This window comes from Chiloscyllium punctatum, chromosome 19 (assembly GCF_047496795.1).
Source record: "Chiloscyllium punctatum isolate Juve2018m chromosome 19, sChiPun1.3, whole genome shotgun sequence".
NCBI classification, from domain to species: Eukaryota; Metazoa; Chordata; class Chondrichthyes; order Orectolobiformes; family Hemiscylliidae; genus Chiloscyllium; species Chiloscyllium punctatum.
Window position 1 is genome coordinate 60,531,654 of NC_092757.1, and position 285,392 is coordinate 60,817,045.

Consider the following 285,392-nt stretch of genomic DNA (forward strand, 5'->3'; position numbering starts at 1 on the left):
CCTATATCCAACACCATAAATACATCCTTCTAGTCTCTCCCTCATCTACTTATTGTGAATCTGTGCCTTTCTTCTGAAAAATAGCAGCAGAATTCAGCCATCATCTCTAACTTCATGGCATGTCGCTTCCTATTACTGTCAAGCCAAAGATCTGACACAGAGCATGTCAGGAGCTGCAGCAGGCAGCTGAAAAATAACATGCCAACTTGGTGAAGTTACAACATTGTAGTACAAGCGCATTAGAAAGCAGAAGCTGCATACCGTACAAAGCAAAGTGTTCCCAGATCACATACCAGATCAAAGCTCTGTAAGCCTGGTACTTTCATATAGTCAAGAGTAATTAAATGATGAACCAGAGGATACAGCTCAAAATCATCCCCCACATCAATGATAGTGTAGCTGAGTGGGTTGGTGCAAAAAAGATAGAAGCACTTGGCAGATGATTCACCTTGGGCTCACTGTGTGATCACCATTGTTACAGCTTTAAGTTTTCAGACAATTAGAGTCGTAGAGACATACAGCATGGAAAAAGACCCTTCTCCAACTCATCCACGCCAACCAGATATCCTAACGTAATCTAGTTCCACTTGCCAGCATATTCCTCTAAACTGTTCATATTCATATAACCATCCAAATGTCTTTTAAATGTGGAAGTTGTACCAAGTTCCACCACTTGTTCGAACAGCTCATTCCAGACACATACCATCCTCGGCATGAAAATGTTGGCCATTAGATCCTTTTTGAATCTTTCCCCTCTCACCTTAAAACTATGTCCTCTAGTTTTGGATCCCCCACCCCAGGGAAAAGACCTTATCTATTTATCCTATCCATGATTTTAAAAACCTCTAAAAGGTCACCCATCAGCCTCTGAAGTCCCAGGGAAAATAGCCACAGCTTCTCCCTGTAGCTCAAATCCTCAAACACTGGCAACATCCTTGTTAACCTTTTTTGAATCCTTTCAGGTTTCACAACATCCTTCCTATAGAAGGGAGACCAGAACTGCATGCTATATCCCAATAGTGGCCTAACCAATGTCCTGAACAACCTCAACATGACCTCCCAACGCCTATACTCAATGCACTGACCACTTCGATTCACTCAATGTGAAATGAAGACACTGGGCACAGCTAAGGCTATAGTCACTGACAACATCACTGCAAAGATACCAAAGACTTTTAATCCAGAACCATCTGCAGCTTTCAAACTTCTGGTTTCTACCACTTAAATAAGCAGTAGCAAATGCATTAAAATGTCATCAGCCACAAATTCTCCTCCAGGTCAATTCATGCCAACTTGGAACTATCTCACCAAGCTTTCACTGTCACTGAGTCAAAATCCTGACCCCTGTATTTCTGAATCTTTCTCTAGACCTTTTGGGGTGTCTTTACCCCAGTCAGTCTATCTCATGATACGCAGAACTGTAGATTCCCATCCAGCTCTGATTTCATGTACGCTCTTAAAATAACTAATTATCAGACTTTTAACATGCTGGATGGAAGGGTTGGTGTGGATTTGTTGGGCCAAAGGGTCTGTTTCCACACTGTAGGGAATTTAATCTCTAATCATGCTCACTGTAAACCTAAAGTTCCAGTTCCAGTGTATCAGTGAACCACTCAAATATAATCCATCTTTTGTAAGCTCAAAGGTCTGATGCCAGTCCTAGAACATAGAACAGTACAGCACAGAACAGGCCCTTCAGCCCACGATGTTGTGCTGACCACTGATCCTCATGTATGTACCCTCAGATTTCTGTAACCATATGCATGTCCAGTAATATCTTAAATATTCCCAATGACCTTGCTTCCACAACTACTGCTGGCAATGCATTCCATGCTCTCAAAACTCTCTGTCTAAAGAACCCGCCTCTGACATCCCCCTATACTTTCTTCCAACCAGCTTAAAACTATGACCCCTTGTGTTAGTCATTTCTGCCCTGGGAAATAGTCTCTGGCTATCGACTCTATCTATGCCTCTCATTATCTTGTATACCTCTATTAGGTCCCCTCTCCTCCTCCTTTTCTCCAATGAAAAAAGTCAGAGCTCAGTGAACCTCTCTTCATAAGGTAAGCCCTCCAGTTCAGGCAGCATCCTGGTAAACCTCCTCTGAACCCTCTCCAAAGCATCCACATCTTTCTTATAATAGGGCGACCAGAACTGGACGCAGTATTCCAAGTGCGGTCTAACCAAAGTTTTATAGAGCTGCAACAAGATCTCACGACTCTTGAACTCAATCCCCCTGTTAATGAAAGCCAAAACACCATATGCTTTCTTAACAACCCTGTCCACTTGGGTGGCCATTTTAAGGGATCTATGTACCTGCACACCAAGATCCCTCTGTTCCTCCGCACTGCCAAGAATCCTATCCTTAATATTGTACTCAGCTTTTAAATTCAACCTTCCAAAATGCATCACCTCGCATTTATCCAGGTTGAACTCCATCTGCCACCTCTCAGCCCATCTCTGCATCCTGTCAATGTCCCGCTGCAGCCTACAATAGCCCTCTATACTATCAATGACACCTCCAATCTTTGTGTCATCTGCAAACTTGCTGACCCATCCTTCAATCCCCTCATCCAAGTCATTAATAAAAATTACAAACAGTAGAGGCCCAAGGACAGAGCCCTGTGGAACACCACTCACCACTGACTTCCAGGCAGAATATTTTCCTTCTGCTACCATTCACTGTCTTCTGTTGGCCAGCCAATTCTGTATCCAGACAGCTAAGTTCCCTTTTATCCCATTCCTCCTGACCTTGTGAATGAGCCTACCACGGGGAACCTTATCAAATGCCTTGCTGAAGTCTATATACACCACATCCACAGCTCGACCCTCACCAACTTTTCTAGTCATATCCTCAAAGAACTCGATAAGGTTTGTGAGGCATGACCTGCCCCTCGCAAAGCCGTGCTGACTGCATTTAATCAAGCCATGCTCTTCCAGATGGTCATAAATCCTATCCATCAGAATGCTTTCTAACACCTTGCAGACGACAGACGTGAGACTTGTTTGAGTATATTAATGCAGAAGTCTTGCATTCTAGCTACAATCATGGCACACAAAATAATTAAAACATCTCTGTAATTGAAAATAATTTATTTCAGCATAACCTGAATAGGGTCAGACCATCAGGTTAGTGACAGCACTGATCATTTATAAGGCACTTTACATTACAGAGGATAAATATATTAGTAAATAAATATATTAAGAACATATTACCATAATGAAATGTCTTTCTATACAAATATAATACAACACTTTAAAAAGTTTTTCTCTTAATTCAAAGTACCCAAAATATACTGAGGAACCTTGGTAAATACAAGGTCCCATAAGGCTACATTTGTTTTTAAGTGCTTCTACTATCTGACAGTCAGGGTCAAGTCACAAGTGCTGGAAGTTTGCTATATCTTGGGCTATTTTGGAAGACAAAGACAACTTGGAATAGACCCTTCAATAAGCCCTTCAATTCTCCAGTCAAATGGAAGGCTATTGATACCCCCATGTCTCTGGTGAAGTAGATAGTTGGCAATGAATAATAAGCACCAATACCATGAAGAGCTGCTTCTGAAGATTCATGTTCCTGGATTGAGTGTTCCAAGCTTTGAAATAATTTGTTCTTTGTCATGTTGCTCCATCTTCCATTCAACTTTATTGTGCCATCCCATCTGAACACCTCATCTCACCAGCTACATGGCATGTTGACACTTTCTGCATTACCCTACCGGTTACTTGGTTTCTTCACCACCAGCCCATTATCCCACACGCTTCAGTGCTTCTTCACACCTACTCCCTACATCCTACTGGCTTCACTGTTTCCTCACTTCTGGGCCCTTCATTCTGCCAGCTATACCACTTCTTCACACTTGCTTTGTTTCTTCAGTTAGCTACACAGCTTCTTCACCAATCTCTCCCACGTTTGGTTCTGAACCTAGTTGGATAGAAAGACATCATCAGGCATTATGAAAAACTTTCAGTCATTACATGGGTTGTTCTGTTCAGCTAAATTGAAGGCTCTAAACAATATGGATAATGTACCCTGAATTAAGAATCACTGACCACAATCCCAGAATTAATCTTGTAACAAGAGAGGAAAATTTGCACAGATAAACAAATATTCTCTCATTAAAACACAGCAAAGAGTGTATTCTCCACACTTACACTTCATTTAAAATGAAGCTTGATCAGTATATGCTGGAACAAAAAAGTGAGTAAATCTTGTTTTGCAAAACCTTTCTAAAGATGAAATACATAATTTCTAGGGAACAAAAAAACTAGTCATTTCAAGGATACAATGTTATTATCAAGTACTCTGGATAAGTGTTCCCTTCCTGTTGTATGATTGTGTAACTATGCCAGATGGACTGCAGCGATCAAGGTGCCAATGAGGCTTACCAACACTTTCTCAAAGGCAATTGCTTTCTCTCTCTCCTTTTAAGATGCTCCTTGGACTTATCCCTGACCATGCATCACCTGCTCTAAAAACTTGTTGCTTTCTTGAATGCTGTTGAAGTCTTCCATGAAACACAGAGATTTTACTGCATTAAAGGTGCTTTATTAATCTTGTTGTTAAGCTGGGTTGGTTTGAACTTGGGTCCCGTGGATAAAAAGTAATTGTGTGAGGGGTTACTGATTATATTAGATTGACAGTTCAGTGAGGTAATCTTTGACACAAATACTAGAACACAAATTTATTGCTTTTTCTTTCCTCATCCCTGCCAATGCTCCCCACCCTGCAGCCTCCAAATGATTAATGGGAACATAATCCCAGGTCTGCATTTTACCAACTGGACATTCATTACCTGTGATTTTTGACAGGGACAATTGCTCATTTCATCATGGAGGATACAGATGTTGATGAAAGCAGCAGCAGTAACTGTTAGGTCCACCAGTTCTGAGGTGAACTACAACAATGAAATACTCCAGAAGGCTGAAGATATCTCAACACAGAGTCATACAATACAGAAACAGACCCTTTGGCCCAACCAGTCCATGCTGAACACAATCCCAAACTAAGCTAGTCCCACTTGCCTGCTCCTGGCCCATATATCTCCAAACCTTTCCTATTCATGCACTAATCCAAATGTCTTTCACACATTGTAATTGTATCCATATCCACTACTTCCTCAGGAAGTTCATTCCACGTGCAAACCACCCTCTATGGAAAGGATTTGCCTCTCATGTCATTTTAAAATCTCTCTCCTTTCACCTTAAAAATGTGCCCCCTAGTCTTGAAATCCCCCTTCCCAGGGAAAAGACAACTAACATTAACTCTGTCTATACTCTCATGATTTTATAAACTGCCATAATGTCACCTGTCACCTCCAGTGAAGTCCTAGCTTATCCAGCCTTTTCTCATAACTCAACCCTTCTGTACCCAACAACATCCTGGTTAATCTTTTCTAAACCCTCTTCAGCAGTTTTCTGGTGTATACTGACTTGGCATCACACTTAAAATGGCCACTCTACCACATGACTGAACAGTCCGAACGTGCTTTCCAGCAATTACTTTTGAAGAATTGTCCACATTATACAATAGGAAAATGTAATGAAAGTTAGGGTGCAGCTGATTATTTTTGCCACATATTTTATGTGAATTGCCTTCACACTCAGGTTAAACATTTTGCATTTCAAGGGTGTACTGTCAGCTTAAACTCTTCCCAGATCACCTGAAGCACAGGGCACATGCAGAGTTATGCTCCCTAGCTGTCGCATGAAATAATTTTAGATGAGCTACAGAGTAAAACTCTTTCTACATTACCTTGTCCCACAGTTCCAAAGCTGATTCAGAGGTCGGGTTGAGGAATCACTCCTTCCTCATTGGTGTGCTATCAAAGCTGGATTAATTCAGTGTCAAGTGATACTGAAATTGGGAAATTCTTTTTGCTCCAGTTGGGTCTGCGCCCACGAAGAACTAGATTAAGTTTATTTAAACTCACGTTATGTAGCGCCCTTACATGAGCAGAGAAGAGTGATCTACTTTTTGACTGGTACAATAAACCAGTTTTGCATACAAAGCCCAGAATGGACAGTTTGTTTCCCTAGATCCTTTGGTGTCTTTACCTCAGCAAGACTCTCATGATATGAAGAATTGCAAATTCTAACCCAGCCCTTATTTCTTGATCAATCGTAAAATAAATAATTTAAGACACTTTAATATTGTGACAGTAAATCCAGAGTTCCACTTATCATGCAGGGTCAATGAACCACTGAATAAGATACAGCCAATCATTTGTCCGCTTGAAGATCTGGTGCCAGAATTGATGATAATTGGTTCAAGGCTGTGATTCAGTTTAATGCAAGTTGAAAATTGTAATCTATGCTCTCAATACCATATTAATGTCTTCTGAAATTTTAGGTATGTTCTCAAGGTTTCAAAATGGAGCAAAGCAGCATAAATTGAGAAAGTAAGTCACACAAAATAATTAACTGTACAATATATTACATATTAAATACATTAAAATAACAAAACATCCCTTGCTTACAAAGACTTGAAATGAAGCTCTCTTACATGAGAAAGATGCTGCTTTTTAAACACAAAGTCCACCTGACTTGTGCAGAAATCTCTCCCTCAGGCTTCTCACTGAAATATGCTCTGAATTCCATTGCTATTGTTCCAATCTCCATTCAAAATTCATTTCCTAACTATCCACTTCATTTATCTCCTTAACATCAACCACCAGTTTGTTTGCAATCTTGGTGTCATATTGCACTGCAAGATGAACACCTGACCAAAATTTTGTGTTAGTACTCTGATCACCCATTCCCACATTTAACAGCACCAGACGGACTGCTATAAGACCATAAGATGCAAGAGCAGAAGCGGCCATTCAGCCCATCCAGTACACTCCACCATTCAATAAAATTATGGTTGATCTGACAATCCTCAACTCCACTTTCCCTGTCTTTTCCCCATAGTCATTTGTTCTCTTACTTATTAAAAACATGTCTATCTCACCCATTCCCCTTGTTACCTGATGACGCCCTGCACTCTTGGTTCATCTCCAACATTCTACCCTTTGCAAAGTTGAGATCATTCAAAACTCTGCTGCCCAGGTCCTAAATTGAACAAATTATCAGTTACCCCTAACGCATCAGTGCGCTTATTGCCACACTGGTTCCTGGCCAAACCATTTTTTGATTTTGAAATTCTCATACTTGGTTTCAAATTCTTTCCAGATCTCACCCCTACCTACCATGGGATTTCATTCAGAGGTCTCACAGAATTCTGTTCTTTTAATCATCCTGCCGTTTGTGACTGTGCTGTCTGCTGCCAAGGCATAAGGCTCTGGATTCCCTCTCACTGTGGGGTTCTGTGCTGAGCTAACACCTTAGGTGCTATCAATTGTTGTTGTTGAAAGGGATAAAAATCCAAACACACAAACAGGGCATTTCTCTAATCAATGCCAGAAGACGGAGAGTAGCGGTGGAAGGGTGCTTTCTGGATGGGAGATCAGTAACTTTTACAGGGATCAGTGCTGGGACCTTTTTCGTTTTTATTACACACAAATGATCTGAAAGAAAACGTGGGTAGTCTGATTAGTAAGTTTGCAGATGACACCAAAATTGGCGAAGTTGCAGATAGTGAGGAGGATTGTCAAAGGATAGAGGTAGATTGCAGATTTGGGCAGGAAAATGGCAGATAAGAATTTAGTCCAAACAAATACGTGGTGATGCATTTTGGAAGATCAAATTCAGGTGCGAATTGTACAATAAATGGTAGAACGCTTAGAAGGAATGACAAAGAGGGATCTGGGCAGACTGGTCCACAGATCCCTGAAAGTGGATATGGTTGTCACCAAGGTATACAGCACACTTGCCTTCATCCACTGAGGCATCAAATATAAAAATTATGTTACAGCTGTGTAAGATGAAATGAGCAATTGTCCCTGTCAAAAATCACAGGTAATGAATGTCCAGTTGGTAAAATGCAGAATATTGCGTGCTGTTCTGATTGCCAAGCTACCAGAAGGACGTGATTGCTTTGAAGAGGGGGCAAAGAAAGTTTACCAGGAAGTCGCCTATTCTGGAGTTATGAGGAGAGATCGGATAAACTTTCACTGGGAAGATAAAGGCTGAGGCGTGACCTGATAGAAGTCTATAAAATTATGAGGGGCATAGATAGGATGGATAGTCAACTACAAGAGGGCACTGGTTCTAGGCAAGAGTGGAAAGTTGAGGGAAGAAGTGTGAGGAAAGATTTTCGCAGAGGGTGGCGGGTGCTTGGAACACACTGCCAGTGGAGGTGGTGGAAGCAGGCACATTAACAATATTTAATATGCATGAAAGGGAAGTGAGCAGAGGGATAGAAACCACGTATAGGCAATAAGTAGCGGGCCTAAATGAGGATTAGGAATCAATGCAGACTTGGTGGGCCAAAGGGCCTGTTCCTCTGCTGTAGTCTATTGTATTATAAATGTATAGCCAATCACTAACAACGCTTAGGATGTTTACTAGATAAGCGGAAATCTCCCCAGCCACTTAATGCAATTAGCACCTTGGACTGTCTTGGACACTCTGCATCCTATGGAAACCACTGCAATACTCTTTTATAAAACAATCTCTTCGCTGCGGTTCATTACCATTCTAAGGCGGTTTCCAGAAATAAAATACATACAAGCTAAAAACATAACATGGAGAATAATCTATTTTTGGCAACTCAAAAATATTTTTTCCTTTCTTCTCAAGGAATATATACACTCTTATAGAACATAGAACAGTACAGCACAGAACAGGTCCTTTAGCTCACGATGTTGTGCCGAACATTGATCCTCATGTAAGGTTAACCTAATGTATGAACCCTCAAATATCTACCTGGATTGTTAGGGATTGTCTGGCAGTGGAAGGACTCATCTTGTACTCCATCACAATACACTTCAGTACAGCTCTCTTGAAATGTGTGTCGTGACTCATTGTTGTTCATGTGCTGCTCTTCTGCTAGCTGTGGCTCAGAACCAATCTGACATAGGCGTTGCTGACAGACGGAGCTTGGACACTCACAAAATGGGAAACTCCATTCATTAGAGGCTCCATTGTTTAGGATTAAAGGGATTGGCACCGATGGCTGAACATTTGGAAGATGGCACTGCCGCCCACGGTTCCCATAATGAATATGTACTCGACAGTCCTCCAGTGTACTGTAGTCCTGATGGAAGTAAACCATTGGTTGATCCATCTGGAAACTTCTTTTCCTCCGCCTTCGCCTCCTCCTGTTACTGGTCCGACTAGATTTATTTTCTGAAGGCACTTGATCTGGTTTGGCACAAACTGCCTCACTCTTTCTCCTTCCCACATCCATAGTTTTCAGGGATGTTTCAGGAAGGCAGAGTCCAGTGGGGAGTAACAGGTGCTGCTCCAAGCAGGGGCACTGGACAGGATGAGCGGCGCACTGGGATTGACAGCTGAACTCTGCCTCAGGCTGGCAGTGTCGTTTATCATTCATGAACTCCTCCAACTGTGTGCTATCCTGCTTCTCTGCTGAGCTCCAGCCAGGGTTCATGCATTGCACTCCTTCAGGACTTGGGTCAGTGTCGCCATAGTGGTGGTGCCGATGATGGTGGTAGTGAGTGTAGCTAAACACATTGTCTTCCAGAGGACCATTAACTGAGTCCATTGACCTGGGTCTCTGTACTTCAAAGGTTGAACTCTTCATAGTTTCCCCACCCACCCCACAGTACACAAGGGGATCATACTCACTGCTCAGAGAGCTACGGAAGGTTGACTGGCTCCCATAGGTACAATGGTTACTGATGTCTGTACAGTCCAGTGTTGAATCACTGGAGGAGCAGTGGCAAGGACCTGAACTGGAATCACTACCTGGGCTGTCAGCCAGGTATCCACTTCTCACTGAACAGTTAATACCAAAACTGTCCCCTGAGTAGCTGTGGTTGTCATGGTTGCTGGTGATCTGTGAATGATCAGGAGCACAGTTAGGCGTTAAGTGATGTGAGGATAGTGGGGCATTGCATGCTGAAAGGTGCTGCGGCCAGCAGGGAGGTTTATGCAGACATGGGTGATGAAGAACTTGGTCTGGCCATGGTGGGCCTTTTCGGACAGTAAAGGGTCTGTGGTGTCTGTAGAAAACTCCTTGGCCCTCAACATGACGGTAGTTACACCTATGCAAGTTTGAAGATTGTTGGGGCCTTGTGGCCACATATCTCATGGTGTTGAACCCTGCACGATAGACTTCTGGAGCAACAAAGTAATGGCCAGGGGGTGCAATTTGCATTCCTGGAGTCCTGGGATTGTTCAAGCGAGAAGGCCTGGAAGGAATGGCAGTGTCTGGCCTGTGAAGATGCGCATGACCAGGGTAACGCCTGAGCAAATGGATGCGCTGGTTTACTTGAGCAGCTGGATTGGCTTGGTCTTGAGGTTCCAGTTGCGGAATTGAAGAATTACCCTCTGAAAACAAAACAGAATAATGAATCATTAGCAACTACTAAAGTCAAATATTTCCTTTGATATTTAATTACATTCCTAAGGCTCAGGGGCCATTATAGCTTTACAACAGAATGGGGACCAGTCTTCAAAGCAACAGGCACAACGTAGGCCACTGACTCACACTTGAAATTAGATGCAGCTCTCAAATTTCATTACAAATGGACCTGGTACACGTTCTACCCCTATATGTGCTTGCAGATGACTTACTTTATCTTCTCAAAGATTGGGCTGTGCAACCACACAAAGCTGCAAAACTGGACTTGTATGGCATTTATTCATTTGTAATTTTAATCACAATCCCCCAGCATCAACAGCAGAGGTATGAATGCTGCTACTTTTGCTCCAAGTTCATTCTAGTGGAGAGAATTTGAACATTGACCATAGCACCAGACAGTGCTGTTAAAGAATGAAAAAGTGGCAATTTTTACTCGGTTCAAAATGATTGAAAAATTGCATGTTTTCAGACCTGTTCTGATAACACAAGGTCACTCCAGCCAGCAAGGTGAAAATCATACTTGCTGTCTCAGTTTCTATTTATGTTTGTTGCCCCTAATGTTTTTTTACTTCCAGAGACAGTAAGACAAATTACCTCAGTTGGTAAGTTATGTCTACCAAAAGTCATTGCTTTCCGCGGTACGGATACTGCTTCATGTATATTATAATCTGCATCAGGCTGTTTTATCCCAGCCATTCTAGCCCTTACCATTTAACAAACCCACAGCGTCAAATCTCAATTAGGATTTGTTTCCCTCAAAAATTCCTGAACTACACTCAGAACTTTCACCTACCAATGATATTGTACATGCAGAGAGGGCAGGTACGATGCTGAAGAAGCCAGGGATCTATACATTCCTTGTGGAATTCATGGAAACAAGAAATTATCCGTAGATCCTGTAAAGACACATCAACCATAGGAGAAACATTACATTCTACTGAACACACAGGACATGGACAGTGGGAGTTAACTATTTAATAGAACAGCACAGACAACTATGAGCGTGATTCTTTCACCAAATGACCTGGATCAGCTTGAGGAAGGCTGGAGCATCATGCAACAAGTGAAATTAAAATCTTGAGAAATGGAATGACCAAAGGATTATTATAGTTTTAACTGAAGCCCAGCTGGAAGAGGTCAAGATCTTGCTCTCTAGTGGGCAAACTAGAAAGGCAAGCCAGAACACAGTCCTTTCTTCTCAAACCAGAATTCAAACCAGCAATCAGATCCTTTTTAAATGATAAGGGTTTGCAGATTCACAATCCAGAACTCAATAAGTTTGGTTTTATTGCGCAAATACATTTTAAATACAAATGCGTGGTAAGAATCAAAAATCTAACTGGGGGAAAATATTCATTGAAAGATATCAGGCTGAGAAATTAAGCTCATTTATGACAATGAGGATTTCTATTATTAGCTGTTCCAATCAATCTGCTATGATTTTTTTCTCACCTGCCCATCAGCAAACTCCTCCAGACAGATAGCACACACTGGCTCTGACACATTGCTACTCTGTGAATCCAAGCCGTTCTGATGCTCGTGACCCTGAGCCTGACACCTTGATTGATAACGTCGTGTGGCGAGCTGGCTGATCGCATTGATAGTCTGCTGCTGCAAGGAATTCTGTTAAAAAAGGATGACATTGAGATGAGAATCACAGAATCCCTACACTGCAGAAAGAAGCCAATCAGCCCAATGAGTCTGCACTGAATCTCTGAAGAGCACCCTCCCCAGACCCACCGCCCCACCCCATCCCCATTACACTGCATTTACCATGACTAATCCACATAGCATGCACATCACTGGACACTATCAGGCAATTTAGCATGATGATAAAGGTCTTAATTAAGGTGTCAAATTTTAAAGAGCATCTTAGTAAAGGAGAGAAATTATGAGAAATAAAGGGGTCAGGATAGGAGTAAGAGCTTAGGGTCTAGGCAGCTGACAGCACTGTTGGCAGGTTGAAGGGCAAATTGGCATCATGATGTTATATCAAGGATATTCAAACAGCACTGTATCTGAATCAGCTGATTTTCTCTATTCTCTTTCTCCTTTCTTTATGTCATATTCATTGTTAAATTCATTGGATTTCGTGTCTGCGTGGGTTTCCTCCGGGTTCTCCGGTTTCCTCCCACAGTCCAAAGATGTGCAGGTCAGGTGAACTGGCCATGATAAATTTCCCGTAGTGTTAGGTAAGGGGTAAATGTAGGGGAATGGGTGGGTTGCGCTACGGTGGGTCGGTGTGGACTTGTTGGGCCGATGGGCCTGTTTCCACACTGTAAGTAATCTAATAGCATGGATGTGGCATCATTATTAGGTGTAACCACTTAACTGTGACGTTCAGACTCTTGCTACAAGGTAAACCCTTTACACTTTCACTCATCTGTTGGACAACAGTTACAAGGTGTCTCAATCCAGGGTTCAGGGTAGTCAGCATCCATTCTCAAACCTGTTGGAATTTTTTGAAGAGGTAACAAGTAGGTTAGACCAGGGGAACCCAGTGGATGTGGTCTATCTGGACTTTCAAAAGGCCTTTGATAAGGTGCCACACGGGAGACTGCTGAGCAAGGTGAGGGCCCATGGTGTTCGAGGTGAGCTGCTGGGATGGATTGAGGATTGGCTATCTAACAGAAGGCAGAGAGTTGGGATAAAAGGTTCTTTTTCAGAATGGCAGCCGGTGACGAGCGGTGTCCCGCAGGGTTCGGTGCTGGGGCCACAGCTGTTCGCATTATATATTAATGATTTGGATGAGGGAACCGGGGGCATTCTAGCGAAGTTTGCCGATGATACAAAGTTAGGTAGACAGGCAGGTAGTACTGAGGAAGTGGGGAGGCTACAGAAGGATCTAGACAGGTTGGGAGAGTGGTCCAGGAAATGGCTGATGGAATTTAACGTGAGCAAGTGCGAGGTCTTGCACTTTGGCAAAAAGAATATAGGAATGGACTACTTTCTAAATGGTGAGAAACTTAATAAAGCCAAAGCACAAAGGGATCTGGGAGTGCTAGTCGAGGATTCTCTAAAGGTAAACATGCAGGTTGAGTCTGTGATTAAGAAAGCGAATGCAATGTTGTCTCTTATCTCAAGAGGGTTGGAATATAAAAGCAGAGATGTACTACTAAGACTTTATAAAGCTCTGGTTAGGCCCCATTTGGAGTACTGTGTCCAGTTTTGGTCCCCACACCTCAGGAAGGACATACTGGCACTGGAACGTGTCCAGCGGAGATTCACACGGATGATCCCTGGAATGACAGGTCTAGCATATGAGGAACGGCTGAGGATACTGGGATTGTATTCGTTGGAGTTTAGAAGATTAAGGGGAGATCTAATAGAGACGTACAAAATAATACATGGCTTTGAAAAGGTGGATGCTAGAAAATTGTTTCTGTTAGGCGAGGAGACTAGGACCCGTGGACACAGTCTTAGAATTAGAGGGGGTCATTTCAGAACGGAAATGCGGAGACATTTCTTCAGCCAGAGAGTGGTGGGCCTGTGGAATTCATTGCCACGGAGTGCAGTGGAAGCCGGGACGCTAAATGTCTTCAAGGCCGAGATTGATAGGTTCTTGTTGTCTAGAGGAATTAAGGGCTACGGGGAGAACGCTGGCAAGTGGAGCTGAAATGCGCATCAGCCATGATTGAATGGCGGAGTGGACTCGATGGGCCGAATGGCCTTACTTCCACTCCTATGTCTTATGGTCTTATGGTCTTATATCAACAAATATAACTTTGAGATCGGATTCCCGGCCTGATTACAGCTGGTGAGCATTCAGAGGAGTTGCTCCTACTATGGACAGAAAATACTGTGGAAGTTGGAACTTTTGAACAGCACAACATGATGGAATAGCCAGTCTGTCATATCCTACTCCTTGGATTGATGGCTTTCTTGGATTATTTGCAGCAACAGCCAGTCATTTATAATAACAATGAATTATTCAGAGTTAACACTTTCCTATATTATACAGGCCCTACAACTTTTAAAGGTGTTTATTTCTACATGGGAACGTGCAAGATTGAGAGCTGGGAAAGATCCCAGACATTGAGAAAGTCAAGACTGGGACATACTAGTCACTGAAAACTTTATTCATTTAAGAATTTTATTGACTATTAGAGCTGGAATAATTAGCTGCAACAAATTGATTAATAAACAGTGCAGTCTTTAATATAGAAATAGAGTAGTGAGACTTTTGAGTAGTGAGTAAATTGGTGAGAGAGATATCCTAGTGACACGATGTTACTTAGCAAGGGATGACTAACTACATTGACGGTGTAACAGATATGCTCAAGTTTGCATCCTCTGGATCTAACAAATGAAAGCAATGTGTGATTTCCAGAAAAAATTTGGTTGTAGATCACACTTCAGTTAGAAGGTGACATGTTGAACAAAGAACCAGTTGAGATGAAAGTAAAGGACAAGGTGTCCTTTATCCTGGAGTGGAGTGGATGGGGAAGAGCAAGAGAGAGCAAGAGCACAAAAGGGAGAGCAACAGTATGAGAGAGAGAGCGAAAGATGAGAGACAGTGTACGCGAAAAAGAGCCTGAGAGAGTAAAAGCGCGAGAGTGAGCAAGAGTCTTAGATATGCCTGGGAAATGTTACAAGCTTGCTGAGGGCCCAACCTGACTTGGGGGGGCGGTGGAGAGAGGAATCTATGACTGACATCTTTCCACTAGATATAAGCAGTCCTTTGGTTTTAACTTTGGCTTAAACAGTCTTGAATCTTCACTACAGCTCTTATTTACCTTCTGTCCTTATGTCATCAACCAAGTGGAGAATGGGTAGGTTGCACATTAGGGACATTCCAGTCACAGCATGAATTATGCAAAACCATTTTTTCTCTTCCACTCGTGGGCCAGTTCAATCTGTTTCTCTTTGCCAGTTTGCATAATTCCCTTTTGAACTTCCCATCAGCTATTTACACCCAATGCTGCATCATTGCTTTATTTATCCTACACATACTTCTGTTCCTTGTGAATTCATTTTGACCACCTTCCATCCTCTACCTAAGCACGCTAAAAATCAGTTTTCTATGCATGTGGTTGTTACATCCCATCCTCTTGCTCTGTTCCTTGCCAAACGCTCATCTTCATATTATGTCCTCCAACTGAGGGATTCTTAAAGCATTTGTTTTCATGCTCTGCACATGTACTGTTGATCCTCTGTGTGTTTCCTATTTTTGAACTGAAAAGATCCCATAAAGCACCTCATGCTTTAAAGGTATGTTTGAGTCTGAACCTCACAGGAGCATCTCCTTCTTCAACAAGATGTCACAAGTATGGAAAATTTACAGTGTGTACCAAAAGCTTATAGGAGAAATACACGGGTTATAACAGATTTCAAACTAAAGGCCAGAACTGCTAGTAGAGCGAGTACTGCTCATACCTAAGAAATTCTGTAATACTTTCAAATGTGCACTGTCTCTATCATACCTTACTCTCAAATAGAATCAAATCTTAGATTTTGAGAACCAAGTAGTCATTGAGTCTGAAGACTTTTCATTGCCACATTGTATGCATTTAAACACAAATCTTAGGCTGGCAGATTGTATCCTGTAACATGTACGATGCAACTATTGCATGTCTCCCTTCAGAAAAGAACAAGTGTTATTAGGGCACAATTCAGAACCTAAATTTGAATTGTCACTGTGATAGTAACAGCAAAGAATCCTGAGTGGTCATGAATGCGGGAACACAAGTATTCGCAGACGCAAACCAAAGTTAAGTTACATGACTGGACTGAAGTTTTAACAGAAAACTAACAGCCAAGACTGCTACAAATTGGAGGGCACTGCTCTCACCCGAGTCCGGTTCTGCTTGCATTTGATTCTCACCGCCAGGATCATGACAACAACTGAGAAAGCCACAATCAGAGTCATGAGGATCCCCACATCGTAGGCTGGCTGAAGAGGAGAGAAACGGAGATTACTGATTGGGTCTTCGAGGCAATTCTATCTTCTGGCGTAATAATGGCTCAGTCAAAACATGACAAGCAGAAGAGACCTAATTAAGTGAACAAAATCTAAAAAGCGACATTAAACATTTTAGGTTCTTTTTGAAGAATAAAGCTCTGATGGAAGTGATAACTGTTGTGTGCAAGAGAGTGGGGAAAAGAGGTACAAACACTCAGTTCTGGGTACTACAGGAACGTGAACATTACCTGGTGTGCAAGGCTGGGGCTGAAGAAATTTTCAAAGGAACCACAACTCTTGTAATTTTCCCTCATGGGACAAGAAGTCATTTGTTAGTAGATGGGTGGATGACAAATATCAGAGGAATAATTCAGACAGCTATGATAGGATATCAGCGTTACATTACTGGAGAAGGCACAGTCAGGGAACCATTTCCAAGAACACTTTGCAGACTGGATGTGTCACAGAAGTATCAAAAGGTAATTCCCAGCAGTTACTAGCTGTCTGTGACTCACTCCCCATTACTTGTACATTTGCAGCTTGATAGATTTGCTGTGTAAGAGAAATGAAGCAATATGTGTGGTGTATAGCTGAGCCTTGCAAGTCTCATCTTGTACAATGGAAAGTAGCGAGTTATATTGAACTGCCCGAGGGCTGTTCACAGGAAAGAAAAGAGATACATTTCATGCTTGTAGCAGTTAAAGCCCATTTTCCTATACCTAGTTACTGGAATGTGACCCACAACTCAGTTACCTACAATATCGTCTTCAATGGTCAGAATTTGTATATACTTCTGTGTTTCAGCTTTCAACTCCCTCCCAGGCCCCATTTGACACATGCAATTCATAGCACTCAATAACCAGAGGAATACTGCTGCTTTTCAGAGGGAAAAGAAGGTTCACATACTTTTGATTCTGGACATAGGGAATTTAAGATACAAGGAAAGATTATGGATGTTGCGCTTGTTTTCTTTTGGAAAAGGAACGTTCAGCTGACCTAAACAAAGTTTTTCAAATAATGGGAATTAACACAATTGCTCCAGTTACATTGGTCACTGTGATGAATGGTTTACATTTCATTTCAGGTCAAAAACATTTCTACAGGGTTTCACAAGTGGTGAAGAGGAAGGGAGCAATGATGAAGGAAGATTTAGGAGAAACAAATAAAGACAATCGTTTTGGTTGGAGGGAGAGAGTTGGCAAAGAGGCAAAATTTTTAAGGGCTAGAACTTCAGAATGCAGATGGAAGAATGCTGAAGGAACTTAATGACTCAAAGAATAATAGGGGAAACAAGGTACAGGGAAAGGGTATTAAGGCAGGTGGTATAAAATGGTTAGAGAGACAATTAAATGTATTTCTGGTGGGGAAAGGTGGGATTGATTTTTGGGAAGTGATAAACTTTGTTTTTGCAACTCTGTAGGAATGAGAACATCATTCAGGATTAATCTGCGCAGAGACAGGTTGATGTACTATGGGAAGTTATTGATTTTTTTAATATAGAGGACCCATACATTTCAGATTCCCTGTAAGAAAGTATTTCACGCTTTTAGTGACTGACATTCAAGACTTCAGATATGATCTGACTTCCTCATAACGAGGCCACACAATAGGAAGTTAAAACACACTTAAAAATATTCCAAAGTTGACAAATGGTGGATGGACTGAGTTGTCAAATCATGTTTTTCTTCTCCCACCTACTTAACATGTGACCTGTGAGTCCATCCAATCCAACCAATATGGTTGGGATCATAATTTTCTTGAATTATCCCAACTTTGGAATATTTTAACTTGTCAATGCTTTGAAAGTGAGAGAATGTAATTGTAAGCTTGATGGGGATCAGTATTATTCTAATGAATAAATGAAGGCTTCAGGAAATGCTCTTAGCTCAATGAATAGAGAAGGGTTTTTGTTTACCTTAAAGTGCTCTCAGCCCATAGTCACATTTCCTACCTCAGTCTCATTTCCAGATTTAGTGAGAATGTTTTAGATTTTCTAATGAAAAACATATACAATGGAGAATTATTTTGAGGCTGTCTTACAGACAGACCCCAGGAAACATCCATCCACAGGTTAGTTACACTATAATTAGCTTGATGAAACCATATCTGTCTCAGACTCTTTCGAACAAAGCGTTCACAAAGGTTTATAAACAGGTTACGCAGATAGCCTCTCATCCTCCTGCTCACTTGGTGGCCCAGCTTTAGGACCTCTGTGAAAATAGTTGAAAATTAATTCTGAATAAGTTACCTAAAAATGTTTTGCAAGTATTACTCTAGGTAACTATTTAATGAGAGGCAAGTATTGGCAGCTAAATATGAGAGTATTATGAACCTATTGCTAATTAGACATTGTGCCAAAAATGATGAAATAGCAGGAGGCTGAGTGGGTCCCCAAACTGAATGTAGTTCTGTGCAAGTGTTGGGTTGCTATGAAGGGCTTAATATCTTACACAAATCTCTAGTTAATGAGAATATATCCACTGACTTTTCAAGTGTTCAGCTAAGCTTGAGATATGCATTTCTGACATATCACTTACCCGACCCAGTCTGTCACTCTTGACATGAATCCTGACTATTGCTTCACCGTTGGTGTTGATGACCTTCATCAGTTGGGTAGCATCATGACCTTGGATCAGGATAACTGGACAAGGCAAAAGATCCTCTTGATTCTGTTTCAGCTACCAAGAGGGAGAGAAAAGCCACGTAAAGGAGCGTCCTTTTGGAGGATTAATTAATGATCTTGTATTCAGCAACACTCATAGGAATGTAACTTATAACTTGAAAATTTTTACCAATACAGAATTAACAAAGGCTGTCTACAACTTGAGGCTTTACATTGCTTAATGTGTACACCAACCAGTGGCAAGGATACAAAAGATATGCAAGTTTACAAATTCCAAAGGGTCTCAACACTCAGGGCTAAATGATATAAAAACACAGATGGATTACAAATTGGCATAGACTCATTTTCACAGTAACAGATTTACCCATGTTTCTTAGAGAGAAAAACAAGACAACAGAGACTACAACGATTCCATTAACAGTCAATATTCTGGGCAAACTCTGTCTGTCTGTCCCCATGAAACTGAACACGCAACTCATCAAGGCAGCATGAGAGAAACTGAGTTCCACAGCACTGATTAGATTAGATTCTCTACAGCATGGAAACAGGCCCTTTGGCCTAACAAGTCCACACCGACACACCGAAGAGTAACCCACCCAGACCCATTCCCCAACTTAGCTTGGCCGATTCACCTAACCTGCACATCTTTGGATTGTGGAAGGAAACCGGAGCACCCGGAGAAAACCCATGCAGACATGGGGAGAATGACCTTGAATATCCCATGTTACTTAGAATCTCTTGATTACCTCTCACAATCAAGTTTTAGTTTCCTTTTACATTCTAACACATTTAAAACATCCACAAACAATTTATACAAGGTCCTCAGTGATCTGTTATGATTTCCTTAATCAACTACTATGGTCTCACTCTGCACATTTTTTTGTTTCCTTTTACAAAGATTTGACATGTATCCATTATTTCCAACTGTTAACATTCATTGCATCCTCCATGGTATACTCTTGATCTTAGCTTCAAAGCTCACTTTAATAAGCCCATTGGTGACCCACTCCACTTCTATAGGTGCCCCTCATTTCTTTGTGGTAGTTTTACAATCCTAAGCTTGTGCTGGATTTCACTTAAATTATTCTGTGCTTTCATCATCAATTTTTAAAGAGAAAATTCTAAGCAACTTGTCCACTTGAGGGAAGGCTTCAGTTTAGAGAAAAATGGAGATTGATCCCACTTTTTAATAATACAGAAAGAGTAACCAAATTATTAACATTTATAGAATGTCAATACAAAGGTTTAAACTCTTCAAGCCTTTTCACTGTGCACTCTAATTAACTACATTACCACAGAAGGACATTGAGCATATGATTCCAATGGGGTTAAAACAATTTGGTCAGTGTCTTCAGAAAGATAGGTTTGCTTGAACACAGAAAAGCAGGGTAAATAATTTGTGGGCAAATGCTTTTTTCCTTAAAAAAAGGATTTTTGTGTTGCTTTCCCATTTGTTAATACTTGATTGCTCAGTACAACAAAAGTCCTGAAGTCAGATTAACTTTAGTTTCTTATTTGGAAGACATATTCCTGCGTGAAGCTTAGAATAGATTTTACCACATTTACCACTCATTCACTGACTCACTTTAGTAGTTAGCGTGTGGGCTCTCAGCTCAAATGAATAAAGTAATTCCTCCATTCTTTTTATAAAACTGGAAATACATACGAATTACTCTTCTTTGCTTTAAATTCTTGACCCAACACAAACTTGTAATTAGTATCAATATCTTATCAACAAATCTAATTCTGTTTCTCTCTCATGTCTGGTTATATAAATGCAATACTCTCTGAGCGAGTTACATTTTTCTGTTCAATCAAACCACCTCTCATGATGCTAAAGTCACAGATTGGAGAAAGCTGCATTCTACTCACACATGTCCACCTATCAACGTTCAAAGCAATGGTCTTTGCCATTATTCCCTCATGCCCTCTCATAATTTTCCATTTTCTTACAATTACCCTTTTCAAAACGGAATCCAGCCTTGAATTGATGAGTGTGTCTTAGTGCTGTGTTCTGTGCTCAAGTCGTGAACAGTAGTACAGTTTTCAATGCACTTACATTAAGAGCCCCCAAAGTGCAATATTTGATGCTTTTGGACTTTTTGTTCAGTGGTAGACGTGCTCAGTCACTGCCTTCTTACCTCTATGGAGATTGAGAGCTTGATCTTCTTTCTGGACAGAGGCCACAATCTAGAATGATACTTCAGTGGCGTTTTTACTAAGTGCTGCTTTGTCAGAAATGTGGTCCTTCTAATCAAATATTAAACAGAGTATTTTTTTTTAATTTACTGGTTCATGGGATGTGGACACTGCTGGCATGTTACTTCCTATCCTAACTGCCCTTGAGGAGGTGGTGAGTCACTTTATTGAACCTCTGCAGTTCATCTGAAGAACTAGGAGCAGGAGTAGGCCCTCTGGCCCTTCAAGCCTGCTCCACCATTCAATAAGATCATGGCTGACCTTTTCGTGGCCTCAGCTCCACATACCTGCCCTCTCACCATAACCCTTAATTCCTTCATTGTTCATTATCTTAGTTTTAAAACCATTGTTCGGACTAGCGTCAACTACTACACTGGGCAGGGAATTCCACAGATTTACAAGCCTCTGGGTGAAGAAGTTCCTTCTCAATTCAGTCCTAAATCTTCTCCCCCTAATTTTGAAGCTATACCCTCTTGTCCTAGTTTCACCCACCAGTGGAAACATCCTCTCTACATCTATCTCATCTATTCCCTTCAGAACTTTACATGTTTCTATAAGATCTCTCCTCATTTTTCTAAATTCCAATGAAGATAACCCCAGACTACTCAGGTCTCCTCATAAGCCAATCCCCTCAATTCCAGAATCAACCGAGTGAATCTCTCCTGCACCCCCTCTAGTGCCAGTACATCCTTTCTCAAGTAAGGAGACCAAAACTGCACACAGTACTCCAGGTGTGGCCTCACCAGCACCCTATACATCTGCAACATAACCCCTCCGCTTTTAAACTCAATCCCTTTAGCAATGAATGATAAAATTCCATTTGACATCCTAATTAACTTTTGCACCTGCAGACCAACCTTCCGTGACTCACAAGAACACCAAAGTCCCTCTGCATAGCAGCATGCTGCAACTTTTTAACCATTCAAGTAATAGTCCTTTTTACTGTTATTCCTATCAAAATGGATGACATCACATTTATTAAGATTGTATTCCATCTGCCAAACCTTTGCCCACTCACTTAAAATATCTATGTTCCTCTGTAAAGTTTCACATTCCTCTGCACACTTTGCTCTGCCACTCATCTTAGTGTCATCTGCAAATGTTGACACACTACATGCGATCCCAAACTCCAAATAATCTATATAAATTGTGAATAATTGCAGTCCCAATACTGCTGAGGCAGGCCACTAGTTACTGATTGCCAACCAGAATAGCACTCATTTATCCCCACTCTTTGCTTCCTGTTAGTCAACCAATCCTCGATCCTCTAATACTTTACCCATAATGTCATGCATCTTTATCTTATGCAGCATCCTCTTGTGCGGCACCTTCTCGAAGACCTTTTGGAAATCTAGGTACACCACATCCACTGGGTCCCTGTTGTCCACCATGTTCGTAATGTCTTCACAGAATTTCAAAAGATTCATGAACCAAGCTGTGTCTGCCAATGGGACGATTTCTATCTACATGCTTTGTTATTTTTTTCCTTGTTAATAGGCTCAAGCATCTTCCCCACAACAGAAATTAAGCTATCTGGTTTATAATTCCCCATCTTTTGTCTACTGCCCTTTTTAAACAGTGGAATTCCCATAGAGTTATTAAGTAGAAAATCCTGAATTTTGACCCAACTACAATGAAGCAAAATATTTCCAAATCAGAGTCATGTATGGTTTGGTTGGAATTTGCAGGTGGTGATGTCCCCACGTGTCTTCTGCCTTTATCCTTTGAAGTTGGTATGGGTTGTGGCTTTGAGAGGTGCTATTGAAAGTAAAATCTTACAGGGATTTGCAGTATATCTTCAAAATAGCATGCACTGTAGCCTAGATGCACTGGTGATGATATCAGGGAGTGTTTAATATGACGGATAGGATGCCAATCAAAGGGGTTAAACTCATCCTGGATACTGCTGCTATTATTACTTTTATGCCTCCATGAACAGATAGGATCCATGATAAAACTAAGGTCCTGTCTTCCCTGTTTTGGTGGCTCAATGATGTTGTAGTGTCTGAAGAATAACAGGTTGTGTGTCCCCTGAATTAGCCACATTCTTCATTTGTTTCACCTGTGACTGGTTTTTGGATCTTGTAGTTAAAACTAGTTGCTGTGGATGTCCATCTCCACAGAAGTCAATGCTTGCCTGGAAATAAAAATGGTTTCAATAAAAGTTCCCGAAGAATTTGAGATATTGTCTGCTCAGTGACAAATTGGATGACTAGGATGCTTAGAAAGGTGTGCACTTACATCACACTTCTAGTGAGAGGTGACAATCTGCTGCTTTTGTTGAGTTGTAGAAAAATAGACTTTAACAAAAGATCATATTTTCCCCAAATTATTCCCAGGTTGTGCAGTCTGGTGGTTGGTGTTAATGACAGAGGTTTTGAATACTTGTCTTACCTGACCCGCAGCACTTGCATCATCTGTTACATCAAAAATCACTGCTGTGGCACCTCTCTGAATAGCAAACTTGGCCTAAAGGAGACAATGACAAAAGTTGTGAAAATATACATAACACGTTCTACTCCACAAAACTGTTAAACCAAAAGCTTCCTTATTTGTGATTGTTATACAAAGTTAGGAGCTCTTGATTGGTTTCTAGATAAGGATGGAAATATGACCAGAGATATATCTGAATTTCTCTGCCTTGCACTCTTCAGAAGTGACAAAATAGGATACAGTGCCTTTGTCTGAGAGAGTAATCACCACAATAATGAAGGTACAAACATCAGATCAAATGGCAGACAAACAAGAGTCATGGCACCATGTGAGGGAAACAGTAATTGAGTGTCATGATGGGTTTCTGAGTAATTAGGTTGCTAAATACATCATAGTTATCTTCGGTGGTTTGTACTCGAGATTTCTTAAAAAAAATAATTGTTGCAAATTCCCACACAAATCTTTTGTCCCAATTTTGAATTTTATAAGGTTCACATGCTCCTGAGTTTAATTGAATCCCCAGATTCCTCATTAACTCTTTAATCTGTAAAGGTCCAAGCACCAAATGTTTCTAAAGTTCAAATGTACTCTGATGTGCTAATGCTGAAGTGCAAACTACTGTATATTGAGACATCCAGGTACAGTAACTGAAAACCAAGAATTCAGCAGGTGGCGCTGATTATTCAACTAGAGCATCTGCAGAAAAACATAGCTACTTCCCTCGATCCATGTGTAGTCACCCAAGATTCAACTTTGTATGGTTTTTAGTTACATCTTTTAATTTATTTTTAGCAAAGCAACCTTTTCTTGGCTGAGACACAACATATTGAGGGCAAAATTTCACAGATCTTCAACTCTCCAAAGTAATATAATCTGTTCTAATCTTCACAGGACAGCTGAAGAACAAACCGAAAAGCCAACTTTTGGCTTTCTCTTAAGTGTGATGGTTTTGAACTATAACGAGTGTAAACTGATGCTGACTGTTGTTCAATCTACAAATGAGAAGAAGTGACTGATAAATATTACTTAGCCAATAGTACAATGAGTCTAGTAAGTCTGAAGCTTTATACTGATCCAGTCAGTTTCTCTCTTTCCTTTATGTATTGTACCTTAAAATGACCACATTTCTCAGCATTTATTCAACTTCCTGAGTTTACCCAACATAGATCCACACTGTAAGGAATGGGATACTTTAAAACAACGAGACTCAATTTTGTTCCAATGGTGCATGAATGGTCTGAAGGCAACACAGTGCATGACCAGCAGGATGGTGCTTTGACAGGGACTGGAATGGTACCAGCAAATCCATTTGCAATGGATGAGTTTCAGCAAGCACAGGTGATACTTCAAAACATCTGGAGTGATGAGATTCCATCCTCTGGACATACAAGACATAACTTAAAAATTGCCAAATAAAACTTTCCTCAGTGGTAATCAGGTCTCAGAATGCCACAGGGCTGCAATCTAATAATTTAATATTAACTGAGACACTTTGGTGTCTGTGAATGTAATGTTTGTACATAATAGTTAATTGTAATCAATGTCTGCTGGATTCTTCCCTATCACAATATCCTTGACCAGTTTCTTATGTTACAGAAGATAACATAAGCATCGTTGCATCAGTTTAAAAAGACACCGCTGAAGGCAGGCTCACACTATTTACAGCTCCCATGATATTGTATTACATCTTTTCTCTTTCACTCTCAAAGGGCTCCAATATTTTCATGACAGATGTTTGGAAAATTAATTATGGACTTTAATGTTAGGCAACAGACAATTTGGACAAAGGGACAGTTTTTTGTCCTTCATTGGAATCAGTTTGAGAACATACAGCCACACAGACCTGTAGATATTGGTACAAAGTTTTAAGTGTTTTCATTATCTATGATTTGGACTTTATTTATGGATGGGTATGGAGACACTTTTACTGAGTAACAACTAATCAAATATTTATGCAATTGGATTTTACAGATCAAGCGATCGATGATTCTGAGAAAAGAACTATGAAAATCCTACTTGCTATTTGCAAGCTTCAGCTGAGACCAATGCTTAGAGACCACAGTGACCTCTATTTATGTTTCTGGCTCATGCAAGTCAGGAGAGGTACTTAAAAATAACCAGAAGGAGATTTGCTCGGAATCATAAATATTAATCAGGGCAACTGAAGTACCAGAGTCAGGAAGCATGAGACTGATAGACACAGTGATCAAGAGCTTCTGTGAACTATTTTGCCAGATTAGATTTAGATTTACATCACAAGTCCACACCGACCCGTCGAAGCGCAACCCACCCATATCCCTACGTTTACCCCTTACCTAACACTACGGGCAATTTAGCATGGCCAATTCACCTGACCTGCATATCTTTGGACTGTGGGAGGAAACCGGAGCACCCAGAGGAAACCCACGCAGACACAGGGAGAACATGCAAACTCCACACAGTCAGTCGCCTGAGGCGGGAATTGAACCCGGGTCTCCGGCGCTGTGAGGCAGCAGTGCTAACCACTGTGCCACTGTGCTGCCCACAAGTTTGAGTTTGAGTGACAACATTGGTTGAAAAGCAGATTAAATCAACATTTTCCCCTGGGAAATTCAAGAAAGCAATTTAAAATTCATCTTCCACCAGCAAATCCGCCCACCTACCCGAACTCTTCAAAGTAGTAGGGAGCTGCAGAGTCGAAGCTACTGAACTCGGGAATGTGTAAGTCATGCAGGAATGACCAATGACTCAACAACTATCAAAGTAACTACCGATCAGCTTTACCCGGTTGAGACACAGCCCTTTGGCCTCGGAGGATAAAAGGAGTGTTAACTGGTGCCACCTCACCCAGCCAAGTGCTCACTCACAGGGAGCAACATGATTTGTGCTTGACTTGCTGGAGGCACAAATCAGGAAGCAAAAGATAAACAATGTCGGTTGAAAATGTAATCTTTAAAAACGCATTACAAAGTAATCATTTGCAGGAAAAGAAATATGCTCAATGTTTCAGGCAGTGACAGAGGCTGGTCACTTTTTATGAACTGGTGAATTTTGACAAAGGGCTCCTGTGATAGTGTATTACATCTTTTTTCTTTCAGATGTCAATAAGCCGACAATGCTCTGACCAGCATTTACTATTTTAAAACCTGGGTCTCGTGCTGCAGCTTCTTGATGTTTGTTGTTGGGGTAATCGTACACATGTTACTAAAAGGTCAAGGCCTCTCCACTCCAGTTGAAAGTATGGCATCTCAAGGGAGGTGGTCACCTGGAGCACTGCTCCTCTGCAAACACGCTACAGCACATCTCAGCCTTTGATCCCATTGCTTAAGCTTCTCCTTTCACATTAAACATTTATTTACTCTGAACACCTGACCCTCAGGGCCTTTCTCCTATTGTGTTTGCTGGCTTGCTTTAGAAAGCAGTTCAGCTCAAAGTCACAGCAAATGCTTCCCAGAAATGACTTATCAAAATGGCTAAAGTCCAACAAATGGAGATAACAGAAATGGACAAAATCTGACTTTACAAAGGTACAGGCGCAATTCATTGTTCATACTGTACCATTTGAACATTAACAAAATAATGTTAATTATTGAGGCTTGTTTTGTGAGTTCAAGAAACACTTTGCATTTCTGAAACCCAGCGTCACCCTTGGGCACTCAACTCAGATATAATTAGTTTCAGATGCCACTTTCAAAGTGCTGGGATGTTCCAGTGCTCAAATCCTATGGGAATTCATCCCATTTGCTTTCTTCATTTGTACCCTGTTCAATTTAGTGGATCTGGAAGTTTGGTAAAATGGTTTCTTTGCTGTTGTCTTATCAGCTGATGAATCTCAAATCACAGCACAACGATTATATATAATCAGCAACAAGATATAGTTACTAACATATGGACATGTGGATTTAAAATTCTAGACACAGCCCTCAAGATTCCATTAAGTGAACTTATGTGGGTCATGAAAGTATAATTTTTGAATACCTTGCTCAAATGTAGCAGCTCAGTTTCCTAAAATCACCATTCTATGGTCTCAGTGAGGTCCCCTGTTAACACTAAGTAAAATGAAGATTTCTGCTTTGGTCCATTCCTAGGTGTGTACAGCATGTGACTGCCCAAGTTTATCACATTGAACAAGCCAGATTTTCATCCTATTGGTCAGGGTTGGAACTGAATGCAAGTTCCAGAAGTGAAATGCACAGCATCATTTATTTCCTCCCACTCCCAGGATTACATTTGTCCTGGTCCAACTCAACAGCTGATGACGTGCACTTGATGTATGAAAATTAACTTGCTTTGCTTTTTCCTTTCGCTGATGATCAAGTGCTAAAAGGCGATGGAAGCAAAGTTTTCACAAAGAAAAGCAGTAAGTTGTGGATGACTGGGTACCAGTTGGTAAGCAGCCTTTGATGATCTGAGCAACTGTAGAGGGGAAGAGGTGATTGCACAACTGGAAGCCGGTTGATAACATATCTGAAGATAAAGAATCCAACTCTGATGAAGGCATATGGTGGCCATCCCGATAAGATGGTTAAGACTATCAACGGAAGTGAACTTTATTATTGCTATCTCGAGCACTTCCCTCAGAATTTTTAACTTCTGCCCTTTGCTTTGGTTTATGTTTAACTAATGATGACAAGAAAGGATCATAGTCTTTGTTGACCTCACTGTGTTGGTCGTTATGGGTTACTCGTGACTGCAGACTATAATTAACATTTACATAAGACTGAGGCAACAGTCAACTCCAATGAACTAGCAGCACAGGTGAATAGTGCAGAGACCCGGAAGGAAAAGTTTCTACCATTATTAAATCTACTTTTTAAAAACAAAATTTAAAAGTCATAGACTGTAACATATCTGTAAGAGCAGTATGGGTGCTTGGCTTTAAAGTAAGAATGGGGCTTATCTACAATAATTAAAGGAGCTGGAACATAGCCAGTGCTGATCCTTTTGGCTTCTCTTCAAAGAATAGTTGCAGCTTTACTACAGGTTGAACTATGTTTACTCAGTGCAGCCAACCCTCCAAACCCCTGAGTGAAGCAGAGGGAACGGCAGAGAATCGGTGCAGTTAATGAGTGGCAGAGAATGAGCAGCAGGCTTCAGTGCACTGTTTTGGGGACCAGTGTAAAGCCAGTGACTGCTGCAGCATGAACCAGTGAACTGGAGGGACAGATATGCAGAAAATGACTGATAGAGTTACGCAGTAGTTTCTTTAGGGCTCACTAAACGAACAAGTATGGATCAGTCAATTAATTTGATGGTTCCTTAACTCTGAGTTCCTTTGCCTCACAAAAACTTACTGATTCCTAGCTTTTCCACATTTAATTGACTTACACTGTGTGTAAAATCCCTCCCACCCACAGGTCTGTGTGTGTGTGTGTGTGTGTGTGTGTGTGTGTGTGTGTCTGGGGTGGGTGAGAGTGTGTGTGTGTGTGTGTGGGGTGGGTGAGAGTGTGTGTGTGGGGCTGGGGTGTCTGTGTGTGTGTGTGTGTGTGTGGTGTAGAGTGTGTCTTGTGGGAGGGCGCTGTGGAGGAGAGTGCGCATGTGTGGTGAGGAAGCTGTGCGTATGGGGAGGGAAGGCATATGTGTGTGGTAGGATGTGTGTGGTGCATGTGCATGTCAAGGGGGTGCAGGGAGAAACAAGTGGATGGCGGAAGAATGCATGTAATCGGGGGGACAGCACCTGTCTGGCACGCGCAGAGGGAGAGCATGTGTATGGGAGGAGTGCGTGTGTGTTTGTTTGGGGGAAGCATGTGAAAGAGTGTGCACATGGGAGGGGGTTTGAGCGCGTGTGTGGCGGGAAGCATGCGTGCGTCCGTGTGTGTGGGGAGGAGTGAATGTGTGTATTTGAGGGGGGGCGGGGCGGGGAGAGTGCTGTGGGAGTGTGGGAGGAGCGCACGCACTTGTGTGTGTGTGTGGAGGGGGGAGTGCGCCTGTGTGAGAGCATACGTGTAGGGGGAGCGCACAAGCGCGTGGGGGGGAATGTGTGGGTGTGTGGGGGGAGCGCATGTATTTTTTGGGGGAGTGGGGGAGTGTGTGGTGGTGTGGGTGGAGGAGTGCAGCTGTGCGTGTGTGGGGGGAATTTGCGAGAGAAAGCACGTATAGGTGTGGGGGTAAGCGCATGTAAGTGTGAGGGGAAGCGCATGTGTGTGTGAAGGTACGAGGGAAAGCACGCGTAGGTGTGAGTGGGGTGGGGAGGTGGGGGGTGGGGGGGCGGGGAGAGAAGTAGATGCCACATGGGTGGGGTGGGTACTTGTGTGTTGTGGGGTGGGGAGCATGGGTGTGTGTGGGGGCAGGGGAGGCATGTGTCGGGGGAGAGAGCATGTTGGGGAGCAGGGCGTGTGTGGAGGAGCATATATGTGTGCGCGCGTTTGTGGGGTGGAGTGCGTGCACACGTAGGGGAGTTAGCGCATGTGGGTGTGGGGGAAGAACGTGTGCGAGAGAGAGAGAGTGGGGAGGGGAAGGCGCGTCTGGGGGGTGCATGGGAGGCAGCAGGCATGTGTGTGTGTGTGTCTGTGTGTGTGTGTCTGTGGGGGGGAGAGGACGTGCGTGTGGGGGAAGGAGTGAGTGTGTATAGGGGGAGGGCTTGTGTGTGTGGGGGGGGGAGGGCGTGTTTGTGTGGGGGGGGGAGGGCGTGTTTGTGTGGGGGGGGAGGGCGTGTTTGTGTGGGGGGGGAGGGCGTGTGTGGGGGGGAGGAAGGGCGTGTGTGGGGGGGAGGAAGGGCGTGTGTGGGGGGGAGGAAGGGCGTGTGTGGGGGGGAGGAAGGGCGTGTGTGGGGGGGAGGAAGGGCGTGTGTGGGGGGGAGGAAGGGCGTGTGTGGGGGGGAGGAAGGGCGTGTGTGGGGGGGAGGAAGGGCGTGTGTGGGGGGGAGGAAGGGCGTGTGTGGGGGGGAGGAAGGGCGTGTGTGGGGGGGAGGAAGGGCGTGTGTGGGGGGGAGGAAGGGCGTGTGTGGGGGGGAGGAAGGGCGTGTGTGGGGGGGAGGAAGGGCGTGTGTGGGGGGGAGGAAGGGCGTGTGTGGGGGGGAGGAAGGGCGTGTGTGGGGGGGAGGAAGGGCGTGTGTGGGGGGGAGGAAGGGCGTGTGTGGGGGGGAGGAAGGGCGTGTGTGGGGGGGAGGAAGGGCGTGTGTGGGGGGGAGGAAGGGCGTGTGTGGGGGGGAGGAAGGGCGTGTGTGGGGGGGAGGAAGGGCGTGTGTGGGGGGGAGGAAGGGCGTGTGTGGGGGGGAGGAAGGGCGTGTGTGGGGGGGAGGAAGGGCGTGTGTGGGGGGGGAGGAAGGGCGTGTGTGGGGGGGAGGAAGGGCGTGTGTGGGGGGGAGGAAGGGCGTGTGTGGGGGGGAGGAAGGGCGTGTGTGGGGGGGAGGAAGGGCGTGTGTGGGGGGGAGGAAGGGCGTGTGTGGGGGGGAGGAAGGGCGTGTGTGGGGGGGAGGAAGGGCGTGTGTGGGGGGGAGGAAGGGCGTGTGTGGGGGGGAGGAAGGGCGTGTGTGGGGGGGAGGAAGGGCGTGTGTGGGGGGGAGGAAGGGCGTGTGTGGGGGGGAGGAAGGGCGTGTGTGGGGGGGAGGAAGGGCGTGTGTGGGGGGGAGGAAGGGCGTGTGTGGGGGGGAGGAAGGGCGTGTGTGGGGGGGAGGAAGGGCGTGTGTGGGGGGGAGGAAGGGCGTGTGTGGGGGGGAGGAAGGGCGTGTGTGGGGGGGAGGAAGGGCGTGTGTGGGGGGGAGGAAGGGCGTGTGTGGGGGGGAGGAAGGGCGTGTGTGGGGGGGAGGAAGGGCGTGTGTGGGGGGGAGGAAGGGCGTGTGTGGGGGGGAGGAAGGGCGTGTGTGGGGGGGAGGAAGGGCGTGTGTGGGGGGGAGGAAGGGCGTGTGTGGGGGGGAGGAAGGGCGTGTGTGGGGGGGAGGAAGGGCGTGTGTGGGGGGGAGGAAGGGCGTGTGTGGGGGGGAGGAAGGGCGTGTGTGGGGGGGAGGATGGGCGTGTGTGGGGGGGAGGAAGGGCGTGTGTGGGGGGGAGGAAGGGCGTGTGTGGGGGGGAGGAAGGGCGTGTGTGGGGGGGGAGGAAGGGCGTGTGTGGGGGGGGAGGAAGGGCGTGTGTGGGGGGGAGGAAGGGCGTGTGTGGGGGGGAGGAAGGGCGTGTGTGGGGGGGAGGAAGGGCGTGTGTGGGGGGGAGGAAGGGCGTGTGTGGGGGGGAGGAAGGGCGTGTGTGGGGGGGAGGAAGGGCGTGTGTGGGGGGGAGGAAGGGCGTGTGTGGGGGGGAGGAAGGGCGTGTGTGGGGGGGGAGGAAGGGCGTGTGTGGGGGGGGAGGGCGTGTGTGGGGGGGGGGAGGGCGTGGGGGGAGGGCGTGTGGGGGGGGGGAGGGCGTGTGTGGGGGGGAGGGCCTGTGTGGGGGGGGAGGGCGTGTGTGGGGGGGAGGGCGTGTGTGGGGGGGAGGGCGTGTGTGGGGGGGGCGTGCGTGTGTGTGTGGGGCGTGCGTGTGGACGGGGGAGGGCGTGCGTGTGGACGGGGGAGGGCGTGCGTGTGGACGGGGAGGGCGTGCGTGTGGACGGGGGAGGGCGTGCGTGTGGACGGGGGAGGGCGTGCGTGTGGACGGGGGAGGGCGTGCGTGTGGACGGGGGAGGGCGTGCGTGCGTGTGGACGGGGGAGGGCGTGCGTGTGGACGGGGGAGGGCGTGCGTGTGGACGGGGGAGGGCGTGCGTGTGGACGGGGGAGGGCGTGCGTGTGGACGGGGGAGGGCGTGCGTGTGGACGGGGGAGGGCGTGCGTGTGGACGGGGGAGGGCGTGCGTGTGGACGGGGGAGGGCGTGCGTGTGGACGGGGGAGGGCGTGCGTGTGGACGGGGGAGGGCGTGCGTGTGGACGGGGGAGGGCGTGCGTGTGGGGGGGGGAGGGCGTGCGTGTGGGGGGGCGGGCGTTTGTGTGTGTGGGGGTGGCGTGCGTGTGGCATGCGGGCGTGCGCGCGCGTGTGGGGGGGGGGAGATGGCGTGCGTGAGGAGGGGAGGGCGTGCGTGGGGGGGCGGAAGGGCGTGTGTGTGTGTGTGTGTGTGAGGACGTGTGTGTGTGTGTGTGTGTGTGTGTGTGTGTGAGGACGTGTGTGTGTGTGTGTGTGTGTGTGTGTGTGTGTGTGTGTGTGTGTGTGTGTGTGTGTGTGTGTGTGGGCATGTGTGTGGGGGGGGGGGAAGAGCGTGTGCATGTGTGGGGGAAGGGCGTGTGCATGTGCAAGAGGGCATGTGTGTGGGGGGGAGGGCGTGCGTGTGTGGGTGTGGGGGAGGGCATGAGTCTGTGTGAGAGAGAGGGGGAGTGTGTGGGGGGAGGGGGAGTGTGTTGGGGGGAGGGGGAGTGTGTGGGGGGGGGGAAGGGCGTGTGCGTGGAGGGAGAGTGCGCGTGTGTGGGTGGAAGACGTGTGTGTGGGGGGAGGGTGTGCGTGTGGGTGGAGGGAGTGTGCGCGCGTGAGGGTGGAAGGCGTGTGTAGGGGGGAGGGAGCATGTGGAGGGGAGGGTGTGTGTGGGGGGAGGGCGTGTGGGGGGGGGAGGGCGTGTGGGGGGGGAGGGAGGGCGTGTGGGGGGGGAGGGCGTGTGGGGGGGAGGGCGTGTGGGGGGGAGGGCGTGTGGGGGGGGAGGGCGTGTGGGGGGGGGAGAGGGCGTGTGGGGGGGGAGAGGGCGTGTGGGGGGGGAGGGCGTGTGGGGGGGGAGGGCGTGTGCGGGGGGGAGGGCGTGTGGGGGGGGGAGAGGGCGTGTGTGGGGGGAGGGCGTGTGTGGGGGGGAGGGCGTGTGGGGGGGGAAGGGCGTGTGGTGGGGGAAGGGTGTGTGGGGGGAAGGGCGTGTGGGGGGGAAGGGCGTGTGGGGGGGGAAGGGCGTGTGGGGGGGGAAGGGCGTGTGGGGGGGAAGGGCGTGTGGGGGGGAAGGGCGTGTGGGGGGGGGAGGGCGTGTGGGGGGGGGAGGGTGTGTGGGGGGGGTGGGCGTGTGGGGGGGGGGAGGGCGTGGGGGGGGAGGGCGTGTGGGGGGGGAGGGCGTGTGGTGGGGGGAGGGCGTGTGGGGGGGGGAGGGCGTGTGGGGGGGCGGAGGGCGTGTGGGGGGGAAGGGCGTGTGGGGGGGGAGGGCGTGTGGGGGGGAGGGCGTGTGGGGGGGGAGGGCGTGTGGGGGGGGAGGGCGTGTGGGGGGGGAAGGGCGTGTGGGGGGGGAAGGGCGTGTGGGGGGGGGAAGGGCGTGTGGGGGGGGGAAGGGCGTGTGGGGGGGGAAGGGCGTGTGGGGGGGGGGAAGGGCGTGTGGGGGGGGGGGGAGGGCGTGTGGGGGGGAAGGGCGTGTGGGGGGGGAAGGGCGTGTGGGGGGGGGAAGGGCGTGTGGGGGGGGGAAGGGCGTGTGGGGGGGGAAGGGCGTGTGGGGGGGGAAGGGCGTGTGGGGGGGGAAGGGCGTGTGGGGGGGAAGGGCCTGTGGGGGGGGAAGGGCGTGTGGGGGGGGAAGGGCGTGGGGGGGGGGAAGGGCGTGTGGGGGGGGGAAGGGCGTGTGGGGGGGGGAAGGGCGTGTGGGGGGGGGAAGGGCGTGTGGGGGGGGGAAGGGCGTGTGGGGGGGGGAAGGGCGTGTGGGGGGGGGAAGGGCGTGTGGGGGGGGGAAGGGCGTGTGGGGGGGGGAAGGGCGTGTGGGGGGGGGAAGGGCGTGTGGGGGGGGGGAAGGGCGTGTGGGGGGGGGGAAGGGCGTGTGGGGGGGGGGAAGGGTGTGTGGGGGGGAGGGCGTGTCGGGGGGGGGAGGGCGTGTGGGGGGGGAGGGCGTGTGGGGGGAAGGGCGTGTGTGTGTGTGTTTGTGTGTGTGGGAGGGGGTAGGGCGTGAGTGGGGGGGGGGGGAGGGCATGTGTTTATGTGGGGGGAGGGCATGTGTGTGCGCGTGTGTGTGTGGGAGGGGGTAGGGCGTGTGTGGGGGGGGGAGGGCATGTGTTTATGTGGGGGGAGGGCATGTGTGTGCGCGTGCGTGGCGGGGAGGGCGTGTGTGTGGGAGGAGACTCTGGGCGTGTGTGGGGGGGGAGGGAGTGAGTGTGTGTGTGTGGGGGGAGGGCGTGTGCACGTGTGGGGGGTGGGGACGTGTGTGCGTGTGTCTGGGGGGAGGGCGTGTGTGTGTGTGGGGGGGGGGGAGAGGACGCGTGAGAGTGGGGGGGTGAAGGGCGCGTGTGTGTGGGGGGAAAGGCGTGTGTGTGGGGTGAGGGCATGTGTGTGGGGGGGGGGGAGAGAGGGTGTGTGTGTGTGTGTGTGTGAGGGGGTGGAGGGCGTCTGTGTGTGGGAGGGGTGGAGGGCATGTGTGTGGGGTGAGGGCATGTGTATGGGGGGGTGGAGGGTGTGTGTGTGTGTGAGGGGGTGGAGGGTGTGTGTGTGTGTGTGTGTGAGGGGGTGGAGGGCGTGTGTGGGGGGGGAGGGAGGGCGTGTGTGGGGGGGGAGGGAGGGCGTGTGTGGGGGGGGGAGGGAGGGCGTGTGTGGGGGTGTGGGGGGAGGGCATGTGTGTGGGTATGGGGGGAGGGGTAGGGCGTGTGTGTCTGTGGGGGGCGGGAAGGGCGTGTGTGTGTGTGTGTGTGTGTGTGTGTGTGTGTTTATGGGGGTGGAAGGGCGTGTGTGTGTGTGTGTGTGTGTGGGAGAGGGCGTGTGTGGGGGGGTTGGGAGGGTGTGTGCGGGGGGGGAACAGCATTCGTGTGTGGGGGAAGAGCATTCGTGTGTGGGGGGGAAGAGGGCATGAGCGTGTGGGGGAAGGGCATGAGTGTGGGGGGGGGGAAGAGGGCGTGTGTGCGTGTGGGAGAGTGCATGTGTTTGTGGGGGAGGGCGTGCATGTGGGGGGGAAGATGTGCGTGCGTGGGGGGAGGGAGGGCATGTGTGGGGGGGGGAGGGCGTGTGTGTGTGTAGGGGAGGGCATGTGTGTGTAGGGGAGGGCGTGTGTGTGTGGTGGTGGGAGGGCGTGCGTGTGTGGGGGGAGGGAGGGCATGTGTGTGTGGGGGGAGGGCGTATGTGTGTGGGGGGGGAAGAGGGCGTGTGGGTGTGTGGGGGGGGGGAGTGTGTGTGTGTGTCTGGGCATGTGTGTGGGGGTGTGAGCCTGTGTGTGGGCGTGTGCGGGCGTGTGAGAGGGGGAGGGTGTGTGTGTAAGGGGAGGGAGCATGTATGTGTGGGAGGGAGGGTGTGTGTATGTGTGTGGCATTGAGTGCGTGGGAGGGGAATTGCATATGGAGTGAGAGTCCATGTGGGTGTGTGTGCGTGAGTGTATGTGGGGGAGTATGTTGTGGTGGGGAAGGTGTGCCTGTTTTTGAGGGGGGATGCATGTGCGGCGAGTATCTGGCGGAGGCGGGCAGCAGGGCTGGTAGTGTGCCTGCGTGTCTGTGTTTGGGGAAGTGGCAGGTGTGTGGTGGTCCAGAGAAGCTGAAACCATCCATATTTTCACCATCTTGTGTGTAATTTGGCTACCTGATATCATCCCTCAAAAGCACTGGTCTAATTTTGAAGCTATGCTCCTTTGTTACAAGATAAAAATATTAAGAAATAGGAAAACATAAAGCCCCTTGAGCCTGCTCCATCATTTTATGCTTTTATGGCTGAGCTTCTGCCTCAAATTCACTTTCCCCTATTTGTTGATTCCTTGAGACACCAGAAGTCCATCTGTATCTGCCTTGAACATATTCAGTGAGAAAGCATCCACAACAGTCTAACCCTGGTCCTTACTTAATAGTAGCGTGTGTCTGTTTTAATGCTACTCCCCTCACATTGGGGGAAACGTATTTGCATCACATTGTTTTCACACAGGAGAAGTGACTACAGTGCATATAAAGCTGCTGCGCACACTCAGGGAGTGTGCCTTGTTCTAAATACATAGCTACAATGCCCCGTTTATCTAACTCCTGCTCCTAACACAGAGACAGCATCCAGGATTTATTGATCAAAATCCTTTCCCTATGCACAAAGACAACATCTGGTCTATCTAATCCTGCTCCTTGCACACATTTGGTCCCATTTTAAAGCAAAATTTCAACTTGTCTTGCTACCTTCAAGATTTTGAGCACATATTCCCTTCATGTCTGAGTGCCTCCATCGCTTTCAAACTTGGATCATTTAGTTTATATTGCCCCACCACACTGTCCCTATGAAAATGCACCACTTCACACTCATCTGCAATTAAATTTCAAATGTTAAGTGTCTGTTTATTGATATGTTTCAATCCTCCTGAAGTCTGAACTTGTCCTCCACATTAACATATTTCCTCATGCTATCTGCCAACTTTGAAAAACAGTTGTTCATCTTAAAATTTTTTGCCCATTAGCCAATTTCACACCCAAGTGCCCCTTGGCCCCGTTATACCAATAATCCTCAATTTGGCTAACAAGCCTATTTTGTGGTACTGAGCTATATGCTTTTTGAAAGTCCATATATACAAGTAGCACAATACTCTCTCAACGTTCACCATTACTAAAAACTCAATCAAATCAATAGAACACAACTTGCATTTAACAAATCAGTGCTTCTTTTCATTTCTGAACAGTATTGGCACACAAGTATCAACTAATTCTACTTCTAATTATTATCTCAAAGCTTCCCCAGCTCTGATCTTTAATTGCTCATTTATCTCTCAGCTCTTTTCTGAAAGGGGATATAACATTTGCACCCTTCAGTCATATTATCTCCCCGAGAATTAAGGAATAGAAGGTCATAACCAGATTTTCTGTTGCCTCCACCCAAATTTCTCTCCACTTATTTTTCGAGCAACCTAGATTCTAATGTTTTCAATCTGGAATGAATTAATTTCACACCTGCAGCTATGCATATTAGACATGTCTTGGCTAAGGAAGATGCTGCCCAAGTACTCATTTAGCATCTCATTGATGGTCTGCTGCTCCACATTTGGACCCTGATCAGTACTACCTTTCTTTTGATGACTGGTTGCCATAACATGTTCACAAGGTATAGTTGTGATGTAAAGAGGGATGCACACAGGGAGGCACGAAATTAGGAATGCAGAAAAAGAGTTTCAGACGACAAGGCAACTGTACGTGAATTGTAATTCAGTGTGAATGAAGATAATTAGCAGAGGAATAAGGTACTGAAGGAAAAGTATACCCATATTAATAGAATGAGAATACTGCCAACAAAAATAATAATTTGAAATAGTTAGTGAAGTGGCAGATCTCGAGGGATTGAGATCGGACAGAAGTACCTATTTTTGGGAGAAATAAAATTCAAAGGAGTTGGAGATGATCAAGACTCGTGTTACAGCCACTGATTTAGATGCTGCACAGGAACGTGGAACCTGGCAGCAACTATGGTGAAATGTTTTGGAAGTATACACTGTGTGTCCTTGGCTGTGTGCAGTGTTGTACAAATATCTTTTAATGCCAGAATGCATTGTTTTAATTTCACAATGCATTTCCTCACTCCAATGTTACGGTTGCACTGACTGAAATCACAGTCGCAATCACGGAAGTTTGAAATGCAGCTGGACTGTACTTCACAACATTGAACACATCTCTCATCAGAGTGGGAAGATTGTGGAGTGCGCCTGCAATTTCCTCTACCTGTCAACTTTCAGTTGCAAGCCATCTGTAAGGGGCTCACTTTAGTTCTTCCCTGAGGGTGAAGTGGACAGCCCAAGGTGGCCATCAAACAACAGTCTAATAATTGATTTTGGCTGAAGTGGGGAAGGTTTCAGAGATAAGGCAAAAGGAAGACACATATTTCAAAATACTTGTTCACAATTGCATCTTCCATCCCTCAGAAATGAACTAGAAATTCAATGTCAAGTGATGAGCCAATGGATAAGCCTTGAAGGAGATCAGGATGCAAGTTACCCATGGTAGTTTATGTTAAAAGAGCAGCTTTTGAGTACATTCCTGAATTGTAACAGAAATAAGACAAGGGCAGGATCAGACAAGTCGGGGGGGGAGGGAGAAAAACACATACAAAAGAATTCTTTGTAAGGATTTCAAAAGTGATGTGATTTAACGGCACTGATTGAAACTGAATGAAAGGACAAATGCCTTAAAAAAAACTGAACAGAAACACATTCACAGGGGCTGCTAGGAAAACCAGAAGAATTTGGTTTAATACCACAACACTTTGTTCTATTAAAAGCAGATATTTTAAATCTGGAAGAACTAATTAGCAAAATAGTCTTCAGTAATCGCACAAAGCATGCAATCAGAATTTTTCCATTCTTTCTTCAAATCTCGTCATCACATTGAATTTCTTTGAAAATGGAGATGAGAAAATTAACTTGTCTTTGGTGTCCAACCATATGAACGTGTATCTCAGTGACTGGTATTCACATGATCTGGTGCCTTCTAAATATGGTCTAGAAAACAGGAATGGTGTGTACATGACCCATTAACCATTTTTTTTGTTGTTACACATCAATTCCTGCTAGGATCCAAATCACCACTGGTACATACTTCACTCATATGAGGAGAGACTTAACAAACAATCAAGGTATTTTTCAATGTATAATTTCAGTTACATCACACTGCAAACTTTTGCTATAAATTCTGTGTCTTACAATTGTGTCCTCCACAACCACCGAAAGCTAGTATGCTTCCAATTAAACCTGTTAAACTAGAACCTGGTGTTGTGTGATTTTTAACTGGAAGCCATGACAGTCAGCACCAAATTAGTCATGTGACCCTGACCACATTTCCCTCTCTCGTGCCAATCAATTTACAGAGATCAACATTAAAACTACACTGAAATGCTTTTAGACCATAACACATGGCAGCAGAATTAGGCCCTTTGGCCTGCTCTGGCATCTGATCATGGCTGATATGTTTCTCAACACTGTTCTCCTGCCTTCTTCCTATAACCTTTGATCTCGTTACAAATCATGAACCAAGCTAACTCTGTCTTAAATACACTCAATGTCTTGGCCTCCACAGCTTTCTGTGGCAGTGAATTTCATATTTGAACCACCCTCTGGCTGAAGAAATTCCATCTCCTCTCAGCTTGAAAGGGTCATCCCTTCACTATAACTTTATGCCCTCGGTTCTCGTCTCTCCAACTAATGGAAATATCTTTCTACATCCACTCTATCCAGACCGCTCAGTATTCTGTAAGTTACAATCAGATCCCTCTTCTGGATTCCCTCCAACACGAGCACATCCTTGCTTAGAAACAGTGCCCAAAACTACTCAAAATATTCCAAACATGGTCTGACCAGAGATTTATACAGCCTCAGTAGTGTATTTCTGCTCTTGTATTCTAGCCCTTTTGTAATTAGTGTCAATATTGCATTCATCTTCCTAACTGCCAACTGAACTTGCATATTAACCTTTGAAAGAATCCCGAACTAGGACTCCCAAGCCCCTTTATGCTTCAGATTTCCAAAGCCTTTCCCCATTTACAAAACAGTCAATGCCTCTTTCTTCCTATCAAAGTGCATAACCTCACACACTTCACAACTTGTATTTCCATCTGCCACTTTTGCCCACTCTCCTCATCTGTCCAAGTCCTTCTGCAGCCTCCCCGCTTCCTCAACACTACTTGTCCCTCCACCTATTTTTATTTCATCTACAAACTTAGCACCAACACCCTCAGTAGATTGTTAATGCATAATGTGGAGAGTTGTGGTCCCAACACTAACCCCTCTGAAACTCCACTAGTCACCAGCTGCCATCCTGAAAAAGATCCCTTTATCCACATTCCCTGCCTTCTACCAGTTATGGCAGCACCTTGCCCCCAGTACCATGGGGCTCTTATTTTCTTTAGTAGCCTCCTGCGTGACACCTTGTCAAAGGCCTTCTGGAAGTATAAATAAATCATGTCCACTGGCTCTCCTTTGTCTACTTGCTCATTAACTCCTCAAAGAATTCTAACAGATTTGTCAGGCATGAGCTCCCTTGATGAAACCGTGCTAACTCAACCCTATTTTACCATGCACTTCCAAGTACTCCACAATCTCATCATTAATAATGGAGACTAATATCTTATCAATGACCAAGGTCATGCTAACAGGCCTATAATTTCCTATCTTCTGCTTCTCTCCCTTCTCCAAAAGGGATGTTACCTTAGTCACTTCCCAGTCCTCTGGGACCCTCCCTGACTCCAGTGATTCCTGAAAGACCACCAAAGCCTCTGCAATTGCCTCAACTATCTCCTTCAGAACACTGGGATGTAGTCCATGTAGTCTGGGTGATTTTGTTTTCCCCTCTCTCTTGCATTGTTTGGTCTGCACCATCTTAATACAGGTAGCTGATACTGTTTGCAAGGTGATGTGGAGCCTCCACTCTGTATTTGAGAAATCAACTATTGCAGCAAACTGGAACATTCAGGAATTCCAGTTTGCTGGTTGGATGGGGTCCTTTGATTCAGGATTTTCAAATGATCTGGAGGCAGCAGAGTTGGTTCTGGGAGATTACAAATACACTTGGGATTCTCCTTCACCCAAGACAGCCCACAAGTGTTTTCTGTATAACAATGTGCATTTGTCATGTTGATTCCTAAGTTTGGGAGATATTTTGGGTGGTTGGAGATTCAAAACAGATGTACACAAGTGACATATATGGTGACTTTAAGCTCCCCAACTGACCAGAGATCTGATTTCGATATCATGCCCAAAGCAATACTAGAATTGCAAATCAGTGTTGTTTTAATAAAGTAAGGTTTGAGTTGGAGCATTCTTTGTTGAAATGGTACAATGGGCACACATTTCCCCAGAAATGGCTGTACTTTCAGGTTACATTGGAGATGCTTGCATCTGTGAAAGATGCTCTTATATTCAAACTGACTTTGGTCAGTTTACAATCTGGGTAAAATGTTAGTATAGGGTATTTGCCAGGGTTGGAGGATCTGAGCTATAGGGAGAGGTTGAATAGGCCATGGCTGTTTTCCCTGGAGCCTTGGAGGCTAAGGGATGACTTTTATAGAGGATTATAAAATCATGAGGCGCATGGATAGGATAAACATACAAAGCCTCTTCTCTGGGGTGGGGGAGTCCAGAACTAGAAGGCATAGGTTTAGGGTGAGAGGGGAAAGATATAAAAGGCAACTTTTTCATGCAAAGGGTGATGCATGTATGGAATGAGCTGCCAGAGGAAGTGGTGGAGGCTGGTACGATTGCAATATTTAAAAAGGCACCTGGATGGGTACATGAATAGGAAGAGTTTGGAGGGATATTGACTGAGTGCTGGCAGGTGGGACAGCTGGTCGGCATGGACGAGTTGGACCGAAGGGTCTGTTTCTGTGCTGTACATCTCTATGACTATGACTCCATAAATTCAGAGTAGTTGTTATATTTCCACAGATACAACTTTTGTTTAGCTTAACATTTGTAACTGTGGACCCTTAGACACTTGCTTCATATACCTCTGAATTTCTGTGAGGTCACTTCCAAGTTCTCCAAAGTGATGCTCAGCCAGAGTTGAGAACCCTGATATTGCGGGTGTAAACATAGATCTGTGGCTGATAGTGATCCAACTGGCAATGCATGGCAAGGAATTTCACAATATTCAACAGGGTGGTAGAAATACATTCAGTAGTACAGTGACTATCAAAACAGAATTGGATAAATCTTAATGCAGAAAAACATTGAAGGAACCCGGGTATGAGATTTATTGGATTACTCTTTTGAAGAGCTGGGGCAAACTCAATGGTTTTAACAAACTGCCCACTTCTGGAAAACCCAATGAAGGAGCCAATCCTTCAACCATTTTAATATTTTATTTACAAAGATACACATTGTGAATGGAACCCAACCAATGTATTTCAGTGTTACTTTGTATAGTGACAAATGAATCCTCAGTTACGCCTGCCACCTGCTTACCATTAAATTCTACGAACATAGCCATCTTTTGTACTTGTTTCGTCTATGGCTTTTATCTATTTCACATGAGGATGGGGGTCGATGGGTGATCTGGCTCCCAAAGACGGTGAAGACCCTAGACACTGGAGGCAGTGAGGGCATTAATTGCGATGGTTCCAATAAACGCAGCATTGTTCCTCTGCAGCACTGAGGGCATGTGTTTCTGGAAGTCAACCTACTCACAAAAAGCTAGATTTTCAGCAATAACATCAACGAAACAAAGTACAAACCCAAGCCAGACACTACCTCGGACATTTGTGCCCGCTTGTTTAAGTTGCCTTTACAGACCACTTGTTCAGCACCAGCAAAACGTTATTCACTAAGCACAAATGATGTAAATGTGAAATACTACAGCTCTGTTACATAACTAGTTTTTATTTTGGGAGAAATAAATACATTTTGCATATGAAGGAAAATGTTGGTAAACCTCTGTCACAATATGTTTTAAGATTTAAGTGAAACAAATCGAAAAATCATTTTCCATGCCTTTTCCTACTCTCCATTTCCCTCAGTTTCAATAAATCATCCAATTTTTCCTTAAAGGATGTCAATGCTCTCATCTCATCATCTCCTTGCACGTAAACTCTTTGTAATCCAACAACTCTTAGTACATAGTAATGTCTACTAATTGTTCGCCTTATACACTTATTAATCATTTAAAATTGATGAACTTTCATCACTGAGTCCTCAGGGAAAACTGTCTTTTCCCATTCACTTATAAAACTTAATGTTAAAACCATGAAGAGTTCTCTTATGGGTCATTGTTGCTCAACAGCAACATTTCCAGTATTTCAAGCCTCTCAGTCTAACTCAACTTTTGTATTCTACATTTAGTAAATTCAAGCTGTACATTCTTAATGGCTTTATTTGGTCATTCAAAACTGTTTACTTTTAACAGAGTAACAAATACTTGCACAAATTTAGAATACATTATTTATTCTTAAATACTAAGTCGCCATTTACAAAACAGAAAATTCTGATGGCCTTTAAGATTTTGCCTACCTACACACTGTTCCACTGAATTGATAATTTGAGTGCCAAGAACTCTGTTCATCCACACCTTCAGTGACTTTTCATTACATTTGTAATCCCAAATGTATTACTTCACTCAGATCCCCAAATGGTTGCATACTTCACTTCACCTGTTTTGCTTCATATATTTTGTCTGCCTGAAATATTCTGGAATATTTTCTACTATTCATCTTTTTTTTTATATCAGCAAATTGAAATTTTGTTCATATACTCAATTTATCTGCATCTGTCAAAAATGAATCAAGACCTAGCACTGACTCTGGAGCACATCACTTCAGACTCTTTTCCAATGACTGATAATTCTCATCTTTGTTTTTTGTCCATCAGATAATTTTCAGCCCAGGTTGCGAAATTTCCATTCATACCACAGATACATCATTCTTCCAACATGTGTTTTCAGTGATACTTTATCAAATGACTTTTGAAAATTCACATACACTGTATCTATTGCATTGTCATTTCTACAAAAAAATGTTACATTTGCTAAATGTGGCTCTCTTAACAAATCTGTCCTTGATTAAGCTACACATTCCTAAGGAATTGCAGTACATCAAATTGTGCATTTTAAAATCTTTTCACGACTGACATTCAACATCACAAATCGTACTGTGAATTTGATGAGGATTAGTTTAAATGTTTTTTATTTTAACAATTTTTGCTTCCCTTTCTTTTCATTCTCCCATTATAATCTTCATTTGCGATTAATTTAGTAGTTGCACTTTTATTGCACATCTCTCTTTAAAATTTCACTTTAGCTGCAATTTATTTAGCCATGAAATCCTATACTTTGATACAACCTTGCTTTTTTTTTGCTACAACGGGATGTATAATCTGTGCAGATCACATTTGAAGAATTTTCCTTTCTGATCTGTCATTGTATTTTGCTCCCTGTTTCACATCGTTCATTCAGGTGAGGTCCCAATCACTTCTTTGCATTTTGAAAAATTTTTAGCATACCATTCCTAATTGTTGACTCACTGATATCATGTTCTATTCTTTCAATGAACCTACCATGCTGCAATTACTATTTCCCAATTGTTCCCCACAGTATATCAACTTGTTTTTCACAAAGTAGTAGGGGATGCTTTAGCTTTTGTTGAAGGAACCAGGAAGCTGTCTGGGATGCATTACTAGTTAGAGTGAAACAAAAGAAATGTACATTGATAACAGAGATAATTAATATCCATCAATATTACTGCCCTCATCTTAATGGAGTTCAAAATTGTCTGCAGATCTCCCTCACTATCTCTAGTGTTTAATGGCATGTAGAAAATTTAGTAATTCTCATTATATATCTTAACACTATCTATTTATGCATTCACTCTTAATACAATCCATGGAATATCCCTAAGGATCATTGTTGTGGTAGACTTAAATACTCTACACATCAAACTTGCCTCAAAATTTTGTAACCAGGAATATGATTATTAAACATCATATACAACATAAACCATATCTCCACCAAAGCTCCCATTTTAATGTTTAATGTTTCTACTGTTTCAATTGTGCTTTGAAAGCTCTCTGTAGTCACATACGCAGACATTCCACTCAACCTTGACCAACACTGATGCTTGTTATTTTTCCTGATAAAGGTTTTACCCCAGTTTCTGAACACAGCAACTCAGGCAGCAGATTGTGTAAAGAATCAACTACTCTCTTTACTAGCATCAATACCATTGTCTATGTGCAGAAACCTGATTCTTATTCTTTGTTAATAAGGAGACAAGTCCTGAACTTGCAGTGCATCCACTACTGTCACAGGGTTTAGCTACAGAATATCAACACAGAAGGAAAATCACAGTTGAACAAATTTACAAACAGTAATGGTATGTTGTAATACCCCAGGCTGGTCTAATAATCCATGGGACATACCTACTATTAATGGTAACTGAAGTCACCATCCATGTACTAATTTTATGAACTCTCCTTGCACATCCATTCCTCTGCTACTTGAAGTGCCAATTTTACTGTGAAGAATACATGCAGACCAAGCAGCACAGACTCCAGTTGGAAGCTTCCCAAATACCACAAACTTGTTTCCTCTAGCTCTCCTTCCAGTCAATCTAGTAGACAGCTTTGACTCAGTACTGTCTTTGAATTCTTGATTAACGATATTTTAAATCAAGTCCAGTTGGTGGAGGTTTTCATCCAAAGTGGTACAATTTACCTGCCTTTACTGTGTCTCACTTTCAAAAACTAACTTTGTTTTTTTCTATCATGTTAACACGTAAGTTGATTTCAAATCCCTTTATAGAACATCAGAAAATGCTGCGGTCTTCACCTTGGAAACTTAATTCAGAAAAAGTAAACTTGTCCAAGTAGAATTTAATGTCTCATTGCTGGGCGTGTAAAAAAGGAAAATTGGAACCTAGATATAAAGTATTAAAATAAATTGCGTATTCCAAATTGAACAGCATCACTTAGGCCTTAGATAGGAAGACAATTGGTGAGTTCATGTGAGACACACAAATTGCATTTGTACAGTACATAATATAGTAAAATGTTCCAAAGTCGTTGAGACAATGAGAGCGGAGGAGGGAAATGCACAGAAACAAATTGGGAGCAGAGGTGGAAGTAGAAATAAAAATAAAAATGAGTTGGCTCAACCAGAACTCTCATCGTACAGGTATAGATTATAGAATGAAACCATTCAGACCAGAAGAGCTGGCATTCAGATTCTTAACTTGTGCTGAATTAGCTGATTAGAACCAGATGACTTCGTGAGGTTTGAGAAGATTTGTAGTTTAGGATGAGATTCTGGACGTATGTTTGCTTGCTGAGCTGGAAGGTTCATTTCCAGACGTTCCGTCAACCTACTAGGTAACATCTTCAGTGGGCATCTGGGCGAAGCACTGCTGTTGATTCCTGCTTTCTATTTATGTGTTTGGGTTGGTGATGTCATTTCCTGTTCTTTTTCTCAGGGGGTGGTAGATGGGGACTAACTATGTGTTTGTTGATAGAGTTCCAGTTGGAACGCCATGCTTCTAGGAATTCTCGTGTGTGCCTCTGTTCAGCTTCTCTTAGAATGGATGTGTTGTCCCAGTCAAATACATACAGAGGAAGGAAGGACACTGCTTCGATTGGGACAACATATCCATTCTAGGACAAGCAAAACAGAGACACGCATGAGAACTCCTAGAAGCATGGCATTCCAACCGGAACTCTATGAACAAACACATCGAGTTAGACCCCATCTACCATCCCCTGAGAAAAAGAACAGGAAATGGCACTGCCAGAGGAAGTGATGTCACAAACCCAAACATATAAATAGAAAGCAGGAATTATCAACAGTGCTTTGCCTGGAGGCCCACTGAAGATGTTACCTAGCAGGGTGACGAAACGTCTGGAAATGAGCCTTCCATCTCAGCGAACAAACCTACATCCAGATCCAGATGACGACATGAATATTAGATGTGAAAATATATCAGTGAGGTTTCCTATTTCTGCTCTTCCAGCACAGAGCGAGTGCTGCACTGTTGGCAGTGCAATCTTTCAGCTAAGATGTTCAATCAAAGGCTCAAGTCCCATTTCTGGTGGGCATAAAAGATCCCACAACAATATTCAGACAAAAGCATGGGAGCTATCCATGTTTCTTACTGTAGAGATTGGAACCATGTGAACCTTACTGACTGAGATCCTTGATGGGCTCAGGTTAACAACCCCAATCAGGGAGCTATGGCTGACCAATATAAATAAACAGAGAGTGTGGAGTGTTTTATTTCCCCCTCCAACTCTGTTTTGATTTAAACCCTGCCCTCCCTTTCACTTTTGTGATGACTCAGCATTGCCTGTTGTCACTGGCCACTCAGATGTGGCCTTCCTTCCTGGAGGTGGAATATGAATAAAGATTTATGCACTCATTGTTCTTCACTGTGTCCTACACCTACACACACGTACAACATGGGTTCTGGGGAACATATAAATTCTACCCACTGTTAGAGGGTGGTGTGGAGGTTTAAAAATAAGTATAAACAGGAATTCAGGAACTGACTGAGCTCCTTCCAGCCAGTGTACTGTGCACATGTAAATAAAGGGCGATTTGGTGACAGGAGACTGGCCTCTGTGCAGCTATATCATTTACCTAATACCAGTGCTTCTACAAAGATTTAGAACAGGCTAAAATGTTGTGATTGCAATGCTGTTTTGGGAGCAAAGTGAGAATGAACTGGTTCCACATTTCACATCAGAAGTACTTCATTGGCTGCTTTAGAGCATCTTGACTTTGCAAAAATTACTCAATAAATGCAATATTTTAATTATTTTATTGATTGTATTGATTGTACAGGATGTTATAGCTCCTGATGCAAGTTGCCATCCAAAGGAGACAGGCTTGGCAAAGCTCAAGTTAAAAATAAATTCTAGAAGCTCACAATGTAAAATGAAAATAAATTCATTGCAAAGGCAATTTGAATCTTAAGCCAACATGGTGCTCAGGTTGCATTTATTGTGGTCTGCTGCATATATCCAGGCAATAGAAAAGGAATTAAATAAGGTCCTTCCAGTCACTGCAGCACACCTATGTGTGACAATGCTACTATGGAGACAAAGCAATACTGGTTACACATGACAAGGAGGGAGAATCCATTAAAACTCCTTCACACAATCCTGGTCAGCCTTAACTTTCACTAGCTAACTGCCGAGTTACAATGGGACTCACATGGAAAGGAATGTGACACGCTGAAAGCTAAATACTTTCCCTCGCAAATAACAAATCTCACACAGCTCAGAACATGTCTTGTTCGGCACTTGAAAGGACTCGAGATGCAGCTGTTACTGCCTATTCCTGAACTATGTGAGAAATTCTGTGTAATTAGGTTATTGTATAACCCCCAGGCCTGGGTGGGGCCTGCTGAGGTTTCTTTAATCTTAACACCGTGACACATTTGCAGTCAGACAATAGTGGTTCACAGTCAGCATTAGGGCTGTGACTGAGTTTAGTGTGGGAGGTTGGGGGGGGGGGGGCAGGGGTGGAGAAGAGGGGAGACAGGGTATTGGAAGGAGAGTCTGTCACTCTGCTGAGTTTTCAAGCTTCTTTACATGGAGACCTGTGACCTTCCTGTACCCCTACGTGACATGCCTAGTAAACAGAGGGACTGTTTTCCTTGGCAGCAGATCAGTCACTGCTTTCCCGCTTACTTGTTCACTCCACAGACTTCCCTGGCACTGTTTTGATAGTTGTTTAAGAGACCTGCTGCATTCTTGTGCTAGTTAATCTAATGGACCATGGACTCTTCTGAGGATGGAGAATTGATAGGTATGCCTGCTGTAAATACTGTATGGAATGTTCCATATTCAGAAATCCTCTCCTGCACGAAGATGTATGTTTCTGAGAAACTAGATTGCAATGTAAATACCTGGAATTCCCAAAGAAATTGTATGGAAGCAGAGGGAGGGGTGTGTGTGTGGGCTGTCAGTGTTGGGGATCAGGTATAGGGAAAGTAGTGAGGTTTGTTCAGCCTACATGTTGCTGTGCGCGCAGAGATCTTGCAGCTGCCGGATGCTATATTTGGAAAAGAACAAAAAGCTGAAGAGGCTTACAGAAAAATCAATTGTAAAATGACTCATCGCCTGACTACACCAAACGATTAATAAACTAGTGCTGGGTAAAGTTTGTAGTCTGTTCCTGTTTACATTGACAATTGATTAGGATTTGATCTGCCTTCAGAGGAATAAGTAGCCCATAATCGTCAGGAGGCCTGATGCAAGCAGCATCACCTAAGGTAGGCTGGATCATTGCTTCTGGAACAAAAGTCAGAGCAAAGATAAATGTGAATGGTTAAATTGAAGATGGCTTGTGGCCAGACAGAAAATCGGAAGAGGAACACAGCAAGTATCATTCGATGTGGAATTCACTGCCCAACACAAACTGATTTTATATGGGAATACTGGGAGCAGTGCAGAGATGAGCAAGAACCTGGGGTAGCAGGCATCCCTTTAAAAAATAGCAAAAAAAAAGACTTTCCTCACCCTTAGAGGAGGACAGTGGGATGAGGGTTTTGGTGAGGGAGGAAAATGAATGTATTGTTTGTACAGATTTCAAGGTCATCAGGTCGGCACTAGAGTAAATGTCTAATCGCCATTATCATAGTGTCCGATTACAACACAACTCACTTACAGTGCTGCTCATGAACTACCACCAAAAAGAAATATAGAGAGTTCCAGTGCAATGATTATAAAGTTTAGTCAGGTTGTAGCACATCAAAATAGTCTCATGGATATTCACATCCCAAAATTGTGAATCATAATTGAGGAAGATATCAGAGAAAGGTCAATCTGTTCAATTGCAATTTGGTTTTAAGATGAATTTGGTTAAAATGGCCAAGAAATTCCAGTATACAGTTATTAGCTTGTTATGATTGTTGGGAAAGACAACTCATCAACACACCTGTATGGCTCCATGCTTCCTCACAGACTCAGAATGTACCCATCAACACACCCACACAGACCCATAATTTGGAAATGCCAGTGTTGCACTGGGCTGTACAAAGTTAAAAATCACACAACACCAGGTTATAGTATATGGTTGCTACCTTCTCCCCAGCCCCACCTCCCCAACCCCGCATTTATTTCTCCACCCTGGAGGCTTCCTGCCTCTATTTCTGATGAAGGGCTTTTGCCTGAAACATTGATTTTCCTGCTCCTCGGATGCTGCCTGACCTGCTGTGCCTTTCTAGCATCACACTAATCTAGACACCAGATTATAGTCATCACAACCACCTGATGAAGGAGCAGTGCTCCCAAAGCTAGTGCTTCCAATTAAACCTATTGGACTATAACCTGGTGTTGTATGATTTTAGGTGGTGGTGTTATTGACACCTCGAGCCAAGAAGTGCCATTAACAATCCCAACTTATTTTTCTAATGTTTTCCTCAGCAGTCTCCATTTCAGCCCCAAATTAAATGAATATGGATGTAATGTTTAAAATTAAAACTGGAGACTCTCTTTCAAGAGAGCCCAAAGGAAAAAAAAACTATCTTCTGGTAAGTGGTTGGGTTCACCCTTATTCTGATGAAGGTTAAAGGGTTAGGGAGGTGATAGGGGGGAAAAAACACTATGGTACTTGGTAGACAAGCCAGTCAACATTACAGCTTTCCCCAACAAACTGTTTTCGTACTTTCATAACCCAAATCACTTTATGGGAAACAGGATGGAGGTAGGAAAAGAATCAAATTACAACACAATTTTCTTGCTATCATTTCTGTATTCCCCTGCTTCCTTCTACCTAGCCCACTCCTTGTTCATGCCCAAACCATCTCCAACTCACTTTCTTTTCCACTATTAACTTGCAGCTTTTCAGTCATTGAGAGACAGGCATTGCATTTGTAACCCATGCTCAACACAGCCACATAAATGCAACCAATTACACTTTTACACAATTTACAACTAGAAAGCAGCTTTAAAAATAGCATCATCTCAACTGCACGAAATGGGGTGCCCTCCTCTTCCCTGTAACCTTAACCCTAGCAGATCAGGCATCCTGTCTTACCCATCTTCAGACCTACTGAATTTGAAGGATGCAATAACTAATAGGGGAATTTGAAACAAAGATTGCGTTGCATTGATTCAATGCCTGGATTAACTTCTGTTTGGCTTTGACAGTTACTAGAGCCTTGTTCTATGGAATGGCTCCAGGACAAAGCATACAAATCCCATATACAGCAGCGATTAAACCAGTGATAATCACATTGAAAATTTGCTTCCAGGAACAGCAAATTTGTTAAGATATGTAACTTGTGTCAAGTTTGGTAGGAATGCTGACAAAATCTGCTCTAAAGATGTCTCATCAAATCAACCATTCCAAAAACACAACTCCAGCAAGGTGTTACTGAAGTCCATCGCTGAAGTGTGCAGCATTGGAAAAAATGGGAGCAAAGACTTGGTAAAGGAAGTAGAAAGTCAGGAAGTACAGGAAAGATGCTGAGTTGGGAAGAGAAGGTCAGGAACCTGACTACAGAAAAAAAGAGATGAAGTTGTGGATAAGAGTTGGAAAAGGTTTAGAAGGGATGAGGGGTTGATGCCTTGTTTTGAGAACTTCCAGCCACAACACAACTCAACTGTTGTTAACTTATCCCTAAAGATTATATAAAACTCACTTCAGGAAAAATTGAACAGAATATTACAAAGGACATATATCAAACCACTTGCAACATTTACTAACATAGGAAACACTACCTGTCAACTCATACTCAATATAGATAACTTAGGAATTATTGTTGTTCAGACATGTCCCAAACAGCAACCACATGCAATCCAAAGCAAATATACTGTAGTAATTGAGACATGCTTAATTAAATATACAAAGTTTTAATGAGAATCCTGCAAGATGCGCCAGCAGAGCCGCAATCTCCAAGCAATGTTCTCCCAGTTGTCATTAGGCACATGGGAGGTGCATGAGAAGTAATCCCTTGAGATTGTCTCTGCTTTCTAAATGCTATATCTGCAGCAGGCTATTTCATAAGTACAATCTGAGTATAAATCGAAGAATACATTAAAGAACTAGACCTCAAAGGCTCATTTTTCATTAAGCGTAGGTAAATTCAATCAAAGCTGGGAGGTAACTGAAAGAGCAGCAATTATTTTGCTCCATTGTTTCCTTGGCTGACAGCTTCTCGGTAGGAGGATCCCAGTGAATTTGTCCTGGCACAAATTCTGAATGTTGTACAGGAGGCAGGTGCTCCCAGTGCTTATGGCACCAGACTTTCCTCTGGAGAACTTGGCAGGTAATTACTTTGTCTGAAAGTACACGGCCTTTTTAAAAAAAGATCTCTGGTATGAAAATATCAATCAATTATTCTGTCACAACTCAATTAATGTAAATGATAGGTTTTCATTTTTGACATTTTACACCTCTCTAATTTACTCTGCCAATTGTCAACGTTGATCAAGGCAAGTGACCCAAATGCAGGAAAGTCTTGAACTAACGAGTATACAGCCAGCACATCTGTATTAATTCAGTTGACTGGTGACTGAACTTTGCAATGATTTGGAGACGCCAGTGTTGGACTGGGGTGTACAAAGCTAAAAATCACACAACACCAGGTTATAGTCTGACAGGTTTAATTGAAAGCACTAGCTTTCGGAGTGCTGCGCCTTCATCAAGTTATTGTGGAAAATAAGATTGTAAGACACAGAATTTATAGCAAAAGTTTACAGAGTAAACAGACACTGTAAACCTTTGCTATAAATTCAGTGTCTTACAATCTTATTCTCCGCAATCACCCAATGAAGGAGCAGCGCTCTGAAAGCAAGTGCTTCCAAATAAACCTGTTGGACTATAACCTAGTGCTGTGTGATTTTGAACTTTTACAATGGAACACTAGCAATCTCCTATCGTTCCATTGGTTCCTTCATCTCACATTTCCATTACTCCATAATTATATCTTTTGGTTGTGAAAATGAAATTAGAAGCCAAGCTCTTCCAGACAAACAATTTTAATGGTTGAGGTCAAATTGGATTCAAACATTTGCCTCTGAACCAAAGGGCAGGGATTCTGCTAGGACAGCCAACTGGATCCTCCTGCTCCAAAATGCAACCGAGTATGTTCCGTCCTTGCACATCAGTGACACGCACTGGTAGGAACACTTCAGTGTCCAATTGTGATAAAGAAGAAATGGCCAGTGCAAGTCCAGATTTGATGGCTAACTTTTAAGAACCTTGCCCATAAGTAGAAATGGGCCAGTTCTGTTTTGGGAAATGCTCCATTCCCATTAAGTTTGGTCTCTTAAAGAAAGTGACAGTCTTAATTTAAATTGGCTTCACTAAATCCATAAGGTCTGTTTCCTTGACCACATCAAATCAGAAGTTAAACACACTTGACTGCATTAAATTCCATCATGGGAAAGATAAAAGCTAGGAACACTGAGACCAGAGGTGTATAACAGATTAGCCAGCACGTGAAAGGAAGAACATAGAACATAGAAAAATACAGCGCAGTACATGCCCTTCGGCCCTCGGTGTTGCGCCGACCGAAGCCTACCTAACCTACACTAGCCCAATAACCTCCATATACTTATCCAATGCCCGCTTGAATGACCATAAAGAGGGAGAGTCCACCACTGATACTGGCAGGGCATTCCACAAACTGACAACCCGCTGAGTAAGGAATCTACCCCTAACATCTGTCCTATACCAACCTCCCCTTAATTTAAAGCTGTGTCCCCTAGTAACAGCTGACTCCATACGCGGAAAAAGGTTCTCACTGTCAACCCTATCTAAACCCCTAATCATCTTGTACATCTCTATCAAATAGCCCCAAAACCTTCTTTTCTCCAATGAGAACAGCCCCAAGTGCCTCAGCCTCTCCTCATACAATCTTCCTACCATGCCAGGCAACATCCTGGTAAACCTCCTCTGCACCCGTTCCAGTGCCTCCACATCCTTCCTATAGAATGGCGACCAAAACTGTACACAATACTCCAGATAAGGCCGCACCAGAGTCTTATACAACTGCAACATGACCTCAGGACTCTGGAACTCAATTCCTCTACCAATAAAGCCCAGTACGCCATATGCCTTCTTCACAGCACTATTTACCTGGATGGCAACTTTCAGAGATCTGTGTACATGGACACCAAGATCCCTCTGCTCATCCACACTACCAAGTACCCTATCATTAGCCCAGTAATCCATCTTCTTGTTACTCCTACCAAAGTGAATGACTTCACACTTAGCTACATTGAACTCCATTTGCCACCTTTCTGCCCAGCTCTGCAACTTATCTATATCCCGCTGTAACCTGCCACATCCTTCTTCGCTGTCCACCATTCCCCCGACTTTCGTATCATCCGCAAACTTGCTCACCCAGCCTTCAAGCCCCTCCTCCAGGTCATTTATAAAAATGACAAACAGCAAAGGTCCCAAAACAGATCCTTGTGGAACACCGCTAGTAACTGCACTCCAAGATGAACCTTTACCATCAACTACTACCCTCTGTCTCCTTCCAGCCAGCCAATTCCTAATCCAAACCTCTAATGCACCCTCAATGCCATACCTCCGTAATTTTTGCAGTAGCCTATCATGGGGTACCTTATCGAATGCCTTGCTAAAATCAAAATGAGATCCTGAACTTAACACAAGCTGTCCAGCTACAACTTACTCTATGTGGATTCCAACTGAAATTCCATCCTTCATATTTTAATTCCACCTCGGATTATAGGATATTTACAACATTCATTGAACTGCTGTTCCTGTCACATCCTGAGTTCTACATGATGTACAATGTAGTGCCACGTCAACACTCCCGATCCCTTACTCCACCAGCATCAATTCACCTGACCTCAAAGCCATCGCTGGTCCACAATTTCATTTCACTCTGCCTGCAAACCAACACTTAAAAATAATTTCTCTCATCCTTTCTGGTGTTAAGGAGCATAAGTTTCAAATTATGGACACCAATGCCCCTCCAAGAGTCTTGTCTGCATCTCCAATTCTAATCTCATTGCTTCCTGTCTACTCACAATATGCATTGACTTTGGTCTCTCTGATATTGAATGATCAATACTTAGCAAAGAACTCAGTTTTATCCCACCTTGCTCCACCTCAAAGCAGTTGTGTGTGCCATGACACTGAACTGTCTAGCATTGCCTTTGGCCCCACATTCACTGTTTGGGCTGGTAGTCCTCCTACTGATAACAGAACCCTTTCACTTGCTCCTGTACCTTTCCTCCATCTTGAAGTTTCTTTTTGTCCTCTTACTTGCTATTGAACTTTTCATTAAGAACTATCAGTATAACAAAGACCTCTTAATTTTCTCTGTTTCCCTTACTCACTCTAACCTTCTTTCCTCTGAACCTATTGCACTCAGTTCTGTTAGGTCTAACCATGACATTGGTGGTATTGTGTTCTGGTGTACTGACCTGCACCTTTAGAGGCTGAGTACCAACTCAGAGACACGTTTCCCTCATTGCTCTCTATCATGCCTCTACTACTAAACATCAAGTAATTGTTTCCAGGATTAACATCAACTTAATAAAAACCTGCAGGTGCTGTAAATCAGAAAGAACAGAAGTTGCTGGAAAAGCTCAGCTGGCCTGACAGCATCTGTGAAGTGAAATCAGAATTACAATTTGGGTCTAGTGATCCTTCCCTAGGACTGGTATTAACCAGCGTGTATTAATGACTTGGAGGTGCTGGTGTTGAACTGGGGTGTACAAAGTTAAAAATCACACAACACCAGATTATAGTCCAACAGGTTTATTTGGAAGCACTAGCTTTTAAGGTGCTGCCTCTTCATCAGCACCCCGACAGCTAATGCTTCCAAATAAACCTGGTGGACTAGAACTTGATGTTGTGTAATTTTTAACAATGTGGATTAACATCAATTTCACTACCTTACATTTCCTTACACTCTGTCTCTTGTCAGGAATCCATCCCATTCTCCCTATTTTTTTATCTGAGTCATATCTTCTGACGACGCAATCTTCTTCCCAATATGATTGACAGGGCTCTCAACTGTGTCTGATCCAATTGTCTTTTGCTCTTTTCCCCTCCCAACCAGAAGAGTCACAGAAGAATCAGCTTCCACTATTTCCAACTGATACCATTACCAAATACATCTCCCCCCCACCCATTAGCATTTCCAAGGCACCTCTGCAACACACTGAACCATTCCTCAATTAACTCCCTTTCCCATACAATCACAGATGGGTGTAAATGCTTCCCTTCTGCTCTCCTATCTCCAAACACTCTTTCCAGATGAAGCAATGATTTACTTAAAGGTCTTTCAACTTAGTCCCATGTATTTGTTGTTCATCATGTGCTCTGACCACCATTGCACTGGGAAGACCAAATGCAGATGGGGTGACTGCCTCTTATCATACCTCCCTGTGTCTGCAAGCATGTCCCAAGGCTTCTCGGTTACCACCTTGCTCTCACATTTCATTCTTTGGTCAGCTGTAGTTTTCCACTGAAGCTCAAAAAACAGGATCTCATATTCTAACTGGGGACTTTGAAGCCTTCTGGTTCACTTCTAAGTTCAACAATTTCAGACCATGAAACTATGTTCCATTTGGTTTTTATTTCGTTGTCATGTGCTAGTTTGAAGCTTTTCAAGTTGCATTTCAAAGAGCAATTCATTATTTTGGTGTTATACTTATCCTGCACAAATACTTTTATTATTTAATTCCATCATACCTTTTCCACTTAATCACTCCCACATCCTGGAACCTCCCTTTTGTTCAGCCCTTCGCAACTCCCTCTTTTGACACATCTTTGTCCTCCTCTAGTTGAGAAAAGGGGCCATATTCACCTCAACATGAACGAACTCTCTTCACAGATGCTGTCAAGCCTGCTGACCATTTTCAGCATTTGTCTTTTATTTCGGATTCCCAGTATCTGCAGTATTTTGATTTATATTATTAAACTTTCACTTCTCAGTCAGATGCACAGCAACTAGCTGCAGACCTCCAAATATTCTGCATTTAAGTTTTATCCTTCCTTAATTCTTGGTTCTTTGGTCTCTCCCAGATTTGGCACATTTGGGCAATCTGGGGTCATCACTCCAAAAGACCCAACGGTACAGCCTCAGAGTCAGATACACGGCAACTAGCTGCAGACCTCCAGATATTCTGCAACCGTTAGAACTGAGATGAAGAGGAACGTCTTCAACCAGACAGCAAGGAGTCTGTGGAACTCATTGCCGCAGAGGGTTGTGGAGGCAAAGACATTGAGTGTCCTTAAGAATGAGATAGATTCTTGATTAGTAAGAGGAAATCAAGGGCAACAGGAAGAAGGCAGGAGAATGGGGGTAGGGAAATGTATAAGCCATGATCAAACAGTGCAGCAGACTTGATAGACCGAATGGCCAAACTCTGGTTCTATATTTTATGGTCTTTCACAAGTCAGTACTAGAACGCACAGACAAGATCTCAGGAAAATTACAGAAGGCAAGGAAAACAGGACAATAAAAAATCAGCAGTGCTGGTTTTAGGGGAGCAGCCAATTAACATAATGCTGTCAATTGTTTGTAGGCTTTGTATTATCAAATATTCACTCTCCTGATGTAGACCTCACTTGCACTACTGCAGAACTTTCAAAAGCTCAGCAACATACCAAAAAGCTTCAGAATCCAATTTTAATCCCAGCATACGGGCATTAAATAACTGACCATAATCGTAACTTGCTTGAGTTTAATGCCTTGTTGGTTCAGATTTCTAAGGCTTTAAGGGTTTGTGGGTCCCATGAAACTATGTTAAACCCAGGAATTAAAAGGTTAATGATCCTGAGAGACTTTCACTGAGTAAGACGGGAATTTTGCTTTTTGTGGAACTGTATGCCATCTGGTAACTCCCTCAGAACATAAAATTGAAAACATTTACATTTCATTAAAATTAATTGATTTATCAAAATATTTAGACTCTTCACTATTCCAGCCTTCTGCAACTTGGATCACATTTTACATACATATGAAAAAGCCAAACTTGCATCTCAGTTATTAAATATAATCTTCACATGATGAAACCTAAACATATATTTGTATACAAGTTCCTGACCTTGTTGAAGAGGGAGAGACAGGGATGTGGGTCTCGGTCTGGACGCTCCAATTTGACCATACTGACAAAGCCATAGTCTTGCTGCTCGTCTTCACTGGTGTTACACAGCCACAGAGGGTGAAACTGACAGACAAAGCAATAAATAATTTTTAGTAATCTGCGAGCAACATGTATACATAGAGTGCAACAAGGAAAAACAGCTGCTAACCATCACCAACATGTTTTCTCTAATTCACAAAATTTTTTGCTTGCAGCTGAGATTAGGAATGGATATATACAACTGGTGAGATTTGACAATGAATCATTCCTCCAGATCGAGCTTATCTAACTTGGGATGCAATTTGGTTTGAATACAAGAGACCGGTTTTCTGTGGGTCAAAGAAAACTGGATATTAAGCTTGTTTCACATTTTCCATGAGCATAAACATGAGGTACATACGAACTGAAGGCAGAGCCGGGGTTGTTGTTTGCACCATCAGGCTCCATTTCATGTCTAAATATATCCTTCTGTTTTCAATGTTCTGCCTGATTAGATTTTGGATTCTAACTTCTATTCTATTGCCACCTTATGATTCTACTGTGACTGGGATGTACAACGTATGGCAATATAACTATTATAAATATTTTTCTATTGCTATGCATTGGTGCTCACTGATAGTTTTCAAATGTAGCAGTGCTGAGGAGTTATCTTAGGATCCTGTCTCTGGGGTGAAGTCACTGCTGATTAATGCAAGTGATGTAAGAGCAGTCAAATGGGGGATTCTAGGGAAATGTTGTTTACCTACTGTTCTCAGTAAAATGAAGATGTCACATTAGCGCAGAATACAGTTTGGGAATTCATCTATTGAGTGAGATGATGTAATGAAAAGGTTGACGTTCTGCTTTCTGATTTACAGTGGATTCAGCACATGGCTGACAATAAACCACACTCTTACTCCAACAGGATGAGAGATGCACAGACAGAGCTGCCAACAGCAAAATGCTGGATGAGTAGTCAATACAAGTGCAAAACAAAAACTACTGACACTAAATATTATGGCACTGAACTTGGAAAGGAAAGAATTATTACCATCTTGAACTGATTCCCATCACCAGCATCACACCCAGAATGATGAAACCTCTTAAGATAGTCTCTTTCAGCATGAGTCAAGGGCAATACAGCAAGATTAGTCACTGGAGGAATGATTTAGTAAAAAATGGACGGGGATAAGATAAAAAAAACATAAAATGTCTATAAACTTTGAAGTGAAAGATGTAAAATGGAACCAGATAAAAGAGTAATTTAGCTTCTTTCTGCTCAGAACATAAATACGTACACCAATAATTCTTTGAAGAGAAATCATATTGGACTCAAAACAAGAGCTGTTTTTCTCTTCATAGACGTTACTAGATCTAAGTTTCTCCAACAATTTCTATGTTTGTTTCAAATTTCCAGCATTGGTGTATTTTGCCTTTTTAAACAGTTCACCAAGCTGCCAAAATCTGGCTAATGGAGCATTTTTCCATCGTTAGGTACCTTAGATAGTTTAAATGGTCTCCCTTGAATATTGGACTAACAAATTTTCACTCTGCTGCTAAAGAATCAGAAGGGAGTGAAAGTTGTAAAACACTCCTAGGGTAGGGGAGTTCAAAACGAGAGGGCGTAGATTTAAAGTGAGAGGGGAAAGTTTTAAAAAGGTTAACTTTTGGACACGAAGGGTGGTGCTGTATGGAATGAGTTACCAGAGGTGATGGAGGAGGTGGGTACAATTCTAACATTTAAAAGACATCTGGATGGGTTATCAATAAGAGGTTACAAGGATATGGGCCAAATGCTGGCAACTGGGACTGGATCAGATTGAATGTCTGGTTGGTGCAGACAAGTTGGACCAAAGATCAAACAGTTTTTGTGCTATTTGGCCCACCTGTCAGTATCTGGTGGATTTCTTCAGTCAGGTATACAAGCTTGGTAGGCTTCATTCAGAAAAAGCAACACTGGCTCAAATCAGTAAATATCTAAGTCAATTGAGGCTGTGAATGAAAATAAACTCCAAACCTTTCTAACTCAAAATTATTTACTGTTCTATCATACATGAACACCAAACTGAGCAGGACTCCAACACTCTTATCAATCCATCAACCTCTCCGATCCTTCTTCCTCAGGTGAAAGCTCCCAATCTCTCTAATTAATCTTCCTCCTGCTGGAGTTACCAACCTTTCTGACCAGAAGTCCATCTAATCATGCTGGAACTAAGCCACTTTGCCTATAATGGTTCTTTTTTCATATTCAGCCAGCTGTTACTTCAGTAATGCAGGAGAAGTGTTTAAGGCAAGGATGAAACTTCTGAAGTTTTATTGACTGTGAAATTTAAACTCCTTTTTTGTTCCCACCAGTCTTGTACTTCATTGAATTTCATCTGTAGAGACGTGATGTTCCAGCTGGCATGTTTCAGTTGCAGAAGAATTATATACAAATGGGGCATTGTACCCATTCTTTCCAGTCTCACCGAAAGGCAATCTTTAAACACCATAGCATCGAGAGTGCTCTGCTGTAACACAAGCTTTTCTATAAATACTGTATTTGATAAGTAGGTCAGACTAGCAATATGGTAGCTTGATTAAAAATTAAACCGCACTTGGAATCAAATCAAAGGAAAAGTGTAATTGAAATGTAACTTGCATCTTCCCGTTTGTGCACAGGAGTCATTACTGTGGTGCGTGATTTCACTTTCCACTTTCATCTTTGCTCATCTACTGCCAGCTGGACAGAGGCCGATGTGCTATCTCATTCTTAGTAAGCATCTTAAAGATGGTTCGTAGAAATCCAGGGTGCATGGCATACTCAGCCCATTTACTGTGATATATCTAAATCACCTGGAAATCAGAGATGCTTCAAAGGATATTTGTCCATACGCATAGTGGGTGTACCTATAAACTATCAGTCGGAGAGGATATTGGCTATGTCATTAACAGTCTTGCACTAATAGAAGATGCCAGTGTCTCTAGTGGCTTTTTAAAAAAAAATCAGATAAGCAAAACTGTTAACCTCTCATTACATTCAATTTTAGGTTTGCACTATCTTAGTTTAATTACTCCACCACTGATGGCCAAGGTGAAACTCTGCAGAAGTCTCCTTAAACAAAGGCATCCCTTATCCTCCCTTAAGTCAGATCAGCTTCAAAAAGTAACTGCTTCTCTCTTCTCAGATGTTACCAGACAACATGAGTTTCTCCAATGCTTTATTTTAGTTTTGGATATCCAGCAGCTGTGGTATTTGACTTTTATATTACCGTGCTTAGGATTTCCTTCACCACTTTTCCATAGGAAGGATTTGAAAATATATCAACAGCTTAAAAAACAGCATATTCCCAAGAGTTAGAAAAAGAACTGAAATGGTTAAAATACCGATGAGTTTGGTGTGGGTGCTTGCCCATATATTGTAAACAGCCACTTTGCCAAGCTGTTCCAGAAATAATAGCATAAACCCCACTGTTCTTGCAGCAGCACTGGCAGATCTTCATTTCTGGCCATCAAAGGAGGAAGATAAGAGAGACGACCACTCTATCAAGTTCAGCAAAGGCTAAAAAAATGTGAAAAGTCAAAGTCAGAAGAAACAGATTATTTGTTATATTGTTTTGAGAGATCTAGCTATGACCAAACACACTGGTGCTTTTCCTTCCTCACAACAGTTACTGCAGACCAGAAGTTTTTCATTAGCTGAAAAGTGCTTGGAATATCACGAGTTTGTGAAAGGTGCAAAATAAAATAAACTGCAAAGTCAAGCTTCAGCCAGATACAAAATAGTAGAAAAGATGGAAATTACTTGAAAAAATAAGTCAAACAAAACAACTGGAGATAGAGAAATTAAGGCTGCATAATCTATCAGTTTGGGAAGGCGAATCACATTTGTACATCTGAAACACAGAAAAACAAATTGTTGGAGAAACTTGAGAAATTGAGGTTTGGGTCAAGAATAAGAGGGAACTATATGTGGGGTACAGACAGCAGAGATTGACTGACTCCTTTGAAGAATTTGAAGGCAGGAGGAGTATACTTAAGAGGGAAATTAGGAGGTTAAAAAGGGGACATGAAATAGCTTTGGCAAACAGGGTTAAGGAGAATCCAAAGAGATTCTATAAATACATTAAGGACAAAAGGGTAACTAGATAGAGAATAGGGCCTCTTAAACATCAGCAAGGCTACTTTTGTGTGAAATAACAGGAAATGGGGAGATACTAAACAAGTATTTTGCATCAGAGTTTATTGTTGGGAAGGATATGGAAGCTTTAGAATGTGGGGAAGTAAATAGTAACATCTGGAAAAGAGGTGGTGGTGCTGGGCATCTTAAAAGGTGTAAAGCTGGATAAGTCCCCGGGACCTAAACAGGTGCACCCTAGAACTGCGGGAAGCGAAGTTGGAGATTACTGGGCCCCGTGCTGAGATATTGTATTATCAACAGTCACAGGGAAGGTACTGAAAAGACTGGAGGTTGGCTAATATTGAGCCATTATTTAAGAAAGTTTGTAAGGAAAAGCCAGGGAAATTATTGCAAAAATATGACTTAAAAGTAGTTCTGGGATTTACATATTAATGAACCGAAATCTGCAACACATTCTGAAAGAGGAAAGACTTAACAGCAATCTAGGTTCATTCAATACATCATTTCAGTTGTATGACACTTTAATCTTCTGCTATAAATTCTGTCTCTTATGATCCTCTTCTAAAGCTATCTGATGAAGGAGCAGTGCTCTGAAAGCTAGTGCTTCCAAATAAACCTGTTGGACTATAACCTGGTGTTGAGAGATATTTAACTTCGTCCACCCAGTCCAACACCAGCACCTCCACTTCATTGGTCAGTTCATTGAGTATAAGAGTTGGGAGGTCACGTTGTGGCTGTACAGGACATTGATTAGGCCATTTTTGGAGTATTGCGTGCAATTCTGGTCTCCATGCTTTAGGAAGGATGTTGTGAAACTTGAAAGGGTTTAGAAAAGATTTAGAAGGATGTTGCCAGGGTCGGAGGGTTTGAGCTACAGGGAGAGGTTGAACAGGCTGGGGCTGTTTTCCCTGGAGCGTCAGAGTTTAAAGGACAACGTTTATAAAGGATTATAAAATCATAAGGGGCATGGATAGGGTAAATAGGGGTGGGGAAAGTCCAAAACGAGAGACCATAGGTTTAAGGTAAGGGAATGATATAAAAGAGACCTAAGGGACAACCTTTTCCCCACAGAGTGTGGTGTGTGTATGGAAGTGGTGGAGGTTGATATGATTACAATATCTAAAAAGGCATCTGGATGGGTATATGAATAGAAGGGTTTACAGGGATACGGGCCAAATGCTGACAAAAGGGACTAGATTTATATTGGATATCTGGTTAGCATGGACAAGTTGGACCGAGGGGTCTGTTTCTGTACTATACAACTCTGACTCTATAAAACTTAACATTGAGTCCAGCAGCCCTTCTTCAGAACTGATAAAGGTTCTGAAAAAGTCACTGGACCCATTAACTGTTGCTATCATCACAGAAGCTGCCATATCTGCTGAGTTTCTGCAGCAATTTTTGTGTGTTTCAGCTCTCTCGAGTCTCCAGTTCCTTGTTTTATTTCTATATCTAACCCGGGTCACAAATGAATCTGAATACGCTATCTGTGAAATAAAGCTGCATACTAATTTTTACCCCTAGTCAAGTTTCACCTGATGTTTCCTTGGTCTGTCTTTGGAAAAATAAACAGTAAAAACATAAAGAGTGAATATGAAGCCCAGGAACTATTATGCCACAATTGCATGGTTATGGGGCAATACAGGCAAATATTCAATTCTGGTATTGTCTTCTTCCCATCAATGCAACTCATAATAAATCTAAGTCTTGAATATCCTAAAAGATACACAAGGCAGTACTTGCAAAGCTGGAATGGCTTTACTACTTTCAGCAACTCAGAAGATTGGCTTCCTATACTTATTTTTTAGGATGTCAAAATACTACAAACATAAACCATATTTTTAAAAAATTATATTCTTCACTTTTGTTTTTGCAATCATTACTTACTAGCTTCCATGCCTGACTTCGGGATTAACCTTTAAGTCAAATCTCAGGGCTGGGTAAGAATGAATATTGGTGCAATAACTTACACATTGGTTTCCTCTGTGATCAGCATCTCTTTGAAATTTGAGTCAGAAACTGAAATATTGCAAGCATATCCTCAATACAATAAGAGTCTGGTGCCTATGCTGGTCCACTGCAGACATTTCACCATCAACATCCGTTTGGACAGCACCTTTGGAGTAAAGTGCCTTGGAGATACATGAGCATTATCAAACACGATCTGACACCAAGGCTCTAAAGTTGGCCAAAAGCTGTGCCAAAATGACAAGTTTTAAGGAAAATCTTCAAGAAGATAGGTTTGGAAATGCTCAGGAAAGGAATTCCAGACTTTCCAGCTAAGGTAGCTAAGGGACAACCATCTATTGCAGATGATTAATGTCAGTGATGTGTAAGAGTTGCAACAGCGTATAAAGAGGGGTGAAACCAGAAAATAAGGGTGAAAACTTTTAAATTGTTTTCTGATCCAGCAACCTAAAGGAAGCGTGTAAGGGTTCGATTGGGACTTGGAAGGAATTAGGATACGAAGAGATGCTTGGCCGAGTTTGTGTTTATGGAAAATATAAGGTGTAAGGTCAGCCAGGAAATTGCTCAGTCTGCCTTCAACTGGTCTGAGCCCAAAGTTTGGGAAATTCCCTCCTTAAACCTCTTCCTGCTCCTTTAAGGCCATTCTTAAATTCAACCTTTTTTGACCAAGAGTTTGGTCACTTGTCCAAAACCCTTATCACGTTCTGTATCGAACATGACTCCTGGAGAGTCATCTTGCAGTGTTTGAATTAAACGAAAGCACTTTATATAAATGCAAGCTGTTGCTCTCTTAAAGTAACAAGGGCAAGGGATACGTTTTCAGTAGCTGAGCTGACGGATAGCACAAACAAGTAAAAATGGTGAAGTGGTTAAATCGGTCAGAAAAACTTCACTTCAAATTCAACAACAACAATGTTGAGGTGAATGCTCAAGCAGAAAGGAAATGAGATGGAAACTCTAGCCAACTATATTAGCACACTGTCACCAATTCCCTTCAATATTGAGAGGCACTTATCACGTTTTTTTAATTCATTGCTCCCACCGGCAGGCACTAAACTGCCTGTGTTAAATGGTGTGTCTGTCTGTACAGAATATCAACTCTGGAACAACAAAACATGGCAGTATTTTACTCAGAATTAGCATTTCATTCATGCTCAATACACTTCTTCATCGTCCTGGTGAGCACTGCATTTAAACATGCCTGAGTACTGGATATCATTTTTCTATCCCATCTTTCTAACATTCTGCCAAATCCTATAATCCACAAAACAAAGGACTGTACGCATTACTGTAATAGATACACCACCATTTCAACTGCCCACAACTAGTCATCTGATCAGCAAGCTTAGGGCAACATTAATACTAGGGCAGGGGGACTCCATTCTCTCTAGCATATTAGTACACAAACTGAATTACCAGCAATTGCTCGATGCCATAGTTGACTACCATGCTGCTTTTAACAGTGACCTGTAGGGGGCAGAATTGGCTCACCAAGTGTAATGACCGTTTATTCAGTGTCTCAGTATTTCCCCACGTAGCTCTCAGGTTTCACACAGAAACGAGCCCATCAGATTAAGTTGTACTCAAAACGTAGAATTTTACCACCTGTTTCTCACCCTCATAGTTAGCAAATTGCCATGGCAACACCCAGTAACACACACCCCATCATGTAATATGTTGTACTGTAGCCACAGCCCACAAGACCCGACCACCTAAACAAGAGGAAGTTTCAAATCATTTGCAAAAGAAAACCACTTCTAACATTTTCCCAGTCTAGTTACTGAACACCCTTCCTTCAGCATGTTGGTTCAAGACCACATTTCACAGGGTGGAGAGGAGTGGAGACAGCAAACAGACCTGCACGCTTAGACTTTAGAGAAGCACCTGAGAGATGATGAAACAATTAATTCAGTTCTGAGCCTCCATCCAATCTATGACAGCAGTTATGCTTTGTATCAGTGTTGGGAAATAAAAGGCAGTTAATAAGGATTGATAGACTCCATTTGCAAAGTTCCTTTTAGTAAATGCTCCAGTAATTCAAACAGATGCTTGGACTGTAAGATTACTAAGTGCAGAAAAGCAGATCAATTGCATATGCTTACCTGCTTTAAAATATAAACACATGTTGCTTTCTGTTTTTCCTTTAGGGCAAAGATGAGCAGATATCTCTGTGCTGAAAAGTGAGGTGCTGGAAAAGCAAAGCAGGTCAGGTAGCATCCAAGGAGGAGAGTCGACATTTCAGGTATAAGCCCTTCATCAGGAATGCGTGTGTGTTTGGGCGGTGGGGGGAGCTGGGGGAAAGTAGTTGGGAAGATGTTAGGTGGATGCAGGTGATGGGGGTAATTGTGATAGGTTGGTGGGGCGGGTGGAGCAGATACGTGGGAAGGAAGATGGACAGGTAGGACAGGTCACGGAGGAGGGGGGGGGGGGGGGGTGGTGGTGCTAAATTGGAGGGTTGGACCAGGGATGAGGTAGGGGGAGGGAAGCTAGTGAAGTCGACATTGATGTTGTGTGGTTGAAGGGTTCCAAGGCACAAGATGTGGCGTTCTTCCTCCAGTTGTCGGGTGGCTTGGATTTGGCAGTGGAGGAGGCCCAGACTTGCATGTCCTTTGGGGGAGTGAGAGGGGGAGCTGAAGTGGTCGGCCACAGGGCAGTGGGGTTGTTTAGTGCGTGCATTCAGAGATGTACCCTGAAATGCTCTGAGTTGGCATCCTGTCTCCCCAATGTACAGGAGACCAGATTGAGAGCAATGGACATAGTAGGTGACATAGGTGGATTATGCAGGAAAATCTCTGTTGGATGTGAAAAGATCCTTTGGAGCCTTGAACATAAGTGAAGGGGGAGGTGTGGGGACAGGTTTTACACCTCTTGCAGCGGCAAGGGAAGGTGCTGGGAGTGGAGAGTGGAATGGTGGGGAACATGGACCGAATGAGGAAGTCACGGAGGGAATGGTCATTGCAGAACTCAGATAGGAGTAGGGATGGAAATATATCTCTGGTGATGGGGTCTGATTGGAGGTGGTGGAAATGGTGGAGGATAATGTGCTGTATCTGGAGATTAGTGGGATCAAAGGTGAGGACCAGGGTTCTCAGTGTGAGAACACAAACACTGACTTGTTGAGGAATACTTTTGTTATGAAACAATCATAGTTAGACTTGTTACTTTGCTCCAAATGTATTTCAAAGCACCACGGTTTTCCTATGGTTTATTATGTGATCCAGACAGTGCACTATAGATCAGTATTATACCATGGGGTAAAGCTTATATCATTACCATGGCCAGTGAATCTGAGCCATGTAGAACAAAGGTGGTGCCAGGTATATTCTCTGAACTGTTCTGATTGTAGCAGGGATGGCAGTCACCAACTACAATTGGCTTTATTAGCCTTAGGCTAGAGAGAAGCCACTATTCAGTGTGCAGTAGTCTTCCTTCAGTCAGAAGGCTGAGGGTTCATTTATCATTCAAGAAACTGGAATGCAAAAGCCCTGACAGAATCTCCAGTGCAATGCTGAGGGAGTGCTGCATGCACTGTCAGAGTTGCTAATTTTTTTTGTTTACCTGTTAACCATAATACATGCATGACAATCTATTGAGTATTTTGAAGATTGGGGATTTACCAAGACCAGGTCACTATTTATCCCATAACTAACCACACCAAAACAGATTACTTGGCTATTATTACAACACCGTTTGTGTGAATTTTTGTGCAATTGACTTCTGCATTTCCTACAATGCCGCAGTGATCACAGACAAAACATGTATAATTGGCTGTAAGGTACCTAGGGTTGACCAAGGACTGCAAATAGTGCTATCTCACTCCAAAATTAAAAACTCCAAACTCACACTGACCGGACCCTCTCATACATACCCCATCACACTCACACACACTTAACCAAGCTTACACACACACACTTTATCACATGCACTCACACCCAGATGCATATTCAATCTGTTGTTCCTATATGTGCACCCCATATAAGCTTATGGCTTGAATTTGTTTTTAGAGAATTCCATTTTATTTTGTTCAAAAACTGCATGAATCCATGTAAAACTCTGTAAAACTATACAGAGGGTTTATCAGTCTGACACAGCATTGGGACACAGACAGACTTCACACCTATTGTTTAAAAAACTGAGCTAGCTCGAGAATGTAATTTAAATGAAGTTCTGGGATTTACATATCAAAGAACAGAAACCAGTATATCCCATTATAAAAGATGAAAGTTTTAATCTAAGATTGTTTACTGTGTCACATCTCCATGACACTGGCCTCGTTTGGCTATACATTCTGTGAGCATGATTTTAACCTCCACAACCACCTGAAGGAGGAGCAGCGCTCCGAAAGCTAGTGCTTCCAAATAAATCTGTTGGACTATAACCTGGTGTTGTGTGATTTTTAGCTCTGTCAACCCCAGTCGAACACCAGCACCTCAAAGTCATATATAACTTCAAGTATTTTCTGTTGGACCCGAGCAGACATTAATGCCTTCAGGAAATGAGGAGTTTGCAAACATAAACGTCCTAGTGGCTTCCACTTTATTTAATGCTTTGATCCTTAGTAATAGGTTATGTATGCACAATAATTGACTTACTCTATTGTCATTGAAGTTTGAGAACTGACAAAATTCTGGATCTTGTTTTACTACAAGCATCGAGGGGAAAGGGAGGACTGCAGATGCTGGAGATCAGAGCCGAAAATGTGTTGCTGAAAAAGCGCAGCAGGTCAGGCAGCATCCAAGGAGCAGGAGAATTGACATTTCGGGCATGAGCCCTTCTTCAGGAATGAGGAAAGTGTCCAGCAGGCTAAGATAAAAGGTAGGGAGGAGGGACTTGGGGGAGGGGCGTTGGAAATGCGACAGGTGGAAGGAGGTCAAGGTGAGGGTGATAGGCCAGAGTGGGGTGGGGGCGGAGAGGTCAGGAAGATGATTACAGGTTAGAAAGGCGGTGCTGAGCTCGAGGGGTTTGACTGAGACAAGGTGGGGGGAGGAGAAAATGAGGAAACTGGAGAAATCTGAGCTCATCACTTGTGGTTGGAGGGTTCCTAGGCGGAAGATGAGGTGCTCTTCCTCCAACCGTCATGTTGCTATGGTCTGGCGATGGAGGAGTCCAAGGACCTGCATGTCCTTGGTGGAGTGGGAGGGGGAGTTGAAGTGTTGAGCCACGGGGTGGTTGGGTTGGTTGGTCTGGGTGTCCCAGAGGTGTTCTCTGAAACGTTCCGCAAGTAGGCGCGGCCTGTCTCCCCAATATAGAGGAGGCCACATTGGGTGCAGCGGATGCAGTAAGTGATGTGTGTGGAGGTGCAGGTGAATTTATGGCGGATATGGAAGGATCCCTTGGGGACTTGGAGGGAAGTAAGGGGGGAGGTCTGGGTGCAAGTTTTGCATTTCTTGTGGTTGCAGGGGAAGGTGCCGGGAGTGGAGGTTGAGTTGGTGGGGGGTGTGGACCTGACGAGGGAGTCATGGAGGGAGTGGTCTTTTCGGAACACTGATAGGGGAGGGGAGGGGAGGGGAGGGAAATATATCCCTGGTGGTGGGGTCAGTTTGGAGGTGGCGTAAATTATGACGGATGATACGATGTATATGGAGGTTTGTCGGGTGGTAGGTGAGGACCAGGAAAGCGAAAATCATGGAGGAGGTGGACGGCGTGGGTGGTGCCCCGAATGTAGGTGGGGAGTTCTTGGACTAAGGGGGACAGGACCGTGTCTAGGTATGCAGAGATGAGTTCGGTGGGGCAGGAGCAGGCTGAGACAATGGGTCGGCCGGGGCAGTCAGGTTTGTGGATTTTGGGCTTCCTGCCCAAAAACCACAAACCTGATTCCTGCCCAAAATCCACAAACCTGACTCCTGCCCAAAACGCCGATTCTTCTGCTCCTTGGATCCTTACTATAAGCATCACCTGAAATAACAGAAGAATTGAAGTAGCTAAATGGGACAGATGTCTGGAGATTCTCAATTTAAACATTTTCATATTATAATCAGAAAAAGGGAATCAGGACTGTGCCCAGATCCCAGGCCTGCCCACTAGAGGAAGATGTCAGGCACCCTCGGATGCTGGTTGACCTGGTGTGCTTTTCCAGCACCACACTCTTCAATTCTGATCTCCAGCATCTGCAGTCCTTACTTTCTCCCACCAGAGGAAGAGGTCAGTCTTTCGGGATTTTCAAGGCAATGTCTCTTAATTGGCACTGAAAGTTTTATTGAATTCAAATTCTACCTTCTGCCTTTGCATGATTTAAACCCTGGTCCCTGGGTCTCTAGATTAATAGTCCAGTGATAATACCACAAGGTCATTATACAGTGTGGAGGCAAAGTATGTATAACGCATAGCAATTTGGCCCATAAAATCCAAGCACTTACTACATACTGTACACTTCTTATTTGCTATTCCCCATTCAAGTATGTTCCTCTGGACTTTGTAAAGGGATCAATGCACATTAATGGAAACATGGATATTTTGTAGCACAAGAGATTTTTTTTGAGCTGGATTTTGTTGTAAAAGAGTGTTCATTGTTACTTGCGCATAGACAGCAACTTTATCAATTGAACATGTGCAGTGAAAATTTAAAAGTTGCTTGCCATCTGACTCACCATTCAAACCAAATGAACAGACAATGGATGCTGTACTCAACTATAAGATACAGAATAAACAATGAAGAAAGATCAGGGTTTCTTCTTTCCTATGTATTTAACTGCTTAAACCTGTAGTAAGTCTTAATTAGTCCTCAGATGGTGCATCCACTTAAGGTTGACTGCTGAATACCTGATTCATCTCCATTGTATTAACCATGCATCTGTGTAGTTCACCATTGATGGTGGGGAATGAGGCTGAACAGAGATAGTATGCTGACTTTAGGGCAGACTCATGCAGAGTTGTTGGAACAAGGTTCATCTATGCTGACTATACACAGCAAAGCTGGTCTAGACTCTAGAGACAATGATCAATGTTTACACATAAAATGATCTGCAGCCTGACAAGATTGACATTGATAATGTTCATGTCAATCTGACAGACACCATTGGCTGAACACCTCCACAAATAAAATGGTGAAAATTGCATTCTAGCCTGGCTCATCACCTATTCAGATTCTCCGATGGTAAAAGCCTCAGACTAAAGTTTCCTTCTGTATAAAGGAAAACAAACAACTGTAGCATAAACCACAACACCAGGATGAAATAGCAGTGCGTGTCACGAGCACAGTGAGGAGAAGAGCAGCCTCTTAATACTCCTTTGTCCCCAACCCTGCTCAAAAAAGCTGACAATTGGAGTCTCTATTCTGGGGAAATGTTTATAACCACACTGGCAACTACCCAGCAGCGCACAGTCTCAGATCAAAGAGCTTTGAGAAGATCAAAGGCCCTTTGGACATGATGCCAGAAGTAGCCCAAAGGTCTCTGCACAAACGTTGCTTTCCTGATCTCTGCTTCCAGTTCAATGTAGTGTGATTGCATGACACTTGCATAAAATAATGCAAGATACCCTGTCAACTCTTTCCAGTATACTCTTTGTAATTTTGCAGTTGACTAGTTGTATACAATCACATTAGCACAGCCCAGGTCCACAGAGTAGATTTCCCTGTCTTACAGTTTAGCAATAACCTAGTAAGTACACATATGATGAGGAACTCAGCTGATTTTTTTTTAATGCTGATTTAGCTGGGGCAGAAACTGGACTGCTGCACTCAGGCACTTCTATTTTCAGACATATCTGAACATAAATCACCACCAAAACACATACAGATGTAAAACAATAAAACATATCTATACAAACACTCAAACACACATGCTCTTCGTACAAATGTCATGTGCAGAAACTATTATACACACATATACTCTAGATATATAATACATGATTTTTAATCTCGGACTAGAATCTCATTGAAATAAAAAAAAAGCAGAGTGACAAAAAAAAAGGAAACTGTCTTTACAAACACTACCTAGCCTCAGCATAACTTGAAGGACTAATATTGCTGTCACTCTTTGCACAGACTAATAGATCAAGAAAATTTTAGTCCACTACTAATTTGATTGCCACTATTGTCACCAATTTTATTGCCAAATTGGAATGTCTCTCATTCAACTTTCTATTTAGCATTTTGTCCCTCTGATCTCACTGTGCAGTGCACCACAGTCCACGCTGAAAACCTGCCTCATTAGATTATTTCCAAAGTAGATGACAAAAATTGGTGTTGACGCTTTGTTTGGACTTCCTATAACACAACAGACTTATTTTGAAGCTAATATGCTAGGACAATGTTTTCCTAATAGTACCCTGCACTGTGTTAAAATAAAATTCTGTTATACTCTGTACCCATGTATTACCACTTCTCATAAACAGCACATTTCTACTCAGGAATGGGTATGGAACTCTTCTTCCTTGCCAGTATCTATTCCAATATGAAGAATTACCAATCCAATTGCTAGGCCAAATTAGATCTAGAGCGTGGTGGAACATTGAATTGTTTCATTCCAATCTCCACTGTACCCAATTGCCAAGGGTAGGCTGGACATTTAAACCAAAGGAAAAGCTACATATATAAACTTTTAATAAATAGATTGCAAATGGGTCTCTTGCTTTGGAAGCTGGGACAAGTCTAAGGAACATTCTTTTCTTCACTGGTGACATAATGCCTCCAAAAAAAGTGAGTAACTTCCAATTTTGTAAACATCTTATAGTTGGACAGGAAACACCAGAGATTTATTGGTGAACTGGCACTAAAACACTGGCCTATACAGTTTTAAGACAACAGGTTTTGGACTACTACGAGCTCAATCCACTTACTAAATACTGCTGCACCATTGCCTTTACACAAATACACACTAAATTATCTTCTCTTCTAGGATGCTCTTCGATTGATTTTGGTTTCCTGCTACCACTTGCAAACATTCAGTATTCCCAAAATAAAACCAAGAATTGAGGATGCTGGAAATCTGAAACAATAACAGAAATTGCTTGAGTTCTGATGAAGGTCACCAAAATCAAAACATTGATGCTGCTTTCTTTCTGCAGATGCTGTCAGACTAGAGATTCCCCAGCAATTTCTAATTTTGGTTCAGTATTCTCATGTGCCTTTCAATGGTCAGTGGCCTGGTCACGGATACATCTTATACAGGTGATCAACAGACCTGCTGATGAATATTTGATAACAGTCTCAATGCCAAAGAGTGATTACTTTTTGTGTAAAGTCCTAAACATAGATTACATAAGCAGCCCCTGGTATATTAAACAATGCTGTCTTCAATGTTTTTCGTATCTCATCACAGGTCTTAATAGAAGGGGCATATGGAGTCGAGAAAGTCAAAAACAGGAGACAGTGCCTTGCTGCAGAACATGGATGGAACACGGGGTACATCTGTTTCTGAAATATAAGGAAATGCTACAGTTCTCTTCCATTTTTATTGCTCAGAAGCTGCAGAAAGTGTGTTTCAGAAAAGAGATGTATGCAGACAAACTTCATTGTACAGGTATCTGAAGTCATTCAAAAATGTGCAAGGAGTACTATTGCTTCGAAAGCACATTTATAGAACTGGTCTCTATTATTACACTCACATCCTCAAAACATCAGGGTACTGTGACTTGGGTATCGTTGTTGACAGCTCGAGTACATCCCTGCATAATTTGTGTTACTTATTAGCACCTTCTTAGACAATCATTCAATTTAAAGAGAATAAGTGACACCATGAATCTTAGCATCATGCTCTTTGCTGGAACATACAATTCTATTTTGGAGCCTCTGAATCAAAGTGGGTCAAGTAAACATGTAGGCTAACCGCCTTCACACCATCAGTTGCTTGGAATGCTCCTTGCAGCTCACTAAGCATTTTAACCATGTCAAGCACTGCTGGAGGGAAGGCGCTGTTGCATAAAGCATAAGGTTCTAGTTTTTTCTTTTGGTCACAGGTCTCCTGTCACTGGTGACCACAGAGGTGAACTTGCAGATTCTTTTTAAATGGACAGAAAGGTGACCAATTTGTTCCCTTCGCCTTCAGGCTGAAGTCTGGTTTCTGAGAGGCTAGTTGTTTCAGTGATGGCGCCATTTTGTTGAATTACAACATTATCTCAAAAAAATTGTGTCCAAATCCATACTAACACCTAATAATGGTGCTTAACTATGTTGGCTGAATCACAGAATCGTACATGCATTACAGTGCAGAAGGGAGCCATTCAACCCCATTGGACCCACACTAACTCATCATTGCTTGGTGCCAGTCCCCTGCTTTATCCCTATACTCGTTTATATTTTTAATCTAAATAATCATCCATACCTTCTCAAACACCTCAACTAAACCTGTCTCACCACACTTCCAAGCAGTACATTCCATACTCTTAATTACTCACTGAATGAAAAAGCTTTTTCCTCACTTCATTTGCAAATCATTTTAAATCTGTCCCCTCTTGTTCTTGTTCCTTTTATGAGTTGGAACAGTTTCTTCCTCCATCAGATCTCCTCTTAGCCTCCTTCTTTCCAAGGAGAAAAATCCCAATTCCTTTGCATAATTCAGGCTTATCATTCCTGGACCATTCTTGTAAACTGCTTCTGCACTCTCTTCACTGTCATGCTCAGCCTAGAAATATACAATCATGGCACTGTTCTCAGTTAACAAATTTCTAATTACAGAGCACTAAATGCAGCCTGGCACTCCTGTGCAGTACAGTACTCCCCTCGTACCTGCGGGGAATACATTCCAAGACCTACCGTGGAAGCCCAAAACCGCAGATAGAAGTGAACCAATTCATTTAAATGGGACGTGTACCTCCTTGGCAGTCCCCAGTCCCTGGTTCTGGAATGTTCCCTTTAATATGTTCGGGCCATGGTAAACCACAGGTAACTGAAAGCGCAGGAGCCAGACCCGTGGATATGGGAGTCGCCTGTATTGAGGGTGTGCTGCAAAGGAGCGAACTCCCAGTTGAGTCATTAAGTCCCTGTCGGTGGTTAAAAAGATACATGGCAGTTTTATTTTTTGAGGGGGAGCAGGAAAGTTCTCCATGATGTCCTAGCCTATATTTATCCCTCAATCTTCACTGGAACAGTCAAAGCGTTGGTAGGAACATAATTCCTGCTTCATATTACAACAACATAATCTCTAGAGTATTCCCACAGTTGAAAAACTTAGGTCCATCCGGAGGTCATAAAAGGTAGTATATAAATGCAAGTTCGTTCCATAATAAAGTAAACATGGGAGAGCCGCCCAGTCAGAATGCTCTCCAGAGATCCTAGTCATAATGCAACAGCTCGAATTGCTGGTTTTAATTAAAAAGATCAAAGCAGCTCATTTCCCTGATTTAATCAACACACTGTCCCTTTGATGTGAAAGATCATTTTGCTCTATTGTTTGGACACCATAATTGATAGACATGTGCAAGTGGTGTTATCTGCAAGATATTCAATTTGTGCTCTACACATTTGTTCACCAGTACTAAGATGCATTACAAATGGAACAGTTAGAACAAGGATATGAGTCTTGTTTCCTGTCCTATTGTCTTGATGTCATTGCTTTATTGTGGGCTTCTGTTAGTTGTGACTCTGGTTCCACATGTACAATCAAGGACTATGGACTCATACTATCTTCATCCAAGATCAGGAAGAAAACACAGAACTGTTATTTGGAAGAACATTTGATGCCTTAATCCATTGAATGCAGCTGAAGTGAGGGTTGTGCAAAAAGTATTATTCAAAGCATCAGAGGTCAGTAAATTAATTTTGATTTAAAAGAGATCGAAAGTTTAAAACAGAACAAGTAATCAGCATTAATTCAATGTCCAGTACAACAGAGGAGATGAAGCTTCCTGAATTTATTATGCCAAAGGCCAAAACCTGGGATTCAATCAAGAGATCATATTTAATTCAAATCTTTAGGATAATGAATCTATTAAAGGACTCTCTCAATTGTTTAAGTGTGTACCAATTTATGAAGAGTCTTGTAGTGCAGTGATGGTGCCCTTACCTCTATCCTGGAAAGTCAAACTCCCACTTGTCCCAGAGGTGCATCATAACATGTCTGACCAGGTTGACTTAAAATAACTATACCGATTTATGCGCTGTCCATCAACGTTCAATTCTAAATAAACATACCAATTGCCTTAATTTATGAATTTTGATGACATACACACCAATGTTTTTGTTGTAAAGTATGCAACAGTGAAGTGTGAGACTATGCTAAATCAACAAATTCTAAATAATTGATTGGTGACTGATCCTGGACTAAACTCAAAGGATATGTAGGATTTTAGTAACTCTAAGAAGAAAAGTTGGTGATAAAATAAAGCCAATGCTCTGTGGCAGACTTGTAACCTAATACCTGAAGTAAGTGGGTACAATGCATTCAGGATATTGCTGATTATTAACCAGCCACTGAAGCTCACTAATGAAAACCAAAGAGGTTCAACCTGCCATTTCAGGTTACAATTTTCTGACGCGAAAATCCCAAGAGGTAGGATGCTTTGGTTTAAATATGCAACATGCAGCTAACAGTCCTCTCAGCCAGTATGATACATGGGTTCAGCTGGTTGAACACTGGCAATATTTTGAGTGCACTTTGTGCTCTCTAAATCAATGCCCTATGCTACTGTGAAGAAAGTTCATAAGACATCCTTCAAGAAATAATTTTTGGTGTAGATTTCTAGTTTAGTCCAGAAACTCAATAAGGCAATGGATGTTTGTATACATCAGGCCAATAAAACAATTAAGTAAATGGATTACCATAATGTGGGTGATTGTTCGTACATTAAATTCGAGCTGTTGCATTATGACTAGGATCTCTGGAGAGCATTCTGACTGGGCGGCTCTCCCATGTTTACTTTATTATGGAACGAACTTGTATTTATATACTACCTTTTATGACCTCTGGATGGATCTAAGTTTTTCAACTGTGGGAATACTCTAGAGATTATGTTGTTATATTTTTTAATATCCATTCTCTCTTGGAGAATAAATTAAAGAAACAAAATTGTCACTGCTTTTCTGAAATACAAACAACAATTGTATGAAGAAAAACTTTTCTTCACATTTGGGATAGGTAGTGCTAAACAAACTACAATAGAGACACTTCATTAGCCAGAGGTGCTGAAACAAAGCAACAAAATGAATGCCATGTAGATCCAACCCAATTTGCCTCTGATACGAACAGCAAGAAAAAAAACAAGTGAACGTTACCTAGAGGGTGTTTCATTCAGGACATCTGAAGGAGTAGTCATTGAGCACTGGAGTCAATAGGTGATAGATACACAACCCTGAAATCAGGCGCATGTAACAAAATCAAAGAGTAATATTGTAAATACAAAAATAAGATAACATTTCAGCTTCACAAGAAAATCACAAGCACTGTTGTGTGTGGTCAATAGGCCAAAAAACCAAGGACACAGTCTGCTTGGAACAAATAACAGTCTTCTTCAAAGGCTTCAAAGTCTTTGAAGAAGAAAACAAGATCGCTTTGTGCTTGCTCTAAACCTAGAAACTGCCCTAAGATTACCTCAGGATTCTGCTTTTTCATTTTCAATGTACTGGTCAGTTTTTATTTAAAGACAACAATTTGTATTTTCATCCGTGTATTTTAAGCATTTGCTGTTTTCTTTACATTTCATTGATAAATTCTGACCCAGAAGACTAAGTGTAGCTAATTTGTCCAGTAATTAAGACCATAAGGCAGAGGATTGATGCAGACCATTTAGCCTGTCAAGTCTGCTCCTTCAGTTAACGAGATCACCGTTGATTTGATAATCTCCAACTCCAATTTGTTGCCTTTTTTCCGTAATCTTAGAATCCCCTACGATTTGAAAATCTATTTTAGTCTTAAATATACTTTACAACCCAGACTTGACAGCCCTATGTGGTAAAGAATTTCACTCTCTGAGAAGAAACTCATGTGCAACCCTTTATGTTGAAATTATGCCGTCTGGTCCTAGACTCTCCCACAAGGGGAAACAACCTTTCCTTATCTACCTGTCAATTCCCTCAAGAGTTGAGTATGTTTCAATAAGGTCACCTCTCATTCTTATATAATCAAATGAATACAGGCCCAATCTACTCAATCTCTCCTCATAAATCAGCACCCTCCATATGCAGTATCAGATGAGTGAATCTTCTCTGGAGTGCCTTCAATGCCAGTATCTTTTCTTAGATAAGAGGTCCAAAACTGTTCATAGCATTCCAGCTGTGGTCTGGGCAGTGCATTGGATAGTTTTAGCAGAACCTCATTATTCTATGAGCTCTGAAAGCTTGCGGTTTCAAATAAACCTGTTGTCCTGTGTTTTTTTTTACTTTGAAAAGTCAGCCAGCATCCCCATTTGCATTCTTTGTAACATTTTGCTGACCTTTTTGATTCATGTCCGAAGACTCCCACATATAGTTCTCTATAGTTTTCTGCAGTTTTTTTTTGACCATTTATGTCATCTTCAGCTCCTCTAATCCTGCCAGTGCATAACCTCATTTTCCAACATTTTATTCCACCTACCAAGTTTTTGCTCACTCATTTAACCTGCCTGTATCCTTGCGAAGATTGTATCACCCTCATCACCCCTTCCCACCTATTTTCGTGTCATCCGCAAATTTGACTGCTGTACATTCACTTTCCTAAAAGTCATTAATATATATTGTAATTAAGTGTGGCCAAAGCACTGACCCCTGAGATACTCCATTAGTTACAGGTTGACATCCAGAAAAAGCTCCCCGATCCTAATTTTAATAGTCAGCAAAACCTTTATCTATGCTAACATATTACCCCCTACACCACGGGCACTTATTACGTCGCCTAATTGATGGCACCTTTTCAAATGCAAATATCTTTTACATCTTTTATCTATCTTGCTTGTTACTTCAAAGAACTCTAATAAATTTTTCAGGCATGACTTTCCGTCATGAAGCCATGCTGACTCTGCTTGATGAAATTGGGTATTTCTATGTGCTCTGTCTTTATAATAAACTCAAAATTTTCCCAATTACAGACATTTAGCTAACTGATCTATAGTGACTTTTCATTTTGTCCCCTTCCCCTATCAAATAAAATAATTACACTGGCAGTTTTCCAATCCCCTAGCCTTTTTCCAGAAAGTAAAGATTCTTGGAAGGTTACTACTAACACGTCCACTATCTCTCCAGCTGCTTCCTTTAAATTCCGAGGATGCATGCTATCAGGTCCAGGGGACCTTTAGCCCCAGAAAATTCCTTAGTGCTTTTTCCTCTAGTGATACTTATTGTATTTATTTCCTCTCCTTCTTTTGTCCTTTGAAATGTAGAAATCTTGGATGTTGAGCATATATTTCACTGTGAAGATTAATGCAAAGTATTTATTCAAATATACTCTGCCATTTTCTAGCTCCTCATTATTTCTCCTATGTTCAATTTTGCTTTTCTCTTCCTTTTCATAAATTTACAGAAGATCTTCCTGATTATCTTGATATTACTTGCAAATTTACCCTTCAAGTTTATTGTTTTCACTTTTTTCAGACTTAGTTTTTAAAAGTTTCCCAATTCTTTTGTCTCCCACTAATCTATACCACATTGAAAGAACAAAAACATGACGCTATTCTGAACTTCTCTGGTTAACCATGCTTGGCTCATTCCTTCCTCAAAGCCTTCTTCCTTACTGGGATACCTCACTGCTGTGAGCCATGAATTATTTGCTTAAACGTTTGCCATTGCTCCACAACTGTCTTCAGTGTTAAACTCCTTTCCCAACCTACTGCAGGCATCTCTGCCCTTATTCCTTTGTAAATACCCTTATTCAAGTTTAGCACAGTTGTTTCTGACCTCCTCCCTTTCAAACTTAATGTTAAAATCAACCAGGTTATGGTCACTGTTTTCTAGGTCAACGTTTGCTCTAACATAATTTATTAAATTTGCCTCGTTGCACATCCAAAATAGCCTGATTCCTGGTTGGATCTACAGGCACACACACTCTCAGACACTCATACCACCTCCACCTCCCCACACACATTTGTGGTGTGAATTTGTACTTGTAGAATTACATTTTAGTTCACTCAAAAATTGCTTGAATCCATGTATGATTCTGTAAATCCCCTTTCTCAGATTAGAATCAGTCTGAACATTGGGGCACAGATAACCTCACACAGGGCACCTCACACCTTCAATGCATTATCTGGACCAAAAGGGCATCTATTGATAAAGATCACTTAAGAATGTTACTTTAAGAAAGTTCTGGGATTTACATATGAAAAAACTGTAACTAACATTCCCATTCTAAAAGATGAGAGATTTAACAAACAATTCAGGACTTTTTCAAAATATAATTCCAATTACATCACGCTGCAAACTTTAGCTATAAATTTGCTATGAAGGAGCGGCGCTCCGAAAACTAGTGCTTCCAAACAAACCTGTTGGACTATAACCTGGTGTTCTGTTATTTTTAACTTAACTTCTAAAGGAAGCATTTTTAAAAAAACCTGATGCTGCGTTTTCAAATCCAGGTCATATAAGTTCTGTTTAAGTAGCTGTAGTTTCTCAAGATTTGTGTAGATATTTGTAGTTCTGGTACCGGTCGTAGTAGTTGTGGGTATGTTCACCGAGCTGGGAAGTTGGTTTGCAGACGTTTTGCCCCCTTTCTAGGTGACTTCCTCAGTGCTGTGGAGCCTCCTGTGATGCACTGCTGTAATGTGTCGGTTGGAATTTATTTGGGTTTGTTCCTGCTGCTTTTGGTTGTTCGTTGCAGTGGTCAGTATGCTGGGCCTAGGTCAATGTGCTTATTGATGGAGTCTGTGCATGAGTGCCATGCTTCTAGAAGTTCTCTGGCGGTCCTCTGTTTGGCTTGTCCTATTATTGTTGTGTTGTCTCAGTCGAATTTGTGGTCCTTGTCATCTGTGTGTATAGCTACTAGGGCCAGCTGGTCGTGGTGTTTAGTGGCTAGTTGGTTTGCGAGGATGCGGATTGCTAGTTGATGTTCATGAATGCAGATCATTAGTTGTTTGCCTGTTTGTCCTATACAGTTTAGTGTTTCATGCAGTCCCTGCATGGAATCTTGTACATTATGTTGGTCCTGCATGTGATGGTTATTGGGTCTTTTGTTCTGGTGAGTTGTCGTCTTGAGCATGGCTGTTGGTTTATGGGCTATCATGAATCCAAGTGGTTGGAGGAGTATGGCTCTTAGTCCAGAGACATTTTTATATAAGGTAGAGTGGTTAGTGTGTTGGGTTATGGCATGCCCTAATTTCATTGTTTCTCTGCCAGGAATCTGTGGATGAAGTTGCAGGGATACTCATTCTTGGTAAAAACTTTTTGGATATTGTTTTTCCTCTCTTCATAGCTCAGGACTGCTGTAGCATATTGTAGCCCTTTTGACCAGGGTCTTAGAACATAGAACATAGAACATAGAACAATACAGCACAGAACAGGCCCTTCGGCCCACGATGTTGTGCCGAACTTCTATCCTAGATTAAGCACCCATCCATGTACCTATCCAAATGCCGCTTAAAGGTCGCCAATGAATCTGACTCTACCACTCCCACGGGCAGCGCATTCCATGCCCCCACCACTCTCTGGGTGAAGAACCCACCCCTGACATCTCCCCTATACCTTCCACCCTTCACCTTAAATTTATGTCCCCTTGTAACACTCTGTTGTACCCGGGGAAAAAGTTTCTGACTGTCTACTCTATCTATTCCTCTGATCATCTTATAAACCTCTATCAAGTCACCCCTCATCCTTCGCCGTTCCAACGAGAAAAGGCCGAGAACTCTCAACCTATCCTCGTATGACCTACTCTCCATTCCAGGCAACATCCTGGTAAATCTTCTCTGCACCCTCTCCAAAGCTTCCACATCTTTCCTAAAGTGAGGCGACCAGAACTGCACACAGTACTCCAAATGTGGCCTAACCAAAGTCCTGTACAGCTGCAACATCACCTCACGACTCTTGAATTCAATCCCTCTGCTAATGAACGATAATACTCCATAGGCCTTCTTACAAACTCTATCCACCTGAGTGGCAACCTTCAAAGATCTATGTACATAGACCCCAAGATCCCTCTGTTCCTCCACCTGACCAAGAACCCTACCATTAACCCTGTATTCCGCATTCTTATTTGTTCTTCCAAAATGGACAACTTCACACTTGGCAGGGTTGAACTCCATCTGCCACTCCTCAGCCCAGCTCTGCATCATATCTAAGTCCCTCTGCAGCCGACAACAGCCCTCCTCACTGTCCACAACTCCACCTATCTTTGTATCATCTGCAAATTTACTGACCCACCCTTCGACTCCCTCATCTAAGTCATTAATAAAAATTACAAACAGCAGAGGACCCAGAACTGATCCCTGCGGAACTCCACTTGTAACTGGACTCCATGCTGAATATTTACCATCTACCACCACTCTCTGACTTCGACCGGTTAGCCAGTTTTCTATCCAATTGGCCAAATTTCCCTCTATCCCATGCCTCCTGACTTTCCGCATAAGCCTACCATGGGGAACCTTATCAAATGCCTTACTAAAATCCATGTACACTACATCCACTGCTCTACCCTCATCCACATGCTTGGTCACCTCCTCGAAGAATTCAATAAGACTTGTAAGGCAAGACCTACCCTTCACAAATCCGTGCTGGCTGTCCCTAATCAAGCAGTGCCGTTCCAGATACTCGTAAATCCTATCCCTCAGTACCCTTTCCATTACTTTGCCTACCACAGAAGTAAGACTAACTGGCCTGTAATTCCCGGGGTTATCCCTATTCCCTTTTTTGAACAGGGGCACAACATTCGCTACTCTCCAGTCCCCTGGTACCACCCCCGTTGCCAGTGAAGACGAGAAGATCATTGCCAACGGTACTGCAATTTCCTCTCTTGCTTCCCACATAATCCTAGGATATATCCCGTCAGGCCCGGGGGACTTGTCTATCCTCAAGTTGTTCAAAATGTCCAACACATCTTCCTTCCTAACAGATATCTCTTCTAGCTTATCAGTCTTAAAATAGGGTCTTAATGCAGCTTCTCCTGTGGGTGTTTGGATGGTTGCTGATATAATTCAGGATCTGGTCCATGTGTATGGGTTTTTCGTACAATTTTGTTGTGCATTTCCCATTCTGTGTTCTTTCTACCATCAAATCTAGGAATGGGAGTCGGTTGTTAATTTCCTCCTATCTCGTAAATTTGATCCATGTGAGCATGGTGTTGATAATCCATTGTGTGCTCTTGGTCTCTGTTCTTATAATTATTACAAAAGTGTCATCCACGTATCTGATCCAAAGTTTGGGTCAGATTTGTGGGAGGGCTGTTTGATCTGGTCTTTGCATCACTGTTTCTGTTCTGAGCCTGGATATGGGTGAGCCCATTGATTTGTTTGTATATTTAGCTGCTGAATATGAAGTATGTCATCAAGCACAGGTCCAGTTGATTGGGTTCCCTGTCATGCCTTCTGTTCTGCTTGCCCAGGAGGTTGGATTAGGACCCCTGTTCTGAAGGGCTACAACACACTGCAGCACTAACAATCTGCAAAAAGAGTAAGAACAACACCTCTACAAAGTCTTTATCAAGAACGGATATCCCCGCAACTTCATCCGCAGATGTCTAACAGATAAACAATGCGATGAGGATATGAGACAACCCAACACATTAACCACTCTACCCTTTTCTAAAAAATATCTTGGAGCTGACAGCCAGACTTCTCTGACCACTTGGATTCATGACAGCCCATAAACTGACAGCCATGCTCAGACAACTCATCAGAACAAAAGACCCAATAACATCACGTGTAGGCCAAACGTAGTGTACAAGATTCCATGCAGGGACTGCTCAAAACACTATGAGAGAAGCAGGCAGAGAATTAGTGATCAACATTCATGAACATCAATTCGCCACTAAACGCCATGACCAGTTGTACCTAGTAGCTATATACACAAGTGATAGGGACAACACAACAATAATAGGACAAGCCAACAGAGGACAGCCAGAGAATTTCTGTGACTCAGTTATGGACTCCATCAATAAACACGTTCACCTTGACCTGGTATACCAATCAATGCAACAAACAACCAAATAAATTCCAACTGACACAGTGCAGCAGCGCACCACAGGAGCCTCCACAGCACTGAGGATGTCACCTAGAAAGGGGATAAAACATCTGCAAACCAACTTTCCAGCTCGGCGAACATACCCACAACTACTGCAGATGTAATTTCTGTTTGGTACATCAAAACGTGCAGAGCATAGACCAAACATGGGTGCTAATCATGACATTATTTCCCTCCCCCCCACCTTACTCCAGTTCCAGCCTTCCAGCTCAGCACTGCCCTCATGACCTGTCCCACTCGTCAACTTCTTTCCGACCTATCACCCCCCCCGGCTCCATCCACCTATTGCACTCTCAGCTACCTTCTCCCCAGTCCCACCCTCCTCCCATTTATCTCTCCACCTGAGGCTCCCGGCCTTATTCCTGATGAAGGGCTTTTGCCCAAAACGTCGATAATCCTGCTCCTTGGATGCTGCCTGACCTGCCATGCTTTTCCAGCAGCACTCGAATCTTGACTGCTGATCCTAACTGTTAGTCATCAGATTTTTCAACAGTTCATACAGTGCTTGAATCTCGAGGTGGTCAAAGTTGTCATGATGCAACACTAGGCATGGTGCAAATGGCCAAGCAATCAGATAAAACGAAAAGTGCATCTGTAGAAGAAACACTTTCATAGTTTGACAGAAGAAAATTGAAAAGCTATTTCAAAGCTATCCAATTGTATACTGTTAATTAGGGAAACAAAGCAAAACGCCAAATGAAGATTAAAGAAAAGAAATCCAGAACTGTCAAAATCTCTGACAGCAAAATATCCTTGAACACACTACCAGTCCCTGAAAGTGACAATTTGAGCTGAAATTTACCAATTTAAAACCAGTGACAGACCACTATTAAATCAGGGTTATTTATTCATTCTGAACCAGTCAAAATAAAAAGCAAGGACAGGCTTTGGTTCTCTGCTCTTACCATTAAACTCCAGTTGAAACAGTCACTCCTACACACAAACCACAAGTACTGCACGCAATTTCAACTGTATTGAACTGATAGATTCTAGGGTTGACATCACTGTATTCCAAATATTGGCAGCTTGATGTTCCCATTTGAGTACTGGCTTTCAAACAGAGGCTATGATCAATGAGCATTATTCCCCTGTTCTTCATTGTAAAATCCAATACTAGAGTTCAGTTTATACGAAACATTGGTGGGAGGATTTGAGAGTCCCTGCTTAGAGCAAATCAAGGTTAAAACTAAATCAAAAGCAGCAAATAGCAGAAGGAAGCCATTCATTTCAGTGTGGACAGTTTGCACAATTTGAAAGGGATGACAAAGTGAAAGGGATGGTCAAGTTATACAATTATGAGGAAAGACTAGATGATATCCAAATGTATTAAAATCTGATAATGATCACTGTTCATAATTATTAAGAATTTTTTGTTGTATCTCACCACAGAACTGATAGTCAAAGAGTAATCATCACAGAAAAAGACAACTTGACCAGTCATCTCAAAGGTAGTAAATATATTAATGTTATGATATAAATTTTACTTTTCAGCTTTGAATGCAAAGTAATTTTCTGGGTCAAAAGTAAGGCTTGATTAAATCTATTGCTGCTGGGTCAGAGAACAGAAGGTTTTAGGCGACTGTAGGTGGGCATCTTTTTAAATCAAAAGTGAAAATGCTGGAAATTCTCAGGTCTGGCAGCATCTGTAAGGAGAGAAAAGAGCTGACGTTTAGACTCGAAACATCAGCTCTTTTCTATCCTTACAGAAGCTGCCAGACCTGCTGAGATTTTCCAGCATTTTCTCTTTTGGTTTCAGATTCCAGCATCCGCAGTAATTTGTTTTCATCTTTTTAGATCACCTCTTTTACCTGTCACACCTGCTAGGATGATCTCCTTGTGTCATTTCAATGTGTAACTTTGATCAACAGGCAAAGAAAATTGTGTTCTGTTGTGCAAGAATCCAAACAATGGGTTAAGGGAAATAATTAAGAGGCTTTATATCCCACAGCAATTTGGTCATTAAATTAGCTACAGGCCAGGGGTTGGTGGCTTTACACAATAAACAAGGGAAATAGCACAGGTTCAGGATCAATGTCTTTACTCAGGAAACAACTGGGGTATTGGTAGAGACCATGGATCAGTACTTTTACTTCGGAAACCGTCAAAGATTCAAGTGCTCAAAAGACCCACAGAAGAAAACTCAAAATAATGCTATGGTTTGCATACCTCTTTACTGGTAAGTTTATTGAAGCAATGAGAACCTTTTGTTGTACCTTGAGTTCTTCTTGGCCTTCCATTCCTCTCTAGTAACAAAATTTTCTGTTTTTCTTTCCAGATAACTCAGCATTCCAAATTCCCAACCTGACTGATCACTACTCCTTCTATGGCCAACTGGCTGTTGCCAAGATTGGGGATTCCATTCCAACAGAGCACCCCAACTACCTCCTTTGTACCTCTTCGAATTTGCTTATATAGACAAGATACTCCAACTGCCTGTATCCAATGTCAATAGATGTGAAACTGGAAAAAGCATAGCAGGTCAGAGAGCATCTGAGGAGCAGGAAAGTCAACATTTCAGGCCAAAACCCTTCGTCAGGACTGGGGAGGGGTGTAGAGTCCAGAAGTATACAGATGGAGGGGGGTGGTGGTGCTGGGAGACGGGTCAGCAAGATGGTGACAGGTGGATGCAGGTAGGGGGTTACTGCGATTGGTCAGTAGAAAGGTTGGAGTGATTAGGGGAGTACAAAGATGGACAGGTTAGGTTAGGTTAGGTCAGGGAGGCAAAAAGGGGTGCTGGGGCTAGACGTGGGATAAGGCTGGGGGTGGAGGGATTTTGAAGCTGGTGAAGTCGATGTTGAGGCCATTGGGCTGTCAGTTTCCTAGGAGAAATATGACGTGTTGTTCCTCCAGTTTCCATTTGGCCTCACTCTGATAGTGGGGGAGGCCAAGGATGGACATGTCGCTGAGGGAGTGAGAGTGTGAATGAAAATGGATGGCAACCAAAAGGTTGGGTTGGTTAATGCATGCAGAACACTGAGGCACTGTGAACCAGTTCATGAGTCTGCGTTTGGTCTCCCCAATATACCGGAGACCACATTGGGAGCACTGGATGCAACAGATGAGGATAGATGAAGTGCAGGTTAATCTGTCGGATCTGGAAAGATTGTTTACAGCCTTGAACGAAAGTGAGACGGGAGGTGTGAGGGTAGGTGTTGCATCTCTTGCGGTTGCAGGGAAAGGTACTGGGTGTAGTGGTGAAGTTGGTGTGGAGTGTAGAGTTGGCGAGGGAGTCGCGGAGTGAATAGTCCCTGCAGAAGGCAGATAGGGCGGGAAAGAAAATACCTTTCTGGTGGTGGGATCTGGTTGTAGATGATGGAATTGTTGGGAGGATGATGTGGTGAATTTGAAGTTTGGTGGGGTGGTACGTGAGGACTAACAGGACTCAATCCTTATTGTTGCTGGGGGGAGGAGGTTTGAGGTCAGAAGTGCAGGAGATATGTGGTTGAGGGCATCCTTAATTATGGAGAAGGAGAAACTATGGTCCCTAAAGTAGGCGGATATTTGGAATGTCCTGGAGTAGAATGCCGCAGCCTAGGAGCAGATGTAGTGGAGGTAGAGGAAGTGGGAATATGGGATGGCATTTTTGCAGGAGGGTGGGTGAGAGCAGGAGTAGTCGAAGTAGTTGTGGGAGTCAGTAGGTTTGAAATGGATATCAGTAGTGAATCAGATGGAGACAGAAGGGAAAGGTGGTGTCAGAAAAGGTCCAGGTGAATTTCAGGGCAGGGTGGAAGGTGTTGAAGTTGTTGAACTGGTTGAGATCCTCGCGCGAGTATGAGGCAGAAGCGATGCAGACATCAATATAGAGAGATGAGGGATGGTGCCGGTATGGCTGTGGAAGAGGTACTGTTCGAAGAATCCAGCAGAGGCAGCTTGGGCTCACATGGGTGCTCATGGCTATCCTTCTCTTTTGGAGGAAGGGGGATGAATCAAATGAAATTTCACTCATTCACTCCTTGACTCCCTTGCCAACTCTACACTCCCCACTAACTTCACCACTACACTTGGCACCTTTCCCTGCTATGCAAGAGGTGCAACAAATGCCCCCACATCTCCCCTCCCACCTCCGTCCAAGGCCCTAAACAATCCTTCCCGATCCGACAGAGATTCACCTGCACTTCATCCAACTTCATCTATTGCATCTGTTACTCTCAATGTGGTTTCTTCTTTATTGGAGAGACCAAACGTAGACTTGGGGACTGGCTTGCAGAACATCTGCACTCTGCATGCATCAACCTACTCGACCTTCTGGTTGCCATCCATTTTAATTCCCACCCCATTCCCCCAGTGACATGTCCATTCTTGGCCTCCTCCATTGTCAGAGTGAGGCCAAACGGAAACTGGAGGGACAACACAGTGTTTTTCACTTGGGAAACTTACACCCCCAAGGCCTCTGCATCGCCTTCACCACCTTCAAAGTCCCTCCTCTCCATGCCTTATCCCATGTCCAGTCCCACCCCTCGCTCCCCCTAACCTGACCTAATCTGTCCATCTTCCTACTCATCTATCCTCTCCACCCTTCCCACTGACCAATTACAATAACTCCCTACCTGCATCCACCTATCACCATCCAACGTACCCTTCCCCGAGCCCCACCCCTCTCCCTCTATACACTTCTGGGCTCTGGGAGGAAACTGGAGCACCCGGAGGTAACTCACACAGACAGTCGCCCAAGGGTGGAGTTGAACCCAGGTCCCTGGTGCTGTCAGGCAGCAATGCTAACTCGTTAGCCACTGTGCCACCTGAAATGACTTAAAAATGTGACTTTCTAGTTATAAGGGGCACAGCAGTCTGTTTATTAAAATAGCTGACACATTAAAATTAGTGACCTTATAAGATTCAGCTAAATTTTGAGCCTTCACAGACGTATGGACACCAAAGTGCTGAGCAGAGCCCCTCGTGGTAACGGGGAGGCAGGGGGTGGCAATGACCAGTTGTGTGAGTGTGCGCTATCTTTTTAAAACATAGAAGCACACACCACTGGAACTCTACTTCTGCTGAACAAAATGTACATTTAAAATTCTGAAATTTTATGTACCAGTTACACTAATCGGAGAATTGTGCTGAAAACTGCAGACAACTGGTCAGAACTTGAATGGTGAGTTTCCTTATGGTTATAGGTATTGCTCAAAGCAAAACACTGAAGTTGTAACTTGGCATTACTCCAGTGGGAGCTGTGTTAACTGACCCCAGCCCAGATAAACCCAGAGGTGATGCCATTAGCATCGTTGGTGAATAGGGAAAAATAATTAACCAAATCTCTTGACCCTGATCACAATGTATATGTCCTTATTAGAAGTATATATGTGGGGATTATAGAATTACAAAGAAACATGAAAGCAGCTGTCTGATCCAACCAATTTTTATATCTACCTTTCAATTAATAAACAGCCTAATACAAACAATATGCCTGCCTGATTATTAGATAATGTTATTCTCTTTTTGTTCCACGATCTATTAAATCAATTGTTAAACAATGACATTTTCTCAGAGTTGGTCACTAAATCCATTTGTACATCCCACAATCACTTTGTACAAAAACAAGGTTTCTCCCTTTTCTGGTTCTAAATTTCTGACATGCAGTGTGTGTTCCCACATTCTACAAACCTTATTCATTGAAATTCCTTCATACCATTTATTTTGTCCATCTCTTTTCACTTCTATACACCATGAAATCACAGTCAAAATCAGAACAGTGTCACTTGGAGTCCCATAACATTGTTGTTCCCTTTCGTGTTGGGGATAGAAATGCCTTCAAAATTACACTCCCGCACTACAATGGTCATATGGCACTGCACTAATTACAGCTGGCTCATTTGAGTTTTTAATTCAACCATGAGCCAAGAACATCGAGGATGGGGAAACCGATTATGTTGATAACATTGAACTTTTGAAAAAAATATTATGTACGTCAAGGGATAAAAGCTGGGCTTTTTCTTACACGGGATTGGTTTACTCTAAACAAATGCTGCCAACTACTTGTCTGCTCAATTCTGACTACCATCCTAATATAGGCTAGTATGGCATATTTCACTAAAGGATTTGTTGTAAGTCAAATTGAATAATGTGAAGTTATCAGCAAGAATGAATCTTTTGTAGAATTGACATAAGGGAAGGCTACTGATAGAGCAAATGAGTATGAGTGGGCCAAGGACACTTAATTCTTCTAAAGATTTGACCTTTGCTGAAGTATGGATCCAGACAGGTCAGTCACTTTTTTGGTGCATTGTGCAAAAAGAAACTGATCATATATTAAACTTAACAGTGCAATCCTGATCTCATTTGATAACCGAAGTGGAACATATATTAAACCAAGTCATTTAGTAGCGATTAGATGCTAGAATCAAAGCTGAGTTTTTCTACTATAGGAGGAGCAGTTGCAGTGATTGCTGGTATCACCTTGGCATTGAACTGCATTACTTCAAATCTAGAATAAAGTGTGGTGGAAAGAAAAAAGGAAAACAAAAACTTGCATTATCAACTTGTATACCTTCAGGATGTCTTAATAGAATCTTACATACAGTACGGAAACGAACCCTTCTGTCAAACCAGTCCAAGCCGACCTAAACTAGTCCCACCTGGTACAGATCCCTTCAGACCTTTCCTATTTGTGTACTTATCTAAATATTTTTAAACCTTGTAATTGTACCTGTAACCACCACTTCCTCAGGAGGTTCACTCCACCCATGAACCACCCTCTGTAAAAAATTTGCCACTCGTGTCTTTATTAGATCTCTCTGCTCTCAGCTTAAAAATGTGCCCCCTCGTCTTTTAGTCCCCCATCCTAGGGAAAAGACATTTATCTATACCTCTCATTATTCTGTAACCTTCTAAGTTCACCTCTCAACCTCCTATGGTCCAGTGAAACAGCCTTCCATTCCCAGCAACATCCTGGTAAATCTCTCCTGAATCCTCTCCAGCTTAATAACCTTCCTATAACTCGGTGACCAGAACTGGACACAGTATTCCAGAAGAGGCCTCACCAATGTTCTTTATGCTCTTAATATTTTGTAGCCAATACAACGTAATGGTGAATTTGTCAATACTGTATTGTAGGCAGACATGGCGATCAAACTGTGCAAGGCAAAGTCTCAAAGTGAGATATGTGACCAAACAATTGTAGAATGCCAATCTGCTCCATTCCAGGTCTGCTGTTTTGCAGATATCCTAGCAGGCATCCAGCTGATATCCAGATTTAGCATGAAATTTCTTTCTCCCAAAGATGTGTATCTTCAGTTGATATTGCTGAAGGGTTCACACAGAATGTTCAATCAATAGTCAGGCACTCGGGTATACATTAAAAGTAATATTTGCATAATGCAAGGCAATACCACTTGAACATGTAAGTCTCTGACAATCAGGCATTTTTCATGAAGAGGAATTCTAAAAGACATTTTTTAATAAAAAATTATCCTATTTTGGTACATTAAGGCATACCTCTGTGCAGGTGGGACTTGAACCTGGACCTACTACTGCTCCCCTCAAGACTCTTCGAAAATGTTTAATTGACCTATTCAGATGTGTTGTGACACATCTCCATGGCCATCACATCCTCAACTGGGACCTGAACCTTCTGGTCTAGTGATATTACCAGAGTCCCAAATTCTTTTGGATTGAAGGGGAATTATGTTTAATTTTATTTAGTGTACAATTAAACTGAGATGAAAATAGTTAAATTGATGGTTTAGTAAGGTATTATTTTCAAGGCCATCCACAGGAAGGGGACACAAGTGGTAGTTCTTCACAATAATCAGAAAAGACAATGGAACCAAAGCCAATCCTGCACTCACTTAACATTAATTTCTAACCTTCCAGGAGGCAAGGTCATTCATAACAAACAGGGACAGGAACCTTGTCAATTTATTTTGCTTTCACCTCATGAGCCAAGTCAGCTGTAAATGTAGGTTTGAGTGAACCGAGACACAGGTCTAAAAGATTAGGGCTTAAGACAAGGGGATCTCCATTTATTGAGAGGAGTTATGTGATTATAGCACTTTTACAATTGGCCACAAAACACAAATGGTTCTCAGCCACATCAAAACAGGGAATTGGTAAGACTTTCGAGGAGGTAGAAATATTATTTTTCCTGGTTTACTTTCTGCTTGCAGATCTGTGGAATAATGTATTGTTTGCACCAAATCAAATTAACTTCAATATTCCAGCATTCAATGCAAATGTAGCACATAATACATGAAAAATTCCATACTACCAACAAAACATGACCTAGCTGGATTACGTACACATGAAGCAAAGCAAAAGACGATAGCAATGCTCTATAAACTAGGTTATGATGTGACCTCATTTTGATTCACCACCACATTTGAGGGAAAGTAGGGAGTGGCAACAAATGTTGGCAAAACCAGCAATGCCAATATCCCAAGAAATAACAAGTAAATATCTGAAAATTGTGAAGGGTGACATCTAGCCCAATGAAAAATGAACTTAATAACATTCCAATATAATTAAACTTTACATATTATAGCTCAACATACCATATATTCTAAGTATGAAATAGTTTGTAAAATACATTGCAAAAATGTTAATTTATATCCTCAAAGACATAAGCCATATTCTATGTTCTTTGGTATCAAATATTTGGTACTCCATGCCCTACCTTCCTCCCTTGATTCTTGAAGCAGCCCCTTTTTATCCACCACCACACATGTGCCCTTCATCTCAGACTCCCCCCTCCCTGTTTGCTCAGTAGCCCTTTTCTTCAAACATCCGCACTTCCCTCAACCACCACCTCTCCCTTACCTACCCAACATCCCCCAAAATTCTGGCTGTACCGTTCCTCTCACTCAGACTCTCTCATCCTCTTTCATCTCATACCCAACTGGCCAGCGCAAGGGGCCAGCAACAATGCGCATCTTGTCACTGCAAAATGTGACAGCTCCCCCAGGCTTACTCCGAGCCTTGTTTTCTGTGCTGTGACTCTCTCCTCTAAGCTTTGGCAAAGTTGGGGATAATTGCCAAAAAGGTGGAATTTCATTATCCGAAAGTCAGAATTTCACCAAATGGAGGACATTTCTCATCCTCAAAGCTGAGATACACCAAAAGACTTAGGAACATTCTGCTCAGTATGGTTCAGCTGAATGATGCCTTTCATAAACAAATTAGGCTCAGCTCAGCAAGGCTGGGCAAGCCAATTCCTGTGTTGCCCTGGGAGCCCCAAAAGATGCGCAAAACAGGCGTAACCTTTACAGAGACAGTAATACTTAAGAGTGGTGGTGATGCTGAAATCCAAACACAGGACCCTTGGCAGTGGGCAAATGAGAGGGTGGCAGGTAAAAACAGGCAGCAGCAGTTCCACAATGAAGAGGTGCTCTTGTAGTGGGCTTTAGGTGGTTAAGACTGACAAAATCCTTAGGAGCCAACAAGTGCAACTTAAGAATTGGGGTTAGGGCTCAAGTCCTAGGGGCTATCTGGACCACTGGAGGTTTTGAAGCAGCCCTGGGAGCCACAGTTAATTAATTCAGTGTCGCCAAGACAGAGTATAACAAATTCTCAAGCTGGAATTTCTTGATACTCTGAGAAATCCCATTTGACTCGTAGTTTCAGTTGAGTGAAACTAGCTGGTCTGTGAACAAGTTAAATCTGCGCTCATGACTATTATGCTGGAGCTCAGTCTTAGGAATCCACTGAAAAACAGTCTCGTGGAAAAGACAAATATCAGGATCTGAAAAATCATTGGGCAGCTAATGACACAATAGATTTTTGAGGGAATTAAAAATCTAGATTCCTCAAAGTAAAGAACTGGAATCTCTTGTCAGTGAGCCAATGTTTTAATTAGATTTTGCAACCCATGGTATCATTCTCATCTGAGGGAGTCTTCCCAGAAATCTACGAGATTCATCTTGACCATATCTATAAGACCATACAAAATAGGAATAGGAATAGTTTGTTCAGTACCTCGAGCCTGTTCCGCCATTCAATGGGATCTGACATTCCTCACATCAACCTTTTTGCTTTCTCCATAACCCTAGAATCCCCTACTGATCAAGAATCTTAGCCTTAAAATGTACACAAGGATTCTGCTCCACAGCTCGCCATGGTAAGGAGCTCCAGAAACTCGCAACCCTAAGTAGAAATTCAATGAGATCACCTCTCATTCTTCTAAATTGCAATGAGTCCCAAACCAATCATAAGACAATCCCTTTTTATCATCTGCTATTTGACATACTTTGAGGGGTGTTCAATCACCATTTTATTGTTAGCCCACAACTACTTCCTGTTCGTTCTGTATGTTATAGTACAGACGTGCATATTTTTATGTGCAATTCTGGTTTCCCTCCTATAGGAAGAGTATTGTGAAACTTGAAAGGGTTCAGAAAATATTCACAAGAATGTTGTCAGGATTAGAGGGCTTGAGCTACAGGGAGAGGCTGAATAGGCTGGGCTGTTTTCCCTGGAGTGTCAGAGGCTTGGGGGGGTAGGGGGGAGTGACCTGATAGAGGTTTATAAAATCATGAGGGGCATAGATAGGGTATATAGACAAGATCTTTTCCCTGGGGTGCAGGAGTCCAGAACTAGAGGGCATTGGTTGAAGGGGAGAGAGAAAAAATATAAAAGGGACTTAAGGGGTAACCTTTTCATGTAGAGGGTGGTGCATGTATTGAATGAGTTTCCCTAGACGGTGGTGGAGGCTGGGACAATTACAACATTTAAGAAACATCTGGATGGGAAAATGAAGAGGAAGGACTTAGTGTGATATTGGCCACGTGCTGCAAATAGGACTGGATTAATTTAGGATGGGTTGGATGAAAGGATCGGTTTCTGTGGTGAACATCTCTCTGATATGATATCATAAACACTACTTAACCGTTCTAACTCTGTACAGTATCAATTATTTGCTCAAAACTGTGGAATTTTGTGGCCTTGTTCTCTGCTTGACTACCCGGAATCTTAAAAGTTACTGATCCCGAGATAGATCACCAAAATAGTTACAGTCTTGATTGGGATTATACTTTTCTTTTAATGGGAGTTTCCTGTGTGCAAATTAACTTTTATTGTAACAATATTGAGTAATTCATTGTTGCAAACAGGTGTGGAAGATGCTAAATGCAGGACTTTGTTTGATTCAGGATAGAGTGGCAATGGTCCAGAAACTGGTTTAGAGAAGCCAGAAAAAAAGCCATTTCAATAATAGCGTGGGTGAATATTCCCCAGTAGTTAATAGTTCAAATCATTCATTGCAGGTAACCTAATAGGTCACAAATAATCAATCTCAATCTCAATAAGCAAATGCACTCTGCTGATACACCGTATAGGAAATTCCCATTCTATGGGTATAAGTTCCAAAATGGTTCAAGGAACAAGGATCACAGTGGAGAATGCATAAAAATCAAATCTGAAACTCTACCGGTGGTGACTGGTCCTTTGTTTGCAAGTAGTCTCACCATTCATTGGTATTGCACTAACCATCAGCAAAACGGCAGAGAAATTATTCCCCTCACGATGAACTCCATTGCATCTGTTACAATCATTAGTTGTTTCATCCAACGGTTATAATGCACTTTGTCAGCTTTTTCTGGAATGGACAAGTTGCTTTAGTTACCATGCAAAAACGGTTTTAGCAGATCAGAAGACTGTCACTCCAATCCATTGACAGCATGGCACTGCCAGGTTCAAGCTAACTACGAATGGTACACAAAACACTGTAGCCATGGCAGAGAATGCAAGCGAGTGAATAGGACAGAAATGCTGGGGAAGGCGCAAGGAGGTCTGTAAGCACAGCATATTGGAGAATAAAGTTATTGAGAAGAAATTAACAAAATCTGCAGTGGGAGAGTAAGAAAGAAAGGGTGAGGGGGATTGTAAGCCTTTTGAAAATTGCAGAACATAAAACTGCTAAGTAAAAATACCATGAAAATATAATTCTTTCAAGAAAACTACATACTGTATGTGTGTCAAAGACTTTAGGCAGTCAGAACTAGGGCCCAATTCTTCGAACTACCAATATACAAATGCACAGCCACAACTTCTGGTTTTAGAAAACTACTTTTTCAATTTCTATTTATATTGGAGCTTTTGGTTTTACCTCATTGGTCTACAGCTATTTATGAAATATTAAAGTTTTCACTTCTGGTGATTTCTGCGGTATCTGACACTGACTACATTTTTGATCTCGTGTGGAAAGGTCACAAAGGAAGTGGGGGCAGGGGGAGATATTTAATGGTAATGGAAGATTTGAAGTAATTTGTGAAAGCAGCTAATTTGCATTGTTTTCTAAATTTCTGTTCTTTGATGAGCAAATACTGTGCCAGGATATATTCAATAACTAGAGAGGATTTATAACTTTAATCAGAATGTGAAAACATTTTGTCAGAAGGTTTGAGAACTTTTGCTTTCAGGATCTTCAATGGTGTGATCTCAGTGCCATATTATATATCAATCCAAGTTGTCAACTAAAAACTTTAAAAACATGGTAAAGAAAACATTTTACATGCTGGCTTGTGATGAGGTCACAGAACTGAACATATTTCAATTTTTCCTTGATAGATCATGACAAGTTGAAGGGTGAAAGTGAGGACTGAAGAGTTTGAGAGTGTGGTGCTGGAAAAGCACAGATCAGGCAGCATCCGAGGAGCAGGAGGTAGGGGAGTCCAGAACTAGAGGGCTTAGTTTTAGGATGAGAGGGGAAAGATATAAAAGAAATCTAAGGGACAACTTTTTCAATCAGAGGAAGTGGTGGAGGCCAGGACAATTGCAACATTTAAAAGGCATCTGGATGGGTATATGAATAGGAACAGTATGGAGGGATATGGGCCGGGGGCTGACAGGTGGGATTAGATTGGGTTGGACATCTGGTCGGCATGGATGAGCTGGATATAAAAGGTCTATTTCCGTGCTGTACATATCGATGACTCTAAAATAGACGTTTCGGGCAAAAGCCCTTCATCAGGAATTCCTGAAGAAGGGCTTTTGCCTGAAACATTGATCTTCCTGCTCCTCAGATGCTTCCTGACCTGCTTTGCTTTTCCAGCACCACACTCATAACGAGTTGAAGATAAGGCAAAGATAGCCTACTGGCTGCTTTCATAAAGAATTCCTCTACCACTGCTATAAGTAATTCTGCCTGAACTGAAAGGCACCTTTGGCTGTGAGCAAAATGATTGAGCCTCTCATCATATTTAACTTGCGTGCTGGGAGGTAAATCTTTGCACAAAAGTTTCTATGTCACACTAAACTCAAGATGCAATCTTAAACTTAGACCACCTGCAAAGTAAACGTTATACGTGTAAATATTTGAACGGAAGAGATGCAACATTTAACATGAAGCTCAATGACCAAGAGGACACTGCCTGCTTACAGATCTTATTTTCCTCTCAGATATTTTAAAATTAATGACCACTGTACAAAGCTGAAATTTACTGAAAGCAAGGATGCAGCATATTTTGAATATCATCCAATTTCAAATTCCAATTCTTGCATCAGAAATTCCTCATGGCCTCCCCCTCTCCTTATCTCTGGACCTTGCTCCACTCATACAACAACAGCCTCCCAAAATATCAGCTGTTTGAGTTCCACATTCTAAAATTCCCTTGATCAATCCTTATGGCTTTCTGCTTGCTTTCTCTCCTTGAAACCCTTCCATTGTTTAAGCTTAGAGTCTATGTCCCAATATTCACTTCCTTGGCTCGTTGCCCATATATCTCCAATTACATGATTGTGAAGGTCGAATTCTTCTTTAAATACATTACATAAATGCAAGTTTCTCCCTGTTAACTTTCCTGAGAAGTGAAAGAACAAATCCTTTTCTTGTTGCCGGGGTGGGGGGGGGGGGGGGGGAGATAGCAATTAGATTGAGGTTATGCAAATCGAACTTCAGATATTATAAGTCAACCTATTTGTTTGTGTGTGTGTGTGTGTGTGTGTGTGTGTGTGTTGGGGCAGGGTTCTGGAAGCTGGGCCTTTGCTCTGTGGTAGAGTCATGTGGTTCTTGTCCCTTGAAAGGACATGGATGAATAATGGACTGAGTTTTACCAATTTTAACTGATGCTGCTCCTAACCTTGGAGCAGCTGATGCTGATTGAATGCCTGAAATGGAATGCATCAGTTTCCCATTGCCAATCTTCTCTTAATAACACACAACAGGTTCGAGGGCCTTTAAAATCAGCATCAACCTTTTAAAAAGCAAAGTAACGAAACACTAGTCAATGTATTTAATTGAAGTCTCCCCTACATCCTGCTTCACAATTTCTCTGTTGCCCTTATTACTCTTGATGTACAGGTCATGGGTTTGCAAGGATTTGCAAGGATTTCAATGAATTTTGCAGACAACGTACTACAGAATGCTACCATTAGATTAGGAAGTCCAATAAAACGTTCTAGTAATCAGGTATCTAACACTGTTTCTGGAGATGTTCTGTGACTGGGTTGTCTTTGTGGACAGAATTGGCAAATATGGTATTTTCTCTCCACTTTAAATAGTTGAACAACTCCTCCTACTTCAAGAAGACAGAGGTCAAGACATGCATTGGGTCAAGAATGAAGTTTCCCGTTTATGCGTTACGTATCCTTTCTCTACTATCTTATTCTTGGCATTGCACAGTTGCTTGGACACCATACCTTTAATCTTGACAGATGTTCCATCTTAACGACACTCTTATTTCCCTCAGCTGAAACTTCTATTTCTTCATCATGTAAATCATCTAAATCATCTGATGGGAGAGACACTCACCCCTGTACGAAACTTAATGAGATTTCCATTGACAAACAGGTTGTGGTAAATTGAAGTTTGTTAGATTCATTGAAATCCTTGCAAACCCATGACCTGTACCATCAAGCCATACTATCTGGACATCTTTGTACCAGTAACATTAGCTGCTTTGTAACTGTATCCTACATCTATATGTTCTGACCTCTAGTTTTACAGATACAGGCAGTCCTGCGGTTACAAATGGGTCCTTCCTTGAATATGCTTGTAATTCGATTTGTAAATATGTTGGTATACAGTACAATATAAAACAGCTATTTGTCAGCATGATGAAAAATTTGCACACCCGATCTTTAAAATAAATACTAATATGGGATCTCATTTATATTCAGCATAAACTGAATATCATGTGTCACTAACTTGAAGAAGTAACAAAGAGGACTAATGAGGGCAGAGCAGTGGACGTGACCTATATCGACTTCAGTAAAGCGTTTGATAAGGTTCTTCATGGGAGACTGGTTAGCAAAGTTAAATCTCATGAAATACAGGGAGAATTAGTCACTTGGATGCAGAACTGGCTTGAAGGTAGAATACAAAGAGTGGGGGTGGAGGGTTGGTTTTTAGACTGGAGGCCTGTGACCAATGGTGTGCCACAAGAATCGGTGCTGGGTCAACTACTTTTCGTCATTTATATAAATGATTAGGATGTGAAGACAAAGTATACTAAGTAAGTTTGCAGATGACACCAGAATTGGAGGTGTAGTGGACAGCGAAGGAGGTTACCTCACAGTACAATGGGATCTTAATCAGATGGACTAACGGGCTGAGGAGTGACAAATGGAGTTTAATTTAGATGAATGGGAGGTGCTACATTTTGGAAAGTGTTGCTGAACAAAGAGACCTTGGGACATAGGTTCATAGTTGCTTGCAATTGGAGTGGCAGGTAGATAGGATAGTGAAGGCGGCGTTTGGTATGCTTTCTTCGATTGATAAGAGCGTTGAGTATAGGAGTTGGGAGGTCATTTTGTGACTGTACAGAAGGATGTTGTGAAATTAGAAAGGATTCAGAAACAATTTACAAGGATGTTGCCAGGATTGGAGGGTTTGAGCTATAGGGAGTGACTGAATAGGCTAGGGCTGTTTTCCCTGAGAGGTGACCTTATAGAGGTTTATAAAATTATGAGGGGCATGGATAGGATAAATAGACAAAGTCTTTTCCCTGGGGTGGGGGAGTCCAGATCTAGAGGTCATAGGTTTAGGGTGAGAGGGTGGTGCATGTGTGGAATGAGCTGCCAGAGGAAGTGGTGCAGGCTGATACAATTACAACAGTTAAAAGGCATCTGGATGGGGTTATGAATAGGAAAGGTTTGGAGGGACATTGGCTAAGTGCTGACAAATGGGACTAGATTAGGTTAGGATATCTGGTTGGCATGGATGAGTTGGACTAAAGAGTCTGTTTCCATGCTGTATATCTTTATGACTCTAAGTCAAATCTACTTGGATTAATAAAACTAACAAGAACTCATCAACAATTCCAACATCAATTCTGCTGATGATTTCTGATTTCAAAGCTTCATGATCTTCGATCTCTATAGATTAGTAGAAAACATTAATGAACTGATCTTTGCATTCTATTGCTTTGGCTATTGTATATGGTCAGTATCTGGTTTATTGGGAACTACTAAAGGAACATATTGTTTGATATGATCTGTGCATCTATGGGACATTTCACCTACATACTGAACATTCACCGGCCAAGTGAAATTCACATCATTTAATTCATTGGCATTATGGACCAATGCTTTTGAGATAACTTACCATTCCTGGTTAATAGAGAGTAGATGACGCCCATGCATGAGTTTGCACAACTTACAGCCAGAAAAGATCTGATCAGGATAGCCACTATGCCAAAGGATGGTTATGACGCACCCTATTTCAGCACCTAACTTGGTTGGTGAGCTAATTTCGTAGGCCCTAATTACAAGGTTGCCAATAGGATTATTGAAATCCCATTGATATTATATATTGATCAGTGAAGGTGGGCTTTGCAAGCAGTGAAGAATGACACTGTCCTGATGAGCACAAGGCAATTTTCTTTTCAGCAATATTCTAGCTCACACTTGCTTCTATGCTTTTCTTACCATAAAAGTAATATTGACCATTTTGATTTAACTCTGATTTCTCTATGCAGATGTTGCCAGTTCTGCTGAGCTTTTCCAGCAATTCCTATTTTTGTCTCCGATTTATGTCACCCTAGTTCTTTTGGGTTTATTTATAGTAGTAAAAGCCTTTATCATTACTTGCAGTTTCTCTCATTGATCTTTTCCGGAGTTTCTTTTCAGATTGTTTGATTGTTCAGCAGCTGCCCACTGTCTGTAATAGGTCTTAATGCCCCAAAAGGCTCAACTGTCAATGATCAGTGTTGGTCCTTGGTCTGCTGTGACTCTCACTGTTGTTACCCTGAGGTATGAAGTAATAATGCTCACCATTACCAGCATGGGATAGTATACTGCTCCTATGCTCTTCTATTGACTCAGTCCAAGGGACAACTTGGTCAGCAGTGGTAGAGGAAGACCACTAGTGAGTCTTAACAAGAAGCTCTTCTCTTAAACAATATGTAATTTATTGTATGATAGTAATCAGGTACAAGTTATATCACTAAGTTAGACATTATTACTAAGATTATTTTGGGAGAACTGTGGATATATGCCTTTTCACAACTCCCACCAAAACACGATGTTTCACCCTTTCCCACTCAATTCCATGTGAAGCATCAGATTGGGTACAGGCTTTGATATTAACCCTTTCAGGACCATTACTTTACACAATAAAGGTGGCCAGGTATATATTGCACATCAAATGAGATAAGCTCCTGCTCTTGTGAACTTCATTAAGGTACATTGGTTTTCAGTCACCATGTTTACACTGACAACTTTAAAAATGTTCGTGACATATCCAAACTTTTTGCAACTCCAGTGCTTAAATCTAAATTTAGTTCTTATTAAAAAAAGCAAGATTAGAACATTCAAGAGTTTGTGCTTGTGCTACCATTCAATAAGGCTATGGCCAATCTTCTACCTAAACACCATCTTCATATCCCTCGATTTCCTGAATACTCAAAAATCTATTGAGCACTGTCCTGAATATTTTCAGCAATTGAACATCTGGAGTTCAGAATTTCAAATATTCTCAATCTGAGTGAAAACGTTTCTCTACACCTCAGTCCTAATTGGTCAATCCCTTATTCTGAAACCATGTTCTGGGATTTCCATCCGGAGAAAGTCTTCTCCCTTCATCTAATCCATAAAGATTTTCTGAATTTTACACTTCAGTTAAGATCAATTCCCTAAACCCTGGGATCAGATAGTGAGCCCAAGCTGTATTGTTAAGGCACGTATATCCTCCTTTAGGTAAGAAGAAAACCGTATATTATAATACCACACCTGGAATATTAAGGTCTTATACAATTGTATCTCAACAGCTCTGAACTTCTAACCATAAATAACTATCATCAAAGCATGACTTTTTTCCTATTGCAAATGTTCTTAATATCTTTGCATCTTTCTTCATTGATAAATAACCAATAATACTTCTCATCTTGTTTTCAAAATTTTGTCTACAATTTGACAAGAATGTTCTCTCTGTAGTACACTGCCCTGACATTTACATAATATTCAAAATGAGCTGTGCCAGTTTTTGCCTGGCATAATCTTGCCTGGCCTCATGTTCTCTCAAATTATAAAGAGATCCCTTAGTTTAATTTGCCACAATTGTACACGCACTGACAACTTCAGTTTCTTATAGCACTAAAATTTCTTCTCTGCCATTTTTAGTAAATTGCTCCCATTTATTTAATTGTCCCACTATTATTTTTGTATACTCCTAGTTGCTGAGGTGCACTAACTCCATGACCAGCTCAAAATATCTGGTAACTTGTCTGACCAGATTAAAATTTGCAATAGGGTAAAATTTGAAATAATGTTCCGGTTGTACAGGACTTTAGGTGTTGGAACAAGTGTTTTGGCATTTGCTCTCTGACTAGTCTACACATGGTAGTAAGTTACCACACCAAACAAAACAAGAAAATTAGCTGGCATCTAGTCCCTGTGTTTGCAAGGTGAAAAGTTAGGCAAGATAACTTGACACTGTTCAACTTATTGGCAGCTTTAACTGCAAATAAGGTTTGGGATTCATTTTTAAAAATATATAAATGTTGAATGGTAGAACCCTGGAAGGAAGAGGATAAGTGTGACCTTGGTGGGCATGTCCATAGATCCTTGAAGGCAGCAGAGCAGGTAGGTAAAGTGAATAAGTAGCCATATGGAATACTTGTCTTTTTCAGCACTGAATACAAGAGCAAGAGGTTACAATGAAGCCATATATGATGTCAGTTAGGCCATAGCTGGAGTACAGTTCTGGCTGCCACAAGATTGCACAAGCCACAGTAAAGGGACCCTTTCAGTCATTTAAGGAGAAGCGGAACCCTTAAGTCATTCCAAAACTGTTCTGATGAACACGTGAAATGTCATAACATACAAGGCTATGGTAAAGTGCGAGAAAATGGGATTAGAATAGGAAGAAGTTTCATGACGGTGCAGACACTATGGGCTGAAGGGCTTTTTAAAAGGACATGCTGCAGAAGTTCTCCAACTCTAAGAATGACCAAATGCATTTCATAGAAAAACACTGAGCCAAAAGATCTTCACATTACCCAGCCTCAGGAATCATACTTTCGAGAAGCTCTGTCACTTACAAAATTTCATAAATTCAAAATTTACAGCAGAAAATAGCTCAAAGTCCCAGCCTCATATACGTACAAACAAATGTCTAATCTCTCAAATTCACATTGTTCAGAAGCAGATATTGCAATTACAAATATGCATATCTATCATTATAGTTGTTGAACCCTACAATTGAATAAGACTGTATAAGGAAACAAAATAGAGCCCAGACCAAGTCCACACAATGTCAAGCACCAGAACAACCTTGAGGCTTCAAGAATGAGGAAAGATAACTAAATTCATTTGCTACGAGAGATTCTACAGTGCTGTGTCATGGCACAATGGCTCTTCGAAGCTGCAGTCAATGGTGTACAACTAGAAAGCTAGCCTTGCATATCATTTAACATACCGGAGTGAAAAAAAATCCAAAGACCTTTATTGCTCTATTACTACTTAACATATTTGGAAACCCATTATCAAATTTGAAAAATCTGCACAGAAAGAGTTTGCACATGCAGTTTGGTCACATATCTGCAATTCTACATTCAGGATAAGATAATAACAACTAAAAAGAAATGGTTTTGTATTTACTGTGTGTCGGGTCTATTACATAATGAATGGACTAGGCTCCAGGTGATGCAGACTCCCAATGTTGAATGGAAAGGTGGATCACAAAACACAGTGATTGTACTGAAAACAACATCCAAATTAAGCTTATTCACTTGTGGAACATAGGTGTGTCACTGACTGGTCAGGATTTGCTGCCTGTTGCTCGGTGCCCTCGGGAAGTGGTGCAGGAAGCACCACAACTTCAAACAAGAGATGGAAAATCCTCGCATGGTATTGCCAGAAAGGACTTCTTTGCAAGGGGTGCTTGCTATTGATTCAGTCCATCATTCCCAATGGACATCAATATCTTGTGGGTTAAATAATAGAAGACTGATGGGATATCTCAAGATTTGCTTTGTCTTGGTTGGCGAACAGAACATTTGGCAGGTGTTAATCAATGATCTCAGTACTCCAAGGTTAACAAAGGGGGAAGAAAAATCAGTCAGGATTACTCTCCTGAAAGTGGCATGTAGAAATGACAGATCACATCACTGGTCTTAATGGCTGTGTTCGCGGTGTCAAATTTCCCACGTTATACAGCAAAAAATTTTATATATGCACAATTATACACAATGCTCCTCTACATGTATATGGTGCTGAGGGGTAACTCTATTTCTTGTAAAACCATCCCAACAGGAGACAGTTTCTGAGGATTATAAGTGCGAAAAATGGAGGAAGAATGAATTTACGCAGTGTTAATAATAACCATGTTAAGAAAACGTGTAACTGGGTAGACTTTACAAAGGCACATATTTGGTTCTGGTGTGTTTAAAGAATAAGGCACAATTAGCAAGGTAGAGTCATAGATGCCATTCAGGTATTTTACATTCATCAGATCTCATTTGTTAGCCAATATCCCTCTAAATCCTGCCTTTTCATAAACCCATCCAGATGCCTTTTAAATGTTGTAATTGTACCAGCTTCCACCACTTCCTCTGGCAGCTCATTCCATACACACACCACCCTCTGTGTGAAAAAGTTGCCCCTTAGATCCCTTTTATATCTTTCTGCGCTCACCTTAAACCTAATGCTCTCTCGCTCTGGACTCCCTCACCCTAGGGAAAAGACTTTGTCTATTTATCCTATTTATGGGCGGCACGGTGGCACAGTGGTTAGCACTGCTGCCTCTCAGCGCCAGAGACCAGGGTTCATTTCCCGCCTCAGGCGACTGTGTGGAGTTTGCACATTCTCCCTGTGACTGCGTGGGTTTCCTCCGGGTGCTCCGGTTTCCTCCCACAATCTAAAAATGTGCAGGTTAGGTGGATTGGCCACGCTAAATTGCCTGTAGTGTTAGGTGAAGGGGTAAATGTAGGGGAATGAGTCTGGGTGGGTTGCGCTTCGGCGGGTCGGTGTGGACTTGTTGGGCCGAAGTGCCTGTTTCCACACTGTAAGTAATCTAATCTAATCTATCCATGCCCCTCATTATTTTATAAACCTCGATAAGGTCACCCCTCAGCCTCCAACACTCCAGGGAAAACAGCCCTAGCCTATTCAGCCTCTCTCTATAGCTCAAACCCTCCAATTTTGGTCAACATCTTGTAAATCTTTTCTGAACCCTTTCAAGTTCCACAAGATCTTTCCTATAGCAGGGAGTCCAGAATTGAATACAGTATTCCAAAAGTGGCCAAATCAATGCCCTGTATAGCTGCAACATGACCTCCCACCTCCTATACTCAATGCACTGACCAATAAAGGCAAGCGTACCAAACGCCTTCTTCACTACCCTGTCTACCTGTGATTTCACCTTCAGGGAACTATGAACCTGTATCCCAAGGTCTTTTTGCTCAGCAACACCCCCCAGGACCGTACCATTGAGTGTATAAGTCCTGTCCTGATTTGCCCTACCAAAACGCAGCACCTCACACTTATCTAAATTAAACTCCATCTGCAACTCCTTGGACCATCAACCCATCTGATCAAGGTCCCGTTGTACTCTGAATTAACCTTGTTTTGCTGTCCACTACACCACCAATTTTGGTGTCATCTCCAAACTTACTAACCATACCTCTTATATTGACATCCAAAAGTTAGAGTTAATGCATTCAACATCTAATAAGGTTACAGATAATTTGGGAGACTTCCAAATAGTTTCTAATTTATTCCTAGGAATTTAACTTCTTTGCACTGCTTTTTATTATTTACAATTGAGAGAAAAGCCCTCTTCCAGTGGTGACTGCATATTGTTATTGAAAAGCCCAAATATAAGAACTATAACTCCAAGGACTTGAAGGAGAGTAAATTATTTCAATTAGATGTTAATACACATTCTTCTGGCTCAGAGGATTGACTGTTACCAGCTGCACAATACTCTAGATTCTAGTTCCAGGCTGGTTTTGTCAGTCTAGGAGGCAGAGTACCCTTTATGAACAAAAAGCTGGACCTGATCTGGAAAAACCAGACAAGTTCCCTATTCTATTTTATACACTGCCACATAACTTCTATTGTCTGTAGAACTGCTAAAATTATTTTTCAAATGCTACACTTTCCATTTACAACCTCAAATTAAAATACTGAGCTAATCAAAATGTGTAGGACGCCAATGCCATTTTAGTGCAAAGCCATGAAAATTGGCAATTAAACATGCTGTCATTGCTCATTAAAGCTTTCAGATTGCTTGGCATGAAAGCTGCACATTTACCTTGCATGTATTCAGTGATTTGTACAATTATCTTCCCAAGCCTATGCATGCAGTGACATAGCCACAAGCTGGAATTAAAGTTGAAGAGGGATTGACAAGGTTCTTTACAAAATCCCAGTATCGAAATATCATTGATGCACGAAAAGGTGATGCACTTTCTTGTTCCTGGACAAGCATTAAACATAAAGACATTTTAAGATGGAGAGATTAGAAACATATCAGCTGGAGATTTGTTTTTGCCATCTGAGGGCTCGTAGCATCAGATGGGAGAGGCTGGGGTACAAGAGCATTTCAGAAACAGCAAACTAACACCATGAATTGAGGTACTTCGCATGCAAGCACATTTTCCAACTCTAACTTATAATGCATGAAATATTAGCACTCCTCTTGTAATCACGGATCACAGATAGGTCAGCAGTATATCTTCAGAGTGCATGTTCTTTTTACTCTGCAGTCACGTACCAAGTGAATTAGGGGTTCCAAGACCTTTCTTTATTCGGAAGAAGCAGAGCAATTCTCAGGAAATGTTCATACCTACCCATGCCCTGTGTACTACATAACTACTGGAATGCTCTTGCAATTAGATACCATTCCCACTTCACCCACGGCTGCAGTTGCATGTAACATGAACAGAACATGCAAGTTTTACCTATGATATTTATCGATCACTCCAAGTTGCTTCATTCAAGTTCTTTAAGACCCAAGTGTTCCATTCAAAATCCAACTGGAAATGTCACTTCTGAAACGAATTCCCTGATATGGCTGATAAGTCATAGTTATATAAATGGTGCAACAATTCAAAGGTGAAACAGAGAATACCAAAAGCATACTCTGAGTACATCATTCATCATCCATGCATAGAATGTTTCTGTTTCGTACTTGGATGTTATCTACTACATCATTACACACATGGTCATATAAAATCCTCTTTTCATTGTTCAGATTGTATGCCTGCCTGCTCATTTTTCAATTACCTTAGAAAGTTCTGCCCTGGAAATATGAATATATCCCCAATGAAGCTAAATAACCCACTCAGTTGCCAATCTGGTGTGTGTTTAACCTTTCAGCAACAGTTGGTTTTCATACAGTAGTTTAACAAACACACTGCTGCACCCAAGCTAACATGAAGAGATTTCTAACCTCCCTTAGTGTTGAGTTCATACAAAACATGGTATTTTAATCTTGAGTTGAACCCCCCTCATTGTTAACATAATGTGCTTCTTAGGTAATTAAAGAAACAAGTCGTCTTTGACAAGGAATGAGCAGATATAGACATCAAAGCATTTAGCTTGAGGCTGTTGCTCCCTCTATCTGTTTCAGCTTGTGGAATTAAACAAAAAGCACTGAAAGGCTGCATTTATGCTGGAGAATTGAAGGTACTCCAAATGTCTGCAATTCAGTTCCAAGTTCAACTTTGTAAATTCTCTCCTAATGACTCACTGTTTATGCAATGAATAGCTGAGCCATATAGAACATAAAGGTATTAGGCTTGATGCTTAATCTGTGCGTGTGGTTCTCACCGAGAAATAAGGGTGCAATTGGCCTCCATTTTTGCCGGTTAAGAAAGAAAACATGAGCAGTGTCCTGTCTGATTATTATCTAGTGAGGACTACTGTAATTTTAACATAATCATCGATAATATTCGGGTGTTGAAGGCTATTTATTTTGATCATCCTGCACTGCACAAGGAGCTAATGAGCAGCCTTCTTGAACTACTGTAGTCCATGTAATGTAGGTACACAACCAGAGTGATGTGAAGAATGGAGTTCCAGGATTTTGATTCAGCCACACTGAAGGAGCAGTGATGTAGTTCCTAGTCAGGACAGTGCATGGTTTGGGGTTGAACTTGCAATAGGAAGGTAATGGACCTAGTGGTATTATCACTGGACTACCACTAGTCATTACCTCCCTATTGCAAGTTCAACCCCAAACCATGCAATGTCCTGACTAACTTAGAAACACATCTAATATTCTGGGAACCCAGGTCTGAATCCCAGCATGGGAAATGGTAGAATTTGAATTCAATAAAAAAAAAGAAGTATCTGATATCCGAACCCAACAACACAGAAGACTGAAATTATTTTTGATTGTCAGGGAAACCCATCTGGCGCACTCAGGGAAATCTCCCTTCTTCAGCTGGTCTGCTCAAATATGACTCTAGACATGGTTTACTCTCAACTGCCCTCTGACATGGCCGAGTAAGCCACTTAGTTGTTTCAATCATGACAAAGTCTCTACATTGAAATGAAACTGGATGGACCATCTGCACACTGGAAAAGACAACAGCAGAAACAACCCTGTCAACCCTGCAATGTCCTATTTACTAACATCAGCTCCCGACCTCATTCCATGCTTAGTTCAAACATGGACAAAGAGCTGAATTCCAGAGATGACATGAGAGTGATACCCTAGATAGCAAGGCTGCATTTGACTGAGTGTGGCATGAAGACACCCTAGGAAAACTGGAATCAATAGGAATCAGGGAGCAAATTCTCCACTAGTTGGAATCGTACCTGGCACATAGGAAGGTGGTCGTGGTTGTTGGAGGATAGTCATTTCAGCTCCAGGACATTTCTGCAGGAGTTCCAACTATCTTCAACTATTTCATCAAAGACTTTCCCTCCATCATAAGGTCAGAAGTGGGGATGTTAGTGATGATTGTACAATGTTCAGCACCGTTTGCATCTCCTCAGATACTGAAGCAGTTCATGCTCAAATGCAATAAGATGTGGACAATGTTCAAGCTTCAGCTGATAAGTGGCAAGGAACTATCTGCAGACTTTCAAGCCACTGATCTAGTAAGTACTTAAATGGTCATTTCAGTTTCTGGTCAGTGATAGCCTCTTGATGTTGCTCATAAGGGATTCAGTGATAGAAATGCTACTAAGTGTCAGGTATGAGGGATGGGTTCTCTCTTACTGGAGATGGTCGTTTACTGGCACTTAGGAATGTTATTGTCACTCTAAGCCCAAGCCTGGTTTTGTCCAGGTTTTGTTGCGTGCACACATGGACTGCATCAGTATCTGAGGAGTCACAAATAGTGCTGAATATTGTGCAAACATAACTAACATTCCCATCTCTGACCTTATAATGGAGGGGACAGTCATTGATGAACTCTCAGTTATATAAATTGGAAAACGAAAACTGGAGATTGTGATGCTCCTCATCTACTTCTAAATTAAATACCCTACCAATATTCATAGTTTTAAGTATTCACAGTATAATAATCTGGAGGAAACTGAATGCCAATATAAACCTTTTTTTAAAGAACTGGGTGTTTTTTATGGGGAAAAATATGGCCAAACTAATCAGAATACAGGGGTGCCTGCAAACCTAAGATAAAGGGAATAAGCAATGAGTGATATTGGGATGCAATAATATGATTCTATGCCAAATGCGTTCACTGTGGTGTTTGTTGGAAGATGAAATTTTTCTCCATTCGCACAGAGGCATAAATCATCGCTGCAGCTTGAAATGGTCAAGTAGTCACAAAATAAGAGAATCTGGTGGGTCTCCAATTACTGAAGAAAGTTAAGATCAAAGAAAGAACAAATGTAAATGAAGTATTTGCAACTTAATAAAAATGGACCAATCCAGATGCCCGGTTTTCAGGCGAGGTACTGCTGTTGCATACAGTTACTTCTGCCAGGAGAAGGCATCTGGTCTTGTGCCAACCTCACACATTCACTGTGGCTTGTGTGCAATCAACCAGACATTTATCAATTAGAGCATAACACACAGGAGAAGTAAACCATTCAGGTCATTGAATGCTTTGTCATGCAGAGAGATCATGGCTGATTTGAATCTTTATCGCCACTTTCTTGCCTTTTCCACCATGTCCCTTAATTCCATTAATGTATTTCCGCCTTGAAATGCTTATTGACCCAACCTCTAAGCCAGTCTTGAGTTAAAGAATTCCACAGATTCATTACCTTCTGACAGAAGCTCCTTCAATGAAGTCACCTTTCATTCTCCTAAGCTCCAATGAGAATAGACTCAACCTCACCTCATAGGATAAAACTTTCCCATCTCCTCCCCCGACATTTCCATCAACCTAATAAACCTTTCAAGACTAACATGAGTGCCAGTACATCTTCCCTAAATAGGGGCCCAAACTGTTCACAGGATTCCAGACTTCCCTATTTTCATATTCCATTCTTTTTGGGTAAAAGAGGCCAATATTCCATTTGCATTCCCTATTACCTGATCTTGTATGCCAGCTTTTTGTGATTTATGCACAAGAACCCCCAAATCTATGCTACAATTTTCTGCAGTCCTTCTCAATTTAAAATAATATTCAGCTCCTCTATTCTTACTGCCAAAGTGCACATCATCACTTTTTTCCACATTATATCCACCAAGTTTCTGCCCAATTGTATCCTTTGGCAGACTGTCATCCTCACTACTTGCTTTTCAGAAACACAGGGGTGCCTGCAAACCTAAGATAAAGGGAATAAGCAAGGAGATATTGGGATGCAATAATATGATTCTATGCCAAATGCGTTCACTGTGGTGTTTGTTGGAAGACGAAATTTTCTCCATTCGCACAGAGGCATAAATAATTTTTACGTCATCTGCAAACAAAGCCACGTCATTAATATATATTGAAAATAATATTGGTCCCAGCACTGGTCCCTGCGGCACTCAACTAGTTACAAGTTACTGTCCTGAAAATATTGCCTTTTCCCTAATTCTGTTTTCTACTAGGTAGCCAACTCCCTCCAACACCAGGAGCTCTTATTAAGTGGTCTAATGTGTAGTACCTTATCAAATACTTTCTGGAAATCCAAATATATTCTAGAATGCAACCCAGGAGTCCTATTCGTCTTTAGCCCTATTAATTTTCCTAGTACTTTCTCTCTAGTGATAGCTGTTGAGAGAATTTTCCATCCAAGAATGGATCTGAACCCTCTCTAGACAGCCGGGCAGTTGCATCACAGCCATCACCAGTGAAGGATGATGCTGAATAATTGCCTAAATTGCATTCTAAATCTATACTGCACTCTCAGAGCCCTGCATTCCAAAACTGTCTTTAGGAACTGTCGGGCCCCCATTAGCTCGGAAATTGTATGCAGAACTATTGTTGAATCAAATGAAAAATTTGCCCCAAAATAGCACCTTTCAGCACCAGAGTGATACAAACTGTAACTGCTGTTGGCATGCAACAAATATAGCAATCGACAACTGAAATGTCAGCTAAAATGTTTGGGCTCAAATCTCTGGACTGGCAGTTGAACCCACAAACCTTTGACTCAGATGCAACAGTGATATCAACTGAGCCATGTCTGCTCGAGACATTTATTGAATTGATCATCGGTGGATGGGAAAGAGGAAGAAAAGACAGAGTGCCTGAATGCATCGTAGAAATGTCACAAAAAAAGGTCAACCCCACACAAAGTAAACCCAAACCACACTGACCATGGACCAAGTGTACCCTCCTGACTCCACATTATGTAGTGAACATATTTCACATGTCTCTTTCTAATCTGCCAGCTCTCGCCCTGGTGTTGTTCTGTGTGCTGAGTTGTGTTCTGTTAGCTGAAGTGTAACTGAGAGTAAACAAAGTCATGGCCTGACCAAGGTCACCCGAGAACATCACAAAAGTACTACTGCAGCCCAAAATCTTTCAACAAAGTCAAAACTGGAATCACTGAGGCACACTCCACAGTAAACTAAACAGAAAGTTAGTACCAGTGTTACAAAACAAATTTAACTCTTACACTACTATGCTGATGACTCAGAGTTGGGGATGTCTAGAAACAGTTCTTAGTACAAAATATTTGTCAAATTAGACTTGAAAGATCTGCAAATCACCAGTTTCACTTCCTTTTTGAACTTTAGCAACCTTCAATGAAAAGTAAAGCTGTTCAGCAGTTAGATATTAATGTAGCTTCAATGATCAAATTAAACACCTTAGTTAACTCTCTTGCTCTACTTAGATCAATACAACATAAGAACAGAAATCAGGCTGTACTGTCCATCTTAGACACTCCACACAACAACCTATTCTTAAAGGGGCACAACACATCTGTGTTCCTTTCATTGACACACCCAAATCAATCAGCAACTGTGATCCAATCATGTCTCCACCCAAAACCATCAACGGAACCCTTTAGAATACAACCTGAAAGAAAACATATGTACAGCTCCTCTCTTATAGCAACTAAGGCCTGTGAGAATAGTGAGGACCGACATTAGACAAATTGAGGTGGGATTAAACTATGCAGGTGTACAAAAAGGTGGTTACTGAGCTCAACAGATCGGTGTCAGATTTTTGTTTGGGTATTTCAAACCTAATCCTATTTCTCTGTTCTCTCCAGACGGCCGCATCATCTAATTCAAAGATTTTATAATCATCTGTGAAATGATGCATTGACCTCTGTTTCAACTTGTGAAAAAACTATGTTAACAAGAGCTCACAGAAAGGTATCTTTCCTCACATCGTTAAAAATCACAAAACACCAGGTTATAGTCCAACAGGTTTAATTGGAAGCACTAGCTTTCGGAGCGCTGCTCTTTCATCAGGTGGTTGTGACAACCACCATCAGGTGACAACCACCTGATGAAGGAACAGCGCTCCGAAAGCTAGTGCTTCCAATTAAACCTGTTGGACTATAACCTGGTGTTGCGTGATTTTTAACTTTGTACACCTCAGTCCAACACCGGCACCTCCAAATCACTTCCTCATGTCTCTAATATCAGCTGTAGCTCAGTTGGGAGCAATGACACCTTTGAATTAAGATAATTGGGCAGATAATCAAAAACCAAGACACGGCAGGATTACTGAAGGAGTACTGCAGTGTTGGAGGTGCCATCTTGCTGATAAGTTATTAAACAGAGGACCCTGTGTGATCCCATGTTACAATTGAGAGTTAACAGTGGGGAGCTATCCCTGGTGTGAATATTTATCCCTCAACTAATATACAAAAAATAGATTTTCTAGTCATTATCAACAATGCTGATTGTGTGAGTTTACTGTGCACAAAGTGGTTGCCTGAAACAATGATGTGTACTTCAAAACTCTTGAGTTGTCTGGTGGTCATGAAAAGCATTATATAAATGCAACATTTCTTCCACCTCTCATTCTCTCTGCCTCCCAGAGGATTTCCCTCATCACTGATTCCCCAAAGGTAACAATATTTTCTTAATCGCCCCAAATCAAGTAAATAGAATCGAAGTACGGATGAAGAATGTGAGAATTAAAGACAAAAAGGGAGTAATACCATGGTTAGCAGGGAGGTAGATGCAAGATGACAGAATTGCAAACAGATAAAGCGAACTGGAGGTTTATGAAGCAAGGAAAATTACAAGTTCCATTAAAAGCAGAAGATGACAATAAACTGGATAAAGCCAGACAAATCATGAGGACTACATCATTTAATTCACTAGGTAGAAATTAAGAGATGAAAAAAAATGAATATATTTACTCTACAGCCCAGTGGTTTTAGCAGTAATGTAAGGTTGGAATATTTTGTTTTAATAAAGGAAGCCAAACCGATTAAATAGAGATTCAGTTAAAAAGGAATTGCTACCATCATATTACAACAGCACGTACAAGTATATCCTAGAAATTATATCACCATGCTTATTGAATCAATGCAAATTGCAATTGGTCTAAAACAAGTTACCAGTTGCCCACATTTTATACTGCTATAGCTGAACACTTGACACTCCGGTACATTCACTTGCCATGCATTATTTGCATGCTTACCCACAGTGCACCTACCTTCATGCTCAGCTGTTATAAAGAGACTCTTCATTCTCCGTTACCTGCATGTCCTACTCTAACCTGCCAGGGCCTTAAGAACTTCCTTAAATTTACTTCAAAGTCTCTTATCTGGTCATTTGTACCAAAAGCTATACAACAATTTTCACTTTCTAGTCAAAAATAATTCAGTCTGAAAATTAAGGCAGTTCCAAAATCACAACATCTTGTTATAACTTAACAATTAAATTATGAACAGAAGAGAAAAATAAAACATTCTGTCTATCAAGTTGGAAGTTTAGGTCTGAAGAACTGGTAATAGTAAAAATTTCCTTTATGCTTTATTTAATGAACAGCCCCCCAGAAAGCAAAAATGATCACATCAACACAAGATGCTCTCTCTCCATTGCTTTCCTGGCTTCCACTTTTAATTGGGCCATTTCTAACCAACACTTCTAATGAATGGTATCACAAACTCAACAAAAAACAAAAACAGTTATGAATGCAATAAATATCATTGATGGCAGCTTCCAAAGCCTTGAAAGAGCCCTCCAAAAACATGGTTGAATTAGAATTAAAATTAGAATCCCTACAGTGTGGAAACAGACCATTAGACCCAACTAGTCCACACCGACCCTCCGAAGAATATCCCACCCAGACCAATTCCACTTCACCTATTACTCTACATTTTCTCTAACTAATGCACTTAGCCTACACACCCCTGAACACTATGGGTAATTTAGCATGGTCAATTCACCTGACCTGCACAACTTTGGACTGTGGGAGGAAACCAGAGCATCTGGGGGAAACTCACGCAGACAAGGAGAGAAAATGTAAACTCTACACGCACAGTTGTCCCGAGGTTGGAATCAAACCTTGGTCCCTGGAGCTGTAAGGCAGCAGTGCTAACCATTGCGCTGCCCCGTTGATTGATATGGCAAACATAAAAACCAGCATGGGCACTAGTGATTGCCATTATGAAAGATCTTCAGCATTGAATGCAAAGACGGAGTGTGCCTTCAACTCCCAGGGATGTTTGCAGTGCAGTCTATGTTGCCTACTTCATCTCTTCTGCCCAGTTATAAAATACAAATAAAACATTGTGGGTCAAACACTGAGGGGAACTACTGATGCGCGAATAGAATGCCTTAGCTGAAAACTTATACATCAAATTTATGCTAAATGTGGTTTTTAGGGTCTACAATCCCAGCTGATGAGAATATTGGGCATGCCAGATCCTGGACTGAAACACAGCTTGATAGACAGAAAGTTTTATTTTTCTCTTCTGTTCATCATGAACCCAGTCACAAATGGCTACAAATATACTTCTAACAAAAGAACAAACTATACCGCACAGAAAAGTAATAATATTACGTGATGCAAGAGCTACTGCGGTTTTGAATGCATTGTTCAAAATGATTCTTCAAACTTAAAAATGCAAGTGAGAACTGTAAATTCAAGTCTATTTTCCTTCACCTTAGAATCTAAGTTGCCAAATAATATGATGTACCTTCACTAAAAATGGGAAAAAAAATTGCCTTGCTCGGTTCACCAGTATCAGAAAGGCTCATCTCTGTTATAGAATTAAAATATTCACAGATGCGCAAACTATCTCCATAGTAAATCATCTTCCTCAGCTGGCATGGCTGTGATCAGTTTACTTCTGGCAAATTTCTATCATGCATTCACTTTATGCTATTTTATTTAGTGAATCTCTCTTCCCCAAGACAAACAAGTTGCTAAGTCAGTTCACTTATTCATTAGCATGGGTTCACTAAACTCATGTCTTTGAGGAGCTTGTAGAATATCTTGCTCTCTGACAACTTCACAGCCTTCTGCTTCCAGAATTTTCTTACCACTGACTTCTCAACACTACAGAACTGCATTCCAGCCCTAATAATATGGAGACTGCTGACAATTCTAACAACACAATTTTTGTAGACCTTTCTCTGAATGAATCAGGTCCTGATCTCTCTACCTCAGGTTGTAAAACTCAAATCAGCAAACACCTTAACAATTAACTGCAAGATGGCTGCTAGTCGTTCAGTTAAAAAACAAACTTCGTGGAAATGTGGTTTTGAATGCATTGTTCAAAATGATTCTTCAAACTTAAAAATGCAAGTGAGAACTGTAAATTCAAGTCTATTTTCCTTCACCTTAGAATCTAAGTTGCCAAATAATATGATGTACCTTCACTAAAAATGGGAAAAAAAATTGCCTTGCTCGGTTCACTTGCATGTCAAAATTTATATAATTATAACTGATATCTTGATTTTCTTTTCAGAAAAACACAATAATCCAATACAAAATTGTTTTGTGGAAAGATGAAGGTTAATAAATGCTAGCAAACTTAACTTTTTAAAGGAAATGTGCATCCAATGCTGAGTTGTTTCACAGTTAAGTTTGATTATCAAATATCATATCAGAGATACGTACCGGGCTTATTTACAAAAATGAAGGATGCAAGCTTGGATTTGAAGCTAGCTAAGGGCTAGAAAGCAGAGAGTAATGATGGTTCGTTGTTCTTCCACACTGGAATAAAGCAATATACAATGGTTCTTTCTATATAAATTAGTGACTTTACCTTGATTGCAGAGGACACATTTAAAACTTTGTAGACGATATGGAACGACTTCAGCAGGATATGTATGATTTAATGTAAGTGTGAAATGAGAATGCAAGGGAAAATGACTGACACAAGGGATGAGTACACACAGGCTTTTGGAGATACGAAGACAAGTTGAGGGGAAGACTGCTTAAAAAGTACCAACAAGATCCCGGGCTTTAATAACAGAGGCAGAGATCACAAATCAAGTTATGCAAAACCTTTACTAATCACTAAAGAGGCCTTAGCTAGTATTCAATTAGCAGATTTAAATAATATTTACATAATCAGCAAAAGGACCAGAGCCAAGATAAGGTGAAATTGCAGCACAGTCTTACAATCTGAAATTTACTGCAAGAGTGGTTACTACTCAATGGTAACTTTCAGCAGAGAATGGGATAAATACTTTGAAGGGGGTAAAATTTGAAGAGTTGCAGGAAAGGACAGGAGAGTTAAAAATAAGTCTTTGCAACAGTCGGTACAAGCAAGATGGGCTGAATAGTCTCCAGTTGAACCGTATGATTTCTCTGACTGTTCTTGCACACAGAAGGCATCTGAGACAAGTATGGGGCAAACCGTGAACTGTGATTAGGAAGGAAAACAAAACCTTTTTTTGGATTAACTAATAACAAGGCTAAGATTCCTTTAAAAAATAAGGTGTTTGAAAGTAGGGAGGATCCAACAGACAAATGTCTGGGGTGGGAATTCCAAACCGAAGGAATTAAGTAACTGAAGGAACAGGTCACCATTTTGCATGCTTTGATATTACAATATATATAGCGCTTCACTGCTGAAAGAGGGGAGAAGATATTATGGCAACTCCACAGGTATTCCTTGACTGACGAGCAGACATTTTGATACCCAGTGTTTGGTACTTCTCCAATTGCACACCCGCAAGATTCAACACGGTCAAGGGAGTAGGAGACAAAAAAGAAGGTACATTTAGCGAATGATTGGAGAATTTATAGAGGGATCAACAGTCAGGGAAGGAGTTAAAGCCCATGTTCTGCAATTCAACCTCCAGCTCTAATTCAGCCTTATCTCTGTGTGCTGCATGCTATATTTTATCAGCTCCCTGCTCCCCAATGTCAAAGAACAAGGCTCTACTGTCGGCACACTTTCATTAATGACTAGGCAGCATTTTACACCCTCCTTACATGATAAGATAGAAACATGCTTATAATTAAAAATATTCTAGCCAGTCACAGAGTCACTCCTCAGAGCCTTTGATATTGCCTGCAGTGCAACACCAGGTTTTAGTCAAGTCACATCTAGTCAGCAGTGCTTGAAAGATAAAAACTGAACATTTTGAAATATTTCACCAACATAAGGTACATGGGTATGTTGCTATGATCCCAACTGATGTTATTCCTGGATAAATCAGATTCCAGACTGAAATCTAGCTTGACAGATCATATTTTGTTTTTTGGAATTCAACAAAGTTAGCTCTCACTGAAACACAAAGATTCAATGTTACAGATTTGGTTTTAACAATAAAACAGAAATTTATTACACAAAAGATGGAAAATAAAAGTATAAAAATCTTTTTACATATAACACACAACTTTACCAGATTGTGATACATCTGGTAAAATACAACCCCTTATAACCCAAAAATATTCTTTAGCAGTACTCATACCAGGTAATTCCCTTCTCTATCATGTCTATAGGGTTTATTTCAACCGTGGTTTCAATTCCCAGTCTTGAGAATTTCATGGCTGCTTCCTGCAGCCTTCAGCCAACTAAGCTTAAACTTTCTCAGCTTCAAAAAGAAAACCTTCAGAGTTTTAAGCAAACACTTCTGGTCTCAAACACTTTTGAGCTCCTTACACTGAGATAAACTATTTCTTAGTAATTCTAAACTATTGTTTTCCTTTCTCAGGAGAAACTCAGACTGCATGCATTCAGTTTTGGCCTGGACATTGCAGAAACACTCAAACGAAACTCAGAAATATCTTTCCAAATAATGAGCTTTTCCCTCAAATCAAAAGAAAAATGACAAATGTCTGACCTCTTAATTGGAGCCTAACACTCAATTGTTTATCTTGTTCACTGACAAAATTCTCCCAACGCAAACAAACTCCCATTACTCTGTCTGTGTTTTAAAAGAAATCACCCTGGCTTCAAAAATATTTATGTAAATAAACACATATGCCACTCATTCAAATTCATAGATCTAAACTCAAAATACACCATATTAAAATCTATGTACAAACCTCATCTTACATCATCGTGTCTAAATCAAAAACACTCACTGCTCTAAGTCTTTAGGATAAATCAAGGTGCAATGCAGCAGGTAGTAAATTACTCCAATCTCAATGTAGCAATCTGTAGTTTCACAGATATCTTAATGTTTTATTAACATTTTAATGGAGCAGAGTTTATTCCTTGAAATTATGAATGAGAAAAAATAGGAGCAAATTGTGACTCCAAAATGGGAAGAGTCTACCTTAAAGTAAATGAAATGTCCCAGATTTTATTTTGTTGGGGTAAGATGGAAGTTGGAGGGGGTTGACGGAAGCAGCATGGATCTACAAACCTGCTGATCACCCCCACTCTGCATTGTTTATACACATTACTCCATTGGTGTTGAGTGGTTTCATGAGTATGAGAATAATGTTGAATCATCTGAACTGAGCAAAAAGCGGAATCTATGGGATGCAATTAAGCACTTCAGGACTTCTTGCATCGTGCACTGTCCTGTATGACCATTGAGCAATACAATAAAGTCACAAGACTAGTAACTTGAATGGCCCAGTAACATAAATAACCCGACGCCACTGGAGTTAAGAGGCACTGGAATCCTTTAGAGGCAAGTTTGAAACAAAGCCACAACAGTTGCAGGCATAATCTCAGTCTTTGAAGATCCATTTGTGTTACTGAATTTGCAGAAAATCTTTGAAGTTAAAGCAACTTTCTTACGTATATATTGCAACCAAAGTTTGATTGCAGCAATAAATTGTTTTATTTGAAATTTTGTTCAAGTTAATTTCCAGAATTTGATTGAGCTCATGAGTAATCAGTAAAGTCACTGAGGATCTCCACAACATCATCAATATGAACAGTTGCAGAAAGAACTGAAATGTCTGAGTAAATTAATGGAATGCCATTAAATCAAATCAGAAATTAAATCAAAACATCAAGATCTAAAGAACTTCAAGCCTAACTGCACTGCCTGCATCAGGAATCTTAGCATCCTCCCATTCACATCCTTACTAATGAATGCTTGCCAGGGTATCCAGTCACACGCAACAATTCAGTGTTAACATCCATTTCAAAGTATAGGCTCGGCAAATCTACTGTGACTATAGAATGATAAAGCACAGAAGGAACCATGCAGTCCATCATGCTGCTGTCAGAAGAACAACAGAACAGTGCTTTTACATTGTGAGACTCCAGAGCTAGAGATACATGACAAGTATTATAACCCACTACTAATACTACTTCTTTGGCAGTGCCTCAAGTCTGAGACCAAGCCAGACCTTTAAGAGTACGTTAAATCGGTGTGCCACTTGTTTTTCACAATGAATTTTGTTTTATTATAAACGTTACTTCAAAGAAGCAAGTGTCTCATATGCTGGATTTTGAAGACAAACAAAACGTACATAATAATTGTGCAACTCACGTAGTGGTGGGACTTGATTAATAGTAGCTTCCTCCACTCACTGCCACAACAATCTGTAATTAAAACCTAGCCTTAATAATAGCGATATTACAACTGGATTGTCATAAAACCTAGCAGGTTCACGAGTATCCTTAAAGAGGAGAAACCTGTCATCACCTGCCTACATTAAGCCCTGAGCAGAATTATGAAATGGCATAGCAAACCAGTCAACTATTCTGAACCACTACAGAAAAGTTGTAAAAGAATAAAACTATCCAGACCTTTCAACATCAACCCAGGGACCACAAATGATATCAGAACACCCAGCTCCCAGGTGACACGACAGCAGCAAGTTGCTGGTTTGTGCCATGGTGATCAGTCTTGGGTTAAGCAATACCTGGTGGGGCTCAGCTGCTCTAACCTCATGAGGCAATTTCTTTTGTATTTGCTGTAGAGGATGCGCAATTTCCTGGCCTGGATTCTCTGGACCCTCCTTTCAGTGCGGTGACTTTCATTTCTGTTCACCTTGTCCAACAGCTTTCCATGCAGTCAGCCTCCAGGTATCTGAGCTGTTAGCAACTGGCTCCCTGTGTTTGGCGTCAAAGTCTGTTACTGCCATATCTTTCTTACTGCTATTCACTCATGGGACGTGGGTGTCATTGGCTGGTAAGCATTTATTATCCATCCCTAGTTGCCCTTGAAAAGGCATTGGTGAGCTGCCTTCCTGAACCACTGTAGTCCACATGCTGTAGATTGACCCCCAATGTTGTTAGAGGGGGGATTCCAGGATTTTGACCCAGTGACAGTGAAGGAACAGTAATATATTTTCAAGTCAGGATGACAAGTGGCTTGAGGGGAACCTGCAGGAAGTGGTATTCCCATGTATATTCTGTCTTTCCAGATGAAAGTAGGCATGAGCTTGCAAGGTGCTACCGAAGGATCTTTAGCAAATTTCTGCAGTGCATTTTGTAGATAGCACACACTGCTGCTATTGAGCATCAGTGGAAGAGGATGTGGTGCCAAAGAGGCTGGACTGTCCTGGATTGTTGAAAGATTCTTGAGTGCTGTTGAAGCTGCACGTGGGTAAGTGGGGAGCATCCCATCACACTCATGACTAGTGCCTTACAGATGGTGGACAGGCTTTGGACTGTCAGAAGATGAGATTCACACTGCAGGATTCTGAGCTGCTGAAAAAGGAAGCATATGTCAGGTAGAGACAGGATAGATTGAGTGAATCCTTAGAAGAGTACAAAGGAAGTAGGAGTATACTGAAGAGGGAAATCAGGAGGGCAAAAAGGGGACATGAGATAGCTTTGGCAAATAGAATTAAGGAGAATCCAAAGGGTTTTTACAAATACATTAAGGACAAAAGGTTAACTAGGGAGAGAATAGGGCCCCTCAAAGATCAGCAAGGCGGCTTTTGTGTGGAGCTGCAGAAAATGGGGGAAGATACTAAATGAGTGGTTTGCATCAGTATTTACTGTGGAAAAGGATATGGAAGATATAGACCGTAGGGAAGTAGATGGTGACATCTTGTTAAATGTCCAGATTACAGAGGAGGGAGTGCTGGATGCCTTGAAATGGGTAAAGGTGGGTAAATCCCCAGGACCTGATCAGGTGTACCCGAGAACTCTGTGGGAAGCTGGAGAAGTGATTGCTGGGCCTCTTGCTGAGATATATATATCAATAGTCACGGGTGAGGTGCCTGAAGACTGGAGATTGGCAAACGTGGTGCCACTGTTTAAGAAGGGCGGTAAGGACAAGCCTGGGAACTATAGACCGGTGAGCCTGACCTCGGTGGTGGGCAAGTTGTTGGAGGGAATCTTGAGGGACAGGATGTACATGTATTTGGAAAGGCAAGGACTGATTAGGGATAGTTAACATGGCTTTGTGTGTGGGAAATCATGTCTCACAAACTTGATTGAGTTTTTTGAGGAAGCAACAAAGAGGATTGATGAGGGCAGAGCAGTAGATGTGAGCTATTTGGACTTCAGTAAGGCGTTCGACAAGGCTCCCATGGGAGACTGATTAGCAAGGTTAGATCTCATGGAATACAGGGAGAACTAGCCATTTGGATACAGAACTAGCTCAAAGATAGAAGACAGAGGGTGGTGATGGAGGGTTGTTTTTCAGACTGGAGGCCTGTGACCAGTGGAGTGCCACAAGGATCGGTGCTGGGTCCTCTACTTTTTGTCATTTACATAAATGATTTGGATGCGAGGATAAGAGGTACAGTTAGTAAGTTTGCAGACGACACCAAAATTGGAGGTGTAGTGGACAGTGAAGAAGATTAGCTCAGATTACAACAGCATCTTGATCAGATGGGCCAATGGGCTGAGAAGTAGCAGATGGAGTTTAATTCAGCTAAATGCAAGGTGCTGTATTTTGGGAAAGTAAATCTTAGCAGGACTTATGCACTTCATGATAAGGTCCTAGGGAGTGTTGCTGAACAAAGAGACCTTGGAATGCAGGTTCATAGTTCCTTGAAAGTGGAGTCGCAGGTAGATAGGATAGTGAAGGAGGAGGCGTTTGGTATGCTTTCCTTTATTGGTCAGAGTATTGAGTACAGGAGTTGGGAGGTCATGTTGCGGCTGTACAGGACATTGGTTAGGCCACTGTTGGGATATTGCGTGCAATTCTGGTCTCCTTCCTATCGGAAAGATGTTGTGAAACTTGAGAGGGTTCAGAAAAGATTTACAAGGATGTTGCCAGGGTTGGAGGATTCGAGCTATAGGGAGAGGCTGAACAGGCTGGGGCTGTTTTCCCTGGAGCGTCGGAGGCTCAGGGGTGCCCTTATGAAGGTTTGCAAAATTATGAGGGGCATGGATAGGGTAAGTAGATAATGTCTTTTCCCTGGGGTCGGGGAGTCCAGAACTAGAGGGGAAAGATATAAAAGAGAACTACGGGGCAACTTTTTCACACAGAGGGTGATGAGTGTATGGAATGAACTGCCAGAGGAAGTGGAGGAGGCTGGTACAATTGCAACATTTAAGAGGCATTTGGATGGGTATATGAATAGGAAGGGTTTGGAGGGATATGGACCGGGTGCTGGCAGGTGGGACTAGATTGGGTTGGGATATCTGGTCGGCACAGACAGGTTGGACCGAATGGTCTGTTTCCATGCTGTACATCTCTATGACCAGCTCCTGCAGCTGCAGTATTTATGCGTCCAGTTGAGTTTCTGGTCTATGATGATAATGGGGGGAATTCAGGGATGGTAATACCATTGAATGTCAAGGGGTGATGGGTGGATTTAAAGGTACAAAATTTTGCAACCATTCCTGTTGTAGAGTTGCATGTACATTGTAACAACCTGCTCACTAATGTTCTGTTTTGAGTTCTGTGAAAGCCACTTGACTCCAAACATGGACCAAAATGCTGAATACAAGAGGTGAGATGGGAATGGTTGCTCCTGATGTAACGGTAGCATTTGACGAATTGTGGCATGGAAAATTCAGAGCAACATGAATTGTTAATGCTCGACCTAATGGAGTCTTACATAGCACTAAGGAAGATTAACATGTTTGTTGGGGTCTAAACATTTCAGCCTGAGAACATTATTGCAGAAATTGCTCAGAACAGCATTCTCAACTCAACCTATTGGAGATTGCCCTTCAGAACCCACACTATCCTGACTGTGAACTCTTTGGAGAAAGTGAGGACTGCAGATGCTGGAGATCAGAGTTGAGAGTGTAGTACAGGAAAAGCACAGCACAGGAGAATCAATTTTTCGGGCATAAGCCAGATTCCTGATGGTGGGCTTATGCTTGAAACGTCAATTCTCCTGCTCCTCGGATGCTGCCTGACCTGCTATGCTTTTCCAGCGCCACACTCTTGACTGGGAACTCTTTGCCCACTCCTACATGATCGCTGGGTCAAAGTCTTGGAACGTACCTACACTCTGGTGAACCACAAAGTCTGCAGAAGTTCAAGAGTTCATAGCTTAAATCTTCTCTTTCATCTTCAAAATCAAACTGAAGCATAGACTGTGATTTCTTACGTAATATATTGAAGTAGTGCAGTTTGAACTGCACAGTTAGGCTCAGTGGAGAGATGCAGTGGTGAAGAAACGTAAAGGATCATCAGATAAATGTCAAACAGAGGAAATGCACAACTAAGTTGCAAATAGGATAATTGCCAGAAAGGCAAAATACAAAAATGGAGGATCTTTGCTTTGTTTGACTCTCTCTCTCTGGTTTCACTGCCAGTATCCTTGGTTTTATTTTGATTTTCTAGTGAGAGAAGATTGTTGTCTCTCCTGGTACAAGGGCATAGCCACACAACAATCTGGAATATCCCATGCACTTAAATAAACAAAATTCTTATAAATTTGTCAAGTTTTACTGCATTTTAAAATATGATTTATCCACAGACAAAAAGCCAGTAGTCAGAGGAGTCTGCAGCCCATCAACACAATGAAAATTGAGAGAGAATACTGTCCCCATCCAGACACACCCTTCCCTGCACAAATTTATTCCCTTCCTCTCTTAAGCTTGGTCGTATATTGGCAAGCTAAATCAGTGTTGAAACAGCATGATTCTTGTGCCATTACCTTGACTCACTCATTTGTGCATCACATATCAAATGGTATTACTGTAAACCTGAGTAATGGAACGTCTTTATCTAATACCTTCAGGTGAACAATAAATTGAGTGACAACTATGAAGGTGAAAATGGAGCTATGAATCAGATGATAAAATGGGTATTTACATTCTGCAAATAAATTCATTTAAACAAAAACAACAGAAACATAGAAAATAAGAGGAGGCCTTTCTGCTCTTTGAGCCTGTTCTGCCATTCATTAAGATCATAGCTAATCATTCGACTCCTGTTGAGATGGGGAGCACAGAAACAGACCCTTCGGTCCAACTCGCCCTTACCGACCAGATATCCGAAATTAATCTCGTCCCATTTGCCAGCACTTGGCCCATATTTCAAACCCTTTATACCTAGCAACATCCTAGTAAAAATTTTCTGAACCCTCTCCAGCTTGATAATATCCTTCCTACAATAGGGCAACCAGAACGGACACAGTACGCTAGAAGACACCTCACCAGTTTCCTGTACAATCTCAATATGACGTCCCAACTCCTATATTCAAAAGTCTGAGCAATGAAGGCAAGCATGCAAAACACCTTCTTAACCACCCTGTCTATATGTGACACAAACTTCCCTGAACCCCTAGGTCTCTGTTCTACAACATTACCCAGGGTCCTACCATTGTCCTTGTTTGTTTTACCAAAATGCAATACCTCGCATTTATCCAAATTAAACTCCATCTGCCACGCCTCAGTCCATTGACCCAAATTATCAAGATTTCTTTATAATCTTAGATAACCTTCTTCACTATCTACTACACCACTAATCTTGGTTTCATCGCAAATACTTGCTAATCATGCCTTCTATACTCTCATCGAAATCATTTATATAAATGACAAACAAAAGAGGACCCAGAACTGATCCCTATGCAACAATGCTGGTCACAGGCCTCTAGTCTGAAAAACAACCCTCGCCACCACCCTGTCTTCTACCATCGAGCCAGTTTTGTATCCAATTGCCAAGCTCACCCTGAATCCCATGTGAACTAACTTTACTAGTTACTCTACTATGAGGAAACTTGCCTAAAGTTTTAGTAAAGTCCAAGTAAACAAAGTCTATGGCTCTACCATCAATCTTTTTGGTTACTTCCTCAAAAAGAAACTCAATCAGGTTTGTCAGAAATGATTTCCCTTGCACAAACCCATGCTAGCTATCTCTAATTAATCCTTGTCCCTCTATATGCATATATATCCTATCTTTCAGAATTACCTCCAACAACTTACTCACCCACCGATGTTTCTAGGCTTCTTCTGACAGCACTTCTTAAACAATGGCTCAATAGCCTGTTTCCACTTTTCTCCCATTTCCTTTGATCTCTTCAGCCCCAATTGCAAAATTAAACTCTTTCTTAAAATCAATGTCTTGGCCTTGACTCTTTAATGAGTGCCACAGGCTCATCACTCCCACTTTTATATTTTGCTTTGCTGAAATTTACCCTATTTGCAAAATTACAGTTGCTGTCAATTGTGCATTTCCTCTGTCTGACATTTATCTGATGATATTTTAAGTTTCTTCTCCACCACTACATCTCTCCACTCAGCCTAACTCAGCAGTTCAAAATGTGCACTTTTTCAACAAATTACATTAGACATCATGGTCTGTGCTTCAGCGTAATTTTGTGGACGAAAGTGGAGAGAGAAAGAAATTTCGCATCTTAGTGCTCAATAGTTTACCCTGTACCCTTAGACTGTGATCCCTGGCTCTGCACTCCCCTGTCGTCAGGACCATCCTTCCTGCATCTAGAATTAGAATTACATCTTATTGTCACATGTACTCAAGTACAGGAATACACAAGTTCACTGAAAAGTATACAAAGTTGCCATTCTCCGATGCAATCTTGGTGACAGAATCATAAGTTTTTAAAAAACTGTAGAAACAAAAGAAAACCAAAAGTTAAAAATGTCCACATCTTAAAATCAAAGTCTCATCTCCACAAAGGTGTTTGGAAACAGCCTTGCAGGCACCTGGGCCTAGCCACAGTCTGAAATCTAGGTCAGCCTGCAAGTCTCTCATCGATTGCCAGGAGGAGTGGTGTTCTTGCTGCCACTGACGGTCCCGCTGCCTCTGATTGCTGGAGGAACTTTCCTGCCATTGAAGCAAATGGCCCTGAGCCCTTGGTGAGTGGCTGGGTGTGGTCATCATGTCTGTACTGCCACAGCTGCTTCAAATCACCAGAAGGAGCCACATCAGCCACTGCTGCCTCCGTCTGCCAGGAAGGATCTGTCATTCCACACACTGCCTGCTTTTGCTGCCTCTAATTGCAGAGAGGAGCCCAGGGTGAACAACTCCTATTGCCACCACCTGACATGGTCAGATCTGAACCCTCAGGATTACAAGTCCAGCAACATTATCACCCCAGTCTTCCCTTAAAGCTAAAACTATTAACTGACCAGTCTCATCTGACTAGAACCATGCCAGACCCAGATATTCCAGTGTCCACTGGACACAGCTCCCAGTAAAATGTGGCGATCAGACTGCCTGCTCCTAACCAGGCAGCTGCACTGTGTTTAATTCGGTTAGAAATTTGTATATTTCTAGATCTCCCCTTATTCTAAGCTCCAGCAAATATAACCCTAACCATTACAACTTAAGCAACTGCCTCCCTTATGACTCTTGCAACCGAATATCCATCCTTTAAAATTTCTCAATGGATAGTCACTCCAGCAGAAAGTGTGTGTTTTGTTTTCAAGCTGAGATCTTACTTTGCCATCTAAAACTGTATCAGGGCTAGATAAGGAAAATTTCTGCAGGGCAGAGTTAGATTTATAGCTCGTGGCTCAAGTCATGACAAAACGTAACTGAAAGTTTCATTAATCGCAATAAGCTTTAATGCCTTTCGATCAGACACCACTCATCTTCAGTTTAGAACTTTCCATTCAATAACAGTCCACACCAATCGGTAAAAGCAAGAGAGAAACCTTTACTATAACAGAGCGAGCCATTGTGAAAACTTTTTAACCCAACGATGACTAGGAACATGTTCCCTGTCACCTTTTCAAGCTAGTATTGGACAGAAGAACAGGGTTCAATCTAGATCAGTGGACATGCTTACTGAGCCAAGACTGGTGAGTGCACACACCCATAGCTCAGAATGCAGTTTCACAACATAGAGTTTGGCCACAGCTCAAATTTCAGTATTATGTATAAAACTCTTGCTTTATAAAAGGTTACAGATTTTACTTAATAAAAATATTCCTTTTGAGGAAAGTTGCATGCTGAGATTTACAAGGAGCTGTCCAGCACAGAAATAAATGGTGAATCATTGTAGCAAACATTTAACTAAAAAAGTTTGTGTATCTGCTTCAGTAAAACTGTGAGCAAACTCATTTGACATGCTAGAGCAGACATGCTGCCCTAGTTTAGACCTGGCTGGATCCACACTGTGAATGAGGCCAGATCCCACTGGGCCACCTCAGTTATGATGCTTTATCAAAAGCATTTACAAGTGCTCCTAAAGTGACAAAATAATATAGGTACAGTTTATTCATTGTCTAGCATAACAACATGAGCCACTAAAATATATCAATCAGCAAGATGCAAAAGCTTTAAGAGAATGGACAAAACAGTCAAATCCACTGGAAGCAAAACTGACTAAATCTTGGCTCATTTTTCCATAAATACAACAGGGAAATCCAAGGCTCTAAATAAAACAGTGGAGGAATCACAGTTTGCTACTGGCATAAGCACAATCTAGTTAGACACCTTTGCTCCTGCTTTCATTTTTTGATATTTAAGCTTCAGTAGAACAGAGAGCGCTAGCAGATAAGATTACAAATTCAGCTCCTTTGATTTTGAAGGAATGCCAGATTCCCATCTGTGTCAAAGTGGAAAGAAAGATGTTGGTACCACGACCTCGAGCAGCAGTGAAACTACTTGTTCCTCTATTCAATCATCGTGGGATCAGTCAATGTATTATAACTCTATTCTTTCCAACTATCCCATTTGGAAGTCACAAAACCAACGGGTTGAATGCAATGGTTTCATTCCTGTTTCTCATCAATTGTATTTTAATAAGTTTCACCAGTATCAGCCAGACACCTTCAGGTACAGACTTTGGTCCGTTGATATGTATTGTCCCAACAAAGCACAGCTTTTGGTAGTAATCACCTTCAAAGAGTTCATTTTAAATGTGGAGCACAATATAAATCTAGTCCCAGTTCAAGTTGAGTTCTGAAGGAAGGTCTTTGGACCAGAGATGTTAACTCTGCTTTCTCTGCACAGATACTGCCAGACTTGCTGAGTTTCTCCAGCAATTTCTGTTTTTGTTTCAGATTTCCAGCATTCAGTTCTGTTTATATGAATCCAGTTCAGTGCGTTCTATTTTTCAGGCCTTGGACAAACTCTCAGTTTGAACAGACTAAGCTTTTGCCTTATCTTTCATTGTGCCAAGTTGCAAAATAGGACATCTTTTCATCATCTTTCTTTTCTTATTTATTCTTATTATTTCGTCTTCGACAGTTTGGTAACTTTCTGCTTCATCAAATAGGCAATGACATCGCTGTAATGGAACAGGAGGCACCCTATTCTGGCATGCATGCGCTAGTGGTATAAGGAAGCATATGGACAAACATTGAAGAGTGTCTGCCAGGTCATTAAGGCATTTGCAATAGCTTGCACACATGTATCAAGGCAGCTACTGCACCAATGGCAGGCACACACACTATTTCAAAAAGCAGTGTATCTCACTGAATTGGACACAATGTTAAATGCAACTGATATTGGTTAACAGGTAACTTCCTGGCAAGTGCTGGCAGAAGGCAAGCTGGAGGAGAAATGTCTTCTAGGAATCATATACAAAAGCTAATGTAGCTTTAAACAGATGGATGTGAGAGAAATAAAAGCAAAAAAAAAATACCAGTAGCCAGCTTCTAACCAGCTACTCTGAAGATTGGCTTAAAGCCATATGACTCCACAGAAGGATGGCCCAATTCAATAACATAAAGACCACCTGTAGTACAGGAAATGCTGCTGAAGTATAACAACAGCTACTTAGTTCACTCAATAACAGTGAAGCTAAGATATTATCTATGGTCAAATTGCTAATACTGAGAAACGTTTAAGAAAAAACACCTGCCCTGAATCCTGTGACATACACAGGCTAGCACGCAAGCTAGTAGAAAGTTTAGTAAAGAACTGAAGTTCATAAATGAAAGAATTGTGCGCATTCTGGATGTTGGAGGTTCCAATGGGATTACGGCTGAGCTGATTGGTAGCCTCACATTTGTCTCAACTTGCACTCAATCTTTATCGCCAAAGTAGACAGTTGATGCTCCTTTTATTTCTAAGTTGTTTATTTCTGTCATGGATTCCAGTTTGTAACAGAGATAGGGGTCAGAGCTTGAAAAATCTGTTGAAAAACAGAAGCAATTATTTCATTCTGTAGGTTTGTTTAATGTTACTGCCTTTCCATGGTGATGTGCAGACTTTCCTCGATGCTTCTGCTCAGAAAAACAGCTTTCCTGCCTTTTTCTATATTTCCAGAATGCTATCATGCAACTGGCTTTCAAACTGCAGAGCCATGGTCCAAATCAGGCAACAGGGCTGGTTCAAAACTTATTATCAAAAGCTCTACAGATTAAATATTGGGCAATCAACAAGGATAGTCAATTAATCCCTTGTATCCCGTTAGCCATTGTAATAGCTAAAGGTGACTGATTATCATCTCATATATAATTCCTAGATGGTTCAAACAGGCAGACAACCAGCAATCCACATCCACAAAAACCAACTAGCCACTAAATGCCATGATCAGCTGCCTTTAGTAGCCATATACACAGGTGACAAGGACCACAAATTTGACTGAGGCAATAAACGATCATAGCACAAGCTAAACTTAGGACAGCCAGAGAATTTCTAGAAGCATGACACTCAGCCACTGACAAGCACATTGACTTACAACGGATAGTGAGGACTGCGGAGAAGATCATCGGGGTCTCTCTTCCCTCCGTTACAGATACTGATTCCACACGCTGCATCCGAAAGGCTAACAGCATTGTGGAAGACCCCACACACCACTCACTCAAACTCTTCTCCCTCCTGCCATCTGGCAGAAGATACCGAAGCATTCAGTCTCTCACGACCAGACTGTGACAGTTTCTTCCCCCAAGTCATCTGAAATTCTTTCGTATTGCTGCTAGAAAAATGTCCATTATTCATCATTCTTCTGTTACACTGTAACTTGCATATTTTGCACTTCTTATACATTTTATGCCACATACAATTGTGTAGTTTGTGCTGTCCATGTAGCATCCCTGGTATTGGAGGAATGCCTGTCTTGTTTTAACTGAACCAGCTGGCTTTGGGAGATATGACAAATAAAATTTACTCTACTCTATACCAGCGACTACAATGAACAACCGGAACTGACAACCAGAAGCAGAAATGGAACCAAATAAATTCCAGAAGACAGAATAAGCAGCACTTCACAGGACTCAGATGTACAGCATGGAAACAGACCCTTCGGTCCAACTCATCCATGCTGACCAGATATCCCAACCCAATCTTGTTCCACCTGCCAGCACCCGCCCTTTATACCACCAAACCCTTCCTATTCATATACCCATTCAAATGTTTTTAACTGTTGCAATTGTACTAGCCTCCACCACTTCCTCTGGCAGCTCATTCCATGCGCATAACACCCACTGTGTGAAAACGTTGCCCCTTCGGTCTCTTTTATATCTTTCCCCTCTCACCCTAAACCTATGCCCTCTAGTTCTGGACTCCCTCACCCCAGGGAAAAGACTTTGTCTATTTATCCTATCCATGCCCCTCATGATTTTGTAAACCTCTATAAGGTCACCCCTCAGCCTCCGACGCTCCAGGGAAAACACCCCCAGCCTATTTCCCTGTAGTTCAAATCCTCCAAACCTGGCAATACCCTTGTACATCTTTTCCGAACCCTTTCAAGTTTCACAACACCTTTCCGATAGGAAGGAGATCAGAATTGCACATAATATTCCAACAGTGGCCTAACCAATGTCTTGAACAGCTGCAACATGACCTCCCAAATCCTGTACTCAATATCTAACCAAAGAAAGCATACCAAATGCCTTCTTCACTATCCTATCTACCTGCGAGTCCACTTTCAAGGAGCTACGAATCTGCACTCCAAGGTCTCTTTGTTCAGCAACACTCCCTAAGACCTTACCATTAAGTGTATAAGTCCTGCTAAGATTTACTTTCCCAAATTACAGCACCTCACATTTACCTAAATTAAACTCCATCTGATCAAGATCCTGTTGTAATCTGAGGTAACCTTCTTCGCTGTCCGCTACACCTCCAATTTTGGTGTCATCTGCAAACTTATTAACTGTACCTCTTATGCTCGCATCCAAATCATGTCTATAAATGACAAAAAGTAGTGGACCCAGCACTGATCCTTGCAGCACTCCACTGATCACAGGCCTCCAGTCTGAAAAACAACCCTTCACCACCACTCTGTTTTCTACCTCTGAGCCAGTTCTGTATCCAAATGGCTAGTTCTCCCTGTATTCTGTGAGGTCTAACCTTGGTAACCAGTCTCCAATGGGGAACCTTGCCAAACGCCTTACTGAAGTCCATATAGATCAAATCTACTGCTCTGCCCTCATCAAACCTCTTTGTTACTTCCTCAAAAAACTCAAACTAGTGAGACATAATTTCCCATGCACAAAGCCATGTTGACTATCCCTAATCAGTCCTTCCCTTTCCAAATACATGGACATCTGTTCCTCAGACGTCCCTCCAACAACTTGCCCACCATCGACGTCAGGCTCATTGATCTATAGTTCCCTTGCTTTTCCTTACCACCCTTCTTAAACAGTGGTACCACATTAGCCAACCTCCAGTCTTCTGGCACCTCACCTGTGACTATCGATGATACAAATATCTCAGTAAGAGGCCCAGCAATCACTTCCCTAGCTTCCCAGAGTTCTGGGGTACACCTGATCAGGTCCTGGGGATTTATCCATTTTTATGTGTTTCAAGACATCCAGCACTTCCTCCTCTGTAATATGGACATTTTATAAGATGTCACCATCTATTTCCCTACATTCTATATCTTCCATGTCCTTTTCCACAGTAAATACTGATGCAAAATACTCTTTTGGCATCTCCACCATTTCCTGCGGCTCCACACAATGGCCGCCTTACTAATCTATGAGGGGCTCTATTCTCTCCCTCGTTACCCTTTTGTCCTTAATAGATTCCCAAATGGTGACATGTGGCAACAGGAAGAGAAAACATTACAGGTGATCTTCTGGTTACAATTTGATAAATAAAACAAACAGAGTGAGTGCAGTCCCACCTGGCTGAATCATGGAGAAGGATATGAGGGAGGTTGTATGAGTCAGATAAAATAAAGCTGCAGACATGTTGAAAAGGATAAGGAAGATTCGTTCACCTTTTGCAAAAAAACACTGGGTTACATTTGCAACTGATGAGCAGCTTTGCAGCAGGGCTATAAACCAGACTGCTGGTATTCAGACCAGGAATTCTGGGAGATGACAGCACTGATTTGGCAGACAACAGACCCAAGTTCATTCTCCCCTCCAGCTCTGGGCACTGAACACCAGCAGCTGAGCCTGACTGCCTCCGGTCTGCAGTGCCAATTACTCTGGTCTTCTCCAATTGAATGGTGAAAGAGTTTTGGAATCAGCTAATTCATATTGAGCTCTTAAGTAGGCTGGGGAGGTTACTACAACTGTAAAATAAAATGCTAGTGAGACTACATCTGGAGTACCCTAGCAGTTTTGATCCCCTTGTTTAAGACTATATATTATTTCAGTGAAGGCAGCTCAGAGAAGTTTCATTGGCATAATCCCTCATATGGATGGATTGTCAAATGAGCAAAGGCTACACAGGTTGCGGGATTTCTAAGAATGAGGGGTGATCGCATTGAAACATTAACAGGGTAACGTTGCCAGGATGTTTCCTCTCTTGGGACAGTATAGGACTGGAGGGCACAGTCTCAGAATGAAGGGTTGCCAATTTAAGATTGGGACGAGGAGAAATTTCTTATCCCAGGAGGTTGAGTGTATTTAGAATTTCTTATTACAGAGAGTTGTGAGGCAGAGTCCTTAGTATATTTAAGGCTGAGATAGATTATTCGTCAGTAGGGGAATGAAGGGTTATGGGGAAAGGCCAACAAAGTAGACATGAGGAATGTCAGATCAGCCATGATCCTACTGAATGGCAGAGCATGGCCCATTCCTATTCCTTACAATCTTAGCAATCTCTTACGCAGAGTCTTTTTCCCAGTTCCTAAATCCCTTGTTACTCTTCTTCACGTTTGATGGCACAGAGCAGTATAAATATTTGGTGGGCGAAACGGGGAGAAAACTCTGCACATGAGAGGAAAAAAAACCTAAAACAAAAGGACCATTGATCATCTGGTTGGCATAAATATTTTTGAAGTTCAACAAAACCTCAAAAGGTTAAATAAGCCATCAGGACTAGACTGTAACATCTTTTTGACAAACGCAAAATGGTCCTTCTATTTAGCCCAAAATAACCAGCTGCTGCTGCAATTGGAAATTTCATAAACTGGCCTCCAAGAAAGTGCGAGGGATGCTGCTCCAGAATTCTCTATTTACAGAGTGTCAGGGCTTTTTTGGGACATTTCTGAAAAATAGCTGATGTGAACAGTTTAAAGGGTGAAACAGCATCTGCCATTCGCTAATCACGGCAGCTAGAAACCTGTGGGCTTCACCTCAATTAGGATTTACAAATCCCAGGTGAAGCACTAGGTTCTTATGTCTAGATTCAATTTCAAACTCAGCAGACTTGTAACTTTCATCCCTTTCAGTATAATTGAAACTGTATCGCAGCAGCACAAACATAAACAAGCAAAGACATCCGATTCCCAAATCCTGACTGCAACCATGAAAATGGCGAACCAATTCTCTGTCACGGGTGTACGGACATTGTTTGCCAAGATCCAAGACCATTGGGAATTGACACGTATTTTGACTCTCTGAAGTAATCTGTGAAATGTATATTCAAGCAGAAAATAAAGAAATAGGCACAATCATTGTCTATCATTCTCCTTCGAGGTAAAAGGCTCATACCAGTCTCCAAAGGAATGAAAGCAAATAGTCAGCTCCATTCACATCAAGGAATGATCATAATCAGTGCAGGCAGTTCATTCTAAATGAACTGGCTCACATGGGGAAAACAAACGTATAGACTTACACACCAACTGCTTGTGCGCCTGCTTACTCCAGTGACCCAGATTGGCACGATCCTTGCCTATTAGCATGTATCTGACCTCTGCACCCGCATAACCCTCCCCATCCAGTACCTATACACATTTTCGCTACCGCACCCCCAACCCCTGGCACTCATACAATCCATTGCCTTGAACCCTGCCACCTTCAGGACTGTCCTTCCAAATAATCATTCAGCAATACAGATATTATTTATCTTGCATTACAGATCAGAGACCATTTGATCACAGTTGGGCGACTCCAAAGGTTAAATGGATACATTACAGAAGTGTGGTTGCTGGTAGCTGTCAGCTGGCTAGCATTGACCATCAACGGTAATTCCATCACAATCACTGATCCCTTTGGGTCAGTAACACCAAGTAGATGGACAACAGATGTCAACAGTGACAGCTGCTGAAACAAGTTGAAAAAACCCTCCAGGTAAAACTAAGCCCAATGAAAGAAAACGCAGTAATTTAATAGCTAAGCTCAGGTGATCACTGATTGCTACTCAAGCTTTGCTCTGTGACCCAGACTCAGATCAGTTTACTGGCTGGTAAACACTCCTTGCCACCCCCTTTTTTCTTTCCATTTGCCTTTCTACCTTCCTCTCCCAATAATGTGACTCTTGCTGGGTTATAAGTCCCTGGCTGCTCTCTGATATCTTGTCCAAGGGACTCCAAAATGTGAATGCAGTTGACTTCTCAATTGCCAGGATCAAAGTAATTTAAAATGGATGTTATGATTAGGTGGTGTCAGTATTGGACTTGGGTGGACAAAGTCTTAAAATCACACAAAACTAGGTTTATTTGGATGTTGTTCTCATTTGAGGATCCAAATTTACCTTATGAGTGCACTTTCAGCACAGACTTTGAACACCCAGGCACTTTAGATAATACATCACTGGATATCAAACGAGCAGCAGTCCTGATTGATCACCAGTACAGGGATCCCAGGTACAATTTCACCATCCTGAGATCAGTTAATTTAGCTTACAAACCAGGGACTGGATCTGTGGCTTATGGTTTCATGTCGGCAAGTGAGACAATAGTCTAAATTCTACCATTTTGAAAACTAAGTACAGGTTATTGGAGACACTGACACTTGAGAAGTTCTGGAACTTCTTCCACTGCTTATTTAAAATCTTTCCCTATATCCATAAACCAGCGAATGTAAAATAGGGAGAGCAATCCCCTCCTCTGTTGGCCTCCAGTTGACAATGATCAGGGCCTCTTTTGGTTACTGCCTGTCCACTGGTCAGAACTACTATAAACCCTGCATGAGATAATATTTACTTACATTCACCTTCAAAGCCAGCAGTCGCCAGTCGATTAAATCTCATGCTTTTGCCATGCAAAATTGATCTTAAAGGACTATTCAATAAAGCCTTCAACAGGGAGCCTTTTCACAACATGGGGTGGGGGGAGCATATTCAGGGAAAGCACACTCCTAACAACTTAGATCTTCCAGTACATTTAAACATAAAAATCCTGATAACATACACACAGACAGGCAGCTTTTTACAAACAACTTGGATAGCATAAGACATTTATTCACATCACTTCCTGTTTGGGAATATTTCAAACAACTTTCCTTTATTTGCTTTTGTCCCTTTGTGAGACGAGTTCAAACATAAAAGCTGTTTCAATAGAATGGCAAGCTTTTAGCTTCAGTCTGACCACCTGTGGAGTACATCCGCAGTCGGAGCAGGGTGCAGCCGTCCGCTCCACTACGGAGTGAAAAGTCTGTCCTCGACATTTTCTGACTACAAAAGGGACAGTACAGTGAAAGCTGAGGCATAGCTGTTGGGTAAAAAGGTTTTAAATCAAACCCACTAATTTAACAATCAATCAGACTAAGTAGAGAGACGAGACATTGTGATACTCCTGGAAGATGGCGCTAACTTGCATCAACCCCCACCAGGCTAACCCAAGAAACAGATAGCCAAAGGGGTTACGACCGACCAGACAGGGCATGATCCAGAGCACCTGCAACGTATGCAAGTTGTACAAGGCTAGGCCAGCCCAGACACAGTGAAGAAAGCTGTCTGCTGCAATTAAGACTGTCACATCAAGTCTACTTACAGACTTATCTTTGCTGAATACAGTCTGTACTACTCATTTTCAGATGTAGATAGCTCAGCCATGTTGATATGCACATATTGTAGCACTTGCAATAACTAACTGGTATTGAAACCTATCCTTAAATTATAAGTTAGTACTTTTCTGAAGAAGCACATCCTACTGCAGAGAATTGCTGGTTGGGGGGGGGGGGGGGGGGGGGGGGGATTACAAACAAAAAATTATCACATAGTACGAGTATACATTTTCATTTTATAGAGGAAACATGACAGGCTGGTGAATTAAGTAATGCTGGATAACTTCCACTCTTAAGATTCATCAACTTTCCTGAAAAGGCCAAACTTGCTATATTATTGAGTTATCTCTTCTCAGAAAACACATCCAAGTCTTGGTGATTAGTCACCCCCGGGGTGATTCTCTGGTTAGACGGCAATATCCCAACAACTCTTAAGTGCACTTTTTGTCCCAAGTAGTCTTGACATAAACCTTTAAAAACAGCTCTCTAATTTGAATTAGCTGAGAGATTAGACGAGATTAGATTCCCTACAGTGTGGAAACAGGCTCTTTGGCCCAACAAGTCCACACCGACCCTCCGATGAGTAACCTACTCAGGCTCATTTCCCTCTGACTAATGCACCTAACACTATGGGCAACTTAGCATGGCCAATTGATCTAACCTGCACATCTTTAGACTGTGGGAGGAAACCGGAGCACCCGGAGGAAACCCATACAGACACAGAGAGAATGTGCAAACTCCACACAGACAGTCGTCCAAGGTAGGAACTGAACCTGAGACCCTGGTGCTGTGAGACAGCAGTGCTAACTACTGAGCCACCGTGCCACCCCGTGAATAAGGTTTTGCAGAAAATTTATGAGACAAGCCTAAAGTTTGAAGTCACCTAAACTATGGCAACTTGATTTGAGCAATTAGAACTGCTCACAATATGAGGATTCAGGGCAGACCATTTAGGACAGAGATAATGAGACATTTCTTCACCAAAAGAGTGGTGAGCCTATGGAATTCGTTACCAGAGGAAATATTTGATGCTAAAACATTAAAATGTATTCAAGAGGTGGCTAGATATGGGGCGAATGGGATCAAAGGTTATGGGGAGAAAGCAGAATTAGGGTATTGAGTTGGACAATCAGCCATGATTGTGATGAGTGGCGAAGCAAGCTTGAAAGGCTGAATGGCCGCCTCCTGTTCCTAAGTTCCTATGTTTACATTTAGCACACTTAGGCAGAAATTTACTAGCCTTACACATGTAAAAATTATGTACCAATGGTCCATAACAACCAGCCAAACACTGTTGGAGTTTAGATTCCGGAAGTGAACAGTTGTTTTTGGTTAGGAAGAAGTTATTAACCTGGATTTTAAGATGTGACTTCTGATCAAACATAGCAAGACAGTACACACAGAGAGTGGTAACAAACAATTACGACCTTTCAACAATGTTGATTATAGTTATAGTTAAATTAATCCAAGGCATGAAAAAGCAGATACAAAATGTAGCTAGAATGGTTTGAAACTGACGAACTAGTAACCTTGAACAAATGATGTTATGAGTAATGTTCAATTCTCTTTGCAATTGTTTAGTAATCTATCTGGGAGCTCTTAATGCCACACTTGTACAATAGCGATTGACAATCGTGGAAAACAGCATTTTAACATGCAAAACTGTTTTGGTAATCATGATTCTGCGATGCAGGCCAGATGTCTGCTAACCTACACAGGTGGGATAACAGGAACAATGAGGCACAATGGTTGCATGTGATGACTCTACATCCCTTAAGTGGCACTTAGTACGTCCAACACCACAGGTACAAGGCTACCACCTTACCCATTACATACATATTTTAAATAAAATTGTGGTTAACTCAATGCAACTCTACTGTGCTCCTGAAGTGGAAGGATATAATCATTTCAATATTTCATTCTCAAAAAGACGAAACTAAAAGAACTCCCTTGAATTACTTTTCAGTTGCTTCTAAAATTCAAAGACTTGGCTGCTCTTTTAAATGCATATAAAATAAATCAAGGCAAGGGAACAAAATGGTGTATAATTGACACCCTTTTTAAATCATTATCTGTCCCATTTCTTTTCATATCAGGGCTACTACACTTCAGTATTTCAACAAAGTTGATTATTTCAAATGGATACACTATAACTTGCCTCATTTTTCCTGAGATTGAGGACATCAGCCTGTGTGTACACAGGTATTGGGACATGCTGAGAGCCAGTCTAAAACATACTATCAGGTTCACATATAAAAAACGTCACTTGATCAAGTTGCCTGGATGACTGGGGACACCAGCATTAACTCCATCAAGATTTAGCATATTCAGAAAAGGGTGAGAAAATTCAAATAGCGGGTTTTCAAAATTGCCTTCTACTAGGCTAAAGCTGCAGCTGACAAGAATCTGGTGGAGTTCTTCAGATCTGAGGCGATAGATCAAATGCTGCTTCATGGAGTTCTCCTCACAGCCCTTTAACAAGTATAACTGAGACACAAGACAAAAATAACTAAAAGAGCACAGAACAAACAAGATTCCATTCTAAAACAGCAATATGTTTTTTCTTTTGAGTAGATCAAACTAGAAAGAGACTTTGACGAAGCACACAATAAACCACTCAAAGTTCTGGACCGGAATCCTGGGGGGTGGGTTGCTGGTAGTGTAAAGATAATAAACAAAGAGACTGAAGATTCAAACCACATCTTGTGCAAAGGATACAAAGTCAGTAGCATGCTGGGACGTTCAATGCCCGAGGCCAGGACAGTAACATTGCTGTTCAATACATCAGCTATGTCTTATGCACGTTTGATCTATCTGACAAATATGCAGACATCCTAAACATTCCACCCAATTTGATAATTAACTGTCTTCTGCAGCATAGCCCTATTTTATGACATGGCCTTGAGCTCCAAGCCTTGCTGCAAGCACTACATTTGAGCACCTGCTTATTAAAATAGTTCAAGAAAACAGAATAACCCTCAAGCAACATAAAAGGAAACATTATTTAATTTCAAAGTCTAAGGTCATTGCTTCATGGCAGCAGTGATAAGAATCGCAAATTAGATGAAAAGATTTTAACCAGAAGTGGTGTATGAGTGAAAATGACATGGACCATGCCACTGCAAAAATTCAATATATAGCCTCGCTCCAACTCCCTTCATGTCTCATCGAAATTACTGAACCAAAGTATCTACAGAAATCAAGCAGTCACATTCACAGCCAACCACCAGACTACGATCTCCCTCTCAAGTGAAATATATTGATCAATGGATAGAGCCCCATTCAGGGAAGACATTCATGCTTTCAGTGGGTCAATTACATGGGAGTTAGTCTCTGAAAGCAACTGTTTGTGGCTATGAAGGCAATCATGCCTTGTAGAAATTGCAAACAAGGCTGTCAATTCACCAAATGGTAAACCTATTCTGCAACTGGGATCTGTGGCACCAAAGCAATGATTTCGAGGAGACAGCTCCCAGACAGCATCAAGGTACTAAAAATGAGCTGGAACTGTAATTCAAAATCTATTGCATAAAAGGCCTGTAATCACTATCCCACTGTGCAGTAGGTTAAAAAAACTTGCATTAACATAGTGCCTTTCATGACGAAAAGCTTATAGTACAGTAAATTCAATTTTCTGTTCAAATCACTGATTTGCTTAAGTACTTAAGGGTTGAAATATTTCAAACAGTACAGAGGCAACTACTCTGTTCACAAGTGCCTCACTTTTGTGCCTCTATGATGAGATGTATTGATTCCTAGAACTCAATTGTTAATTCACTCAAGCAAAGTTCTCACAAGTTGGCTAACTAAAATTTCCAATATCCAGGCAAGGCCAAAATTCAAGTGTATGCAGAAAACCCAAAATCCGAAAGGGAACACTCTTGATAATTTCAGAGTTAGAAATGCTAGCTTTCATCAAGCGTACAATTTGTCACAGGTAAGTGCTGGTCTTCTGCTTACAAGTCTATGTTTGGAGAGAGAGCAAGTTGTGTCTTGTTTTATGTGTTGTGAAAATTATATTGATGCAAAATTGTATCATTTATTAATCTGTCTGTTGCAATTGAAGTTCTAATTGTTGTGAAGCCGGTATCTCAACTTAGTAAGTTTATCCATTTTATATTCAGTTATGGCCTGTGTATAGAGTAAGGATTCTACTTAACCCTGGGCTATGCTCTTTTATATCAAGCTAGATGTTTAGACATTCTGGTTTATAAGGAGCACAACAGCCATGCTCGGTGGTGAAGGACAGATTGAAGATGGAACAGTTCACTTGGGAGATAAGGCAACAGAGGAGATTTGACAGAAGTTTTTGAAACAATGAGCGAGTCAGACAGATAAGAGGGAAAGCGGTTTCTGCTCATAAAAGAACAAGAGGGCATAGATTTAGAATGATATGCAAAAAAGAGGCAAAAGTCAGAGTAATACAGCATGGAAACAGGACCTTCGGCCCAAACTGGTCCATGCCGACCATGGTGCCCACTCAGCTAGTTCCATTTGGTCCATATCCCTCTTCACACTTCCCATCCATATATCTTCCTAAATGTTTTTTTTTTAAAATGTTGCTATCGTACCTGCCTCAACCACTTTCTCTGGCAGCCCATTCCATATACGCACCACTTTCTGCATGAAGACGTTTCCCCTCAGGTCCTTCTTAAATCCTTCCCCTCGAACCTTAAACCTCTGTCCTCTAGTTTTCAATTCCCCATCCCTGGGAAAAAGACTATGCATTCATCCCAAATATGCTCATTACTTTATACATCTTAAAAAGATCACCCCTCATTGTCCTACTTTCCAAGGAATAAAGTCCTACCCTTACCAACCTCCCCCTATTATTCAGGCTTACTAGTCCTGGCATCATCCTTGTAAATCTTCTTTACACTCTTTTCACTTTAACTATGTCTTTCCCACAACAGGGTGATCAAAACTGTACACAATACTCCACGTGTAGCCTCACTAATGACTTATACAACTGTAACATAACGTCCCAAACTCTTGTACTCATTATCTCGACTGATGAAGTCCAGCAAGCTGTAGCACACCACTAATCATAGGTCTCCAGTCCAAGAAACAACATTTGACCATCACCCTATGCCTCCTACCATCGAGCCAATTTTGAATCCAACTTACTAGCTCTCCCTGGATCCCACGCGACCTAATTTTCAAGACCAGCCTGCTATGTAGGACCGTGTCAAAAGCCTTACTAAAGTCTGTACCCAAACATCCACTGCCCTCCCCTGATCTATCCTCTTGGTTACCTCTTCGAAAAACTCAAAGATTATTAGACATGACTTCCTGCGCACAAATCCATGACGACTATCCCTAATCAGACCTTGACTATCCAAACGATGATTGATCCTGTCCTTCAGTACCTTCAACAACTTGCCTACCACTAATGTCAAGCTCACTTAGTCTTGCTACATTTCTTGAACAATGGACAAACAGTCCTCCAGGACTTCAGTGGCTAAAGAAGAAGAAAGAATCTCTGCAAGGGCCTCTGCAATTTCTTCCCTAGCCTCCCACATCTGAGGATGGGCTTGATCATGCCCAGGGAATTTATTCACCTTAACGCACTTTAAGATTGCAAACACGGTTGGTGGCACCGTGGTTAGCACTGCTGCCTCACAGAGCCGGGTTCGATTCCAGCCTTGGGTGACACTCTGTGTGGGGTGTGAACATTCTCTCCGTGTCTGCGTGGGTTTCCTCCTGAACTCGAAAGATGTGCAGGTTAGGTGATTTGGACATGCTAAATTGTGGATAGTAAGGAGGTAAAAACAATGACTGCAGATGCTGGAAACCATATTCTGGAAACCAGATTCCAAGTAGCTACTTGGATGCTGCCTGAACTGCTGTGCTCTTCCAGCACCACTAATCCAGAAATTGTGGATAGTGTTCAAGGATGTGTAGGTTAGCTGTATTAATCAGGGTAAGTATAGGATAATAGAATAGAGGAATGCATCTGGGTGGGTTACTCTTCGGAGGGTCAGTGTGGCCTTGTTTCCATACTGTAGGGATTCTATGATTCTAACACCTCCTCTCTGGCAATGTGTGTGCAGTCCAAAACATCACCACTTGCTTCCCTTATTTTCTGAGCATCCATAATTCTCTCCTCAGTAAACACTGAGGGGAAATATTCATTAAAAATCATCCCCCATCTCCTGTGGCTCCACACATTGACGGCAATGCTAATCTTAAAGGGGACCTAGCCTCTCTTAGACACCCATTTACTCTTAAAATAGCCAAAGAACCTCTTGGGATTATCCTTAATCTTATCTGCCAGATTCATCTCATACCCACTTTTTCCCCTTCCGATTTCCCTCTTAAGTGTTTTCCTACACTTCTTATAGTCATCTAGGGATTCACGTGAACTCAATAGCTTCATGTACTGTGTGCTGCCTTTTTTCAGACCAGAGCATCAAATTCCCTCGTCAGGTATCCCTAAACCTGTCAGCTTTTCCCTCCACCTTAACAGGGACGTACTGTTCAAGGTCTCTTTATATCACACTTCTAAAAGCCTCCCATTTGCCAGTCATTCCTTTTCCTTCAAGCAGATTCACCCAATCGACCTCTGTGAGATCCTGCCTAATGACCTCAAACTTTGTCCTGCTCCAGTTTAGCACCTGCACCTGTGGACCTGTCCTATCTTTATTCATGACTATGTTAAAGCTAAGAGGTATAGCACTGGACCCAAAGTGCTCTCCCACTGACACTTCAGTCACTTGCCTGGCATAGTTTCCTAACAGGAGGTCCAGTCTTGCACCCTCCCAAGTAGTGCCTCTACATCTTGATTTAGGAAACTTTCTTGGACACATTTGACAATTTCCATCCCATCTGAGCCTTTTACACTCTGGATGGCCCAGTCAATAAAGCAGAAATTAAAATCTCCAACTAATATTACTCTGAAATTCCTAGATGTCTGCAACTTCTCTAAACATCTGCTCTTCTCGTACCTGCTGACTATTTAGGGATCTATAATATAGTCCCAACAAAGTGACCAACTCCTTCTTGTTTCTAAGTTCTAACTGTATGGCCTCATTTGATCACCCCTTAAGAATATTCTCTATTAGCACTGTTATGTCCTCCCTTATCAAAAGGTCAACCCCCTCTCCTTGTTTACTTGTACTTCTGTCACACCTGTAGTTTCTGTAGCCTGAAACATTGAGCTGCCACTGCTGCCCTTCTCTCAGCTATGTTTCTGTTATGGCTATAATATGCCAGTCCCCCAGAGCTAATCCATGCTCTGAGCTCATCTGCTTTACTCAGGCGTTGAAGTAAGTGCACTTTAAACCAGAAATCTTTTTCCTCCCTTTACTGTGCGCCCCTTGCTATCCTGAATAAGAAGCTTGCTCTTGATGGCCAATGTATTTTCCCTGACTTCTCGATGGTCCCTCTCTTATTCAGAGTCCCACTCCCCTGCCAAACTAGTTTAAACCCTCCTGGGCAACACTAGCAAATCTCCCCACAAGGATATTGGAGCCCCATCAGTTCAAGTGCAACCCGTCCCTCTTATACAGGTCACTCCTATTCCAGAAGGGATAACAATGAACCAAGAACTGAAAACCCTGCCCTCCACACCAGCTCCTCAGACATGCATTCATCTGACTATCTTTCTGTTATCCTCACTGGCACACGGCACTGGGAATAATCCAGAAATCACTACCCTTGAGGCCCTCCTTTTTAACTTCTTAACTCCTTCTACACATTTTGCAGGACTCCATTTCTTGGCCCATCTATGTCATTTGTGCCGACGGGCACAATGACTTCTGGCTGTTCACCCTCCCCTGATGATGGGAGAAAAAATCCTTTTTACTCAGGTTTATTGTTAAGGAATGGAATGTACTGTCTGGAGACATGGTGGAGGCAGGTTCAATCAGAAATGTGGAAAATAGGAACAGGAATTAGCCATTGGCCTTTTGAGCTGCTCCATCATTCAATCGGATCATGGCAGATCATATAACTCAATATCCAGCTCCTGCTTTCTTGTCTTGGCCACTGATTCCACGGTGGCTCAATGGTTAGCACAGGGCAGGGCCTCACATTCAATTCCACCCTTGGGCGACTGTCTGTGTGGAATTTGCACATTCTCCCCGTGCCTGTTTGGGTTTCATCTGGGTGCTGCGGTTTCCTCCCACAGTCCAAAGATATGCAGGTTAGGTGGTTTAGCCATGGGAAATGCAATGTACCTTCCTCTTTGGAGGGTCAGTGTGAATTCGATGAGCCAAATAGCCTGCTTCCATACTGTAGGGATTCCATTATTCTATTTATAACTCTTTTTTCGAAGCATACGATGCTTTGGCCCCAACCTGTGACTATCGCTGGCAGAGAACTGAGGCATTCAAGAGGACACCGGATGATTAATTTGGATGAAATAATATACAAGGGTACAGGGAAAAAACCCCAGGAAATTGGCACTCAGCAATGATGCTCGTTTGAACTTCTTACCTAACTTCCGATACACATTTCGCAAATCCTGTTGTAAAGCACACATTGGCAGGGATCTCAGAAGGCAGCTGAGATTGACCATCCACTCAATACTCTGGCTACACTCTTTTGCACTCAAGGGGAGCCAAGGCATTATTGAGGATGAGACATACGTGAAACCTCGTCTTTCAGTTACTTGCTTGATTATCCACTAGCATTCACAGCTGGATGTGGCAGGGCTGCAGAGCTTACATTTGATCAAATTATTTAGAGTGGCAGGGGAATAGCTACTAAGCATGCTGTTTCCACTGTTTCACTTGCATATACAACTTTTAAATCCCTCTATGGCCTCCCTGTGATCTCTTACTCCACTATCCTGTGCTTCTACCCTCATGAGTATCCTTGAATTCAATCACACATATTGATGACCAGTCTTCTGGTTTTAGAACTTCTTCCCTAAACATCTCCAATCTCTCTAGCTCCTTCCTAGTTTATGGTGCTCCTTAAAACTAATTTAGTTAACCACATCTTAGGTTATCTGTCATAACAATTTACATTGCACAGTGTCACGTATCGCTTGGTAACACACCTATGAAATGCTTTGGGCCATTTTATTATGTTAAAGGTAATGTACAAACACAAGCTGTTGAATGGTTTCCTAGACCATTCCAGAGGCAGTCTGGAGCCAAACACATTTCTATGGGGCTGGAGTCTCTCAGTCCAGACCGTATAAACACAAATTTCCTTAACAGAGAGTGAAACAGCTAGATACATTTTTATGACAAACTAGCAGTTTCATGGCCACCACTGTTGATGCTGACTTTTTATTCCAGATTGATTTTAATTAATGTAATTTAAATTGCTGTGGTGAGATAGGAACTCGTGTCTCTGGCTCATTAGCTCAGGCCTTCAGATTACTAGCTTAGTTACACATGCTACAACACCTGGAGAAGAACAGTGAATAAGTAAATGACCAAATTTGTTGATTTGTGAAATCAACAATAGAAGTGATCCCCTAGTTAATAACCAATGATTAAACAGAAGGTACCTCTGCTTGGATTATAGTGAGAGGATTGACAGTGAAAAGACAGAAGTTCAGATTCCCCCTTGCCAGAATTCCTGCTTTATCTGCAGACTAAATGCATTCCAGACTGCCAAAACGAGAAAGCACTTGCATCAAGGCCAGCAACAAAGAACAGGTCAGAGTAACCAATGAGTTCCTTGGAATCCCTCCTCCATGCAATCCTTTCCCCCACCTCCACTTCTCTCTCACTCACAAACAGACACACACAAATATAACATCACAATTTAACTCTTCAGAGATCTGTGAAGTTTATATCAATCAAACTAGTTTGAACTCAACTGTATAAACTTCATGAAACACCGAAGTAATGCACCTTTTACATTACCCTTAACTGCATCGTTCATGCCCTTGTCCCCAACGAAACAGTTACTCCCTGTTAACCTCACTTTTCTCACAGTAATACATGCACCTTTGCCCGCTTAAGTCTAACATACGTGAACAGACAGAACTGGTTTAGCCATTCATTATTTCATCCGGTTCAATGACAAATAGGGTCCTGCTCTCATCAGTTTAAACCGATTAGCTAGGGGAAGCAATGGCCTCATGGGATTATCGCTGGACTGTTAATCCAGAGACCAAGGTTTTAATCTCACCACAACAGACGGTGAAATGTGACTTCAATAAAAATCTGGAAACAAGAGTCCAACTATGATCAGGAAACCATTGTAAATAGTCGGAAAAACCCATCTGGTTCACTAATGTCTTTTTAGGGAAGGAAATCTACCATCCTTACCTGGTCTGGCTTACAAGTGATTCCAGACCAACAGCAATGTGGTTGGTTCTTGATGAGGGATGGGCAATAAATGCTGGCCTAGCCAGCAATGCCCTCATCCCATTAACAAATAAAAAAATTAGCAAGTAAACGGTCTAGTCTCTTTTCTCTACATAAACCCCTCCTCCATTTCCTCACACCTCCAACAATAAGTGAAGGCACTAAGACTGAGGCCATTCCACAAGCAAAGTGCATTTTGCCTGGTTTGATTCTTATCTTTGAAATCATAATAAAACATGAACCTGGAGAAGCAACTTGAGTGACAAACAGCAGAAACAGTAGCAACAGATAAAGCTGAACAATGATAGAAGTTAACGGAACAGAACTAATCTCTGAAGTCCTGCTACATTCAATCATAATCGGTGGTGATCACAAATCAACAGGTGGTGATTGCTCCCCAATCTTCATCCTCCAAGATGGGGAAGCACAGCACATCAGTGCAAAAGATGAGGCTACAGGACTTGCATCCATCATCAGTGCAGAAGTGCCAAGTGGATGTTCCATTGCAGTCTCCTTTCTGAGCTTGAAGATACTAACCCCAGATAATTGATGATAACCACTTCGCAGGACCAGCACTAAAGTCGCTCAATTTTTCTTTTACCTGGACAACTTTCCATGTCAGGGAAATGCCTGTATTGTGGCTGTGCTAAGATTGCGGTTAATTAGTGAGTACAAATCTGCAGAAACAGGGACAGAACCTATAGGCTTTGCAGTATCCATTTCATCCAACCATTCTGTCCATATGCAGTGTATCAAACAGATTGAAGTTAGTATCTTCAAGCTCAGGAAGGAGACTGCAATGGAACATCCACTTGGCACTTCTGCATTGATGATGGATGCAAGTCCTGTAGCCTCATCTTTTGCACTGATGTGCTGTGCTTCCCCATCTTGGAGGATGAAGATTGGGGAGCAATTACCTTCTGTTGAGTTGTGGTCACCACCAATCATGATTGAATGTAGCAGGACTTCAGGAGATTAGATCAGATCCATTTACTTTATCATTGTTCAGCTTTATCTGTTGATACTGTTTCTGCTGTCACGCAAGTTGCTTCTCCAAGTTCATGTTTCATTTTGGATGGGTCAGTTGCCACTCTTGACATGTCTCTTTGCAGTTTTTATTCAATCAATGCTAATCTCCCAGTTTGATGGTAATGGTAGAATGGGCAATATGCTGGGTCTCAGAGGTTCATATTTAATTCAGTCAATGGGCAGACATTGCTGATTAGGCCAGTATTTATCGCACATTCCTAATTCCTCAGAGGACTGTTAAATGTCAACTACATTGTTATGGCTCTGGGGTCACAAGGAGGCCACACCAGGTAAGGATGACAGCTGCCTTCACTGGTACTAATGCTGCCAAAGACAAAAATGTGCAATAGATAGATGCTGAGGAAAAAATTAATACATCACATTGGTTCCCTCACAACCTGCTGTAAACCCAGTCAAGTAACTATGTTCTTTGGGACTTGGCCATTTCAGTCAGTAGTGGTGTTGCTGAGCCACCCTTGATGGATACTGAAGTCCCTCAGTGAAGCACTGTGATCTTCAACATGGACGAGTACTGATTCAATGGGGCAAAGGCAGCGATCAGCAGGATTTAATGCTTTGCACTGGAAGTTTGGATTTAAGTCTCAAAATCCTTATGGGGTCCAGAGTCAAGGTGACAGTGCCTATGACAATGTCTTACCAGGCACATATCGCCAACTCCCCTGGTGGGTCTGTTCTGTGGGTGAGACAGGACATACCAAGGGAAGATGGAGGAGGAGTCTGGAACATTGTCTGTAATGCATAATTCCATGAGTGTGACTACTTCAAGTTGTTGTGTGACCAGCCTAAGAGATAATGCTCTCAATTTTGATAAGCCCTCAGGTGTTGGTGAGGACAACTTTGCAGAGTTGATGTTCCTGGGATGTAAGTTAATGCTGGCTGGTCCATCGTACTTCATTCTTCTACTTAAACTTCACTGTGGTTGGGTACAACTAAGATGCTTGCTAGGCCATTTCAGAGGGCAGTTAAGAGTCAACTGTCGGTCTGGAGTCATGTGTAAGCCAGACCAAGTCAAAGCAGCAATTTCCTTCTCTAAAAATGACAATAGTGAACCTGATGGGTTTCTACATTAATTAACAATGGTTACATGGTCACAATTAGGCTGGCTTCTAAACTCAGACCTTTTTTCATTGAATTCAAAGTTCACAATCAGCCATGGCGAGATCTGAACCCATGTCCCTATAAAACTAGCCTGGCATTCTGGATTATTCACCCAGTGACATTCTAGTGAATCAACAGCCAACTCTTTCTGAAATCCTCATTCATACCTCTGTTACCTTTAGGCTTAACTATTCCAACACACGCCTAGCTGGTATCTCATATTCTATCTTTTGTCAATTTAAGGCCATCCAAAATCCTGCTGCCCACAACCTAAATCACATTAAACCCTGTGCGTGCATCCATCATCCTTGTACTCACTCTGAGCCAGTGTGCCTTCCAGCTAAACAACTCCTTAGCTTTAAAATCTCATCTTTATTTTCAAACCCCTCCAGGGTCCTACTCTTCTTTATCTCTGCAGTCACTTATAATCCCATGCAGATATCCATGCTCATCAAACTTTGGCCTCAAGCATTACACTGTTAAGTATTTGACCAATTTTGAGCAGCTAGGCTCCTAAGCTAAGGAATCCCCTGCTTAACCTTCAGCTACATTTGCTCTGTCCTCTTTGAAGAGGCTCTAAAATGTGGGATCAGTTTTTGGTTATCCACCCCAAAAACCCCTGGTTCTAATCCCTCTTCATAATGGCTCAAAGTGACATGCTTTGGGCAGCTGTATTACATTAAATACACACCAAATAAATAAAGACAACTTCATTTATAGAAAATTGTCTCAACCAAGTATCTTGGTACCGCAGGCTTATAACAAGGTGTCAGGAAATTTACTGAGATAGAAATGAACAGGCTTTGTTTATATTCCATGGATCAGAGAATAGGATACATAATACCACTTTTGGCTGGAGTTTTGGGATTGCAGTTGAAAGACCAGTATACACAGAACAGTTTCAAATCAAACCAAACTGAGTTACTGAGTCCTTATCAAATTTTTTGGCCTGAAACATTGCCTTTCCTGCTTCTCAGATGCTGTCTGACCCACTGTACTCTTCCGGCTTCACATCCCTTGACTCTGACTTCCAGTATCTGCAATCCTTATTGTCTCTTCGTCACGGAGTTACAACTAAGCCTGCTTCCTAAAGGTTTAACGATATTCTTTGCGGAAAAGCCTAAAACTGAATTATGCAACCGTGGTGTATTTGGCCAAAAAAAGAGAGAAAACATTGTGCCTTGCATGTTTCTACCTGTTCCAGAGTACTTAGCAGGAGTGATGACTTCAATCCCTACACAATGCATACAAATCTACTTTAATGCTACCAAATCAATCAACCCAAGTTCTGGTCTAAAAAGGGTCAATGTCATTTTTTTTTGAGCCAACACCAATCTCCAAATACCTGTCCCACTCCCCAAACAGAGGGGTTATGTAGAACAATAACAGATAGGCCAAACGTTCTTGAGTTCTAGCCTGCCTCTTGCATAATGTCATTGCAAGTAACCTAGGGCACGAAATTGGTATATGTCCATGTCTATGAAAGCTCTTTTAAAAAAAAGGCTAGGATTCCTGCTTCAGATGATCATCTAGTGACTCTCGCCATGAAGTGTAATGCACAGATTGTTTTTAAAACATTCATGGGATGTGGCCATCACGAGCTGGACCAGCATTTAATGCCCATACCTAATTGTCCAGAGGGCTGTTAAGAGTGAACCACACAGCTGGGAGTCCAGAGTTAAATGCAGGCCAGACCAGATAAGAGTGGCAGATTTCCTTCCCTAAAGGAAATCAGTGAAACAGCTGGGTTTTTCCTGACAATCGGCAACTCTCAATTCCAAGTTATTATTGAATTCAAATTCCACCATCTGCCATAGTGGGATTTGAACACAGGCCCCTGAATATTACCTGGATCTCTGGATTAATAGTCTAGGCATAACACCATTAGGCGATCACCTACTCCTTTCATGCAAGAATAGTATCATACTTAGCTGGGATCCTCTTTCACAGTCAAACAGCTGATCAGTATTCACCTTGTAAATTCAAAGGTTAAACTCAAGCAATCTCCCTATCACCTTTCCTCATGTTTTCTTTAAAAACTGTGACATAAAATGAAACTTCAATGAGGTCAGGTTAGATTCATTATCTGCAATCTTCACATTCAAAATCCACGGTTTGCTCTTGAGCCCAATTAGTCCAAATATCCTCGTTCAACCTATAACACTTCTAAACTTAGCTGCTTTTGCCAACTGCTCATCACTTCTCTCTCTCCAAGCTCACTGAACAGTTGCCCTCTCCTCATCACCTCCAACTCTTTGTAGATTGCTGCTCACTGTCCATTCCTGAGCACTCACCAATCATGAGGGGGCAAACCATGTGGGATTGGATCAGAGAATTAACTGTGTTTAAAAAAAGACTGACCGTGAGAAATTAAAATACGACTTTTGATGCACACACACTAACCACGCTGAAACATAATTGGTGGCAGAATTATACAGGCATTTACAAACATATTGTGACACACAAACTGCACTGAAGCAAAGAGAAATACTTTAGAATATATTTGAAGTGGGAGAGACCTGTAGTGTAAACTGCTGTTGCTAGTCATGGATTGGAACTCCAGCAAGGGTTACTACTACTGCTGCAGAGAGAAAAATGTGAGAGAGACTTGAGCTGGATTACAGAGTTTACCCTCTTAATGGATGCACAGTCCTGCAAAGTAGAAATGTTCCTTCACACTTTATCCACTAGAATAACAAAGGCATTTAACAGCAGTCCTTCCAACAAATTGCACTAAAGATGTCAGTTATTGGTCTTCATCTTCAGCAGTTAAATACAGCAATACATTACAATGTTGAATAGAAATAACACACTCTTCAAAGCTAAGTTGGTGATTCTATACACAGGGAATCATAAATTAACTGAACCTCAGGTCCTCTGTTTTGCGGCTCAGATAATCATAGAGTAGTTAAAGGAAGGCTCAAAGCCACAGACTTGGGAACTGGGTTGAAGGTAATTAGCAGAATGAAGCTGGGGACAAGTTATATTGAAATGACTGGGATTTCATACAGTTTAGCATTAGGGAGTGTTGGGAAACTGAAAGGTCTATGTGCAGTTTGTCACACTCCTACTCGTGTTTGTTCAAATCCACGCAGTCTTCCAGACATAGCTGCTGATCCAGGAGTTGCACTGACAGTTTCAAATAAAATGTTTACATCCAAAAATTCTGTGGAACTTACTTGTCCTCATGGGACATGCCTAAACTTTTCACAACAGTAAGCTCCAGTTCATTTCAATGCAAAGTTTAATTAGTGTACATCCATCACTTCAAACACATAGCACTGAAACATTAACTACAAAAACATCTCGGCTAACATCTCATTCCTTTGGAGTGCTGCTACATAGCAGATAGGTGTGGTTGAGATTGCAGAGTTTGAAGGCAATTAGAACAGCAAAGAAGAATCAATCTTCAGGTGGACTTCAATTTCTTTCTGCTGTCCTCTCTGTGGAATAAAATGGTGCAGACTCCAGCACCTCATTCAAGTGGCTGATAGAAGAGTGGCAGCTCAAATAATGACTGCCAGCTGCTAATCAACCGCAGAACATATCAGCCGCAACTGAATTTTTTCCCCCTTCTTTCTTCTTACTTTCCATCCTTGAGGCTCAAGTGAAGCCATCGCAGACTCCTGGCTTCAAAATGAAGCCCAGCACGGTCTGGAAACAAGGCCTGGGGTCGACTGAGTTGCAGGGACTGTTCTTCTGAGTATTTCATTTCTTTATTTTTCTAATTTATGTCTATGATTTGGTATTTTTGTATCCAATATGACACGAGGTCTATAATGTTGGACTTTTTCTAAGAATTTGTTCTTAAGAATCTGTGCCTAGGTGCCTTTGTACTAAAATGATGCCATTAAGTGGCAACCTGTAAACTTTTCACCGTAGCCATGAGTACATGTGAAAATAAAACCAATTCTACTTCAATTGCTGAGAGTAGGTATAAATGGATATTTTTTCCATTTGGCAATCTGTAATGAGTGTGGAGCACAGGGATTAGTGCCACACCTCAACTATTTATAGCCTATATCAATGTTTTGAATGAGGGAGCCTAAGATTACAGATTATCCCATGAAAGGTAAGAGAGCATGATGTCAAGAGGGGTAGAGCCTCTACAAAGGAAAATAAAGAAGTTAAATGAGAAGAAAAGAAAATGGCAGGTGGCTCATAATGTGGGTAAATATGGCAGGAAAAGTAGAAAAACTAGTATATCCTTTTTACGAGAGTTTGCAGAACTCAGGAGGTAGAGAGGTTCCGACAGCCCAATTACATTAATCTCAAAGTTATTTTACAAGTACAGCAAAAGTGATGAGAAAGATAAATAAAACATTTGGGTTCATTGCAAAGCGTATGGAAAATAAAAGATGGGAAATTTTACTGCATCTATACAGGTATTGGTGATACCACGCGGAAGATGTTTTTGCTGGCCTGCTTCTTTGCAACCATTTTAGTCAGTCATGTTGCTGCTCTGGCTTAGCTTGGCCCCTTGCCCTGGGTGGCACCGAACATATTAGAACATTCTGTACCAACCTCATAATTTCTGGTCCGTGATTAGGAAAGATGTGCTCTCCATGATATCATGCAACAAAATTTGTCAATGCTCAAGATCGGAGTCCACAGAATTTCTTCAACAATCTGGCGTAGTCGGCAGGATCGCTTAACTACGGGATCCTGAGCGAAGCTAAAGTATAAAAAAATGACTGCCTGCATCATCCTCATCTGAGTGGACAGTCTGATGCCAAGTTAGGGAAAGACGCGGTGACAAGACGAGACTGGAAAGACCGTTGCCGTAGGACAGAAATCATTTTAAGGTGACCTTGATAGATTGAAATGGTTCCAGTGTTTGTTTGTCTGTGTCTTTGTGTGCTTGTTGTTCATTTCTTCACAGAGCATAGATCCACATTTCAGAACTGAGAAAGTGACAATGGGGTCAATGACTTGTAAACGCAAGACAGACAGCCCGGCCCCAGGACAAGTAAACCAAGTCCTGCTGAGAAGGACGGCCCGCATTCATTTGTCCCCTAGAAGAAAATACAGAAGCGCGACGGTAAATACATTTGATGCAAAAGTAAGGTAGGTACCGCCAGGGTCACTGGCCGATACTGCTTGGAAGGAGACAGATGACAGCAGATATGTTATTCCTCTCACTTCAGATATATGCAGCTGGTCCAACTGCAACTGGCTTTATGGAAAAGATTGATTACTGGAGGACTAACATGGAGGGTGCATGTGGCAACCCTTTTGGGATACTGATTATGTGCTCAGGTGTTTAGATAAATTTGAAGTTGCTGAAAGGTCATCAGCCCGCTTTTAAAAAAATCATTGTCAGCCACCAAACAACCTCTTGTTTTCTGGGACCCCACATGCTGCCCCACCAGCTTATACCCCTCAGTATCCTAAAGTTCCCATCCCCACCCTGGACCCTGATCCTCTTATGGACGAAATTGTTGCTTTCATTGCTACTCATTCTCCGGCTCAACACCTCTCACAAACAACCACGGGCCTTGGTGGTGGCTTGGTGGAGTGGGGTGGGGGAATGAGCACTGGTGAATGAGACCAGGGGAAATCTGACCCCACTATCACCTCCATGTCTACCGCAGGGTGTGACCTCCACTCGAAGTCGACTTCTTCCACTGATCAATATCCCCAAGTAATGATCTGCAGCATGCCTCTTGCCAAGCCTCGGACCCACACTGGGGTCTGCAGCATGCTCCAAGACCCCCCAATCCACCCAAATGCGCAACACCATTATATAATTGGCAAGTACAATTCTGCAGTATTTACAATTGTTTGTCCCAGGATGTCACACTTTGATGCATCTGACTTATGGAACCCACTGGGAAGGCATTAAAACCTCCCCTTATGATTCCCTTGCCACTGTGGGCTTCCTCACACGCCCGGGCAGTGAGGCTTGAAGCTACAGTTAGGCCTGCAATTATGACAGCAGCACGGCAACAGGACTTTGGCAAAGTTACGCGCTGTCTGCAAAAAGCTAATGACCCAAGCTTGATTTCCTTGCTTGCTTGAAGGACGTTTGGGAATCATCTGTGGGCATTTCTCTCTTAAACAACAATCGTTTAGAAGTCCAGACCCTTGTCAATTGTATGCAGCCCCACCATGCCCAGACCTTCAAATCCCATAACCTCAACTGGTAGACCATGGACTGGGATCCCCTCCTCACTGCCCTTACCAATATGGATCGACAGGGTCTTTTTGATTATAAGGAGACTTACCCTTGATTAACACAGGTATGTAAACAGGAACTGCAACATAGGGATGAAAGCAGAGACAGATGCAGAGCATGTGGGAAAATAGACCACTGGGCACTAGAATGCCAGTCCAATCCTCAGCAGTCGTCACCGCAGCAACACTAACCTGCCCTCAGCGACAGCCTCAACAGGCCGTGTATACTCTTCATGACCCTTTTCCCCCATCTCCAATACATGAGAAAGGTTTTGCAGGTCACCTCAATAAATCTCCCGCTCCTTGCCATAAACCCCATAAGGGACACTGAAATATGGGGGGTTGTTTTGTCTCTGTTTTAGTGGACTCTGAAGCCACCCACTCATTTGCACCTCCCTCAGCGGCCTTTCCTCTCAGCTCCAACACAGTTTCCATCGTTGGGATCTCTGGGATGCCCATGGTTGAACCCCTCTCTACCCCAGTTCCTGTTGTTGTCGGTCCATTGGCAGTCCCCTATATCGTTATTAATCTCCCCTTCCTATCAGTTTCCCTTCTTTACCACCAGACTCTCAGCAAACTGAACGCCTCTGCTCACTGCTCTCCACAGTGCCTCACCTGACACCAATTACCCACTTTTACAAGCCGTCATGGTCATCCTTACTCCTTCCCTTTATACATGGACACTCCCAGTCAATCCTGTACGCGCTTGTCTGACCTCTTTCTTCCCACATTTGTTGCATGCCCCCTTTCCCCCTCCACCGGATCGTTCAGACAGGCCGCTTTCTGTGTGAGCTTCACTGCACTGTCGCTTACCTTACTGACCCTGACCCATCTTATTCCGCTATTACAGACCCCTACCTCAATCTGCCTTCCACAGCGATACTGACTGGATTTCATTATATTGGGAATGAAGGATTAGTTGCTGAAGTTCGGCATAATGCTGAACAACGAACCGCTTTTGCAGAATAATGCCGCTTCACTTCATGTTTGAATCATTTTTAAAGCCCCATGGCACCCGAAGGATTTGGGGACCATGGTACAGAGACTCTGCAGTCTGACAAAAGAATTTAAACCCATGGACCCTGTGGATCCTGACTCCATGCAGATTGCCCGCTTGGGGAAGGAGGCGTTGTTCTCGCGTTGTTTTCCCTCACCCGAAGAAATGACCTTTACCTTACAGACCCGGCCGCCCTCCCACTCCCAAGACTCCCACTCCTACTCAATATTGTGCAATCATTATGGGCACAGCACTCTAGTAATGCAGGCCTCGTCAGGTTGGCTCCACCTCACGTGGTCAATGTGAAACATGGGGCTGTCCTACCAATTATTCGGCAGTACAATTTATGACCAGCTCCCAAATAAGATATAAAACCAGTTATTGATTCCCTTCTGCAGCAAGGCATCCTGGTGCTTATCATGAGCCCCTGCAACACTCCTATCCTCCCTATTCCCAAGCCAGGAAAACCAGGACAGTGGATATTTATGCAAGACTTGAAGGCAGTCAATGCCACTGTTGCCCCCTGCTCCCCAGTAGTACCAGACACCAATGCCATCTTTACTAGCCTCCTTGTTACTTGTTTTTCTGCCATTGACCTATGCTCGGCATTTTCCTCCACTAAATTGTCACCAGACAGCCAGTACCTTTTCGCTTTTACTGACAGCAGCCACCGATACACGTGGACACTGCTCCCCAAGGGTACACCGAGAGCTCCACTGTATATGTCACTGTGGTACACTGGACCCTGAAAGACCTCCACCTGCCATGTAAAAGCACCTTGGTTCAGTATGCTGATGATTTATCAGACTATCGAGTTATTGATGCACCTCTCTGCCAGGCATCTTCGCCAATCCAGCTGACCCAGGTGAACTGGACGTCTGAGATGGCACAAGCCTTTGAGGAACTTAAACATAGAAAGAACATACAAAAGTACAACACAGAACAGGTCCTTTGGCCCATGATGTTGTACTGAGGTTTAATCCTAATGTAAAATATAGTATAACATAACCTACGCACCCCTCAACTCACTGCTGTCCAAGTGCATCTCCAGCAGTAGCTTAAATGTCCCTAATGACTCTGCTTCCACCACTACCACTGGCAGCACATTCCACACATTCACAACTCTCTGAGTAAAGAGCCTACCTCTGATGTCTCTTTATACCTTCCTCCTAATATCTTCAAACTATGACTCCTCGTACCAGTCAATCCTGCCCCGGGGAAAAGTCTCTGGCTATTGACTCTACCTATTCCACTCATTATTTTGTACACCTTGATCAGGTCTCCTCTCTTCCTCCTCCTCTCCAGAGAGAAAAGTCCGAGCTTATTCAACCTTTCTTCGTAAGGCAGGCCCTCCAGTCCAGGCAGCATCCTGGTAAACCTTCTTGGCACCCTCTCCAAAGCCTCTGTATCTTTCCTATAGTAGGGTGACCAGAACTGGACACAATATTCCAAGTGTGGTCTCACCAGGGACTTGTAGAGCTGCAGCAAAACCTCGCTGTTCTTAAACTCGATCCCCCATTAATGAAAGCCAAAACACCATATGCTTTCTGAACAACCCTATCCACTTGGGTGGCAACTTTGAGGGATCTATGTACTTGCACATCCAGATCCCTCTGTTCCTCCACACTGCCAAGAATCCTGTCTTTAATCCTATATTCAGTATTCGAGTTCGACCTTCCAAAATGCATGACCTGCCCCTCACAAAGCCATGCTGACTACCATTAATCACACTGTGCTTTGCCAAATAGTCATAAATCCTATCCCTCAGAATTCTTTCCAAATCCTTGCTGACCACAGACGTAAGACTGACTGGTCTGTAATTGCCAGGGATTTCCCTATTACCCTTCTTATAAAGAGGTACAACATTCGCTTCCAATCCTCCGGTATGACTCCTGTGGAGAGGGAGGCAGCAAATATCCTCGCCAGTGGCTTAGTAACCTTCTTTCTCACTTCCCGGAGCACCCTGGGATAAATCTGGTCTGGGCCTGGGGACTTATCAATCTTAATGTTTTCCAATGTTTCTAGCACATCAACTTCATGAATCTTGATCTGGTCAAGACTGTATCCCAGCTCCTCTAAGTTTTCATTTACAACAAGTTCCCTTTCCTTGGTGAAAACCGAAGCAAAAAAAACCTCATTTAGGACTTCCCCTATCTGCTCAGACTCCACACACAAGTTCCCTCCGCCATCCCTGATCGGCCCTAACTTCTCCCTGATCATTCTCTTATTCCTAAAAGTGCTTAACTTCAGCACCTGCTCTGGGCATCTCTGGTCACATGCAGTCTTTTCAGCTTTTCGTTAACAAGGAGGGATATGCATCCAGGAGGAGGGATGACACATGGAGTACGACAAACTTGGTACGCACCAACCTTGCAGCAGCAACACAAGTACAAGTATCAAAATGTCTACAAAATAATAATGCTAAACCTTGAGCCAAGTATGAATATCTGCCAGTCCCAGATGGACACTTCAATCATTTACAGATCGATTTCGTTCACATGCCAGCTAAACAGGGTTTTAAGTACATGTTGGTAATTGTCGACATATTTTTTAAATGGGTAGAGGTCTTCCCCAGCTGGAACAGTGGTCAAATGCCTGGTGAAGGATGTGCTCCCTAGGTTTGGAATTCCAGGGAGCATTAACAGTGACAGAGGCACTCACTTCACTGCAGCAGTCACAGACAATGTTAGGAAAGCATTCAGCATCACTTGGAAATATCATATTCCCCATCCGCCCCAGTCCTCAGGCATGGTGGATCAGATGAATGTTACCCTTAAAACCACTCTGACAAAGGTCACACAGGACATGGGCCTACCTTGGCCAGAACCCCTATCCTTAGCCCTGTATAACTTTAGAAAGCAGGTCAAGAGAGCCATAGGACTTACCCCATTCGAGGTACTAATGGGGAGATCAATGCCCATAGGGACAAGACCTAAATTTCCTGTGGATTCTGCATTACTCTCGACACAGGAAGCTCTTCTGGATTATGTCAAAGCACTCTGTAGGATGATTACCTGTAACCATGAAAGTAAAGGAGGCTATTCCAGCACCTAATGATGACCCAATGCATCCCTTCCAACCTGGGGACTATATCATGATAAAATCATTGGAAAAGAATTCGCTTTCTCCTCAGTGGCAAGGCCCGTACCTTGTCCTCTGGTAAGCCGGACAGCTTAACGTTGAGGTAAGACCTAAGTAGACACATGGAACCCGCTGCTAGAGTGCCATCCCCAGAGGGACACGAACAGAAAGCACCAGAGGCACCAGCTCGCCCGCCAGCCGCGATACGTGGAGACTGATCGTCATTTCAGCCTGTGCCTTGTTCATACTGACTGGGCATGAGGGAAACAGGGAAGACAGAATGATGAACTCTGTCACAAGGGAGTGGCATGTGAACACTTATGTATATGACTTTCATTTACGCACAGAAGGTTAACCACTCTAGCTGCTGGGTATGCGCCCATTTCTCCCCCCCACCCCCCATACACTCGAAGAGAAGAATCCCCAAGTCACCGATTCCATTTAATGAATCTGAAACAACAGAATGGTGGTTGGAACAAAGCAGGTCCTCTGATATGTCCACCTGGGGCTGGGGTGGGGTAGGTTTGACTGGGAATCTCACAACTCTTACGCGAGGCCGTGACTGGACCAATTTTTCTGCTAACGACAAGTTCACTTGGGAGTCCGCAGGTTATAATATGGAAAAGTATAACGGTTGGTTCCAGACTCACTCCTACCTCTCACATACATCCCCAGCTCTATTCCTCACTATCCCTCAGGAAAGGGTACACCCATGGGAACCATCTGCTTTAAAAGCAATCACACATCAGGGTGGAATGCTGGAATCAGTAACTGTATCCATTCTCTGCTCCTTCTCCTGTCTGCATGCTGACCCACTTCTGCTGGCAGTACCCTGAACCTTGAAACTCCCATCGACAAGTGCCAAGTTTGCAACTCTTTGGACTGGAACTCCGATCAATTACTTGACAACTTATCATGGCATCTATTTCACTTGCGGCCACAAAGCTGACCCTTGGCTGCCATTCTCCTGGAGTGGTAGTTGCTAGCTAAGGTATGTGGTTCCCTTTACCACTCGCATTCCTTCCCGTTCCGATGGCCTTGGCCTCGCACCAGGAGAGCTATAACTGTTCTGAGCAGGTTCTTTGCAATTTTCTTCCCCTCTTATGGGACCGCACTACTGCTAATGGAGGTTAGACATTGGCCTCAGCTCTTGAGGAAATTGCGAACGACATGGCAGCAGCCCTTGAGCAACTTAGTATGGAGGTGGTTGCCATTTGCACAATCGCCCTACAAACAGATATTGGCCTTAGATTATCTACTAACCCAGAAAAGGGACACTTGTGCCCTCATTGGCTCTGAATGTTGCACCTATATTCCGACTTCAGTGAGAACATTAACACTCTCGTCAATCAAATACAAAAGTCTGCCTCCAAGCTCCGAGACACTAGCTCCCCTTGGGATCTGTGGAGCTGGATGGGTGGATGGTTCAGTCCCTTAGGAAAGGCCTCTTGCAGGGCCTTATTATACTTGTTGTTATTTTCGTTATCATTTCAGTTCTTATCATCTGCTTTAAGCAGTGCTGTGCGCACTGGCTCGCTGTTATTATTCTCAGTCCCATTAACTTTCCAGTTGGTCAGGCTCCCTCCTCACTGAAATCCCTTACCCTGATACAGAACCCCAGAAGTTGGAAACTGCTGGTTCCGACACATCAGACCCTGAGCCACCACCCCACCAGACAATCCCCCAGGCTCTAGCTACATTCCCCCTTTTGCAGGAGATCCTGACCTGTTGCTTTGATCTGATGATCAAAAATGAGGGACTGTGGAAGCTGTTTTTGCTGGCCCGCTTGCTTGTAGCCAGTTAAGTCAGTCATGATGTTGCCCTCACTTAGCATGGCCCCGAGCATACATTCTGTATCAACTACATTACTTCACCTTGATAATCTGGAGACACCTGTTAAGCAAAAGCGTTACCCAGACAGACGTTATCAATGGGCTGACGTAGTATCTGGAATGCACAATGACTCAAGGACTGAGAACAATAGCTTGTTACGTGCAATCTTGGCAAGGCTGACCTCAAACTCTGCCTGGTGTATGCTTACGTAGGCCATCTAGTGACTATCTTGCAGTTTCTGTCTGATTTAGCAATTGTCAGTTTGGTATCTGTTGTACTATATAAACGCACGGCGATCTGGAGCGCTTGGAGAGCACCAGACCATGGTTAGGAAAGGTGTGCTCCCCTCATGATATCATGCAATAAAACATGTCAATACTCAAGGTCCGAGTCTGGAGAACTGCTTCAACATACTGCATCTGGAGTACTAGTACAATTTTAGTCTCCTTAAAGGAGATTAATGAGACACAGTTCAAAAATAGCTTGTTTGACTCATTCCTTGGATAAAGGATATATGTTATGAACAGAAGTTGAACAGGTTGGGCTGTTATCTATTAGAGTTCAGACGAACAAGATGATCTTATTGAAACACAGAAGCCCCTCTGGGGTATTGAAAAGCAAATTGTTTCAGAATGTTTTCTCTTGTACACAAGACAGAATAAGTTCTTGCTTTCAATATAAAGAGTTTTTTTTTCCAGAGTCATTAGGTCTGTGGAATCTCTTCCATAGTGAACAATGAAGGCTCACTGGGATCACTGAATATATTAAAGAGGCAAGTTTAGATTATTACAGAGCAGGCTTGATGGGCCAAAGAGACTACTTTGCTCCAAAGTCCTAAGTTCCATTAGTTTGATTTCTGGTTAAGACCTGACAATCAACTTTAGAAAATGCCAATGTACACTGATGACTACCATAATAGCCAGCACATTTAATCCAAACATACGTGAAAACGCTCAAACTGCACAGAAAGCAGTAACACTGGACTATACATAAGTAAAGGTACTTATACCCACAGAGATTAGTCCAGTGTAATTGAGAAGATGCACTTCCTGCAGTTATTTCGATCCTTTTTCTTAAACACATTACTCTGCATTTAGTATCTGCAGATGAAACTCAGACCAGAGTGAAGCTACTACATGTAAGTAGTTGAGAGGGTGGGGAAACCCATAAAGTCATAGCAGAAACAAAACCCAACAACCTTTTTGATTGTATGAGCTCACATAAAAGTTTTTGAGAGAGAATCAGGTCACAACAAGCATAATGAGCATTAATTCCACCTAACTAGAAATATTGATGTTACTTTCAACACTATCTTCAGCAGGAGCCAAATTCTTAAAAACTTGGAGGAGTGTTAAAGTCTGGTGCCAGAGCACCCTCTTCAACCCAGATTAATGCAATAGCTATATAGTCACCCCCTGATCCAGAACTGGAGATTTCAATCCCTACAATCAAATTTGAACATCAAATCTTGGTTGACAATTCAGTGAAGTGCAAAGGGACTGCTGCAATCAGAGACTGCAATATAACATCCTGTGACAATGTTCGATGTTTATCAGTGGGTTTATGCACTGCCCTATCCAGCATTCCTCCTCAACCAAGAGCACCAAATCAAATTAGCATCATTTTTTCTATTTTCACCATTCATGAGCCTTGTTGAATGTAAATTCACCACATTACCTACAGAATAGTCACTGCCCTTCATTAGTAATTAAACGGCTATAAGAAACTGCCTTCAGAATTATGGCTTCAGTTGGAGGCAACTTATTGCAGATGCTGTAGTCTGTCTATACTCGAAATGTTAACTTGCTTTATCTCCATGAATGCTGCCTGACTTGCTGTGATCTCCAGCATTTTTGCTTACTGTATGGCTCCATTCCTTGATTGCAAGGGTCCTATGTCATAAGAGTTTAATTTGGTTCAAAGCAGTTCCTAGACAACATAGGTGCATGGCACCACACTGCATTTGATTCAACCATAAAAGCATCAAGTCATCATTTCTTGGAGTGCATTATTGTGGAACCTGAGTAAACCGAAGTCATAGAGATGTACAGCACAGAAACAGACTCTTTGGTCCAACTGGTCCATGCCGACTAGATACCCCAATGCAATCTAGTCCTACCTGCCAGCACCTGGCCCATATCCCTCCAAACCCTTCCTATTCATATACCCATCCATATTTAGATGCCTTTTAAATGTTGCAGTTGTACTAGCCTCCATCACTTCCTCTGGCAGCTCATTCCATACATGTACCAGCCTCTCCCAATTCCCTAAATTTCCCTTAGGTCTCTTCTATATTAGATTAGATTACTTCGATTCCCTACAGTTTGGAAACAGGCCCTTCGGCCCAACAGGTCCACACCGACCCGCCGAAGCCCATCCTACCCAGGCCCATTCCCCTACATTTACCCCTTCACCTAACACTAGGGGCAATTTAGCTTGGCCAATTCACCTAACCTGCACATTTTTGGACTGTGGAAGGAAACCGGAGCACCCGGAGGAAACCCACGCAGACACGGGGAGAATGTGCAAAGTCCACACAGACAGTTGCCTGAGGCGGGAATTGAACCTGGGTCTCTGGCGCTGTGAGGCAGCAGTGCTAACCACTGTGCCACCGTGCCGCCCACAATATCTTTTCCGTTTCACCCTAAACCTATGCCCACTAGATCTGGACTCCCCCACCTCAGGGAAAAGACTTTGTCTATTTACCTATCCATGCCCCACATAATTTTGTAAACCTCTATAAGGTCACTTCTCAGCCTCCGATGCACCAGGAAAAACAGCCCCAGCCTGTTCAACCTCTCCCTCTAGCTCAAATCCTCCAACCCTGACAACATCCTTGTAAATCTTTTCTGAACCCCTTCAAATTTCACAACATCTTTCCGACAGGAAGGAGACCATGCAACATTTCAACAGTGGCCTAACCAATGTCCTGTACAGCTCCCAACTCCTGTACTCCATACTCTGACCAATAAAGAAAAGCATACCAAAGACCTTCTTCACCTTCCTACCTACCTGTGACTCTATTTTCAAGGAGTTATGAACCTGCATTCCAAGGTCTCTTTGTTCAGCAACACTCCCTAGGACCTTACCATTAAGTGTATAAGCCCTGCTAAGATTTGCTTTTCCAAAATGCAGCACCTCAGATTTATCTAAATTAAACTCCATCTTCCATTTCTCAGCTCACTGGTCCATCTGATCAAGATCACGTTGTAATCTGAGGTAACCTTCTTCGCTGTCCACTACACTTCCAAATTTTGGTGTCATTAGCAAACTTACTAACTATATCTCTTATGCTCACACCCAGACCATTGATATAAATGATGAAATGATCCAGTACTGATCCTTGTGGCACTCCACAGGTCACAGGCCTCCAGCCTGAAAAACAACCCTCTACCATCACCCTCTGTCTTCTACATTCAATGGGATCAAGGTAAAACATTCAAATAGTTGAAGTCATTCTTCAAAATTTGGCAAAGAAAAGGAAGTTGGCATCATTAGAAGTCAATTCTCCCAGATGCTGCATGAGCTCCTCAATAATCTGCCCTTCATCAATCCATCTTCATCAATAACCTTCCATCCATCAGTGTTAGATGTAGGACTCAATTAATATTGGCTCCATGCCCACATGCAGAAAAGTCTGGACAACATCCAGCCTCAAACTGCAAGTAACAATTGGCCATACAAATGACAGGAATCCACTGTCTAAACAAGAGAGAACTCAAGCCCTTATTCGATCTGAAAAATCCTCATCACATTCAGTGACATTACCATTTCAAAGTCAACTATCATAGAATCACCACTGACCAAAAACACTCTGGACCAACTACCAATAACACTTATCCAGAACCTTATTCAAAACCTGAAAGAGACAGATTAGGAGTGACGGAAAACACACTATTTTTAAGAGTGAGTGTGGCTACACCAGGTCCAAAGAAGCACAAATGTATTCAGAACAAACTTGCCCTCTTGATCAGCCATGAACTCAAACGTTCAGTACTGACACACATTGGCTTAGGCATGCGTTATGTATAAGTGTACTACAGCAACACAGTAAGGTGAGTAACACAGCAACCAGGTGAGCAACTTTACTGCAATTGCAATAAAATGATAGACCTAACTCCAGACTGTTGGGCCTTAATTGAACAGAATGTGTAAAGTGAACAAGATTCTGACAGAAGTGGGAGTGGGATTCCTGTGCTTGAAGTAATGTAAATAATTAAGCTGCAGAATGTAAAACAGCATTGGCTCAGGTTGATTCCTAGTCACTCCAAACCCTTCAAGTTTAGAATTTTCAACAGATCACCAGCAAAGCTCAAGCCTCAATAACATCTAAATAGGTAGCTAAAGCAGTAAAGGACAGTTACAATAAAAAAAAGACACTCACAACCAATTCTTAGAAACTATGCTATCAATTTTGAGCATTGTACCATGTCCAGAGTAAACACAAACGTATGTTTGATTTGGCACAGAAGACAGCTATGGTCAGATGCTGAAGATACAAGTTCCTTGTATGGAGAGGGGAAAACAGAAAAGAGGAAAATTTTGGGAGTAGGGCTGTGGACTTTGAATTATTTTATGTTGCCTTGGGATGGGGGCTTACATTTCTATTGCACTGTTAGGGCAGTTAGTATACTCTTTTGGCTGGGTTTCCTATAGTAGTGGGGCACTGGTGATTTGGGGTGGGCAGGTTCCCAAGATTCATTTGTACTTTCTGGCTGGAGCTCAGATTTCTCCTGTTGTTGTTTACTGCATGTAACATAGAAAATAACTGGTGGTCTTTACTGAACACCACTGGTGCAGTGTCAGTTTCCTGATGCCTGCTACACTCAGTTCTAAATGATACTGCAAAGTTAATGAGTAACCATTGATCGCCAAACAAGCAAAACCCACAGCACTAGCCCAATATTGACAGAACAAGGCCGCCAAGTTCTACCACATGCAAGGGCGTATAATATGGAACAGTTTAAGATAGACATGTTACCAAATTCATGCATGTACTACCTACCAGGCACACTCCTAGGAAAGGAAGCAAAACATTTGGTTCTGGCAAAGGTGCTCATCTTGGGAGATGTCCTTTACTCAAACTGCATATCAATTCTTCACATCAAAGAAACTGGATAAAAGTGACAGCAGCCAGTCTTGACTGTAAAGGATGACAAAGAACAGTGTTTTCTCACCAATTTATCAAAAAGAAAACTTGGATGACTCTTGCCCTCTTTTGTCCAGGTCCACATGCACATCACAGCCATTTCCCTCTTCCCAACCACTCAGCTATCTTAGTTCAAAATGTGATTTGAATTTCGAACATAGAGGGCTGTTTGCTCATTTAGATGGTCCTGGGCAACACGACAGAGCATGGGATCGGACACCAGGGCATTACAAGCATTAGATGGGATGAAAATCAAACTATGCCAGTAACTACATGTCACTGTACAGTTTCAGAATGCTCAATAAATTGAAGCAAATGTATAAATAACAGTCACAATTCTGATCAGACTATTTGTACAAAACAAAACTTCACTAGGTCATCTTTGGGTTAAAAATAGAGAGAATTAAGTGAACATTCAAGTCACATTAACAGTGTTTCAAGAAGCAGCTCAAACACAGCACTGATTGGAAAATCAGTGGATTGATTTACTTGCACACCTCCCCTCAAACATCATCGCACTGTATCTCAAACTTAAATTTGTGGCTCAAAAGGTTTTGAGCACATTACTACCTGTCCAACCATCCCAAACACCATGTTCAAAATCCTCTGCACATCACGTGTTCCATCACCAATTTGACAACATCTTTGTTGTTACCCCTCCTCATGGATGCTTTCGTTAACTTTAGACTCAGTTATTCCAATTGCCACTGACTTCTTGCTTCACAACCTCAAAAATGAAAACTTCTTCAAAGTACAACTGATGGTAATTTGATTTATTGAGGGGAAAGTTAAGTTACTGCCCCTTGTCTTAAACCTTACCATGACTTAGTCCCATGCTGGCCTGCAATATCCTGCAGCCTCACATTCTCTCACCACATCTCTCATATCCTCAGAATTGGGGGCAATTTGATCCATTCTCCAACACTCCCTCCTAAAAAAAACCTTTCGTCTCTCTGCTACTTAGTTTATTTGATCAAGTTTTCAATCTCTTCATCCACACAATAGCACTTACTGTTGTATCAGGTTCCATTTGTAAAATGCCAACTGTTAAACCTTCTATATCAGATGAAATCTGCTGTCACTGCATGTCAATGAGAATCCAACCTGAATATTTCATTTGCATCTCCAAAGATGCTGCTACTACTTGAATACTGTGCGGTAACATCCTGGATTCTCTCTTGAGAAAATTCAAATCTGTAACAGCTCATTTAAGGCTGCTTTAGTGTCAACTTCTACACTGAATGAAAAACTTCAACTCCTGTTAAAACATTTAGGGCACCATAAGGAAATTATTTATATTTAACTGAGAAGTAGAATTCAAGGTTAGCACTAGAACAGACTTAGTGAGATGAATCTTTTGTTCTATGCTATAATTTTAGTAATAAGAGGCCAGATGTAACAACTTGATGCAGGAAGCCTAGAGTTACTGTTGCCTGAGACAAATGGCGCAAATACCAATTACGTGTGCAATATATACACACATGCAAAAGGCCATAGCACACACCCAAACATTTCATTTAGCACCTTTTAATAGAGAGCAAGAAGGCTGTTTAATTCATTGCAGCAGAGTACATGCAAACAGATCAGACTTCTAACCACTGCACTATCTGCTTGCCAGCCAGATTACTTCCAACTGGATTAAACATAGTCAGTTGGGCATGTTTCTCACTGGACCACCACCAGACTCCAAATGAATGGACTACATCTTCCATTCATCCATAGCTTTGGATGCCCTCACTGTTTGGGAAGCAGCATAGGTTGTCTCCCAAAATGCACTTCTGAGCAAACTACACTGCAACAGCACACCAATGTAAAATCCGTCAACTGTAAGCTACAGCAAATCCATGAGCAGAGGAGGAGAGAAGAACAAACATTAAAAGTTTGAGGATTTACACGAACAATGGTGTGTTCTGGAACCACATTATAAAAAAAGCAAAGATTGAAGCAAAGGCAATTTGATACTTGGGTGGTCTTTTAAACTGATGCTTCACAATAATATGCATGAAGTTAGTCACACATCTTCGAAAGATTAGCAGCATATTAATGAAAGTAGTGCAGGAATATTTCAGTTTCAGATTGTCTGCTGCCTTCCAATCTGAAGCTGACCCACCACCATTTCGGAGAATGCCCAGGGCAGACTGTGGTATATTTGATAACTGTTATTGCTCAAATTACTTGGTAGATAACAGGACAGAAGTTGTGGAGAATATAATTTCACAAAAGTTGACAACCCACCCCTCAACAAATCAGACAGCTTGAAAATGGTAGCTTCATCCAAATGCAAAGATTTTATTTGGATATCTGGACGCAAATTAACTTGGTATTTGAAATATAAACAGGTTTTTCAGTGATAGCAGGAAACCAAGACAGGGGATTTCAGGAACAGGAAAAGATAATCAAAACACATTCATTATTAACTAGTTCCAAGAGGTTAGTAAGCAATTACAAACAGTTTCCTCCCCAGCCAAAATGCTACCTTCAATTCAAACCAAGCTGCAGAAAAACAGAAGCAGAAATTGCTGGAGAAATTCAGGAGGGATGTTTCGGGACTAGTGACCCTTCTCCAGAACTGGGCTCTATCAATAGCACTGACAGAATTTAACAGCTCCACAAGTCTCATTATCACAAACACCAATGTGACAGCCAAGGAAAGCAACATAAAATCATCTCCTCACCGAGTCCTCTGAAGAATGGTTTAAGTCAAAGGAGATTTTGGGTTCAGCTCCGCGCATACTTTTCACAAAAATATTTAAAATAAACTTCACACAGTTTGTGGTTTTTTTATGTCCCATGAAAAAGGAAAAAGCTGAAACGTCACTGGCATCGAAAGATCACCAATCTGCAACCTTAAGTATAGTCAACTACAGCAGGATGAAATCTGACCAAATTGATTATATCTGAAATTAACATGAGATATTTAGAACCCTCATTACATGAAGAGTGTCCATAGAGGCCGAAAGAAGCTAAGCTACACAGTTCTGCTCTTGGCTCTAAAACTATGGCTTCCTACATTGTTTGGAATATCCTACACCAATCACTTCATGCTCCATGCCAGAGCAGCATCTCCATGCCAGAGCAGAACGATCTGTGCTGAAATTCTTATTGCACTCAGAGTAAAGCTTTTCCTGGAATCAAAGGATAACAACACCAATGAAGTACTAAACATCTGCACACTAAGAACATTAAATATCATTTCTACTAAAAGAGACTTGAGTGTTACTTCAAAGAACTCTCATTTTGTTGATGTTTTCTGTCTTGCACTCATAAGGACATTTGAAAAAAAACACCAAAATGAGGGGAAAACAATATTTATACTGTGAGAGGAGTCTGCTGATTTGGCAACAATAAAGGTATTGTCACGGAAAATGTATCAGCTAACGATGCCAAGTTGTGTGTAAATTCTAAGCTAAGGAAGTCAACTTGGATTGACCAAAGCATTGCCTTGATAGGAAGAACTCTCTCCGCCTTGCGCTTTCTGTTCCCATCTCCAGGCTAATTTTCCAACCTCACCTCAATAACTATTCAAAGGACTGTTATGCTTTAGCACCCCCTAAAAGGCCTATAATACCTAACAACATTCCCAACAATTTGAATATTACCCACATACACAACAGGATGTGCAATAAGAAGAGACCTTGCATTATTCAGAATGCAAAAAGCTGTGCTTCCAACTTCCCCTAACTCAGCTATACAGTCTAACAAATTTCTCATTTGTCTGGACTGCACCTATTAATAAAAGGTGCCATCATCCCTATATCAATCCATGTCCAAATACAGCAAGATTTGGACAAAATTCAGGCTTGGGCTGACATGTGGGCAAGTAACATTTGCCATACACGAGTGCTAGCCAACAGCCGTCAATAAGAGAAAATCTAAACTTCACCCTTGGCACTGAATGGCATTACTATCAATGCTTCCCACAATATCAACATACTGGGGACTACCATGGACTATAAACTCAACTGAACTAGCCATATAAATACTGTGGTTACAAAGTTGGTCAGAAGGTAGGAGTTCTGCAGCAAGTAACTCCCCAAAGTTTGTTTACCATCTACAGGACACAGGTCAGGAGGGTGATGGAATACTTCTCACTGCCTGGATAAGTACAGCTCCAACAACATTTAGGAAGCTTGACACCACCCAGAACAAAGTAGCCCACTTGACTGACACCCATCAATAACCATTCACTCCCTCCATCAACAATGCTCAGTAATAGCAGGGTGTATCACCTGCAAAATGCACTACAGAAATTCATGAACCATCAATGGATGGCACCTTCCAAACCCATGACCACTACTATCCGGAAGGACAACAGGAGCAGATACATGGGAACACTCTAATCCAAAAATCCCATTCAAGCCATCCATCATCCTGACTTGGAAACATGTCACCGTTCCTTCAGTACGGCTGGATTAAAATGCTGGAACTCCCTCCCTAATAGCATTGAGAGTCAAATGTTATGACACGGGGTAAACCCCCTGCTAATTTGAACTAGACACACAGAAAAGCTCATCTCGCCTCGTAATCTGTTAAAGTATGAGTGACCAAGAACCACAAAAAATCCCTCTACACAAAGAACGAGTTTAATAATTTATTCTTTAACTCAAAGAAACACAAAAACATTAAACAACAGCTATCTACACAGGAATCCTCCTTTGTCTGATCAAATTATCTACCTCCCACTCTATAACAATATACTGATGAGATAAAACACCTCAGTCAAGTTTAACAAAAAAAAATCAAATTTCAAAACCAGCCAGTTGTTGCTATGTCCTTGGTATATTCGTCTGTACTTTCTTGGGTCTCTCTCATCAAAATGTAGCAGAGTTTTGACATATTTATATATATATCACTACCTTTCTTTTAATCCTACGTAGACAGCTATTGTTTAATGTTGTTGTGCTTCTTAGAGTTAAAGAATAAATTGTCAAATTTGCTAAGTCGCAACTTCTCAAGTTCAAATTCGCTCTCTTTTTGCTCAGCTAAGAACCTTCTCTCTCTTTTCTTCCTCTATCTTTCTCTTTGCTTATCTTCCAACTCCATTTTCCTCAATTGTAATTTAGGTTTTTCTAACTCTACTGCACTTGTCTGTTTTTCTGACACACCTAAATGTTTGAGTAATTCACTTACAATTTCAGCTTTGTGGGCGGCACGGTGGCACAGTGGTTAGCACTGCTGCCTCACAGCGCCAGAGACCCGGGTTCAATTCCCGCCTCAGGCGACTGACTGTGTGGAGTTTGCACGTTCTCCCCGTGTCTGCATGGGTTTCCTCCGGGTGCTCCGGTTTCCTCCCACAGTCCAAAGATGTGTAGGTCAGGTGAATTGGCCATCCTAAATTGGCCCGTAGAGTAGGTAAGGGGTAGATGTAGGGGTATGGGTGGGTTGCGCTTCGGCGGGGCGGTGTAAACTTGTTGGGCCGAAGGGCCTGTTTCCACACTGTAAGTAATCTAATCACTTTTGTGCTTGGTTAAACCCAATTCTAACCTCTTTGCTAATTCTAAGAGTATGTATTTTCTTTTCTTTCTAAACTTTCTTGGCAAATTTGGGAAACATCTTCAAACCCCAGAACCTGGGGTTTAGCAATTATAAGAGCTCTTTTTAAAATTTAACCAACAAGTAATCAAAATTGTCTCGCCTACGTTTTATTTCAAGAATTAAGACATGAAATCGGCAAGTGTTTAAACATACTGGGTTTTCTCGTACCCCAAAAATCTATTCAAATCTGTCCAAATCTCAGACTGGATCTATCTAAACTTGTTCCAATCCTGGATGAGCCCCCAAACTGTTACGACATGGGGTAAAGCCCTCTGCCAATTTAAACCAGCCACATAGAAAAGCTCACATCACCTCATACTCTTAGATTTAGAGAGGCAAAGAACTACCCCAAAAATCACTAAAGAAAAATTTAATAATTTTATTCTTTACGTCCAAAAGAGAACATTAGACAACAACTGTTTACAACTACTTTCCCTTAAACCTATCTTTTACTTCTTACTCTACAATGCTACTAGTCTGATTAAAAACCCCCGATTAAGATTTACAAAAAAAATCACATATCAAAACCAGCCAGCTGTGTTGTCTTTTCTTCGGTCATCTACTGTACAAATTTCTTATGGACAGGTACCTTTCAGAAAGCTATTCTTCCAGCAGTCAATTGAGGCTTGGCTGCTCTTTGCCATTCTCTGCTGTTCTAAATTTTATATACCTGAAAACATCAGACCGTCTCATTGGTTTGATGTCATCAAAACATTAAAATTCAAATTTGATTGGATTTTGGTATCCTGGGGCATAACTTAAATTGATTGACCAAATTTGAATTTGTTGTGTACCATGGCAATGCAGCTCCAGCTCTTTGCTTTACAATCAAATGTTATATTTTGCATTTTTCAGCACACTGTGCTTCTCTAGGTCCACGCCAGCTTCCACTTTCAAAGATACAGTATAAACCTATACCTTCACAATACAAATATACTACAACAGTTCAAGGTAGCAGCTCACCACCATCTTCCCAAAGGTATCTAGGAATGGGCAATAACTTTTGGCCCAGCCACCAACACCCACATCTCATGAATGAAGAGAAAATAATCACTTGGTCATACTAGCAGGACAAAGCTGGAGGCTATCCATGGTGTATATAGTGATAGATATTAAGTTGGCATTCACTCTAAAAAGAGATCAACCGCAGGGGACGCAGAGTATATCAGTTCAAGAAACCTGTAACGGAATGCCTTTGTCATGATAAATGCTTATACTGCCAATTATCATTAGTACAGGGCCTACATTTGAATGCTGAGCATTGGACAATAAAGTGTTTTCAAATCATAACAAGCGCGCCAAGGACAGAACCACAAACTAAATTTAACATTAAAGAAGGGACAATACCACAGAGCTTTTTATCTGTTGCCCTTTCCTTTTCTCTAGGCACCAGTCCAGCTTGGCTAACCTCCATATGACCTGGCTCCTCTTCCTTGATTTTGTTTTTAAAAACTATACCTTTTCCCTGGGAATTTGCTGTTGATTGCTGTAGAGCAATAGCATAATATTTGGGACATACAAAGACCACTGCTCAGCCCATAGTTGTTCAGAACCAGCTATGATATGCTCCACACTGACTTTGAATTAATAGCTGTGTCCCATTCCCCAAACAGAAATTCATTCCCTTCTTTTAAAAAGAAACGAATTTTCCATTCTATTGCTCACTAAGCATGTACTCCATGCTAGTACCATGCTTTTTATTGAAAGCTAACAGTTGCTTTCATTTCTTTGACAAATTAAACTTTAAAAATGTATTCTCAAATGCTCTACCTCATGAAAGAACTTTCCTGGATCCAAATTCATCATACTTGTGAAAATATCAAAAGACCTCCATCAAGTTTCCTCTGCACATAGTATACATTACTAATAGCTTAATCATCTTTTCTCAACGCTCAGACCTCACATTCAGAAATCTGTCTTTTAGCTTTTTCTGGATTTCCTCCCATGGTCGCGAAAAATCTGTAAAATAGTGACAAAGAGCACAACACTCCATCTGAAACGCCAACTAAGAAATATTTGTTATACCATGCCTACACTGTACAAAAGTGACTTCTGAAACCTTTAACAACTCCTGACAGTTTTCTCTATGCTAAGCATTTTAAGTGATGGTGACTTGACTGATTGGCCAGTGAGGCTGCACTCAAGAACATTTCCTGCTCACAATGTGCAAGGCTGGCTTCTGGGATTCACAAAACTATGTCCAAAATCCAGAATCCATCACTCAACACTAGTTAACATGCTACCCTCAACAAGTGTTCCAGGCCTGTCTACACTTGCAATAAGGGTATAAACCAACAACAGTTGTAAATGAATACCGTCACTTACAAAAAATCCAGCTTGTTTTCATGAATCAGAGAGGATAATGTCTCTGAGGCAAGTAGCAGCATTTAACTATCTTGTTTTGTAGCTGATAACAGAACTTATCCTATCATTTCACTTAGAAGTAGATCTTTGCTCTCTTTAAAGAGCACATTGATTTACACCAACCTTAATGCTTCAGGAAGTTCATTCAACTTTGCATCTGGTTAAACATTTCCATCAGTAATGAAGAGATTCTGTGCTTTTAAAAAAAAATCAAAATAAAACTTGTGAAAATATTTACTTCTCGTGGTTTGAAGATATGGAGATTTCTATAAGTTATCTTGGTCAAATTATTCATGCTGATCTTTCCTGAATGTTATTCTGGTGGCACTATCCAACTCTAGATCTGGTTGATGATATTTTGTGTGTTGGTTACATCAGACAGAATTGTTAAAATTAGTTAATATGTATGGAAAATGAATCCAACGCTGAAGTCTTGTCTGTATTTGATAATGTCTGAACTAGTCATTTTAATTATGCTACTGCCCTTGCGTGTGTTTTTATAAAACAGTTGCCTATAGCTCCATCACACCTCATCCCCGACAGCATTCTTCAGACTAATCAACCGAGGGAACAGAATAAAATCTTATTCTAACATCCATATGAAATTTCCCAGCAGCTGTTATTAAGTAGAAGAGAATTAGTGGAAGACTTATCTCCCAGTAATTCCTCTCACCCATGAGGTGCCAAGGTTACCTGTAGCCTAACGCTGCTGTACAGCTGAGATCAACTAGAGCAGCTGAGAAAATCTTTCTACTTTATTCTTTCAAAGTAGGTGGGACATTACTGACAAGGTCAGCATTTGTTGCCCATCACCATAAGACCTTGAATAACAAGGCCATTTCGACTGGCAGTTAAAGACTCAGCCAGACTAACATACAATGAGAGTCGCACGTAGGCCAAGTCAGTCAAGGACAGCAAATTTTTTTTCTTACAGGATATTAGTGAACCAGATAAGGTTTGAAGGCAAATGACGATAGCTTCACAGTTGCCATTACAGAGACTAGTATTCAGTTTAATTAATTGAATTTAAATTCTGTCAGCTGCCATGGTGAGATTTGAACCCATGTCCCAGAGAATTATAAAAGGGTTTCTGAATTACCAGTGCAGTATCCACACTACATCATTCCCCTAGGTTGAACTTGGGATGTGGTGTGAATGGCTCACTTCAAGACCATCTTGGTTCATTGAAGTTTGCAAAACAATGCACAAGGAGGTTCAACTTTAATCCACCTATCCACAATACAGATCCCTTTCATTTACACAATTCTCACTCCATCCAATGTATTCCTCTAAAGTAATAGATTTCTACTGTTTACAGGTAAATGCTCAGTTCACAAAATAAGCACAATTTTAACCAAAGGTATGGCTTTTGAAATCGCAAATGGGTGCATGCCTACATTGCTAAACAGAATAACGCAAAGAAGGATTTAAAAAAAAGTGTCAAATTAATTGGCAAAATAATCTGAAACACCAAACTGCTGTGATAGAACAGCAGGACAGGAATACTGCCCTGTTTTGTTCAGTGAGAAAGCCCATTGTTTAACATGACACTCACTGACCACAAAATAAGGCCCTTGGATTTGACTGCGCCCTGAGTATTGAGTCAGCAGTTCTCGACTCTTTTATAATTTGGAATTATTTTTGATTTCAGTGCTGCTGGACTTGAAAACACAAAATTCAGCAAGGATTCCTGCCCATGGTTAACATACAATGGTCTCATCCTGACGCCCATGTCATTTTTTGAGCTTGCCAACATTCACTGTAGTAAAGGATAAAACTTGCTGCTGCATAAGAGGCTACCGAATATGGGTCCCAACTTTGAGAAAGGGATTTAGTTAGGGGCATTGGAAGCAATAAATATGTTCTGCTGCATTTGAAGTACTCGCCATTTATACTACTCCTATACTCTTATGATGCATATACCTTGAGCCAAGGTGACTCAGTCAAGATCAAATAGGCTTCACAACCAGGTAGAGTGACCAGAACAGTTCAAACTGAATACACACAGGTGAGAATTCCTAAGTTTCTCTTTTGAGTTGCTTTTAATGAGTCTTTAGTTGCTGTCCAAACCAGGCTCCATAGTGTATACAAGGCTGCAAAGATGTGGCTGAGAGATAAGGAGTTCTTTATCTTTATCTTTATTAGAGTCAGTGTGACTTTAGGACTGGTTATCAGGTGATCTGAGAGAAAACCGCTTTGAAGTATTCAGATAAACAAATCTCTCATGTTTGCTTTTGGCTTGTTTAAGCTGTACTTAGGGCTGGGCTACAATTCTCTACTCAATAAACACCTCCTCAGTCAGAACCTAGCCTTTCATCTACTAAATATATTCATTTCGTCAGCCATGAAGATTAAAAAGAATTAAAAATACAACAGATCCCTATCAGTTACATAGCTCTCATTCTGACCAACGCATTCCTCTAAAGTAACAGATTTCCAGTGTTCAGAGAGAAATGTTCTTTTCAAAAACAGACTGGTTTAACCCCTGGCACAAGAATTGAATTACAAATATTCATACAGGAGGGTTTTGATCATGACCTGTTTGAACAACCATGGAAGGTAAATCTCAGCTTCCACCCATTGAAAAAAATAGAAATGCAGCAATCTGGAATATACCAACGCATTATGTTTCAGTAATTCCACCAGGGACACCATCATTATCCAGTTTTAGTCACCACAGAGAAAAAACACTGGCATCGTAGCTCAAAGAAAAGATGCCTCCAGCACTTAAAGGGTTAATGCTGTCTACAGAAAATTTTCCTTAATCAAACTTAGATGGGGAAAGGAACAAAAGCTTTGCTTATAGTTTGAGATCAAACAGCACATTAAAAAAAATTCACTAACCCAATAGTGGCAGGCCTCTGGAAACTTACAATAAACAAGACAATACACAGTACGTTGATGGCAATACTAGAAAGAGGCATTTACTGAACTAGTAAATACAATTTTTCAAGGTATTTAAAAATTGTAAATGCAGAGGCATTTGACTCTTTAGGTGATTCTCTCTACTGCACCAGCTGTGGTCAAAGCCTTCGTCTACTATAGTAGCAAAAAACATCTTCAAAACAACAGTACGGAGCCAGGATGGAAAACAGCTCTACGTTCCTCACTAAAAATAACTAAAAAGAGATCAAAGAAATCTCATCGGTATCAATCATATTCAGCTTGGATTTTAAGGACAGCCAAACAAAAGAAAAAGAGTCTATTTTCAGAAAACAAATTTCACTAAGGTTCTCAAATAAAGGTAAAATCTTGCAATTGCTGGAAATCTGAAACAAACACAGAGAATGCCAAAGAAACTCAGCAGGTCTGGCAGCATCTGAAGAGACAGAAGCAGAGTTACTTAACTCTGCTTTTCTCTTCTTAAGTGCTGCCAATCCTGGGTTTCTCCAGTATTCGTGTTGTTTCATTAAAATCTTACTTCCTCAACAGGTCATTCAATATCAGTATTATACACATGGCCTCCAGAATGCAAACAAAGTTGCCACCAATTCTCCTTGGTGGAACCAAATTTACAATCTTCCCAATGGCCAGATGTAACTATCATCAACTTGCCCTTGCCCTCATTATCCTCCCATTGCTGAGCCATAACCTTCACCATCCTCCTACTGAGCCAATGGACAACTTTAATCAAATTCCAATTTCCTCAACACAACCGGCACCAACCACCCATCATCCAGCTGCCCTCCTGCACTAACTGATGCAATGCACAACTTCCTATCAACCTACCCTTGCAGATGACTGCTACCAAGCTTATGACCGGCTGACATAACTCATCGCCAACACCATGCCATCCCATCATAATGACTGATCTCATCATTTACTACCACTGACCACCCATCTCATGTTACCTTCTGCCTCCACCATGCACTGTACCATCATGACAGTCACTGAGGTTTGATTTGATTTACTATTGTCACATGTACTGAGATACATGAAAAGTACTGCACTGCATGCTAACCAGACAAAGCATACCTAACCAAACACAGCAGGATAATAGAACAGAATGCAGAATACAATGTTACAGCTACTGAGAAGGTGCAGAGAAAAATAAACTCTAATGTATGAGGTCCGCTCACAACTCTGATAATAGTGGACAAGTTCTTAAATTTTCCACATCCCGGTAAAAAATATTCTATTAAAGCAACTATAATTAAAGCAACTACAAGCAGCAGTCAATAAAATGTAACTAATCAGAACTTAAATTGACTGTAACATGGGGTGTAATGAGAATTGCATTTTACATTACACACCAAGATGGCTTTTAACTCAGCACATCGTAAAAGGGGATTGAGCAAGGCAAACAGTTGTTGCATTCTGTTGCAACGATTTAGCAGTAAATTAGAATTTTAAACTTTTATCGTGTTGTTGTAGCAGCAATCACTGAAAAGATGACAGCAATTCACCAGTGATACACCAGAAACAGGAAGGGATTAAGGAAACCAAGTATCCAGCTGCAAGATAGGTTCAAGCCCCATGGGAGACATGCACTGTGCAGGTGCGGTACCCACTGCACCAACAGACACTAGTAATCCTCCACCTGTCAGCACAAAGATCCCCAGGACAAGTGGAGTTATAAACACAGATGGACCTTTTATCTCAGTCGCACATCCATCAGCCTGCATCAAGCACAATTACCCTCTTGTACTTTATGTTGACGCAAAGGAGGATGATGAGAGAGATTCCTGTGTTCAACAAAGCAAATGGTAAATTGACTGTAAACTGCAATGCAAGATAGCATACTACAACTGTACAGTGTGTTCTAATGCAATAGCAAAATTACAGCAGGAAAGAAGATCAATCACCATGCATGGACTTATGCAAAAACCAAAAATCTCTCACTATCAACAAGTTATACTTGGTTCTTCATTTGCATTAATGCTGCCTCTTCATCTGAACAGTCAAAATCTCTTGTGTTGGGGACTAACAGCATTGCTTACACTAGCAAAATTTCTGAAATTCTCTATCTCCCAATGAGGGAAAAAAAAACTAAGACAAGAACAATTAGCTTATTGCATTCAAAGTCAATGATGTGTTTAGAAATCTATTCACTCTATGGATTCAGTATCAGCATCAAATGATTCCCAGGTCAAACACACAGTCAGCTTCAATGCAAACGTTACTCAACTCTTCCTTCAGACCCCCTCGACCCATCTCCCACCACCTCACAATACAGTCAGTCAATCTCTCCAGGTCCTATTCTTTACCTTTTCAGTGAACTTGTCAATTGGTCCAGAACTTCTACACTACGCATATTAAAGAACTGATCACTTATGGACAAGCCCTGCGCATACACAGGTTCTGCTCAGAGGAGAAGAAACAGGATGGACATCGAAAGATACAATCGTTAAAGTACCCTTGGTCATCCAGTACTTCCCCAGAGCAAAGATGTTCTTTACAGTCTTCAACAGGACGATAAACATCTCACCAAAATCATCTCTACGCCTGCACTTCTCACCCTCAAACAACCGTCAAATCTTAAACACACCATCGTTTGCACTAAACTACCTAGCCTCAGGACAACATCAACCATAACACCATATAACCCTGCCAATGGCAACCTCTGCAAGACATGTCAGATCATCAATATGGATACAAGCATCACATACGGGAACACCACCCACTGTACACAGCAGATTCTCCTGTGACTCAGCCAATGTGGTCTATCTCAAATGCTGCTGGCAAGGATGCCCCAAGGCACGGCATTTTCCTGAGAACATGCAGACACTACTACAATGGATGAAGGGACACCACATAACAATCGCAGACCGGAATGTGTCCTCCCAGTCAGGGAACACTTCAGCAATCAATGAAATGTAGCCTCCAATCCTTGGGTAAGCGTCCTCCAAGGTGGCCTTTGCAATACACATTAGTGCAGAATCGCTGAGCAGAAACTGAGAGCCAAGTTTCGTACCCATGAAGACGACCCAAACCATGTTACGATACATGACCCCACTACACTGTTCGGATATGTTAAATCCTCCTTCCAGTTCTGTTTTGACACCACCACTGTGATAAATTGTAATGATCTCTCCACATCAATTAGTTTGAAAGTTTTGGATTACTTATCACATCGATTAGACTGTCGGCATGTGACCTTTACACGAATCATATTATTCCAGTCATTTAGTTTGTCTCCAGTACCACCTTACGTTTAATTTTTTTTGTAATTATCTCTGTCTTATTTAATCAGATCTTCCCTTTGCTTGTTACTGAGCTGTTGACACTTTATTCACACTGTCTAATATTCTTGGTCACCAACAGAGACTTATTATTCACCACTCCACTCACCCCAGTTGTATGGACTTTTGATTTCTCTCCCCTTGGACCTCAGGATGTATCAGTGTTGTCACAGCTAAGGAGTTACTTGTGTAGTGTATGAGGTTAGCAAACTTGGCATAAGGTGATCTTGCAAACTGGAGATAGTGAGAACTGGAGAGCCAGAGTGGATAGAGTGTTGAGATGGAAAAAGCACAGCAGATCAAGCAGTATAAGAGAAGGAGGGGAGCTGACATTTCAGGTTGGAACCTTTCATCAGGATCTGGTAACTATGCAACCTTCAAATTTTGCTGTGCTTTAAGCAGCTCAATAATTATATAATTAACCTGTTCAAACTTTCCCAAACATCAAATGCTTTTCATATAGCAAAATGGTCCCTATGAATTGCAAGTATAACTCCACTTTTAAGAAAGCAGTGAGAGAAAACATGGGAGTAGACAGCCCTTTAGATTCCAGCATTTCATCTATGATTGCTATGAACAGCAATGATCGGGCACAATCAATACAGATCCATGAAAAGAAAATGGTGTTTGAAAAACTTCAGGTTTTTTTGAGGTTGCAACCAATAGGGTGAAAAGAAACTAGTTATGCTTCCAGATTTTCAAAAAGCATTTGATAATGTGCCACACATGATCTTATCATGCCAATGGATTGGATGCAATATAATAGCACAGATTAACGGATAAGAAGCAGTATAAGAACAAACCAGCCATTTTCAGCTCCGCTGGCTTTAACAAGACAGGTGCTGTAAGGATCAGTGATGCACTCAGCAATTACCATCTATATCTATTATTTAGATGAAGCAATCAAGTCTAAAAGATCCTGGCTTGATGATATGAAGCTAAGTGGGAAAGTAAGCTGTAGGGGTTATAAAAAGAGATCAAGACAGGTTAACTTTGGATAACGGATGGAACAGAATGCAAAGATGTGTGAAATTATCTGATTTGAAAGATAAAACAAAAGTCAAAATTTTGCTTAAATAGTGAAAGATTGGGGAATGCCAGTATTCAGGGAATCTGAATCCTCTAAGAATTCCAGGAAGTCAATATACAGGAAAACATTGGAAAAAATGGTGTGGCACTTTTTACTACAAAAGGTTTGGAGCAAAAAGAGTAAAAAAGTCTTCCTCTGAGTGCACAACTGGAGTAATGTGCATTGCGTTGACCACTGAACCTCGGGATACTTATATTTCAGGGACAGCAATGAAATTTGTCTAAAACCATTTTTGTGACGAGGGGATGGTTCAACGTGAAGAGATAATATTAACTCGGTTCATATACCTTCAACTCTGGAACTGACAGTGATCTCAATGAAACAATTCAGGTAAGTACTATTTACTCCAACTAAGGAATCAAGAAAAGAATGTCAAGGTGAGGGCTCAGCAGCTTAAGGCCAATGTGAAGGAACTTCTTCAAAGAATTGTGAAGTTCTGGAATTCTTGATGCAAGGGAGCGGTGGGTGCTCAGATGGTAAGTGCGTGGGATCAATAAAGTTTTGATACTAAAGGAATCAATAGCTGTGGGAATATTGAGGGCAGCTGCAGGTAGAAAATCAACTTTTTTCCACCTTTTTTTTTAAAAAGCATTCTTATATCATAGAATAAGTTAAAACCCTTACTCGCAACCAGATGCTGCAGAACGAAAGAATTTTCTTGGCACCACAAAAGCTGGCACTGGAGTCTAACTCTGGGCAGCTTATACATAGAGTGTCAGTTTATTTCTTTACAACTCTACCTAACGATTCAAAGTATCCATCATACCAATGTTAAGGGCTTCCAACGCCAGAGTGTTTTATAGCATAACCAAAATAACTCAGATACTCCCTTTCCATGGAAAACTGTTTGCAAAGATCATTTACTTTATTTCCATAGATTCTAAGTGATGCAGAAATTTGTGCATAATAAATGGTCAACAAGCGCTGCAATATAGATGAATGCATCATATGGCACGGGCATACAACTGCAGACAGTTGAGTCTGCACCGAATATGGATGAGCCCAACTGGAACAGCAATTGATGAATACAATGGGTCTTAGCCTGAACCAAAGGAGAAGATAATCACCACCACAGTTCCTACTTATGATTACAAACCAGTGAGTTAGCAGAAGGTAGAGCCTGCTGAGGATACTTGGTGTAAGAAGGCTGTTTTACCAACAGTAAGTCACGGTTCACATATAATGACTGTATGGAGTGGCTGCCCTCACCTGTGCTGTGTAACAGCAACAGAAACCTCGTGACTCCATACAGGAGCAATTCAAATTAATCAATCTCAGAGCAAAATCAAACATAGAATTACCAGTTATTAGATCATCATGAATCATGTTTCGATTCTGAGACTAACATATCCAAGAAAAACATAGGAAGAAAAGGCTTCCATGGAGTAAATGCTCAGAATGTCTTCTCAGTACAAAAGCAGGGACGTGCCTAAAGCCTGCTTCACCTAAGATCACCTTGTGGAAACTGGATCAAACATTGACCAAATGGGACAATGCTAGCTAATTACACTCGATAACTTTATCGAGCAAGAGAGCTTTCTAAACCATTGACATATGTGTATATAGTGGGGGGAGGGGGCTTTATTTCACCAAATGGTAGACAGTTCCTTAGGAACTGACAAATAAATCATTCCTTAGAATTCTACACTCCTTGGCTGGGGTAAAATGCTCTCTCAGCATCTATTTGATGTATTTCAGTGAGATCAGCTCCCCCTTTTCAAAACTCGAGGGAGTGTAGGTCTGATCTGTGCAACCTCTCATTTTCTTCATCCCAGAAAACAAAAATTGGAACACAGGGGTCAGGAAATCAAAACTGTTCACAGTACTTCAGACACTGGGTAAGTGTTTTCCAGGCTGTATTGTGGCTATATTAAGAGTAAAGTAGAAATATCATTCCTGATTTTCTGAAGGCAGGGAGTTCTTCTTGCCCCGATGCCAACAACATATAATTCTGCACATGATTCATGCACAAGTCAAAAGAATGAGTGTTGACCATCCACTACAGTAAAACGGAATCCTGTCCTAACCAATTACACACTGACATATCTTAGCAGGGTTCACAGAACAGTGGTTCAAATTCAATGATGATAGGAGATTTCAAACATCAGCTTGTCTCATATTAGTTAACTAGAACATCATTTGACCAGAAATTTAAGTGAAAGTTTCTGACCAGCGTATGGCTGAGTAGGCAGAAAGAGCACTGTAGGTCTTCATGACCATGATGAAACAAGGTGGAATTCTCTGGACACCTTACTCAGGACCAACTACGCTGTATATGGCAACTTCCATTACCCTCAGAGTGTGTAATTAGATTAGTAAACAGTGCTCTATTGTTTCATAGCCAGTACATCATGGCTATGAAATCTGACAATATTTGACCATTCCTGTATGTAGACTACCATGACAGCATAGTAATAACATTGTTCTCTCTTCCCTTTCTCACCCACACTTTTCCTCTGCATCCCTTCTCTTACGCGCCCGTCTCTCTCTCCTGTACCTTTCTCATTCTCTTTTCTCAACTGCATCCCTCCCTCATTCCGCCCACCCCTCTTTCTGACCTGCATCTCTCTCCCATTTACTTACATATAGCCCCCCCCCACACCTGCCCCTCTCCCCCCCCTTACTCACGTGTAACTCTCCCCCTCTCCCCTTTCCTCACCTGTGCTGCTCACTTCCCCTTCCCCACCTGCACCCCTCCCCCTCTACCCCTTCCTCATCTGTGCCGCTCACTCGCCCTTCCCCACCTGCTCCCCTCCCCCTCTACCCCTTCCCCACCTGCGCCGCTCACTCCCCCTCTACCCCTTCCCCACCTGCACCGCTCACTCCCCCACTCCCCCTTCCCCACCTGAATCGCCCCCACCCCCTTCCCCACCTGCGACACTCACTCTCCCCTTCCTCACCTGCGCCACTCCCACTTCCCTCTCCCTTTCTCACCTGCACCACTCTCCCTCTGCCTCTGCCTCCCCCTTTCTCACCTGCGCGGTCTCTCTCTCTCTCTCCTCTCCCTCCTCCTCACCTGCAACGCTCCCTTCTCGCCCTTTCTCACCTGCGCCACTTCCTCCCCCTTTCTCACTTGCACCATACTCACTCTCTCCCCTCCCCCTTTCTCATCTGCGACTCTTCCTGCTCACCCGCCCCCCTTTCTCACTTGCACCACTCCCCCTTCACCTTTCTCACCTGCTCTACGCACTTTCCCCTCCTCCATTCCCACATGCGCCATACACTCTCCCCTCTCTCTCTCCTGCACCACACTCACTCTAACCCAGCACCTTTCTTACCTGTGCTCTCTCGCTCCCCCTTTCTCAACTGCGCCAGCCTCTCACTCCCCCTCTTTCTCACCTGCACTAGCCACTCGCTCCCACATCCCCACCTGCACCACACTCACTCTCCCCTCCCCTTTCTCACCTGCACCGCACTACACCCCCTCCCCTTCTCTCCTCCCGCCAAACACACACTCTACCTCCTTCACTTTTTCCCTCCCATACTCTCTACTCCCTCCCCTTTCTCACCTCCTCTACTCACTTTATCCCATCCCCCTCTCTCCTTCACCACCCTCTCACCTGCACCGCCCTCCCGCTCCCCCCCCCACCTGCACTGCCCTCTCCCCCTCACTCACCTGCACCACCCTCCCGCTCCCCCTCGCTCACCTGTATCGCCCTCCCGCTCCCCCTCGCTCACCTGTACCGCCCTCCCGCTCCCCCTCGCTCACCTGCACCGTCCTCCCGCTCACCCGCACCGCCCTCCCGCTCCCCCTCGCTCACCTGCACCGTCCTCCCGCTCACCCGCACCGCCCTCTCGCTCACCTGCACCGCCCTGCCGCTCCCCCTCGCTCACCTGCACCGCCCTCCCGCTCACCCGCTCACCTGCACCGCCCTCTCGCTCACCCGCACCGCCCTCCCGCTCCCCCTCGCTCACCTGCACCGCCCTCTCGCTCACCCGCACCGCCCTCCCGCTCCCCCTCGCTCACCTGCACCGCCCTCTCGCTCACCCGCTCACCTGCACCGCCCTCTCTCCCTCCCCCACCTCACCTGCACCGCCTCTCTCTCTCCCCCCCTCACCTGCACCGCCCTCTCTCTCTCCCCCCCCTCACCTGCACCGCCCTCTCTCTCTCCCCCCCCTCACCTGCACCGCCCTCTCTCTCTCCCCCCCCCTCACCTGCACCGCCCTCTCTCTCCCCCCTCACCTGCACCGCCCTCTCTCTCCCCCCCTCACCTGCACCGCCCTCTCTCTCTCCCCCTCCTCACCTGCACCGCCCTCTCTCTCTCCCCCTCCTCACCTGCACCGCCCTCTCTCTCTCCCCCTCCTCACCTGCACCGCCCTCTCTCTCTCCCCCCTCTCCTGCACCGCCCTCTCTCTCTCCCCCCTCTCCTGCACCGCCCTCTCTCTCTCCCCCCTCTCCTGCACCGCCCTCTCTCTCTCCCCCCTCTCCTGCACCGCCCTCTCTCTCTCCCCCCTCTCCTGCACCGCCCTCTCTCTCTCCCCCCTCTCCTGCACCGCCCTCTCTCTCTCCCCCCTCTCCTGCACCGCCCTCTCTCTCTCCCCCCCCATACCTGCACCGCCCTCTCTCTCTCCCCCCCCCCTCACCTGCACCGCCCTCTCTCTCCCCCCCTCACCTGCACCGCCCTCTCTCTCCCCCCCTCACCTGCACCGCCCTCTCTCTCCCCCCCTCACCTGCACCGCCCTCTCTCTCTCCCCCTCCTCACCTGCACCGCCCTCTCTCTCTCCCCCCTCTACTGCACCGCCCTCTCTCTCCCCCCTCTACTGCACCGCCCTCTCTCTCTCCCCCCCACCACCTGCACCGCCCTCTCTCTCTCCCCCTCCTCACCTGCACCGCCCTCCCTCTCTCCACCCCCAACCTGCACCGCCCTCTCTCTCCCCGCCTCTCACCTGCACCGCCCTCTCTCTCTCCCCCCCCTCACCTGCACCGCCCTCCCTCTCTCCCCCCCCTCATCTGCACCGTACTCTCCCCCTTTCGCACCTGCACCGCCCCCTCTCTCCCCCTTCCTCACCTGCACCGCCCTCTCTCTCTCCCCCCTTAACCTGCACCTCCCTCTCTCTCTCCCCCCCCTCACCTGCACCGCCCTCTCTCTCCCCCCCCCTCACCTGCACCGCCCTCTCTCTCCCCCCCCCTCACCTGCACCGCCCTCTCTCTCCCCCCCCTCACCTGCACCGCCCTCTCTCTCCCCCCCCTCACCTGCACCGCCCTCTCTCTCCCCCCCCTCACCTGCACCGCCCTCTCTCTCCCCCCCCTCACCTGCACCGCTCTCTCTCTCTCTCCCCCACCCCACCTGCACCGCCCTCTCTCTCTCCCCCCCCACCTGCACTGCCCTCTCTCTCTCTCCCCCCACCTGCACTGCCCTCTCTCTCTCTCCCCCCACCTGCACTGCCCTCTCTCTCTCTCTCCCCCCCTCACCTGCACCGCCCTCTCTCTCTCTCCCCCCCTCACCTGCACCGCCCTCTCTCTCTCTCCCCCCCTCACCTGCACCGCCCTCTCTCTCTCTCACCCCCTCACCTGCACCGCCCTCTCTCTCTCTCCCCCCCTCACCTGCACCGCCCTCTCTCTCTCTCCCCCACTTAACCGGAACGGCCCTCTCTCTCTCTCCCACCCCCCCCTCACCTGCACCGCCCTCTCTCTCTCTCCCCCCCCCTCACCTGCACCGCCCTCTCTCTCTCTCTCTCCCCCCCTCACCTGCACCGCCCTCTCTCTCTCCCCCCCCTCACCTGCACCGCCCTCTCTCTCTCTCTCCACCCCCTCACCTGCACCGCCCTCTCTCTCTCTCTCCCCCCCCCTCACCTGCACCACCCTCTCTCTCTCTCTCCCCCCCCCTCACCTGCACCACCCTCTCTCTCTCTCTCTCTCTCCCCCCCTCACCTGCACCGCCCTCTCTCTCTCTCTCTCCCACCCCCACCTGCACCGCCCTCTCTCTCTCTCTCCCCCACCCCCACCTGCACCGCCCTCTCTCCCCCACCCCCACCTGCACCGCCCTCTCTCTCTCTCTCTCCCACCCCCACCTGCACCGCCCCCTCTCCCCCACCCCCACCTGCACCGCCCTCTCTCCCCCCCTCACCTGCACCGCCCTCTCGCCCCCTCACCTGCACCGCCCTCTCTCCCCCCCTCACCTGCACCGCCCTCTCTCTCCCCCTCACCTGCACCGCCCTCTCTCCCCCCCTCACCTGCACCGCCCTCTCTCCCCCCCTCACCTGCACCGCCCTCTCTCCCCCCCTCACCTGCACCGCCCTCTCTCCCCCCCTCACCTGCACCGCCCTCTCTCTCTCCCCCTCCTGCACCGCCCTCTCTCTCTCCCCCTCCTCACCTGCACCGCCCTCTCTCTCTCCCCCTCCTCACCTGCACCGCCCTCTCTCTCTCCCCCTCCTCACCTGCACCGCCCTCTCTCCCCCCCTCACCTGCACCGCCCTCTCTCCCCCCCTCACCTGCACCGCCCTCTCTCCCCCCCCTCACCTGCACCGCCCTCTCTCCCCCCCCTCACCTGCACCGCCCTCTCTCCCCCCCTCACCTGCACCGCCCTCTCTCCCCCCCTCACCTGCACCGCCCTCTCTCTCTCTCTCCCACCCCCACCTGCACCACCCTCTCTCTCTCTCTCCCACCCCCACCTGCACCACCCTCTCTCTCTCTCTCCCACCCCCACCTGCACCGCCCTCTCTCCCCCACCCGCACCGCCCTCTCTCCCCCACCCCCACCTGCACCGCCCTCTCTCCCCCACCCCCATCTGCACCGCCCTCTCTCTCTCTCCCACACCCACCTGCACCGCCCTCTCTCCCCCCCTCACCTGCACCGCCCTCTCCCCCCTTACCTGCACCGCCCTCTCTCCCCCCCTCACCTGCACCGCCCTCTCTCTCTCCCCCTCCTCACCTGCACCGCCCTCTCTCTCTCCCCCTCCTCACCTGCACCGCCCTCTCTCTCTCTCCCCCTGACCTGCACCGCCCTCTCTCCCCCCCTCACCTGCACCGCCCTCTCTCCCCCCCCTCACCTGCACCGCCCTCTCTCCCCCCCCTCACCTGCACCGCCCTCTCTCCCCCCCTCACCTGCACCGCCCTCTCTCCCCCCCTCACCTGCACCGCCCTCTCTCCCCCCCTCACCTGCACCGCCCTCTCTCCCCCCCCTCACCTGCACCGCCCTCTCTCCCCCCCCCTCACCTGCACCGCCCTCTCTCCCCCCCCTCACCTGCACCGCCCTCTCTCCCCCCCCCTCACCTGCACCGCCCTCTCTCCCCCCCCTCACCTGCACCGCCCTCTCTCCCCCCCCCTCACCTGCACCGCCCTCTCTCCCGCCCTCACCTGCACCGCCCTCTCTCCCCCCCCTCACCTGCACCGCCCTCTCTCCTCCCCTCACCTGCACCACCCTATCTCCTCCCCTCACCTGCACCGCCCTCCCGCCCCCCCTCACCTGCACCGCCCTCTCTCCCCCCCTCACCTGCACCGCCCTCTCTCCCCCCCTCACCTGCACCGCCCTCTCTCCTCCCCTCACCTGCACCGCCCTCTCTCCCCACCTCACCTGCACCGCCCTCTCTCCCCCCCTCACCTGCACCGCCCCCTCCCCCCCTTTCTCACCTGCACCACTCTCTCTCTCCCCCCCCTCACCTGCACCGCCCTCTGTCCCCACTCACCTGCTCCGTACTCTCCCCCTTTCTCACCTGCACCGCCCTCTCTCCCCCCCCTCACCTGCACCGCCCTCTCTCCCCCCCCTCACCTGCTCCGTACTCTCCCCCTTTCTGACCTGCACCGCCCTCTCCCTCCCCCCTCACCTGCACCGCCCTCCGTCCCCACTCACCTGCTCCGTACTCTCCCCCTTTCTCACCTGCACCGCCCCCTCTCCCCCCCCTCACCTGCACCGCCCTCTTTCTCTCCCCCCCCCTCACCTGCACCGCCCTCTTTCTCTCCCCCCCTCACCTGCACCGCGCTCTCTCTCTCCCCCCTCACCTGCACCGCGCTCTGTCCCCCCCCTCACCTGCACCGCCCTCTCTCTCCCCCCACCTCATCTGCACCGTACTCTCCCCCTTCCTCACCTGCACCGCCCACCCTCTCTCCCCCCCACCTCACCTGCACCGCCCTCCCTCTCTCCCCCCCCACCTCACCTGCACCGCCCTCCCTCTCTCCCCCCCACCTCACCTGAACCGCCCTCCCTCTCTCCCCCCCGTCATCTGCACCGTACTCTCCCCCTTTCTCACCTGCACCGCCCCCTCTCTCCCCCTTCCTCACCTGCACCGCCCTCTCTCTCCCCCCTTAACCTGCACCTCCCTCTCTCTCCCCCCCCTCACCTGCACCGCCCTCTCTCTCTCCCCCCCCTCACCTGCACCGGCCTCTCTCTCCACTTTCTCATCTGCACCGCCCTCTCTCTCTCCCCCCCTCACCTGCACCGCCCTCTCTCTCTCTCTCTCCCCCGCTCACCTGCACCGCCCTCTCTCTCTCCCTCCCCCACCTCACCTGCACCGCCCTCTCTCTCTCCCTCCCCCACCTCACCTGCACCGCCCTCTCTCTCCCCCCCTCACCAGCACCGCCCTCTCTCTCTCCCCCCCCCTCACCAGCACCGCCCTCTCTCTCTCCCCCCCCCTCACCAGCACCGCCCTCTCTCTCTCCCCCCCCCTCACCAGCACCGCCCTCTCTCTCCCCCCCCCCACCAGCACCGCCGTCTCTCTCTCCCCACACCTCATCTTCACCGCCCTCCCTCTCTCTTCCCCCCCCCACCTGCACCGCCCTCTCTCTCTCTCCCACCCCACCTGCACCGCCCTCTCTCTCTCTCCCACCCCACCTGCACCGCCCTCTCTCTCTCTCCCCCCCACCTGCACCGCCCTCTCTCTCTCTCTCTCCCCCCCCACCTGCACCGCCCTCTCTCTCTCTCCCCCCCACCTACACCGCCCTCTCTCTCTCTCTCCCCCTCCACCTGCACCGCCCTCTCTCTCTCTCCCCCCCCACCTGCACCGCCCTCTCTCTCTCTCTCTCTCTCTCCCCCCTAACCTGCACCGCCCTCTCTCTCTCTCTCCCCCCCCTCACCTGCACCGCCCTCTCTCTCCACTTTCTCACCTGCACCGCCCTCTCTCTCTCCCCCCCCCACCTGCACCGCCCTCTCTCTCTCTCTCTCCCCCCCCTCACCTGCACCGCCCTCTCTCTCTCTCTCCCACCCCCACCTGCACCGCCCTCTCTCTCTCACTCCCACCCCCACCTGCACCGCCCTCTCTCCCCCACCCCCACCTGCACCGCCCTCTCTCCCCCACCCCCACCTGCACCGCCCTCTCTCCCCCACCCCCACCTGCACCGCCCTCTCTCCCCCACCCCCACCTGCACCGCCCTCTCTCCCCCACCCCCACCTGCACCGCCCTCTCTCTCCCCCCACCTCACCTGCACCGCCCTCCCTCTCTTCCCCCCCCTCATCTGCACCGTACTCTCCCCCTTTCTCACCTGCACCGCCCCCTCTCTCCCCCTTCCTCCCCTGCACCGCCCTCTCTCTCTCCCCCCTTAACCTGCACCTCCCTCTCTCTCTCCCCCCCCTCACCTGCACTGCCCTCTCTCTCTCCCCCCCCTCACCTGCACCGCCCTCTCTCTCCACTTTCTCACCTGCACCGCCCTCTCTCTCCCCCCCTCACCTGCACCGCCCTCTCTCTCTCCCCCCCTCACCTGCACCGCCCTCTCTCTCTCTCCCCCGCTCACCTGCACCGCCCTCTCTCTCTCCCTCCCCCCCCTCACCAGCACCGCCCTCTCTCTCTCTCCCCCCTCACCTGCACCGCCCTCTCTCTCTCTCCCCCGCTCACCTGCACCGCCCTCTCTCTCTTTCCCCCGCTCACCTGCACCGCCCTCTCTCTCTCTCCCCCGCTCACCTGCACCGCCCTCTCTCTCTCCCTCCCCCCCCTCACCAGCACCGCCCTCTCTCTCTCGCCCCCCTCACCTGCACCGCCCTCTCTCTCTCCCCCCCCCTCACCTGCACCGCCCTCCCTCTCTCCCCCCCCTCATCTGCACCGTACTCTCCCCCTTTCTCACCTGCACCGCCCCCTCTCTCCCCCTTCCTCACCTGCACCGCCCTCTCTCTCTCCCCCCCCACCTCACCTGCACCGCCCTCCCTCTCACCCCCCCCTCATCTGCACCGTACTCTCCCCCTTTCTCACCTGCACCGCCCCCTCTCTCCCCCTTCCTCACCTGCACTGCCCTCTCTCTCTCCCCCCTTAACCTGCACCTCCCTCTCTCTCTCCCCCCCCTCACCTGCACCGCCCTCTCTCTCTCCCCCCCCTCACCTGCACCGCCCTCTCTCTCTCCCCCCCCTCACCTGCACCGCCCTCTCTCCCCCCCCCCTCACCTGCACCGCCCTCTCTCTCCCCCCCCTCACCTGCACCGCTCTCTCTCTCCCCCCCCTCACCTGCACCGCTCTCTCTCTCCCCCCCCTCACCTGCACCGCTCTCTCTCTCTCTCTCTCTCTCTCTCTCTCTCCCCCCCACCTGCACCGCCCTCTCTCTCTCTCCCCCCCCACCTGCACTGCCCTCTCTCTCTCTCTCTCCCCCCCCTCACCTGCACCGCCCTCTCTCTCTCTCCCCCCCCCTCACCTGCACCGCCCTCTCTCTCTCTCCCCCCCTCACCTGCACCGCCCTCTCTCTCTCTCCCCCCCTCACCTGCACCGCCCTCTCTCTCTCTCCCCCCCTCACCTGCACCGCCCTCTCTCTCTCTCCCCCCCTCACCTGCACCGCCCTCTCTCTCTCTCCCCCCCTCACCTGCACCGCCCTCTCTCTCTCTCCCCCCCTCACCTGCACCGCCCTCTCTCTCTCTCCCCCCCTCACCTGCACCGCCCTCTCTCACTCTCCCCCACTTAACCGGAACGGCCCTCTCTCTCTCTCCCCCCCCCCCTCACCTGCACCGCCCTCTCTCTCTCTCCCCCCCCCTCACCTGCACCGCCCTCTCTCTCTCTCTCTCTCTCCCCCCCTCACCTGCACCGCCCTCTCTCTCTCTCTCCCCCCCTCACCTGCACTGCCCTCTCTCTCTCCCCCCCCTCACCTGCACCGCCCTCTCTCTCTCTCTCCACCCCCTCACCTGCACCACCCTCTCTCTCTCTCTCTCCCCCCCCTCACCTGCACCACCCTCTCTCTCTCTCTCTCCCCCCCCTCACCTGCACCACCCTCTCTCTCTCTCTCTCTCTCCCCCCCTCACCTGCACCGCCCTCTCTCTCTCTCTCTCCCACCCCCACCTGCACCGCCCTCTCTCTCTCTCTCTCCCACCCCCACCTGCACCGCCCTCTCTCCCCCCACCCGCACCGCCCTCTCTCCCCCACCCCCACCTGCACCGCCCTCTCTCCCCCACCCCCACCTGCACCGCCCTCTCTCCCCCACCCCCACCTGCACCGCCCTCTCTCTCTCTCTCCCACCCCCACCTGCACCGCCCCCTCTCCCCCACCCCCACCTGCACCGCCCTCTCTCCCCCACCCCCCACCTGCACCGCCCTCTCGCCCCCCCTCACCTGCACCGCCCTCTCTCCCCCCTCACCTGCACCGCCCTCCCTCTCTCCCCCCCCCCACCTCACCTGCACCGCCCTCCCTCTCTCCCACCCCACCTCACCTGCACCGCCCTCCCCCTCTCCCCCCCCCCCATCTGCACCGTACTCTCCCCCTTTCTCACCTGCACCGCCCCTTCTCTCCCCCTTCCTCACCTGCACCGCCCTCTCTCTCCCCCCCCTCACCTGCACCGCCCTCTCACCTGCACCGCCCTCTCTCTCCCCCCCCTCACCTGCACCGCCCTCTCTCTCTCCCCTCCACCTGCACGGCCCTCTCTCTCTCTCTCTCTCTCTCCCCCCCCCACCTGCACCGCCCTCTCTCTCTCTCCCCCCCCACCTGCACCGCCCTCTCTCTCTCTCTCTCCCCCCGTCACCTGCACCGCCCTCTCTCTCTCTCTCCCCCCCTCATCTGCACCGCCCTCTCTCTCTCCCCCCCTCACCTGCACCGCCCTCTCTCTCTCTCCCCCCCTCACCTGCACCGCCTCTCTCTCTCTCCCCCCCCTCACCTGCACCGCACTCTCTCTCTCCCCCCCCCTCACCTGCACCGCCCTCTCTCTCTCTCCCCCCCTCACCTGCACCGCCCTCTCTCTCTCTCCCCCCCTCACCTGCACCGCCCTCTCTCTCTCTCCCCCCCTCACCTGCACCGCCTCTATCTCTCTCTCCCCCCCCCCCCTCACCTGCACCGCCCTCTCTCTCTCTCTCCCCCCCCTCACCTGCACCGCCCTCTCTCTCTCCCCCCCCCTCACCTGCACCGCCCTCTCTCTCTCCCCCCCCTCACCTGCACCGCCCTCTCTCTCTCTCCCCCCCTCACCTGCACCGCCCTCTCTCTCTCTCTCCCCCCCTCACCTGCACCGCCCTCTCTCTCTCTCTCCCCCCCGCACCACCCTCTCTCTCTCTCTCTCCCCCCCCTCACCTGCACCACCCTCTCTCTCTCTCCCCCCCCCTCACCTGCACCACCCTCTCTCTCTCTCCCCCCCTCCCCTGCACCACCCTCTCTCTCTCTCTCCCCCCCCTCACCTGCACCACCCTCTCTCTCTCTCTCCCACCCCCCACCTGCACCACCCTCTCTCTCTCTCTCCCACCCCCACCTGCACCACCCTCTCTCTCTCTCTCCCACCCCCACCTGCACCACCCTCTCTCTCTCTCTCTCTCCCACCCCCACCTGCACCGCCCTCTCTCCCCCACCCCCATCTGCACCGCCCTCTCTCTCTCTCCCACCCCCACCTGCACCCCCCCCTCTCCCCCACCCCCACCTGCACCGCCCTCTCTCCCCCCCTCACCTGCACCGCCCTCTCCCCCCTTACCTGCACCGCCCTCTCTCCCCCCCTCACCTGCACCGCCCTCTCTCTCTCCCCCTCCTCACCTGCACCGCCCTCTCTCTCTCCCCCTCCTCACCTGCACCGCCCTCTCTCTCTCCCCCTCCTCACCTGCACCGCCCTCTCTCTCTCCCCCTCCTCACCTGCACCGCCCTCTCTCCCCCCCTCACCTGCACCGCCCTCTCTCCCCCCCTCACCTGCACCGCCCTCTCTCCCCCCCCCTCACCTGCACCGCCCTCTCTCCCCCCCCTCACCTGCACCGCCCTCTCTCCCCCCCTCACCTGCACCGCCCTCTCTCCCCCCCTCACCTGCACCGCCCTCTCTCCCCCCCTCACCTGCACCGCCCTCTCTCCCCCCCCTCACCTGCACCGCCCTCTCTCCCCCCCCTCACCTGCACCGCCCTCTCTCCCCCCCCTCACCTGCACCGCCCTCTCTCCCCCCCTCACCTGCACCGCCCTCTCTCCCCCCCCTCACCTGCACCGCCCTCTCTCCCCCCCCTCACCTGCACCGCCCTCTCTCCCCCCCTCACCTGCACCGCCCTCTCTCCCCCCCTCACCTGCACCGCCCTCTCTCCCCCCCTCACCTGCACCGCCCTCTCTCCCCCCCCTCACCTGCACCGCCCTCTCTCCCCCCCCTCACCTGCACCGCCCTCTCTCCCCCCCCCTCACCTGCACCGCCCTCTCTCCCCCCCCCTCACCTGCACCGCCCTCTCTCCCCCCCCCTCACCTGCACCGCCCTCCTCCCTCCCCCCTCACCTGCACCGCCCTCTGTCCCCACTCACCTGCTCCATACTCTCCCCCTTTCTCACCTGCACCGCCCTCTGTCACCCCCCTCACCTGCTCCGTACTCTCCCCCTTTCTCACCTGCACCGCCCCCTCTCCCCCCCTCACCTGCACCGCCCTCTCTCCCCCCCCTCACCTGCTCCGTACTCTCCCCCTTTCTCACCTGCACCGCCCCCTCTCCCCCCTTTCTCACCTGCACCACTCTCTCTCCTCCCCCTCACCTGCACCGCTCTCTCTCTCTCTCTCTCCCTCCCTCACCTGCACCGCCCTCTCTCTCTCTCTCTCCCCCCCCTCACCTGCACCGCCCTCTCACCCCTTTCTCACCTGCATCGCCCTCTCACCCCTTTCTCACCTGCATCGCCGTCTCTCTCCCCTTTCTCACCTGCACCGCCCCCTCTCCCCATTCTCACCTGCACCGCCCCCTCTCTCTCCCCCCCTCACCTGCACCGCCCTCTCTCTCCCACTCACCTGCACCGCCCTCTCTCTCTCCCACTCACCTGCACCGCCCTCTCTCTCTCCCACTCACCTGCACCGCCCTCTCTCTCTCCCACTCACCTGCACCGCCCTCTCTCTCTCCCACTCACCTGCACCGCCCTCTCTCTCTCCCACTCACCTGCACCGCCCTCTCTCTCTCCCACTCACCTGCACCGCCCTCTCTCTCTCCCACTCACCTGCACCGCCCTCTCTCTCTCTCCCCCCACCTGCACCGCCCCCTCCCCCCCTTTCTCACCTGCACCGCTCTCTCCCCACCCTTTTCTCATCTGCACCGCCCTCTCCCCCCCCTCACCTGCTCCGACCTCTCCCCCTATTCTCACCTGCACCGCCCCCTCTCCCCCCATTCTCACCTGCACCGCCCCCTCTCCCCCCTATTCTCACCTGCACCGCCCCCTCTCCCCCCATTCTCACCTGCACCGCCCCCTCTCCCCCCATTCTCACCTGCACCGCCCCCTCTCCCCCCATTCTCACCTGCACCGCCCCCTCTCCCCCCATTCTCACCTGCACCGCCCCCTCTCCCCCCATTCTCACCTGCACCGCCCCCTCTCCCCCCATTCTCACCTGCACCGCCCCCTCTCCCCCCATTCTCACCTGCACCGCCCCCTCTCCCCCCATTCTCACCTGCACCGCCCCCTCTCCCCTTTCTCACTGCACCGCCCCCTCTCCCCTTTCTCACCTGCACCGCCCCCTCTCTCTCTCCCCCCCCACCTGCACCGCCCTCTCTCCACCCCTCACCTCCACTGCCCTCTCTCTCTCCACCCCCTCACCTGCACCGCTCTCTCCCCCCTTTCTCACCTGCACCGCTCTCTCTCCCCCCCCCACCTGCACCGCCCTCTCTCTCCCCCCTTCACCCGCACCGCCCTCTCTCTCTCTCTCCCCCCCTCACCCGCACCGCCCTCTCTCTCTCTCTCCCCCCCTCACCCGCACCGCCCTCTCTCTCTCTCTCTCTCTCCCCCCCTCACCCGCACCGCCCTCTCTCTCTCTCTCCCCCCCTCACCCGCACCGCCCTCTCTCTCTCTCTCCCCCCCTCACCCGCACCGCCCTCTCTCTCTCTCTCCCCCCCTCACCCGCACCGCCCTCTCTCTCTCTCTCCCCCCCTCACCCGCACCGCCCTCTCTCTCTCCCCCCCTCACCCGCACCGCCCTCTCTCTCTCTCTCCCCCCCTCACCCGCACCGCCCTCTCTCTCTCTCTCCCCCCCCTCACCCGCACCGCCCTCTCTCTCTCTCTCCCCCCCTCACCCGCACCGCCCTCTCTCTCTCTCTCCCCCCCTCACCCGCACCGCCCTCTCTCTCTCTCTCCCCCCCTCACCCGCACCGCCCTCTCTCTCTCTCTCCCCCCCCCTCACCCGCACCGCCCTCTCTCTCTCTCTCCCCCCCCCTCACCCGCACCGCCCTCTCTCTCTCTCTCCCCCCCCCTCACCCGCACCGCTCTCTCTCTCTCCCCCCCCTCACCCGTACCGCCCTCTCTCTCCCCCCCTCACCCGCACCGCCCTCTCTCTCCCCCCCCCTCACCCGCACCGCCCTCTCTCTCCCCCCCTCACCCGCACCGCCCTCTCTCTCCCCCCCTCACCCGCACCACCCTCTCTCTCCCCCCCTCACCCGCACCACCCTCTCTCTCCCCCCCTCACCCGCACCACCCTCTCTCTCCCCCCCTCACCCGCACCACCCTCTCTCACCCCCCCTCACCCGCACCACCCTCTCCCCCCCTCACCTGCACCACCCTCTCTCTCTTTCTCACCTGCACCCCCTTTCTCTCTCTCTTTCTCACCTGCACCCCCTTTCTCTCTCTCTTTCTCACCTGCACCCCCTTTCTCTCTCTCTTTCTCACCTGCACCCCCTTTCTCTCTCTCTTTCTCACCTGCACCCCCTTTCTCTCTCTTTCTCACCTGCACCCCCTTTCTCTCTCTTTCTCACCTGCACCCCCTTTCTCTCTCTCCCTTTCTCACCTGCACCCCCTTTCTCTCTCTCCCTTTCTCACCTGCACCCCCTTTCTCTCTCTCCCTTTCTCACCTGCACCCCCTTTCTCTCTCTCCCTTTCTCACCTGCACCCCCTTTCTCTCTCTCCCTTTCTCACCTGCACCCCCTTTCTCTCTCTCCCTTTCTCACCTGCACCCCCTTTCTCTCTCTCCCTTTCTCACCTGCACCCCCTTTCTCTCTCTCCCTTTCTCACCTGCACCCCCTTTCTCTCTCTCCCTTTCTCACCTGCACCACTCTCTCTCTCTCTCTCCCTTTCTCACCTGCACTGCCCTCTCTCTCCCTTTCTCACCTGCACCACTCTCTCTCTCTCTCTCCCTTTCTCACCTGTACCACTCTCTCTCTCTCTCTCTCTCTCTCTCTTTCTCACCTGCACCACTCTCTCTCTCTCTCCCTTTCTCACCTGCACCACCCTCTCTCTCTACTCCCCCCTTTCTCACTCTCCCTGAACTCCCAGCTCCCGAGCCCGGGTTTACCTGCAGCAGTTTGCCCTCTGCTGCCACTCTCATGCCAGCTCCGGCGAAGTGTCCGTGGAGGAGGAGGGTGCTGTTGTTGGGCACCACGCCGTTCCCTCGGTACTGAACCACCTCTATCTCGGCCACGGTCTCCTCGTCCTCCGCCGACTCCGAGTCGGATCTGGCCGACGCCAAAGCCGCGCTCCACAGCCATTGCAGAGCCAGCAGCAGCAGCGCTGCGCTCCTCATGATGCGAGCTGGTGCGGGGGGCCCGCCGCGGGCATGCTGCACCCCCCCGAGCCGGGGACACACTCTCACCGGCACCGGCTCACCTGGCCGCACGGTCACCGCCCCGGGCCGCACTGCCGCTGCGCCCAGCGATCACGAACCCGAGCGGCGTCGGCCACAAACCCGCCTCCAACAATAACCGTGCACCGGGACACACACAACTCTCCTTCTCCACCAGAGCGAGCAGAGGGGCGGGGACAGTGTCTGACTGACAGCCCGGGGGCGGGGACAGTGTCTGACTGACAGCCCAGGGGCGGGACCCAGTCTGACTGACAGTCCGGGGGCGGGGTCAGTGTCTGACTGACAGCCCAGGGGCGGGACCCAGTCTGACTGACAGTCTGTGGGCGGGGACAGTGTCTGACTGATAGCCCGGGGGCGGGGTCAGTGTCTGACTGACAGACCAGGGGCGGGACCCAGTCTGACTGACAGTCTGTGGGCGGGGACAGTGTCTGACTGACAGCCCGGGGGGCGGGGACATTATCTGACTAATGGCCCGGGGGCGGGGACAGTGTCTGACTGACAGTCCAGTGGCCAGAACCATTCTGACTGACAGCTCGAGGGGCGGGAACGTGCCTGACTGACAGCTCGGGGGCGGGGTGTGTCTGACCGACTGCACGTGGGGGAGGGGTGTGTCTGACTGACAGTTCGGGGGCGGGAACAGTTTCTGTCCATCTCCCGGGGGAAGGGACTTGATGTCTCACTGACGGCCCAGGGTCAGGAACCATTGTGAATGACATCCCTGGGGCGGGGACAGTGTCTGATTGACAGCTTGGGGCGGGGCCAGTCAATTTGTGGGGAAGAGGGTGGGACAGTGAATGATTGACAGTCCAATAGGCGGGGCTAAATCTGGTTGTCTCCAGAGGGGCACGGGCAGTGACGGATTGACGGCGGCTTTGGGTCAGACTGACAACCTGAGGGACGGGGCAGGGTCTGATTGACTAATAGAAGGGCGGGCAGGGAGTGATTGACAACAATATGGGAGGGACTTGTGATTACAATCCTGGGGGTGGGGCAGTGTCTGAGTGACAGGCTGAGGGGCGGAGCATAATTTGCACACCGAGGCAGAGGGTCTGGGATGAGGTTCGACGTCTGATTGACAGGCAGTGGGCGGAGTAATGTCTGAATGACAGCCCAAGAGGCGGGGCAGACAGGTGAATGGACGGTGACAACGTCTCTGGGGCAATGATTGGTGGACACGGTGGGTGTGCGCTGATTGACAGTGCAGTGGGCGGGGCTTGCAGGGCAAACTGTGAAACCTCAACAGGGTATCGCCGGTGGAACGCTCCCGGACTCTTTGCTGTTCCTCCCCTCCTGCACTCGGTGGTTATAACAATCTTGTTAACATTTCACAGGAAGAATTTATAAATAACTGCCTGACAATCACAGTTCCAATATGTGTATTTCTGGTAATTCTGCATTCATATATTCTATTTGGGATAAACATCTTCTCGTCCTTAATATAACTTCTGTACGTTTCCACATTTTCAACGTGCAAAAAAAAAGCTCTGCTATCCGCCAGGGATGTTCATGATCAAACCAGGAATGTTCCTTTTGTGTGCTGGAAGCGTTTCAGAGCCAATTATTTACTTTTGAAGTCCAGTCACTGGCCTTTGTGTACAAATGCAGTGAACCAAAATGCTCACAGGTCGGTCCGCAAGATAAATGATTGGATGATTGTATCGATTGAACAATCTGCACGAACATACGAATGTCTAATTAACATTAACATTTTTAATTAGCAAAGCCACTTCTCCGCCTTTTCCTAGGTCAATGTGCTTTCTAAATGTCACATCTCTCTCAATATTCATGTCCCAATCGGATCCTTCTACAGTCACATCTCAGTTACGGCCATTAGACCATGTTTATTTCAATTTGTACTACTAGTCACCTGTTTTGCTTCGATTGCTGTGAGTATTCAAACATTGTGTCTTAAGTTTTGTCGTTTCATTATTTTTTAGAATAGGAAGGATGAATATGTGGCTTGAGGGATGGTGTGTGAGGGAGTGGTTCAGACTTGTTGGACATTGGAGCTGGTTCTGGGGAAGGTGGGACTATTACAAATTGGATGGTCTACACCTCTACCAGACTGGAACTAATTTCCTTTTGGGGGAGTTTTTGCTACTGCTGTTAGGGAGGTTTTAAACTAATATGGCAGAGGGCTGGGAACCAGAAGAGAAGACAAGCAGACAGCGAGGTGGAAACTGGAGATTGTAAGAATCATGAAGTTAGCATTAATAAAGGGAAGAGTAGGCAGAGAGCAGATGAATGCAAAAGAACTGGTGGCCTGAATTGCATATACTAAATGCAAGGGATATTAGTGGGTAAGGCAGATGAACTTAGGGCTTGGATTGGTGCTTGAGAGTATGATGTTATTGCAATCACAGAGACTTAGTTGAATGAAGGGCATGATTGGCAACTAAATGTTCCAGGATGTAGATGCTTCAGACAGGACAGGGTGGGGAGGAATTGCATTGTTGGTCAGGAATGATGTCATGGCTGTGCTTAAGGAGGACACTATGGATGGCTTGAGTAGTGAGGCATTATGGGTGGAGCTGAGAAATAAGGGTGCAGTTACATTGTTGCAGTTACATTACAGGTCTCCCAACAGTGAGCATGAGGTAGAAGAACAAATAGGTAAGGAGATTATGGAAAGATGTAGAGGCAATAGGTGGTGATGGGAGATTTTAATTTTCACATATTGATTGGGATAAACTTAGTGTCAGAGGTCTGGATGGGGCACAATTTATAAGAAGTGTACAGGAGAGTTTTCTAGAGCAGTATATCAATAGTCCGACGAGGGAAGGGGCCGTATTGGAGCTGGTATTGGGGAAATGAGCCAGGCCAGGTGGGGGATTTCTTTGGGAACAGTGACCACAATTCTGTAAGTGTCTATGAGTATTCTAAAAAAGATGAGAATGGTCTTAAAGGGAAGAGTACTAAACTGGGCCAAGGCCAATTATATCAAAATTAGGCAGGAGCTGGAAAATGTGGATTGGACACAGCTATTTGAAGGGAAGTCCACATTTGATATGCGGGAGGCTTTCAAAGATACGTTAAAGATAGTGTAGGTTAGGCATGTCTGTTGAAAGCAAAGGTTAGGAAAGGCAAGATTCGTGAACGAGAAATCGTTCAGCTAGCCAAGAAGAAAAAGGAAGCATACGTAAGGTCCAGGCAGCTAAGATCAGAATGGGCCCTGATTCTCTGGCATATCAGGAGAGTAGGACCAGTCTTAAACAAGGAATCCAGCAGGCTAAAAGGAGTCATGAAATAGCGTTAGCAAGCAGAATTAAAGAGAATCCCAAAGCTATTTATTCTTATATAAGAAGCAAGGGGGTAACTAGAGAAAGGATTGGTCCACTAAAGGTTAAGGAAGGAAGGCTGTGTGTTGAACCTGAGAAAATGGGTCAGATTCTGAATGATTACTTTGCATCAGTGTTCACTGAGGAGAGGGACATGTTCCATTTAAAAGATGACACCTCTAACAGTGTAGCAGCCCTTCAATATGACATTGAAGTTTCAACATGACATGACTTCATGTTTTTAACTCTAGAATGGGCTTAAACACATTACATGACTCAGAGTTGAGAAAACTACCACTGAAACCATGTTTGCTACCTATTAGAATAATCATATCCCATTTAAATTATTCTTACTACAAGTTACATGAATTAAATTCCTGTGTTACCCCTACTGCACTGTGGGGAAAAATGTGCATCCAACCTCACTAATTCTTTTCTTTACTTCCTGTTCACATTTAATCTCTGTCACTCCCTGTTCTGAAAATTTATATTTGCTGAAATTACACACTAAAATAAATAAATAATTGCTTAAAAAAGACAAAAAAATTGGAGTATGAAAGCGAGTTAGCCAAAAAACATTAGTCAATTAGGAATACTTTATATTAATTTATATTTATGTCATATATTTAAAATGAAACAAGATCACAAATTAAGTATTGGTCCTGTGGAAAATGAGTCTGGGAATCAGTAATGGAGGATAAAGAAATGGCAGATGAATTGAACAGATATTTTGCATCTGTGTTTACTAGAACAGATATAAGCATTAACCTGGAAGTAGCTATAAATCAGGATTTGAAAGGAAGGGATGAAGTCAAGAAAATTACAATTAGCAGGAAGTGATACTGAGTAATTTATTGGAACTGTGAGTTGACAATTCCCTAGATCAATGGATTTCATCCTAGCATCTTAGAAGATGTAGCCATTGAAATAGTTAAAGGGAAATCATGTTTAACTAACATATTTTTGAAAAGCAACTTGTGCTGGAGATAAAGGGAAACCAGTGGATGTATTGAATTTAGATTTCCAGAATGTCTTTGATAAGGTGCCATGTCAAAAGTTATTGTGGAAAATAAAAGCTCATGGTGTAAGGAGGTAACATATTGCATGGATAGGTTAATGGGCAAAATTTGGCATATAATGTGGAAAAATGTAAACGTGTACATTTTTTGCAGGCAGAATAGGAAATGAGTATACTATTTAAATGGAGAGAGATTGCAAAATACAGAGATAGAGGGGATCTGACTGTTGTGTTACCTGAATCACAAAAGGTTCACTGCAGTTTGGCAAGTGAAGAGAAAGGCAAATGGAACATGGTGTTTATTGCTAGGGGAATAGTTATGGACCAGACAAGATACTCTGAAAATATATTAAGGAGGTAGTGTGGACTCTTAACCTTTTCTTATTTCAAGGGTAAATGCGAGGTGCTGTGCTTGAGATGCAATTTGATTGGTCAAACTATTCAATGTTAAGCAAAACATAATTTATTCAACCATTATAGTTATAATACAACAAAACAAAGAGAAACTTGAATAACTTAACTCCATTGGAACTTAACAGAATGATAGATTATTTTACTACTAAATAGTAACTGTTCCAATATAGCACCATCCCATAAACACACCCTTGGCAAAAAGGCAAATTCAGAAAATCAGATTGTCTCATATGCAAGCTATTTGCAAGAAAGAGATACATGTAGCAACTCTCCAGAGGGAAACAGTGTAGCAGCCAGGAGAGATTAATTGCTTTCCAACCCTGCTAAGACCCAGCAACAACTACTGACAGTGAACTAAAGATCCTGGATCTGAGAGCATGACCACACCCACTCAAGTTGCTTCTATTGTTCCAACTTAGAAAAAAACCCCAAGACCTCACAAGTTGTTTATCGTTCTAAAAGAAACTAGGACAAAACATGCCACTTATAGCCACAGCATCAACACAGAATAGAATACAAAAGCAGGGAAGTTTTCCTACAGCTGAACATGCCATTGGTTGGTACTGTGTATAATTTAGGGATCTTTATTTGAACAAGGATAATGATCACACCAGAAGCAGTTCAGAGAATATTTACTGGGATAAAGGACTTACCTTGGGAACAAGTTGGCCCTTTTACCTATTGCAGTTTAGAAGTTGAGAGATAATCCTATTGAAACATAAAAATCCTCAGGGTGGATTCTAAGTAGATGTTTCGCATTGTAGGAAGGACTAGAACTGGGGGATACAAATTAAGAATGAAGTTTCACTTTTAGATGGACATGAGGAGAAATAATTCAGAAGCTTTACAGCAAGATAATCTCCAATTTGGCCAATGTTGAAATCAGTGTACTTTGATGGTATCTTATGCTGTCTTGAAAGTTATTCTGTAGCATATTGTAAAGTATCACAAGACATGTCCATATTTGTCAGCATTCCAATAATCTGCTCTATCATGATTCTGATGTCTGAATGGGTTTCATTGTAACTCTCCTGTGTATTACTATGAGGAATGCTATCAGCCAAGATTGGAGAGTGTAAAATTTATCTCCCCGAAGCCAAAAGAAACTTGCTTTTGACCAACAGAAAGTGCTGAGATGGATGCCAGTCTTATTATAAATTTATCTTGCAACAGTCTAATTGCCTTGTGCAGACAGGCAGTATCTTAAACCTATGGTGACCTACCAGTTGAACCCCTTCAGACTGGCATTGTCTGCTGTTAATACATATCAATTTATTAATGTTACAATGATCGTGTGAGTGCTGTTCACAGTCCTTTCTAACCTAGAAATGCCTGCCACATTGATAAATTCTCACCTTCGTGGATATTGTGAACCTGAACCTTTGTGGATCGGTCACTTCTCCAATGTAATTATGGATCACTGATGGAAGAATGTTGGAAATATTCCCTGTATTAGGGAAAGACCTTGATTGATAAAGTGGCCTTTTATTGGCAAAGTGCAAGTTGACCTGAGGTTTTTGGAGGTATTCTTGCAAAAAGGCCGAGCAGGATGTCTCGCTGCACCTTACCAAACTTATTGAATTAACTATTTATCCAGTCTGATGTTGCCCCTTTTGCCTGACATTAACCTACTGGAACGGCTCACTGCACAACAGATATCTTCCAAAATACCAGCATCTCTGGCATCCACACCATATTTAAAAGGCCACTGTCCACCTGGAAAACCATGAACACCTTGCTTTGTGATAGTCAGATTCTGCCAATGTTGAAAAAGGAAATGGTGCTTTGATTCTCCATCAGGAATTTGAGGACCGGGTGGTGCACATTGAGAATATTCTTTTCAGAGAGGACCAGCAGATGACCCGAACAGCATGGTCCAAGGTCAGCATCCAGTTCAGAATGTTCTCCTTAGTGTGGAAGGCAAGCTAGCAGTGCCTTAAGAACGTCAATGACCTTGTCCACTCTGCCAGGGTAAGTGCCGTACTCTTTTCTGTACCATTTTGCACTCACTGTATTTTAACTATTGCACCCACCTCCACCAAGGCCCATGCTCTACCTCTCTCACTATTGTCTGCAACATCTTTCATCACTCGCTGACACAACACATCTCATTTTTCCATTCTGCCCTTAATGTCAATATTTTTCTAAAAGGAAAATCCAAGATGTAGAATGGGAAAAATTTCTGGCTGTAACAGCTGCTCCTTTATTGAGGTATTTTAGTTGCTGGAGGTGACTTCCTCAAATTCCAGGAGCAGCAATTACTGTTTTATATGCTGTTGCATTGTTTTGGAATTTTGGGAAAAATTCAAAACAACAGCAGTTTTAAAAGAGAGAAGCACAGACAACGGAAGCACATGGTGAGGTCATTGCAGGAGAGAGAGAGAGAGAGAGAGAGAGAACCTGCACAGTTACTGCCTTTGCTGTTTGAATTCGTGTATCACTGGACATCGGAGTGCATCTGGGAAAATTAACAAACAGTGAAATTCACAACTAATCTTAGAGGAACTGTTTGGGTGAAGTTCACAGCACAGAAGCAGGTAAGTGTATTGTTTTTAAGTGGGACCTACAGAAAGTCTGCAGTAGTGAGTAGAGTGGGTTCTTTCTTGGTTATATGCTTTTTGAGATATGTAACTTGATTAAACTTAAAATATAAGCCATAACTATTCATTAACCTGGTGTAGTGTTTTGTAGAGGAATAAGACAGTGCTATGTTTTGGTTCTGTAGATTGTGAAGGAGCAAAAATGGCCTTTGCAGTGATGGAAAAGGATAGACAGATCTAAAAGTTGAAGTTCTAAATTGGAGAAAGGCCAATTTTGACAGTATTAGGCAAGAACGTTGGGGCAGATGTTCACAGGTAAAGGGATGGCTGGAAAATGGAAAGCCTTCAGAAATTAGATAATGACAGTCCAGAGAAAGTATATTCCTGTTAGGGCGAAAGGAAAGGCTGGTAGGTATAAGGAATGTTGGATGACTAAAGAAATTGAGAGTTTGGTTAAGAAAAAAAAGGAAGCATGTGTAAGGTGTAGACAGGATAGATCGAGTGAATCCATAGAGTATAAAGGAAGTAGGAGTATACTGAAGGGGGAAATCAGGAGGGCAAAAAGGGGACATGAGGTAGCTTTGGCAAATAGAACTAAGGAGAATCCAAAGGGTTTTTACAAATACATTAAGGACAAAAGAGTAACTAGGAAGAGAATAGGGCCCCTCAAAGATCAGCAAGGCAGTCTATGTCTGGAGCCGCAGAAAATGCGGGAGATACTAAACGAGTCTTTTGCATCAGTATTTACTGTGGAAAAGGATATGGAAGATATAGACTGTAGGGAAATAGATGGTGACTTCTTTCAAAATGGTCCATATTACAGAGGAGGAAGTGCTGGATGTCTTGAAATGGTTAAAGGTGGATAAATCCCCAGGATCTGATCAGGTGTACCCGAGAACTCAGTGGGAAGCTAGAGAAGTGATTGCTGGGCCCCTTGCAGAGATATTTGTATCATCGGTAATCACAGGTGAGGTGCCGGAAGACTGGAGGTTGGCTAACGTGGTGCCACTCTTAAAGAAGAGTAGTAAGGACAAGCCAGGGAACTATAGACCAGTGAGCCTGACGTCGGTGATGGGCAAGTTGTTGGAGGGAATCCTGAGGGACAGGATGTACATGTATTTGGAAAGGCAAGGACTGATTCGGGATAGTCAACATGGCTTTGTGCGTGGGAAATCATGTCTCACAAACTTGATTGAGTTTTTTGAAGAATGAACAAAGACAATTGATGAGGGCAGAGTGATAGATGTGATCTATATGGACTTCAGTAAGGCATTTGACAAGGTTCCCAATGGGAGACTGGTTAGCAAGGTTAGGTCTCACAGAATAAAGGGAGATCTAGCCATTTGGATACAGAACTACCTCAAAGGTAGAAAGCAGAGAGTGGTGGTGGAGGGTCGTTTTTCAGACTGGAGGCCTGTGACCACTGGAGTGCCACAAGGATCGGTGCTGGGAGCTCTAGTTTTTGTCATTTACATAAATGATTTGGATGCAAGCATAAGAGGTACAGTTAGTAAGTTTACAGATGACACAAAAATTGGAGGTGTTGTGGAAAGAGAAGAAGGTTATCTCAGATTACAACAGGATCTTGATCAGATGGGCCAATGGGCAGAGAAGTGGCAGATGGAATTTAACTCCGATAAATGCGCGGTGCTGCATTTTGGGAAAACAAATCTTAGCAGGACGTATACACTTAATGGTAAGGTCCTAGAGAGTGTTGATGAACAAAGAGACCTTGGAGTGCAGGTTGATAGCTCCTTGAAAGTAGAGTTACAGGTAGATGGGATAGTGAAGAAGGCATTTGGTACGCTTTCTTTCATTGGTCAGAGTATTGAGTACAGCAGTTGGGAGGACATTTGCAGCTGTACAGGACATTGGTTAGGCCACTGTTGGAATATTGCGTGCAATTCTGGTCTCCTTCCTATTGGAAAGATGTTGTGAAACTTGAAAGGGTTCAGAAAAGATTTACAAGGAGGTTGCCAGAGTTGGAGGATCTGAGCTATAGGGAGATGCTGAACAAGCTGGGGCTGTTTTCCCTGGAGGGTCGGAGGCTGAGGGGTGATCTTATAGAGGTTCACAAAATTATGAGGGGCATGGATAGGGTAAATAGAAAACGTCTGGGGTTGGGGAGTCCAGAACTAGAGGGCATAGGTTTAGGATGACAGGGGGAAAGATATAAAAGAGACCTAAGGGGCAATGTTTTCACACAGAGGGTGGTACGTGTATGGAATAAGCTGCCAGAGGAAGTGGTGGAGGCTGGTACATTTAAAAGGCATTTGGACGGGTATGTGAATAGGAAGGGTTTGGAGGAATGAGCCGTGTGCTGGCAGGTGGGACACGATTGGGTTGGGATACCTGGTCAGCATTACGGGTTGGACAGAAGGGTCTGTTTCAATGCTGTATATCTCTATGACTCTGAAAGTGTGGTCCCTAGCTAGCCCTTAATACGTTTTGAACTGGATAAGAACCATAGTAAGGCAGGAAGCTAAAGTAAGTTTTATTCAGCTTTAAATGGTGAAACCACCTATACTGGAGAGTGGCTGATTTTTTGAATTCGGTATATCTGTTCAGTCTAGCTCTTTTACTATTGCTCAAGCATATAAATAAACATGCAAACATAGAAATAAGCGAGCCATTTAAACCAGCGAGCATGCCCTATCATTCTAGACTTGACTGATCATCTCATCGATGACATTTTCCCACACCACCTCCAGATAGAAATTGTCCCGTTGGGCAGAAGCAGCATGAGTTCATGAAAGGTTCGTGCTTAACTAACCGACTGAAATTCAATGAGGACATTACGAGCATGGCGGACAACTGCGATCCAGTAGATGTGGTGTATCTAGATTTCCAAAAGGCATTTGACAATATGCCACACAAAAGGCAGCTGCACAAGATAACGATGCATGGCATTATGAGTAATGTATTAGCATGGTTATAGGATTTGTTAACTAACACGAAGCAAAGAATGGGAGTAAACGAGTACTTTTCTGGTTGGCGATCAGTGACTGGTAGGAAGTGAGGACTGCAGATGCTGGAGATCAGAGTCGAGAGTGTGGGGCTGGAAAAGCACAGCAGGTCAGACAGCATCTGAGGAGCAGGACAATTGACATCTTGGGCAAGAGCCCTTCAACAGGAATCATCAATGACCAGTGGTGTGCCTCAGGAATCAGTGTTGGGACTGCAATTATTCACAATTTACATAGATGATTTGGAATTGGGGACCACGTGTAGTCTATCAAATTTTGCAGATGGAACTAAGATGAGTGGCAGAGCAAAGTGTACAGAGGACTGTGAAACTTTACAGAGGGATATAAATAACTTTGAGTGGGCAAAGGTCTGGCAGATGGAGTACAGTATTAAGAAATGTGAAGTCATCTATTTTGGTAAGGATAACAGTAAAAAGGACTATTAATTGAATGGTAAAAAAAATTATAGCATGCTGCTGTGCAGAGCATCCTGGGTGTCATTCTGCTTGAATCACAGAAGGTTTGTATGCAAGTGCAACAGGTAATTAAAAAGGCAAATGGAATTTTGTCCTTCCTTGCGAAACAGATTGAGTTTAAAAGCAGGGAGGTTATGTTGCAGCTGATTAGGGTGCTGGTGAGGCCACACTTGAAGTTCTGCATACAGTTTTGGTCTCCTTCCTTGAGAAAGGATGTACTGGCACTGGAGTGGGTGCAGAGGAGGTTCACTAGGTTGATTCCGGAGTTGAGGGGGTTGGCTTATGAGGAGAGACTGAGTAGACTGGGATTACATTCATTGGAATTTAGAAGAATTGGGGGAGGATTCTTATCAAAGCATGTAAAATTATGAAAGGAATAAATAAAGATAGAGGTAGAGAAGACGTCTACACTGGTGGGTGAAACTAGGACAAGAGGGAATAGCCTCAAATTTAGGGGGAGCAGGTTTAGGACTGAATTGAGAAGAAACATCTTCACCCAGAGGGTTGTGAATCTATGCAATTCCCTGCCCAGTGAAGTAGTTGAGCCTTCCTCAGTAAATATTTTTATAGCTAAGATGGATGGTTTTTTTGAACAGTAAAGGAATCAAGGGTTATAGTGAGAGAGCAGGTGAGTGGAGCTGAGTCCATGAAAAGATCAGCCATGATCCTATTGAATGGTGGAGCAGGCTCGAAGGGTCAGATGGCCTACTCCTGCTCCTAATTCTTATGTTCTTATATCCCTGGCTGTCATTGATCTCCAGAAGCTTATTAATTTCTGACTTGAACATACTCAATTATTGAGCTTCCAAAATCTCTGGGGTCCAAAATTCCAAAGATTTGCAACCGTCTGAGTGAAGACATTCCTCCTCCTCTCAGTTGTAAATGGCCTTATCTTGAAGTTATGTCCTCTGGTTTTCGAGTCAGGGTAACATCCTTTCTGTATCCTGTCTGTCATGCCCTGTGAGAACTTTAAGTCATCCAAGCAAGAGACATATCCTGCTCATCTGAATTTTCTAGAGGGTGGCCTCCTTGTTGTTGAGTTCAGCATAATAGAGCACCTTGTTGTTTGTGATTTTATTGTTCAATCAAGGTCTCATGATGAGCCTCTGTACCATAACTATTCAATGATTATTTTAAAATCATACAATCACTGCAGTATGGAAACTGGCTCTTTGGCTCAGCAAGTCCACACCAACCTCTGAAGAGTACCCCACCCAGACACACTCCTCGATTTACTCTACATTTACCCCTGACTAATACACATCCCTGAACACTGTGGGCAATTTAGCATGGCCAATTCACTTAACTTGCACTTGTTTGGATTGTGGGAGGTAACCAGAGCACCCAGAAGAAACCCACAAGGAGAATGTGCAAACTCCACACAGACAGTTGCCTGTGACTGGGATTGAACCCAGGTTTTACGTTTTTTTTTGTGGCACATTATAATATGCCTTTTGTAATTCCATATCTGCAATATTATTTCATCTGTCCCATTGGTTGCATCCTCAATACTGCCCAGAAAATTTCCGAAGCACAGTTCCTTGGTCTTTAATCTATGAAGATTCTGCCTAATAACGTTATGATTATCTAATTGACATTCTTGTTCACAGTAGACCTCAGCATTCTCCTCATGACTGATATCATACGAACTGGCCTGTAGTTCCTTGTTTGTTCTCTCCCTCAATATTTTAAACACCACAGTGCATTTGTTCAAAGATGCTCTTAAAATTAAATCCTGTTGCAAACTGGAGAAAGAGTCAATGCCAGGACCACACATACTTGAAGTTAATCCTACATGTCTGAAAAAAACAAAATAATTTTTCATAGTAGTATCTGGTACCAATTTGTAATGGGAAACAAAAGCACCCAAGTTTGTTAGGGGGATGTGGGATTATGTTTTGATATCAGTGAGAGCTATCATCTTGTACATTGTCCTATTATCCATGTGGTTTTGAGTATTTTGAAACAATGTGAAAATAATCTTCACAAATAAACTCAAATGTCTGATTCTAATTTTAGGAATCTTAATGCACATATTTATGGTCCAGAAAGTAAACAGTTTACAGCTAATGGGTCATCCTGGCCTTTCTCACAAGCAGTTAGGAATTTGTTCATTACACTTCTGTGACATATGCTTATCTTAAGATATTTGACACCAAATAAGGGGATCTCTATCACAAACATTAAAAACTCAATTCATTTTTCTATCAAATGGAAAGGGGATGGATCCCAAAGATTGATTGAAATTAAATTGAAGGCATTTGCTTTGTAAATCAAATATATTGTAGATTCTGTCTTGAACACAATATTTCAGAAGTCAGTCACAGTTAGCAAAGGGATAGAAGAATAGAAAAGGAAAAGATCTGACATAGAAAGGTAAAGCCACACAAGAGTTACAAGAGTTCAGAAGGAGTTTAATGACTTTATTGCATAGCAATAGACAAATTCAGTACAAAAGCAAAATATTGCAGATGTTCAAAGTCTGAAATCAAAAAGAAAGTGCTGAAAACATAAGGAGTGTCAGTGCAGCATCTGTGTAAAAGACTTTGAGTTAATATTTCAGATTGATGCCTTTCCATCAGAACCAGAATAAGTTAGAGATGCTACAAATACAGAGAAAAGAAACAGGGGAACAAAAGGAAAAAAGAAAAATGGACATCCTTGATAGGATGCAAGAAATTACAAAAGCACCGATACTGGGGAACAAGCAAAAAATAAAAGCTGTGTCTCAGGGAGTTATGAATGAGAAAAGCAAAATCGTATGCAGTAATTGTACAAAAGTTAAGAACTGAAATTATGATTCAAAATTGTTGAACTCTATATTTAATAGAGCAATTAGTTACATATTTGAAAGATGAATGTTGTTCCTCAAGCATTCAATGGATTCTTTTTTTTTAGATTACTTACAGTGTGGAAACAGGCCCTTCGGCCCAACAAGTCCACACCGCCCCGCCGAAGCGCAACCCACCCATACCCCTACATCTACCCCTTACCTAACACTACGGGCAATTTTGCATGGCCAATTCACCTGACTTGCACATCTTTGGACTGTGGGAGGAAACCGGAGCACCCGGAGGAAACCCACGCAGACACGGGGGGAATGTGCAAACTCCACACAGTCAGTCGCCTGAGGCGGGAATTGAACCCAGGTCCCTGGCGCTGTGAGGCAGCAGTGCTAACCACTGTGCCACCGTGCCGCCCTATACAACTTGAAGTCTGTGATTGCAAATGAAAACTTTGGCCTTTGAAAACTGGCTGTGATTGATACATGGGGAAAGTGAGGACTGCAGATGCTGGAGATCAGAGCTGAAAATGTGTTGCTGGAAAAGCGCAGCAGGTCAGGCAGCATCCAAGGAGCAGGAGAATCGACGTTTCGGGCATGAGCCCTTCTTCAGGAAACCTCGATTCTCCTGCTCCTTGGATGCTGCCTGACCTGCTGCGCTTTTCCAGCAACACAATTTCAGCTGATTGATACATCAAAATCTCAGCAATGATGCTAAGTAATCCAAAAGATGGCAAGACAGCTAAATCCATTGTGCCAGTTTATTCAAGGTTATTAATCTGTCAAACGTGCATACAGTGTGAATCCAAAACAATCATTGCAATCTTGGACAGCAATGTTGGGTTAAAGGAAATTAGGAAAGATCAAGAGTTAGCCAGTTATTGAACAATACAGAGCACAAAACTCTTCAACTGTGTAAGGAAATTAAGATTAGTTTCCTTACAAACTTTGTTCTTGCAAGATATTTATTAATAAGATAAATCCATAACACCCTCTGATTAAATTCACATCCTAAATGAGCTTTTTCTCATCTTCACAATTTCTGGACTGATTTTTAGTCAGGAAGAGTGCAGAATATCTGGGACATTGCATTGCCTTTTCTTGTTTTCCAAAAGAAAATCCTCTCCATGTTCACCTTTTTCTTTGCGTGTCCCTTTAACTCCAACACTACAAGGTCAACATATTTGCAAAACTTTCTGTCTCATTGTACCTATTTCTTGACAAAGCACATGATATCGCCAAGTGGACTGCTTACTTTGGCCTCACTCCACAAGTTTCGAAAGACCGTTGTATGATTAGAATAAGAGATTTGGCACAGCTTGATGTCCCTTGAACTTGTGCATTAACTATGTGTCAGTACATTTCACCTAAAATACTGTGAAGGTTGTGAAATGCTACTCTGAGTTCAATTTGAATAATAACAAATTTTCTGCTGCAGGAAAGCATTTTGTACTCTATATGATGTGTGTCGAAACACATCACGTTTCAGTGTAATTCCAAAGAAGTATGTACATTTATGTGTTGGATTGCTACCAATGTCACCTGAATACAGAGGAACCTCGATTATCTGAATATCAGATTATGTGAAGAAGATCTCAAGGTCCCAATAGAAACATTACATGAAAGACGTGTTTCCAACACTGATCGCGTCTTTTGTCTCCAGCGATTAAAAGTGAAATCGGCTGATTGAAATGCTGTCGGGAACAGTCCTGGACATCGTTGGGAGCCCAGGCGCTATCTCCAAATGACTGACCTACTGCTTGCTCTCTCTCCCTCCCTCCCTCCTCTCTCTTTACACTTTCCCTGGCATGTACACAGGCATGTATCTTAAACTCACCTTCCCCAGATAGTCGCTCCAATATTGTCTGGTATAGGGCAAGGGTGTAACCTGTCAAAACGTTGCAGTAAAAAGGTGTATGTTTGTGTGGTATTTGGAGACTCACCACCCCCCACCCCCTCCCCCAAAAGGAAGCAGCAGCAGCAGTCTTTTTGCACAGGGGTGCACAGTTGAGGGGGGTGGGGATGGGGGTGGGTGAAGGGGGCAGTGTTGGACAGGTTTGGGGCAGGTGAGATTGCAGTTGGGGGTTGACGCGCTGGCAGTGTTGCATGGGAGTGCACAGGAGGTGGGCAGCTTTGCACAGGGGGCACACGGGGACATGGTGTTGCACAGGGTGGTGGGCGGTGTTGCACAGGGTGTGCACAGGGGGCAGGATGTTGCATGGGAGGGCAGACAGGGGGTGGAGTTGTATGGGGTGGGCGGGGGCAGGGTTGGATAAGGTTGGCGGGGGATAGACGGGAGCTCGCACGCTGCCTAGTCTCCTGAACAGAGAGTGGATGTAACAGAAAACTTAGAGCCCCAGAGGAAAGGCATTGAATCAATTAACCAAAAATCATTTATCCAAGTGAAATAATGCCCGCCCATTTTGTTCGGATAATCGAGGTTCCTCTGTCGTATGAATTGTGAAAGACAAACCGGGAGATTATAGGCTTTTAGGTTAATGATGGTTATGGAGTAATTAATAAAATCTATTATTTAGGACAGAGTAACAGACAATATGAACAACAACTAACTAATCTCTTAGAATAAGAATGGGTATCTAAAAAGTAAACGCAATAGTGTACCTAATTGATTTTTTTGAGGAGGTAGTTAATAAGGTAGACATGGATTTGTCCATGACTGTCATTGATGTGGACTTCCAATTGATCTTTAATAAATTTCTAGATGAGATACCATGAACATCTATGACAGCATATGGAATTGGGGGCAACATATTGACATGAGCAGGGCATTGATTTGAAGTATAAATCAGATAGTTGAAATAATGAATTTTAAAAAAAATTTCATCATGGGCTATGGGCATCACTGACCAGCCCAGTATTTATTGTCCATTGGGCAGATAAGAGTCAACATTGCTGTGGGCCTGTGTAGGCCAGATATGGTAAAGGTGGCTGTTTCCTTCCCTAAACGGAATTAGTTAACCAGGTGAGTTCTTCCAACAATTGACACAAGGTCATCATTTTTGATTATATTCAAATTCCACCATCTGTCATGATGGGATTCGATCTCAGGTCCCCAGTACAATACTTGAGTCTCTGGACAGTGACATCCAGTCCAGTGACAATATCACTAGGCCATCCCCTCCCCTATATTTGTATATTGTTTGAAAAGAGCTAGGAACTAATTATTGTGTGAACATACATCCAGCGTGCCACATATCACTGCTGCATATCAATCAGATGCTGAGTAATATTAGTTTATTGGAACCAACACTTGGATCATAATTAGATGTACAGTTGATGAAGCTTCAATATTTTGAGCCTAAAGTGTAATTATTTCTAACTTACAAGAGCAGGGAGACTGGAGTTGGATGTGAATAAGAAAACAATCACTTGGAACAAATTTAATTAGATTGTCTTTGATGACTGGGAGGTTGGTGATGTTGTAGAGACATTTGAGAAGTTTACACAAACCATTGTATTTCCAACCCAGACTGATTCTTAGCAGAAACTGGCTAAGTGCCAATTTTAGTGAGTTTCATTGAGTGTTTCTCTCCCTGGGAGCCTGAGAGATTTTCCCATTTTATCTTCCTAAACTTAATTCATTAGCCAAGTAGCAAGCCTCTATAGTACTCCACGCTGTACTTTTTCCCAAGTGCCATTGGTGGAAGAATTAGCCTTTCCCAGGACCTCCTTAAAGCTATCCTTAAAGACGCTATCCTTAAAGCCCAATTGCACACCATCATCTTGTATCTGCCCTGAATGATCTGTTTTATTTGCCCTGGACATGCCAGACAGGGGGTAACTGACAGCCTGCTTTGCCAATGGGGATTTGGAGGTGCTGCTGAATTACATGCAGTTGCTGCCCATGAAGCACGCCCTGAGATGTTGATGACTGGTGGATGTCTGGAGGAGCAAGTGGCAAATTGGAGTCACCAGGTTACCATTCTGACTTCGGAAATTGTGCCCATCTAGGTTCCATGCAGTGGGTGGGAGAACAGAAAACTGCATATCAATAATGCGAAATGATGTAATCATAAGGATGTTAGTACATACTACTACATACAAACTGGCCTCTTGTCACTCACTAGGAAGACTCTCATGTCATTCTTAACCTTGAGTTGGACAATAAAACCTTTTGCTCTCAATGATGAAAAGCTCCTTACTGCCGATCTCCTGTGATTCTCTGAACTTTCTTACCAATTCCCATATTGTTCATGGAAAAGGAAAGTGTCAAAGACATCCTTTTGAGGTCAGAAGAGAAAGGTTACAGGTCTTCAACAGATGTGAACTGAGAATAGAGAGCAGAAACCCCAGACAAACTTTGTGGAACATTCCACACATTTCTGGCTAAAGTTAAATGATCAGATACACCAATATCCATGTCAAGGGCTGAAACATGAATCAGGTAACCCTGTTGACAATCACATGAACAAGGTTGAAAATGCAGTGAGAAAGTTTGAAGTAATTTTAAGGACACAGATAAAACACTGCTCAATCAGTGAATTTTGATCTCTACATGCCCAGAAATACAAAAATGAAATTCACAACATTGCAGTCTGTCGCCTTTGCCAGAGTATATGAAGCCATAAGTAGATTAATGATACTGACTATCCAAATGGCTAGCTTTCAGTTAAATCAATACAATGTCAGCAGCATTGATGCAGTGGAACAGGAACATATGAATGCACACCAATCACAGAGTACGATGTACATGAAATGTAAATATCTATCAGTTTACAGGTAGAGGAAATGTCCTGCAAATAGAGCAAATTGCAGACCTTGTGAAGAACTAAATCACTGTGACAAAATACATTTAGAATAAAGAAAGGGAATAGAAAATGAGAATCCAGAAGTTCAGTAACATGGAAAATGAGAAGTAAAAGAAATTAAAATGTCTGTATCCTAGAAGATGCCAATGGTTTTGAGAATAGATATAGGAACCATCCAGCTATACGAAACAGATAGACGTGAGACAAGAAAATCAGATGAACTTCCACGTCAGGAAGAAAGTATGAAATAAGCCAATTACCATAATTCTGAAGCTGTGACTGAGCTCTTCTGACCAGAGAACTGTGTAACATTATTTTGCTCAGACTATATCAGAACAACTTGGATTAAAATTTGATAGAAAATGAGTGCTCAAGGAAAGCTGTGTAAAGCTAATGGCATGCAGAGGAATTGAGATTCAACAGTTAAAAACAACCCAAATCAGAGGGATACACAATGTTGACTGTGTATTCGACATCTCTAAAGCAGTTTGTCCTGATGTCAGGGGTTGATTAAATGAAAAAGCTGCAGCTTATCTCAGTAAACCTTGAAATGAAAGAGGTGATGCTGAAGATTGAAGAACCACCATTAAAAAAACACCCTCCAATTCGAAGCGAGAGAGATCTGGTACAAATGCACCAAGTGTTTTTAATAAGACAGTTGGATGTTTTGAAGATTTTGCATATCACATCATTGTTGATCCAGTGGTGAAACCAATGTCAAAACCCATGTAATGTACCAAAACAACAAAAAGGAAAGGGATAGAAGAAAAGGAGGTGATTGCCAAAAGTACAAAGATTGCAGCTTCACTAAAGTCTATGTGGTAAGAGATAATCCATAAGAATCGCTAATTTTAGAAAAGCCTTAATCGGGTTACAGAGAGAAATCAGTATACTATTATCCCAATACTGAAAGTGTCCATACCACCTTCTTGATGGGGGCAGATATTTTCAGTAAGCTTGAAATGAGAGGTGATTACTGGGAGTTGACAAGAAATCCTCACTATACCATTTAGCTAACACAACTTCCTGAAACCATCTTTTAAGCCAGGCTGTGTTCCAGCAGAAAGCAGAAGAGACGTACTGAAGATGTTATGAAGATATGGGTAAACTATACCTTCTAAGAGAATTAAAAGCTAGCAGTGACAGCACCAAGTGTTCTCAATAAGGCACAATGTAACATATGCTCCAGTTACTGAAGTAGCTAGTCGTCTGGAAACGACAAAAAACAATCAGTTTAAATTATTCCCTGAAAAATACCAATTTTCAATCAAGTTTGAATTGAGTATATCGACAATCTTAAAAGACAATGACACAATCGGATGCTCTGGTATATAAGACTGGGGAAAAACTGAACACTTGGGAGGAGAACTGCCAAGCTCCAGCAGGTAAAAGACTGCCTGAAAAATAGCTCTCTTGAAAGGTACCTTTTTCAATCAGTAATCTGTGAAGCAGAAATCCCTAAGAAGAAAAGAAGACACAGGAAGATCCAAATAGAAGAACAGAAAGCCTAGTTTTGAGATAAGAAGTGTTGTTTTGTATATCTTAATTGGGAGTTTTATCGGACTAGTACTACAGAAGGGAAGGTAAAAGATAGGTTAGAGTAAGGATTTGTGAATAGTTGTTAGTTATTTATTCTCTGTTATACTTTAAGAAATAATGTTGTTAATTTTTACTTTAAACAGTTCTTGGCCTCTCAAATTTTTACAGATCACTGCACGGGATAAATCTTTTGTGTTGTTGGTTTTAAATTAAGCAGGAGGGCTTACCCCATGTGGTAACAGAAGTGAATAACTGTCTTTACCAAGAGACCATAAGACCATAAAATATAGGAACAGAATTAGGCCATTCAGCCCATTGAGTCTGCACTGTCGTTCAACCATGGCTGAAAAGTTTTTCAACCTCATTCTCCTGCCTTTTCTCCATAACTGTAATCCCATTTCTAATTAAAAACCCATCTAACTCTGTCTTAAATCCACTCAACGATGTGACCTTCACAGACTTATGTGGCAATGAGTTCCACAGATTAACCACCCTCTGACTGCAGAAATTCCTTCTCATCTCAGCTCTACAGGGCTGTCCCTTCACTGTGTGCTCTTGGGTCCACATTCACTCTATCTAGGATTTCCAGTATTCTGTAAGTTTCAATGAGATCCCCACCTCATCCTTCTAAACTCCATCGAGTATAGATCAAGAGTCCTCAACTAGTCCTCATATGACAAACCTTCAACTGGAAGCATTCTTGTAAACCTCCTCCGTATCCCTTCCAGCACCATCACCTCCTTATATAGATTTGAAGCCCATACTGCTCACAAATACAGTCTGACCAGAGTCTCAGACAGCCTCAGCAGTATTTCCCTGCTCTTGTATTCTAGCCCTCTTGATTTGCATGCTAATGTTGTATTTGTCTTCCTAACTGCCAACATTAACCTTAAGAGAATCCTGAACAAGGATGCCTAATTCCTTTTGTGTATCAGATTTCCAAAGCCTTTCTCCATTTAGAAAATAGTCTATCCCTCTATTCTTCCTACTAAGTGCATCCCTGCTCTTGTATTCAAGCCATCTTGAAATGCATGCTAATGTTGTACTTGGAAGCACTAGCTTTCGGAGCGCTGCTCCTTCATCAGGTGGTTATGGAGGACACAATTGTAAGAATTTATAGCAAACGTTGACAGTGTGATGTAACTGAAATTATACATTGAAAAATACCTTGATTGTTTGTTGAGTCTACAACATGTTCTTCATGACCTGTAACACATCAAAGAGGATGAGCATCTCGACAAGACCTTCCTCACACCTCCATTGCTCGCCTTTAAACAATCACCAAACCTCAAACAGATCATTGTTCATAACAAGCTGTCCAGCTTTCACCACAACTCCATACAACCCTGTCACGGTAGGCTCTGCAAGACGTGTCCGACTGTGGATATGGATGCCACCATTACATGTGGGGACCCTCCCACCATGTACATGGCAGGTACTCACGTGACTCAGCCAACGTTGTCTATCTTATACGTTGCAGGTAAGGATGCCCGGAGGCATGGTACATTGGGGAAACTGAGCAAAGGCTATGACAACGGATGAATGGGCACCATACAACAATCAACAGACAGGAGGGTTCCCTCCCAGTTGGGGAACACTTCAGTGGTCCAGGACATTTGACCTCGGACCTTCGGGTGACCATCCTCCAAGGTGGACTTTGGGACAGGCAGCAGCGAAAAGTGGCCGAGCAGAGGCTGATAGCTAAGTTTGGTACCGAAAGGGAGGGCCTCAACCGGGACCTTGGGTTCATGTCACACAACAGGTGACCACCATTGCACTATATACACACATACACATACACACCCTGACAGACGCACACGCTCCCACACTCCCACATGCATCCTCTCACAGACTTAGATCAGTCTACACTCATGCACACACATATACACTCTCACTCACAGACACTCATAACTCTCCCACCCCAGATACACATACACACACTCCCACACTCCTACAGACACACACACATGCAACCCCTCACAGACTTAAAACACTCTACACTCACATACACACACATACACACTCCCTCTCACACTCACAATCCCCCACCCCAGACAGTCAGACAGACACACACACAGACCCACATGCACATATATACATATACATTTGTGGGGTGAATTTGTACTTGCGAGTTACATTGTACTTTGTTCAAAAGCTGCATGAATTCATGTAAGACTCTGTTATCTCACTTTTTAGATGAGAATCAGTCTAAACGTTATGGCACAGACAGAGAACACAGGGCTAACACCTTTAACATATTATCTGGCTAACACCAATTGTTACAGTTAACCTGAGAATGTAACTTTTAAAAAAAGTTTTATGATTTACACATGAAAAAAGTGAAGCTATCATGGTATTTGAATAGATGAAAGACTCAACAAACAATCAAGGTATTTTTCAATGTATAATGTCAGTTACATCACACTGTAAACTTTTGCTATAAATTCTGTGTCTTACAATTGTGTCCTCCACTATCACTTGATAAAGGAGCGTCGCTCCGAAAGCTAGTGCTTCCAATTAAACCTGTTGGACTATAACCTGGTGTTGTGTGATTTTTAACTTTGTACACCCCAGTCCAACACTGGCATCATAATGTACTTGCCTTCTTAACTGCCAACGCTAACCTTAAGAGAATCCTGAACTAGGATGCCTAATTCATTTTGTGCTTCAGATTTCTAAAGCCTTTCCCCATTTAGAAAATAGTCTATCCCTCTATTCTTCCTATCAAATACAATTTCTGAAATTGTATTTCATCTGCCACTGCTTTGTCCACTCTCTAATTTGATCCAAGTCCCTCTACTGTCTCACCATTTTCTCAACTACCTGCTCCTCCACCTATCTTTATGTCATCTACAAACTTAGCAACATTGCCCTCAGTTCCTTCATCCAGATTATTAATGTAAAACATGAATAGTTGTGATCCCAACTCCCCCAAAGGTAGGCGACAGCTTAGTACTATTGTTTTGTGGACCTGGGTTCAAATCCTGCCATGGCCAATGGAATTTGAATTCAATAACAATTTGGGATTAAGCATCTAATGATGACCATGATTGTCAGGAAAATCCCATCTGCTTCACTAATGTTTCTTAGGGAAGGAAAATGCCTTCCCGACCTGGTCTGGCCTACACATGACTCCAGACCAAAAGAAATGTGGTTGATTTTTGAGCTGCCGTCCAGGCAGTTAGAGATTTGCAATATATGCTGGCCAGCTGGTGACACCCTCATCTTGTGAATGAATAAAAAAGACTCCTGCAGAGCTCCACTAGCTGCCATCCTCAAAAAAGACCCTTTATCCCCACTCTCTGCCTTTTGCCAGTCAGCCAAACTGCTATCCATACTTTACCCCTAACACCATGGGCTGTTGCGTTACTTAGCAGCGTCCTTTGCAGCACCTGGTCAAAGGCCTTCTGAATATCCAAATAGATCATGTCCACTAGCTCTCCTTTATCCAACTTGCTCATTACCTCCTCAAAGAATTTTAACAGATTTACAAGGCATGACCTCCCCTTGACAAAGCTGTGGTGACTCAGCCTTATTTTACAATGCACTTCCAAGTACATTGCAATCTCAACCTTAACAATGGACTCTCAGACCTTACCAACAACTGAGGCCAGGCTAACTAGCTTATAGTTTCCTGCCTTTTGCCTCCCTCTTTTCTACAGGGGTGTTACATTACCCATTTTTTCAGTCCTATGGGTCCTTCCCTAACTCCAGGGATTTCTGAAAGATCTCCACTGATGCCTCCACAATCTCCTCAGCTATATCCTTCATAACTCTTGGGTGTAGGACTAGAGGTTGGGTGCTTTGTTTACCTTCAGACGTTTCAGCTTCCCCAGCATCATCTTCTTAGTAATGGCCACTACACTCAACTCTGCCCTTTGACTCGTGAGTCTGGTATGCTGCTAGTGTTTTCTACCATTATGACTGATGCAAAGTACCCATTCCTTGGTTCCCCATTACCACTTCTCCAGCCTCATTTTCCAGCAGTCCAATGTCCACTCTTGCCTCTCTCTTACCTTTTATATATCTAGAGGTATAAAATCTATGGTGCATTCAACTGACATCACACACAGTTGAGTGTGGAGGTAAGGAACTTGATTTTATCAAAGATCAGCGAAACATCATTTTCAGGGAGTTGCTTAGAGAGTTGCTCTGTGAGAGCTCTAACATATTTTTTCATGCAATCCTCTACTGCTCACCTCACCATGTATGCACCACACCTCTATGGTGCCATGCTCATGCTATCTTGCACTCACCAGTGGCAGAAATATTTGCCATGGCCTGGAACCTTCCCAATTTCCGTTACCCAATGGGCACCAGGGCAATTGTTGCTAGTCACAAATAGCACTTCATAGTACATAGACTATAGAACAGAGAATGTTACAGCACAGTACAGGCCCTTCAGTCCTCAATGTTGCGCTAACCTGTGAAAATAATCTGATGCCCATCTAACCTACACCGTTCCATTATTATCCATATATATGTCCAATGCCAATTTAAATGCCCTTAACATTGGTGAGTCTCCTACTGTTGCAGACAGGCTGTTCCATGCCCCTACTACTCTCTGAGAGAAGCCCTAATATCTGTTCTAAATCTATCACCCCTCAACTTAAAGCTATGTCCCTTCATGTTAGCCTTCACCACCCAAGGGAAAGGCTCTCACTGTCCACCCTATCTATTCCTCTGATTATCCTATATATATATAGTCGGAGGAGACCAAAAGTAAATGAGGGCACATAGATGACATTTCATGACAAATAGAATCTCCCACTCATAAATGGATTGCTACTTTACATCATCACTGGTGTGAATTACTATCATTGGAACTGCAGCGATAGAAGGAAGCTACAGAGGATATCCTTCCTTGGTGCTATATCATGTTAGACCCCTCTCAAAGGAAGTGTGGCTCTCCCTATGCTCAGCATAGCATATCATCTCGTCATTACTCAAAGTGGGAGCATCATGTGTTCGAAAGCTTTCCAACAATTGAAAACATTAAGTTTTATTGAACAACAGGAGAAGTGAAGAAAAAAGAAACAATAAAAAGTTGTATTTGTTTCTGGGAAAAACATTAACTTTTTGAGCAACAACATATTTCTGGATGAAGATGACATTTCTCCTACTCAATGTTCTCATTATCCTCCTCAGAACATTGAAGACACTCTCACAGCTCTTCCTTGTCCCCTCTTTGCCTGCTTCAGTGGGACAGAGTACAGCATGCAAATATTATGCACAGTAAGGGCCCTACTGACTGATCCAAGTATTGAAACCTCATCTTCAGTGGACCTATATTCAGTGACATGTTAGCCCTGGTGGATGAATGGGTAATGAAGTATCTATACTTGGCCTCATCCAGGGTGTGGCAAATACTACATGGTACCAAAATTGTCTTCTGGGAAAATATCACGATGACTACATGATGCTATTGAGAGAACCAGGAGAGCTGGGATCAAGCTTATGGAAGTTTAAAACTTCAAACTCCAATAATCTGGTGAGGCTCGTCAAGTTGAAAAATTCTAAACTGGTACTGAATTTGGTTTAAGGTATACAAGATTGTGGTACGGAGGTGGCAAGTGAAGCTTTCAAAAGATTTGTTAATGATGGCCCAGTGGCTCAGTGGTTAGCACTGCAGTCTCACAGTGCCAGAGATCTGGGTACAATTCCAGCCTTGTATGGAATTTGCACATTCTCCCTCTGTCTGCATGGGTGCTCTAGTTTCTTCCCTCAATCCAAAGATGTGCAGGTTAGATGGATTGGCCATGCTAAAATTGCCATTAGTGTCCAGGGATGTGCAGGCCAAGTGGATTAGCCATGGGAAACGCAGTGTTATAGGGTCAGGGGTGCATCTGAATGGGAGGCTTTTCAAATGGTCAGTGTGGACTTGAACCTTTTATTAAATTGGGTAGGATTTACAAGGATATTACTGAGACTGAAAGGTTTGGAGGGGCTGAATAGGCTGAGATTTTTTTTTCTGCAGCATATGAGGCTGAGGAGTGACCTTATAGAGGTTTATAAAATCATGAAGGGCATGGATAAGGTGAATAGCTAAGGCCTTTTACCCTGGATAGCAGAGTCCAAAACTAGACAGTGTAGGTTTAAAGTGAGGGGGGGGGATGATTTAAAAAGGCCTGAGGGGTAATGTTTTCATGCAGAGAGTGGTGTGTACATGGAACGAACTGCCAGAGGAAGTGGTGGAGGCTGGTACAATTACAACATTTAAAAGGCATCTTGATAGGTAAGGTTTAGAGGGATATGGGCCAAGTGCTAGCAACGGGGCTAGGTCAGACTGGGATATCTGGTTGGTACTAACAAGTTGGAGCGAAGAGTCTGTTTCTGTGCTGGATGACTCTATGACTCTCTGTGCATATTTTATATGTTGCTTTTCACATTTATAATAGACATACCATAGGTGAGTTGGTCTTTGACCAATGCAGAAAAGAATGAAAATATGAATCAGAATATGAAATAAGCTACCAGTTGACAATACCAGAACTACCTCTGAAGACAAATTTTACCCTCATGCTGCAAACTAGGAACATAGTAATTGCACAATTTCTCCATTGAGTGGCTCTGTGAGACAACTCTCTCATTGCTTAGCTAGCAGCTAGATTTTATCTTGATTAAGATTAGTTTTAAATAATTTAATGTTCTTTCCCCCCATTATTTGTGTATTCTCCTTTGTACATTTCCAGCTGAAATGTGGGCCTTTTCCTAGGTGCCCAAAATGTTATCATTAGAGATGTTCAAGAAAGTAACAGTTTTAGAGTCAGATTCAGAGAAATGTACAACATGAAGATAGACCCTTTGGTCCAACTTGCCCAAGCTGACCAGATATCATAAATTAATCTAGTCCCATTTGACAGCACTTGGCCCATATCAATCTAAACTCTTCCTAGTCATACACCCATCCACATGCCGTTTAAGTATTGTAACTGTACCAGCCTCCATCACTTCCTCTGGCAGCTCATTCCACATATGCACCACTGTTTGCATGAAAACATTACCCCTTAGGTCCCTTTTAAATCATTCCCTTCTCACCCTAAACCTATGCCATCTAGTTCTGGACTTCCTTAACCCAGCAAAAAGACCTTGTCTATTTACCCTAACCATGCCTCTCATGATTTTATAAACCTCTAAAAGGTCACCCCTCAGCCTTTCATGCTCCAGTGAAAACAGCCTCAGCTTACTCAGCCTCTCCCCATAGCTCAAACCCTCCAACCCTAGCAACCTCTTTGTAAATCTTTTCTGAATCCTTTCAAGTTTTACAATAACCTTCCTAAAGGAGGTAGACCAGAACTGCACACAATATTTCAAAAGTGGCCTAATCAATATCCTGTAGAGATGCAACATGACCTCCCAACTCCAAAACTCAATTCTCTGACCAATAAAGGAAAACATATCAAACACCTTCTTCACTATCCTATCTACCTGCGACTCTACTTTCAAGGAATTATGAATCTGCACTCCAAGAGTTCTTTGTTCAGCAGGACCTTACCGTTAAGTGTATATGTCCTACCCTGATTTGTCTTTCCAAAATGCCACTCCTCACATTTATCAAGATTAAACGCCATCTGCCACTTTTTGGCACATTGGCCCATCTGATCAAGATCCCATTGTACTCTGAGGTAACCTTCTTCACTGTCCATTACACCTCCACATTTGGTGTCATCTGCTAACTTATTCATCGTACCTCCTATGTTAACTATTGAGAGGTCTATAGTACAATCCCAATCAAGTGATCATCCCTTTCTTATTTCTCAGTTCCACCCAAATAGCTTCCCTGGATGTATTCCCAGGAATATCCTTCCTAGGTATAGCCCTGATGTTACCTCTTATCAAAAATGGCACTGCCTCTCCACTCTTGCCTCCCCCCCACCCTTCCTATCCTTCCTATAGTATTTGTATCCAAGAACATTAAACTGCTAGTCCTGGAACATTAAGCTGTGAGCTCATCTGCCTTCCCTGTTATGCCTCTTGCATTGAAATAAATGCAGTTTAATTGATCAGTCCAACCTCATTTTGTGCTTTGTTCCTGCCTGTCCTGACTGTTTGACTTGCTCCTTTTCCCAACTGTACCAGTCTCAGACTGATCTCTTTCCTCACTATCTCCTCGGGTCTCACCTCCCCCACCTTACCAGTTTAAATCCTCCCGAGCAGCTCTAGCAAGTATGCTAGTATGTTGTTAGTCCCCTTCCAAATCAGATGCAATCTGTCCTTCTTATATAGGTCACTTATACCCCAGATGAGATTCCAATGACCCAAACATGTGAATCCTTCTCCCCTTCACCAACTCCTCAGCCATGCATTAATCTGCTCTATCCTCCGATTCCTACCCTCACTAGCTCATGGCACCAGATGTAATCCAGATATTACTACACTCAAGGACCTCAAAAATTATTTTTACCTAAAGATTTGTTTGCTCATTGTGACAAAAATATGAAACACATTGTAACAGATTTTAAAAAAAATCATTGCTTATACTTAAGGATGTTTTAAACTAACTTATATATTACCTAATTATTTTACAACAGTTTCTCACAAAATTGCATACAAATAATAACATATAAGGTGTGAATGTTTTGAACTGCTCAGATTTCAGATGGGTAACTGGTTAAACCATATGTAGTATTAATTCTTCATGGTCTGTCCCGGCAACATTTTGAATCAGTCTTTTCGGGATTCTGTCGCCAGAAGTCTGGGAATCTGCAGTTTCTGGAGACTGTGAAGTTCCATCTAGTGATGGAAGTGTGAAAATGTAGGCATAAAGAAAGGTGACCAGAACGATATGCAGAATTAATCTACAGTACAGAGAAATCAACTGTGGCTCAGTTTGGAGCACTTTTGAATTTGCATCCATTTAAGAAGCTGCCTCTAAGGGTAACAATGTGTAGTTATAGGACTAACTGTATGTCACAGTCACAGTCAATTAAGGAGGGTGCCACAAACATACATGAAAAGACTTATTTTACATGTACATTATACCACTCATGACCTCACGACATTGCAAAGCACTTTTGAGGTATTGAAGTACTTTTTGAAGTGGAGTCATTGCCATGATTACTGATGAAATTACCAAATTTATGTTTCAGAACCTTTTTCTTTGAAGTAGTACCTTAGGTAATTATTAAAGAGAAAATAAGCCACAAGATTCCACAGTTTAAAAACAAACAGAATAAATGTTATAATTGTTTACTGGTGCAGAATTTGAGCATATTGAACTGAAAAGAGATACATTTTGTTGAAGCTTTTTGTCTAGCATTTGTTATGGCAATTTGCAAGAAGAATTAGTTCAAGGGAAAAGCAAGTATTAATATTGCATGGGGGGGAAAGTGTTGATTGGTTGGTAAGTGGCCTTTGATTGGTAAAGGTGTACCATTGAGAATGTACCCATTAATGCTGATTGACAGTTAACTGACAGGATTTATTCAAAATTTAAACGAAGCAGTTTCACTCTGATTGGTCAGGGTATTGCCCTGATAAATGAAGCAGCCAATGGTTGTCACCAATTATGTGAAGTTAAAACAGGCACAGAGGATTATGTGACACTGGAAGTTAAAGTGAAGCATGGACTATGACTAGAAAGAAAAAAATTCATAACTTAAAAGTCACCAGTTGTAGTGGATGAGACTGTAAAATATGGTCAGGGCATTCCTCTCTGCTATTTTTAATTATGTAGCTGAAAAGCAATGTACATGGGAATCTAATCTAATCTAATCTAAACTGTTAGGCAAGGGGTAGATGTAGGGGTATGGGTGGGTTGCGCTTCGGCGGGGCGGTGTGGACTTGTTGGGCCGAAGGGCCTGTTTCCACACTATAAGTAATCTAATCATTTGAAAAAAGGCATTACTTTGCTAACAGAGTCAAATGTAATTTCTGTCCTCTGGAAAGAATGTGAGCAATTGGGCTGTAGGGATCAGAAAGATCCAGACGTAGTCAGACTTGCTGCATATTTCCAACATTTTCTGCTTTTATTTCAGACACAGTCAGGTTCAGTTCCAGGTTGATATAGATTTAGCTGGTCACACAGTGATGCTACAATTGGTTGCATTGCTCCTTGTTTCAGAAACAAAACAATCTCTTGGTGCTCCCTCCCTTATTCACCGATACCTGATTTATAAAACATGCGTGTGGACAATATGGGGAAAGGATTGGGCATATTGTGATACTTGCACAATTTGATAGCTTGCTGCTACCCGTTGCCAATCAGGGTCACAAATACAGATTGATTACTAGGATAATTATCACCTACAGACACAGACCCAACAAGAGACAGTATTTTTGGGAGAAGAGGGCATCTGTGCATGGTATGGGAGATTTGTTAAGTCTAATTTATCTTTTTAACCCGCAGTTTTCAGCATTGCATGTACACAATTGTGATATTTGAACAAATTCAAGATCATGGCAAGGATGGGGGTAGGGAGGTGAGAAAGAGATATGGATACCATTTCAGCAAAGGTTCTGGGCAGCTGCATTACATTTGTACTGGGACAGTGCCAATAGCATTAAAGTACAAAGTTCAGTTCATTATTTATTAAAACACTGAAAACTTCAAACAGACTGTGTGGTAATATGTAAGCACGCTTCATTCTTGAATGATGATAATCCTGTTCCATTATAAAGTTGGACTGGGTGATGCAATGGGAAAGACATAAAATAAATAAATCTTTTCTCCTGTATTAAGACTTCACAAATTGCAGGAATTACATAAATGCGCATTTTCCTTTCATGTAATTCACTTAAATTTGACCTTAAACCAATTTACTTTTTGCCCACACCATGCTGGATTTTGACATATGCTGATTTATCATCTACTAATGCCTCGCTTCCATCACCTGAGCCAATATTATGAGAAGTTGCATGTGAAAAAAAAAAGTCTCAATGGGATGAAGTTGTCCTTCTTCTAGATTGCTCTAAGATGGAGCTACATACGTGGACTGTTTTTGTGGTTTCCCATGTGGCACTTAGGTGGTTTTCTAAGCTGGTTCAGTCAGACCTGTTCATTGTAAGAGAAATTTCGAAAGTCCCACACGCTTGACATTTCCCCATAATCCTGGACATGATTAAAAAAATAATAAATTCTCCAGCTGGTTATCTACGTCATTTTAAATTCATATATCCACTACCCTCTCAGTGCATTCCAGATCCCTACCACTTGTTGTGCAAAAGCATTTCCCATGCCCTTTTTGGTTCTTTTGCCAATCTCTTAAATCTGTGTGGTCTGGTTTTTGACTTTTCTACCAAAGGGAATAGTTTCTCCATATCTACTCTGTCTAGATTTCTAATGACTTTGCACAACTTTATCAAATGTCCTGTCAACCTTCACTACTCTAAGAGAAGAATTCCAGCTTTTCCTATGCTGACAGTTGAACTCATTCATCCCAAGAACAATTCTTCCAAATCCTTTCTGCAGCCTCTCTGAAGCTTTCACATCCCTCTTTGAGTTTGACGTCCAGAAATAGTTGCAATATTCAAGCAGAGGCAGAGCTGATGTTTTATAAAAGCTCATCATTACTTCCTTTCTCTTGTGTTCTCTATGGCCTGGATTTTCATAGAGCCTTGGTAAATCCACCATCTTTCCAAAATGGGAATAAGACCATTTCTGACTGATCACATTTTTGCCAATGGAAGAATGGACAGGATATGACTCGAAATGGAAGGAAAACCTTAATTCAATAGAGCCATTTGACTGAGTTCAAAAACAAAGACTGCAAACTCACCACAGCTAGGGCCTTAACAAATAATTTTGAATAATAAATTTTGAGAGTAGTCTTAAACGCTCTTGAAAGGTGAATAAGGTCCATCTAGCTGTCATAACGTGAAGTTACTTAAATCTCCAACTCTTTAAAAATGACCAAATGGTGGGAAACATCAACTAAAGCTGTCAAATTTTGTGGGTTCCCCAGCCCTTTAAACATTTAAAAAAAGTGTCAGTGATATTTGACAGTAAACTGTTCTAACAGTTACAATAGCTGTTGGCTGACATTACCCTAAAAAATGAATTCAGATATAAGATATGAATAAGAGACAATCTAACCACTATGTTTGGCATTCAGTGGTGTTACTATCACTGAATACCCACTATCAACATCCATGGGGTTACCATTAACCAGATACTGAACAGGATTTGCCATATACATACTGTGGTTACAGTGCAATACTGCAGCAAGTAACTCACCCCCTGAATCCTCATTATCTACAAGACACAGGTCAGGAGTGTGATGGAATCTTTCCCACATGCCTGAATGAGAGTAGCTCCAAAAACATTCAAAAGCTTGACACCACTGAAGACAAAGCAGCCCACTTGATTGACAGCATACTCAAAAGCATCCACTCCCTATGCCACTGATGCTCAGTAGCAGCAGTATGTACTATCTACAAGATGCACTGCAGAGATTCACCAAAGATCCTCAGTCTTCATCTTCCAAACCCATGACCGTTTCAATCTAGAAGGAAAAAGGCAACAGATACATGGGAACACCACCACCTTCAAACTCTTCTCCAAGCCACTCACCCTCTCAACTTAGAAAAATATAGGTACAACACGGTGGCTCAGTGGTTAGCACTGTTGCTTCAGAGTGCCAGGGATCCGGGTTCGATTCCAGCCTTGGGCAACTGTCTGTGTGGAGTTTGCACATTCTCCCCATGTCTGCGTGGGTTTCCTCCGGGTGCTCCAGTTTCCTCCCACAGTCACAAAGATGTGCAGGTCAGGTGAATTGGCCAAGCTAAGTTGCCCATAGTGTTAGGTACATTAGTCAGAGGGAAATGGGTCTGGACAGGTTACTCTTCGGAGGGTCAGTGTGGACTTGTTTGGCTGAAGGGCCTGTTTCCACACTGTAAGGAATCTAATCTAATCTAATCACTGTTCCTTCACTGTCGCTGGGTCATATTCCTGGAACTCCTCCCTCATAACATTGTGGGTCAACCCACAGCACGTGAACTGCAATGGTTCAAGAAGGCAGCTCACCACCACCTGCTCAAGGGCAACTAAAGATAGGCAATAAATACTGGCCAGCAAGTGATATCCACATTCCAAGAGTGAACAATAAAACTGAAAAAAAATGAATACAGGTCAGTTTATTTTTATGGGGATTAGGTACTTAAGAGGATTTATATGTTGAGAAGCATCTTTATGAATGACAGTGTTTTCTTTTTTGATATCAGATGGCTTTATTTCATTTCATCTCAACATTGTGAAATCCCAAGGTGGATACTTGGTGAGTTGGCATCAAGAGTGGAAGGGTTGTTGGGCTGGCATGAGTTGATATGAAATTAGAATAGAGACTTATAATAGGCTATGGAGTGGGTGGGGCATGGGCTGGCATGATGTGAGATGGGTTTGGCTATGTGACAAGTGAGGACTAGAAAGTCAAATATTTAATCAAGTAACTGAGGTGAAGTCAATAAGATAACCAAGGCAGGGATTTTGAACTGCCTGCCTTGATAGCCGCCCCCTTGACTGCATCTGATATGTGACCCCAGGCAAGGAAGGTGTGTCAACCTGTGACTAACAGAGTGAAGAATGCATTATCTGCATGAGTTTCTCCTGAGGTGAGCTGAGCATGCAAAATCAGGAGATTTCCTGACTTCCATTACTCAGCCCAGAAGTGAACATTTGGATCTAGTACAAGGATTGACATCTACAATCTGACACATTTACTGCATTAACTTGTTATCAAATTAAAAAAAAGGCCTTGTGATAACAAACATTTCAATCAAATGCATGATTTCTCATAACAACAAATATCAGTATTCATAGCCTTATTTCAAAGAGCCCCCTTGAAATGTCAATGAAACTGTAAGTTAGAAATATTAGATGTTTGCGAACTGTCGAATCCTGTAATGGAATCGTTCAGGCTTACGTCAACAAATAGAACGTGAAATAGTAAGCAATTTTTTTTTAACATTTTAAATGGATTTTAATTGGATATCTAAAAGCTTTGACATCTTGACAATTCCCTTGAGCAGTAACTTTTGCAAGTCACCTTGACAGGTCTTGTAGGCACTTTGACCAGTTGATTTTGACAGGTTTGTTGACGGTTTGAATGAGTTTGACAGTACGTAGATTTGCTAACATTTTGCATGTATTCATGTCTACTTTCAGTTGTTCCAAAACACCAACTGGTTCTTGACAGCTTCTGAGATAGTGGAGCAGTATAGATTCCTCGTTTACCCTCTCTGATATGTATTTCCCTATTTGGTCTGGATGGAAAAGTGAGGGATGGATGAGGTGGATGACTGAGTTGGAACAAGTGCCGAAGCTAAGTTGCCATCTGTGGAAATCATTCTCACCTCAATTTGTTACATTGTTCAAAATAATGGCCTTTTGGTTTTATTGCTGGACTGTTAATCCAGATATCTAAGTAATATTCTGAGGACCTGGGTTCAAATTTCGCCAAGGCAGATGGTAGAATTTGAATTCAATACAAATCTAGAATTAAGAGTCTAATGATGACCATGAATCCACTGATTGTCGGGAAAAGCCCATCTGGTTCACCAATGTCCTTTAGGGAAGGAAAATTCCATCATTACCTGGTCTGGCTCCAGACCCAAAGCAATGTGGTTGACTCTTAACTGCTCTCTGGGCAATATGCAAAATACTGGCCAAGCCAATGACACCCTCACCCCATGAATACATTTTAAAAATGATTTTGAGTGCTAGGACAATAACTCAAACAAATAAAAAAAAAAGATTGTGACAGTCAAAGAAACAACTTAAACAGAAAGTATAATATCTCCAAAAGAGGATTTAATAAAATGAATAAGATACTATCTGTAATATGTGGCTGGTGTTGTTATGCCTTTGACTTTAAATGATGTGCTCAGGATCTAGATAAACCAATTGCATCTCAGCACATTCTCACTTAAATCCTGGAAGGGGATTGGAAATGACTCTTTGGGGAAGAGAAGGGGCTATCACAATGGCTTCTGCCTTCAAGAGAGAGCTTGTTAAGAGTTGAGCCTGTCTTTAAATGATGGTAAGAGGTTTTTGAAGGGTGATATACCGAAGAATCCTGAAAGCCCAGATGAAGCCCAGATCACTGATAATTTTGCCAATGATAATAATTATTCATGATTATTAATAATTATTAGTTTCTTCATTAACATATTCAAAACACCCAACAGCTGATTTGAGGATCCATTTTGAAATGCCTTAAACATGGCCCTCATGAATTTAACAGCAGGACAAATATATCGACAGACTGGGCACGCACTCCAATACTAATTATACAAAAAATGTATGACTGATGCCTGAAGGGAATCTGTGTTAATTTCTAGCCTAGCATTTTGTTGTTGTTAGTTAAGAGAAGATGCAGACAGAACTCGCTCTACTTTGTATTCTGCTATGGGATTGTATATGTCCACCTGAGCAAGCCGATAATTCACTGTTTCATGCAAAAGATAATATCCTTTAGCGTGGTGGAATCCATTAATACTAGACTAATGTTTCAGACTTGTAAGAATCTTCACACTGTCTTTCCTTACTCATCAGTCTAAGGTCAATCCTCAAAAGAGTTCCTTTGTCATTTAGCAGATTAAAGATTATTTACTGCAGAACTGCATGTAAATCCTGCCCTTTCAGAAGAGTTTGGGTTATTCATTGTAACTGTGTGGAGTTCTGTTTATTCAATAGGGTGAGGGTCACTACTGAAACTGTTAGAATTCCTGTGTATTCCTGTGGGCAATACTTATTCACAATTCTATTTATTCAGGAAGATACTGTTACATTTTATATAAATGTATGAAGTTCCTGTTTATTCTGCAGGAGAAAGATCACAAAACTCACCGCAGTAATTCGCTGAAGGACATGGATGTTTCTTTGGAGGATGGACTCTAAAATGAAAGAACAGCCATGAATTTGGAATGATTGGGAAACAGGAAATACTGTTGTTTGCAATACAGTTGTGAATGTACCTTCTACAATTTCAATGATCTCGCATTACAGAGTACCTGTAGTTGGTTTTAGCGAAAGGACAATGGGCAAACTGGATGAGTATTAGATTTCCTTTATAAAACTCCCATAGTTTGATTCTCTATTATGTAATGTCTATGAAAACTAAGGCTCCGACGTTTTCTGAATTGGGGTGGCCCAGTGCTGGGATTTGTACCAGTGTGGGAAAATGTTGGGATGGGCCCTGGATTCACCTGGTTTCAATGCCCAAAGCACCACATCATAAACTCTCAGTGGTCATGATTTGGAGATGCCGGTGTTGGACTGAGGTGTACAAAGTTAAAAATCAGACAACACCAGGTTATAGTCCAACAGGTTTAATTGGAAGTGCACTAGCTTTCAGAGTGCCGCTCCTTCATCATGTGGTTGCAACCACCTGGTGAAGGAGCGACGCTCCGAAAGCTAGTGCTTCCAATTAAACCTGTTGGACTATAACCTGGTGTTGTGTGATTTTTAACGTCATAAACTTTGGATAATTTCAGAAAGGCTTATTCTAAATTCAGTCTGCCCATACACCTTGCTGATTGTAGACCACTATATTGTCAGTGAAAAGGGCAGATATAGTTACTACAGAACTGATGATAAACACGCCGGGGGCAGAGAGATCAATGGGAGGGGGTTGGGATTGGGGGTGGTTACTGAGAATGCGATAAGTAGATGAAAGTGAGGGAGAAGGTGATAGATCGGAGAGAAGGGTGGAGCAGATAGATCAGAAAGGTGATGGACAGGTCAAGAGGGCTGTGCCGAGTTGGAGGCTTAGGACTGGGATAATGTGGGGGGGAGAGGAAATGAGTAAACTGTTGAAATCCACATTGATCCCATGTGGTTGCAGGATCCCAAGGTGGAATACGAGGCGTTCGTCCTCCAGGCATCGGGTGATAATGGTTTGGCGATGGAGGAACCCACGACCTGCATGACATTGATGGAGTGGGAGGGGGAATTGAAGTGTTCAGCCATAGGGCGGTGGGGTTGGTGGGTGCAGGTGTCCCAGAGATGTTCTTTGAATGATCCGCAAATTGGCATCCTGTCTCCCTGATGTAGCAGAGGTCACATCAGGTGCAACTAATACACTAGATGACATTGGTAGAGGTACAGGTAAATTTCTGTCGGATATGGAAGGATCCTTTGGGCCTTGGACTGAGGTGAGGGGAGTGGTGTGGGTGCAGGTTTTGTACTTCCTGTAGTGGCAGGGGAAGCTGCTGGGAGTGGGATGTGGGCTGGTGGTGGGCATGGACCTGATAAGGGAGTCGTGGAGGGAATGGTCTCTCTGGAATGCTGATGGAGGTGGGGAGGGAAATATATCTCTGATGGTGGGGTCCATTGTAGGTGGCAGAAGTGGTGGAGGATGATGCGATGTATGTGGAGGTTGATGGGGTGGAAGGTGAGGACCAAGAGGGTTCTGTCCTTGTTGCGATTGGGAGGAGCAGGGTTCAAGGGCAGTGGTGCGGGAAGTGAAGGGGATGCACTGGAGGGCATCATCGACCACACAGGAGGGGAAATTGCGGTCTTTGAAGGAGGAGGCCATCTGGGAATTTTTGCGGTGGAACTGGTTATCCTGGGAACAGATGTGGCGGAGGTGGAGGAATTGGGAATAAGGGATGGCATTTTTACAGGAGGGGTAGGGTGGGATGAGGTGTAGTCTAGGTAGATGGTGAAGGAACATACCACCAATATGAATGCCTCAGTAAGAATATTCTCATCTTCTTGCCTTTCTGCACTATTGACTCCAAAGCTATATCAGAAAACCTGGGAGTGTTGTCCCTTGGCTACTGTTTCATTTTCACCATCATTCTTTCCCTCAAACACTTGCTGATACAGTTCCATCAACAAGCTGCCTTTAAGAAGTGCAGAGTCTCTTCATAGAGTCATAGAGATGTACAGCATGGAGACAGACCCTTCAGTCCAAACCGTCCATGCTGACCAGATATCCCAACCCAATCTAGTCCCACCTGCCAGCAGGCAGCTCATGTCCTTCCAAACCCTTCCTATTCATATACCCATCCAAATGCTTTTAAATGTTGCAATTGTACCAGTCTCCACCACTTCCTCTGGCAGCTCATTCCATACACATATCACCCTCTGTGTGAAAACGTTGCCCCTTCGGTCTCTTTTATATCTTTCCCTTCTCACCTTAAACCTATGCCCTCTAGTTCTGGACTCCCCAACTCCAGGGAATAGACTTTGTCTATTTATCCTACCAATGCTCCTCATAATTTTGTAAACCTCTATAAGGTCACCCCTCAGCCTCCGACGCTCCAGGGAAAACAGCTCCAGCCTGTTTAGCCTCCCCCTGTAGCTCAAATCCTCCAACCCTGGCAACATCCTTGTAAATCTTTTCTGAACCCTTTCAAGTTTCTCAACATCTTTCCGATAGGAAGGAGACCAGAATTACACGCAATATCCCAACAGTAGCCTAACCGATATCCTGTACAGCCGCAACATGACCTCCCAACTCCTGTACTCAATACTCTGACCAATAAAGGAAAGCACACCAAACGCCTTCTTCACTATCCTATCTACCTGTGACTCCACTTTCAAGGAGCTATCAACCTGCACTCCAAGGTCTCTTTGTTCAGCAACACTCCCTAGGACCTTACCCTTAGGTTTCACCCTCCCCTCCCCCCCAACAGGCCCTCTGCTGACCATGCAGTCACTCAGCACTGCTTCTTCCCTTGAGCTGCATGTCTCAACCATTGAAATAAGCAGGTAATATGAAATTTGTGTGTTGCCTGCCTCACCTTCATTGAGTACGTGATAATTGCAATCCCCACCCCTCCGAATGGAACCTGGATGAATTTAATGTCCATGCAATTCTTAAGGGGCTTAACAGGATAGGCATGGGGAGGATGTCTCTGTTGATTAGGGAGTCAAGATTTACATTGAAGATAATTGTCTTCATTCAAGGGACTGTAAACCTTGGAACTAACTGTTGAGTCGTGATGCTCCGTTCATAGAGCTGTACAGTACGGAAACAGACCCTTCGGTTCAATTTGTCCATGCCGACCAGATATCCTAAATTAATCTAGTCCCAGTTGCCAACATTTGGCCCAAATCGCTCTAAACCCTTCCTATTCATACACCCATCTCAGCTGATTAATTCAATGCAAGGATTCACAGATTTTTGAGTATTAGGGAATCAGTGGCATGCAAATAATCAGTGAAGGTGTTACTGTGACAGAAAATTTATCATGATTTTATTTAATGGCAAAGCAATTGTAAAGGGCTGAAATCCTACATCATTTATTCCTATCCCTAAAATACTGCCAGTTCTAGGAGAATGAGCATTTCTGTGAAAATTACTAGATCCTAGATTGAGTTTACCATTGATCATTGAGTTAATACTCTATCAACTAGGGCATTCCACCTAAACCTAGTATTGCAGTCTATGACACCAAGCGACTTCTTTCTATTCAAGGCTTTTGACAGCTCGTTAGAATTAAAGTAACTTACAGCCCCAGAACCTGAAAATCAATGTGATTAAAGATCAAGACTGAATCCACTTTCCTAAGTGATTTATTTATTTTTTTAACCAAAATATACATTGTGAACCTGTAATCTGGGTGTCTTTTGCATGTTGTATTAGTGGTTGGGTTGACAAGCTGGAACACAGATCAACCTGTTTCATGCCTCCCAGCACATTGATATGTGATCAGAGCGAAGGTGGCTGGACAATGTCTAGACAGAACAAGAATCAAAAACCTAGACAAGGCAAAAAAACACAAACACAGCATTTTAAATCATTATAGTCAATTACTTAAGTGGCATCTTAGATTTTGATAATGCTCATTGTTTGCGAAGAGTTCTTAAATCCACTTAAAACATGTCTATTTTGTTTTTGCTTTTCTTTAAAGATATTCTCAGCAGAATTATTTTAATGTAACGTAAGGATATTTGAATAATTTTAATCTTTAAAAATGTCTTTTTCATCAAACCTTTCTTGAAGCATGTACTTTCATGAACCATGCAACTGAAAATTGTTTTGGGTCTGTTTGAAAATATTCAATAGCAGTTTTAGGGTTGAACTTGGCTGTGATATTTCCTGGTTGACTTAATCTGTCAACATGAATGGACATGTGTCTGAGATATGGGAGGCATCTAATTAAAACAATCACTCTGAAATCCAATGGGGGACAGGGATGGCTGAAATGAGTACAAGGCAGTGGCAAGAAACATGTTTTTATATAAATATCTTTGGAATGTGGCAAAGTTGATGATTAGCATTGTTGTCACAACTTTATACACGAGCAATGAAATGTTTTGTTGTTGAGTTGGCTCTTATGAATTCGACTTTCATTTGATTCAATAAATTCACTTTACATCCAGGCGGAGGTCATGGGTGATTCTAATCTTCATATTGACGAGGCTAATCAGTTTGGCCAATGTAGCTTGGAAGATGAATTCCCCTGTTGTATTTGGAACAGTTCCTTAGAATAGTACATTCATATTCCATTCACAAAGCAGTTTATTTTCAATCTGTTAATGTAATAGAGTTAACTAGTGACCTCATAGTAAAGGATTCTCTAGGCAACAGTGATCATAACTTGATAGAATTTCACTTTCAGTTTGAGGATGAGAGGTATGAATGAAGAACTTGTGTCAAATATAAATCAATGCAATTACAAGGGTATAACAACAGAGTTAGCTAAAAACAACTGGGCAAATAGGATAAAGGATAGGAGAGAGAGAAAGTTTACAGACACTTCAGGAGGTATTTCATGACTCTCACAAAAGATACATGGCATTGAGAAATTAAGACTCTGAGAAGGATGGCAGTATCTATTGTTAATGAAAAATGTTCTGAAAATTGTCAAAAGCATTTTGTCTTCATTTCTCTTAGATACAGGTGTCCTTTCCTACTGTAGCTTGCAAATTGTATCCAAATGGTCTCACCTATTCATTAATGTTGTGTTGTCCATTTTCTGTCCTACAGCCAATTGTCCCCTTTGTACTACAATCACTGCTGGAAATGACTGTTATGTAAGGAATTTCTTAGTTTTGCTGATGGTTATACTTACTGTGTGTAAAGTTAATTTCAGTCAAAATTTGAAGTCTGTCTATATTTGATACTTAGGTACAATTGAATAATTTAAATGCCATTGCAGATTGGGGAATTTCCAAATTGAATATCTGCAGTCTTGCCTGCAATCTAATGAATTCCGTTATGTATTCTTCTTTGGAATTATCTTCACCCTTTCTAAATTTCAATATCTGACCATGCCACATAAGCAGTTAGTAAATCACCTTTTTGATCAATTTTATCAAAGCAAATTAATACTTCTTGCAAACCTTCATCTGTATCCATGTCTTTAATCTCCAATTCTGAAAAAAACTCCCAGTTTTGTACGGTAACAGAAGAGCCATACTTCTCTACCAAAGAGAAAAAAGGGTAACTTAGGTCGAGATGGCTATTTCACTCTCCCAGTAGCCAGCAGGTTCATATTCAGATAAAAGGGTGGGTGATCAGACCCTGCAACTTTACATTTTAATTTAAATATCGTATGCTGCTAATGTTTTACACTCAACAATGAAGACTTGTAGACAAAATTAAATTTGTGCAGATTGTTTTATTTCAGTCAACCACACACCATAAAACCCAATTATGTACTGATCTGCTTTTCTTTAAATACATGGCATCATAGACTATTTCACTATGGAAAGAGACCCTTCGGGCCATCATATCCACACTGGTCACCAAGCATCCTGCTACTCTAATCCCATTTACCAGCATTTGGCTCACAGCATTGTTGCGGCATTTTAAGTGCTCACTTTAATATTTCTCAAATGTTGTAATGGTTCCCGTCTTTACCAGTCTTCCAGGCACTGAGTTCCAGATACCCTGGATGTAACAAATTCTCCTTGTATTCCTTCTAAGCTTCCTGCCCTTGCCTTACATTAATGCCTCCTGGTAATTGATCTGTCAACTAAGGAGAAAATTTTATTCTTATCTCCCCTATCTCTGCCTTCATACTTTTGCATAACTCAATTAGGTTCCCCTCAGCCTCTTTGCTCTGAGAGAAACAACCCCAGCTGATCTAATTTCTCTTCAGGCTGAAATGCTGCAGGCCAGGCAACATGCTGAAGAAATGCATCCTCTCCAGTGTTTTTCATTTTCTCCCCTGACCCAGTAAGGCTCTGACACACAACTCAAACTTTCTCCCCCATCACCAGACCACCTGTGTTTTTTCCCCATCTATTAACCACCACCAGTAAATCACCTATGTTTCCAACTGAATAATCTGCATGCAGAGTCTATTAAGGACAATACAAACCACCAAAGATGAGGGGTGAGGGGACTGGGGTGAAAGGGAATGGGAGGGAGAACTATATCAAAATGGAGTTGGTAGGCGTCCGGTGCATTTTTTTCTATATCCAGAAGTGTTTTTACACACAATCAAATGTATTTTTTTTCCCATCAACAAATCAATGACTTTTTTGTTTGCTGTTAGCTATTAACAGCCAGCAGTAAATCACCCATGTAGGCAGCTAGGTGTTTACATGCAAAGCTTGTTAAAGGCAATACAAACCATCAAAACTGAGGGAGAGGTAGGGAGAGTGGGAAGGGCCGAAATCAAAATGGAGTTGGAAGGGATCCAGTGCATTTCATTTGAACTAATTAGCTCACACCACCTGTTTGTCTTGTTATCTTTCACTCAAAGGTTAGCATTTTATTGACAGAATCAGACAGTACCAATGTGGCCTCTGGCATAGTCAGCATCTCTTGCCAGGAGAAGGACACTTACATGATATTTCAAAACCCAGAGGCATGTGTGTGTCAGTAACAAAGCACAGACTGTTCCCATCAGATGTATCTGGAGAGTTGACTTGGCAGCAGCTGCTCTTCATCTGCCCTGAGGCCCATTTGTCCCTCCCTGCCTTTCTGAGAGAAATGAAGACCTGGCTATGACCCCACATCTACATCTGCCCCTTGACCTGGCTCTCGACGCTGGAGTTCAGAATCAAGGTGATGGAGAGAGGGACAACACAGTCCCTGCATTTGACCTTCCATGTCAGTCACCAATCTCTCAGAAGGAGGAAGCCAGACTTTCTGAAGTTTGGGTAATAGCAGTGGTCATGGTCTGTGTGGACTCCTCTTCTGTCTGGGCCTGTATGTGATACCCTTCTGGAATTTCTGCACATTTCCATGCACCTCACCTTCCACATCCAAAGTTTGCCATCTGATGAACAACTCCAGAGGCTTGTCCTTTGCAGGTCTCAGGATGAAGAATAGTAGAGGTCCTCTGCAGGAGGTTTGTCATCAGACTATTGTTCAGCATCCTTGGTCACCTCTAGCACTTCACAGAGTACCATAGGCCTGCTAAATTTCTGATAGCTAGTTAGTGACTATGACTTACTCACACCTGTGTGTGGGCTCCTCTGAACTAACTCGCACAAACCCACTGAGGGCTGTGGATTGCTGCTGGAGCTGGGCAGAGAGCATGAATGTAACTGCATTAAATGAGGATAAATCCATGGATTCCTATGCATTACCAGAGGCATCCTATGGTAAATCTAACAGATGGTGGACCTCAGACTATGTTAACGCGAAGCTAACACTGTTGAAAGAAACCTGCTTTCCAATGAGCATAGGTCGATCGGTCTGCCTGTTTCAGATTGAGCCAGGAGTGGCAGGAAGACCCACCCACCCCAATTCCATTGTTATAGTATGTCACTGCCCCCTACACTCGTGTTGCCCGATCCAACCCCATGGTTTGGCTCAATACGTTACCGCCAATGAAGCAGATAGGCCAAGGTGGGTTTTTCCTGTGAAGACAGGCAGATGCCAAATGTTCACCTCACAAATGTGAAAGAGGCTAAGGCAGCTAATTCCTGATTCTTCATTCAAGCTCCTTTGATCTGAACATCTTGTGTCCACAGCGAGTCTCTATACTATATTCATATTCTTCACTTTTTGCACCAGCAGGGATCAGGAAATAAACTATTGCCATTAAGTCACTGTATTTATATCAACCATACTGATGAGATTCCGTTTCACTACTTCTTTCTAGATGCCAAATCAATCCGAACACAAGTTTCATCTTGTGTAATATCACTCCTTCAGGGGTTGCATAGATTGCTGATACCAATTACAATTGTTTCTGATCTTCTATGCTTCATATTTTCTCAGGTTCAGCATAATTCTCATGCTCATTTACAGACCTATAACACGTACAATCCAGAACCTAAAGATTTTACCAGGTGTTCGTTTGAAAAGACTTGGGGGTTTATACTCGTCATTATTGTTGCTTCTGAAAAATACTACAAGCCACCATTTGAATTCTCAATCTAGTAATAATTCTCGAATAAGTATCATCAAGATCAGCCACAGGTTTCAAACTATCAACTGCATTATTAAACATAATACGTGTTCAGTTTACCGTGAAAGTGAAAATATCTTTTTCTGAATTTGCTTTGATACACATAAACAACGAAGAAACAGCTTTGTTTCTCTCTAAACATTAGCTGAAGGCAGAAGACCACCTACACTACCTTAACCTTTTGAAGATAAACTAACTGTGCCTTTAAAGTTGAGACAGCCTTTTACTGCTGGTTATAAAATCCACATAACTGTGACTCAGCCTTCCCTCCTGGTAAACCTGTTAGCTTGCCCTCTGAACTGGTGATTACAGTGGTCTCCAGTTAATTAAGCATGTTGCCTTTTGATGGTGACTTTGAGTCAGAAATAGCTGCCTTTAATTCACTAGCCTAGGAAGGCCTATTCTTCAACGGAGGGCTACTATGTGTTTCACTGTATGAAACACGTGTAAATGAAAGGAACTCTCTTTTCTGCAGTTGTCACAAAGACTTTATCACAATATTATCAGCTGACGATCATTATCCCAGAATGCTAATGAGGCACTTGAAAATTTAAAGTATAACCCCAAAGTCTTCTCAGGAGGACCATCTATGTAACACTTCAAATTAAGCCAAAACACTCCAGCATCATTAGTAAAATGTAAAGAACAGACAGGCATGATTTTCATTGCTGGCATAGCTTTAAAAAGTGTGCAGTTTTGAGAGATAGTCCATTATGTAATGAATTAAGCACTACAGAAATAATAAAAAATTAAAACATCAAGAAAATACCTAGCACAGGCAAAAATACAGTTCACAAAGTGACTAACTGCAGTCTGCTAGATCATATCTGCTCGATGTACATCCATATCAACTATTTAGAATAACTTGTAAGGTCAGAATATTACAAAGGCAGATGATATAACTGTATAGGTGGATATTTCTCAGATTTACCATTCGTACAGATTGTGCGATATATAGATTTTAAAAAAATGCCACAACCTATCCACGATCACTTGCTTCGCCAATCCTGTGTTCTGTGATAGTTTTCTATAAATGCAGGGTTATATGGGTTGATACACTTTAGAAACACACAGGAACAATGCTGGAGAAACTCAGCAGGTCTGGCAGTATTTGTGGAAAGAGAAACAGCATTGACATTTTGAGTCGGGTATATCTTTTCTTGACAGCTACAATGGAGCTGAACACTGTGGCACGAGCTTGATTTTATGTTTCCCTGCTGAGTATGGTTTTGGTGGTGGCAGGTCCACAGAGTGGATGAATGATTCTTAAATGAATGAGTGATTTTATTGTCATGTGTATTTTACAGTGAAAAAAAAACAATAAAATACAGTGAAAAGCTTTTCCACTGTCACCATGGTCCAGCAACATTTTGAAAGATTTTAAGAATAAGAAAGAAAATAGAAAGATATAGCTTAAAGAGAGCCCATCTTTAGCTAGCTCATCATCAATGATGCTTGTGCTACCATCCCTCCTTCACTAACTTGCTCCTGTCTACACTGAACCCAACCAACTTTGAAAACACCACTCTTCAGGTGCCATCCTCCACCATCGCCTCACTGCTGCTGGCACCAGACCCACCAATATCAAAGCTGGATCTCTCACCACTGGAAACACTTTGTCGATGTCACTGTGATGCCCATCCACGTCTGCTTCACCGTTGCCAGCGCTGGACCCCCAACCAACGAGAAAGTGGCCAATCCTCAAGTACCATCTTTCACTATTGGGCCTAACTCACTGATGTCACTGCCACCAATGTAACAGCCATCGATCCCAATGCAAGGTCCCGTGCTCGCTCTGCAATAGTAAGGAAGGACTCACTTCTGTTCTTGTAGTCTTATGCTTCGGGGATAATGGGGATAAATACTGTTCTCTGCAACAAAGTCCCAAAGGCTGTGCTGCCTATCTGGTGCCAATGGTTAGGACATCTCTTCTAGGTGGCCTGGAGAAGAGCTCAGTGTCAGAGGCAAGGATCCAGTTTTCATGGTTAACACAGGTACCAATGGCATAGGTAGGACTGGGAAAGAGGTTCTGCTGAGGGATTACAAGGGGCTCAGCTCTAAATTAAACACAACAGATCAACAAAGGTAATAATCTCTAAATTACTACCTGAGTCACATGCACATTAGTGTAGGTTAAATAAGATCAGAAAGAAAAGCATGACTCAAAGATTGGTATGGGAGAAATGGGTTCTGGTTCATGGGGCACTGGTACCAGTACTGGGGAAAGAAAGAGCTGATCCACTGGGAATGGCCCTGTTTGAACAATGGTGGGACTAGTGTCCTGGCAAATCATTTAACTATACTTCTAGATAGGGCTTTAACGAGTGATGTGGAGAGTTCAATTGATGTCAATTTTTTAAAAACCCAAAGAGCAATGAGAGTGCAAATGTGAAAGGTAGGGAAGGGGTGAATGATACTCAAAGTGTCACAAAAAATGATAAAAAATATATACAGAAGAGTGCAGGATAAGTGATAATGGTAAATAGTCAATAGTTAAAGCTTTTAATTTAAATGCACGTAGCATTTGTAATAACATTGACAATACAAATAGAAATAAATCAATATGACTTAGTGTTTATTACAGAGACATGGAGGGTGGCCAGGAATGAGTTCTCAATATTCAAGGGTATTGGTAGAGGAATACACAAAGAAGAAAAGAGGCTAGGGTAGTATTGTTAATAAAGGGAGGAATCAATGCCATTGTGAGTAATCGATCATGATGTGGAATCAGCTTGGGTGGAAATAAGAAGGGACTGAAGTGATGGGTGGGAGTCACCCATAGGCTCCTGAAGAGTTGCCTCACTGTCGGACCAAGTCAAAATGAGGAAATAATGGAGACACCACAATTGTCACGTGTGATTTTAATCTGCATATTGAAGAAGAAATCAAATAGACAAGGGTAATTTGTACATTAGTGTAAGTAATGTATTTGTAAAGTACATCAGCAATTGTTTCTGAGAGCAATACATTACAGAAACACTCTTGCGCTGTTCCCAGAGGCAACAGGCTATTTAAATAATCAATTACTTTCAATGAATTTGTGTCCCTGGTATGTGAAACCCAGAGTGTGGGCCTTAGACCAAAAATACATCTGTCTTCAATGCACTTCTTCTGGATAGCCAGGATACCTCTGTTATGGAAAAATCATCACAAGTTTAGCATTAATTCAGCTACTTATTAAAAAAATCTCAGATGACAAAGTACTGAAACAATGGTTTAAACTTTATTTCATGTTGCAACAAAAATAAGACCCCTCAAGCAAGTAAATTAAGCCTCACAGCTCAACTTGACTATTACCTGATTGATAGTGGAATTTAGGTCCAATTCTAACCAACAAAGTGCATCTCTGGATGTTTGATCCTTGTGTAGTGGCGTTTTTCAAAGTTCTGTTACTAAGTTGTTCTGGTGTTGGATTCTTATATAACCTGCATGAGGCAGCAGGTTATGAAGCAATGTTATCTCCTCACTACCAGGAAACAGCTTGTTTATGTTCCTCCAAATCCTTCTTCCCAGGAATGGTTAATCATGATGTTGCTTTTAATTCATTTACAACAGTTTCTCCTGGTGCCTTTCATCTTGGGAAACATTTAGTTCCAGAAAGAGTTATTGCTGCTTTTCTCAATCCATGAAATCATTAAAGGTTTGAAGTCTATAGTATCATACCTCACTTGAAACTCATCCAGGACACCCTTGAGGGAGTTAAGGCACCCTTTTAGGGTGGTGAAACGTAGGCATGCTTGTCGATAAAAAATGCCTAACCAATTTATAAAAATTCATTTAGGGGATGAAGTTATCATTGGCTAGGCCATTTTTTATTACATACCCCTAATTGCCCTGGTGAAGGAATGGCTTTCTTGACCTACTGCAGTTCTTGGGGTACAGATGCATCAACAGTACTGTGAGGGAAGAAGTTAAGAGTTTGACCCAGTGACATTGAAGGAACAGTGATATATCTCCAAGTCAGAATCCTGTGTGGCTGGGAGGGGAACTTGCAGGTGATAGTGTTCCTACATATCTGCTGTCCTTGTCCTTCTAGGTGATAGAGGTTACAGGTTTGGAAGGTGCTGTTAAAGGAGCCTTGGTGAGTTAACTGCAGTGCATCATGTTGATGTTGGATACTGCTACACACACTGATGTTGGTGAAGAAAGTGAATGTTGAAGGTAGTGGATGTTTGTCTTGGATTTTGTAAAGCTCCTTTGAGTGTTGTTGGAGCTGTGTCCATCCAGGCAAGTGGGGAGTATTCCATCGCATACTTAAGTTAGGTCTTGTAAATATCGGATAGGCACTGGGGGGGGGGACAGAAATTGAGTTAATTGTCACAGAATTTCTAGTCTTTGAACTGTTTTTGCAGCTGTTCTTTAGTTTCTGGTTGATCATAACTTACAGGATGTGATGATTTAGAGGTCATCACAACCACCTGGTGAAGGAGCAATGCTCTGAAAGCTGGTACTTGGACAATTACTTGGTGTTATGTAATTTTTAACTTTCAGAATGTGATATTGGTGGATGAAATGATGTTAATGCCATGGAAGATCACAGGAAGATGGTTTGATTCTCTTGGAGGTATTCATTACCTGGAAGTTTGTGGTGTAACAGTTACTTGGCAGTTACCAGACAAAGCCTGGATAGCAGGCTGTTTCAGGATTTGAAGAGTGTCAAAAGTGCTGAACATTGCGCAAAAATCGGCAAACATGCCCACTATGATGGAAGTAAGGTCATTGATGAAGGCTTGTTGTTCAGGCCTTGGACAGCTACCTGGAGGAACTCCTCCTTTGATAGCCTTGGACTGAGATCTTTCACCTCCAACAGGCACCACCATCTCCTTCATGCTGGATATGACTCCAGCAACCAGACAGTTTGTCTCCTTCCCCTTGACTCTTTCATATTGCAAACAGTCAAATGCAAAGATAGACATTCTTCTTTTATTGTCATTGAGGAACATATGACCTCATATCACAACATCACCAGCATACATGTAAGATTTCCACAGGTTCCATTTCAGGCAAAATTGCATGATCTCTTAACAAAAAGCACATGAACTAAAGTCCTTTTAATGTTGCTAGACATAGCAGCCAGAGGAATTTTCATTCCTGAAATGAACAACATCAGTGGCGGAATTGCACTCACTTGAGCACTCATTCAATTTTGCCATGTCAGGTGAGCGAGGATGTGACACTAAGGGTTTGAGCCAAGGCTTCAGGCTGTAAACTCTATCTCCTGTGAAAATCAAAGCAAAGGTATGAAGTCATGTTCAAAGGATGAAACAGATCCGACAGACAGTGTGACACTTTCTCACCAGCCGATTTCCAGCTGGAGTGTCCCTTCTATAAAACCTGTGTGAGGAAGATTGTGAAAAGAAAGCAATAAAAGCAGAGGCAATGAAAGCATTCGCAAACACATCCAAGAACAATATGGATATCACATAGCACTGAAAGATCAAATTCTTTCCTTTTCTCAAAAAACGTACCTTTGTTCAGTCAGGATGTAAAGATGACCATGTGCCTTCTGTTAGTAGTTCACAAGATTTTGTGTCTAAGAGTGGTTTGGACTCATTTGTCTGGAATTTTGGGAGCCAAAATAATGCAATCAACTCTCACTACTGATCCAAATCAGTCGTATTAGATTACCCAGTCCCTTAATCTTTGAAAGAAGTTCAGCTTCCAACTGAATTAGACTAAAAAGATTGAACTTGTTAAGTCTCTCAGGATGCCACAAACAGCTTCAGTGAATTGCAGGCAAACAGTTTGCACAGAGCAAGGTCAAAAAACAGTAAATGAGATGAATGATTGGCTAATCGGTTTTCTGGGGGAGGGGTGTTGGTTTAGATGAAATGTTGGCAAGAACAGTTTGCTCTTCTAAATACTGCTAAAGTCCAGAAAACTCTTGACTGTTTACAATATCACTAACACACAACATCTCCCCCAACTATCATAGGCTTCCAAATCGCTTTTCATATATTTGCAGCCTTAAAAGTAATGAAATAAAAATGTAATGTATATGTAAAATGATTGTCACAGACAGAAGTAAGGTTTTACTGCCTGTGATTTATATGTTTTGAATGAAGATGGCATGTACTTTCTTACCTTTGGAATATAAATCCCAATTAAATATGTTTTTCTTTAGCCAGCTTTCATGAGTTTAAAAGAAGAAAGGCTGATTTATGTTTGTGCACTTCAAATTAAATGTAACATCTCACACTCCCAATCTCAGATATAAACTGAAATAACTGCAGAGACCATCATCAAGTCAGCCTTTGTTTATTAGGGCACAGTAACACTGGCTGTGGCCAGCCAGCTCAGAATCAGTCCCCTGAACTGAGGAGATTCTCATCTCCTGGCTAGATTCTTTTTTCCACAGTAGTGCATTAAGGTGTAGTGCGAAACATCATGTGAAAATAACTATTAACATTAAACCCCCAGAAAAGACCAGTGACAAGCAAAGCCCAGAGCAAGCAATGCCGATGTGAAAAAAGGTGAAGGGGAGGCTAGGGACTAAATCAAAATAGCATTGGAGGGGGAATAAAGCACTCCACTCCCTGCGGTGCCCACCTCTCCCTAAAGAGACCAAGATATTGGTGGACACTGCGTGCTCCTTCCCTAGACCCACATGGATGTAACCGTGGAAGAGATGCAGACAGTCGGCCAAATGACCCCTCCACAGCACGTTGCCTGGACCTGTTTATGATCAGCCTGACCAGGCCCAGGAGCAGACCCACAAGGCGATCATCCCCCCTCGGTGCCCAAAGATCAGGAGCTTGGGACTGAGGTGCAACTAGAAACATAAAAGATAATCCTTGAGGAAAACAAAAAAGGAGTGAAAACAGCCAAACCCATGTATACACATTTTGCACGGATTCCACAGCACCATAGAACAAGCAGTTGGGCTGGCATTCCGTGAACCATCGCAACCTATGGTTACACAGGACTGTTTCATGCAACACCCTGCACCCCAGATCTCTCCTGGCTACATTGTTTTTCTTTTTTTAAATCTCTCCCCCACACTACCACCTAACAGCAGTAGTGCTCATTTTCCCCAGCACCCATGTCTGGGAGTGCAGGTGTAGGACACAGTGAACAACAAGTGCGTAAACCTTTGTTTATATTCCACCCTCAGGAAGAAAGGAAACACCTGATTGGCCAGTGACAAGCACTGCCCTTCTCATCAAAGGGCAATGCTGCGTGATCGAAAAAGTAAGGAGAGGGCAGGGATTAAATCAAAATAGAGTTAGAGGGGGAAATAAAACACTCCACTCCCAAAAATGCCCAACTCTCCCTGAACAGCTCAAGAGATTTGGTGGACACCATGTGCACCTTCTCCAGGGAAAGCCGGGCTCGAGCAGGACCACAAGAGGGGCAGGCAATTGGCCTGATGACCCCCTCCACGTCCCACTGCCTGGACCTGTTTATGGCCAGTCTGACCAGGCTGAGGAGTAGACCCATGAGGAGATCCTCTGACCTACCCTCCCCCCTCTGCACCAGGTGCCTGAAGAACAGGAGCGTGTGGCTAAAGTGAAACTAAAAATGGAAGGTTAAGAAAATAAGGCCGTGCAAATGCCCACATCCCATACATACATGGTCCACTAACTCCACAGAACAAGCAGTTGGGCTGGAAGTCTATGAACCATCACAATCTGTGGTTGCAGGAGACTGCTGCTTGTAGCACCCTCCACCCCTGATACCCCCGGGCATAGATTTTTAAAGTATGTTTTATTAACCAATACAAATTACAAACAATTAACATTAACAGCTGTTTACAAGAAACAGCAATTTACAGGGGAAGGGGCAAAGCCAGACCCCAAACCCCACAGTTCAATCAGTTCACAAGGAAATGAGGACAAACCTCAAATTCCACCTTAAATCAATCAAGGAGGAAACAGTAAACGCAATCACATATGGACAGTCCAATAAACCAAACAATAAAACAGTGTTTATATCATAGATACGTCTGGCATCCCAGCAAACCACTCATCCCTTCCACCTTCTGGCCAAAGGCAGCACGCCCCTACATCCCTTCCGGCTCTCAGTCCACCCCATGTCCCTTCCGGCTCTTGTCCATCTTGGCACATCTTCCAGCCACCCAGGACAACCCATCCCGATTACTCCCTCAATTATAGTTTAAATCTTATTATGCTTTGTGTACAGAGAGACTGATTTTTAACAAGCCTGAGGGTTTGGTGAAAGTATACAGGTCACTGAATTATTGTCGCAGGCCATGTGAGATACAATCTCATCAGGAAAGGATGGATGTGAATGGAGAGGCCCTGGTAAAGTAGGAGATCATGGTAAAGTAGTGAGACAATATTTCTCAAACTCGGTAATCACACCAATAAGATCTATACCACACAATTATTCAGAGCTAATTTTAAAACTTTGTACTTTCGCAAATAATAAAGATAAATGAGGCATCTTAATTCTCAAATGCCCACTCGTTTTTGTGATGAGGATCTTAAGGAAAAGAGTTTAGGCGATTGAGGGCTGAATAATGATGCTGAGTGTGATTACGATACTTATATCAGAGCTGACATAACCTCAGTCCAATCGCCCAGGTGAGTATTTGGGTGACATATTCCAAAAAGAGTTGAATGAACGGAAGGAGGTGACAATTGTGGGATGTGCAGGAAATCTAACTTGAACTTAAAACATTGATTAACTCAAGTCCATAGCTAAGATGTTTGGTCCATGGGTTAACAGAAATGGATGAAAGAGTGAAAGGTTTTGCTGGTACTGATGTTGGAATCCAGAAATGACCCTTGTGTCAGAAAACAATTACAAATCACAGGAAGGGCTGCCAATAGTGCGGGTGGGAGATCTTGCAGTGGGAGTCCTGACAGGCATAGATATAGATGTAGTGCCCATGGCTTGAATAGATTTCGATGGATTACAATGATTCTTGAAGGTGGTTCAGTCTCATGTTCTCAAGGGCAGATGGCAGAAGCATCAAATGCAGGAAGAGAACTCGATAGGAATCTTCATGATCATGGAGTTACTATGGCTTTCAACAAACTTAAGTTTACAATGTGTTAGGAGCTGCAGGATAATGCTGGAATATGTCTTAAATATTTTGTATCTGTGTTTACTAAGGGACAGGATGCTGACAATATATTGGTAGATGGTAAGGGTGAAAATTTATGATACACTGGATATGGCATATTGGAAATGTTGGCTGACTGGGTAAGCCAACTGGTCTAATGGCTTATAATCATGTTAATTGAGGATATGGAGTAAAGGATAATGAAAGGGCATCCTGTACTCTTTCAGTCCTCCCTAGATTCAACAGGGGAGCCAGAGAATTGGAAAATCAACAATATTATTCAGGCAAGGGTTAAACACATTCCTAGTAACTACAGGCCTGTCAGTTTAATATCAGCAATGGGGATGCTTTAGAAACAATGATGAGGGGAAAAAAATCAACAGACACTTGGAGAAGATGGAGTTATTCAAAGGATAATCGAACAGTTTTGTAAAAGGTAAATCATGTTCTAGTAACCCAGGTGAATTTTTATGATGGAGTAACATTAAAAATTAATTAATGGAACTGGTGGATATTACCTGTATGTAGCTGAAAATGTGTTGCTGGAAAAGTGCAGCAGGTCAGGCAGCATCCAAGGAACAGGAGAATCGACGTTTCGGGCATCAGCCCTTCTTCAGTACCTGTATGTACTTTAGTGAATCAGTTGTGAAAACGTCACATAAAATGCAATTAACAAAGTGAAGGCTTATACGATAGAATAGCCAGTGTCATGTTGGATTGAAAGGAATTATGTTAAGGACAGAAATCAGCTAGTCAGTAAGTACTTTTCAGACTGGAGGATTGTAGACTGTGGAGGTGGCCAAGGTTCAGTGATGGGATCACTCCTTTCTTTGATCTTTACAATTACATAGGATATTAGAATACAGAGTAATATTCTAACATTGAACAATGATTCCAAGCTGGAGGTGTGGCAACAGCGGGGATGATACCAATTGGCTACAATGGACATTGATAGACTAACAGAATGGACAGATAAGTGACAGATGAGATTTAAAGTGGAAACATATGAGAGCGATAGGGTTAGACAACAGACACTCAATGGCACAGTTCTAAAGAGTGTGCAGCAACAGAGGGATCTGAGATTTCATGTTCATAGATCTTCAAAGGTGGCAGAATATATTGAGGGAATAAATAATTTGTAAAGTATATGGGATCTTGGGTTTCATAAATGGAGATATTGAGTATGGAGGAAGGCAAGATATGCTGAATGTTAATTAAGTTCTTGTTAGGCTGCAACGAGAGGATAGCGACCTGTTCTGGTCAGCACAATTTAGGAGGAATATGAAGGTCCTTGAGAGAGCATGGTGGAGGTTTGCCAGAGTGGGAGGAAACTGGAGCACCCAAAGGAAACCCACGCAGACACAGGGAGAATGTGCAATCTCCACACAGACAGTCTTCCGAAGGTGGAATCGAACCTGGATCCCTGACATTGTAAGGCAGCAGTGCTACCCACTTGTATCCCCTGGACTCAAAGCTACCCAGCCTGACTGAGAGATGGCACAGTGGTTAGCACTGCTGCCTCACAGCGCCAGAGACCTGGGTTCAATTCCCGACTCAGGCGACTGACTGTGTGGAGTTTGCACGTTCTCCCCGTGTCTGCGTGGGTTTCCTCCGGGTGCTCCAGTTTCCTCCCACAGTCCAAAAATGTGCAGGTCAGGTGAATTGGCCACGCTAAATTGCTGTAGTGTTAGGGGCAGGGATAAATGTAGGGGAATGGGTCTGGGTAGGTTGCTCTTCAAAGGGTCAATGTGGACTTGTTGAGCCGAAGGGCCTGTTTCTACACTGTAAGTAATCTAATCTAATCTTCAGTAACTGTCATTGTATTGCTCTAAATATTAAATATTAAAGTATTGCCCTCCATCTCTGCCTGCTCAGGAAACCACTTGTTGCATAAAAAGCAATGGATAAACAGTGAAATAACTGAAATGATCATGCTCCATTAAGTCAGTGCCTGGTATATTTCAAGTATCACCCTTCAAATTTTCCTTTTAAAATTGCCACTCATGCGTTTGTAGATAAACATTATTAGAAATTTCAAATCTAACTGGATATTGTTTCAGCTTCAATGAAACTGGTCACATCAACTAGTGCACTCAGCGTCCCCTATGATCCATGGATGTAGGTTTGCTCGCCGAGCTGAAAGGTTCATTTCCAGATGTTTCATTACCTTACGAGGTAACATCTTCAGTGGACCTTATGCAAAGCAATGCTGAAACGTCCTGCTTTCTATTTATATGTTTGGGTTTCTTTGGGTTGGTGAAGTTATTTCCTTTAGTGGGTGTCTGTGTGTTATGGCTAGAACTGCAATATTTTTCATTGTGTGCACTGGATATTGTAATCATGCCCATGTTCCAGTGTATTTACCCTTCCTGAAGGGGAACTGATATTAATAATTTATATACTGCCTTTAACGCAATGAAATACGAAAGACTTTCTGAAACAAAATTAGATGCTCAGTTGCATATGGAGATGAATAGGTGATTGAATACTTGACAAGCAGGATAGGCAATTTGGTGAAGTAAATGGTCAAGATTCTGAAATGATAATATCAGAAACATTTTATTATCCAAGTCTTAATCCCTATATTTGGATAATAGGATGTTGAAGAAATTGCTTTATTCTTTCTTGAGTATGTAATTTTCCATTTCAGCAATAGTTGCGTTGAACAGTATTATCTCTTCTAAAACGTACCTGACTTTGTATGATTACATATGCCCACAGGGAGATCTTTCTGATTGAATTACAATTGTTTTATAAATGCAAATGTATTCACACAATGTCTTCATTCACTTCAACATGCCTTCAGTTCACAATGAAAAGAATCACATTCATAAATAAAGAGCATAGTGGCCTTGCAAATTTTCCTCACAGCTGTATAATGTTATTCTTGTGTACTCTCTTGGCTTTATCAAAATTCGATTCTACCCACAGCACTTCAAGCCGAGACCACAAGTTGAACTTCTGTCCCAGTGTAATCCTAACAAGGAAAGGTACAGCACTTCACAGCTTTCCAGTTGTTAAAGATGGATCAGTAATTATACATGAATAGACTGTCCCAGGATTATATTCCAGCATTTCAGTTCTGCAAGCTAAACATTGGAATCTCATTTCATGCTGACGATCTCCTTTAAATGTTCTGCATTAGTGTGAAGTTTTATTGCACTTGTATATAGGGTTTAGATATTTGGCATTGGCAGAAATGTGAACCATATGTTCAGGTTACAGTTTGTTCTTTAGAGCATGGATAATGTTATTGCACCAGAGAGACATAGAGACCTAGATATTAATATTTTACTCAGGAACTATTCCTTGGCAGAAACTCCCTACCATAACTCGAATCAAAAGTGATACATAAATTGTGAGTGCAGTCAGTATTATTGCAGCATGTTCATGCTGGTTTCTTCATACTGTGTGTTTCCAATACCACAGATAAAATAAAAGCCTTTGTTGTTAACGTAAATCTACACTAATGGACAGAAATTACTTTATTCAAAGTATAGTCTGTTATGGACTATTGAATAGCAAGGTAAAAGAATAATTAGAAAGATCAAGAAAAATTAAGGAACCCCAAGATGATAATACAGTAATTTCAATGAATCAATGCTAGACAAAGATAAGAGTAATGTAATTAACAAATAAGGGAGACGTTTATATCATGTGACTGGGGCTGTTTTCCACAGTAATGGGGTAGAAAAATATTCTTCTTTATCCATTGTTTTCTTTACAAAAAAAATAGACAAACACAGCAAGGAAGTGAGCTCACAAGTCGAATTTCTGTCCCAGTGTAATCTGTACAAGGACAGGAAGAATGCATCATCTATTCTGAAATGAGGCACCTGGTATTGGAAGAGTACGTGTGTATTTGGGAAATAGCAAGCATAACAATTAAAATTAGCTTCAGTATAAGTAAAGTTAAAAGAGAGATCAAAGCTTAATCATTAACATCATCAGCTAATGTGCATATGCATGGATAAATGAGACAGTCTTAGCAATCCTATGTAATGTAATAAAGGCTCATCACAATCATTTGCTTCTGCTTTGAAAGAAAATAATCTGACATTCGTTGTAAGCATTGTTTCCATAACTCCTTACTTCAGCAGTACTTAAAGTGCAGTTGCAGACAACTGAAGCTGACTGGTTGTCTACAGATGGAGCTTTGATTGGTACAAATAGCTGATTGGTCTGTGGACTAGTGAGCAGTTATCAATGATACAAGCCTTTTGTTTGGTAACAGCCTTTTGATTCAGGAAGCTGAAATTCTTGGGGTTATGGACAAGATATAGGTCCATATCAGGAACTCTCTTTGTGCTCTGCAGTAAACCCCACTTAAAAGCCAGAGGAATACCTGTTTTTCTTTATTTAGCAGTTGCTCTAAGCTGTGATTTTCAATTATTAACTCAATGATCTTTTAAAAGTGAACCAGCAACTAAGTGTCTATTGGAAACGTGCGAATACATTCAGAGATCAACAACTGATCAGAGAAGCAGCATTCTGACCAATTAGCAAAATGGCCAATTGTTTCCCTTTTGTACTGCTATCCAGAATATAAGCTACTTTCACCAAACTTACCTCAGAAACTCAAAATAATTTGTTTATTACTAAACAAAACTTACCTTTAAAACCTCAAAATTGGTTACAAATGGCACTCCAGAATTACTGTGAATTCTCACAATTGTCTGGATTTCTTGTTGATGGAATTGAATTGCTGCCAGCTGTAGACCGATGGAAGATCTTCGAACAAGGCTTCAGCTGGGATGAAAATCAAGTTGTTTCTCAGTCTTTGGAAAGTGGTCACAGTTCAGCTTCTCAGGATTTACAAGGAAGTCAAAATACTAAAATATGTGAACTTTGTCAGGTTCCCAAGTCCTTAAACCAAGAGAGGGAGAAAGAGATTTGCAACTTTCCTGCAGCTTTGGAAGCTTTTTCCTTACACCTTTCTATGTTTGTGAAACAGAAACCCTCAGCCCAAGTTCTTCATCGTCTGTTCCATAAACAGGTTTTCCAACAATTAATTATCTCAGTAAAAGATTAGATTCCCTACAGGGTGGAAACAGGCCCAACCAGCCCACACCAATCCTCCAAAGAGTAACCCACCCAGACCCATTTTCTTCTGACTAATACGATGGGCAATTTAGCATGACCAATCCACCTGACCTGCACATCTTTGGATTGTGGGAAGAAGCTAGAGCACCCAGAGAAAAACCCCCACAGACACAGGGAGAACATGCAAACTCCTCACAGACAGTCACCCAAGATTTTGCTCATGCTGGGTATCAGGTCCTTCATTCTGGTGAGTTGTTGTCTGAGAGTGGCTGTTAGTTTGTGTGTTGTTATGAGTCCTAGTGGTCGCAGTAGTCTGGCTGTCAGTTCAGAAATGTTCTTGATGTATGGTAATGTGGCTAATCCTTTGGGTTGGATAGCTTTCCAAAGAACTAGCCATGTTACCATATATCAAGAACATTTCTGAACTGACAGCCAGACTACTATGAGCACAAGGACTCATAACAGCACACAAACCAACAGCCACTCTCAGACAACAACTCACCAGGACATAGGACCTGATACCCAGCATGAGCAAAACCAATGTAGTGTACAAAATCCCATGCAAGGACTGCACAAAACACTACATAGGACAAATAGGAAGACAGCTAACGATCTGTATCCATGAACACCAACTAGTCACGAAATGACACGACCAGCTATCCCTAGTAGCCACACACGCAGATGACAAGCAGCATGAGTTTGACTGGGACAACACTACTATTATAGGACAAGCCAAACAGAGAACAGCCAGGGAATTCCTAGAGGCATGACACTCATCTACAGGTTCTATCAACAAAATTAGCGACCAGGACCCAATATACCGGCCACTGCAGCGGACAGCTGGAACTGACAACTGGAAGCAGCAGAGACAAACCACTACAAATGCCAGAGGAAACATCACAGAGGCGCTTCACAGGAGGCTCCCAAGCACTGAGGATGTCACCTAGACAGGGGATGAAACGTCTGCAACACAAATTCCCAGCTCAGCGAACAGAACCACAACAACGGGCGGCACGGTGGCACAGTGGTTAGCACTGTTGCCTCACAGCGCCAGAGATCCGGGTTCAATTCCCGCCTCAGGCGACTGACTGTGTGGAGTTTGCACGTTCTCCCCGTGTCTGCGTGGGTTTCCTCCAGGTGCTCCGGTTTCCTCCCACAGTCCAAAGATGTGCAGGTCAGGTGAATTGGCCATGCTAAGTTGCCCGTAGTGTTAGGTAAGGGGTAAATGTAGGGGTATGGGTGGGTTGCGCTTCGGCGGGGTGGTGTGGACTTGTTGGGCCGAAGGGCCTGTTTCCACACTGTAAGTAATCTAATCTAATCTAAACGAGCACCCGAGCTACAAATCTTCTCACAAACTTTGAATCTCTCAATGATAAAGGAATGATTGGATATCTTCAAGTGAGGACAGTGTGTGATTAGAAGGGGTATGTTGAGGTGCTAGTTTTTGCCATGTACTTGTTGCCTTTGTTCCTCTAAATGTGAGAGGTCACTGGTTTGGAAGGTGCTGTCAAAGAAGCCTTACTGAGTTCCCAAAAAGCATCTTTCAGATTGCACACATTTCTGTCATAGTTTGCTGCTGACAAAGTGAAGGATGAGATATTAATCAGAACTGATTGCTTTGCACTGAATGGAGCGACTCAAAAACTGCACATCATTAAATGTAATTAAGGTACAATTAACATATTCCTTTCTCTCGCTTGAAAAGCAAATTAAAGTTTGCACATATAACTAAAATTTACAAATACTTTAAATAATCTGCTTATCTACCAGAAGCATGGCAAGACAAAATACTTCATGTCCAGATCCTCATATCTGGTCCTGTTATTGCTAGCTGCCCCAATGACAGAACCACATTCGGGAGTTGATCCAACTTGGACCCCTGTGATTTTATGAGTCCTCGCATTTTCTAACTTGCTCCTGGGAGCTGGTAAATCTGGGCTGCTCGCGATGCGGGTAAGTATGCAATTGCTTCACACAGCCACTGGATGGCAGTTGATGAACATATTTGTCTTTATTTGAAGATACCGGTGTTGGACTGGGGTGTACAAAGTTAAAAAATCACACAACACCAGGTTATAGTCCAACAGGTTTAATTGGAAGCCTGTTGGACTATAACCTGGTGTTGTGTGATTTTTATATTTGCCTTTCAGCCTGTTTTTGTGAATTTTATGAAATTTTGGCTAGGTGTTTAGCTAATTGAAACTAATATTTTTTTAATGCAAATACATTTTCTTACACCAACATGACCTAATGCCACTTTTTCAGCTGGCTGTGCTCTGATATTAAGCATCAACATTGCTTTCCTTCACAGTCCCATACCCAATCTCCTCTTGGCACTGTTCCACATCTTTTTTCAATTCCTAGTCTCTTGGTCACTAGTCTAGTAATGTAACCACCGCTGCTACACCTGTGACTTACCCAATACTATACATGTATGTCACTCATATCACATTCATGTTTAATTAAAAATTAACATTTGATAAAGTCTTTCTTGGAATGCTATTTAGCTACATTGACTCTTGTGGAAATATATGCACAGTATTGACCTGATTAAGAAACTGGCTGAATGGCAGGAGACATGTCAGAATAATAAGCTTGCATTGGAATTGGCATAATGTGGCTAATAGTTTCCTACAAGGATCTATGTTGAATCTCAACAATTCACTAAGTTTATTTATAAGTTAGGTAGTGGGAAAGAAAGCCACATATCCAATTTGCTGATTGCATTGGAAGCATTGCAAATGAAAGTGTAAAATACCATAGGTGGTGAACAGGCGAAGAATCGAAGTAGCAGCACAAGTTGGGTTGAAGGGCTGGAGAAGAATGTAGAGATGGGGACCAGGAGGACCAGGAAGTGACTTCAAAACACTGACCAGAATTGTAAAGTGGAGACATTGTTTAACTAAGAGGTACTGTAGGCCAGTGAGCACAGGAGTGATAGATAGATAAATGGAACTTGGTACAGATTGGGATCCAGGCACCAGTGTTTAGATGCCCTGAGCTTTGTGGAGGCTAGAAGGCCTGAAGTTTATATTTCAATAGTTATGTCTAGAAAGTACAACTTCTTACTACAATAACACCTTTCAAATGTATCATATGTTTCCTCTAACAGTGTAACTCAAAGATTCTACATTTTAGGTTTTGCTGTACAGCAATATCAATTCCTTGGAGATCGTGAGGCCTGCAGGTGCTGGAGATCAGACTCAAAATGTGTGGTGCTGGAAAAGCACAGCAGGTCAGGCAGCATCCAAGGGACAGGAGAGTTGATTTTTCGGGCATAGGCTCTTCATCAAGAATGCCAATTCCTTGTCGATTCTAATTCAAGTCTTTCATCTTCCACACATATTACATGTATCTCCGAGGAAGTGGACGGGTAATTGTCAGGGGGCAGCTCAGCACATAAGAGTGGGAGATAACAGAACCTTGGTGGACAAGTGGTGCTACAGAAGGAAAGTCATTGATAGGCACCACCAACCCGGCTCCAACAGGACAATAGTGCATAACTATATTTGGCACAGTGACTTGATCAGGATGGGGATCAGGGATTATGGTGGTGGGGGTGTGTGGGGGAGGGTGTGGTGGTGAGCAGTTAAATAAACTGGGGAGGTTGAAATGTGTGGAAGATCAAACCCAATGGGGTCAACAGGGAGAGGAAAGCAGAAGGGAACCATGAATGGTTGAGGGGTCATCTCGACTGAGAGGCCTTAAATTTTTTTCCTGTGTTGCCTGCCATTCTCCTCCAAATCACAAATGTGTAATCAAAATGGAAAATGGCTTCTTCCATGCCTAGAGTGGGGGGAGTATGTAGTTCTTCTTTTGTCTCTGAGGGAGGAGACTCCACTTTGGTGAGACGTGGGGCCTTTCGAAGGGCGATAACATTAAAGAGACAGCCACTCAGTACAGGTGAAAGACAACTGTTATCACATTGTTCTGGATGGGGACATTATGCACTGACCCACTGGGTCAGCTAAAACTCCTGAGTACATCATTCAACATTACAAACTAATCTCAGTCATGTCTAGGAAGCACAGGCAATGTCAGACAGGCTTTGATGTTTCACCTGAGGTCCACAATTCACAAACACGTTCCAAAGTCTTAAAGTCTGCAAAAGGTCCAAGAGCTGCTCACTTTACACCTTGGACTAGAAAATATCTGCACTATTATTCACTACAAAATGCTTTCTTTCTTGGGTAATGTAGAGGTTGTGGTGAAAGGTTCTCATTGTTGCTGCCACATGTATAAGCTCCCACTGTGTGTCGAACAAAAGGCTGGGGCAGCATACACCTGGATCAGGTCACAGTGTGCAACACCCATGTGGAGCCATCCTGCTGGCCACCTTGTTGGGGTTGTCTCCATCTCCCAGTGTTTCACAGTTGATCAGACGGGTCAAGGGTCTGAGGAGTGGTGGATAGAGTTTAATTTAGATACATGTGAGGTGTTGCATTTTGGTACAGGAAACCAGGGCAGGACTTATCCACTTAATGGTAGTGCACTGGGAAGTGATGCTGAATAAAGAGACCTTGGGATCCAGATGCATCGTTCCCTGAAAGTGGAGTTGCAGGGAGACAGGATATGTGATGGATGAGAACTGTAGCATTGTGCTAAATAAAAACATGAGGACAATCCTCACTTGAAGCAAAACCTTCAGCATCATACAGATACATTGGCTAAATCAATGCAGGCAGGACTTCTTAATGAACCTTGTTCAATGGAACCTGAAATGATCTTTCACTGACTGTAAATGTTTTGATGCTGCTGAGGTCAGGATATAATCCCAACTGCAAGGCCAGCTGAATACTTTGATCCTTCTCTGCTGTTCATATGTTATAATAAAAGTTAAGCTTACAAATGGATGGAAACCTTTACAAGATCTGATGCTCCTTCAGTCAATTCAGACAAAGTTTCATGTTAGTGTGCATGCAATGGAAAGGATCATTATCATTTTGACAGGGGTTGGAATGACATGGGCACTTTTTAACTTTTTAACTTTTTAACTTCATTCTTATAGTTCCGACTAAAGTGATAATTGCTTACACAGCTGATGACGAAAAGTGGACATTTAGAAAAACGAGAGTGTCATGTTCAATGAAGTTTCACCAGAGCCACCTATATATCCCGAGGTTTTTTCTTTTCCTTTCCCTCCCCCTACAGCGCCAGACTCTGCAATTTGTCCTCTAGTACAGCCTGTTGAGCTTGGCATTTTGGGTGGTGATCTTGGACTGATTGTAGCCACGTACTGTGTGTATCTGTAAGTACAGGCTCATCCTCCCCAGCTTCAGCTCATACAGGGCTGCGGGAGGCAGGTAAGGTGGAGATGGAAGGCCTGACGTGACCCGAGAGAAGACTTCTGAGGGACCTGTGTGTAGTCGCTCCCCTGCCTGGGTACCTCCTGGCACCATCCTCTCCCCTTGCAAGGAGGAGCCCACCAGAGTGACATCAAGGTGCTTTGTTGTCCTATGGTATTGTCTGGTCGCTGGAGTAATGGATTTCAAGTCTGTGTATGTACCTGGCACACACTGAGGGTGACTAACCAGTCCATAGTGTCAGTCAGGTGGTCACATTCCATATGCATTGTGTTTGAGGAATGTTTGTGGACTCCTCTATCCTCAAGTCAGTTTCCTGAGTATTTCCATCACACACCTGCCTATTGTCCTTGAAGAAAGTTCGTAACGATCCATTAGATTGTTTCCTGCCTGGACTGGAATACTGTCTTCAGTTCTGGTTGCCCACTTACAGTGTCACAAAGCTGGTCTTTTTACAAGTTAATGTGTCCTTGAGTTTTTTTCCAGAGAGGGGGTAATTGGCCAGGCTCCAACCAGGCTGGGTTTGAAAGGTTTATTGGGGCCCTTTTAGTTTACCCCGAACAGATAATGCCTCTATCCTAAGGTTTTCATGTCTTTAAAAAAAACCCAGCATAATCAAAGAGGAGTGGCCAGCTAGCTGTGTAGCTAGCCTTCATTTAGAGTAAAGATTTTGATTCAGTTCAGCAGCGCTGGGTGTGAAGAAAGGCTGCTGGGGCAAGTCCAGCCAGGTACTCTCTCTCTCTCCCTCTCTCTAACTTCAAGCCTGTCAGCCCTGGCTTGTTTCATTTTTACTGTCTATGCGAAGGGATGTATTTATTAGATTAGATTAGATTAGATTACATTACAGTATGGAAACAGGCCCTTCGGCCCAACAAGTCCACACCGACCCGCCGAAGCGCATTCCACCCATGCCCCGACATTTACCCCTTACCTAACACTACGGGCAATTTAGCATGGCCAATTCACCTTGACCTGCACATCTTTGGACTGTGGGAGGAAACCGGAGCACCCGGAGGAAACCCACGCAGACACGGGGAGAACATGCAAACTCCACACAGTCAGTTGCCTGAGGCGGGAATTGAACCCGGGTCTCAGGCGCTGTGAGGCAGCAGTGCTAACCACTGTGCCACCGTGCCACCCATCAACTGTTGGGACTGTTGCAAATTGTTTCAGAACAGCATCATTAAGTCAGGATAGTCTGTTGGGTTTTTGGCTATGATAACTTATCTGGTATTCTATTTTCTGCTCTTTGTGTTTCATTCCGTAATTTTCTACATAAATTCTGTTTGTTTAACACTTGGCAGTCGAACTAGCTAATTCGCTCCAGGAATATCCACTATACACTTACCTAAACAAATAACAAAGTTACAATGTGGGCTACCTGCTTAAAAATGTTTTTGAGGGATCTGGCCTGCTCCATAACAATAGGAAGGATATCATTAAACTGGAGAAGGTTCAAAAGAGATTTACCAGGATGTTGCTGGGCATGGAAGGTTTGGGTTATAAAGAAAGGCTGGATGGGCTGGAACCTTTTCACTGAAGCATAGGAGGTTGACAGACAACTTATAGGCATTTATAAAATAATTAGAGGTATAGATAGAGTTAATGTTAGTTGTATTTTCCCGGAATGGGAGATTTCAAGACTAGGGGGTACATTTTTAAGGTGCAAGGAGAGAGATTTAAAAAAGACATGAGGGGCAACTTTTTTACACAGAGGGTGGTTTACATGTGGAATGAACTTCCAGAGGAAGTAATGGATGCAGGTACAATTACAACATTTAAAAGACATTTGCATAAGTACATGATTAGGAAAGATTTGGAGGGATATGGGCCAGGAGCAAACAGGTGGGACTCGTTTAGTTTTGGATTATGGTCGGCATGGACTTGTTGGACCAAAGGGTCAGTTTGTGTGCTATATGATTCTATACATTGAGCAGGTGCCTCGTCTCCTAGAGTCCTCTGAATGCCAATAAGCAGGGATGTGCCTTCTTCTTGTGTGCTACAGAGTGCAGTGGTGTGCTCACCTGAATGTGATACTGACTAGACTACAACTGATGTATTCACCAAGGTGTCACTATCTGAGCTATGGAGAGTACAGGAGACAGTCTTACTGGTGTTTCTTCTGAGTTATCTGTGGCTTCTTCCTTAGAGGTGGAGAAGGAACTGGTGTCTTGGCAGTGAGTGTGTGGATGACACTGGTGTCTGCAGGACAGGGACAGAGTTCTGAAACAGAGCTGAATGTTTGACCATTTTAGGGATTCATTTACAGTGGTGGTAACAGAGGAACAGTGCAGCACCTGACAATGAATTGTACTTGGTTGCCAGGACACAGAAGTCTCACTATCACAAAAGGAGCAGGTCCTCTCCCACCGGAGCAAGGATTCTGTTCTCATCAAGGGTTTGGAAATGGATGTTGGGCACCTCAAACATCCTGGCTCAGTCTTTCCTTCTAATGTTGACTGTTTTCTCCTGAAATAAGAGGAGGGACTGAGCATGATCAAAAGGTCGAGAGCAGACGCTAGTGCTGGTGCAGCAGGGAGGAAGCAGCTGAAGGATTCATGTGAGTGTGTAAGCAGCACAGAGGCCATGTTAGGTTAGCAGTCTGTGCAGCTTGAGGGGTATGAAGCGAATGAGGGAAGGAGCTGCAAGTAATAGAGTGACAGAGTCAAGATGGTGGCACTTAGCCTCAGACAGCACATTAACCTTTCTGGACTGCTGAGCATTCCTCCCAGCTGGGCATGGATATTGTACTGACCCAGGAAGTAATTTCACAGCATCTAAAGCCATGGCCTCCTGAGGAAAGTGGATAGACCCTATCTCCACTATCCCATTCACTAGGACCTCCGGGCCTGCCAGTGCTAGGGGTTCCATCTTGCCTCTGTTGGCCACTTCGGGAACAATTCTTCTGACACTGCAACTATGATGGGCAGCTCATGGCTGGCAACGAATTACCTGGTGTAGAGCTGGGGTTTAAATATGCTGCAAGTTGCAGGAATCTCAGAAGGTCCCGGCAGTGCCTCTGCTGCTGCCTAATGCGAGACAGCACTTGGGCAATGCCATCCAGGCAGACTGCACACGCAGTGAGGTGAGCAGCACAAGATGTTGTGGAACATGTTGCAGAATGTGCAAAACGTGCTGGAGCTCAGAGAGAGTTTTGGGGAAAGTCCGTGAGAAATTCTCTGAAATTGTCCTAGGTCTGTGGAATTACACTTATATGACAAAGCTCAGAGATGTGACTTCTTCTCTTTACATGTGCTTCAAATGATAAAGAGTTTAGATTGATAAAGATAAAGCTGTTTCCAGTGATGGAGCATCAATGATTGAGAAGATTGGTAAAAGAACTAAAGGCAATATGAGGAAAATCTTTTCTATGCAACAAGCAATTAGGTTTTGGAATGCAGGGTGGTGAAAATATTTCAAAAGCAGCCTTTAAAAATATATACAATAAATACTTGAAGGATAAATAATTGGGCAAGGTAATTGTGGAGGTATATAGAAAGAGCTAGAGAATGAAATTTGATTGCTCCTTGAAAGAGCCAGTGCAGACTTGATGAACTCCTTCTCTGAGATTGGGTAGAAACTTTCCAGACCCTGGGCTTTGGTGAGATCGTTGGGAGAACAGAATGTGATCAACAGAAATGAGGTTATTGACATCAAGAAAAAAGTTGGATCCTCAATCCAAATTTTGAGCTTTGAGACAGGAAAGCCACTAGTGAGCAGCAAACAGCCTACTTGTAACTGTTTGCATCCATTAGCATGTCCTTATTACTGAATCTAGCCTCATTGATATACAGTTCCCCATTTTCTTGCTTGCTGGACAGAAACTAGATGCCGACATTACCCAGCATGCAAGTTTAGCGTGGGTACCTGCTTTCTCCACCGCAGCACCTGCTCCTCTAGTCCTCCATCTTGCTCAGCCGTTGCTAACATCTCAGGGTATGGTCCTTGGGCAGTGACTGCCCTCACCCTCCACCTACTGGATATGTACAAGCATCGCCAGACCATCGTGGCACATCTCCAGTCCACCATGTAATGGTCTGCACTTCAGTGTGGCATTCTGGAGCACACTGGCACCTATCATTGTAATACTGCTACCAGGGCACTGTGTGCATGAGGACAAGCAGATGATTTATGGATTTGGCCAGGGTGTGCCTCAGGCCTCCTCGCTTGATCTCTTAGTACTCACTCACTTTTAGTGCTTTGCCTCTCAGACACACCTTAAAGGCTCTGAGAACTTCAGCCTTGCTTTATCTTTTATTGCAGACACAAAGCCAGGCAGCTTGTTGTGGTAGTCAGCAGTGACCAGCCAACCAGATGGGCATACTGCTGTTGTCAATTGCACACTTGCACCATGTGGCTAGCAGCTCATACAACAAACAAATTACATGTACTTCAGCCAAATAATAATGTCTCAAAGTCTAATGGGAGTCATTATCGTCAATCTGGTCATCTTCAGTAAGGGCCCTGTTCAATATCAGTCCAAGAGTCTGAGCTCGGCCAGTGGGCTGCTTGGGTCAGTTGGGATTCTGCATTTCTATGTCTGGCGGGTGGGTGAGAGACAGTCTTGCAGGTTCGGTGCTAACAGTCTAAGCATTCATGGTAAATCAGTTGGCGAGCTGTACAAAGATCAGTCAGGGGTCTGGGAAGTCATCAGTCAGGGATGTCTGCTCAAGTCGGAGAGGGAAATGGTCTACAGTCAGTCCTTGGGGTCAGTTCAATGAAAGACGAGGTGGGGTATCAAGGGCATTGCTATGGGAGGAAAGTTGGTGAAGTGAATTCTGGGATTGGAGGTGGCCTGCTGGGATACAGAAGGGACAATAATTGTGAAAGGCAGCAACTCAATATGTAAAAGGAGGAGATGACAATGCTTCAAAGGGAAATGGTTTACTGTATGACTGAGGGTAACTGATGGTCACAGTCACCCATCCAGGGAAAGCTGTAGTAGGATGGTTGGCATCACTAAGCTGTAGGGTTGGGGTTCAAGGGGTGATATGTAAATCATAAAGACACTTTGGAAATGGAAAATATCTGTCATATATAGTGAAATATATATAGTAAATGTTTCTTATGTGTCTGAACATGCAGGATCTACTTAGGATGGAGGTGAGGTCCACAAACAGGCACTTTCACTAACAAGGTGGAGTCATCTGTAATCATAGCACTCTTCATGTGAAATACATGCTGTGTACAACTTTGTGGGATAGAAATCTTGGTCACAAGCAACCTTGACCATACCGTTAAGTCATTACAGATTGAAGATCATCATCCCGATGAAGCAGAATTAACCACGTAAAAGTGACCTTAAAAGTGTCACCTGCTGGCCACAATTCACAAAGGTAATCCAAGATCCCATAGGCCATCCAAGAAAAAGGAAATCCTTTCATTTCATCTTGAACTGTTAAACAGTTGTCAAATATTCTTTTTTTTAATTCATTTATGGAAACTGAGCATCTCTGGCTGAGTCAGTATTTATTGCCTATCCCCAGTTGCTCTTGTGAAGGTGGTGGTCAGTTGCCATCTTGAATCACCAGAGTTTGTGCACTGTAGGTTCACCCAAAATGCCAATAGGGAGGGAATTCCAGGATTTTGACACAGTGACACTGAAGGAATGGCAATATATTTCCATGATGTGGAGGAGCTAGTGTTGGACTGGGGCGGACAAAGTTAAAAGTCACACAACACCAGGTTATTGTCTAGTAGGTTTATCTGGAAGCACTAGCTTTCAGAGCACAGCTACCTGATGAAGGAGCAGCACTCCAAAAGCTAGTGCCTCCAAATAAACATTTTGGACTATAACCTAGTGTTATGTGATTTTTAAGCATATTTCCAAATCAGGATGGTCGTGGCTTGGAGGGGAACTTGCAGGTAGTAATGTTCCCATATATCTGGTGCCCTTGTGCTTCTGGATGGAAGTAGTTGTGGGTTTGGAAGGTGCTGTGTGAGGATCTTTGGTGAATTTCTGCAGTGCATCTTGTAGATAGTACACACTGCTGCTACTGAGCATTGGTGTGGAGGGAGTGAATGTTTGTGGATGTGGTGCCAATCAAATGGGCAGCTTTGTCCTGGATGGTGTCAAGCTTTTTGAATGTTGCTGGAGCTGCATTCATCCATGCAAATGGGGAGCACTTCCGCATACTCCTGACTTCTATCTTGTAGATGATAGACAGGGTTTGGGAAGACAGAAGGTGGGTTATTCATCACTGAATTTCTAACCTTTTATCCCATTTTGTAGCCACAGTAGTTAAGAGGCCAGTCCAGTTCACTTTCTGGTCTATGGTTATGTAATGCTGCCCACGTTTTGTGATGTGCAGCATGGAGCAAGAACAAGGTATCAATAATGATGCAGCACTTACAATCTCCTACTGTAACTGAGAGACAGAGTTTTGTGCCGTATCCATTGAAATAAGGTCCCTATGTTAAAGATCCATGTAGAGGATTCCATGATTTTCCTTACTGGAACTCTTTATGTCCTACTGTATGAAGGAATATAAAAAAACCATTAAGGGCTAGATGTCTTGGATGCCTACAAGGATGGCTACTGGAAGACTATTGGTGACTCCACGACTCATTGCCTGAGCGAGTTCGAGTATAGATACAATACAGTTCATTCTTCAAGCTGGGCCTTCATGGAACAGACAATAGGCCTCCTCAAGGTGATGTTCCAATGTCTGGATTGGTCTGGGAGGACTTCACATTGCACTTCAGACAGAGTTTGCTGCATAAATCCTAGCAGGCTGTGCTGTGCACAACTACAGAAGGCAAAAAGCAGATGAGATGGAAACTGAAGAGCCAGGAGAGTGGCAGCAGTCTTCCAAGGAGAAAGATGAGGACTTTGAGCAGGAGTAACATCACCCACAACATGATAGCGTGGTGTAACCAGACACTTCCATTTCCAATTGATGTGAACTGGATGCAGTTCTCACTTGATTACTGTAAATTTGTTGCATTTGAAAAACAAGCAATTACTGTCTGTTCCCAAAAGCAAAGGCAACTTTTATTTGCTTGCTTCTTTGTGTGCATACTCTGGGTGTTGGGAAAAGAGTTCTCAAATGGGGTGCTACTAAGGATGAATGACTTATATAATTTGGTTCTTAAATAGCAACACATTTACAAATTTGCACTTGTATTTATGATGAAGTGTTAGTCATGCCACTTATGTACCTAAGTACCCCTTGCTATGTGAGCAGTGAAGGGCAAGATTTGGTAGGCAGCACTTGACTGGATGAATGATTGAGCTTTGACAATGGTGTCAATGCTGGGGATCCCAGTTTCGCCTCTGGTGAAAGGGCTGGTAAGATAAACAGGGTGCCATTTAGGAATGGTGCTTAGGAAAAGAGGCAAATTTCAGAGAATGGTGTGAGTATATTCACTAGTGCACACAGAGAAACCCTCCATGAAACTCACCAAGACTGACACTTAGTTTATTTGTGTTAAAATTCTGCACGCACTATTCCATGAACTGTGTCTTACCAGAAATTGGTGTTTTTTGTAAATATATTTATTAGCAAAAAAAAACTTCTGTGACTTTATAAAATAACAAAGTTAATGGGCGGCACGGTGGCACAGTGGTTAGCACTGCTGTTTCATAGCGTCTGAGACCCAGGTTCTATTCCCGCCTCAGGCGACTCTCTGTGTGGAGTTTGCACATTCTCCCCGTGTCTGCGTGGGTTTCCTCTGGGTGCTCCGGTTTCCTCCCACAATCCAAAAATGTGCAGGTTAGGTGAATTGGCCATACTAAATTGCCTGTAGTGTTAGGTGAAGGGGTAAATGTAGTCGAATGGGTCTGGGTGGGTTACGCATCAGCAGGTCGGTGTGGATTTGTTGGGCCGAAGGGCCTGTTTCCACACTGTAAGTAATCTAATCTAATAACAAATACCAGTATAATAAAAAACAAATTACAATGCAAATACTGTTTACTAACTACTAACCTACCCTATAATATAAAACAAAACCAAACACTATGCAAAACAACACTAACAAATATGTAAGTGACTTTAAAAAAACACAAGAATGCAAAATAACAATGCTTGGCGCAAAGCTCCCAAACAAAAAACAAAAGCGTTTTATATATTCCTGCATTAACTCAATAGACCCCCTCTGGGGCCCAGGGTTCAGCAAATCTAACCATCCTGGTTAAAAGAAAGCTCTAGTTAAGATAGCAGACAAATCTTAGTCCAAATAACTCAAAAAGGGCTGCCATGTCTTATAAAAAAGGTCTGTTGTGTGGTGCACCACATTTGAGAAAATAATCCAAGGGAATGTGCTCCATAATTAATTTCCGCCATGCCAACAAGCTCAGTCGGTTCTCAGACACCTAATTTATCAGAATATTCTTCCGTGCACAGTAAGTAAGAATATTAAATAGTTCCTTCCTATACCCATCTAAAGATAATGAATTCGATAGACCTAGGAGGAGAGATATCAGGTCTACATTAACTTCAGTCCTCAATATCCTCCCTATCTCTCCCGCCACAGCACTCCAATAAACATGGAGTCTGTGGCATGTTTAGCAGCAATGGGTAAGGGTACTTACACTTATTTTACATTTGGGGCACATTGAAGCTGGCCCTTTTTTTAAACTTCACCAGACAGCCCGGTGCCAAATGAATCCTGTGCAGAACGTCTAACTGCTTATCGCATGCCCTATTACAAATTGAGATCTTTCGCACATCCTCCCATATGTCCTCCCACGTTTCAGAAGAGATCTCTCCTCCTAGCTCTTGCTCCCAAGCCTCAAATAACCAGTTAATATCCTGCTATGCCCTACCAGCCAGCAGGTGATAGAGTGCACTAACCGAGAGAGTGCTTGTGGAACATAGCAACAACCTCTCTATATTGAACTTATAGGGCTTAGTGAGAAGCATAGTCTTCTGCATGAAATCCCCAACCTGAAAAAAACAGAAAAGATCTCTGTTGGACAGCCCATGTTTATGGCTCAGTTGCTCAAAAGCATCATAATCTCCCCCTCAAACAAGCCTCCCAAACTGGAAACTCCCGTCATTGACCCTAGTTTGAACTCTGAGTCCATCATCCCTGATTGGAACCCAGCATACCAACTATGGGAGTGAGTGGCGAAGTCTTGGATAAGCAATACTCACTCCGACACATCACCCTCCATGCCCTGACTGTACTAATAACAATGGGCTTCCGGCAGTGGTCCATAACTGTCCTCATCTTATCCATGAACAACAGGTTAATAAGAGGATACTTTGCCTGCGAGGTCTCGATATCCAGCCACATTGATCCTGGATTGCTACCTGTCCAATCATACAAAAATGATAGCATGGAACTCAACTGATACCTCCTGATTTCTGGGAAATCAACTCCTCCCCATCCTTGAGGCAACTGCAATTTAGTAAGTTTGATGAGGGGTCGCCCACAATGCCAGATGAAAGAACTAAACCAACCCATAAGTTTCTGCAGCATTGACCTGGGAAACATTATAGGGAGCATATGCATGGGATAAAGCAAACGAGAAAGGACATTCATCTTAATAAGGGCTATTCGGCCCAACCACAAAATTGGAAGAGCCTCCTATCTCTGGAGATCCCGCCTAATACTGTTGAGCAGGTGAGCAAACTTAGTCCGAAATAACCAAACATAGGGTTTTAAAGATACATAGGTATCGGAAACCCACCCATGACCACTTAAAGAAGAACCTAGGGCCACCTTTAACCTTTGGCACTTCCTTGAGGTTCCCCAAGGCATTGCTTCTGATTTTGCAAAGTTGATTTTATATCCTGAAATAGAATTGATACATTGTATCAAATGGGGTATGGAGGCCATCTGGTCTGATAAAAACAGAAGTACGTCATCTGCATACAGTGTAATCTTGTGTACCCTTGATCTCACTTCCAGAACGGTTATGTGGACATTCTGACAAGTGGCCTCTGCCAGTGGCTCTATCACCAACGTAAACAACAATAGTGAGAAGGGGCAGCTTTGATCACTACCCCTACCAAACCTCAAGTTTCCAGACTTCACCCTGTTGGTGATGACCGCGGCCGGGGGTGGCAATATAAAACCTCCACCCCCCCCAGCAAAAAGAACAACCCAACCCAAACTTCTCCAAGACATAAAAGAGATACAGCCAGTCCACCCAGTCAAATGCTTCCTCTGCATTTAAGGAAATCACCAACCCCTGGATCAATCATTGCTGACATGCGTGGATCATATTCAGCAACCTACTAATATTATTAGAAGACCTACACCCCCCCCTTATAAAACCTGTCTGGTCCACTTTGACAATATAGCGCAACACCTACTCCAATCTCAATGCCAAAATTTTAAACAGAATCTTAAAAGCTGAATTTAATAGAGAGATGGGTCTGTATGAAGCACAATCCTCAGGAACTTTCCCCTTCTTAAGAATGAGGAAAATATTAGCTTCTTTCAAAAATGGTATGAACTCATGCATATAGGAATGATTGTACATTTCCACCATCGGCCCTGACAGAATCCCTATAAACTCCTTGTAAAACTCACTCGGGAGACCATCACGGCCAGGCGCTTTCACACTCTTAAGTTGCCTAACTGCCTCTTGTATTTCCTGAACTGTCAAGTTAAGGAGAGAGGCCTGTTCCAGGATTACTGCCGGGAGTTTCAAACTCTTAAAATAGGCTTCCATCTTGGCTTTCCTATCCTCACAACCTTGTGGCTGATACAATTCAAAACAAAAACTCCGAAAAGCCTCATTAATCCTTTTGGCATTGTATTTAAGGATCGCGGCACTGTCTCTAACTGCAGCGATGGATTGGGAGCACGCATTTTCCTAGTCAGATATGCTAAGTATTTCCCTGGCCTATCTCCATACTCAAACAGCCTTTGTCTATCAAAAGCAAGTTCTTTCTTTTCGGTTTGTGTAAGTTTTGAATTCAAGGCAGGCCGAAGGTTGGTCACCGAAGGCCTCGTAAAATGTGTTGCCTCAGCAGCTTTCAGCCGTGTCTCAAGTAGACTCTGCTGCTCCCCCTTCTGTTGTTTTCAGCTAGCCAACTAGGAAATACCGAATCCTCTAGAAAAGGCCTTAGTGGTCTCCTGTAGCATAGACGGTCTACTAGCTGTGCCTGAGTTGATAGTCAAGAACTCCTGAAACTCTCTCAATAAGTATTCCACAAATTTAGAACCCTAAAGGAGAAAAGGATCCAGATACCAGTGCCGCAACCCTAACCCCTCATTCTTGACCTTAACCTCCACATATACTGCCGCATGATCAGAGACAGCTAAATTCCGAATTTTACAACCCATAATCGAATCCAGAAGGGCTGAGGGACCCAAAAAAAATCAGGCCTCGTGTGACGTTTATGTGGGTTTGAAAAACAGGTGAAGTCCCTGCTGGTAGGGTGAAGGCATCTCCAAATGTCCACCAGCCCCAAATCCTTGTATAAGTCAGCCACCTGCTTGGGCGGCGAAAAAATAGTTAGGGGCCCACTGGGCATCCTGTCGGATCCAAAAGGCAATTCAAATTCCCCCCCTATAATAATGTGTCATATTCCAAAGGCACTCAACTTAGAAAAGATTTTTCTGGATAAGTACACTGTTCCCCTACTTTTAGTAGTAAAGAATGAAAAGAATACCTGATCATAACTGCCCTGTTGTAACTGCAGGTGTTTCCCATTGTCATGATGGGTTTCCTGCAACAGGGCGATATCAGCCCGTTCCCGTTTAAGGCTAGAAAGGACATTTTTTCCTTTTAACAGGCGAATGACTTCCCTTGATGTTCCAGGTGCTTGATTTAACAAAACATTTAGCCATATTCCCTTTCAGAGACCCTTGAACCCCTGGAAGGGAGAACCCAGCTTGCAATGCACTGAGCATAAGTAAATGGAGACTCATAGAGTCGCAGAATTGCATAAACAAAAACTAATCTATCATAACTACAAACAACTATTGATACCAAAAACTACAAAGAAAACTAACTATAAAACCTTGAATGGGAGACACTTCCCCCTGCCCATAGGGGGCACTCATCCTTCCAATCCCTTCTTGCGCAACTCCTTCAGGCCTAGACTGTGTTTCAGCCTTAGGCAAAAAAAAAGTAAATAAACAAGGAGATAATCCTTAATTCAACAAAAGAAGACAAAGTCAGGATAAGCCCTGTGCCCATCCCCGGTACCATGTCACCCCTCTATTTGTGACTAAAAGAGAAAAAGAACAAAAAAAAGGGAAAACAACAAAGGGCACCCACAAAATCTCGCATGATAAAATCAGTTATAAAAAATATAATAGGCACAACATATTCCAAAATCTGTCTTTCTTTAAAAATTATTAGGCAAAGAGAAAAACAGAGGGAAAGGGAAAACACAGGGAAAGAAGGAAAAGAGGACGAACATTAACCTTATTCTTCAGACCAATTGGTCTATTTTAGAGTGTCTACAAAGTTCTTGGCTTTATCTGCCGAGTCAAACGTATAAACTGCATCCTTCTGGCTGAAATGGTGCACCATGGGGTACCTCATGAAGTACTGGATGCCCAGGTTCCTCAGCCTCATTTCAACTTCATCAAAGGACTTCCTCTTTCGAATTACAGAAACCAAGAAATCCTGGAAAAACATGATTTTTGATCCCTTGTGCAGCAGTGTCTATGGATCTTTCTCCAGTGATCTGGAGGCTTCTATCACTCTTTGCTTGTCCCTGTATGTAAGGAAGTGCACTAGGACCAGGCGGGGGTGCTTTACCGGCCCAGACCTGCGCACCACCACCTGATATGCCCTTTCAATGTACAGCTGGCTGGATTCAATTTGAAGGCCCAGGAACTGCTGTAGCCAGCGTTCAAAGAAGCTGACTGGCTGCCCACTTTCTTTACTCTCCGGGAACCCGCCAATCCGAAGATTCGTCCTCCTGACCTCAATTTTCGAGGTTGTCGACCTGATCTCACAAGGCCCGCACTTACTGCTCCAGCACCTGTATCTGTCCAGACAAGGACTTGATTTTCGCTTCCAAGGCCGTAGTTCGACCTTCCACCTCCTCCATCCATTTCCCGAGGCCCTGGAGCTTCCATTCATGATTCTGCAGCATGAATGCAATATGTTGGGACTTGGGCATGGATCTCCTCAATTGCGGCCTCAACCTTTGTGGTCTCACTATAGTCACCACCAATTCATGTGAGTCCATCAGGTCCCCCAGGGGTTCAGGAGAGGCCACTACAGCGGCCTCTGGTGTACCTGGTGCTATAGGGGAATGTCCTCTCTGCTGCTGTTTTTCACTCCTTTTCCTGTTGGCATCCTTCTCACTCCAAATTGTCAATTAAATTAACAATTCCTCCATGTAAATTAACCAGGGATAGTAAAAAACATCAATATGCCTTGGCTGTTCGGCAGAGCTGTCCATGGAAGTTCTTCTGGATTGCCGCCACCTTGCTGAGTCAGAAATCGGTGTTATTTTTGACACACTTCATGAAGGATTTCACTCTAGGAGATCCAGTGAGTTTTTTTGTGCTATTGTCTCAAACTCACCTCATTACTTGTACACCAACTGAGAATATATTGTATTCTTCCCCTTACTCACAACATATTGCAGGTATCAGTGGAATCAGCATAATGTCGCTATCAAAGAAGCCAGTTCCACAAGACATTTACTTGTCTACCATGGATGAAGAAACAACAGACTCCTTCGAGGCAGCACCAGCAACAGTACCTTGTACCTTGTGGGGGGCACGGTGGCACAGTGGCACAATGGTTAGCACTGCTGCCTCACAGCGCCTGAGAACCGGGTTCAATCCCCGCCTCAGGCGACTGACTGTGTGGAGTTTGCACATTCTCCCCGTGTCTGTGTGGGTTTCCTCTGGGTGCTCCAGTTTCCTCCCACAGTCCAAAAATGTGCAGGTCAGGTGAATTGGCCGTGCTAAATTGCACATAGTGTTAGGTGCAGGGTAAATATAGGGGAATGGGTGTGGGTGGGTGCGCTTCGGCGGGTCGGTGTGGACTTGTTGGGCCGAAGGGCCTGTTTCCACGCTGTAAGTAATCTAATCTAATCTACCCTGCAGCAGCCCACATACTGATACCTGTGTGGGCATTTTAGCTAGATTAAAATTGAAACTATCTGCTGGTTGTCAGCTCATTACAAACACTCTATAGCTAGTCAAGGGAGAAACAACCCCGCGCCACTGGCATTTGGAAGATTGCCAGAGATCAAGACCTGCTCATTCCCAGGCAGAAGCGAACCCTATGGTGTCAGCAATTAAGATCTTTGTTAAAATGCAAAAGCAGGCACAGAAGCAATCTACAGGCTTTTCTATAGCATTGGGACAACTGACACAAAGGTTGCAGGACTGCACCAATGCTGTTTGCACCATATTACCTCTAGCATGAGAACATCTGGCTGGTGAAAGCGGGTACTGCAGATACTGGAGATGAGAGTCAAGATTTAGAGTAGTGCTGGAAAAGCACTGCAGGTCATGCAGCATCTGAGGAGCAAGAAAATCGTCATTTCGGGAAAAGCCCTTCATCAGGACCCCGAGACTCCCAACCTCATTCCTGATGAAGGGCTTTTGCCTGAAATGTCAATTTTCCTGCTCCTCGGATGCTTCCTGACCTGCTGTGCTTTTCCAACACTACTCTAATCTTAACATCGGGCTAGCTGCATGGCTAAGTTGTCAGTTGTCATGATGAGCTAGGTCCAGCATGTTCAGGGTCTGCTGGATAAACATAGGCCTCTAGCCAATGGAGGCAATAGTGGGATGATGGATCTTGACCTCACTCCTGGTGCTTCTTTCTCATAAGGAGACACAGTGACACCAGTGGGTACCCAGTCTGAGGAGGAACAACATGCAAGCCTGCCTGGAAGTCTACCACCCTCAGACTTGTGAAAGTTTAAGACGAGGAGAATGCACCTACCTCTGGGCCACTTGGACACATACAGCCAGGGATTGTCCAATCAAAACTCCAAGTCCAATAGGCTCTATTTTAGAGACAATAGGTGCAGGAGTAGGCCATTCTGCCCTTCGAGCCAGCACCACCATTCATTATGATCATGGTTGATCATCCTCAATCAATATCCTGTTTATGGCTTATCCCCATATTCCTTGATTCCACTATCCTTAAGAGCTCTATCCAACTCTTTCTTGAAAGTATCCAGAGACTTGGCCTCCACAGCCTTCTGGGGCAGAGCATTCCACACACCCACCACTCTCTGGGTGAAGAAGTTTCTCCTCCACTCTGTTGTAAATGGCCTACCTTTATTTTTAAACTGTGTCCTCTGGTTTGGGACTCACCCATCAGCGGAAACATGCTTCCTACACAAACATCTTACATCAGCTGCAGATCTTAGCAATTTACAAGTGGTTGGCAAAGAAAGATGACTCCTTCTGAGGGCACAAAGGTGACATTTAATTGTACATACATTATCACATTTGTTAATAAATGTTTATTTTTCATCATCAGGTATGTCCAGTTGCAACCACAGGACTGAAGGTGCACAGCCTAGTCTTCATTGGCGCTACAAAATATTATATAGTCCAAGCTGTGAAGTAAACAACTTCTGCACCATTTGCAGGCTAGAGGAACTTGGAAGATGATTGCACCTCTGGTAACTATGGTGATTGTTTACAGGCTGCAAAATATGGCTTGTCCATCACAGCCATAAATGGGATTGATACCTTTTGCTGCATGATGTGGACAAAAATGCGTGGGGCCAGGATTTGTAGTTCATACAGTAAGTTACTGCCTACAGTTCACATACAGCATGTAATGCTCATGGGTGCCTTTCATTTGTACTGTATGATGCTCCTGCTCTTTGAAGGCCACACATCACTTGAAAGTGAAGCCTTTTCCTAACAGAAGGAAACATGATGGAAAGAAACATTTTCGGGCCAGTTTTTGCGATGGAAAGAAACATTGGTTGTTCCTCATGCAGCAAGTCTCAGGCTCAGCATCTTACCCATGATGAAACCCTAAATGTATACATTTGCTTCTTAGTAGCCCTCTTTATCAGCTCCATCAGCTTGAAGCCTATCTTCCCATCTAACTCATCATTTAAATCTGCTCATTCCCACTTTACCTACACTCTTCCCTCATCCCAACAGCTCTAGGCAGATTGAGTCAATATGCTTGACATAGTAGCTTACGATTCCCATATTGAAACTGGGATATTTCCAACTTTCAATAACCTGCTTCAATTCTTTCCCATTAGTTTTCTACCACATGTCCCTTTTCAAATTGTTATACCCTCTGCATCCCAGCATGTTGCCACCAATCCCCAAAATTGAGTTCTCTCCCATTACACCTGATAATACCCCACCCCTTTGACCTCGAATTGACAGAACTCCAAGACTGACCATGGCTCACATCTTTCATCTACTTAGATAGATAACCCAAATGATAAGTGACCACACATGACTGATCTCAACACACCGGACTGCTTATACTGGGCTAACTGCAACCCACACCCTGACCAGCAGAGCTAAGGGTGCCCTGATCCTGGTGATTCTAAACAGAGAGTGACCACAGAATCCTTACAGTGTGGAAAGAGGCCATTCAACCCATCAAGTCTTCACTGACCCTTCAAAGAGCATCGCACCAGACCCTTACCCTATTCCCATAACCTCCCATTTACCATGGCTAATCCATCTAGTCTATACATCCTTGGACACTACAGATAACTTACAATGGCTAATCCAACTAACCTGCACATCTTTGGATTGTGAAAGGAAACCAGAGCATCTGTCAGAAACCATGTAGACATGGTGAGAACATGGAGACACCACACAGGCAGTCACCTGAGGCTGTAATCAAATCCAGGTCCCTGGAGCTGTGAACTATCATGCCACCCTTGCTCAAGGGCCTGGGTTGATATTTGGGTTGTTCTTGATTTACTGTGCCAGGATCCCCTGACTGAAGAGTGTTACCCTTGACTTGACTGATGACTACTCTACTTGGTTATGAGATATGGATATTTGCTTGATTTATATGCAGTGTGTTTGCCATATATGCAGTTGGCATATGGTGCAGATATGCGATTGACATACCATAGTGATGCACAATAACCACCCCCTTGACTGATCACTGATAGCAAGCATGACAAGCTGCCTCATTTTGTAAAACATCAAAAGGTAATCCAGGCCCTCTCCCATGCAGCAAATGCCTTTGCTTTGCCCGGCCTCATGTCCTCTCCCATCCTTTGACCTGATTGAAATGCCCATGGCCAAACATTTCTTCTCTTCTCTTGATTCCCATCAGGTGCTCAATAAGGCACAGTGTCACAGCACTCTTTCACAATGAAATTTTCTGCTTGAATGTTGTTAAAATTTTGATAAATTATTCAAGATAAAGTTTTCCAGTATGTTTCCAAAGTTCTCTTTACAACTCCCAAGAAACAATGATCATTTAACATCCCTTTAAGTAATGCTTGAAATTATAACAAATTTACTCCAAAACAGCTCAGTACCATTTGGAATAAATCAGTTTTTCTTCCCTCGACACTACCACTTGCATAGCAAGAGTGATTTTTTTTGTGAATGCTCTGATTCAGTGAAGATACCATGTGCAAAAATTTTATTCAATATTTCCACTACCAGGAAAGGACCCATGTGGATAATGAACCAGTAATAAGCAAAGCCCAATAACAAGCAATGTGAAGAACATGAAGGGGGAAGGTAAGGATTAAATCAAAATAGAATTGGAGGGGGAAATCAAGCACTCCATCCGCTGCTGTGCCCTCCTCTCCCTGAAGGCATTCAGAGCACTGGTAGACAGCCCGTACCCTCTCTCCAAGGATACCCGGGCTCAAACGTAAACCGCAGGAGAAGCAGGCAGTCAGCAGAAATGAGCCCCTCCATGGACCAGTTTATAGCCAGCCTGGCCAGTCCCCCAATATGCTTGCACCCCTCTGCACTGGATGCCCTAAGATCAGGAGCATAGGGCTGAAGTGCAACCAAAAAGATCATAACATATTTTTCAGGTAACTAAAAAGGGAGTGCAAATGCCCACAACCAATATAGGAATAGGTTTTAGTTTAAATGCTGGGCATAAAATGTGAGCTGCATCTTAATTGTAATTGAGCAGTCAAATACAAGAAACATAGAAACTAGGAACAGTTGCAGACCATTGGCCCTTTGAGCCTGCTTTGTCATTCAATAGGATCATGGCTGTTCATCCAATTCAGGATCCCATTCCCATTTTCTCACATATTCTTTGATCCCTCTAGTGCTAAGAATTAGATTTAACATCTTCTTATATACTTTTAAGTTTATAAACTAACTATTCAACAAGCCTCTAGTTGGCCTTTCTGAGCACTGTTTTAAGCTTCTTCAAAAGGGTGATATATTGTGCTAAACGTGAACTAACCCAGTGTTTCAGCTTAAGACATCCATTTTGGCACCTTTCCACCTCTTTAATATCTAAAGTATTTAGTTAGAATTGTCCTATTATATATTACTGTTCAAAAAATATTCTACATATAGTAACTATTTAGCAGACTAAACTATCAGATGATCTGATGAGTGTATAATAAAAAGCAAACAAACGTACAAAGTGAACAGTAAAACATTTTATAATATGCTGTTAATTACACAGAAATAAATTAAATACTGTACAATATGTCAATAAATTGATTCTAAAATTGATATACATCTGACATATACATTTTATATTAAATAGATGATGAATGTAAAATAGGCCATCACATAAAAACAATACAACTTTTTAAGCAGAAATTAAAAGGTTAATACATAACCTAGATAGTTCTGTTTTTCTTCATACTTTTTATGGTATACAGAAAAGCAATTATCTAGTTTTGCAGTTATACTTTTCACGCCTATGTACTGCCTGGTCGAACTGAGAGAAGACAATGTTGGAAAGCAAAACATTTAATTGCTTGCTCCCATTGATATTTAGAAATAAATTTAACCATATGTGGCAGTCAGCAGAAAAAGTAAAAGCTCATGCTAGAAATGTGGAAAATATAACCAAATATCTATGGTCAAGAGGTGGACTTTCCCTGTAACCAGCTTTTTTAAAAAATATAATACAGCCTTAGAATATTAGTAAGTTATGAAAAAATCCACTGCTTCTTAATTTCAAGCTTCTCAATGCAACCAGAACTCTTGTATATGAAATGTCATTACATGATAATGATGTTGCAGCTGAGAAAGTATCCAGCTGTGTAATACTGTAAAATCATTTGACTCGAAAAATTTCACAGCTTTTAAAACTCACAGCTATAAATATTAGTATGTGAAAGTTCCATACTCCTCCATATATTACTTTATACAATCAAAATATATTCATAGCATTGAAGTTACTTTTAGCAACAAATCTTGCTATGTAATAAAACTGGCAGGCAGGATAAATTCACCGCAGTTTGCAAATGGAACATATTCTTGTAACAATATTAATGGAAAAATTATACTTTACTTAATGATGTCATTTTCAATTAATATTTTTACTTTTTGCTTTTAAAGTTTTATATTATTCCATGTAAGGTCAAGCAAAATATAAATCTACTTCCAAGGTGAGAAGTGCTTTACTTGTAGGTTCTGCTAATGCTGCTCTATTTCCATTTGATTGGCTGTTTCACAAGTGACAAAGTTTGATTCTCTTGTGATTATGTAATTACATTTTATTACAAATTTCTGAGAATGCAAGATAAATAAGTACTCTTAATGTAGTTCTGGCATAACTAAATGCAGTACACATTGCAGTGACAATGCAGTCAGAAGAGAAGGGCAGGTATATTTGACTCATTTCTCATACTTCTAATATGGTCTATGGGAAATAATCCAATAAGTACTCTAGTTGAGATTACATTTATGCTTACTGCTGCATTTAAATGGCATCAATTCATATTTAAGATACTTTTCATTCTTTATACAAAGTTATTTAATCTGATGAAGAAGTACAGGAAGCTGTTATTTTACATTAATAATAGAATGTTGTGCACAGATCAAATTCTCAGTTTCAAGCTACACACTATTTGACTAAAATGCAGGATTGAGAAAGCTGGATACTTACTATAGAAGTCAGACATTGTTTTTCAATTTAAACTACAAAGAATAATTCAATTAATGTATTATTAACATGTGGTGTTTGAAGCCTTTAAGTATAATTTCAGCTCTGTTTAACAGTTCTTTCAAATATTAGCTTAAATGCAACTTATAAAGTTTCTAAAATAATGCAAGAAACTAAATCATAAATCATAAAGCAGAATATTAAATGCTCATAAAATAATATAGTAAGTATGACATTCAGGCAATATGAAGTAACCAAATGACTAAGGTGAGAGTTGGGGAGAATGATTGGTTTCTGTCTCCCAAACACACATATCCTCTTCCTTTTGAAAGTGATCCTGGTTACATGCCACATCTACTAGAAGATGAAGATCTAGAAAAAGAAAACTATTATTAAATTGTTTAGAAGTGTCAAGATGTATGCTCATTGTAGCAATACTTATACTTATTTATTTGCATTAAGTTTACAAAAAATCACATTGGTTTACATATTGCCAAAGATGTAATTTTTACTTGCATCAAATTTTGACAATTCTACACTGATATAAGTTTGATCTCAGAATTGTTGGGATTGGGAACAGTTGAGTGGGATATGTTGGCGTGTGGGGGTTATGTTGGGTTGTGTCCAGCAGGGAGGTGGCTCACAGAAAATATAGGCGATAACTTTGTAAAAATTGATTTAGAAAGTATTCCTTGATACGCTTACAAGTGCTAACTATGAAGTTTGATTAGCACAGCTGAAAAGCTGAACACAAAATATAAGCATTTATATCATAGTCTGAATCTACCACCAGTAAGTAACCCAATCATAAATTACTGAAGATGAACTTTAGAAAATATACAAAATGATTTTCCAATTACAGTGGAGTAGTACAACAGTCAACTTCTTAGCAAATTTAAATGAAAAAAAAACCCAGTGTAAACAGTCACTTGGCAATGGAGAACTAAAGTATGGTTGAAAAAAGACATTTTGTCAGATGACATTGGATACATAATATTGAGTGCAAAGAATTATGCTGAAAACCAATGTGGGATTGTCAGTTGGACTGTTAATATGCAGGTTCTCCTCTTTGCAGGTAGCAAGACACTGCACATACACTGCACCTCTTTCAATGTAACAAAACAGATGATAGCCATTTCTTAGTTAATTTCTCAGGGCAATGCCATGACTGATTAGAATCAAATGGTCTTGTTTAAAATTTAACAAAGCTTGGGAGTTAATTGCTGGTCATCATCAGCTGATATTTTCTCAATCAGAGTTGATTTGGAATCAATCAACACTCCCCACTCATACAGTGGTAGTGTTATTTTTCCCTTCAGTTTGATATTTCTTGTGAATTGGCCTGATAATTTCTAGATGAAAAGCTGAGACAAAATTTGCCTCTTTTCAGCAGTAGTTTATTTTAATAAAATATACACAATCCTTATGTACACAACGAGCTGAGGGGACATTGAGTTAGCCCAGTTTGGTTATCAGTTCCTTAGCTTTGGCCTTCTCCAGACTTTGCAATCCAAGCCACAGTTTTGGGACCCACAATTCCACTGCCCCAATGATACAGATCTCATCAAAATATATGTTGCAGTTTGTCTGGATGGTTTCAATCAGTTTGGCCATTGCTCCATTTTCCTCATGGTTGATCTAAGCCAGGCCAAGGCAAGTGGCAGTTTTTAAAAGCCCGAGACATTGCCTTTGACAATGCTATAAGGAACTTTCATCTTCCAGCAGACAGTATGCAGAAACAATGGAATCAATATCTTGTGCAACAATCACCAGTGAAGCTTTCTTACTCTCAACTGGAGTCTTGATGGTATTCCCATCTGTTTGGAGAATTGCTGGCCTCTTTGGTGGAGAGTCTGCCTTCCAGTTGCCTTACACAGTGCTCAGACATTCCAGCTTAGTCTCAGGCCTGACTTTATGGACTGGCTTGAAGAGCTAGGTGGCTGCCTGCCTGTCCAGGCCTTGAGTGAACTAGTTAATTGTTGGAGGCACCTTGAGACACTTGTACAGAATGGCCTTTTAATGCTGAAGTTGCACATACCAAGGCCATTTCACAAATCGTGTCAGATCCCTCTTGGGTTGAATATCCTGACCAATCCCAAAGATTTTGGGCCTCTTCTTGAACAAAGGTTTCATGACCATTTTCATCTCATGTTTCCTTACAATGGAAGAGGGTGGGGAACCTTCTTGTTCTTGGCTTTCTTTCCTTTCTGCATGGCAATAGTTTATTACTGTTCTTGTACCCAAAAGCTTCAGCTTAATTGTTCAAACCTCCTCAAAGACATACAAAAAAGTAAAATTAGCAGAATTTTTAAAATCATCATTAAATCATTTGGGAGAAAAACAATAAATTGATTTACATTGAACAGAATTTGCATTTAAAATTCTGTGATCTCTTCCGCTGATCAAAGCGATTTTGGGTGAATTATAGTGAATAGCCAGTACAATTGAGCGGAAACTGCATGCTGGAATACATATTTCTTCCATACCTACTGTATGTTGGTAAGCTCACAGATCATATCTGATATTCCCATCTCTAAGGTGTGACCTGAACCCAGTTGGATGGAGAAAATGGTCAAGGCTCACAACTTTTCTTGCAGTAGTTTGTTTTTTCTTAGAAAAAAATAAATTACTATAAGAAAAGTTTATTGTAATGTATTAACATCAGTACCATGTTTCCATTTTAAATCAGCATTTCCAAAGAACTTAGAAACTTCAATGCCACACTCCTTTCCTTAAAAAACTCACAATTTAATTCTTACAAGTTCCTAAGAGCTCTATGCCATTCAATGCAGTCACTAATTGTCAAATGCTTCATTCCCCTTGATCATTTGGGCAGCTCACTACTACATTACTGAAAAGCTTGTTTCTAAATAGCCCAAAAATCAACCATACCTTTGTCTGCCTAACATTTGTTTCTCTCTGGGCTCCATCTCTACCTATCCACTCATTCCTTCCCCCTCCAACCCCTACCATCAGCATATACGCCATTGTTTC

The 285,392-nt window shown here is 43.3% G+C and overlaps 1 protein-coding gene and 1 pseudogene across 2 annotated transcripts; both read right to left on the reverse strand.

The window, feature by feature from the left end:
• Positions 1-3,076: 3,076 nt before the first annotated feature.
• On the reverse strand, positions 3,077-199,195 carry rnf43 (ring finger protein 43). Of its 2 annotated transcripts, XM_072589510.1 has the most exons (9): positions 198,749-199,195; positions 57,857-57,979; positions 23,548-23,622; positions 18,869-19,009; positions 16,221-16,322; positions 11,882-12,052; positions 11,223-11,325; positions 8,809-10,395; positions 3,077-3,925 (listed from the first exon to the last, which is right to left on the reverse strand). In XM_072589510.1, the coding sequence occupies exons 1-9, from the start codon at positions 198,974-198,976 to the stop codon at positions 3,882-3,884; spliced, it is 2,574 nt and encodes an 857-aa protein (XP_072445611.1). In that variant the 5' UTR covers positions 198,977-199,195; the 3' UTR covers positions 3,077-3,881. The 2 variants fall into 2 exon arrangements, with proteins under 2 accessions (XP_072445611.1, XP_072445613.1); XM_072589512.1 differs by lacking the exon at positions 16,221-16,322.
• Positions 199,196-283,853: 84,658 nt separating this feature from the next.
• LOC140491241 (large ribosomal subunit protein eL8 pseudogene) lies at positions 283,854-284,611 on the reverse strand (annotated as a pseudogene).
• Positions 284,612-285,392: the final 781 nt, after the last annotated feature.

Coding starts and splice junctions, on each gene's coding strand:
- rnf43 (XM_072589510.1), bottom strand. CDS start 198,976: ATGAGGAGCGCAGCGCTGCTGCTGCTGGCTCTGCAATGGCTGTGGAGC. Junction 57,980..198,748: donor CAGAGGGCAAACTGCTGCAG/GTAAACCCGGGC, acceptor TTTGTCTGTCAG/TTTCACCCTCTGTGGCTGTG. Junction 19,010..23,547: donor ATGCAAGTGCTGCGGGTCAG/GTAAGACAAGTA, acceptor CCCTCTTGGTAG/CTGAAACAGAATCAAGAGGA.